The sequence below is a fragment of the Colossoma macropomum genome, unplaced genomic scaffold (assembly GCF_904425465.1).
Source record: "Colossoma macropomum unplaced genomic scaffold, Colossoma_macropomum, whole genome shotgun sequence".
Taxonomy (NCBI): Eukaryota; Metazoa; Chordata; class Actinopteri; order Characiformes; family Serrasalmidae; genus Colossoma; species Colossoma macropomum.
This window is the reverse complement of record NW_023494809.1, coordinates 17609180-17852972: the sequence shown is the minus strand read 5'-3', so window position 1 is coordinate 17852972 and position 243793 is coordinate 17609180. Positions and strand designations below refer to the sequence as shown.

Here is a 243793-nt window from a genome sequence, read left to right as displayed (position 1 = left end):
CTTACTGGCTCAGAGTTCTTTACGGGGGGGCAGTGATAGGAACCAGGGGCCATGTCTACAACTCAAATGTAGTTCTGATTTCCTACACAAGTCTTTAAAGTTTTTATGTTGATGAAGGTAAAATAGTGATTAAAAAAAACTGGGGGGATGATTTTGCCGTACAGCGTACCTCTCCGCCTTCAATGTAAAATACATTTTTGGCCAAAATCTTCCTGTTAGACTACTGTAAAACAATGTCTCAGGCATCAGGCAGCATAATCATAACCATTTCATGTATGCAATTCTGGAGGTATTATTCTGGTTCAGTTTCTCTATAACCAAACCGCTCTGAATGACTCTGATTACAAATGAATGATTTAATTAAGCAGAAAATTTCAGAAATTGGTGGAGTTCCCCTTTAAGAGCATTCTGAAGGCAGGGAAAATTGAATCGAGTGCTTTGTGGGATGTAGCAGAAGTATGCGCATGCCGCAGCAGTCCAAGCCGTATTATAAACACTGTAGATAAACTGATATCAACGTGTCACCCACTCAGTGTTCCATTATTGTTTTTGTACATTGGTCAAAATTAATATAATGTATAAATCTATTTTTATGAGAATATTTTATAGATGACCTAGCCATCATCTGTGGTTTCTCTTCGTGTGTCAGGGTAGTCCGATTGTGAATTGCTGAGAATTTCAGAGGTAGATGTAGTTTCTAAATGTCGGGCGTGGTGCAGAAAGCTCTAATGTTATTAAGCCCTTCATGCTTTTATTTTAATGTAATTTTTTTGTTATTCTGTGATACTAAAACATGCTTATTATTATTATTACTATTATTTCTTCCCAAGTGGACATCAGTTGAAGTATGAAAGACTTCACGCCTCACTCCTGCTGCCTGTCATATCCCCTTATGAAATGTGACACTGCAAATGTGTAAACACCTTCTGTTATCTGTAAATACAAATGAAGGTTAAAAAAAGAACTTTTTGATTTTAAGGCTAACTTTGTTTACCATGAATAAAATCGTAAAAGCTTTGAAGCTTTTTATTTTATACTGTCCACGGTTATGAGCTAAGCTGCTTTAAAGCATATACAACTCAATATGTTTCCATTATGAGACATTATGTGCATACTGCTTATGTATTTTACTTATCGTTTCGACGCAAGCATGACCACTGTATGTGAAGTTGTACATACTGTATTGTAAACTATTGTGGAATATCATACCTGTATTTAGTCTTGGGGACATATTTTTTAACTTTTTGTTATGATATTGAAAAGTCAGGAATGAATAGTATAATACTTTTTATATTCAGTACTACTGCATTCCCGACTGGCTGTGTACCCGTAAGATATTTGTAAACTGATCATCCATCTCATCCATGTGTGAGGCGTGACTGCAAAATAGGGGAAAATCATTATTATAAGTGTGGCTATTCTTATGGGGAGGGAATAAAAAGTACTTATCAAATCTTTGTCATGACGTTTATTGGGGGATTAGCTGAGCTAGCAGATATAAAATGTTATATTAGACGGTAGAGGTTGTTGCAAGTTTTAGTGTGCGGCTGAGTTTAAAGGGGAATTCCACCATATTCCCAAAAATTCAGCATAATTTAAGGGTTGGGTTGTAAACAAAGTCATCCAGAGTAGTTTGATGCAAAATAATTAATTGCAGAGAAAATGACCAAGTCAGTTTTCTTTACAGTGGGGGTGAAATGAATTAGGGGTTGTGACATCTAAAACACAAATATAGCCATTTTGTTTACTATCCAAAACCAACAGTGAACCTACACGTCTTTTAAGTTTTTATATGCAATGTTGACGATGGTAAAATAGTAGTAACGTTTTCTTTGCATACTATTTTCCTTATAACATCCTGCATTTACCCCTCTGCCTATGTCCTCTGCATTTTTAAGACCAAAACCTTCTCATATGTATCTTAAAACATTATCTCAGGCATCAGGTAGCATATTTATAACCATTTCATGTAAAAGTGTGTGAGGCATTACACTTTTCAGACATTGCTTCCTATCGACACTAGTGTGAATAATTCTGACTTGTTTCTCAAGAACGGTGCATTTCAAACCACTCTGAATGACTTTACATTTTAACCATTTAATTGTGAAGAAATTTTGAAATATTAGTGGAATTCCCCTGACAGCTAGCATATTATTCATTATGTTTTTAATGAATATCACAAAGTTATCATGTATTACAAAGCCCATGGCACCAGTCATTGTTCACCTTAAAAATTAAAAGTTCCACTTTAAAAAGGTCAAAAATCATCTCAGGTACAGAAAACAGTCTTTTAAAATCAGTTTCTACAGGCCTCTATGGCCACTTTGTGGTGAAGGACTGTAACTGCATGCAAAAAATACTAATCAACAACTTCTGTATTAGATTTCTTTTAGGCAGCTAGCATTTTGAATACTTTCTGTTAAAAACTGACTCAAAACTTACCTGTTTCAACATTTTTTCATCTTCCATGGCCCAGATTACAGGTCAAAGTATCACCTGGACATAACACCACCAATCTGATAAAAATGAAGAGTGTGAAAACAATTAGTCATTTTCTTCTAGCAATCCAAATAACCACACACAGTAGCTTTGGCCCATATTAAAGTGAAATATATTGGAATGTGCTGTCAATAGCCTGTTGCAAAATGTAAATGAAATGTATCGTAATATATTTTCAATATATTTCATTTTTGGATGGGCAATAATAGTGAAATTGTACCAGAAAGGTATTTGACTCATGACCTCAGAATGAACGCAGCCTTGTAGGGTCAAAATAATATGAAAACTTTGTAAAGAGTTGCATGACTCCAGGTTGCTTCAACAGGAACGAAACTTAGCCACAGCAACAACAAACACTACACTTCTGTATTCTGCCCATACCATTTACCATTACTTCATATTCACATTGTTTATCAATAAAAATCTACATGTAAAAGGTTTTGGCTGTGTGGTTATGTTTTAGCTTTCCTAGTATTCAAAGATCAAACATTTAATAGGATTCTAGGCATGGCAAAATGATCTTGCTGGTTGGTTTCAAAGGGGAATTCCCCCATTTTTTCCAAATTTTTGCATAATTGAGTGGTTGAGATATAAACAGAGTCAGAGTGGTTTGATTAGAATTGCTCTGTTCTAGAGAAACCTGCCAATTCAGATTTCTTTATAGTGGTGGTGTTAGAAACAAGGGGTCACAGTATCTATAAATATAGCCATTTTATTCACTATCCAAAACCACAAGTGAACCTAAACATGTCTTAGTTTTTATGTCATGTTGATGATGCTAAAACATTCTTTGGAAACTATTTTGCCTTACCCTGCACATATCTCTCTCTCATATTCATAACCATGTTATGGAATATCTTTCTGTGAGGGAGCTTTTTAGAGGCATTAAACTCTTCAGAAGTCTGGTTCCTATCACCACCACTATGATCAGTTCTGGCTGGGTAGGTTTTTCTAGAACACAGCGTTTTACACCAAACCACTCTGAATGACTTTACATCTTAACCATTTATTACACAGAAATTCACCTTTAATGCAAAAGTAAGGAAGAAAAGGAACATATTAGCAAAGAAACCAGATAAATGCATAAAATGGTTATAATATGCCAGTCCTGTGCAATTCACAGGTTTCAAATAATGTGTGTGTGTAAATAAATAAATAAAAATGAAATAAATCATTTGAAAATTATAATAAATGACTGATGTAGATCAACATCAAGAACAATGTTGTAATAAACTGTATACATTTGAAAATAAATCCTTCCACCCAGTGAGTGCTGGGATAGGCTCCAGCACTCCCCACGACTCAGGAGGATAAGCGGCTTAGATGATGAAAAAGTGAGTGAAAATAAATAATCTTAATACAATAAAGACATAAAAACTATAAATAATTACTGCACCTTTTATCAGATGGAGATCAGGTAAAAAAAAAAAACACCTTTAATAGGTCACTCATAGGCTTTTGATCTTGGTCTACGTCTCAATGGTTTGGATAAAAGTGGCAGTATTCTGTCTATATTTCTACTTGAGTAAAAGTGTAAGTACTTTTGAAACTCTTAATTTCTACTTCTATTGAACAAGTATTGTACGTTGTCCACCTCTGGCTATGACTAGAAATATATTAGTTTGAAATGGGTGCTCTCATGGTGGGCAACATCATAAAATTACAAAACTTAAAGACATATTTATGATACATGATATTTATCACAACATTTGTGCTATAATTAAACAAACCTGAAAAACTAAGAGTAAGACTGATTATAATTTAAAGCTGTACTATGTAAGATTTAGGGATTTAGACGAATGTGTAATTGCACATAACATGCAGAAGAGTGTTTTGTAACGTGGGTTGTGCTTCGGACCCCTTCCCCGAGCGGATGACTGATGGCGAGCCCATTGAAAGAGACTTCAAAGAGAACTCAGTCAAAACTTGGTGAAGGGTGTATCTTCCATGGATGTAAGTCAATGATCTACTTTTGTCATCATATCTTCCTCCATCAGTATAGTGTTAATTCTGAGACCTAATCATCGAGCCAGACCTTCTGTGCTTCTAACATTAATAAGTAATGCATATGACGTGGTCGAAAAAACTCCCAAAGCGATGCCTCTGACTTTTAGATGATTAGTTCAGAAGTTACAGGGTGACTAGCAGCAGCGCACACATCATATTTTAGCCTGTTTTTATTATTCTGACATCTTTCAGTTTTAACACAAAAATATTACACAGTGCAGCTCTTATGTCTGCAAAAATAAACAATTTAAGATTAACTTGATTTCAAAATATAATTTTTCCACCTTGTTAGTTTGAGTATCTCATCATATCAAGTACAATTCATATTCTTCTAAGTCACAGTTTTTTCTGTAAACTTACATCACGCTGTGATCACGTGCTCACCTTTAAAATACCTTCTTATTCTTGATTATATACTATTAATAAATTCCCCAACAAGATGAACTTGGCTAATTTTAATATTAGCCAATATCATACTGTTTCACCTCCCCCCACCCCATCTATCGTAGAAAATGCTCATCTGGTTCAGAGACCCTCCCTGAGTGTTTTACTTGCAAAAAAAAAACATCAAATGTGTTAAAAATTCTGATTCATGCTGACTTTAAAAATGACCATACGGGGAAAATATAAAATAAGACAAAGTCATCCGTCACGTCCAATCAACTACTTGTTACTAGACAGTTTATACATTTATGATTCACTGATTGTTGTTGTTCACAGGCTCTTTATAATTAGTAAAAGTCTTTTTTATGGCATGCTTATTGTAACATATCAAAAAGTATATTGTGACATAATTTCGCACAATAACACTAACATATTGCCACATTGTCCAGGTCTTACTACCTGGTCAGGCAGTGTGGATTTGCTTAGCACAAGAATTAGGTTGAGCTGATTGACATTAGAAGCTTGGAAATCAGCTCATTCTGGGAGTCTGGATTTTACACTGATTTGTGAAAGTTGATCTTATTAGTAGAGTTTTGATTACTGCAAGTAACCTTCTCCTCAGTGGACTTCTTGAGATGGACATTAGGAGTAGATGTGGTTACGCAAGCGTTTATGAAGCTTCCTGCAGTGCAAAGCTCACTGCCAACGTGGGCACTGCTGTGCCAGTCACTGACATGCAGTCTTAGCTACTGTATATATAGAGTTTTACAAGTGCAAGAGAAGGTTTATATAAATAATATCACATGCAGGGTAATGTTTTACAGAGACGTAAAATCTAACGGTTAACAACCATTGTAAAAGAAAGCTAAAAGAAAACTGGATAAATTTCAGTGTCTGAAAGGCACAGTTTAATAAAAATAGAATAAAATGAAAGGATAACAAAAGCTTTGTAATAAAGCTTATTATTAGTAGTAGTATTGTTATATTTTGAGTAGCCAATCTTCTTCCTACAGTGCTGCCCAAAGTGACAGAACAAACATTTTACACTAAATAAAACATGTTAAATTCTTATTTTCTTTATAAAATTAAATTTTGAAGTATTTTATTAGCAGAATATTGTGTAATGTTGTAAAATACCTTTTTAAAAACGTTAAAAACAAAAACATTTTGATAACTACAATCATTTGTATATTGTTTGTCTTTTTGACCCACAAACATTGCACTTTGGGACCTCAAGACAAATGTTTGGCCCACTTATACCGTTTTGTGAGGTTTTATGAACCAAAACATCATTTCTACGTGACTATTTTTCAACCTCTTTTTATCCCTAAGAAATAAACAGGCTGTTTCTGTCATTGTGCCTTTAAGACCGATATATGTAAATGAGCTCTGTTTTGATTGGCTGCCCTGCTGCTCCTTCGAAAGCCATCCAGACTAAAATGTTGAGCATGAGTAGGTGGATCCAAACCAGGGGCATCACTAGAGCTTAACTGATAGCGGGGCTAAGGCTGCACTAGGGAGATTTGGGAGCATGGTCCCCCTAGAGAATTTTTTAATGGCCCCAAAATATCAACTGTCTGCTCATCATGAACCTTTAGAGTAGCAACAACCAAAAAGTTTATCCAGAATGGCCGTTTGGTCAAAATGGCACACAGTATATCCGTCTCAGTAGTATATCAAGCACAGAGCTGGTATGACTTAAATACTACATTCATCCACTTACAACAGGCACAGATTAAGCAAAGGTACTGAAGTCAAGCAATGCTATCTCCTCTCTTAGATAAGTCACAAAGTCCTAAATATATTATTCAAATACACAGATTATAGATCAGTTTAGTCTCACTAAGTGCAATTAGAAAGAGTGTGATTTTGCACTGTAGGCATGTTTAATACGCTAGGTGACGGAATTTAATACTGATTATATTTTCTCAGATAAGCTCAATTAAATTCAGTATTAAATTTAACTAAAAGCTTAACAACTCTCCCTCGCCTTCTTGATCACTCACCTTCATCAGATCTGCTCCTTCAATCCTGTCAGTCTCCTGCAGCTTCTTTCTTTCTCTCTCTCTTTCTCTCTCTCTCTTCCTGTGTTTAGTTATACATTATTTTTATTAAATGCAGATTTACAAGACCTCAAACAAATAATCAGAGATTAATCAATCAAATGTTTTGTTTTAACTGGTAAAAATCGTCTCATCTGAATGGCCTTCGATGGAGCTATCGCATCTTAATTTCCATCTACAGGTTGAGGAATTGAGGGATATAAAATTGCTTTATGAGTAACACCCTGTGTATGTATACCCAGGGGTGTAAGTACTGTTACTGTAGTGATAATTTACTCAAGTACAAGTAAAAGTATTAGTAAATAAAATTACTCAAGTAAGAGTAAACAAGTAGTTCATTAAAAATCTACTTAAGTACGGAGTTGCTTTCGTTACTTTTTCGTATTTCCACTGTCACAACCTGAACATATTTCTGAGCTGACTTGGCTACATCACTGGAAATAATCTGTACAGAAAAACACTAAAGCAGTTCTGAGAGCTGAGACTGATCACAGTTCGCTCTGCTACTGAATATTTACACACCTTTCTGTGAGCTGTGTAAGGAACAAGGTTTACATTAAACTGCATGCATTTCATGGTTAGATGATTATATAAGACGTCCTAGTTTCTCTGTTTCCAATAACATATTTCAGAATCCCTGAAAGACTGTGCAGAGGATATTACGGTTTAATCATGTTCATTTAAGAGAAAAAACTCATAACAAAATTATGAGTAGATTGTTTAATTAATAATATAATTTTAGTGAGAGTCCTGTTGCCCATCAGCTCCCTGGACTCTAGCTTACGTTAATAGGTGTGAACCTCTACAGGCAGTAAACATATTCACAGCCTTCAAACTGTCTATTTTCACTGATATCTGTTCTACCAACTTACCCAGCTACAGAATCAGACATTATTACTGCATTAGACAGTTAAACAGCTACACAGCCTCTCACAGTTAAAGACAAACACCAAGGCAGAGAGAGAGAGAGAGAGAGACAGAGAAAGAGAGAGAGACAGAGAAAGAGAGAGAGGGAGGAAGAGGAAGGAAGAGAGAGAGAAAGAGAGAGAGGATGAGAGAGAGAGAGAGAGAGAGAGAGAGAGGAAGAGAGAGAGACAGAGAGAGGGTGGTAGGTGGGGAGGGATCATATCAGGCCAGTCGACAGCGCGACAGAATCACTGTACAGAGTTGATGAAGAACCTGTATTAAACTTGATTTCTATCTCAGCCGTTCACAACCGTTTATCTCCAAAACAGCAGCTAAACTAGGCTGTATTTTAAACAGTAAACTGCGGGCTGTGGGCGACACCTGTTAACTAAAATAGCTGACAGACACCTGTAATAAAATATACGCAGCAGATTTTAAGTTTAATAAACAGAAACATTATAAAAGACATGAGAAAACCGTGAACAAGGTACCTGTTTAGCCCGGGTCAGCTAGCTCGGCTAATGCTCCCTCAGGCTGGAGTTGAGCTGTGAGAGCGGATCTCTATGGGAGGCAAATCCAGCCAAAAAAGAAATTTAAAATTAAAACAATAAAATGTAAATGCAAACCTCTTTTTGCCATTTCTTTTTCCAAACATCTGCGCAAATATCCTGCCAAAATTGAAAATAAAATGAAATACCTACATTTGCAATTTCGTTTTTCACATAAACGCAAGTCATTTGTGACAAAAATAACAAATAAATTTAAAACTGCTATTTGTCATTTAATTTTAATCACTATTTTGGTATTTCATGGCCAAATCTAAAATGAAAAAGCTAATAGAAAAAAGAAATTCCAAGCTTCACTTTGCTTTGGCTTTTCATCATGAAATGCAGAATGTGTCAAAACTAAAATCAAAACACAATGTTTACGTTCTTATTTCTTTTTCATAGCAATAGGCTGCATATCTGACAAAATGGAAATGCAAAAGTGATAAATCAACAGCAAAGTGACAGTTTGTGATTCAGTTTTCGGCGTGGACATGCTTTAAGTATCAGAATGAAAAGGCAAATGTAAACGAACATCGGCGCCACCTGCTGGAGATTTACTTTTCAATTCCCACTTTGCTTTTTCGTTTTCAAACTGACCAACATGCAAATATATGTTAATTAGCACTAGGCACGGCTACGGGGTACATTTTAGGACATCCTCAGACCTCCGAGTCAGAACGGCATCATTCCTCAAGCTAAACGACTTCGAGTCTCGAGAAAAAACACCGTCATGTCTCAGATCAGGTGAAACTGAACATCAGCCAAACGGCCTCAGAATAAACTGTGAAAATGTTATACTGGCATTTATATCGAGATACACAATAGTTTTCTATTTATTTCAAGTTATACGAACCAGTATATGCTCGACCAGGCTTGTGTTTGGTCTGATACCTTCTCTCTGAGGCTGTGTGAGATCCCATAGATCTCAGCAGGTTTCGTGTTTGGTCCCTGATAATAGCGCTGTTTTCTTTAGTTCATGTGAAAATGAATACAGATGTCCGTTAGGACGTGGTCTGTTCTTCGTGTGTGCTGGTTAAGTCCTCCTCTGTCTTTCTCCACTAAACTGGACATCTCTGTAGTGTTTTTCCTGCTGGAGCTGCTGTTTTTTGATTGGTGAATCTTTTACATTTGACTGTGCGTCGGTCGTATTGGTTTCTGAGCTGATTCGGTCATAATTTATTTATTTCCTCTCAAGGTTTCTTCCTCTTGCACTTAGGGAGTTTTTCCTTGCCACTGTCGCCCCTGGCTTGCTCATGGGGGCTTGGACCGGGATTTTTCTGTAAAGCTGCTTTGTGACAACATCTGTTGTAAAAAGCACTATATAAATAAACTTTGCTTGCTTGCTCTGTAATGTTATTAAAATTAAAGTAGCGATGTAAAAGTATTTCATCAAAAATAAACTCAAGTAAAAGTACTATGATTTAATTCTACTCAAAAAAGTACCGGAAAACTGTAGCTACTCAATTACAGTAACGAGAGTAAATGTAATTTGTTACTTACACCTCTGTGTATACCTATGTATATATACACCTTTTTACTACTTACTGTAAACAATATATGACAAGTACTAGTGTTACTGTTTCCAAATACTAAAGTGAAATATGTAAACTAAGAATATCTCTGTCACTCTTTCACACTCTCACTATAAAGAGAAGTTTCTTCAAATTCTTAAACTAGCTGGTTTGTCAGCTAGGTTAGCTAGCTAGCTAACGGCAGCGTTAGACCAACCCCTTTTCTTTGCCTCATGTAAAAACCCAAAGTTAGCTAGGTTAACCTAGCTAACTAACAAGCAACCCAGTGAAGTCCTGAAAGCCAGCTATACTAACCATAATTTGCCACAAATCCATATTGTAGGCGGGTATATTTACTCTGTATATAGTTACCGTTTCATTCTGTATATCATAGATACTGAATATGTTCAATGTTTATTGTAGCTCGTGAGCTTTCAGCCGAAATCCTGACTTCACGTTCAACCTTTGCCGACCTGCCTCAGTTTGCAGTGAGTAAAATCAGAGACCCTCCCCCAGGTCTGATATGATTGGCTTACAACTTACGAGGTCTGATATGATTGGCTTACAACTTACGAGGTCTGATATGATTGGCTTACAATTTACGAGGTCTGATATGATTGGCCATGTTCCACTTTTCACGTTACTTTTCATGTTAATCTCCGGTAGCACAGCAGAGGCAGCGCTGCATTAGAGCCACAGCAGCGCCTCCACCAGGTCGCGCCCTGCTATGTATTGTACATTTGGAGATGCACAGCTGAGTAATGAATACTGAATGAGAATAAACTATAGATTATTTGAACAAGTCATGTACATTTATTTGGGAAGGTGGAGGAGGAAGGGGGCTAAATAACATTCTGGCCTAGCGACAAACCTGGGATAAACTGCTGTGGTCTAAATGAGTGGATATTTATAAATGCGCAGGTTTTTGTGACATGAATTCAAAACGTTTTCGGAGTGAGCTGTATGGTTTGAAACTGTAACAGTGTTTACTACGTCAGACTTTTCCATTTAAAACAAAATACCAAGGAAATTGCGTTTTCCGTGATATGGACCCTTTAAAAATAAACAATGGCATTCTGCAAAAACCAGTGTCTGTAGGCGCTGATGTAATAACACATTATGTCATTAGGCTGGGTCTTTTATTTCCACAGTGATATATGACCGTGGATCTTGAAAAGGTTTTAAGCGTTTTACGTTGCCCGCCGACTGGAACAGACACATTAGCGTGTAATTACCTATATTAATATTTCAGTTTCAGGACATGGACACTAGGGGTGTAGTGTTAGTATGTGTGGATGAGTGAGTTCAGTAAAGCTTCAGGGCGGTAGAGGAGTAAAGATCCTCAGCTAAGCTGGGCACCTGAGCTGGGTGGAAAATGGTAAGTTTTTACATTTTAAACCTTTCTTGTTGACTTGTCAGCCAAACCACCATAATGTGAATAATGTTGTCCAACTGGCCGGGTACAGATATTTTGGAAATATAGAGCTGTTTTGAGTAGCTAGCTTAGCTAATAGCTCTGACGCATTGAATAGGAAGCCATTTTAGCTACATCATCACTTACCTGTTAGCTTAGCTTATCTAACCTACCTTCATTTTTATTGTATGCTGTCTAATCCGTTTCTACATCTAGAGACTACACGACTGTACGTCTTTAGCCTTGTTTGTGATACCTGGGATCATATACTTTATAACTCTGCTAGATTTGTTATATATTTTCCTCTCGACGACGTTATCCATTCAGCTAGCTTAGCTTAGTATATCTACCCCATAATAACGTCGTTAGCCTCATCTAGCTAGCTAACTGTGCTAACCAGTGTGTCGCCGTTGAGGTTTAAACCTTATCCTGAACTGACTGTTTTATGTAAGTATTTACTATCTAACCTACGGTTTTAGATAACAACATAGTTGTAAACTTTAGTTAATATAGTTAGAAAGTCTGAGCTGGCTAATGTCAGCCAGGCTAACGTTATGTATGAATTAGCTGAACAAGCAGAGCTAACGTTAAAGTGTACGTTTGACTGGACAGTTTCACCAAAACCATAATATGATATAAAAAGAGTAGATAAACGAGGAATCAGCTTGTGTTAAAAGTTTGTCCTGGATGTTGCTACGGTGCCACACTTCAAATCCTAACACACGTAGGTTAGTTATCTGAGTTTTCATGCTGTAGCTGAAATTGATCCCTTTTTGGCTTTAAGTGCTGAATACTAGAGGATGGATAATTTCAGTGTTGTGGCTGATCTGGACAGAGAACACTTTTAAGAACTTTATTACTGCTTCAGCCATTTAGTTAATGTGCTCTGAGGAAAATTGTGCAGCCTATAAAGAGGAACCTGAATGTGGGTATTTCCAGTTACCTGAATGGAGGTTACTGAATATTTTAGTTCAGTTCTGACATCATGGAATTGATTACTCAGAGAGATAAATCATAATTCTGGACTAGTGTGAAGTCAGTGTAGATTTTTAGTTGAAAACCACAATTTTAGTCTATGACTAGGTTAGAATCAGTGGTCATAAGTCTCTGGTTTGCTGTTGAATGTCATTCTGACCAGATGCAGCTGAGACTAACCTAAATGTTCACTATGGGCCAATTTCCCAGACCTGGATTAAGCCTAGACTAACCAGCACTGCATGTCCAAACAGCCCAGACGGCCCTTCTTATTAGTGAACTCAGCCACTTTAAGGGTATGTTTACATTTGTAGTTCAGCTTTCTTGGTCTGGACCAAAGCCGAAGGTGATGTGTTGCTGCACTTTTAGTTCTAGTTTGCTTAGCGTTCATGCTGGTATGTTTGATTTTACAAAACGATTGGGCAGTTATTAGTTATTTGGCCAAAATAACTAGGATTAAACCCAGTGAACACTCTAAACCTTATGTTGTCTGGCATAACTAAGGTTATGGATTTCATGTATCATATGTGTTATGTATGTCTTGTTTTGCATTCCATAGCAGTAAGCCACGAATGGTGGTGCATTTTCATCAGTACAGTATATGGCTTCACGTTAATACATAATATCATTGATGTATATGGTTTTGTTACATGTTTTGTTGATTTTAATGGAACATAAATTAACACATCTTTTACAGGGAACAAACTTAATTTAAATCTGAAAATTTTCTGCTAATTCTACTGCACAGGTTTTACTTATTTGCAGAGATTAATGTATTGGTAAAAAATAAAACATAACATAAAAAATGCCATAACTATTGTATGGGCTACTTTTTATTTTTCCCCCAGTATGTTAAATTCAGCAAATAAACAGGTAATTGTTTTCGTTAGAGGATGTGTTAATGTATTTTCACTTCGAAAATCAACAAAGCTTAATTTGTCCTGGGGTCCCCAAACTTTTGCACACAACATATAATTACCAATTCAGAGCTCATGAAGAGATGATCAGACATATCCACAAGTGAAAATGGTGCCAGAATTTTGTCTATTGCAGATGGCAAAGAAGGTCTGCAAAGAGGAGAGGGCTGAATATGTGTTTGGAGCACATGAATGTCCGGTTTGCGCACATATTTCAAAGGAAACCACACCAAAGTTCCATACTTATCTGGTGTATGCCAGGGTTCAAATAGCAGAGTTCTCACTTGTTCTATTGAACCACACAGAGCAATCGCACCAGGGTTTGTTTAAATATAACCAACCTGCCAAGGTGGAGCAACCGCACATGAGCCTAAGGTCACTAAGCATTAGTTAGAGGGGTATAAAGCCCCCAAGCATTAAGCCATGGAGCAGTGAAACTGCGTTCTCTGGAGTGATGGAGCTCCATTAAAATACCTTTGGGATGAGTTGAAGTGATCAGATCATTCAACATCAGTACCTGACCTCACTAATGATCTTTTGGACGAATGCAATCAAATTGTTACCACAGTGTTCCAACATCTGGTGTAAGGTCATCCCAGAAGAGTAGCAGGAGAGGCAAACTTCAGTCTGTTTTTTATTTGAAAGTAGGATGCCTTTTTATTGAAATGCAGAATGTTTTCCTGCTCTCTTCCTGAAGGAAATTGAGATTTTTGGCTTTTTAGGTTAGATGTAAAAGAGACTTTCTGCCTGGTTTCCATTATTTAATTGAAAAAGTGTGGTGGGGAAAAAGAATGTAAAAGTGGCCTCAGGTGACCTGTGATGTAAAAGATTTTGCTGAATATGTGTCAGAATCTGTTTAGATGTAAGATAGCATAGGTTGAAACATGATTTATCACAAAACCAGCTACAAATTAAAGTTACACTCAGCCTGATTTCAAATGCCTGATTAGAATCTTAACACATGCCTGAATTTCATTGCGCTGTTCATCATTTTCATGAGTGATTATTGCCATATTGTGTTCATGAAAGCAGTGCTGAAATCAGTTTAAAACAAAACAGCAAAAATAAATAAATGAAGGCTGCTGAACAATTAAAATAATGAATGGTTTATTATTAATCATTATTTTGTGTAGTTGATTTGTGATTATTCGCGTTCGTCTTAGGTGCTCAAACGTGACCCCAAAGAGTGCAATGACCAAAAAGCAGTGCGTTTTGTTATAGTTATGAGTGGACCAAAAATGTTTTATCAGCATTTATTACCTTTGGTAGTTCAGTAACATTATTTTCATTGTGTGAATGCAGAACCTGAACATGAAAATCATTTCTAGTTTCCAGTTTCTAGTTTTCATCACTGACATCCAGGGAGTAAAAGTGGCTGCATGTTCCACTTTGCTGTTGCTTTTGTTAGTTTGCTGCTGGTTGATGTATCCATAGTTCTTCTGCGAATACTGCCCAGCGCAGTCTGCTGAAGGTACTGATGGTATCGCTTAAATCACAGATTCTATCAGAGCAACATACAACACACTGAGGTCCTGTTCACACTTGGCATTAACGTGCATTCTGGGTGATCCGATCATAAGTGGACAGTGCTAAGTACAAGTGCGAACAGGGTACAATGCGTCTTGGAGACACATTATGATCCGAACACTCAATACACCTGCAGAGGTGGTCAAGGACGCATATGACCGCTTAACCTTTACAGTGTGAATGCTAAAGTGTCTTGTTGAGTCTTCGACAGCAGCGAAGGACCACCTTAATCAGCACCAACATTCCAGCGGAGACAACTTAGCTTAATTTTTGCCTCCTCTGCTGTTTGTTTAGATGTCATGTTGGCAGTTCATGTGGTCTAAATGTTTGTAACAGCCCTTTCATTTACACGAACACGTACGTTTTTGTCTGACAACAAACGCAGCAAGAGACTGACGTGGTAAATGTGGGTGGTACCCTTCCTCCTGAAATCTAGTCACTGGAGGAGCATTCAAGACACACGGAGATGCAAGGTGTGAACGGCTACGCCTCTCGCTGTGCCCTTTTTATCAGATCACTCAGGACGCATGCTAATACTAAGTGTAAACACGGCCTAAGTGGCATGATTCTTTTGCCTTAACTTACTAAATGTCAGAAACAACAAAATGCTCTTATGCATATTGTGTATCATAAAAATGTCTTCAAGTATTATGTCATGTTTTTTTCCCATATGGCCCACCCCAGTAATTGTTAGTATTATATTATGAACACTCCAGAATTGAACCAGTTGAATCACGACTGTTTTTACATTCCTGTTATTAAGCATTTTTGTCTAAACTGAAGCACAGGCCTGTATTTCCAGGTTGAAAGTAATCAGGATCTGGAGGAATCAGCACTAGGCCAAAAAGTCTGCCACACAGCAGGTGATGGATTAGATTGGCAGGTACACAACTGACCTGATTCTCTCCTTAGACCTGTTTGTGTTTGTATGAGGATTAAAAGTCAGTGTCCTCTGAAAGCTGTGTGGCAGACAGTGACCCGTCGCCTCCGATCTGTGTCACTGTAAGACTGACTGACCTCAGGACTGTGACGCTGTTAGAGCCTGTTTGATGGCACTGATTTAGGGGCTGTTAGGGGCTCTCCTTATTCTTATTCTCGGTTGACTAAGATTCCATGGATCTATGGACGATGTTGCAGAAAAATAAAAATAATAATTCTTGAAAGAATTTGCATAGGAGGTTTTATGAAGGGATAAAATGCACCAGTGAAACAGTAGTGGCACTAAACTGAACTGAAACCTTTTCACCGAATCAATTTAAAAAAGCCTGAAAAACTAGGGCAGGTCCGGTGGACGATACAACAAAAATATATCACAGTACTTAAAGACATTTTCACAATTAACAATATGCGTAACAATTTTTTGACAGATGCAGTGCACTAGTAGTGATGCATTTAAAAACTGCCATCAAAAACTCAATATTTTACATATTATACTACATCCAGTTAAACAGGACTAATATTGTTCTCTTTATAATATAACACAAAGTTGGTCAGTGTTCTTTAAGTGTTGATGATGTCTACAATATGCTCACATCATAGTAACAATAAAACATTGTCATGTTGCCCACCCCTAATGGAAGCCTGAATTTGAGTATTCATTTGTTGGAATCTGCTTCTCTATTTAGCAAGTATTTAGAAGCTTTGTACTTTTTTAAACCACAAAAACTGTAGCCTAATCTACAATACATTTCACCAGCAAAGACCTTTAGGATCCTTTTCCGATTGCCACAGCCTTCGGCTACACTTTTCACAGATGGAAAACAGATGATGAGTGAAGCTAATGTTGACTGAAACATTGATTAAAATGGAAGCATACTGGATATATGTTGAACTGCTGTAGTGAACACATTGAAAAGTGTGGTTATTTATTAATCATGTTATTGTTTTTAAGGGTGTTGTTTTAATTTTGGTATTAAATACCAAAAAGTATTTGAAGCCTGTGAATTTATTTGCCAAACTGAACTATTTAAAGGGCCACACATAATAGGTGAATGTTATAGCTACATGTTACAGTGCAGTTTATACAGTTACTGTGCAATTCTTGTTGTAGTTAATTGGTCTAAATCTGTCTTTTTAGGATGTGATTGTTGAGGGTTACAGAAATCCTGATGATACTCATCATATACTCAGAAAAGTGTGTCATGATGTATTTTAGCACAATACGTGCTCACCTGTATTTTATTAGCCTTTGTCTTCAGGGTTCAGTTCATTCATGCAGGTTACTATCACCAGCTTGTGACCTTATTACAGTTACTGCCAGCTGTCTGTAAACAAGTAAGCCAGGGCGGTGTGGATGTTATTAATAGTAACACCGTAATGCGGCCAGTCACGTACCGCAGAGACAAAACTCTGGCCACGCTCTTTTACTGATATACACAGGACTGACATGCCTGAAGTACAAACACTCACTGTTTCGTATGGCCAGTATGTGATCAGTCAAATGTATGGGTAAAATAAATCAAGACTTTTTTTTATTCATTATATTATTGTTTTTAATTTTTATTGCTGGTCACAATTCTTTTGAAAAGGCTGTTGTTGAACCTCAGTGAGCTCTCAGTCTCCTTCTCCTTTACTCATTCTCTTCATTTGATGCAGATCCTAACGTTCAAAATAAATACACAAATTCACCAAATCAGTAAAAAAAAACTGTAGTAAGCCTGATACAGTTTTTACATGATGGCCTGATTGCAATTATTTGAGCTCACCACAGTTATTTTCCCCAGTTATTAGCTTTTACAATGAGATGTTTACATCAACAAGCAGAGAATTGTAGCACTGGCCAGAGTGCTCGAATATTTGTACATTTTGTTGGTATTCGTGTCCTTATTTAGTATTCGGAAACAACTTCTTTTGTCAATGCTTTAGACTCCACCAGAATTATAATACAAGTGCATACAATGAACTTACTGTTACATATTGTGGTTTTTGAACTACATCAAAACACCCACACGTGCCATCCGTGGCCGGGAGTCCAAGAGAGTGCACTTAGCCTTGCTCTCTCTGGGTGGGAAGGATGGCCACCCCCCCCCATCACCCCCCCATCACCCCCCCATCACCCAGCACGTTGATGTAACAGAACTGGCGGTTGCGGCTTACCCTCCAGGCGTGTTCAGCTGTCCAGTGACGTTGCGTTAGCAGCAGTTCAAAAAGATGTGTTGCTGCTTCACGGGTCACGGAGGAAGCCTGTGCTAACTTTCGCCCTTTTAGCGCTGGTAGTATCATGTGACTGGGGGAGTCCTAACTAGTGGGTGGAATTAGATACATCTAAATGGGATGTAGAAAAAATTGTGGGGGGATGAAACATACTTTAAAAAATTACATTGTTGGTTAGAGGCCTCATTTGCATATTGCCAGTATCAGTATTGCCAATGCAAGTATCACAATAATGATTACATTTTTGGCATTACTGTCCTCTAACAGTAATAAGGCTGTTTAATTTCTGTAGGTTTTTGCTAGTCACAGTTCTCTTGAAAAGTTGCAGGCTGTTGTTTAACCTCAGTGTGTTTTTCTTTAAAGGTTACCTGGTGAAGTTCTCTGACACTGCTGATCTGCCAAGACAACCTCAGAACGTGTGAAGTGTGTGAAGTCAGCTTTACCTTATTTTCCCATCTGAACCTTCCTGAACTGTGCACTATGGAGTGTTTGTGAAACGCCAGTATTTTTGGAGCAGACCAGAAAGGAGGGATTTATCTGAAGAAAGAAGGCCAGCAAAGAGACGATGTCGTCCAACAGGACCCAAAATCCCCATGGGCTCAAACAGATCGGGCTGGACCAGATTTGGGACGACCTGCGAGCGGGCATTCAGCAGGTTTATACGCGCCAGAGCATGGCCAAGTCTCGATACATGGAACTCTACACGTATCTTTATCATGAGTACTGATTCTCTGAGTGGGGATAAGGACTTCTACATAACTGGGCCAGGGTGAAGGTTTTATTCATTTACTATTAGTGCCATAATCGTTGATAATACAGAGTAGACATAAACATAGCACCAAAGTGCATAAGATGTCTGTATTGTCAGCGAGTTCAAACTCCATAATCTGACCAGCAGTTGGTTGAAATTTTGTCATCTTAAACCTTTTGGTGGTCAAAAGTTTGAGGCCTTCTTTTGAAATTTTACAACTTTTTAAAAATTGATTATTGTTTAATTAAAAATAACTGTAGAGGTTGTAGAAGCTGGTGCAACTTTGTGCTGATCCTTTGGGTATATTCTGCTTCAGGTTCATTAGAGTATCTTGATGTGAAGAGCAGGTTTTGCCTAATTAATGATTTGGCAGTTTTCTTTTAATTGTTGTTAAGAAGTCGTTTTGGCCCAAAATTGGTTGAAACACCTGAAAGGTTTGGGGGGATAAAATGTATGGTCTTTAGCTTTATTCCTAATGCAGGGCTTATGATGAGTAGTTCAGTTGTGCAGTGATTTTTCAAAGAGAAATGGCAAGATGTAAACAGTTTTTGCAAACATTATTGCAAATTGACAAAGAGAATATGTTTTTATTGAAAAGTGTTTTGAAAAGCTGCACTGTAAAAAGTGGTTTCAGTTCAGCCTAAAAATATTACTTCATTTGGTAACAAGCAGTTGAACTAGTTCTGTTCAACTCAAAAAAAAAAAATACTTTGAATGAAAAAATTGTTTATTCAAAGTATTTATCTAGTTTGGATAAAACTAGTTAATTTACTTGTTACCGCGTAAAGTCATTTTTTTAGGTTGAACTGACAAACTATTTTTTACAGTGTAAAAGCTTTCGGTGGATACTGCTTAAACAGGTCAAAGCAGGAAGGGCCTGCAAGGTGTTTGAGTGCCACAGACTTGGTGTGCATGTGGATTTAGCATAACGCTCATAGCCCACACTAACAGTAGAATACTGTTTTGAATTGCCTGGAAGCAGCTGTTCATGAACAAACAATTAACCTGTATAGTTTCATATTGAATCCTGCACATGTTTGTCTGCTTAGTTTTTGCACAGCTATATATTAAGTGGATGTGAACTCATTTTACTTTACTTTAAAGTAGGCCACACGAACCAGACTCCTCTCGGCCCACGTTAAACCCACAGGCTCTTCAGAACAGGGTGTCTCAGAAATGAAATCATGAGTTATAAGGGCTCTCCATCATAACTCTCCCTTCTGGGTCACGATTACAGTTTTGCATTACACCCACTCCTGTTCCGCGTCAGGCTACAGCCCATAATAATGTTAGGTTATTTCTGAAGCACAGATATCAGCACTCGGAAGATCTAGATAGATGCATTCTCTGTCTTTTATGCATTCGTAGTGGGCCAATCACTATTGTTTGTTATGTCAAATAATGTACTGATTATGTTGGTGGATAATTGAGTAAACTAAAACTTTAAAAATATAACAGTAACAAACTATAGTAACAAAGCATTAAGAAAACATTAAACAGTGTGGCAAATACTGCATATGCAGACAAATGCAAACGTTTAGGTCCCTGTGGTATGTTCAGTTTTGTTTTTTTTGTTTTTTTTTGTGTAAGTGGGGGGTGTCTTTTTTTTGTCTACAACAGGGGTGTCAAACTCAGCCACTAAAAAATCTCAGGAAATCCATGGGCCAGAGAACGCTTATGTTTTTATTCATTTTTAATGAACGTTTCATTGTGACCTGAACTGGCCACTGTTTATTCAAAATACACCAAAGTGTCAACAGCAAAATATAGGCACTTGTAGTAAATCTTAAAATATTACATGAATACTTGAAATATTCGAAACTTAAATGTGCCCAGGAGCTCAGTCTTTTAAACCTACTTATTTGCTTGAACTATACACCTGGCTTTGTTGCAGCAAGTTCATTCATTCTTGGGGCTCAATTTCTGAGCTGCTGAACTAACATAAGGTGTTTATGTTGGTTGAAATGCAGCTAGTGTGTTGATATGACTGGTATGGAATTGTGTGGAATTTAGGTGAAACCGCTGTCCTATAGATTGCTTTTGGGCTAGGACAGTTGCACATTACGTTGCAGTACATGCTGGGAACTTGTGCAGTGCATTGTGAAATGGGCTAATATTAATAGAAAAGTAAAATACTTTTGTGGGCTGGATAGGATTGCGTTTTGGGCCTGATCTGGCCCGCATGCCTTGTGTTTGACACAACAGGAAACACGTACATTTAATGTTTAATTACTGTTTATTTGCTGAATATAATATATTAGGGGAACATAAAACGTGGCCTGTGCAAAAGTTATGGCACATTTTAGATGTTATGTTTATTTTTTTTCCCTAATATGTGAAACTCAGTAGATAAAAAGAAATTGCGCTCTGAAATAAGCTGGAAAAAGGCCACATTTAAGTGCCCTGTAGAGGATGCCTTAATTATTGCCTTAAATAATTTCATTGTTATTATCTACCTAGAAAATCAACAAAACATATCATTTCATCGGGAGTGGACAAACAATTTTTTATACGTCTGTATTTTTGTACATGTATTGTGTCCGGATAAATACATCTCGGTTTTGCTGTTGCAACACTTTTTTCGTGACTGTCACATGTGCCAGATCAGAGTACAAATAGGTGTGACTCTTAGAAGAGTCACAAAAACAGTTCTGGTAATCGCTGTACATGTGATTTTGCGCCATATAGGCTGTTACACAATGCCTGTCATATTGACAGTGAAATTGCTTGCAGTGAAGTTTTCAAGGGAAACACCACTGATGTCCTGTTTGGTTCTCTGGATATGAACAGAACAAGAATAGTCCAGTCTCGTCCATCAGAGCCTAAAGAATCCACAGAAAATTCATAGAAAGAAATTCCATGAGTGCCACAGTGCTTTGCTGTAACCTCAGAAACCCTCCCAGATGACGTTTTGACGCGTAAAAGGAAATGTGTACTGGCATCACAGGTTCTACCACTGAGACAAATACAAAGGCAACAGGATAGAAGCATCCAAAGCCACTCTAGGTGGGGCTCTGTAAAACCAGGTCACTGCTTCCTGTGCTTTTCTTGTTGTTTAATGCCAGGTTACATCACTAGAAGTCTGATTTACAGATAATGAAGTGGCATGTTTCCTAACTTAGCCAATGTTGGCATGTTTTATTCATTTCATGTGGGGATGCTCTCCTCGTCACAAAGGCACAAAATTACTGTGACCACCCAGTAGAATTATAATACCGCACAAAATAGATGCTGGTCCAATTCAACTTGCAATGTTTTGTACTTTTAAAATGTTATACTATTATTTTAATTATAATAATTGTTATTTTTCTGCAACTCTAAACTACACAGAACTTTGTCAGTGCCTGATGCTATTACCCTATTATATAGGCTGCTATTACCTTCTAATAAAACAAACTCCAAAAATCACAACCCCTAGAATTTATAATGGATTTATAAAAGCCCATAAAAGCATACCGTCAGACCACTTTAGACTGTGCCTAGATGCCCTAGGTTTAAAATTGCAAGAGCTGGGATTTTGATTATAGCCCACATTATCAACAACGTTGTCTGTAAGTTTTACGTGGAAAAAACTAACCTAATAACATGGAGCTTGTGACCTGCCTGTAGATGAACAAGACCAGTGGGTTTTAACCTGTGTGCCACGGCCCCCCAGTGGGCTGTGGTGGTACTCCTTGAGGGATGTTTTTAATAATGACTTATTTATGTATTTATTTATTTAAACTGGCAAACTTTGTTGCTGTATATAGACTTTTAAACAAACTATATAATTCAGATATGACAGATATTGTTGTGATGATTATTTGCAAAAATAAAACATCAAAAATAATACTTAGGTTGAGCTCAGTGATTGGCCTGGAAAAATGCATGACTGATGTAACCGCCATAGCTTGCTAGATATGTTTATATATTCACTGCAAGTCAGTGTAAAATGTTTGTCTTTTTGATCATATGAAATTCATCTAGCATGGATAAATGAGAAATTTTAGATTTTTTTTTAATAGAGATATGATACATTGATTGTTTATATTTGCTTGCTGGCAGTAGATTGCACCTTCAAGACAGAAAAAGTGGATGTGCCAGTCTTCTTGCTGAAAATAACAGGCCTGGACGTTAACTTATTAAAAAAATAATAACAATCGAAGTTGAAATCAGTCATAATGTTGGTAAGAAAAATTGCAATTAGATATTTTTCCCAAATCGTTGCGTGACAGGCCTACTGCCAGTGCCAAGATGCAGTTTCAGTTAAATAATAAATTAATTGCACAGTCCTACTTCAAAGCCAATGCATGGTCTGTTATTTGTTGAAATGCAGAGCCATAGCTGTGTGAAGCTGTTCTGAGGCAGGAAAAGGATACCTTAAGGACACCGAAACCTCCTCTGTCCTGAAAATCATGAAGGCCATTCTTTTTTCTTTATTTTGTCTGGCTGGGTGTCTTTGATTTGTGGACTGAGTGAATCTGAGGTTATAATGAAATAATCATCATCGCTTGGATAACGGATTTCAAATGAAAGCTTTCTGTGTCCATAGAAGAATGTTAAATCGTTCACAATTGGTGTAACTCCTCATGCATTTGAGATTAAGGCCTCAGCTTATGAGTTGAGCTGAGAAGCAAGACCAAATCCTCGGGCAGGATTTATTTAATGCTATAACAATGTTGCAGTGAAATATTAGAGAGAGTCTGAAAGAGTCACTGTCGTAGTGAGTCAGGACAGAGTCTGTTTTAAGTTGTTTATAAGTTGTGTCTCCTTAAAAACATCTGTTTATTCAGATGTCACTGATATCTAGAGCTGAATCAATACACACGGTTTCAGGTTCAATGTGATTTTTGATTCTGAGGTCAGTGTTCAATTTGATTTTCAATATTTTATGTGTTTAAAATGTCTTGATTTCACAGAGCTCTGATTAAGCTGTGCTGTGCAAAATATCCAGTCAAAATGGTCATTAAGTACAATTTATTGATTTTTCAATCTCAAGAAAAAAACAGAAAACATATGTTTAGCAGAAAATCTCACAGATGCCTCAAGCTAAATGTAACATGACTTTTTTCAGTGTTTAGTGTGTCCACTTTTATTACAGCTTCCATTCTTTTCAGGAATACATTTTCCACACACCCAAAGTTCAGTCTTAGAAGTTGGTTTACAATAAATCAGCAATAGTTTAACCTTTTAAATACACTGTTCTGAATGTTAATTTTTTCATTTTTTTGTTAGTAGCTGTACTGATCGTTTCAAGATAAAATTTTATGTTCTGTCTTCTCTGTGCCCTCCTTAACCCACCATTTCAGACATGTTTATAATTATTGTACCAGTGTACATCAGTCCAACCAGGCAAGGGGCGCTGGCGTACCCCCATCTAAACCCTCCAAAAAGTCCCCCACTCCAGGCGGAGCTCAGTTTGTTGGGCTGGAACTCTACAAGAGACTGAAGGAATTTCTGAAGAACTACTTAACAAATCTTCTTAAGGTAATTCTCAATTGCAAAGCCATGTTTTGTCTCATTAAGTTAACCTGAAAACCTTCATATGGGCTTTTATATTGAATGCTGTGGATGTTTGTTATTTAGTCTGATTTGTTATTTATTTGTCTGAGTTGTTAGCCTTCATTTTTATAATTTGCTCTTATAAATATTAGTTACCAAGTAATACATTTAAAGTAATGCAAAAACTGCCTGCTCATTTTTTTTTCTCTTTGTGATGCCACAGATACCTTTTGAATTTACATATATCCATTATAACATTGAAGTTATCAGAAGTGCTTCAATCTGGACTGCTTTATTTTGAATGAAGCACAATACAGGGCAGCCAATCGGAAATTTATTGGTCTTAAAGGCACAATAACAAGAACAGCCTGTTTAATTCTAAGGGATAAAGAGAGGCTGGAAAACAGTATGTAAAAAGGAATTATCACTATGTTTTCTAGATGAAACATAAATACATAATTTTTGTACAAAAATGTGATTGGGGAGAAAAATACAATGCCGTAAATGGAGGATTTGGGCCATTTAATCTGCCAATACTGAAGCGATTCTGATATTATTGTGCCTTCCTATTAATAATAAAGGGAAAAAACATTGATGGTGTACAAGTGGTGGTGTATTGTTTTTGACATAATGTTTAGTATGGATGTATGCGGTTTGAGCATATTTCTTTTATCTAATATTTACTTTTCTTTTTGGCCATATCTTGTCCTAGTAGTGATGTGTGCTGACCGTAGTTGTCCTGTGCTTCATGCTCTCACATCTCATTTTTTGTATGTCTGTGGCAGGATGGTGAGGATTTGATGGACGAAAGTGTTCTGAAGTTCTACACACAGCAGTGGGAGGATTACCGCTTCTCCAGTAAAGTATTAAACGGCATCTGCGCCTACCTCAACAGACACTGGGTGCGCCGGGAGTGCGATGAAGGACGAAAAGGAATTTATGAGATCTATTCGGTAAGAGATGAAATTAGCACGATTGACTGTTCACTAAAGGCTGGCGCACGCCAGTCTAGAAGAGCAGTGCTGCGTCACGTAGCAGATTGGACAAAGCACAGATATTGCACATAACATCGCAATGAGTACCAACAGTCACAGATATCAAATCAAATCAATTCATTTTATTGTCAAATTACATTTACGTGTGAAGTTGAGTGAAAATCTAAGGTGCTAAGAAAGGGTGTCGTAATGCACATGCTAATATTCTTTTTTTTTTCTATACGGAGACCGCGAGACAATGCACACTGTGAACGATTTGCTGCGAGATGATACATAAGAGACCCACATTTTCATATGCACCATATCCTATCGCAAAATATGTAGATATAAAGTATTTAGGATATCCCCATTACTATAACCAGATGTGATGTGCGCATTGCAGAACAATATGGTATTGTGTCTTACAAAATATGTGAATGAATGGATATACTAGATACACATTCACAGCCATTGTGAGCAACTCTTACTCTGTCCAATTTCTCTGGTACATTTCACATCAAACTACTCTGAATAAGTTTGCTAAGCACTGAAATTTTGAAAAATCTGTGGAATTCCTTTTTCTGTTGTCCCTTTTTGTAACAAAGGCAGTCAGTGACTTTTATTGTTTTTTCAGCTTGCCTTGGTCACATGGAGAGAGTGTTTATTCAGACCTCTAAACAAACAGGTAGGGCATAATTGCATTTAACTTTAATTAATTATTGATGTTGCAGTGTGATATTCTATACTATGCCTTATTCTGCATTTAAAGTCCAAAGTTTTCACTGTTCCTCCATCTGATCCATGTGTAGGTCACAAATGCTGTATTGAAACTCATTGAACGAGAAAGAAACGGGGAAACTATCAACACCAGACTGATCAGTGGAGTCGTACAGTCCTATGGTGGGTTCCTGTCAACTTTTCATGAATACTTTCACCTCTTAAACTCTAAGCATTGGTGGGTCCACAGTTCCCATAGTCACTCTTGTAACTACAGAACTTATATTCAGTAACTATTGTAAAACCTATACATAGGTCTTAGGTTTATAACTGAATAATGAGGTTGGAATTTTATATTTTTATATATTTTTATTTTTATTATATATTTTTATATATTTTACCAATTAACCCTTAGAAGTCAGAAGTTTGCTATTCTGTTAAAATATGATTACTTAATTACATAGTGAGTTAAGGAATTACATTTATATTTGATATATATTCTGTATCACTTCAGACTTTTCCATTTCTTTTAATATCAACTAGCGTTTGTAGTTACGTTGGTATTTGTTTTAGTGCTGCAAGAGCAACAAATATTTTGATATTCAATTAATTGACTAAAAATAGTTGTCAGCTTAAATGTGGCCTGTAAACATGAAGTGTAACAGTGTAACATCAGCTAGAGTAGCTGACCTAGTTAGTTACAGCCATGCTTTCTTTGCTTTCTCAGTCACGCCCTTAACAATACGTCCTTGGCAGCATGCTCATGTTCAGGCACTCGTGTTTCGGCGTACCACAGTATAACATACTTACTCACAAAAACTGGTCGCGTTTCACTAAATTCTTAGTCTGTATATTTTCTCTGTTTTCTCATGATGAAACGTAATGAATACCTGAATAGTGATGTCATTATTTGAATGCTTAACCGAGTACTCAAGTACCCGTACACGTCCCTAATCAAAGTATAGAGTGCTTTTGGAAATGGCTTAAAGAGTTTAAAAGAACTCATTAGCACTGAATGCAGTCTTGGTTTCTCTCTTACATTTAGTTTCACACTGACCAGCAATAAATATATATAAGAACTGTATAAAAGACACATAATTTCATCTAAGCCACTTAACCATCATCTAACAGTTTGGTTTGTCTCTTGCAGTCGAGCTGGGACTGAATGAAGATGATGCCTTCGCGAAGGGGCCCACATTATCAGTGTACAAAGAGTACTTTGAGACCCAGTTCTTGGCAGACACTGAACGTTTCTATACAAGAGAAAGCACTGAGTTCCTCCAACAAAACCCTGTAACCGAATACATGAAAAAGGTAGGTTATCAACGTAACCTGCTGGGTTTGTGTCTGAAGAGAGCAGGCCTGTTTAAAAACACAACCCTAGTGTTTACATTCTGTCGCATACAGTTGTATGCAAAAGTTTGGACACACACAGTACCTGGTCAGATTACGTGTTGTTGATTTTCTGAAAGTGAAAATAAGTACGGAGAGAACACTTCTCTGTACATTTCAGTGCATAGTTATTGTCTATTTGGTAAATTGAACATATTGGAAACAGAAAATTTTGCCTGTGCAAAAGTTAGGGCACATTTTGTGCTTAATGTTTTTTTTTTTCCCAGTATGTTAAAATGTTAAGTAGAAATCATGCACTAAAATAAGCAGAAAAATGTTATGTTTTTACCCTGTGGAGCATGTATTGACACTTGCAGCACTATTTACTATACTTTGTTTGTTGTATTGTTAAACTGTTTATGTAATATTGATGCACTTGTCTGATACTCTGGATTGATATCAGTGTTGGTACTGACCTTATTAAATAGATTAGCTTTTCTAATTCTCTTGTGCTTTGCACCAGACTATTTCATGCTGTTTAAAAAATGTAATAAAAAAATTTGAGAGATAAATAGACATTGGAAAATAGTAGTGTAATAATGAATTATAGCTGTTTCGTTACATAAAACCACACAAACCTCAGGGAAAAAATAAAATATAAGAGAATATAAGAGAAACGTGGACCCGTTTTCGTACTGTATACTATTAATTTTTGAACATGCTGAAAGGAGTTTTTTCATGTGTGTATAGGCAGAGGCGCGGCTGTTGGAGGAGCAGCGGCGAGTGCAGGTTTACCTCCATGAGAGCACACAGGACGAGCTCGCTCGAAAGTGTGAACAGGTTCTCATAGAGAAGCACTTGGAAATCTTCCACACAGAGTTCCAGAACCTTCTGGACGCCGACAAGAACGAAGGTGGAGCATCCCTTTAGTTTGTTTAGAGGTCACGGCATTAAATGTACTAATGTTGAACATCTCTTTTACCTTTAGGGACTTCTGTTCCTTTGAGCGAGGTCATAAAATCTAATTGCAAATTAGACGTTTTGATATTCAAATTGCCAGCTCAATCTTGTAGTGTGTAATAATGTTGTTATATTACACAGTACTGTAATAGCAAATGTCTTAGGCACCTAGGCACTTATTTAAAGCTGTTTATCTGGGCATTAAGTGTGCTTTTGCTTGTAAAATCAGTATATGTCGTTTGAGTAATTGGGAAAAAAAAAGATATTGTAAGGTATTTTGAAAAAAAATATTGGATGTCTTGTGAGCTACTTAGAAGAACAAAGTTTGGATCCAGATGTCTCCTGGATGCCTCCAGACACCGCATATGTTAGTTAAATTCTATCACCAGCTCACCTGGTTTAACATAACATAACACTGATTTGATGAATTGGGTGTTGGATGATAACTACAAATAATACTTGGCTTTCTCAAGAGGTTTGGAAATGGGTAAATGAACACAACGACATACATAAAATCACCATTTATTGTAGTAATATTGTTTGTCTTTAGCTAAATACCAGTGTCTGTCTGAGCAAATTAACACTTGCTGATCATCTTGTAAATATAATTTTCTCAGGTGTCTAAACAGTATTTTATATACATATAAAGTTTCACTCTCGACTGCACTTAGAGCATGTGGACATGTTAGCCATTCAAATAGAAAAGCACAGAATTACAGACTGGGTTTATTGTGAGGCTTGCTCTTTTAGCAGTTTTACATATTATTTTATAGTCTAAATAGAAAAGGTTAAAGGCTGTAGCAAGTTTTAGTAAAATTTTCAATCAAAGACTATTCTATTATTACTGTCCATAGTGTGAAATATTTTTATAATAATACAGTGACTTATATATTTTCTATATTGGCTTGAAAATTCCAATAGCAACTTTGCTTCAAGTGTCTATCCTTACTTTTAATGTACCCAGCATTTATTGGATAATTTCTTCTCCATTTACAGATCTTGGTCGGATGTATAACCTTGTGTCCCGCATCACAGATGGTTTAGGAGAACTAAAGAAACTCCTGGAGACTCACATTCACAACCAGGGCCTGGCAGCCATAGAGAAGTGTGGGGACTCTGCACTCAATGTAAGATGACACAGTCAGCTCACAGAGCCACAAAAAACCAACCCAAAATTATTCCACCCAGATAAGAATGATTCAGCGTACCGTCTCATAACTTTAGTAGAAACTGCTGACTGATGCCAGAGTGGCAGTTTAGGGGTGTTTGTAGTAGGTGTTGCTTAGCAATAGCAAGCTTTAGGTTAAGGGCTTTGATGTGGCATTGTGTTTTACTGTTAACCAGTAATTACAGATCATCAGACTGCATTAGTTCCTTTATTTTATTGTATGTAGAAGCTGATGCAGAAGGAACAATGTGGCCAGTCCAGAGCAGACCATAAAGACAGAAGGTCACTACATGGTCAAAATAATTGTATTGGTAGTATATTGTTACTTACTGCTATACGCCTTGTTGTATATTAAACACATTAGTAAATCAGTAATGTGAGATGGGTAGAGATTGGCCTAAATTGATTTTGACCAAAATAATTTACTTTTGAATTAATCAGAATACCCACAGCTTTCAGCAAAGAAGTGCAATGTGCAAAAACATGTAATTTGACTGGGGGCGTCCAGACTTTTGCGTATGACTGTATAGAAAAACGCTGGATTTTGGTTGGATTGATCATTTGCACATTGCAGCCTTCTGTGATATCAGTATTGCTAAGTATATTGTGATGATAAACAGCACACAATATATTGTGCAGCCTTTATTAGTAATAGAGATTTAAAAATAAATATTTAAAGCGCAGTCAGTCCACTTATACATTACGTTTCCCTGCACTTATTTATTTATTTGTGTTTCTGAATTAGCAGTGTGTTTATTTTAAAGGCTTTTTCCATCAAGAGTGCCAGACGTTGAGCATCTTTGTTGTTCTTCAGGCCTTTCACAGAGGCCTTTCCCTTCTGACCCCTATGGGTTATTTACTCTCCTGATGCACTGAGTTAAATGTGCGCTGTGGCTGTTTGTTTTTTGTGCTGAGGCAGGTGGAAGCTCATTTCCTGAATTACATCTTCAGGCCCTTCTCCGTATCTTCTCAGTTTGCAAGTGTAATCTAATTTGACTGCTTTGGGCGGTGTTATTTACTCACTGGGCATATTTCCAGCTTCCCCAGGGCACAGTGCGGATGTATCAAAGCAGAACGTGGGGTGCAGAATTTGTGTTTTTAGTTGAAATCAGTGGGATTATAGACGGATGGGTTTTTGACAGATGTAAAGGAACTTGTAACGTAAATTTGTTAGTGAAAGTGTCCATCCCTCAGCATAATATGAAGATCTGTGTGCGTCTCTATGTATCAACCTCAGCTAGGCTAGCCACAGTAAGCTAATTAGCTTAGGAAGCTTTGTAATGCAAACCGTTCCAAACATAACATATGTAACTTTTGTTAATAATTACTCTATAATAATTATCTAGCTTAAGTCTCAGGTTTAGAATGAGATGACTATTAAGCACTGCCCTTCTTTTATGTTGTTGCGAGCGGTTTTGCACTTAGCTACTAGAATGACTGGCAGAGTAAGCTAACAATGTTACATCAGCAGTTAATGGCCTCAGTCAAGTCAGTCATTATAGGAAAGTCTGTCCAATGAGCAGCCATTTTGGTAACACCACAGGGCAGTTATTTCCAGTTATACAAGACCAGATTGCTATCCTTTTGAATGAAGAGAGACCTAAAAACTCATGTCAAAAAACATGAAACTACTGGTAAAATATAAAAAAAATCTCAAATAGTTTGTAGTGTTTGGTTCAAATATTGCATTAAATACATTTTTTTTCGGCTTGTTCTAGCTACTGTGCTTGTGTAGATCTCCACAACTGAGGGATGCTTTTCCCGCTCACTGCTTTTATAGCAAGCTGATTGGCTCTATGTATTGATTGAAGGAACTTTCTCCATAAACAGAGGACATGTTGAACATTAAGAGCTTTCCCATTTATTTTACAACTAGTGACCTGTCTTCTACTTTATAATGGCCAAGTTCTCAGATAAATTTGCTTATACTTTTGCCACAATAAATAAAAGCAGAGCAAGATTATAAATACGGCATTCAATAAATGTCAAGCCATCAATTTAACAACAGCTGGTAAACGCTAAATGCTGCTGTCTAGGAGAGAGGAGCGTTAGCTTAGCATGTTAACAGCTCTGCTCACCACAGAAACTGTTCAGTTCTGGCTTCTAGAAGAATGAAAGTTTAGATAATGACTCAAATATGCGGAAGCAAAGTAGTGTTGGAGTGACAAAAAGCTGAAATTAAACCTGTTGCTTGGTTTTATTCGATTCCTCACCCATCCTAGGTGACATCTAACAAACTTCACTCACACAGCTTATACAGTAATGAGAAAGCCCTTAAGACAGCATAAGGGATCCCAAAAGGGGAAATAGCGAGACCAAGTGGATGAGGGTGTGTTAAAAACAGTACTGAAACAGGTTTTTATGTGGCAACATGTACAAAGTGAAGTTAAATTGCATGCTTTCAAATTCAGAGTAAATTACAGTTTTCATACACACATCAACACCCTTCCGCTTCAGAAAGGAAGGAACGTGTCATTCTGCTCTAACATGCTTTATTCGCTGCTGACATCCTGTAAAATGAAATCCTTGCTAATGACTGCCTTTTTAATCTAATTATGCCACTAAATGTTATTTTTTTCTCCCCTTCTAGGATCCCAAAATGTATGTGCAGACCATACTGGATGTGCATAAGAAGTACAATGCACTAGTCATGTCAGCATTCAATAACGATGCTGGCTTTGTGGCTGCTCTCGATAAGGTTTGTGGTCTCTGTTACATGCCGTTTGTTCTAACATTTGCTCTGCTTCTACATTTAAGTGCTTCGTTAAAGTTTAAAGTTTTATTCCTTTTGTTAGGCCTGTGGGAGGTTCATCAACAATAATGCGGTCACAAAAATGGCTCAGTCCTCCAGCAAATCTCCTGAGCTGTTGGCCAGATACTGTGACTCTTTACTGAAGAAGAGGTGAATTCACACTTTCTCTGTATCACACCAGAGTTTAAAACATTAAATAGTTTTGAATACTGTGTTGTCGGGGAGTTAAAATGCACTGATACATTCGTCAATCTGAAGGTGTCGGTTTAAGTATCAATGTTTGAATGTTGCAATACATTCTAATATTAAATAAAGTGTGCACTCATTTTTTTTGGCCAAAGGCTCCCAAGTGCCACAGCAGTCTTAAAGGGCACCTCACTACAATGCAGCAGTGTAGCATCACATAGCAGATACAGTACAAAATGCTGTTGTATAACATGGAATGCATTGTAGAATGCGTGCAGTCACAGACTAAAATGTGGTTTGTGTGCCCGGCTTCGAGCCTGAAATAATCATTTAAAGGTCAGGGCTACTGGGACAGAGTTTGTGGAAATTTTTCGGACCGTGTCATACTTCCTTATGTGTTAATGTCACGTGTATAGACTCAAAAAGAAGGTCCAACTCAATGTTTTGGTCTCAAATGCAAAATCAACATTATATTCATGAAAATATGATGACAATAATAGATACTTACATCCTCAAAAGGTACATCCTGCACCGAGTTTTGACTGAGTTCTCTTCAAATACTCTTTAAACACACTCACACAAGTCAAATTCATCCTCTTGTGGGGGTCTAACGCACAACCAACATTACTAAATGTTCTTCCCTTACGTTGCGTGAAATTACATATTTCCAGTAGAGAGATCGCCAAATCCCCAAATCCTACATACTTGCTTTAACATCTTTATGAAAATAAAGAAAAAAAGTGTTTTACAGCTCTTCTTTGTCAACCTCAAGAATAAGTTTCTTCTCATCTGTTTTCAGTTAGTTAGCTGCATTTTGATGTAAGAGGGTGGGCTTGATGCATTGAGTAATTTTCTAATTTTCTGAAGAATTGTAATCAATTTATGAGATATTTGCACCCCTACTGTGCAGGTGTATTAGTTGTATTTTACTGGGAATGTGATGCCTTGATGAAAACAGCTAGTGGTGATGTTTACAGATGAGTGTTGGGCACAAATTTTTTTTTCTTTTTATTCCTCTTGATATTCAGCTCAAAGAACCCTGAGGAGGCGGAGCTGGAGGACACACTGAACCAAGTGGTGAGTCATACGAATAAAGCCTCTCTGTATTTAAATGTGAAATGCAATGAAAGCCCTATTCGGCTTTGATCAGTTTATTAGGGGGATGTCTGTGATGTCTTAGTGATGAAACTCTCACGACTGGCCGCAGAATGTGTGAGTTTCTAGTGGGTTATATTTTCTACAGACTAGGGTATTTACATCACATGTGGTCAAATGATCACGCTCCATTCACAAAATAGCATTGTGTTTAAAGTGAATAGGTGCACTAGGAGACAATTGCAGTGGGTAGCAGCATAAACTTTTTTTTTCCCCCCAACATGAGGCGACATCTGCCTGGAAGATCACAGAGATGTGTATCTGGATGGGATATCATTATCAGACCACTGATTTCGGTCTGTAATTGTCACAGAGGAGGAGGGAGAAAAGGGAAAGAGGAAATTACCCCAGGACCTTGTGTGACTTTAATCCTGTCTGATTCAGACTATAGAGCTGAAAACTTTTTAAGTGACACTCAGAGCTGTAAAAAAGAACTTCTGATTGACTTCAGTATGTTTCCTTATAAAGATCTTAATATTAAATGTATGCTTACATTTAATACACCTTTCTCTCTAGTCTGTTTTACTTGATGTTGAACAGTTTGTATGTCATCACTGAAGAACATGGATTTTTATGATATTTGTTATGTTGTGTGTTTCTTCTTTAACAGATGGTGGTTTTCAAGTACATTGAGGATAAGGACGTTTTCCAGAAGTTCTATGCCAAGATGCTGGCTAAGAGACTGGTGCACCAGAACAGTGCCAGTGACGATGCAGAAGCCAGTATGATCTCCAAACTCAAGGTTTGTGATTTTTATTCTTATTTTTCAAATGACAAAACCTGTTAAGAATGATTTCTTATTTTACTTTTCTGTTATCTTCCCCAGCAAGCGTGTGGGTTTGAGTACACATCTAAATTACAGCGCATGTTCCAGGACATCGGTGTCAGCAAAGACTTAAATGAGCAGTTCAAAAAGCACCTTTCAAACTCGGAGCCTTTGGACTGTAAGTGCACTTCTCAACTGAACAGTGTTAGTGGTCGTTTAGTGGTGTATTGCCTAAATGACCTTAAAAGAATACTCCTGCAATTTTTAACCTAATCCCTATCGCTGGTGTGCAAACCTATGAGCAGTAAAAATTATACAAATCATTTAAAAGGGAACGCTTTACTGTTGGACAGTGTTCATAAGGCTACAGCTGTAGTTTCACAATAGTTTCTTAGCAGAGTGGTGCATGCAGGGCGTTGTTAGGAAAGACAGTCCCCATAGGACCCCCGTTTTTCAAATTACTACTATGGTACCTTCATCAAAATTACACGTAAAAACTCAAAACTCAGTACTTTTCTCCACAATGAACCATTTTACATCATACCACTCTGACTTTCTTTACATCTCAGTGAAAAATCAGTGTATTTTCCCTTTATCCTATTCTTAAGCTAGTTTTTATAAGCCTTTATAAATGTTTATGTAGGTTAATGTCAGTTGATGAGCTTATGTAGATGTTGTAGCCAAGTCAAAAATCCATACTGAACAAACGTTTCAAATGTACATAATTAACATGAATGGCATATTTATCAATAAGCACAGTGAATTTGCATCATAAATACTGTGCTGCATCTATAGCATATGAGTGATAATCACAAATCCATAATTATGGAATTCAGTAGCTGCCCATTGGTTCCTATTACTTCACTTTTGAGGCAATGGGTTTTCTGTTTTTTTTTGTTTTTTTTTGTTTTTTTTTGTTGTTTTTTTTGTTTTTTTCCTTTGAGCACAGAAAAATGCATCAAAATTATTGCCTATGATAATCCATGAATTAGATCCATGACATAGAAGCAGCAGATGGAGATCAGAGTGAAAAAAGCTGCAACGTTTCCTTTTTGCATGCAGACTTTGTGTGGTCGATACTTTTTTTCCCCCAAAACCTTTACAGATATAGATACATACAGATACAGAGATATATAACTAAATTCTGAAATGTGTGATCATAATGTAATTTTCTTAATCACTCTGTCTTTCCCTGTCTCTTTCTCTCAGTGGACTTCAGTATTCAGGTTCTGAGCTCTGGCTCTTGGCCCTTCCAGCAGTCTTGCACATTTGCATTACCATCAGAGGTAAGACACTCAGCACTTCCGCATCCTGATGATAACTCTTAGCCACATAACCACATATATCCTCATCCTGATTCCTAATTACTGTCTTTGATGCGCTTGTTTTTAAATCTTTCACAGCTGGAGCGGAGTTACCAAAGATTTACGGCTTTCTACGCCAGCAGACACAGTGGACGCAAGCTGACGTGGCTCTACCACTTATCCAAGGGCGAGCTGGTCACAAACTGCTTCAAAAACAGATACACCCTGCAGGTCTGTGCTTGGAGACTGATGTGTAATAGGGTCTGCGTAGACTATTCGTATAATAAATCCAGTAGTTGGTGCACAAGAAGGGAAGATAAATATTTTTTCTCTGCTAAACAGTACTTTATGAAAACAATTTCACTGCAAGCTGTGTAAAACTGTGCTAAAGACAGGCACGTAAGCCAAACCAGGTAGGAACCAGGTCCTGGTTCAATGATTATACCTCACTCTGAAAGGCTTATTGGTGAGTAGATGCAACTGATTGCTACTAGCATTTAGCTTGATAAACAATTGTTTCCCATCAGACTAATAAACCAGTGCTCAGAAGCACAGATAGCCAAAGCCAGTTGAAATGCTCAGTGAGACTTGAGATTGTGAGAGATTTTGGTGATTTTAGCATGCAGGTTACATCAGACAGTCTGTGTACTACTAAAACTAAAATTTACTGAGATATAAAATCACACCCGTCACACCTCAAACTGCAGCATCTGCCAATAGACCCAGACTCTAAATAAGATAATGGTGACTGTTTGACTTGTCAACTACTTTCTTGAATGACTAGTCAACTAGTTAAAATGAGTAGTTATGCAACACCTAATTTGTATAGTTTCCTATAACCAAAAAGTACTTAGATAGGCCTTTTGTAATGTTAGACTTCACCTGCTGTTTAAGATTGTCCATCATATTATAATTTAAAAGTTAATGCAAACTTCACATGTGCAGAATGACCAAAAAAAGTTTCCCTAAACTGATTTAGTGCATTTTTATAAATAGACTGCAGCTCTTTAATTAGTAAGTAGAGTTCATGTTCATTCTTTTTTATAGGCAGTCTGTTATCTGCTGGACACAAGACTTAAAACTGCTTGGGAACATTCTACAGTTCTACTTAGTTTACCTTTAATTGGTAAATTTAATGTTAGTAAAATTGCTCTCTTATAAAGTCTTAAAGTATGTTATTTTTACTAAATAGTATTTTTTCTGTCTTGTCTTTTAGGCGTCCACCTTCCAGATGGCCATTCTACTGCAGTTTAACACAGAGAACAGCTACACAGTTCAGCAGCTGGCAGACAGCACTCAGATTAAAATAGTGAGTCCCTGAACATTTCAATGTCTGAACATAGAGCGGGCTGATTGTATGTATGAATTAGTATGATAGTTTTATTACTAAGAAAATTGTGTAAATCATAATCACTTTAAAATATAATTAGGGTTTAATTTTGTTTACTGTATTCATATAATATATATAATATAATATAATATATATGTGTAATATATATATTTTTTTTGTTTCAACAAGTAAGAAAAAGCTGTTATGTTTCCGTTTAGCCTGTTTGTGCAGGTTACTGTTAAGTGGGGTTTTGGTTAAACTGTGTTTTCATTTCCCAGGATATTTTGGTTCAAGTTTTGCAAATCCTGTTGAAATCAAAGCTACTGGTAAGTGTTAATGCTTTTCAGCAAATTATGTTTCTGATGACTAGAGAGCTGCAGTAATGTTTAGTAACACTTTATTTGAAGGCTACTTATGTAGAGCCTTCATAACGTGCATAACGTTGAATAATGTATTTATAAAGCAGTACTTGAATATTTATAAACACTTCATGCCAGTAAACACAAGATGACATTGGTAATCAACTACCTGCATAGGTAAATAATTAACATTGTATTAATAAAAGGAGCTAAACTTAAACTAAAGTGACAGACATTTGTTCCATTTATAATGTTGTGATGAAGCATCTTTACCAAGTAATCAAGACAGAGGCTTTGTTAAGAACGCCATATATCTGTTCTTTATATTTCTGCTTCCGTACGAAGTACGAAGATACACCCCTTAAGTGGCCAGGAGTGGCCAGAGTTTTGCAGCACACTTCTATAATGTAAAAATGACACTGCCAGTTCGCATTATATTCCATGTATTCATCTATTCATCATCTAAACCGCTTTATCCTCCTCGGTCGCTGGAGCCTGTCCTAGCGGTCATTGGGCGGAAAGCAGGAAACACCCTGGACTGGTCGCCTGTCCATCACAGGGCATATTCCATGTAGTTAGGGAATAACTAGCCTTTGTATGTAATAAGCCTGGGATATTCAGGGGTTAATTAAGCCTCTGTCTTAAGTTCCATTACTTGGTAATGATGCATATCAGTCTATCAGTGGAAGAAATATCTGTCACTTTAGTGTAAGGCCTATTTTGTCAATACAGTATCACTTTCTTCATAAAATACATCATCTTGAGATTACTGGCATGAGCTGTTCATAAATACCTAAGTACTGCTTTATAAATATGTTATTCAATGCTTATGCAGGTCTTATGAAGTCCATATAAAGGTAACCTTCAAATAAAGTGTTTTGAGTTTTCAAAACGCCTTTCATTAAGAACTGATTATTCTTGCAGGTTTTAGAGGATGAGAATGCAAACATCGATGAAATGGACTTCAAACCTGATACCTTAATAAAGCTTTTCTTGGGTTATAAAAAGTGAGTTGTTTTCTAATACCAATCTAATCTGACTGATTCTATTGTAAGAATACATTCTTACATACATAAAGTGGGACATTCCACCAATTTTTCAACATTTCTACATAAATCATTCATTGAGGTGCATAGAAAGTCATTCAGAGTGGTTTGATGTGAAATGGTTCATTGTAGAGAAACATACTAACTGATTTTTTTTATGGCAATTGTGATAGGAGCCAGGGGTTGCGATGTCTACAACAGAAATATAGCCATTTTATTTACTATCCAAAGCCACCAGTGAAGCTACATGTGGCTTCTAAGTTATTTTATAGTAATAAAATTTTGTTAACATCTGAAAAAAATAAGTTAAAAAATTTACATTTTAGATTAAAATCTTATCTCTTCAGACATCTGGTTCCTATCACCACCACAGTGTACAATTCTGACTCAGTAAGCATTTCTAAGAGTAAGAATGTCTCATTAAACTACTTTGAATGATTTTCTTTACATCTGTGTGACTGAAGACTGATATGGCAAAGATACATCATGATATTTAGTTTTTCTGAGGTTAGAGCACACAGAAAATAACCTGTAGCGCAACATTTAAAAACATTATCAAAACTATGAATACAAACACTTTTATTTAACATTTATCAGCTGTACTACGTTAAAACCAGACTGAAACATGCAGTTGGCGGATATTCTTTAAGTACTGATATCCACAGTATACACAGGAAGCTGTATCACGATGCAACAATTTATCACAATAACATTGTCATACTGCATCGTCCTACTGAAGTCTAAAATTGTAAGTTTGAAAATTGTAGTGTGTAATGTTTGCTGCTTCACTGAAAATCTCATGGGGGTCAGAAAGCTCTTGCACTGACACTGTATGCCCTGTGTCCTCTGTATGTGTTTACAGCAAGAAGTTGCGGGTCAACATCAATGTGCCGATGAAGACGGAGCAGAAACAGGAGCAGGAGACCACGCACAAGAACATAGAAGAGGACAGGAAGCTTCTCATACAGGTGAGTTTGTATCTGAGGCCTGACTGGGGCAGAATTTTCACCCTCAGCTTGACAGAAAATACAATGAACGTCTAATATCTTTAGATTACATTACATTAAGTTACATTACAGTAAATATATGACAAAACAGTGATTTAATTCTTTAGAAAATGATTGTCTAGAAAATGTAGAAAATGACAGTCTATTCAGTTTGACCAACTGATTATAAATCATAATTGTTAGACTTTACCTGCCTTTCAAGCTTGTTGGTCATTTCATCATTTAAAAGTTAATACAAACTTAACTTGTGCAGAATAGCCAAAGATAGCTCTTCTAAACTGAATTGGTGCATTTTACAAGTAGACGCCATCCCTGTTTTATGGAATTGATTCTGACCACAAGAGGGCGACAGTACAGTTGATAATGTTGTTTTCTAATCATTTCATTAGATAAATAAAAACCTCACTACAGCCAACACATTCCACCTACAGCACACTTAAGTTATAAGGAGTGATTCAGCTTGAACAGCTTTTTTGAATGAGACACATTACAGAACAGCCAGTCAAAATGGAGCTCATTTACATATATGTCTTAAAGACACAGTAACAAAACCAGCCCATTTAATTCTAAGGAATAAAGAGAGGCTGGAAAATGTTCTGTAAAAACGAATTATGATTATTTTTGGTGTATGTGTTTTAAGTGGATCTAAGTGGACCCAGAAAAAATAAACAATAATACACTGAATGCACAAATATGCTGGACTAACTGTTTACACAGTAGTAAAATATAGACAATACAAAATACACCAGATTTTATCTTTTTAGAATAGGTCAAAAGAAAAAACAAAAAAGGAAGTTTTTTATTGAATATTATTATCATTTCTGACATTTCAAAATCAAACCACATCACTACTATTAGACTGTTTTTTTACACCACTAATTAACAATGCAGAAACATCCATGTACAATTACTACAGGTAGCAGCTAAAGTACATTTTTACAGAAGCATTCATTTACCACAATATAAACCACAATGTAATGTTTTGTTATTCTGTTTATTCCTTTGTTATTCTTCATTGCTCTTTGTCCTCTGTGTTCAGGCTGCTATCGTCAGAATCATGAAGATGAGGAAAGTTCTCAAGCACCAGCAGCTCCTCGCAGAAGTGCTAAACCAGCTCTCCTCACGGTTCAAACCTCGCGTCCCTGTCATCAAGGTATGCAAAAAGACCTCACTATTACAAAACATCTGTTGTAACAAACCCCCGTATCTCTGAAATGATAACTTTATAGGAGATTTTAACGTACATTAATGTAATGAAATTTTATTCTAAGTCACTTTGGGCCGTTTGAATTCATCTGTTCGTCATTAAATGCTCACACAAAGTAAAGGGCAGCTGGCTTTTTCAAATAAGGGGGGAAAAATGGAGTTACAGGATTTTGAAATGACATAAAATAGTCTCCTTATAATAATAATACAACTACTAATGATAGAAATTACATTTAATAAAAATATTACAAAATATTTTTGCTTGTTTTTTTATAGAAAAAAATAGCTGGGAATGGGCGTAACACGTACAAGACATATCACTGCTATATTATGATTTAATACCACCTTTATTAGAGAATGTTTCTCATTGTAACTCAGCTGTTACTCTTCAAAAGCTTGTTTAAATCCAGAATGGTTACAAATGGATGTGCAGCATTTTGGAATGGAACTTAAGATACTGAAAATGAGCTTGTCTGTCTTTCCAGAAATGTATCGACATTTTGATAGAGAAGGAATACCTGGAGCGCGTTGATGGAGAGAAAGACACCTACAGCTACCTGGCTTAAGCATCTTTGCTCATTTTTAACGTTTGGCTTGTAAATGTCATTCCTTAAGCATTCGGCTTATGTTGTAAGGAATGTGCACATGGAACGGGAAACGACGGACGGACGGACGGATGATTTGCATTGTAAAATCACTGCTGGTGAGTCAGCAGCAGCTGTATTGCTGGACCTCCCTTTAAAAACAAACGGACTGCTATTGCTGCCAGCACTGTCCTGAAGTCCCATCTCAACTGCTCAGGATCGCCATCATCTTTTTTGATATGTAAATAAGACACTGAAAGGCACCCTTACCATAGTCAGACCCTTCAGGGTTGCATGCTACTGCCTATCATCTAAACAGAAAAAGACTAGCTGATTTAATTTAATCAAAATAAATGACTTTGATGAACTGACAACTGACTTTGAGAATATTGTTGGTTGAAAAAAAGCGAAAACAACAAAAAAAAATGCATTTAAGAAGAAAAAAAATAATTTATGAATTTTGGCAGCACTCAGAATATAATCGTGTCAAACTGGCCCTTGTAGAACTGTGTAACCAGCCTTTATCTGCTCCAAGAACATTTGTATAGTGTGGTTTGTTTTATAAATGTCATGAATAAAATTTAAAATTTTCTTTATGCCTTTTATGTGCTCTTTTCAATAGTCGCGCATCCCAAGTTATTCATTTTGAGCATCATTCACTCAATGTATAAAAAAAGTATGTTACACAGAAGTCTCAACAACTATGTATATGTGTTTGTGTGTGTGTGTGTGTGTGTGTGTGTGTGTGTGTGTGTGTGTGTGTGTGTGCGTCTTCCATTCTTTTTTTAAAGACTCACTTTAAGTTCTTCAAAGAAATCTGCAGGGATGTTTCTCCACACCTCCAAAGTTCAGTCTTAGAAGTTGGTTTTGCATTTCCTGCTTCTCACAATCCAAATAATCCCGAACACATTCAGTGTTGTTGAGGTCTGACCTCTGAGGTGGTCAGTCCATTGTTCTGAAAACACCAGGAGCTTCTTTATTTGATTTGTCTGTTTCCTTTTCTCAGTGAGGTCTTAAAAGCTACACATCCTTTCAGACCCATAGTGCTGAGTTGTCTTCTCACAGTGGAAGGATGGACAGAAACGCCTGTGGATTTTTTCAGATCTGAAGCAAGAGTGGAGCTTGATTTTCTCCTCTCTCAAAGATGAAAGCTGTAAGTACTGTTTATCTGATAGGGATGGTTTTGGTGGCTGTGGCCGTGTCTGTGTCTGAAACGTAATAAATGCTGCCTCGTACAGTACTTAGAGGCAGGAAGGCGTCCCATAACTCTGTGTTAGCGCCAATGTGGTTAGGAAAAGAATAGCAGAAACACAGCACTGACAGTGGAGGAGAGAGGGGCCTGTGTTGTCTCATAAGTCAGTGCCTTAGAAGGCAGTGTTGAAGGTACCTGCAATCAAACCGAGTTTGAGATGCATTTCAGCGATACGACACGACAGTTCACTGCTAGCTGTGAGCGCTGAACGTTAGCATCTTTTACCCAGGAAACAGTAGCTAGCATGCTAAAGTTTTTATAACCAAAATAAAAGTATTTGTACACAAACCGGTCTCTGTCCTCCACCATGTCGGTGCTGCTGTTTTCTGATATTTTTTAAACCACATTTGTGCTGATACAAAGGATTATGGGATATGTAAGGTAGAGAAGGACACATCCACAATGCCTTCAAAAATGGCCGAACGGAGGAACCTCGTTTTATACATTCAGTTCAGACTGACTGGATGCCGTCCTGCCTCATACTATATGAGCAGAAGGAGTTCATTACATTTCAGACACAGCTGGAGTCTCTACAGCTGTCATTAGCTTTGCCCTGTTCACTATATAGTGCACTATTTTAGAGTTAGGCTATTTTGTAACGTTAGTAGTGTTGAAGTTTCAGTGAACTCAAACAGTCCCACAGGGCACCGCAGTAAGTAGTGTACAACAAGTAGTGGATACCCATAATGCCCTGCGTCGTTTGGTTTGAAGATTCACAGTGCAATTTCTCTGAGTAGGATTACGGTCAGTGGTCAGACCTGACTCGTGGCTTGGCGTTTACAGTGCTTACGCGACGCAATCTGCTGTCAAAAGTAATCAAATCAAAATAATGAACTCATAACAGTAATCTGCTGTTCTCATGAATTCTCTTTATAATAGTGTCTTATTTATTGATACAGATTTTCTAATGTAGGGTACACAGAGATTAGAGGACCATTTCAGACACAGATTATATACTTTCTTAATAGAGGAGTCAAGTTAGAGCCACTTCTATTTCTGACATTACATCAGAAACTGATGTGCATTACACTGAGTGCTGATTGGTTGGCGTTACTGCTACTGAGTGCTGATTGGTTATCATTGCTGCTACTAATTGCTAATTGGTTGATATTACAGCTATAGAATCTCCAACTGTGTCTGAAATGTAATAAACACAGCTCGTTGGCTGAGTGAAGCAACTCGGCTCACTGATGTCACGTTTCCAAGGAGAAACAAATTGGTGAACAGCTATCTAACTCACAATAAGAAACCTATTGTGTTTATCTGGCAGATCATTAATGTTTATTTGATGTCAACGCCTTTAGAGGGCAGTGGTGGGTAATGTTTGTTTATTTAATGTTAACACCTAAAGAGAGCAGTGGTAATGTTTAGTTGATGTTTGTTAACACCTCAAGAGGGCAGCAGTGGGTAACGTTTATTTATTTAATGTTAACACTAGAGGATTTGTAGGCTCTGTTAACTCCTTTAAGGGCTGCGGTGAGTAATGTTGATTTATTTAATGCTTAACACCTTTAGAGGGCAGCGGTGGGTAATGTTTATTTATTTATTGTTTGTTATACAACAGCTAGTTCCAACCACGCATGCTGATTGGTTGAGAAGTGTTCTAACCATGCAGTTATTTCGCCATAACATCAGAGAACTTGTAGAGAGAATTACCACTCTGCCCCGGCTCTGATAACAGCAGTTTTTTCACACTGTATCACTCCGCTGAGACGCCGTTGCTAAGCAACGACTTTGACAGCTGAAGCAGACGCTCAAGCCATTTGAACGTTTTCACTTCTTACTTTGCCACAAACAGAAAATGGATGCTTTTAAGATTACATTTGACTGACAGCCGATTTGGTCAGACTCTGAAGATGAGACTACACTAAATTCCCAAACTGTCATCACCACTGAGCAGCTTTTCAGTCGGCAGCTGTAACAGAAGAACACCTAAACAACCTAGAATTAGCCAGAAATAAACTGAATTCGCCAAACAAAATGGGCTGTAAGATACTTTACAGACTGGCTGGAACAAAACAATATTAATAATTATCTAGCAAAAAAAATGACAACACTGAGCTAAACGGAGTTCGTTATGCTGACGTAGCAACAAGCTGCTTGTTAAGGAACTATAATTTGGCAGAAGGAACTGCTACCATTAAAACATTAAATGCCACGTTCACGGCCCAATTTATTCATTTCTTACTTTATTTAACTGTTGTATAAAAGCAATAGAACACGAGGTCATGTGTTATCACGAGTAACATCACGGCTGTGATGATCTACTGCGACCAAATCACAGCCGTTATTTCGCGATAACACACTTCCTCTCGTGTTCTTTTGCTTAATTACCACCTTAGAGGGCAGCAGTGGGTAATGTTTGTTTATTTGATGTTTGTCCTCTCAAATGTAGCCACAATCTAATTCAGAAATGCTTTCCAGTTTAATTCAACACAAAGAAAGTGACTGATGAATGTAACAACAGTCTAACATTTATTTCAATTTTATTACTTTCAACAATATTCCCTGTAAACATTACAAATCAGCACCTTATACGCTCAGAGGCAGAAAAAGAAACGGGAGTGGTCACAAACCCTCAGGGAAATAAGGACAAAATGCTAGAACAAATGTTTCCAAGGAGAAACAAATTGGTGAACAGCTATCTAACTCACAATAAGAAACCTATCATGTTTATCTGGCAGATCACAGCAAAGGACAGTTCAATAAATTATAATAGCAAAAACTGTTTACAGAGTCTGGTCAAATAAATACGGACAGTTCAAGATCTTCTCATGAACATGATTCAAGGCTGGTCGTATTGCTTTGATTTCATCATGATTCATGTGTTCTCACATTAGATCTGATTGTATTTCGTTCCATAGTTAACAGTACAGGTGGAGGAAGACCTTATCGACTGTCCAGATTCCCCTTCCTACAGTGTCAGGTCTAGCTGAAAGCTGCTCGTTTGCTTTGTTGTCTTGAAAAGACTCTGGAGATTGCAAAAAATAATATAAAACACTGAAAAGTTCCCTGATTTCTACTCCATTTGAAATCTTTGTTCATGCATACAACAAATTAGGTACACATTTACGGACATTTTCGGACATGAAACCGAATAAACAAGTCAGTGTTGGAATTTCAAGGCACCGCAAGTTAGATACTGAATCTACCCTCCACATTTTTTTCTGCAATTTTTTTCCTCATATTTTTATTTTTAATTTTTTTTTATATATATATATATATTTTACAGCAACTGGATGCACTGGCACTCCAGAAAGTACGGAATATCTCTGTATAGAGATGCCTGTGAGATGACATGCAAGCAGAGAAAGTGACTTTGGTTTTCATACAGATCAAAAAAGGTCAATATTGTGATTGAACAAATGCACTATCTGAACACAGCCTGTCTTTTACTGTGAATTTGGTCCAAAAGTACTTGTAATTTTAAAAAAAAAAACAAAAAACAAAAAAAAGGTCCAGGAATATTGGGAGAACAATGGCCCATAAGACACCCATCCAAGAACCCCTACTAAACTTTAAGCTGTAAACAAGTGTGAATGTTCAAGTTACTGTCAAAAAGTGAATCCCAGAGTAAGCCTGTTGGTACAGAGACAGAAAAAGGCTGAAATCTAAAAAATTGCTAAAAATCTCCAAGTAGATACCCTTATCCTATAAAACCCAGTATATGAAAACGTATTGGAAATGCATGTGGAGTGAAAATTCCTGAAGAGTGTAAGGCATTTGTTCCAGAGGTAGATGGCTTCATGGAATTTCCATTTCACGCTCAATGCCCACATACTTTAGAGCATCTGCTTGACTGTATCTGAAAAGAACAAATAAAAATAGTGGAGGATGATGCATTACTCTCACAGCACAAACATTCACACTAAAACAATACTTTAGGGACTGAACCATCACTGGTTTTGAGGGGAAAAAGAGAAATTATGTCTTATCCCCCCAACAAATAAGTAATTATTAACGAAACAGTTTAATATATTTAAAAAAAAAATACTGTGAATTTTTCAAGTTAGCACAAAAAACCCTCAGTGACCAATCTGTCAATTTAGCTTGCAGAAAAATCGTATCCCCACACGGGTTAAAGTAACATGCAGATTGTCTTACTGTGCAGCATAATCTTACCTGTAATCAAAGAAAAGCTCCTCCCCAGTTTGTATGGCTCTTTTGGCAAAAATGCCTATTCTGTGATCCCCATTAACCATCATAACTGTAAACAAGAAGAGAGATGAGTACAGATGCTAAGATCGTCTTTCTATTTATTGTATTAGTGAGCAGCAATTTGGGTTTCTTACCTTTTGCATAGCAGTTGGGGTTCACAGAGTGGTTGGCAAACCTGATCTTGTTGCCTTTCCTTGTTGCATCAACAACAAAATCTATGTTGAAGAGAAGTGTTACATTAAAAACACATTTTTTTTTTTTTCATTACACTTAGATGAGCATAAAGTCTGAAGACATGAAGGGACAGAAGACTTACCATTGTTCAGATTAAACAAGAAACTGCACATGTATTTGTCATAGACCTTGCCTCTGCGGTCAGCCTCATCCTGGGAGATTATCTAAAGAGGGAAATAAAGTTACTTAAACACTATAATGGAAAAACAAGGGACATTTAGATACACTCCTTGGTTCAAATCTAATGACACCACAAAGTCATCATGTCTATGAAGGGGACACTGAAGCACATCAAGTGAATGACCTTTTAAAACCGCTCTGCAGCCACTGGTTTATGTTCTGTGACAGTAATTTCAGAAAGTTGGGAAAGTCTTGTTAAAAAAACAGGTGCCTTTTGGACTAAGGCTGAGTTGGTATCAAAATGTAATACTTTAATGGCACTGAAAAAGTGACTTCAATACCATAAATCTAAAAATTGTGTTATTCAATACCAAATTTCAATACATAAAGCCAGGTATACACTGGGATATTACAAACTGAGCAAAAGCAAGGAGAAGCTGTGTTATAGTTTTGCTAACTTTTGCCACAATGTGCACAATCTCTCTACAGCCTTTTTTACGGAGATAATTTAAGAGGAGGGGAGAAAATGTACTGCAATTTATACCTTGCAATTCGATTCAGTCAAATAAAGCAGTCGGCATATATAGCATAATGTGTTCACTTGTGCAGGAGCAGTTGTCATGATTGTGTGTAGTTTGTGTGCGACTTCGAAAACTCACTTTGTGAGATCTGCTCAAACTGCAAAACAAGCAACCAAAATTTCTCATGGGGAAAAAAATAAATAAATAAAAAATCCTCCTGATCGTCCAGCAGCTCAATTGGAGCGCATTTGGGCAGTTACTCGGGCATTGCTATTCACCTCACATCTCACACTGCACACCCCAAATGACAACCGCTGAAGTTGAAATTTGGGCCAACCCCACACCCACTCATGATTTTTTTTTTTAAAAGGACTCTTGATTCAGCTCAGAAGTATAAAGGGGTAAATAACAATAACCTTACCTCTCCACAGTATTCAGAGATGAACTCATTCTTCTGAACTGGCTCTTTAATAAAAATGCCCCATCCTGCTACATCAGATGGTGCCAACAGTAAGTGCTAAACAAAAAGATTGAGAAGGTCAAGTAACGATAACATTAGAGACATACAAGGTTCAGTTTAATATCCAGAATCTACTTGCTCAACAAGCAACAGAGCTTACATGTGAGTACTATGGCTGAACAACTGACCTTCTTTGCTCCTCTCTGGATGCTGCAGTTCTTGCAGGAGACATTTTTGCTGTCCCAGTGATCTGCAGCTCCACAGGTGAGGCACAGGTCTGGGTCACACTCACGGACAGCCAGATAACACGGACACTGCTTGGTGTTGCACTGGGCCTTACAGCGGCAGCCTGGGAACCGGTTCTGACCTGCACACAGGAGACACAGCACAATGGAATGTTACTGCAAAATAAATAAATAAATAAATAAAAACAACAATAACTATTTATAGTGTACTTTTCATACCACTGGCAGCTCAAAGTGCTTTAAAGACAGATGATAAAGCTTCAAAGTAATAGAGGAAATTATGAGCATTAAAAAAATCATATGAAGCAATTATATGGATCAAATTCTAAACACCCAAAAGAAACATGGAATGACATCATCTGACCTCACCAATTAGGAGCAGAATATAATTGAGTTACACAGAACATATAGAGTAAACTGGTAAAAGAGTCTGCAACAGCAACCTGGTAGTTTTTCATTTGGCTGCATTTTACAGACAAGTTACAGCGTACTGAAAGAATATTTTGGCTGGTACCCACTAAACTCACTGTGGGCCAAAAGGAAAGCATGCAAAGTGACCTAAGCTCGGACATAACACTTACAACAGAAAGTGAAATGCAGACACTGCAGTCAAATGTACTAATAACTGCATGAATTTACTATTTAGAATGTAATATTTAGTAGAATCTCATTATAACCTACAGATTAAATTGGACACGAGTTGATCTTTGAGTTGAAACATGTATTTAGCTTTTTCGGATAATATTCAAAAATGAAAATCGATTTAAAACCCTAGATTCATGCAAGCATTTTTCCATATATACAATTCAACAACCTAATGGAAATCACCTGACAACTGAGTGTGTGTGAGAGAGTGAGTATACTTACACTCTGAGCTGCACTGACAGAATTTCTCACAGAAGTTTTGGGCAGTGACGCAAGGGCAGGAGCTGTCACATGGCTGCCTAGGGTGGTCACATGGTTGGTAGTTGTACACGTGATTGGAGGAGCCATCTGTGTTAACAGCAGAAAGATATAAAGATTTTGGCTTATCCATCATATTCCATCATTCATTTCTATGCATACATAATTATTGATTCTGACTGTTCTCAGTGTTTCCAGCTGGTTTATATTATAGGGTACAAATACACAAAAGTAAAAAAAAATAAATAATAATAAAAAAAAAAGATTATCGATTATGTTAAGCATTTACATTAAACATAGTCATTGAGTTACTTGTCAATTATCTACGATATTCGATTACATCGCTCAAAGTAAATTAAAACAATGGTCCATTATATCAGCTTCACTTACTATATAGGTGCTTTTTGTAGCTCTACAATTACAGACTGTAGTCCACCTGTTCCTCTGCACACTTTGAAAAACAGTGTGAAAGGAAGCCAACAATGATCAGGACCCCCATAGGACCACCACAGAGCAGGTATTTGGGTGGTGGATCATTCTCAGCACTACAGTGACACTGATATGGTTGTGGTGGTGGTGTTAGTGTGTGTTGCGCTGGTACGAGTGGATCAGACACAGCAGTGCTGCTGGTGTTTTTAAACACCTCAGTGTAACTGCTGGACTAAATATAGTCCATCAACCACAAAAAAAAATAAAAATTAAAAATTAAAAAAAATAAAAAAACAAAAAACTAAAATAGCCAATAGCATCCTGTGACCACACATGAAGGACCAGAGGATGACTCACAAAAACTATGCAGCAACTACTGTCTCTGACTTTACATCTACAAGGTGGACCAACAAAGTAGGTGTGTCTAATACAGACGACAGTGAGTGGACATGTGTGTTAAAAAACTCCAGCAGCACTGTAGGGGTCCTGACAACTGAAGAACAGGGTGAAAGAGGGCTAACAAAGTATGCAGAGAAACAGATGGACTACAGTCTATAACTGTAGGACTAAAGTGCATCTATACGGAAAGTGAAGCTGACAAAATGGACAGTGAAGATACAAGGAGGTGTCCCTAATGGGGTACTCAGTGAGTGTATATTTTATATATAAACTAAAAGGGGGAAAAAAAAAATCAAAGCACAAAAATCAACAAGGACAGTTCCCTCACACTAAATGCTACAAACCTTTCTTCAGCTGAATCTTTCGACAGTGAGTGGCCCACAATCTACGACACAAAAATAGAGTGGTTTTCATTGAGAACTCCTATGAATGAACAAATAAACACAAAGCCACTGCAGCAAATATCATTTTGGGAACATGCCTATGTTTCCGCTTCTTCTTCCTTGGAGGTGTGTCTTCATCTTCAGCAGGGGCACGTGCAATGATGCTGGATTCCTTTACCCTGAATTCATACACCTGGCAAACAAATAACACATTTCACCAGCATGTTAAATATGGCTATTTTAGAGTGGGGTTGGGCAATATTTATTTTTCGAAATATTACAAAACAAATTTTTTAAAAGGGCCAATTTAAGCCCACAGGAGACTTTACCTGTCTGCAGGTCTTTGTGCCAATGAGTCGAGCGATGGCGCAGAAGTTGTCGTAGTAAGTGCCGATAAGCACTCTAAAGAGAGAAGCCTCAGCTCCACTCCAATCTACATTCTCAGGAGGTTCTGAGCTCACCTTCAGCTTCACTGGAGTCTGGCAGCGTGAATTCGCCTCTACAGAAAAACATGCACATATACATAAGCATTAACAAAGAGAGTCGAGGAACAGGCCAGACAATATGATCTTAAATGTACACATGGTTGCCAGTTTATTAGGAATACCCATATTGTGCCTACACTCATTGAGCCCATCTACTGCACAATCTTTTAGAACCACTCTACCCCATCCAACATCCACTCACAAGGTATTATTATCAGCACAGTGGTGATTGTTGGTATAAACTTTTTTTAGAATAAGCACTCCTCAAAAAAAGGATGCAAATGATTAATCAATTAATCATTAACCAACTATTAAACAACTGTTTGACCAAAGCTACTGGTTAAAAAAAAATAAATAAATAACTTCCAATAAACAACAGTCCCTATGTGAATATAAGGGTTTAAGTTTAAGTATGTTGTTGAATTGTACATGATGGTGCAACAATCAATTAGTTTTGCTAGACAGGCTACTAAAAAAAAAAAAAATGAAGCAAGCAGCAAAAATAGTGGTGTTCAGGACCACTTTGTTTTAACTTTGGCTACACACTTAAAAATGATGCTTCTTCAAGGGTTATTTAGTAAGGAAAATGGTTCTATTTAGTACTATGAACACTCAAAGAACCATTTGCATGATTACAGGGTTCTTTGCATTGTGAAAGGGTTCTTCAGATTGATGGAAAATGTGCTATAGATGGTTCTATATAGAACCTTTTGGAAAAGGGCTCTATATAGCACCAAAAAGGGCACTTCTATTGTAACAAGCCTGGCATCGTAAGAATAGAAGAACCCTTTTTGGTGCTATATAGAACCATTTAAAGAACGCTTGAAGAACCACCATTTTAAATGTGTAGTAATAAGAAATAAATAGAACTTCAGAACATAGAAATATGAGTAGTTCATATTCCAGTCATTTCATCGACTTTCTGTCCGTGTAATCATGTACATATAGTCAGCCCCTTTGTTTTAGCCAGGTTCAACCATAGGATATGTTTAATCCAGCTTTGTACACGCTGATGCCTGACCCCACCTATCACTACTACATTCCAAGGAAAACTTTTAATCTCCATGTATTAATAGAGAACACAGTTTATGTGTGCACTCATAAGTGTGCATATATCAAGTATTATCCAACAGCTTCAGACATGGCTCATCCAATCAGATTTCAAAACTAGAACTATGTTTTTTTTTTTATTTCAGGCCTGACAATTACAATTAATTGTCAACTAATAACTAATTACGGTCAGATAACAGGCAAAAAAAAAATTGGCCAGAATTTGCATTCTCAAAAAGGTTTGTCTAAAATATAGAGAAAACATGAACATCTGAACTGTACGGCCACACTACAATGAGACATTTAATCAGAACAACCAACATTCCTCTTTGTACCTGAGGAGCTGGTAGTTTCATCCTTCTTGTCATCGTCGTCTTTGTCATTGCAGTCGTTGCTGTCTGTGCCTCCCTCTCTGTCGCTGTCTGTGTCTTTCGTCTCAGCGCTGACGGTGGGAGTGCTCGGCCTACTGCTGCTGTTGGGGATCCTGCCCCTGCGTCTTCCGGCTGAACGCTTCAGCGGAGTCTTCGCTCGCTCGGCTACGACACCCACCGGGTACTCTCTCACTATGCCATCCTGAGAAACGATATAAATAATCCACTCAGTACATTACTATTTGATACAAGACCTTCAGTCCTTAATAAAAAGGACAGAGATCAGAATCAATTCACTGGCCAAGTACATCTGCACACAAGGGATTTGTCCAAAACTGAAACTGGCACTTATGTAAATGGAAGAAAAAGAAATAAATACAATGCACAGCCATAAAGGGGTAAACTAAACATACGGGGTACATGCAAACTAAATGTACAGGGTATTTACAACAATATCGTTGTCAGAACAAAATCTTGCATCTCCAATATGATAAATTTTCATGGGAAAGACCAAAAAAAATATATAATAAAAAATTGCGAACTACAAGGCAAGAAAGTGAAAGTCTGCTTACCTGAACCAGATACATATAGCAGTCAATGCCACACGGTTTGCTGTCCACCATGTTCTCCATATTCTTTCGTTTGTATGTATTTGGAGTTGCATGGAAAGCTGTAACAAACAATCACAATGACATAAAAGCCTTTCTTAAACAACTTCCCCAAACACCTCAAGAAAATGTGGAATGTAGCTCAGACTCACGGTGAAGGAAGCAGTCATATTTGAAGCAGCGCCTACAGAAGAGGGTGTGGAAAGAGTGCAGGCTCTGTTCTCTCTGTACTGACTTAGCGTTTGGTCCGTCAATGTTGGGGGTGCACTCAGGGGGGAGCGCTCCAGGGAGCTGCTGCTCAGTGAGCTCTTTATACCTACACATTGATTAAGGAGCAAGTGTTACTGCTATTCCTTATATGTATTCCTTCATATTTCACCTATTCACTTTACTCAAGTCTTAGCCCACTCCAGTACATTTTATAATAGTGTAAAATATTTAACATAAGGATCAGAGACTTCATCATTACAGCAGGCACACTGACATCACAGCTAGAAAAAGCCAATTCTCACCTAACATTTAGAAAAGTGATTATTGCACAGGTGAACGTTGTACTACATGACAAAATAGACCAAAATACTATTTACTATTCAAATAGCACTGACAGAGGCCAAAGTATTGATATTTTACTGACATTTTATTAGAGATAACAAACATCACTATAAAATACCATTAAGAGAGACGTACAGTCGTGTCAAGAAGAAAAAATTCTTCATGTGTAATGAAAGTTAACGTAACAATATTTCTTCAAAGTATTGCTTCGAAAATTGCCATGTAAATTTAACACAATGCAAAGGGTAACTACAGATTATGCAAATAAGTTAAAATAAGGCAAAAGTGGAGATACGACAGCGACGATATGTTCAATACATAAGGAGGCCCGTTTTGAATGCTCGCATACTACACAAATAAAAGCCTCTGCTAAAAGATGTAAATCTAAGGGCAATGTTTTTGGTTGGTTTGTCCACATCACACTTCAGTTTCGCTTCAGTAAACTCCAAACTACAATGTGGAACACGACTGCAGCAGGTTTACTGTGATGCCTCAGGACACCATAACCAGTTAATAAGAAACCACTTCATAACGAACTGTGTGTGAGACACTTTCAGGACTTACTTCTCTTTGAGTTCTTCTGGTGAACCTTTATCAGGGAACATGGAGGAGATGGCTTCAAAGATTTTATCGGAGGGGAACTTTTTAGAGCAGTCGTTGCCTCGACCTGTAACGACAACACCAGAACACAGGCTTAGAGATCAGGTTTGAGATCAGTCAAAAAACAAAACACAGCCTACAGCCAACATTCAGGCTGAGTGCACATAGCATTTTAAAAAAAAAGAGCACTAAAAGAGATGTGACCACGATTTTTATTACCGTTTTCTTTTAATGTTGAAAAGCTTTATTGTTAAAGAGGATTATCTGATATGAGGAAAAAGTTACAGCGCAAAGTGCAAACACTTCTCCACTGTGGCTAATAATGTTATGCTATGTGAACAATCATGGCTGCTCTAAATAACTCTGCTGACTTAGCGACTGTGTTTAAAATATATCAACCCAATATTTGTTAATTTTAAAAGATAGATTGCAGAGGCATGACAAGCATCTCATTCAATACATGTTAAGGATTACCCTTTGGGAAGTAAGGGAATTAAGAAGCAAAAGAAAAAACAAACAAACAAAAAGACATGAAAATCAGGGCTAATTCAATATGAACCTAAGTTGTAATCATTACACCCCTTACATTCAACTGAGTGACATTTGAAACTTGGAACTGCAAAATCAAAACTATCAAGATTTAGATGATGTATTATGGTGTACAACAATTCAAACCAAATAGTGGATGGCCATCCTTACTCTCGGAGTTGAGAAGGTCCTTGCGAGAATCATCAGCATCATCCTTCCCATCACAGACGTCCATCTTTTCCAGTTTATAATCATGCTGATCCTCTTCATCATCATCATCTTCATTGTCACTGTACTGGTTCAGCGCATTCACCAACTCCACGAAAATCTCGTCATTTATAAAGCCACATTCTATAAAGAAATGAAATTTTAAAAAAAATTACGGATTTTGTCTTAAGTCTCAAAGTACAATCTCAGGACTACAAACTAAGGTAAGTTTATTTCATAGTATTCACAATCATTGTATATTTTTTACTATGAGCTGTATGCATCAAGCTTGTTTTGAGTGGTCTGCTTTGTTCTGAATTACACCAAGTTGAACCTTACACAGGATTCTAGAAACGAGACTTCCAGAAAGGAAATTTACGATTTTATTAGATTTTTTTCATGTATCTTGAACTGCTCAAGCATCCAGCAAACAGCATAGGCTGCAGTTAACTGTCAGGTCTTTGGCATGTTTAAACACAACAAAAGAAAACTAAATAAAACAACTAGAAACAAAGAGAACAGGGACGTCGCTACTTTATGCAACAGAATCTTAATATGAATATAACAATGAACATCCCCCTTTAAATTCAACCAATTCCACCAATTTTTCCACATTTCCACATGGTTCAAATCATTAACATGTAAACAGTCATTGAAATTGATTTGATGTAAAATGTGTGACGTGAAACTTACCGAGTCAGAATTGTTTATTACGGAGGTGAGAGGAACCAGACAACACGAGTGTAATGCCTCTAAAAGCTCCCTCACAGAAAGTTATTGAAAAGGTTATGAATACACTGCCTGATGTCTGAGACATAGTTTTACAAAAGTTTGGCTGCCCATGGGTGCTTAAAGATCGTGACCAGCGGCGAGTCTGGCAGAAATCACTTCCACATTTAATGCAGGAGGCCCCACACGCATAACCCGCAGGTTAGTGCAGCATTCTGGATGGTGGTGGTTCCACAGTGGTGTGGGGTGTGTTCTCACGGCATGGGTTGGGTCCACTGGTCCCCCTAAACACATCACTGACCTGTGACCGCTGCGTGTTACTACTTGGTGACCCTTTGCAGCTCTTCATGGACTTCATGTACCCCCACAATGATGGGACATTCCAGCAGGATAATGCACCGTGCCATCGGGCACAAGTTGTCCATAATTGGTTTGAGGAGCACTCTGGGGAGTTCCGACAAATGGTGTGGCTTGCACGTTCTCCTGACATGAGCCCAATCAAGCATTTATGGGATGTGATGGGAAGATCCACTCACACCTGAGATCCTACACCTACAAATACCATGGAGCTGTGGGTGGCTATCCAGACAGCATGGTTCAACATTTCTCTACACATCTTGTCCACTTGTGAAATCAATGCCACGTTGAGTTGCTGCACTTCACTGGGCTAGAGAGGGTCCTACACAATTCTACTTCCTGTCCCATGACTTTTGGCACATCACTGTAAAAACTCAGAAGACACGTGTAGGTTCACTGGTGGTTTTGGATAGTAAATAAAATGGCTATATTGGTGTTGCAGACATGGCAACCCTGGTCCCATCATCACCATTTCAAAGAAATGGAGTTGGCATGTCTCTCTACATTTAACCATTTCATATCAAACCACTCTGAATGACTTTGTTTACATTTCAGTGATTATTATGAATTATGCAGAAATTTAGAAAAAAATTAGCGGAATTCCCCTTCAACAGAGAAAATCTATAACACAGTGTTAGCATCATGGTGTCCTGGCACAGTTAGTATACCAACCAGCACTGTTTTTATGTTGAACACATTTCTCCCCACATTTAGAAAAATCTTGCTTGTAAGAAATCCTTCTTGCACAAACCTCTATCTCCATGGACTTTTCCATCATAGTTCTTAATAAGCTCTTCAATAAAGGTGCCATCTTGGTCTAGGATTTCATCTCCCATGTAAGGGATGTTGTGTAAAACCGTCTCATCTTCAACCTATAATAATGAATAAAGATTAATCCAGGGAAATAGAAATCTTCAGTAAGTAATTCTAAATCACTTAAGCAAAATAGCACCGTCACCGTTGATCATATTAGTAATCGAATAAGCTGCAGATTAATTTGACAATTAATCGAGTAATCAGTTTTAAAAAGGCAAAAGAATAAAAATGTTACTTAAATAAACAACAAACTATGCATAGCCTTAAAAGACTTCATACTAGGTCTGGGCGACAAGGCAATGTAATCTGATATTGTCGATGATGGACAAGTAACCCGACAGTGATGCTTAAAAGGTGATAATCGGCGTGTTGAAAAACCGACAGAGATTTAAAAAGTTTAAGAAGCTACGTTAAGATTAACTTGAGTGCATGTAACCCTAAAAGAAATGCTGACATGGTTTGGAACTTCAGCTTGGTTCAGTGTGAATTCACTGCAAGAAAAAAGCTAAATGACTAGGTGTTAACATACAGCAGCTAAGTTAGCTTTAGGCCTGTAACATTTAGAAGCAAAGAAAGTTTCTCTGATACCTGTCTACAGCTCGGAAACAGGATCAGAAAAAGGTAACAAATAATATTAAACAATATGTATGCAATGTTTTATCCACCCCCCCTTTATCTACTCTCCACTTTAGACATATCCAATTCAGCCCACCAGTTAGGACTCCCCCAATAATATAATAATAATAATAATAATTTTTATTTATATAGCACTTTTCATGCTGCTGGCAGCTCAAAGCGCTTAACAGACAGGTGATAAAACAGTTATATATTAAATCATTAGTATTTATTTAGAATCAGAAGAAAATGAAAAAAGATCAAATTTGAAGATAAATACCATGAGACGTAGAGTTTTGATTGAATGCTAAGTTAAAGACAAACATTTTTAGATGCTTCTTAAAAGTGAGCACTGAGCTAGACTGTCTAATAAAAGGTGAAACTGAGTTCCACAGTTTAGAAGCATAAAGAGGCCTCTCCATGTTTTCTGTATTTTACAGAGGGTATTTGTGGAAGGCCACTATCTGCAGACCTTTGATTACGTGCGGGAACATAAACAGACAGATACTCTGTGATGTAAGCAGATGCTAGTTCGTTTTGAGCTTTAAAAACTAGCAGCAGAACTTTAAAATCCATCATGAATGATACAGGTAGCCAGTGCAGTTCTTTTAAAACAGGAGTGATGTGATCTCTCTTTTTTGTTTTTGTTAGGACGCGCGCTGCTGCATTTTGTACGAGTTGTAAGGGATGTATAGTTTTGTTAGGAAGTCCAGTAAGAAGAGCATTACAGTAGTCAAGTCTGATTGTAACAAATGCAAGTTTCTCTGCATCACTCTGAGAGAGAAAAGGCCGAACTTTGGCAATATTTCTCCAATGATAAAAAGCTACTTTAGTGACGGTGTTTACATGCAGGATAAAACAGAGCTCAGAGTCTAAGATCACACCCAGGTTTCGTACTTCAGGTTTGGTATATGAAGCTAAAGAACCAACTCATAAATCATTTTTCTCTGAGTTTCTGTACCAACGATCAGAATCACATGATACCACCACTGCTAGGAGGGCGAAAATTAGCACAGGCTTCCTCCGAGACCTGTGAAGCACCATCACATCTTTTTGAACTGCTGCTACCGCAACGTCACCAGACCGCTGAATGCGCTCTGAGGAAAACACGAACCGTCAGTTCTGTTACATCAGCTAACAGACTCCCGGCCACGGACGGCTGTAGTATCACCAGGGATTGAACTCATGATCTCCTGATGATCTGGACGGCTGCACCACTCAGGAGCCCGTTTTATACATTTCTACTGTTAAAACATTTAAAGGCTGTCTGGCAATGTTAGTGTAAATTCTCTGCTGTATCTTCTGAGGAAATGTGTCTGAAGAAGAAAAGCTGTATGGAAAATGCTGCATTAAAGTGCCCCAGAAGTTCAAATAAGTTGAATTCTTCAAAAAAAAAAAAAAAATTCCATTAAAATATAATACTTCATGGTTTTCTAAAAGCTGAACTCCAGGGTGTGTCTGCTATAACAATGGAAAACACTTCTTTTTTTTTATTTGTAAAGCAAGTCGGCATGACTTTGGAAATCATTAATTTAGTTTTGCAGACATCAAAATATTAATACAAATAACACTAAGTGGCGAAGTGTGCATCTAATCTGTTTCTTATTCTAAGAGAGAGCAGTAGAAGAATTCAAAATATTCTGACAACTAATCACTACTGATTCATCAAGAAGGTACATTTTACTCTATTTTTAGTTTAACTGAATAACACTGCCAGTCCTATTTCTGAATATATTTTACCTTACCATAAAATTTTGCTGGAGTGGGGACCATGAATACATCACAGGTACAGATGCTACAGCATTCAGTGTTTTGAGGGGAATGACTTGTTTGGAGAACTCTGCGAAAGCCACTGTCAACCGTGCACTGTAAAACAAGAGTTGTGTTGCGTTTTAAAAAGCTCTGCAAACTTGAGTCATGTAACATTTTAATCACTGGCATTTTTTCCATAAACTACTCAATCATCAAGCCAAGTGTTAAGTACTGAAACGCTAACAAACTATGGCTGGGAAAAACAAACAGTCTGGCATGAATGTTTCCATGTGGAAATGTAGCTTTATCTGAGTCTGTAGCTACAGGAGCTGAATTATGAGGCAAGTGAGCTCACCTCTCTTGTTCCACGTAAGGAGCTCACAGGTGTCATGATATGCACAGGCTGAATTCGCCGCAGTTTCCACTCTTGATTCAGAATGTCAGTGCGCTCCAGAATCTTCTGTCTGTTGGAGTTGAACATACTCTGTGGAGATGAATAAAAAGATACAATCAACTGTTTTGTATTCTTTGCACACATCAACCAATATTATTACAGTGACACAATGAAAGTGATTCATTTTCACAAACTGTATGACAATATCAGTCATATTAGTGTTGGCAGACAATTTAAAAAAGAAAAAATAAAATAAACAAACCGTCAACATACGGCAGATGGTTAGATCTGAATGATATTTAAAGAGCAGAAGGTTCAATGTACTAAAATGTCTTGGTTTTATAAACTTTGCTGCTTTTGTAACCCTCTACAAATAGATATCCATTTTTCTGGTGCTAATTTCAGGTAGATACAACTTGGACATTTCATAAAACGTTTCTGTATCACCATTAGCAGATATATACAGAGACCGGCCATTTCATTAAGCACACCACGTTGTATCCACACTTCACATTTTATCAGCTCCATTTATTGTAAAGGTGCACTTTGCAGTTCTACAATTACAGACTTTAGTCCATCTGTTACTCTACATACTTTATTAGCCCCCTTTTACCCTGTTCTTCATTGTTCAGGACCCTCACAGAGCGGGTACTATTTGGGTGGTGGATCATTCTCAGCACTGCAGTGACACTGACGTGGTGGCTGTGTGTTAGTGTGTTTTGCTCTGGTCCAGTTAAATCAGACCCAGCAGGGCTGCTGGAGTTTTCAAACACTGTGTCCACTCTATTAGACATTCCTACCTTGTTGGTCCATTATGTGGATATAAAGTCAGAGACAAGGGCTCATCTGTTAATGCGCAGTTTGTGTTAATCATCCTCTAGTCGCAGGAAGCTGTTGCCTGGATATTTTTGGTTGGTGGACTGTTCTCAGTCCAGCAGTGTCACTGAAGTGTTTAAAAACTCCAGCAGCACTGCTGTGTCTGATCCACTCGTACCAGCACAACACACACTAACACGTCACCACCATGTCAGTGTTACTGCAGTGCTGAGAATGATCCACCACCCAAATAGTACTTGCTCTGTGAGGGTCCTGACCATTGATGACCAGAGTAAAAGGCGGCTAACAAAGTATGCAGAGAAACAGATGGACTAGAGTCTGTAATTGTAAAACTACAAAGTGGTAAAACTACAAAGTTACTATTTGGTAAGTGGAGCTGATAAAATGGACAGTGAGTGTAGAAACAAGGAGGTGTACTTAATGAAGTGGGCGGCGAGTGTACATGAAAAATATCTGCCATCACCATCGGCCCTGTAATGTTAGTGTATCTCTAGTTTTGTCCACTTCATTCCTAGAATAATTTATGCAAGCTTCAGCAGCTTGTTGTCACCTGGCTACTGTTTTTTAAGGCCACCACAGATGCATGAATAAATAAATAAACATATAAATCAGCTTCTTATGATTTCAATTAATTGGGCAAAGGAAAAGTGCAGTAATTAGTTTTTCCAATTATTAATGTTTAATATTTAGCATTCTGCATTATGTTAAAACACAAACTAACAATAAAAGGACAACAAATAAACAACACAAATAAATCTTACATGGCTCTTTGGTGTTTCCAAAAGAACTATTTCTACTCAAATTCAAATATTTTCCCTTTAATAATTAAACAAAGCAGACTGAAACAGCCATCTACTTCAGACGTTCACAGTCCAAAACCTCAACACAGCAAAACAGTACTGACCTTGCAACATGGCTGAAACAGCCAATCAAAAACAGCAATAACACATCACAGGATCATATTAAAAGGACACCATTTCAAGTGACTAATTTCACAAACAGATGATAAAAACATGGTTTACTGGACGGTTCAAAACCCTGTTCCCTTCAGGTTTTTCAGCTGGTTAAATAGCCAGCTAATGTTAAGAGCCGTTAATGCTTGTACCACCATTTATTCTTAGTTAGCCTGCTGTTTTCATTTTCTCCTCACTTAACTAATTTTACATGGAATTCAGATTCATTTGGGATCCAAAAGATGAAAATGATTATAGAAGAAGAAAGTGAGACGTGCACCGCGATGAAGTTCTTGTGCTTCTAGGACAGAATGAATTGCTACTGATTCACACATACTACTTAATGGCTTGATTTTCATTTCGGTTGATTTCAGTTTGTTAACAGGTCAGTGCTTTCACACAGGCTGTGCAAGCGAAGCAGCACAGCGTCCCAGACGTGGCGCTGAAGCGGTGCTGTATTTAGAGAATAGACCAGGAGCCATTTTTTTTCCCCATGAGCAATTAAAATTACACAGACACCTGAATAAAAACATTAAAAACGTGAATTCTTTCATTAATTTATTAAGGTTATCAATCTAAATACTAGTTAAACATTCCATGCTGCAAACAAATTTCCCAGCTGGTCAACCAGGCTTGAAACATAATCACAAGTCAGAATGTAGCTGTGGGTTAACAAATATACCATGCCCGTTTATACATTGAGCAGATTGCCTGATTAGGCCTGAAACAGAAGGTCTGTTTAAGTTCCTCGCTGCTCCACAGCACAAATGCTGTATGTATGAAAGGCCAGCATGTGAGAGCTGTAGCAGTCATGCTGCCACATCGCTCATGCTGCACAAATGTAGCCTGTGTGAATTAGGCCTTAGACAGGGGAACCATATCTACTTAAACATTAAAAGTCAAAGACACAGTAAAGAATCATAGATGGCAAGATAGATAAATGACAGATATATGGATATAGAAGAAAAAACAGCAATTGAAAAAATATATGAATATGAACTGCAAATATGTTTTATTAAACCTTGCAGCTGATAGAGTATCTAAAATAATATAAGCTGCTAATTTGGCTAGTTGAGCAATCAAATGCGTTGCATGCAACTTTGTTTTTAATTTGCTTCGTCTAACTGTAAATATTGCACGGAAATTAAGTTGTGGGCAACTCAACATGCAACTAGTAACATAAAAGTTCCACTGGATAAAGCCAGCCTTAATGTTTTTCCACTGGCAATTAGTGTAAAACCAAAAGCTATGGAGAAACACTCCACTTTATCGGGTTACAAGATATACTAAAAGAAACCACAGGTGTACAGCTTTTACTCACGCCACCAGTGTAAATTCACTGCATATTGTCCTTCATGCTTACCTTCACCTCATCAGCTCTCCTGAAGCGTTTCAGCTGTCGGAGCCGCATGTACACAGACTTCACTCTCTTCCTCCAGCACACTGGGCCTTTCTCCAATTTCTTCCCAGTCAAGCCCATGGTTTCCCTATAAAAAACACATGGCATACACAGTAGCTTAATGACCTGTAGACCTACAGTCATAGCAAAAGTTTAAACACCCTTGGGCAAACTACATGTTTTGTTGATTTTTCTAAATGAAAATTAAGTTATTCTCTAAAGAGAACACACTTCTGCACATTTTAATGCACAATTACTGTTTATTTGCTGAATTTTACATGTGGGAAAAAATAAAACAAAATGTGGCCATCACAAGAGTTTATAATTCCCCCCCCAAACAAATAGAAACAAATAGAAATTGTGCATTACAATGTGCAGAAACATGTAATTATTTAAACTGGTAGAGATTTTATTAACTTATTTTTCACTTGGGAAAATTGACAAAACATGGCCTGAGGTGTTCCAACTTTATGCACATGCATCATTTTCAAGCTTATTACAGTATCCACAATTTAATAAATCCATATCCTAGGACAACAACACCAATATTCACTTTTATGTCCGTATACCTTCCCTAACAGCAAGCTGTCCATTTCTGCCATATTGTAGAACTCCATATCTTTGGAAAGGAAACGCGGCAGACGCTGACTAAGCGTCAAAGAACACTGACAAATTCGCAAGTACAGCTTTCTGGGCAAGTTCATCAACGCTTTGCATCCAAACGTTTTACAAAAAAAAAAAAAAGTGGAAATTGAACACAGAAAAATGTCACAGTAAAAATAGAAATAGCCATCTGCATGTCTAACATCACTGCTGAATAAAAAACATTGAGTCAGACAAACAGGATAAGTTGGGTGCCAAATTAAAAAGTCACACACTGAGTTTCTTATGCAACGCACAATCCAAAATGAGTATTTATGCACCAGAACAAGCTGTACAAATATTAATGAAAATAATATTTGTACAGCGTGTTCATCTGTTCCCTATTTTTGTAATGCCATTTTCTCAAAACAGCCGTGATTGCATAAGCTACTCTTCTTTATAAGCCAATGTGAACGGGAAATCATAAGACATGTTCTTTTGTACCATGAGGTAGTGAAACAGTTTTAGGGAGGGTCTCTGAGCTAGATCAAAAATCAGAAGATGTTTTAGAGGTGGGACTACAATCCTTGCATTTTGATGGTAGATCATGGAAGAGTTTTGTCTTTTAATTTTAATATGACACGACAAAAGGCAAAAAAGGTCCATTTTGTTTTCAGATTTTACTTTTTTCACATTTTAACTGAGGTACACCACCCATATTAAAAATTACCAAACTATATTCAGTATTATTACATATCATTGCTGTCGGGAACAAACCTTGTATCTCCATTTTTCAATACAATTAAAAAACTTCTTCCATTTACATTGTGGGAACATTTAATAATGAAGAGACCAATGAAACAGTTTTTTTCCTTTTCTCCTGAAAAATGTTTTGGAGAGCAATGATATGCTACATGCAAAATAATCCCTTTACATGCTTCACTTTATTTCTTCATATATACATTTATATCTTGACCTGCTATAATTTTATTATTCCTAGTTCCTTTTTAAGACTCTTGCTTTGTGTCTGTACTGTAATTTTGCTTGCTGAGTTACTGTTTAATGCATTATTTTATTTTGGAGTGTAAGTCTGAGACTGAAAAAGGCAAAAATAATGAAGGCTAGCAATGTTGTCATTTCACATTGCAAAATAATCTAAAATATATAGGTTACATGAATAATGTCATTCGCTGAAGCCACAGCAAAACACTGCAGTCATTTCACACCAGAAGAGTGAGCATATAAAACCCACTGTGTATATTACTAAGTACTGACATCTACTACTGATGCAATAATCTGGGCAAAGAAAGCAAGACAAGGCAAAAAAACATGCCAAGTGTAAACTGTTATTAATAAATAATAGTGATTTTCACACTTGATTTCATACATTTGTAACTTACATCATGCAACTCTGGTATTCATAACTAAAAGAAAACTAGCCTCATTTGTCTGTCTACTGATCATATTCCATACACAATGGCAAAAAAGCCACATCTTAGGGCAAACAAGGGGAATTAACTGTTAAAGATCATTAACGTCACTGATTAAGCAAGAGATTCTGAGAAAGACAATCATTAACAAAATAGCAACAATCGCTCTCAAACATCAACATGAAAAAAAAAACAGCTGCAGCATGACAAACAAGTACATAATTAAAAGCGTAAAAAAAAGGGGAAAAAAATCTGAGAGAATTTAAATGCAGAGATCACATAACATATAATAAGGATACTCCTTATGTCTGCCCTGTATGTAACAGCTCTTTCTGTAAACACTTCAAAATAGCTTCTACGATGTAAAACACTATGCAGAGAATCAACAAACAAATCTGTGCAAGCCCTGTTATTTCTGGCACAGCTATATCTATCTCACAGACACAAGAAAGGTTTCTCAGATTAAGATTTATTTTAATCCCACAGCTAAATTTAGTATCATAAAAAACAGACACAGAGTTTGTTCTGAAGTGATGAAATTTTGTATATTTACTGAAACTTGGGAGAACATTAATTCTTCTACTGCTTCTCATACAGAAAAGAAATACATGGAAAGTATATTTACCAGATACGTCTGAAATGTATGAAAAAAAAAAAAAAATTGTTTTTACTTTAGTGTTTGGAAATCATTCTGGAATCAAACAATTCGTTTGAAATGTATCTTAAATATAAAATAAAATGCACGTATCTGTTTTTATCTGGGTTTGTTAAAAATCTAGTCTCGTTTGACCAAAAGACTCAATTTAAATTGATAAGTGGTTAAAACAAATAATATTCAATATGTTCTTCAGAATTGTGTTCAGCCAAGCTCTCTTCAATATATACACGTATATGTGTATAAATTAATACATACATGAACTGAATTTAGTATTTATAGTTAACATAACCGCAACGCTGCTATATTAGCTTGAACGCTAACTAAAGCCGCTTTTCCGCTTCACGGTACCAGCTCGACTCGCTCTTTTGGTTTTGCACTAGGCAAACCTGGTACTGGGGACTGTTTCGAGTACCATCTCCGTCGAGGTTCCAAGCGAGCTGAGTCGATACCAAAAGGTGACGTAAAGACGAGACAGACTACTGATTGGTCGGAGAGAGTCGCTAAACACATAACGTTACGTTAGCTACCGGGCTAGCGCGCTCTCCTGCGTCGCATTTGAGCAACCAGAATCGTCTCGTCTCCGTGTAGTATTTCCTAAACTCTCCTGGTTTATTTCAGCAGTATTTTGTCTGCTGCCATCAACCTTTTCTGAACAAAATTTTGTCTCCTTCATGTCTCGGCAGTTTCACGCGGCGTCGCTATGACGACCAGTCACACTGAGGGTCTCTATATCTGCGGTAGAAAAACGAAGTAGCTGGTACCAAAAGCGAGCAGAGTCGAACCATGCAGTGAAAAAGCGGCTTCGGTTCTGCTTTTTTGAATTAGATGTTGCTGGTTAGCTGAACCTGCTAACCAGTTAGCATTCACCATAGAGACTTCCTTTCTGTACTTGGCTTAACCGCCACGGCTGTAAGACAGTGAAACTTTTATCCACATTGACATGTTGATCTTCCTGCCTACAGGGGTCCAGTCCTTAGTAACCCATTATTGTCCACATCTGAATTTTTTTTACATTTTCTTTGGTCCATGTTCTGAGCTTGCTTGTGTACAAATCTGAAGACTTGTTTTAATTACTCAAACCTAAATACTAAGTCTTATGGTCACACGAGATTACTCATGTTTAACAAAACAACAGAAAATACAAATTTGATTGTGAGCAAAAAGTATCAAAATGCTAGGCAATAAAATAAACGAATGGGTAATGTTGGATGTTCACCCAAGGTATAACTAAGTAGTTATATAACCTACACTTCCATCGCTTTAGTTACAGCAATCAGAACAAGTTCTGTGGCAATTTGCCACAATGCAAATCTGTAGGACAAGAATGGGTTAACTACAGCGACCGTGTTTCTATGAGCAAACGCAGCGCCCGAGTAAGATAAAGATAAGCTTCCTTATTTTCTGACTTTTTCCTGTAGCTAAATACTTTCCTAATATAAAACGTAAATCAGAAAACATAAAACATAAAAAACACAATGTGACTTCTGTGGGGCAGAATATACTAACAAACTCATCTATAAGTAAACCTACATTATTTAAAACATCGTCATAAATGAGCAGATATATAAACAGATAACGCAAGCCGCCTGTGTCAGTCTGGCTATTTCTGACAGGTTTACTTATAACTTAACTGCGTCTCCCCCAAACTGAGTCAGTTCGCCACCCACTTTCAAATTCATATCTCACTGGCTAAAAGGCAGAAGTAGCTTAATCGTTGGTCTTAATCATATTTAGTGAATATATTAATTTACCATTAACACAATGTTTCCATCAGGTTCATAAGGTCCACTTATCAACACTCATCGTTAGCATAGCCACCAAGACTGAAAGTCAAAACAGTTTAATTCAAACATTTTCACACATTGCTCGCCTACCTGCAGGAGTCCAGTCCACATTAAACAGAGTGATATTTTTGTTTTCTGTCAGAAATTGTAAGCGATCAGGAGCAGATGAGAAATGAAGCTGAAGCTATAGCTAATGCTAACGCTAACTCCGCTAACACTGAAGGGAGGCGCTTTCTTTCTTTTTTTAACCGATACCGGTTAGCTGACAAGCAACTCGGGCTGATAAACGAAAACTAACCGCTTCCTTTCGCCGCCTCTGAACCAGTCCGATATCCTCACACTCACGACTTCAAATTAAACCCGGGCTTCGGTTCAATTAAGTCCGTTTTTTGTCAAATAATCGCCGGTATTCCCGCTCTAACTCTGCCCGCTCTCCGCGGTTCTCTCTCCGCCTACTGCACAGCCGCCGACCGCCAAACGCATGACCCAATCAGAATCCACCGCACTCAAGCCTCTCACAGACGCGGACTCCTATTGGCCATAGCGTGCCCGCGGACTGTCCAATCAGACGAGGTTCTGCAGCGGGGCCCGGAGTGGGGAACATGTGGAGAAACTCTCTTTGTTCTTCATTTTCAACAAACGCACAATTTTGCATTATAAACGGTCTGAGCTCGTTTATATCTGTTAACGACATTTCTCAGGGTAATTTTAAGCCACAACTAAGGGTACTGTTTATACCACATCATATGCTATCGTAGTGTATCATAGCAGTACAATTATGTATTATTAATGTATTCATGTAATTTCTTAATATCATTCCAGTATTATATCAGCACATTAGAATAACACAAATGTACGAATTCCCTTTGGTGAGCACTGCTCTCACACGAATTAAATGCCAAATTTCTCTTACATAAAGAGCCTAATAAGGGGTTGGTGTAATTCGAAACTAAAGACTGTAGTTTTGTTTGTATTGCGTCGATGTAAACATCATCGGGTCGTTTTCTATCCATGAATTTCTGCTCTTTTCCTTTGGACTCACTGAACTCAGGTCAACCGGTTCGTCAAGACCCGCCCACTTTAATGCGTAGCTATACGTCAGCGTTCCATATAAATGCAGTAAAGCCATTTTATGGGGATTAACAGCTTTAGTTAGGGAGGAAAAACCTTCATCCTTTCACCCCCAAAATCGGGGGTAACCCTCAACTCAGAGTTCTAGCAAACTGCTGGCTTTCGTCGCCTCATACAACAAACACTATAATGTCCATTGAGCTTATTGGTTAATTATGGAACATCAAGTGTGCCACAGTACACCTGAAAATACAACTAGAAATGGAAAAGTGAACTGAAATTGTATTTCCTAATTGTCTTTTCCACTTGGCCGTCCCAGGTTTTTTTTTTACAGCAACAAGATCGTGTGTCAAGAAAGAAAAAGAATAAAACATAAGCATTAAAGATTATTTTTAAGCCTAGATGTATAGCTACTCTCCAAAAGATTACCGAGAAATGTGTTTCTGGAGATGATTTAAATGCAACACTGTAGAAACAATAATAATAATAATGTAGTTACCCTTTTATCAGTCAATGTAATTGTCTCAATGGGATAATATAATAATATAAATATTTCAACACTTAACCTAATGGGTTTTTTGTTATATAGATTTTTACAAATAAATAATCAATAAATTTTGCAACGTGTTTATCATAACTCATGAGTTAAAGGGCCCCTATGCTACATTTTCCACTTTTAACGTTTGTGTTATGAGTCATATTTTATTTTAGGCCGTTTTTAAGCTTTCTTTACCTATTAGAATTTAACAGACTTGTTTTTTTGTTTCTGTGCCTTTAAGACTGGTGTATTTAAATGAGCTCTGATCTGATTGGCTGCTTTATATTGTGCCTCATTCAAAAAGCCATCCAGGCAATACTCATTATCACTAGCTGTGAGTGGGTGGGGCTAAACTGCTGCAGGCTAAACAGACAGAAATTTGTAAATGCATTGTTTTTTTCATGACATCACAAAAGCAATAAATAAAAAGAAATCTCAGATGAAATGCAGTTGAAATGTAAACTAATATTTTATATTACTCCATTGTATAATTTTGTATTTGTCACAACACTGCTGGAGTCTTTGTCAAAGCACAATAACCACTTATTGATGCAGGCAGAATGATTTCTTGTCATCTGACCACTTAAATAAAGTGGCCAATGAGGGTAGTATAACGTGGCCTAATAGTGGCCAGATAGTGGAAGCATAAGGTTGGTGTTTCTAATAGTGACCAGTGAGTGGAAGTACAAAGTAGGTGGTTCTATAAAGTGGTCAGTGTTAATGCAATGTAGATGTTTCCAATTAAGTGTCCAGTGGGTGGAAGTACAAGGTAGGTGTTTCTAATACAGTGGCCAGTTAGTAGAAGTGCAAGGTGGGTGTTTCTGATAAAGTGGCCAGTTAGTGGAAGTACAATGTGGGTGTTTCTGATAAAGGGGACAGTGACTGGAGGTACAAGGTGGGTGTTTCTGATAAAGTGGCCAGTGAGTGGAAGTACAAGGCGGGTGTTTCTGATAAAGTGGCCAGTGAGTAGAAATACAAGGTGGGTGTTTCTAATAAAGTGGCCGGTGAATGGAAGTACAAGGTGGGTGTTTCTAATAAAGTGGCCAGTGAATGGAAGTACAAGTAGGTGTTTCTGATAAAGTGGCCAGTGAATGGAAGTACAAGGGGGGTGTTTCTAATAAAGTGGCCAGTGAGTAGAAGTACAAGGCGGGTGTTTCTAATGAAGCGGCAAGTGAGTTGAAGTACAAGGTGGGTGTTTCTAATAAAGTGGCCGGTGAATGGAAGTGCAAGGTAGGTGTTTCTAATAAAGTGGCCAGTGAATGGAAGTACAAGTAGGGGTTTCTGATGAAGTGGCCAGTGAGTAGAAGTACAAGGTAGGTGTTTCTAATAAAGTGGCCAGTTAGTAGAAATACAATGTAGGTGTTTCTGATAAAGTGGCCAGTGAGTGGAAGTACAAGTTAGGTGTTTCTAATAAAGTGGCCAGTTAGTGGAAGTACAATGTGGGTGTTTCTAATAAATTGGCCAGTGAGTGGAAGTACAAGGTAGTTGTTTCTAATAAAGTGTCCAATGAGTGGAAGTACAATGTGGGTGTTTATATAAAGTGGACAGTGACTGGAGGCACAAGTTAGGTGTTTCTGATAAAGTGTCCAGTGAGTGGAAGTACAAGGTGGGTGTTTCTAATAAAGTGGCTGGTGAATGGAAGTACAAGGTGGGTGTTTCTAATAAAGTGGCTGGTGAATGGAAGTACAAGGTGGGTGTTTCTAATAAAGTGGCCAGTTAAAAACTAAAAAAGACGGCTTTGGTTCCGGGTAAGTTTCTGCAGGTGTTTGGTTGAAGCATGAAATTGATAGAACAAAAGTTCATTATTTGAGTCAAAATAATGCAGGCCAATATTTAGTCATGCCACCTCAAGGGGATGCCAATGTGTTTTTAATATATTGCAAGTTATATCAAGTTATATCAATCACTATTCTCAAGCAATATAATTGCAGTATGGAATTTTGTCATTATCATGCAGCCATGTGATTAGAAAACTGTAGTCAAACGCAGACAAAAGTATAGATTCAGTTGCTGCAAGTTTCATTTGTGGAGACAGTGAAAGCCAAAGAGTTGACCAGATTGGTAAAGGTATAAATATATATATAAAGACATGGACAAATGTCTTACAGAGCCCATTTCAGGGAGATATAAAGGTTTAATGTAGTATGTAAACACTGTTAAAGTTTACCGCACTCACTACACTGTCCATACATGGAAACTAAGCTGCAAAAGCAGCCCATTTTGAATTTACTGTTTCTGTGATGTCACCAAAACCAGCACGTTTACATATTTCCACCTATTCAGCCTACAGCAGTTTAGCTCCACCCATTCACACTGAAGGTATAAGGAGTGTTTTGGCTCAGACTGATTTTTGAACAAGGTGCAACACAGGGCACCCTAATCAGAGCAGAGGTCATTTAAATATATCAGTCTTAAAAGCACAAAACAGCCAGTTTTGTTCTAAGAGATAATGAGAGATTGGAAAATGGTGATGTAAAAATGAATTTTGAATGTGTCTGGTACATCAGCCCACACTAATGTTACATGTTGACATCAGGGGAAAGAGTCAAAGCCAAAAAAAGTACAATATGGGCCCATTAGCATGTTGTTCCAGTTTGACAGGTTAAAGGAACACTTCAGCATTTCAACTTAATCACTGTCTGAAGCATCTGTAGCATGTTTGACTACCACATACAATGGTAAAGTATTTCACCAGAACTTAAAAAAAGAACAATCTGTTGACTATTAACCAACAAAAATGTAAGATATTTTTGTAGAGTGCATTCATGAATTCTTTGGTTCAGTGGTCCACATTTTTGCCCCAACTTAAACCACGACATGAGGATGAAAGAGAAGTGTGGGCGGGAACCACTGCTTTAGTCAAATGTAATTGTGATTTAAAGTGGCACTATAGCCAAAATATAAATCGAACCATTAATACATCTGCAGTAAATAGGTCTACTCTAATACAGCAGCTGTACAAAAATAGCCTCCAGAGTAAAATATTCCAGTTTAAAGACCAGGAAAACCCTTTTCTGATGATGCATTTTGAAGCTGGGAGGAATATTTGAAAAAAGTGTCCCCTCCTACCTGTAAGGAATTCCAAAACTTACATATTTGCATAATGCATGCTCGGTACTGTAGTGAGAAAATACTGATGAATGAAAACACAAAGAACGGCTGAGGTATATAATATCGCACTACAGAATATGTATGGTAAAAATCTGTAGTAATTCATTACTAGCACAGTGGTGCGGGCTGATCCAAATCACTGGCATAATCATTGATTACAAATGTGTATTCACAGAATTCAGTAACCACCCATTGTCTTCTCTTATAATCATTTTGGGTATGTTCTTTTCCAACTACAGGCAAAGATTCTGCATTTTGTTGTCTGTTGTAATCAACAATATGATGCAGATGTGACTGTTCTTTCAAGAAGGACAATACCTTTAAAGCAGGCAGGTAACCTGCCATGACTGATCAGGCTCTCTACAGGACCAACGTGACAAGTTCTGATGTATTTTATCCTGTATGTCTGGAGTCTCTTTAGCAGAAGTGTATAACCTTAGAGAAAGCAGACATTCAATTCCCCATTTTCACATTTTTTATTTAAAAAGATTTTGAAAAGAAACCTAATAAACAGTGCGTGCTTTGGAATGGAAAAGAAGATTCTGCTTTCAGGAACAAAAGGTTACAACAAAATCAAACCAGACTTCCATGGTCTGCATCATCAGCCACTCCAGATCACTTCCTGTATCTGAAGTTATTAAAGTTCATGGTTTCCGAAGAAAACGTCTAGAGTTCATCTTTCTTTTGTGATAGTTTTGTTGCATGTTCCTCAATGAATTTGCTCAAGCTCTCAACATTCCTTTCACCACCTTCAAATTTGATGGGACTCTGCTTCTTGTTGCTCGGAGCGAAGTATATTGTTGGGAATCCCTCTACTTGGTAGCTGTTGTGAGGCACGTCATTGGCAGTAGCGTCCATTTTGGCGATCACTAGGTTTTTCTCATTCTTGTATTTCTTCCCAAGAGCAAGATAATCAGGCTCTAGTTTTTTACAGTGACCGCACCACGGTGCGTAGAATTCAATAAGGACGTCCCTCTTCGTATCCAGAACAATTTCATCAAATGTCTTGCCGACGACCACCTTCACGGGTCCCTTGTTCTTAGGAATAGGCTGCGACTTGATAATGGGCTTCAGTTTGCCTGTTAAGGAGGACACAAAATACCTATGATCATCTGCCAATAATTCAACAACATGCATCATACTATAGCTCAGCATATTGTATTGTGCTATCATGACTAGCATTAGCTTATGGCTAGTGTGTTAGTTTGGGGCAAACATATTAGCTTGTGACTAGAGCGTTAGATTGAGACTCACAGCTCAACTTATTTCAGAAATTGTACTTTTTAAAAAAAAATTATAAATGTTGAATTATATTAAATTAAAAAAGAAAAAATAACATTAGTATAAACAACGTTTTCAAACACTTATTTTTTGGAAGATGTATTGAATTGAAACATCACTATCAGATCAAATTATGAAATTTGTAAATCGTTACATCCCTACTAATAACATAATACTTGGAAGGCTTTTAGGCCTGTTTCACAAAGATAATTTAAATCTTGGCTCCTACCAACAATGTCTATGCAGTGCAAACAGATGCCAGTGAAATAAAATATCTCTGTGGTGCAAACTTCAACTGGAGGTGGGCATTACAGCAAAAATATATTATGACACCAGAAGACATTTGCATAATACACAACACATGCTACAATATTTCACTTTTCTGAAATGTGAGAGTTGGAACAGATAAAATGACCCAGTAGAGCCACTTTAAAAACTAAGTACAATTATTTTTATGAAGTATTTAATTTCATAGCATATATCATTGTATTTAACAGAGCAGAGCCAATCAGAAAGCACCAGCATCCTCAAAAAATGTGTATGTGTATACACACACACACACATATATATGAATCTGTGTGTGCAGGTAAGAACTAATTTATGATAAAGACAGAGCATCATATCACTTATTTCTAGTCAGAAAGATTTATTAACAGTAACTAAAGCCTTTGTCTTCCAATCGCATAGTATCTATAAAGCACAATAGAGAAGCAGATGGATGAGGGAATCAGCCAATTCCTCACCTTTTTTGAAGGCCACAACAAATTCCCGAAGCACTTCCGAGTCGAATTCCTCCGGTTCCATTGCATACTTTTTTCCTCCTTCGGCAAGAATACCGACATTAACCTCCTCCCCGCTCTCACTCAGACCAAGGCTCTTCAGCTCATCAGAATAGTCTTCCTCATCAGCAATAGCAAAAGTGTACTCAGGGAAATCCTTCGCCACCTCCAGAACTTTGCTCCTCCAAAACTGAGTGGCTGTGCATTAAAAAGAAAAAAAGGATACATTAGAAGCAGTCAATTGCATTTCTGTCCAGCAGATGGCACTGTAGCACTAGTTAGGGAGTTATTTTCAAAAGCCTCGCTATGAGCAGAACAAATGCATTAATCCAAGCTGATGACATTTTTAACACAATCAATATTCATGAGCACTTTTTGCTCAGTAACACTCCCCTCTGAAAAGGTCTGTTTTACCAAATTCAGGGAAAATGGGTATTGTGTGTTTCCTACACAGCACACAGAGTTCAAACACATTCACCCACTGACTGATTTTTACAGGAGAGAAACTTCTTGAGCCTCACCGACTCTATAGTCAAAGCTGAAGTCAACTCCATAATACACAACCACCAGCGGCCGTTTCGTGTATCTCTTTCCATCATTGCTCGGTTTTCTGTGTCCGACTAAAGGCAGGGTGTGTTTCTTGAAGAAATCTTGAAGTTCTAAAGCAGTAGTGGAATCCTGAGACAAAAACATGTAAAATTACAACACTACCAAAAAAGTTTTCTATTTTTTTGGTGCTGAAGGACATCAGAGAACTTACTTTAATAGTGAAGGCTTGAGATGAAGGCTCAAATTTTGACCTGAACTTCTCAGGCTGGAGCATGACCACCTGTCCAGGTGAGGCCTTGAGGAATTTGGCTATTTCACTGCTGAACACGTGCCGGAATTTGTAGTCATCTCTCAGACTGTTGCCTGCCAATCAATAAAATTATCATATGGATTAAAGCAGTGGAACAAGAGAGAGAGTGTGTTATTGTGATTATAACTTCATGGTTGTGATTTATTCAAATGGAATGTACTTTAAAATAGGGGGGGTCACTTTGATGCAAGTTTTAAAAATACCTCAATTCTCATACATCTGCAACTTGATAATTTTATTAATCAAACAGATTTTTAAATCCAGAAGTCAATTGTAGTAAAAAGCCAGACAAACTCAGGTTCTCTGCCTGATCAGAGCAGAGTGGACATTTCAGAGATTGTGGTGTAATTATGGTAACATAAACAGGCCAACAGTAGCAAATGGTAGGCTCTCTTTTGCTTTTTAAGCTTATGTTTACTGATAGAAACCAGACTTGGAATCAGTGTTATATATTGTATTATGGAGGCCTGATGGCCTGCAAGTCAAAGCCTACAGTGTCTGTAACACATTACATTCACTGTAAGAAAATCCCTGCTTCAGCACAAAGCATGTATACTTTGTGAAGTACACATGCTTACAATGTTCATCTTAAGGCATAAAATAAAATTTTATGAGGAACATTCTAGTGGGCTGCATTCTCATGTGAACAGAAATTTACAAAAATGCTGGTGGTCTGGAAGAAGATTTTTTTTAAAAAAGGCCCCAGTAACGGCACTCAGTGAAATACTGGTTATTGTGAATAGTGACAGTAGAACACTTCTGAATCAGACGGTGTCGCTGAACTCTTATAACATAATTATTTTATACAGAATGCTGTAACCGGAGCAATTCAAAGGTCTAGTGAAAACTGAATTTGACCATGAGTGACATGCGCATTTCTGTACTCCAGAATAAGCAACAGTAATAAAAGTGATAAAGATTTATGCAGCCTGTCATCATCTATTAAGGTGTTTTAACCCTAATCGTTTCAAAATATCCTTTAATAAAGATGTAGAAAGCAGAAGAACTTGCACTGGTACTTACACGCCTCCTGATAGACCTCATAGCCAGCATCCTCTTCACTGGAGAACACGCCAACTATCAAAGCATCATCGCCATCCTTCAATAATTCTTGAATTTGTTTCAGGGCCTGGACTTGTTTGGATGGTGGGCCAGATTGCTCACTCATGTAATCAACAATACCTGGACACAAACATTTTCAGACATGCAGCTGTGACAACCTTGAAGCAATGTTTCAGCCAAAAATCAAATGTACACAATTTCCTCCCTTACCTGTCAGGCAACTGTTCTGCAAAGACATGCGTCTGATATTTGCTGATATTAGCATTGTGTTAACTGTATGCCTCAAACTGCATTGAGTTGTTAACCTCAAATAGACTTACTGGTTTTTGTTAACTACAAAAATGGACAGAAGTTCAATTTGACACAGTTTGAGTGTGATGATTTAGATGTGCTTATTTCTACTTTTAAAAAAATAAATAAATAAAATAATAAAAAAAATAAATAAATAAAATCTACAAAACATGTAATTTGACCAGGAATGTTTTAACTTTTGCACAGGACTGTGAACTTCCATTACTAGTTAGTTTCTAAATTAGCCTTGAAGCTCCAGTGCAAACCTAAAGAAACAAACTTTGGACATTAAACACGTCTTGACCAATCCACTACATCTGAGGTAGGGGTGAAATTTTATTTGTGGAGGAAACTTTTACTGCGATTCTGGAATCTTAAAACAAGTTGATAACATGACATACCGAATTTCTCTCGTGGTCCGTTGTACTCGAAGGCCTTGCCCTTCCTGAAGATTTTGAGTGTTGGGTATCCAGTTACGTTAAACCGGGATGCGATGTCATTCTCTACAGTTGCATCAACTTTAGCCAGTGGTATAGGAGGAGTGCGGTTGCTGAGCTCCTTCGCAGCCTTTTCATATTCAGGAGCGAGTCGTTTACAGTGACCACACCTATTTATTTTAAAATATAAAATGTACAACTTAGATAAACAGACACTATTCAACTGGAGCAATACTTAAATATACTGTGCACACTATGAAAAAGTGCTACATCAACATATAAAAACCAAACAAAGTACTGACCAGGGTGCATAGAATTCCACCAAAATGATGTCAGCGTTATCAACCACATCATCAAAGTTGTCCTTCGTGAGCACCAAGGTGGCCTCTGGAGGAGGTTTCCAGTCTGGCTTTGCAACTTCTTTAACCCGCTCAACGATCGCTGTGAAATTAAAGTTAAAGCCGTTTCCAGTATTAATGATACAAACAACAAACTGAAGCTAATAATCGTCGTTTCACACTCTGTGCACTTAAATACGACTGAAAAAAGTAAGCTTTATTAAACAGCATTTAGAGCTCAGTAGGGCTCACTGCTAATTAACAGCTGAATAATCAGAGGTTTAAAAAATGAAAACTGAAAATAACAAACCATAGACAGCCTTGCTGGAAACAATAAACTAAGAAGCCATTAAAGGGCCTGTATCAGGAAAACGGAACTTTCCTCCCTTTTTATTTGAGAAACAAAAATATCAAGCTGTACCATTCATTCCCCAATTCATATATGGAAACTAAGCTGGGAAATGGCTGATTTTGAACACACTGTTTTTGTGATGTCACAAAAACCAGGCTGCTTTTTGAATGAGGTACAATACAGGGCAGCCATTCAGAACGGAGCTAATTTGCATATATTACTCCTAGAGGCACAGAAACAAAAATAGCCTGTTTCTGAGGGCTAAACAGAAGTTGGGAAATGGCCATTGTGTCTGTTTTTGGTGCACAAAACCACACAAAGTTTTATGTGGACCTCAGGGAAAAAATTTAAATATCAGAAAAATAGGATACAGGCCCTTTAAAAACACTTCACTATAGAAAAAGAAAAGCACGTAAATATGCATGCATGATTACTGTAAGAGAAAGCAAAATATGCATTATTATAACTAACTGCAAACTACTCATTGCTGATTCACTTAAAAGGCATCAGGTAATTGAGTTTAGTCAGTAACAAAAAGCTCTCAGTGCTCGTTACAACAAGCTCACCCTTTTCAGTTCGATCTCCGTCGTATTCCAGCGGCTTTCCCTTTTTCAAAATTTTGATGGTAGGATAGCCAGACACTTCAAACCGACTTGCAAGAGCATTAGCTTTAGTAGCGTCTACTTTGGCCACAGGGATAGGTGGATCACTCTCTTTGAGCGTTTGAGCAATTTTCTCATATTCGGGGGCAAACTGCTTGCAGTGGCCGCACCTGGAGGGGAACAGGAAGTACTGATTGCACAGTCAAGCACTTCAAAAGGGTACGACAGAATCTTTCCATTAGCAGCTCACCACGTAACTTACCACGGTGCATAGAACTCCACCAGCACGGTGTCTTTGCCTTCTATGAAAGTGTCGAAGTTGGCATCATTTAGAACAAGCACTCCGTTCTCCTCTTTGACCTCAGTGCTATCATCATCATCGTCATCGTCGTCATCATCATCGCCATCACCATCGTCATCATCTCCCTCTTCCACCTTTTCACCAACATCATCTGTTCAAATTCACACATGAAAATTTAACATGATATAATATGAAAAATATTATAGCATTCAATAGAAGTGTTATAAAGTACTAGACATATGTACGTCTATGTATATTGCAAAAATATCTATTTTTTAAGGGAAAATATTTGTTGACTAAAATGACTTCTTAAAGGAATATTCTTCTGATTTTTCCAGATTCAAGTTCAGTTGTTAAGATGTAAACAAAGTTATCCTGAATAGTTTGATGTGAAATGCTTCGTTCAAGAGAAACTTAAGAGTCAGAACTGTTCACAGTGGTGGTGACAGGAACCAGACGTCCACTCTAAAAGTTCCTGCCCAAAGTTTTGTCATGAAAAGGTTATGAATACCTGGTGCCTGAGACCCTGCTTTATTATAGTTTTGAAATAAGTTAAAACATATTTTTAAAAATCCACTCATGGTGGAGAGTTCCATGAAGGGCATTACAAGGAAAAATAGTCCCTAAAGAAAACCTACTTTTCCTGAATTACCACTATTTTACCATCATCAACATTACTTATAAAAACTCAGAAGACGTGTAGGTTCATGGTTGGTTTAGGATAGTACACAAAATGGCTATATTTGTGTTGTAGACATTGTGACCCCCGGTTCCTATCACCACCACTGCAAAGAAATTAGTCAGTACTTTCCCCGCCCCCCACAATGAACCATTTCACATCAACCCAGTCTGAATTACTGTGTTTAGATCTTAATGACTAAATTAAGCTGAAACTTTGGAAAATCGGTGGAATTCCACTTTAAAATTTGTGTTGATGTGTTTCTTACACGTTATTTATACAGGTGTATTTCGAGCACTTGACTTTTTTCTGCACATATTTATTAAAAACTCGTGTAGGTTCGCTGGTGGTTTTGGATAGTAAATAAAATAAGTTAGTAACATTTGTCTTTTAGATATCGCAACCCCTGGTTTCTATCACCACCACTGTAAATTAACAATTTCAAAGTTGGTCCTAACTCAAAAACAAAGCAGCATGTCAGATAGTTTCGTGGAGTCTTATTAGTATTTTTTTCTCACATAAATAAACACATTAGCACTCTGAAAACTACAAATACATCCTTCTTAAACTTGAGATAGCTTTCATGAAAGGCAGTATTCAGTAGGTTAACTAGTAGCTCATTCTAACGAGGCTTTCCCGTTCCACCTTAAATGGTGCCGCAGTTAGCTACATTCTGGTGCCTGGGCAACTACTAACTGCGGCACCATTTAAGGTGGAACGGGAAAATTCGAGCAAGAAGCTGACATAAGCTTCGTCACAGGCTAACATCCACGCTTATTCCTGCATGGCTAAAATCCACGCTCTGCATTAGCATGGTGATAAATCTCTAAGCTGTGTGATTTAAGTGCCTGCTAGCCGTCTTAGGTGTTTCTTACCATCTTCCTCACACCGACTAAGCGAGATGAAGTGTGTTAGTCCAAGCAACACGATCAGCAGAAGCGTGATCTTCTTCATTTTCTCTGTTCTTCACCGGCGTTTCTCTAGCTAGGCTATGTTCTCCTCCCTTTCCTTCTCCACGCCAGCGGCCTGCACCACTCTAACGTGCCTCTTATTGCTATTTAAGCCTCGCACTGTTTCAGGTCACTCCTGCATTAAGGCAGAAGTTGGTGTAAAGCTGAAGGACACTGAACTGTATGACGCTTCAACTCTAAACCGCCTGTCTGTATTGACTTTTCCCTGATCGCTCCTGCACTCCTCACCCTCAACTTGTCTGACTTGCCACGCGCTGATTGGCTGTCTGCCGCCAAACCAACCAATCACACACCGCCACTCAAGTCTGTACGTTCAGAGCTGCTATTGGTTGACGGAGACTGAGATGAGAAACTATTCAAACCAAGATTCTTTGTGTCTGTAAAGGAATGCGTGTTTTTAAAGAAAGGAGAGGAGAAGTCTAATATTAATTTTAGCAATAGATACCAAAAATCCATACTATGTGGATTGCTTTACCAGCATGAATGGTGCTTAAACTACTTTAAAATCAATTACAAAGGCTTAGGCTGATCTATAATCAACTTTCTAATTCGAGCCCAAGTTCAAGTTCGTTTTATTGTCATATTTATTGAGAATACAGAGGATTCAAAATTCAAGGCAATATTATACTAAAAGTTGTCAAGGGGAAGATGATTTTTTTGGAATGTGTACTCCATGTTTACTCAAAGATGACTAGATATGATTACTATCTATCACATTAGATATACCTCATGAATTTCTTCAAACCTGTTGGCACTAACTCACCAAATCATACTATTGAACTGAAATATATGTAATGTAATATACATATTTGTATGTATTCTGTATTCTGGGGTGTTAAACATCTTCCACATTTTGACATGTAATAGTGGTATTAATAATAACACAATATAAGTCTATTCCAAAAGCACTGGAGGTGGTTGAGTGCTCATTACCTGGTATGAGGATGTCACGGTACAAACCTAATTCCAAATAAGTTGGGACAGTATGCAAAAAAGCAAAAAAAGAAAGCAGTGATTAGTATATTCTGTTTGACCTGTATCAAATTGAAAACATTACAAAAACACAATATTTGACCTTATGAACTTTTTCATCATTCCAAATTTGATGCCTGCAACACATTCCCCCCCAAAAAAAAGTTGGCACGGGAGCATGTTTATCACTGTGTTACATCACGTTTTCTTTTAACAGGACTTAATAAACATTTAGGAACTAAAGACAAAAACTGAATTGTTTGCGATTCTTTAATTATACAAGCCTTCAGCTATGCAGCCATACAGGACATTCATTGTTGTATTTTGAGCTTAATTAGACACACGTTTTCAATGGCAGACAGTTCTCTACTGCAGGCAGGCCAGTCAAGCACCTGCACTCTCTGATTACACAGCAATGCTGTTGTAACACATAAACAATGTGACTTGGTGTTGTCATGTTGAAATAAAAGGCAGCATATGTTGCTCCAAAATGTGTTCAGCGTTAATGGTGCCTTTACAGACGTTCAAGCTACTCACTTATACACCCCTATAACATGACAGATGCTGGCTTTTGAACTTTTCATGTTTGGTCCACTGAACACAACATCCATTGTTTCCATAAAGAATCAAAAAGGTTTATTCATTAGACCACAAAACATGTTTCCACTGTGCATCAGTCCGTTTCAGATTAGCTAGAGCCCAGAGAAGTTGGCAGCGTTTCTGGATGCTGTTGACATATGGCTTCCACTGTGCATAGTACAGTCTTGATTTGCATTTGTGGATCTGCAACTGATAAAGTTTATTGACAACTGTTTTTCAAAGTATTCCCAAGCTCATGCAATGATATCTATCACAGAAATGTGGCTGTTTTTAATGCAGTGCTTTCTGAGGGGTCAAAGGTCATGGCATTCACTTGTGGTTTTTTGGCCTATTCCTTTTTTTTATTTTTGTATCTAAAGAAAGAAATGCTAAAATACTAGATTAAATATAATATTTTCTAATATCAGATTAATATCTAATATTAATAAATTTAATTTAGCAACATTCCTGTATCAGGCCTGTATAAGTTATGAGCAGACTTGCATGACCTTAAAAACACTGACCTGGAATATTGACTGTTTGTTTTTCAGAATGTGCCTGTGTTGTTTTGTAGATACAGAACTGTCCACATGCCTTTGTGTGAGATGAATGACTGGTTATGTTATCAGGAGGAGAGTTTAAAACTGTGGCTGGTTGTATTTTTGTGCTCCCAGCTTTATGCAGGATATTATCTTCGCAGGCCAGGTTAAAGTGTTGATCTCTGTTTGAGCTCAGTGTATCACTGCATTCAATCTGAACGCTGACACAAAGTAAAGTTTGCGAGTCCTTTGATTTCTTCCCCGGCGCTACAGTGCTGTTTCTGCAGATCTTCTGGTCTGTGGAAATGGGTCTGTCATAGGTCATTCCTCTGCTTCCTCCAAAAGGCTGAAGGGTTTTCCAGTTGAGCGGTGACCTTGTAGTAAAATTAGTACATATTTACAGAGCTTATATTTACTTTGGCATTAATGTCAGTTGCACCTTGATAGAGTTTCATTTTAAGCGTGAGGAGAGCTTTACCTGTGACTCCGTTCTTCATATTCTTCACATATGTATGAAGAAATACTGCATGCACAAGAGGTCTCCAGCTCCATTGGGGTCATCACTTTCTCCTCCTCAGCATCCTGCAGTATAAAGAAAAAAACAACAGCTGTTAAATCAAAACCTCCATCATTTTTTTCAGTTTATTTATTTTTTACAGTACTTGAAAATATAGAATTGGCCCAAATTTACAGAGGATAAAATGTTCAGAATGTTTTTTTCCCTCTGCTATAAAGCTACTATTTCAAATGAAATAACAGAATGCCCTGTATTTTTTATCATCAGTTAAAGGCACATTATTTACTATTCATATGAAAGTGGTGTTTCGGTCACACTATATTTTGATGGTGTCCTATAGCTTAAATACAAATACTCAAAGCTAACTGCAAAATGATTACTGGCTAAGAAAAATCTTGAATAGAACCATTGCATTATATGGTGGTTCTTTAAACTTAAAGGTCCATTTATTACATTTATGTTGTTTTATATACCAAAAACAGTCAATTCATTTGTACATTATCATTTTCCGACCAGGCTGTTTTTGTTACCTTATCACATTAAGACTTACATTTGTAAATGAGCTCTGTTCTGACTGGTGGCGCTGGCTCATTCAAAAAGCATTCCACACTGAAACACTCCATTTAACGCCATCCTGAAATGGCGGAGCTAAACTATGGGCTGAATGGGTGGTTATATGTAAATATTTTGGTTTTTCGTGGCTTCACAGAAACAGTGAATTCAAAATAGGTTATTTTTGCAGCTTAGTTTTCATACACTGGACTGCACAGACTATGAAGTGAATGGTATGTTTTGAAAAAACAAACCAATGTTTTTATACTACATCAAAGTTTTATTTCAGAAAATTCAGTTTTCCATGATATAGGCTCTTTAAAATAAAAACAATTAAAAAATAGTTCTTCACACTCACACACCTCATTTACAAAAATGCATCCACTGAAAGGACCTTTAGCAAATCAAAAGCAGTCCTTCTGTGGCACTGCTCTAACCTGTGTGTGGTGTTCGGGTCTGTGGGACCCATTGTCAATGTTTACCAAAATAAAAAATGATGAGATTTATTGTTATTTGAACCTCAGATTCCTTGGCCTTTGCGCATTTTCTATGGAGAACATATAACACATTTTCAATGACTTCACACTGTCCACCCCCTACACATTTATATTACATGTGGTGTTAGGGTGAACCTGCGGGGAATAAAAGTGTGGAGGTGCTGTGGCCCTTCACTCTGTTCTCCTCCTACATGGCCAGATGTTAGCGTGTGTGTGTCTGTGTGTGTTTGTATATGTGTGCGAGTGTGTGAGGGTGGGCAACATGGACAGGCTGCTGACTGGCTACAGCTGCTAAAGGAGAACCCTACGCTGGACACTTGTGATATTTTAAACATCTGGTATTTTTACATCAATTGTTTTGGCTGTATTGATTTAAAAAACAAAATTGCTGTGGGTCCACCAGACCACTGAGTAACAAACACATCAACACCACACAAGGGTTAAATAACCATTTTCAGCACCTTTATTTTAAAGGCTTATTGTGTGTGTGTTATTAGGATTGGGTTTAGGTTCTGGCTTTTAGGTTTAGGTGAGGTTTAGAGAGGATTAAAGTGTGCGTTAGGTGTTGGGTTGAGGTTAACTTTAAAATTACAGTGAATGTTAGGTTTAGGTTTTGGGTTGAGGTTTAGATTAGGATTAGAGTGAGTGTTAAGTTTAATTTTAGGTTTTGGGTTCAGATTTAAGTTAGAGTGACTGTGAAGTTTAGGGCTAAGTTTTTGGTTGAGGTTTAGATTATGGTTAGAGTACATGTTGCGTTTAGGTTTTGGGTTGAGCATTATGTTAGGGTTAGAATGAATGTAAGGTTTAGGTTTAGGCTTTGGTTTCAGGTTTAGGTTAGGGTTAGAGTGAGCTGTTGCGTTTAGGTACTGGATTGAAAATTATGTTAGGGTTAGCACAAGTGTTAGGTTTAGGTTTAGGCTCTGGTTTAGGTTAGGGTTTAGAGTGAGTGTGAAGTCTAGGTTTTGTGCAGGTGTTTAAATTAGGGTTTGAACGATTGTTAAATTCAGAGTTTAAGTTTCAGTTTGGTTATAGGTTAGAGTTAGCTGGAGTGTTAGGTTTAGGTTAAGGTTTTGGGTTAAGGTTCAGGTTAGGGTTAGAGTAAGTTAGGTTTAAGTTTTGGGTTGAGGTTAAGTTTAGGATTAAAGTAATGTTATTTTAGGTTTTAGGTTGAGGTTAAATTTAGGATTAGAATAAGTGGTAAGTTTAGGTTTTCGGTTGAAGTTAAGGATTAGAGTGAGTATTAGGTTTAGGTTTTGGGTTGAGGTTAAGTTTAGGATTAGAGTGAGTGTTAGATTTAGTTTAGGTATTAGGTTGAGGTAAGATTTAGGATTAGAGTGAGTGTTAGGTTTAGGTTTTACGTTTCAGGTTGAGGTTAATTATAGGATTAGACTCAGTGTTAGTTTTAGGTATAGGCTTTGGTTCGATGTTTAGGTTAAGGGTTAGAGTAAGTGTTAAGTTTAAGTTCAGGTTTAGGGGAATAATAAGTCATGTTAAAAAAATAAGTCAAGATAAGCAGCTATAAAGCATCAACAGAGTGTTTCAAATAGTGTTACCAATATTCCTATGAAAGGTTAGCGTTCCACTTTGGAAAGCAGTAACATTACAAACCTCAAAATCATACTGTTATGAACAATGTATTGGAAATAAAGAGTTCAGTATAATGAGGGTCACAATGGTCACCTCTGAGCTGTAATCGTGTTCAAAACTGAGGCATCTCTGGTTCTTATGGTTTTCTTGTTCTTCAAGGGTGTCGCTGTTGGAAATCACATTGAGCCGCAACAACAGCTCATCAACAAGCTCCTCAAACTCCTCCAGGTACAAATTCTGTGAAAGAAGAAGTTTTAATGCTGTGTGAGATCAGGTTTGGAATGGTTTCTTTGAAATTTTCATACAAATTATGTACTTTTATTGCAGATTTAGAATGTTCTGAGAAGTATCAACAAAAATTTCTAAATGTAATCCACACACTTTATATTAATATGGTTTATTTAATTAAATTAAATTCAATTATAATTAATTTTACTACAACATCTAACAGAATAATACTGTATAAGCTAAAATTGTTGCCTGTCAACACTATAAAAAAAAAATTATGAACAAAATACAATATTAAAAAATCCAGTTTTGAAGTGTTAAGAAATTTCTCACATTAGCGTTATCATGATTATCCATCCAGTTCTGCCTGCCTTTGCCAATGAGAACCAAAGCCACGTCTCTGGTGTAAGTGAGCAGGTCAGACACAGATAGATGAGGTTTTCTTCTTTGGGATTTTGCTGCCTTTTTCACAAAGGAGGTGACCGCACCAGTTACCTGCAAAAAGGCACAACTTGAATGTCATTCATATTAAGATGTAGAGTATGGAAAATTGAAATATTTTATTTATCTTTTGGAGCTTCCTAACAACATATTCAACATACAATGACCAGCCACTTCATTAGGCACACCTACACTCATTGTCTATTTTATCAGCTCTGCTTACCATATAGGTGCACTTTGTAGTTCTACAATTACAGACTGTAGTCCATCTGTTTCTCTGCATACTTTATCAGCCCCCTTTTACCCTGTTCTTCAATGGTCAGGACCCCCACAGAGCAGGTATTATTTGGGTGATGGGTCATTCGCAGCCCTGCAGTGACACTGACGTGGTGGTGGTGTGTTAGTGTGTGTTGTGCTGTACAAGTGGATCAGACACAGCAGTGCTGCTGGATTTTTTAAACACTGAGTCCACTCACTGTCCACTCTATTAGACTCTCCTACCTTGTTGGTCCACCTTGTAGGTGCAAAGTCAGAGACAGAAGCTCATCTGATGCTGCACAGTTTGTGTTGGTCATCCTCTAGTCCTTCATCAGTGGTCATAGGTGGGTGGACTATTCTCAGTCCAGCAGGGACACTGAGGTCTTAAAAAACTCTGTGTGTCTGATCCCCTCATATGTGCAGTGCAACAGACACACTAGCACAGCACCACTACGTCGGTGTTACTGCAGTGCTGAGAATGATACACCAAATTAATACCTGCTCTGTGGGGCCCTGATCACTGACGAAAAGGGTAAAAGGGGGCTAACAAAGTATGCAGAGAAACAGATGGACTACAGACTGTAATTGTAGAACTACAAAGTGCACCTTAATGGTAAGTGGAGCTGATAAAATGGACAAAGAACGTAGAAACAAGGAGGTGTACTGAATAAAGTGGCTGGTCAGTGTCTAACATATATGTACCAGTAAAACCTTTCCCTACAGCCATGCACCAAGCCAAGAACCATTTAGGGATCTTTATATTTCAGGGTGGAGACTTAGACTGTCACACATACCACTGCTTTAAAAGCAACAGACACTGTGCACAATAAGGCTCCATAGACATAGAGCACCAAGGAAGCTTGAGTTTTGTGATCGAGTCCCCAGAGGTATCTGAGCCGTCCCCAGCCAAAGCAGTGAGAGATAATCCAATAAACAGATCTTGGTAAGGTCCTGAAGACTGATGCGTTTGAATGGAAAAGCAGGTTTCCCAAACAGGAGAAGGCAATGATCAGGATCACACCAGCTATCTGAAACAACAGCAAGAAACCAAGCAGGCTTTTAATGCTGTTGCACATCCACAGTAAATTAACACGAAGTTAAAACTTGTTCAAAAGTTTGGGCAAAATCAAGTTTACACAGTTTCCTAAAATGTACTTGATCAGGTATGACATGTTTGGTGTCTGAAGTTTGCTTCATTAATTTGCACTGGAGCTACGGGAGTAATGTAGCTAACAAGCAATGAAAGCTAATAGTCCACAAATCAACATGGTGCTAACTGCATACCTAAATCAAAACTTGCCTAATGCAGTGCTTTTTGAGTAATCTCTAACAGAATTGCACAGACAAATATACAGGCAATCAAGTTACAAGATGAATTTTATTGTTTTTAACTATTTAGTGTACTTTTCTGCATTTCCCATTCAGTACTGTGCAAAAGTGAGAGACCACGCTTCACTTATTTAATTTCCAGGAAAACGATTATTAAATACAAGTTTTATTTTTCAGTCAAGCAAAACATATTTAACAGAAATTTATATAGAAACCTCAACAACTAAATACAGAATTACATGTTTGTTAGTATTTAGTGTGTCCACTCTTTTATTACATCTTCCATTCTTTTCAGGAGGCTCACTTTCAGTTTTTCAGAGAAATCTTTTTTTTCCACACCTCCAAAGTTCAGTCTTAGTCTTCATTTTCTGCTTCTCACAATAAAAGTAATCCCAAACACATTCCGTGTTGTTCAGGTCTGGACTCTGAGGTGGTCAGTCCATTGTTCTGAGAACACCAGCAGCTTCTTTATACGATGTGTTTGTTTACTTTTCTCAGCGAGAGCCTCTTGACAGCTACACATCCTTTCACACTCATAGTGTTGGGTTATCTTCTCACAGTGGAAGGATGGCTGTGGATTTTTTCAAACCTGAAGCGAAATAGGAGCTTGATTTTCTCCTCTCTTTCAAAGATGAAAGTTTAAGTGCTGTTTATCTGATGAGGACAGTTTTGGTGGTCTTGCACGATCGTTAGTAATGTTTGAAACTCCTTATGCAAGTGGATTATCTTATATCTAATCTCCTCAGAATTAAATAAATGAAGAGTGGTCTCACAGTTCTGTAGCTCCAGAGCAAAACTAAAGACACAAAGTCCAAACATGTCTTAGACTGACTACATTTGGGGTAAAAGGAAAAACTGTAAGTTAGATTTTTAGCTAAATTATTAAGTTAATGCTGTTTTTTTACATCTACAACTACATGTATAAATACCAGTGGCCAAAGCAGGTTGGAGAAGATCAGTGCCATTGAAGATACTGCAGCAGTCATCACTTCATTTATGCGCAGCATGAAGCAACACTTCATCAGAAGAAGGAACACAAGAATACCGTGAAGTGAGCGAGAAAACTGTGAAAGACAAAAAGACACCTCAGATACTCCAAACCGTGAGTGATCTTCATACCACAACACATTCCATTACATTTAAGTGGATTACAGCAGACTACAGGATAAGAACTATTCCATTCATCTAAAAATACAAGGTTCTGTTCCAACAGCAAAGATATGTTCCATTTATGTCAATTATATGATGATTTAGCATTTAACTTTAACTAGATTTACTATATTGTAAATATACTTATACGTGTTTACAATATAGTGACAAAGCCCCCAACAACCACATTTAAGTCTAAGTAAATTTTATATGGATTTTTCAGGGTTTCTGTGATACATCTTAGAATTAAATTGAAAGTGAATGAATGAATCTTTCTTTCAACACAATCAAGCAAGTTTTACATAATTTATTTTAAAAATTAAAAAAAAAAATAAAGACCAGAAAAGATAAAACGTTTGGAACAGGTTTAAAGGGGCACAGTTAAGCCCACTCATTGTTTCAGAAAAATGATTCATTCTAATAATATTTTATATTATAATAAAGCTTATTATAATTGTCTTATTTTTCAAAACATAACAAATATTATTAAGTATTCATAACAAATACTTAACCTGACAATTATTCTTTATAAAATTTTACACATTATATGTATAGATTTGAGCTCAGTATATTTATTATTAAATATGGTAATTCTTAATATTTGATTATATGCCACTATATCAACATATAATGTTGATTATATGCACATATTTGCAGTGTTAAAGAATACATGCATAATGCAATTTTTGCAATAGATTTCTGCACCAATAATTATTTGGTGTTTTTTCTGTATTCTGAAGTTGGGGCTAACCTGAAGCTGCGTTCTGTGTACCAAGAAGTACTGAATCAGTCTAATGCTGACAGCTATGGAAGTAAGATGTAGCAAGGCAAATTGTTAGAAAAAACTCTCTTTATGTACGGCGTAGCTGTGGCCAACAACAGCTCATTCATAAAGCACAATGACTTGTGCATAAGCTGTGTTGTCTTTCATTGTGGTGGACGTTACAATATGTAAATATATGTTCTTTGCATATGGAACACAGTAAAGCAGTCAGGGTTTAATGGCATCTTCAGCGCAAGCAGCCATTTATGTGACAGGTCTACTGACCAAGCTGACAAATCCATAATGAAAAATCTGCTCTAATCTGGTCTCAGTCAATGTGTTTATCTCAACTGACAGTCAGATAAGTCTTGTTTTCTTTGAATTACCTGTTCCCAAGAGGATACAGGACTCATGTCAACAAATTTCTTAAAATCTTCCCTCTGCAGGTGTTCGATTGTGTCTGTTCTGAGTGTGAAGTGCTGCACGGCACAGATGAAGCTCAGAAAACTGATCAGAAGTGACACCACCTTCAAGAAAAAAGATTTTGGAGAGAGAATAATCGCAGTTAGCTGTCAAAGTGATTGATAGCGAAAAAGAAATAAAACTGCTGCAGCTCACCTCGAGCCAGTTCCACAGGTTTGTCCAGTAAAGCAATGCTTTCTGAGCCATAACACATATTTGAATGTATAACTGAAGCAGAGTGAGGAGCAGGAAGAGAAGCTGGGGAGATGGCAAAAAGGAGAAAGTGGTTAAAACCATATTAAAAAAAGAGCTCGTTTGTGGTATCACAGAAAAAGTGATACATTGAATAAAGATGATTCAAATTTAATTCTAGAGAAACTTACAGAATCAGAATTATTCACAGTGGAGGTGATAGGAACCAGACCTCTGCCTCTGAAAGCTCCCTCACACAAATTTACATGAGATGGTTATGACTACACTGCCTGGTATTGTTTTATGATAGTTTTGAGAAGGTTTTGGCATAAATTTGTGTCTAATTTAAATTTTTTAAAAATAGATTCATGGTGGAGAGTTACATACAGGGTGCTGTGTGGCAAAGTAGTCCCCAGAAAAGATGTCAATTTTTAGATTGACCTCTATTTGACCATCATCAGCATTACATTTTAAAACACAGATAACATGCAAGTTCACTGATGGTTTTGTAAATGTGCATAAATAGCAGTTTTGTGAACTTAGATAATAATGCAAACCTTTAGTTGAGACTCATTTGAGGTGGCTGTAATTGTGTGTTTTATATGTAGGTTCACTGGTGGTTTTGATAGTCAATAAAATGGCTATATTTGTGTTGTAGACATCGCAACCCCTGGGTACTATCATCACCACTGTAAAGAAATCTGTGAGTTTCCCTAGAATGAGCCATTTCAATATCATATATCATATATTTCCATATCACACCACAATTAACTTTGTTTACATCTCAACCACTCAATCAATTCAAATTTTGAAAAATCAGTGGAATTCTTCTCTAAGGGCCATGAAGCCATCTTCATGCTAAAAGCTAAAAGCTATTATATTAACCATGATGGTGTTTATGGTGGTGATGATGGTGGTTTTGGCTAGATCAGCTTCTCATTCTCACAAAAGTACACAAAACCAATGAGACCTGCTTAAATGGATGATTCTCGTTTCAACTGTAGCTGAAATGTTTTCGCTGAATATCCTTTCATGACATGTATGATACTCAATTCCTTGAATCAAGTCATTATTAATTGATATAACTGTGATTAGCATTGATACTAATTCAGTAGTCAAACTACACGTCATGTTTAATTATTCAAAGGGAAACGGTGGCATTGTTTCAGATAAGAAATAACATATGCTCATTGCCAGCTGCAATATCTAATCTAACCTTTGGAATTAATGCTGCCACAATCAGCCTCAATACTGCTCAAACTATCATACGTCATGTGATACAGTAGATAAGATAAGAAGCAGCCGTCGTTTTCCCACCTCTGCAGCCATAAGCCAGTAATCAAGGGCAGTGGCTGAGTTATAGAGCTGTGTGGAGTGGACGAAGACTGTAGGCTGAAAGCCTCCTATGGGCGGTTGTTCTTCCAGCATAGTGACCGTAGTAAAGAGATTGTAGGCAGGGCTGTATAGGGTGAACTGGACTATCATGGCTTTGGTGTTACGGTCCGTCCAGCTTGTAGCGCTTAGCTTCTGAAGTGTGCGGGACACTTCAGACCTGCAAAATAATAGAAAACACCAAAGATATGTTTGGCCTTCAGAGCAATTAGTTCTTTAGTTAGGGCTACATGATATGAAAAAAATGGTACATACATCATGACATAATGTGAGTGTGATATGCCTTGCAATATATTTAAAAATGGAGTTGGTCAAGTGATATGATTAAAGACTGGCTTGCATAATTTTGACCAAAGTTATTTACTTTTGGCTTACACGTCTCAATTCCTCAAAACACCCACAGAAACTCACCTGGAACTATAATTGGTCAGGACTGTGATTGATTAGAGATCTAATTTGCATATTCTAGTATTGTAGCTCAGCACGATGTAAAATATTGTGATAATGATTAACAAACAATATATAACTCAGTATTGTACTGTGCTGTTTTAACTTGTGGGTAACTGGTCCATTTATCATGATTTATGTTAAATCAGCTATGTTAAAATATTTTCACATAAAAAGTAACAGATGACTTGCCAAACCTCAATATTTTCTTTCCTGTATTCGTTTTTCTTTCTCATTACAAAGTTATGTGCATCTAATAAACAGCTTTGTGAACAAGCCCTCTTGTGTGCAAAAATAACAGTTTTGTGAAGTTAACTATGCAATGATTAGGCTGAGACTAGTTTGAGGTGGTTGTAATTTAGCCATGTGTAGGTTCACTGGTGGTTTGGATAGTAGATAAAATGGCTACATTTGTGTTGTAGATATCATGACCCCTGGTTCCCATCACCACCACTGTAAATAAATCTGAGTCAGTAAGTTTCTCTACATTGAACCATTTCTCATCAAACCACTCTAACTGACTTTGTTTACATCTCAACTATTGAATTAGGCAGAAATGTTGAACAACTGCTGGAATTTCTGACATGAACATCCCTTCAAGTGGAAACTTTTGAAACATTTCTGATATCCCAACTTTGTACTACCTGACCCTTTCATTATATTTCATTATGTGGTCGATGGTGCATAATTCTTAATTTTTATAAATGTACCTTTTAACAGTGAGGGGAAACTGTACACTGTGCAAGCAATACTAAAGTATACCAGGTAACTGAACTACAATTGATTAGGCTGGCTAGCTAACACTGTTAACAACTGCAAAAGAACTTTAACACAAAACATCACAATTAGTGAGAAACAGAACCATGTGACAAAGCATGTGAAGGCAGCATGAAGTAGTGAAGCAATGTTTTTGCAATATTGTCGTGTGCTTGGAGTAAAATTTTGTTATATTAGGGTTACCTTTAAGAAATTAATCACTTTTTTAAAGTGATTTTTTGGTCAGTTTAATTTTTAAGCATCACAAAATGTGATAAAATTTACACAAAGAAGGCAAACATTAATTTAAAAATCATGAAACACTGAAAAATATAAGTGTAGACTGATCAGTTCTAACCTGTTTTTTCCTAGATGGACATGAATTCCTGCTCCTTCATAGCATCCTAATTTCCCACACAGTTGTGGTCTGTTGGACAGACCTGAAAATCTGCAAATCTGGAAAAACTAAAAGGAAACATGTCAATACTAAGTTAGCTTTTGTGACTAGGTTTTGTAAACTTGAATTTTTAAAACAATATGATTTTTTAAATCAATTAAAACGACTGTCTCTGTTTAAATTGTGAATCTAACAGTTCTTCAGAGCTAGTCATAACAATTTACCTGAGACAATGAGTTTGTATAGTCCATCTTTTTAATGACTGGATCTCCAATGCGAGAGAAAGTTCCTCTCAATGTTTTTGCCTGTTAATATGAGAACATCAATGAAAAAACAGACAGTGATGTACAAACCGAATTCCAAAAAGTTGTGAAGGTATGTGAAATGATAAAAAAAAGAAAGCAGTGATTAGTAGATTCTGTTCAATCTGTATTAAATTAAAAACAGTGCAAAAACACTTTTTTTGTAAATAAACACTCATTCGATATCTGAAACCTGCATCACATTCCAAAAAAGTTGGGACAGGACCATATCTATCATGTTACGCATCACTTTTCCCTTTGACAGCATTTAATAAACATTGGGACATTCAAGAAAAAGCTGATCCAGTTTTGAAACTGGGATTTTTTGGTATTCTTCAGTTATACAAGTCTTCAGATGTGCAACTGAACTGGGCCTTTGTTGTTGTATTTTGAGCTTATTAACAGTTTAAAATTGCAGAAAGGCCAGCCTAGACCCCACACTCTCTGATTACGCAGCCATGCTGTTGTAATGTGCAGAATGTTTCTTGGCATTGACATGATGAGATAAGCATAGATGTCCCTGAAAAAAGATGTCGTCTACAAGGCAGATTGTGCTGCTCTAACATGTGTTTGGCGTTGATGGTGCTTTCACAGATGTGCAAGTTACCCACTAACACCCCCCTATACCCTATGCTGGCTTTTGAGCTTTACACTGGTAACATGCTTGTCCTTTTCTTCTTTGGCCTATAGAACTTGACGTCCATTAATTCTATAAAAAATCTGAAAGGTGACTTGTCAGACCACAAAATATGTTTTCACTGTGCATCAGCCCATTTCAGATGTGCGCTTGCACAGAGAAGTCGGTGGCATTTCTTGACATTGCTGAAATATGGTTTCTGCTGTGCATTGTACAGTATTAACTTGAACTTGTGGATGCAGCGATGAACAGTGTTATGTTGTTAAATTATTACATTATTCCTGAGCCCATGCAGTGATATCCATCACAGAAACATTCCGGTTTTTATTGCAGTGCCATCTGAGGGATCAAAGGATTTGTTGGGGTTTTTTCCAGATTTCCTGATTTTTTATAATATTATGAGGATATAATATTATAGAGGATGACATACCTTAAATCCTCGCAGTTGCTTGCTAAGGAATGTTATTTTTAAACAGCTGAATTTTTTGATGATGCATTTTTGGCAAGCCTCGAGTATTCATTGCTCATAAACGACAAGGCCTTTCCTGGATGCTCCTTTCATGCTCAAGCATATTACAATATTACCTGTTTAGGATGGTTGTTTGGAACAATTCACAATGTTCCTAGTCTTAAATTGCTCTTGTCATACTGTTTTAGGAATGTGTTGCAGGCATCAGTTTCATAATGCACACATATTTACAAAAATAATTGCTAAGGTAATTGATAAGGTAAAGCATTACTTGTCTTTGTATTGTTTTTGTTCAAATACAGGTCGAAGTGGATATTTTCGAATCACTGTTTTCTGTTTTTATCTGTATTCAACATATGGTCCCAACTTTTTTGGAAATGGGTTTGTGTTTCAGGATTACAGAAAACAGAAACTCTTATTAGTTTTCAAAGCTTACATTGTTTTCCATCCCATCATAAGATGTATTCTGTTGATAAAGCCCATCTAGAATAGCAATTTCTGCCCAGTTCCACCAGGCCTCAGGTTTCTGAATGGAGCTAAGCGGTCTGTGCAAATACCTGCAATTTAAACAAAGTGTACTGGCATGTCATTGCTGTCACAGAAAGAAAAAAAATATCTCCATGTTTGTCGTTTTTTACTTTTAAAGTGACTTGGGAAAACATCTTGTTCCATTAAATTCAATTACAATTGAAGGTTTTTTTCCTTCTCCTGTAAAGTGATGATACCAATGAAATTAGAATGTACAGTATTTTAGCTGCTACATGAAAATAGTGGAATTTACCTTGAAAATAAAGTTGTGACCGCCTGATTTAAATAAAACATATCATTAGAAAACTTTCCATAAGCCACGAAGCCAGCAGTTGACAAGGTGATCATGTACAGCATCAACTCCCTGTGAGAACGAGATAACATTTTAATGTCAAAACCCTGAATTAACCCCTAGGCCCTAGGCGTATTATTCAGATATTAAAAGTTAATTACTTTTAAGTTTAACTTTAAAAGTTCATTACTAATATTAATATTATAATATATCAATACTTTAATACTATAAAACTAGTTAGCATTAATAACAATAATAAGAGTAAGTATAGCACTAATATTTCAACAATATTAATAATATTAACCATCCTAATCCTAGTCACTAAGACCGTAAGAAAAATGCTGTCAAGACATGCCAACAAGACAGGTTGTAGGGTATTATCACAGTGAGAAACAGCTTAAATCCCTTAAAATACAGACTTATTATTCAATGACTACCATGGCACTAACATGTAAGGTAGGTATATATGAGAGTCAGGAATTAGGCCTACATATGGACCTTTACAGTTTAAAGAGCTTTTAGCTAAAAAGGTTTAAGCCTGTTTTAGTGTGTGTGTGGTTTTGTATAGTATCTGAATATTAATAATGATGATGAAGAAAGAGAGTGACCTTATAGTTTTCTTAATGAGTGTCCTCTTTCTAATTTGGCGTCTCACACATTTTAGCTGTGTTGAAGTTGGTGGGCGAGCGAGCCGCAGGTATCTCTCTCTCTGACGAGACGCCAGCACCTGTCAATCAAACACACCACTGAATGAACTAAACTGATATCTGACACAGAGGCACTTCAATAGACATATCACATCATAAACAGAAACACATACATTAGAATACTTTGCATACTTTTTTTTTTATTTAAAGAGCCTGTCTAGCCATGTTTAAATTTTTGCTTTAATAGGAAAGACACGCCATGGAAAAAGCGTTTACTGGAAAAAAGGCTGGAGTCAGCCCTGCTTTCTCTGCCAGTTCATAGTAAAAACAATAGTTAGAAGGACTTTAGGAAAATATTCTGACTAATACTGCATGCCAATATAGGTTATATTAACTTCAGTAATATGAGCAACGTTACATATCAAAAGTATAAGTACATTAAGTTCAACATTAAATGCATTTAAGGATCAGAGTGACAGTTCATGATCTTTACCTTCTCATAATACATACTGATCTCCTCAGGCTGATGGTGGGAGCAGGATGTGAAATGCTTGTGGAAACATACTCTGCTCTGCTTATTCTGTTTCAGCAGCTCAGTTACAGGCTCATCGAAAGCAGAGCTTTGGTAAAAATAACTTAGCTCTTTACACCGCAGAGTCGCGCAGATCGCAACGATAAGAATCTGCATCAGGGAATTAAAACACAGCTTCACAGTTATGAACTGAATACTGCACTAAAAAAGGAAAGCATTAAATATACTTCTGTACATAATTTGCATATTAATAAATATAGGATAATATTTATACATTATCAAATTCAACATAATAAAATATTTTGGCCTAAATTGTATTTATCACTACCCTGTGATGCAATGATGCACAATGTCTACATTTCTTTTCAATATTAATAAAAATTAATTACATGAGTACAATTTTACTTTTGTCTTTTACTTTATTTACTTTGGGCAATAGTTAATATCACATATTTGATTCATGTGGGAATGAGTGGTTTGATGTGAAATGATCAATTCAGAATTGTTTACAGTGGTGGTGATAGGCATTTAAAGCTTGGTTGGATATAAGAAAATGGTTAATACTGACTTAAAGGGCCCATATCCCACTATTGTACTTTTTTATTGCGTTTTATTTGTCCTCTTATAATGTCCACTTATATAAATAAAAAAAATAATAATCTTTATTTATATATGTAGCACTTCATGTGGCTGCTAAATAAGGCTTGATAGTAATAAAGGAAATTGTAAGTACTAATTTAAAACCATACAAGAAAATGACTCGGATCAAATTAAAAAGATAAATTACAAGAGACACAGATTTTTAATTAAATGCTTTTTGAATGTTTCTTAAAGTGTTATATGCATTTAAATATAGATGTTTTATGACATATAAATGTCTTAAAAATATAGTTTTATAACATATACATGGTTTTATGTACCATCTTTTATGTACTTGATTATTTTCCAACCATTTTCCTCTCTTTATACTGTATGTCTTATATATCCTTGGTGGTTCTGCATAGTAAATAAAATGACTATATTTGTGTCATAGACATTGTAACCCCTGGTTCCTATCACCACCACTGTAAAGAAATCTGAGACAGTACATTTTTCTATAATGAGACATTTTACATCAAACAACTCTGAACAACTTTGTTTACATCTGTGTGACTGAATTAAACAGAAATTTTTAAAATTGTGAAATTTTCCTTTTAAATAGTGATACCACAAAACATGTGTTGTTGTTTAGCCCATAAGTGCTCCAGTGAAATGCCTGAAGCTGAAACAGCATAAGTGTAAATGATGTGTTTACCATTGCTGGATGTATTGCAAAAGCACAGAAGAGCAGAGAGAAGAAAACAGACTGAATCCAGAGAAGACTCTTTGTAGAGTTGAACCTGTGAAGGAAAATGTTAACACTTTCAGTTAATTTGCTGTGATGCTTTACCGTCATTGCTCTAAACACAAAATGATGGGGAAATCATTAGTACTAAGGACCTACTTTAATCCCAGAATTGCAGTGATGATCATGAAAGTGAGACACAAACACAGCCAAACAGCCCATGTTGCATAGTAGCACCACACCTGCAGAGTGTTGGTCCTGCTTCCACAAGACGGATGATTCTTTGAGGAATCTTTTACTGCAGGCACAAAATGAAATACTTAATCTACTTCAGTTCAATCAAAAAATGAATATTGCAGATTCATATTGCATTACAATACTCCAAATTTATTACTGTCAGACTGTAAAACTACACACACTGTGGATTCATAATGGATTACAATCACAGATTTTATCACTAATCACCTAAATTATAGAGCCTTCCCAAGTAAAAGTAACGCAGCTCCAGTAGGGTTTTAGTCTAATATATGATGAGTATAAAAAAACCTGTAGGTGAGCTTGATTGTAGATTGGACAGGCTGTGTTTGAAGCTTTGGTCTTGTAATTTCTCATTACTCTCAGGGATGTTTTCTTCAATGATTTCAATGCAAGAGCTGGAGTCCGTTGTTCTCTGAAGTTTTGAGTCACTGGCCAGTTTGTTGCAGGTTACCCAAGTAGAATCATGGTTATATTTCCAGTCCTGGATCCCCTGCAGTTGGACACATTAAACATTTAATTATGCAAAACCAAATCTGATCCACCTTGTAAAACACAAAATTACTGTAAAATCAGTCAGAACCGGTATCATTTCCTTCAAAAGGAATGTAAGTCATCTTAAATTATGATGTGGGTAATTCATTGTCCCCAGTTAGTAACTTTTAATGGTATATTCAGTAATATGTAAAAGTTTGGGTGCCCCTGGTCCAATAACATTTTATTCATTTTACTGATTTTACAGAGAATACACTACTCCATATTTTAATGCACAATTACTGCGCATTTGCTGAATTGAACACATTGGAGGAAAAATAAAACATTAATGGGGCCTGTGCAAAAGTTATAGCCCATTTTATGTTTTATGTTTATTGTTTTCTTAGCAAATAAATAGAAATTGTGCACTAAAATCTATATTTAAGTTTGTTCTTTGTAGAGGTAAGAAAATATTCTGTGACAAAAATGACTAACTTAAAATACTGTTTGCATAAATAATTAACCCCTGTTCTGTGGAAGCACCTACTTTACACACCTGAAAGATATTGCACTAGTGAGGACACAATTGGCCTACAATTGGTCTCTACTTGTGAATCATTAAAAAAGTATACCTTTACTGGGATAAAGACTCTCTTAAGTCAAGCACCATTGATCAGACTATGAATCTAAAGACTGAAGACCACTTTAAGGCAATCAGGGATAAAGTTATAGACATGCACAAAGCAGAAAGAGGCTACAAAATAATATCCCAGTGAAGACTGTTGGATCAATTGTGAGGAAATGGAAACTGCACCATACCACCCAGGCTCCGCTTAGATAAGGTTGTCTGTCAAAAGTCAGCATCAGAGCAAAAAGGGGACATGAGAGGGAAGCCACAGAGAGGCCAACAATCACTTTGAAGGAGCTACAGAAGTCAGTGGCTGAGACTGGAGTGAAGATGCACCAGTTAACAAAATCAAGAGTTTTGCATACAACTAGCCAATGTGGAAGGATGGTTAGAAAGAAGTCATTTCTAAAGAAAAAAAAATCAAAGCATGTCTGGAATTTGCCAGAAAGCATCAGTGACCACACCAGCCAAGCCTAGTCCAACCAAGAATCTGTGGTACTATTTGAAAATCACAGTCCATAAGCATCATCTAACCAACCTGAATAACCTGTAGCAAATCTGCCAGGAAAATGGACAAAAATGTCTCCCAAACAGTGTGCAGTGGTGGTAGAAACTCTCAAAGTTGTCACTGCAGCAAAAGTGTCTTTACCAAGTACTTGTCTGAAGGGCTGGAATACTTATGCAAGCAGCATTTTTCTTTTTTTTTCTCTTTTTTTTTAAGATTTCTCGATAAATATTGAATGTTGACTTTGAAAATTTACTTTAAGTGCATGTATAAGTGTCATTTGTAATCCAGATGACTCTGATGACTTTTAAGGGCGATGAATATTTTTGCAAGGCACATATATAAATATGGTGAAGGCACTTCCACAAAAATTGATTCCACTCTACCTCACTTTTTTCTCTGTTCTGTGTCCATGAAAGGTTTGGCTCAGATACGCTACTCCTCAGCAGAAGGGCATCATGATGTTCTGTGAAAGACATGTTTATTATTCTGTGATAGACAATAGGAAGAGCAATAATACTCTTATTGTAGAGGAGATCTTGCTTAAATATACCTTCCACAGTGTAGACATGGGGCAGTCTGACCTTATACTGCTCCCCAGACTTATTTCTGCTTTTGTTTGTCTACAATACAGAAAAATAGGACCATCAATGGCAATATACGAAAAAATACTGCAAGGTCATGCTCACAGGTTCTAGTGGTTCGTATGATATGAAACAGCTTTAACCATTTAAACTGTAGGTGTGTTATTCAGTAACTACTATAAATTGTATAGTACACTTAAAAATAAAGGTTCCTAAACGGTTCTCAGCTTGGACAACTAGGCTGACCAGAACAAGCTGTTGAATACAAAATGCAACCAACTTTGCTTTGTGTTTCTAACCTTGCTGATGCGAAACAGGTAGGATGCCAGAATCCCTACTGGCACCACAGTTAAAGCACACAGCCCTGTTACCACGGAGACTGGTGACACACCAATCAGGCCCAACTCTGAGGAGTACTGACATCATCAGTAACAGAGAGAATAACACATCACTGTTTTAACACGGCAGAACAGAACAGTACCTTAAAAAACATAATCTGAAAAATCATTCTATGTAGCCTAAATTATGCCAGGCATCTTAACAAGACTGAACTCATTTTAAGATTAATTTTGATCTGTATCAACCCAAGCAAGGTATTAAAGGGAAGTTCCATCACTTTTTCAAAATTTCTGCATAGTTTCTGCATAAATGCAAACAAATTCGTTTAGAGTGGTTTGATGTAAAAATTAAACTTCTAAACTCAGAGACTCAGATGTCTTTACAGTGGTAGGAACCAGAGGTCATGATGTCTACAACACAATTCTAGCCATTTTATTTACTATCCAAAACCACCAGTGAAACATGTCTTCTGAGTTTTTATATGTAATGTTAATGAGGGTAAAATAGTGGTAAATGTGAAAAATAAGTTTTCTTTAGGGATTATTTTGCCTTACAGCACCCTGCAGTTACCCCTCCACCATAAAAATATGTTTTGAGCCAAACGTTTCTCAAAACTATCATAAAACAATGTCACCAGACATCAGGCAATGTGTTAATGATCATTTTATTTAATAACGTCCTGTGGGGGAACTTTTAGTGACACTAAACTGTTCAGCTGTCTGGTTTGGATCACCACCACTGTGAACAATTCTGACTCTAGAATGAAGCATTTCACATCAAACCACTCTGAATGACTTTGTTTAAATCACAATGATTTAATTAAACAGAAACTCTGAAAATAGGTGGAATTTCCCTTTAATTTACTGGTTAATAATATAGGTCATATAGGTGTTATATAACAGTTACTGCATGTTTCTGAGAGTAAACTGAGTCACCTGCTCTTCCTGCAGATATATGAGCACTGTGTTTGCACACATGTAGGCTTGCAGGAGCAGAAAACACACACTAAAGCGCTGAGTGTGTGTATGAGTGCTGTAGGATGGACGGCTGTAGACAGACAACCATGGATGGAAATCCTCTAAACACTCCTTCAGCTTCAGATAAAGCATCTGGACAGATGAGGAAATATTAGAAGATAATTATAAACGGAATAATATACAGTACAACAACAACAACAACAACACCAACAACAACAACAATAATAATCTCATATAATAACAGAAAACATAATTAAATACAAATGTTAAACAAAAAGCATATTCAGATACATCAGAATCAAAATCACCATTTAACCACTGTTACAAAATGTTACATTTGTGTTATATTACTGTTACATAAACATTGTACAAAAAAAATGTAAAAATGTAAAGTATTAATAAAAACTTTTATAGAGAAAACATTATATTGAGAATACAATTAACCACTTAACATCCCAGGCTTAATACATGCTAAGGTTTATTAATCAGTAAGTACTTGGACTACATTGCAAACTGCCTGAGTTATTCTTAGATTATAGAAGTGTGTAGTAAAGGTTTGTACCTGCTGGTGGGTCCTGGTCATTTAAGTGGGTTAAAGTAGTAGCTTTTCCACAAACAAACTAATTTCTTAATATTTATTTCAGTATTTAATGTGTCCCCTCTCTCTTTAACTTGATTATAACTTCCATTCTTTTCATGAGATTTGCTTTCAGTTTTTCAAATAAATCTGCAGGGATATTTCTGCATATCTTCAAAGTTCAGTCTTAGAAGTTTGTTTTGAACTTTCTGCTTCTCATGATCCCAATAATCCTAAATACAATCAGTGATGTTAAGGTCTGGACTGGGGTGGTCAGTCTCTGAATCTTCTCAGCAGTGTGCTTGGGGTTGTTATCTTGCTATAGAATACATTTCTTCCCAATCAAGGTAGGTATGTATAATGTATGATGTATTAATATTAGCATTATTTAATAATTACTTATTAGCATTCATGATGCCTTCAAACAAAAACAAATCACCAGCTCCAGATGTTCTCTTCAAACCTGCACTGGTCCTTCACCGTGCTTGGCTGATTGTTGTAGACATGAGTCTTTCATTGCTTCAGCAGTGAACATAGTGACTTCTGTTATTTCCAAAGCTCTCAAATTTAGACCCATCGGCCCATACAACCTTACTTCACATCTCAGATGTCAGGTTTCAGTGTTGTGGTGCAATCTGTATTCTGTTTTGTCCATTTCCTTTTCCCAGTTTTAGGACAGGAAGGAGCAGCAGCAGGTGCACAGAAGTAAAGATCAAATACTGACAGCTTTGATATACTTTGTTGTTGAGGCTTCTGTGTAATTTTTGTTCATTTTGTTTCCTCTTTTTTTCTGATGCTGAAAAAAATAAGAGGTGGTACTTTCTGCTGTTTTCTGACATTTGCACAATATTGTATCGATTAACAAAATTGAAAAATTGTGATCACATCATGCAACATTTTAAAGTGATTCACTCTGACAGCCACCTCTCTGAACGTGAGCTTTTGTTCTAAAGCCTGCAGTCTCCTCTCCACCCGACCGTCTCCTTCATCCACAGCCAGCCAGCACTGAGCCTGGAAGATCCAGCTACAGCCCTGCAGCAGATCCTTCACCAGCACACGGCTCAGAAACCAGCTGGGAGATGAGCCTGAAGCGTCGTGCCACAGATGCACCTGCCATACCTGTCCCAGGCTGCATGGTGTGCTGAAACAATAGGAAGGGAATTAAACATGGATCTGAAAGCAGTGATTCAACAGCATTCATTTTTGAATAATGTGCACTGATTATAATAAAAAATGAATGTTCTGGTTTTGTTAGTTGTTTGGCAGTGGAGGAAGCTGTTACCTCAGGATAAATGTGTTTGTAGAATTGGAGGTAAAGAGTTTGTGGTCAGAACTGCTGAGCTCCCTGGTTTGTGAGGCTCCATTTTCACCATACAAAATGATATAAACCTGAAACAATTAAATTAAGTGAAGTTTACTGTACAGTCAGTGGTCGCTTCATTAGAAACCTCTCTCTTGTATCTGACCCCACAGGTGTTCTTGGCTGTATATTTTTTTTGGATGGTGGACCTTGCACTGACACCATTGCGGCTGATAGACTTGTACCAGCACCACACACTCCAGTGTGTGTCAGTGTCTCTGCTGTGCAGAGAATGGACCACCACCCAAATAATGTCTAGACAGCAGTGGTCCTGTGGTCAGACACTGACCAGGATAAATAGGGGTAAAGGGATGCTGATAAACTGAGCAGCAACCGATGGACAACCACCTGTACTGTACATCTACAGGTGGGTAGGTGTTTCCAATAAAGTGGCCAATGAATGGAAGTACAAGGCTGGTGTTTTTAATAAAGTGGCCAGCAAGAGGAAGTACAAAGCTGGTGTTTCTAATAAAGTGGCCAGTAAGTGAAAGTACAAGGTAGGTGTTTCTGATAAAGTGGCCAGTGAGTAGAAGTAAAGTGTAGGTGTTTCTAACAAAGTGGCCAGTGAGTGGAAGTAAAAGACAGGTGTTTCTAATGATGTGGCCAGTGAGTAGAAGTAAAGGGTTTGTAGTGTTACCTTTGCTGTCATACTGGCTCTAGATCTGAGGCCTGTGTGGATGGTAACAGCGTAGAGGAACTGGTCTGAAGGATCATTATCTGGCAAGAGGAATGATCCTGAGCTCTTCTCCGTACGAACATCAGCGTGTTTACAAAAGACCAACAGCACAGCATACATAGCTGCTGACACTGCTATTAGAATATACAATGTAAGGCTGGAACGAGCGCTGAAAAACACAACAGGGTGGCCCACAGTGTAGATCAGACCCCAGTAATGAAGCTCTGAGGTTAAATGAAGATACAGAGGTGTCATCATTACCTGGTGTACTCAGTGATGTTTGTAACACTGTAATTGCTGTAGATGGTCTGATGTGTAACAGTGAATGATGTCAGGCGGCTGCAACTGAAAGATCAAGAAACAAAATGCTGTAGTCAATATATGTTAGGTTTGTATATTTGAAACTGCACTGAAAAATGATGCATTGAATTCTGTTAGAGAATTGTATAATATTTTATATTCTTTTTATATTGCATGTAATATATTGTAATGTCTACCAGGTCTTGCAGGTGGTTGTTAAGAGTCCCATTTTCTGTGTAGCTTTTAATCATTTTTGAACTCCAGTTTTGGAAACTCCTTGTTTTTTTTCTCTTATTTTCTTCCTAATTATGCAAGTGGATTATGTTATATCTAATCTCCTTAGAAATACCTCCGAAAAATTATACTTAATCATTGTTTTGTCTGGAAATTAAAAAAATCAAAGGTGACTTCTGACTCTTGCACAGTACTGTATTTTTTTATCCATTTGCCAAATTTGTCAGAATGTATCGTCCTATTGCTGTAGCTTACTTTATTGCCAATGTACTTGTGTAGCAGAGAAGTGTCAGGGTGAATATATTATATTTAATGTATAATGTTATTTTTTCCCAATATGTTAAATTCAGCAACTGGACAGTAACCATGCACTAAAATGTTCAGAAGTGTATTTTCATGAGGAAATAATGTACAAATTGGAATCAAGTAAATTTCAATGTGTCACTTTTTCATATCATAAGAAAAAATATGGTGTAAAATGATACATTTTTATTGTTTTGCAAACACCAGCTGCCCATTGTGTGAAAATGTTGTGATAAATTGACCAATCAAAGGTTTCAAAGTGAAGCTTTCATTTCTTTTTAAGTTACCTTTAAATGTTAATAACATTGCGCTTACACTCCAGAACTGTTCGCACCTTTGTGCTCTTGAGTGTGCGCAGATTCTGTTCTATAAGAACAAATCCCAAATAAAAAAAACATTGATGAATGTGAGAATCTTCATGAAAAGTGCATGAGTGGATTTTAAGAAGAAATTTCCTGTTAAGAACAGTTGGTGAATGAGGCACATTGCTCCTTCTGTTTTGGAGGTACAAGGGCTTGTCTTATGACTGCCACCATAATTTAAAATCTGCTTATATGCAAAGTGCCAAGCTGGAAATTAGTTTTACATAAGTTTTAAATGCATAGTGATCAAGGCATGTACTATACCTGCAGTTGATTCTGGTTGTAGAGAAGCCCTTTAGTACAGAACAGCTGTCAGGTCTCCACTCTCTCAGTCCATCCCAGGCCAAACACTGAATGGACTCAATGCTCAGTGTATAGTTCACTGCATTTGCTGTGTACTTATTGATGGGACTTTTATTGTAGTCAGCATTGAGAAGCATCAGATATGCGGTCCCTGCATCTGCCCACCAGATTAAAAAAGACAATGTTTATTGTGCGTCAATGGCATTTCAACATGTATTCTATAATCAATATCTATGCTTTGCAGTGGCGTAATTTGGTTTTACGTCCTTGATTTTTTTTATATCTAAGGGCCACCAAAACTGTCTGTTGACAATTACAATTACATAAGAATGACAATTACAATTTTTTTCACTACCTAAAATATACAGAGTATATTTTATTTAATTAAATGAAAAAGATAGGGCTGTTTAGACCTACTTGTTGACATGTCTTTTTGCCAGCTGCTAAGTAAGAAAGAACTAATAGTTTTTTTCTTTAATTTTGTTTACACTGAGAACCAGATAAAATCATGTGCCATCTGCACAAGTCATTACTAGCACTGTTTAACACAAAACCTTGCAATTAGTTTTTTAATTAGCCTTTTTTGTCTGATCACCACAGCTAGAATAATGGTAATTTCTGCTAGCCTTTATGGGATTCCTTATGTTATGTTAGCATCTTGTGTTAGCAGTGGTGTATATTCATATTTTATGACATTTAAGCCAAGCTCCACCTTAACCACATACATTTGAAACTGACTGGCATGTAGGTAACATGATTTGATAGATATGTCTGTTGTAGTTTTTAGTGGGCAAAAATGAAAGCCTGTCTCTGAATATTATTGGAGCAGTCTGTTAGCCCGTTCAGCTGACTCTAATGAAGGCAGAGTATGTTCCGGTTACAGAGACTATTTAGTGTAGACCAGTTACAGATCCAGAGGAAAGAAATGAAGAGTTCATTTGCAAAAAAACATATAGTTTAATTTTGTAAGTTACCTGTATTTTGTTCAGTTATTTTCACTTAATCAAGACAACCCAACTGCAGTTTGATTGCTATTACCTGGAATGCACAATAAAACACATGATTTATGAAGATTCATTAAAATGCAGAGATGTGTTTTTGCAAATGAACTCTTCAAATATTCTAAATGAGATCTCCTCTTGATCTCAAGTACTTCTCCTTGATAGGGTTAAATCTAGTTTAAAATCAGAGTGAGACTTAAGCCATTTTCTCCTACTTCTGAAATCTGGCTCCTGAGAAATAAAATTGAGATTTTCTCACTTTCATCAAAATGAGGTCATATATATATAGACTAACACTTTTGTGTCTGACTCATCTCACCCCAGTCTTAACTGAAAAAGAGAAAAGTGTAAGATCTCATTGTTTTCTTATATAGCTCTACTCTATATCAGAGAACTTCTTCAGCAAGCTATCAGTGCAGAAGGAGAACTCATGCTTTTCTTGTTCATCACCAGAATTTCTCACAATGAAATGCTTATGTTAATCTCGTCTTTTCTCTTAAGGGGCAGTGTAGGAGAAAGAATTCAGAAATCTAAGATTCTTCATTAATAAAATATTGAGATCTGCTTTATTTCTGTTTAAGAAAGGCATTTTTTCCTCTGAGCCTGTTAAAAGTGCACAAAAGCTCTTTTGGTACATCTACATTCAGAAATGGGTGGTAGAAACCATTTCCCCTACAGCAGTATGCAAGTCCAAAATCTAGAATGGGATAAAAAAAAATGCAGTCCAACCTTTCAGAGATAAAGGGGGCAGGAAGATCTGTGCCATTGTTTCTTTCCAATGATACACTTTCTGTATGTTGTACAAAGTTAGTGTTGGTTTCTTATGCATCCTGTGACAGAAAATATCATCCGAAAAGTGCATAAGGTATCATCAGCCAATATGCCATATCCACCAAAGACATGGGAAAATGTAATCATTATTATCAGTCTGATTGGAATTACAGATGATAATAGTAGCTAGCAGAACTTTTTCTGTGGTTTCAGAGGATAACAGAACTACAGAGGTCAGCAAATGTTCAGCAATACACTAAACGCTAATGATATTCAGTTAAATTGGACTGAAGTCATTCAAACTCTCCATAACACAAATGTAAGGCAGCTAGCACTGGCCCTATGCTCCTCATTTGATTAAATTTGAGAGATGAAAGATATGGTGGAGGTCTTCCTTTACCTCAAGAGCAGCATGACGGGAAATGCGCGCCGTGTTGGCCTGCTGAACTCCACTCTGAGCTCAATGGTCTTCTGCAGGAGCTCAGGTGTGATGCTGAACAGGTGTATGTTCACCTCAGAGCGAGCGAGAGTGAACTTCATGTTTCTGCTCTTCTAGGAAAGAAGTAATCATATTTCAGAGTAATGCGCATTTCACACTCATTCATATGAGGAGCAGGCTTAGGAACCACACACAAAAAACATTAAATAATGAAAATAAAAGAAAGAAGATGTTTCACTGAGAAGTGTACATTTATCTCGTCATGCTTCTGGAACTCCACAACGACTGGAGTGGACAGGTATCTCCATCTTATCTCTTTTCTGCCGGTGCAGTTAAAGAGCTTCACCTCAGCCACGTCTCCATTCAGCTGTAAAACATCACATTACATACATGATGTGGCTTCATAAAGTGAGAGACATGCACTGAAATGATCTGTTATGTTCAACTGTTTACCTGCGCAGGAGTCCTGGTCCAGTGATATGGGTTCTGCCTGTATGATACGAGCTGAGTGATGAAGCATGAGCTTTGTTCATCAGCATTCCTCCCTTGTTTATTGTGCATATCCAGTAGATCAGGAATGTAAAATGTGGTCGTATGAAGAGTTTTCACTGTTGGAGGTGAACCATAATGCTGCCAAGCAATCAGATTCATGGTTGTGGTGTTCACGCTGAACTGTGGGTCTTTGCTGGAATGCATAAACATCTGCAATGGAAAACAGGTTAATAAACATAAAGTTTAGGTTTTAATTCTTACTGTAACCTATAAATACATAATGCTGGAAAAAAACCTTGTATCTCCAAAATGGTAACTTTATAGGAGAAGAAAAAACATACTTTACTTTTAATGTAAGTCAGTGGAACCAGACTTTTGTCCAAGTAATTTTGTGCCATTTCTTTTTGTCCATTCATCATGAAATTTGCACACAATGTAAAGAGCAACAGGCATTTTTAAATTATGTCAAAAACTGAAAAACAACAAAAATGGAGATATGAGGTTTTCTTCCAACAGCAGCGATAATTATCATTACTAGATTAACCCAGTACCTTCAGATAAAATTTCATAGGAGAGGAACGCAGTTAAAAAAGATATATTAATATAATACACAATAATAAATAAATAATATTATATTAAATAATACTGTAATAAATAATAATAGATAAATAATATTTACATTTATATTATTTGTTTTGTAAATATTTTCAGCTTCAATATGCAGATTGGTCTTCTAAACAATTTTCGTTTCCATTTAAACTTAAAATGAGGAAATGTGCATATACCTTTAGGCTTATCCAAACTTGGTATAGTACGGTTTAGTACATAGCACAAAATAATATAATATAGTACAATATAGTATAAAGTATAAAATGATATAATATATTACAGTATAGTATATGGTATAGCAGTGGTCATCAACCTTCCTCCTGGAAATCTACTTTCCAATCTGCATCTAATCAAAAACTTCTGAAGAAGGTAATTAGTTGGAGCAAGTGTGCCAAATTGTGGTTGGAACTAGACTTCACAGGAAGGTAGATCTTCAGGACCAGTGTTGGTGACCACTGTGATATGGATAGTATGGGATTCTCAGCCTTTTCTACCTCAAGGCCCTCCTATTTATCACTAGAAGGCATGAAAAGCACAGAAAAACAAAACCCAACATTTTCATTCAACACAGTGATATTTGGGTGCCTACCCCCACAATATGAAATGCATGTCATTAAAAATGAAATACCAACAGATAAGGGTAACATAAGCTTGTTTTATACCTGAAATTAGGTGGAATGATAGCACATTAAGTGGAATGTTTCTGCAATGCATTTTTAATGCTTGCGAGCAAGTGACTGAAATGGACAATTTTGAATCTAGAAGCAAGGGGCAAAAAACTGACGAACTTGCTTTTTGTGTCATTGCAGAGTTCGTATTATTATTGTTCACCTTTTAAAAACATTTTAGATTTCATTCTTATTATTAAGTCAATTCTTTTTCATTGATTTTATCACAGGGATGGCCCATGATGGACCATTGCTACTTCTCAGTATTGACTCGAGGACCACCAGAGGGTGCTTGTGGTCTGTGGCCCAGTGGGTGAGAAAGACCCTAATAAACTATTTACATATTAACTGAGTGCAGTAACATGCAATAAAGCTTTTACTGTAAAAATGAGCTTTTACTGTAGCACCTACATACTTCTCTCCTTTACACATCCATGACTGATCCACAGCCCACTGACTGCCATCTATATTTCAGTGACATTAATCTTACCAGCACTGAGTTAGTGATGATGTGGAGAACATGTTGTGTCAGTTGGATCCCTGGTCTGGAAGAAGGGATTGGGGCGTCCAGGATATTAGAGAGGACAAACACCACTGCTTTCACCACATTCACATCCAAAATGTGATTCGCAGGCAAGTTGGTCTCTCGCAGAGATGATACATGATGCACGTATTTTGTTACCAGTATGGCACTGTCAAATGTCACCTAAGTAAAGATATTGTATATGGAAACAATCAACACTGTTATTTTGAGGAGGCATTTATTATTTGATCATGAAAAGATCTTTACTCACTTGATTAGAAGTATTCAGAAGATCTGTGAGAGTGTGTAAGATATCAAGCAACAAATCCTATGAGAAAAAAAGTAGAATAAAATACAGAATATGAATTTGACGTTCAGGAGCTAAAAATGTTATATGCAATTATAACATTTGTACACTTGTATATCTGTATGTCTATGTATATTTATTCATATACAGAGAGAGTATATAGTTTGTATATATAGAGATGCCCCTCATTGCTCGCTAGCAGCTCAACATAGAGTCTCAACAATTTACATGCACAGATAGCCAAATGGGTCCTAGTTAATCTGATCACAGATTTGATTATATTAATTAAAAATATACAAGAATATGCTGACTGATATGACTGTCACTGTTACATTTTATACCAACAAATCTGTCGGGCAATATCAGCTGACATTATCGGCCAACTGATATATTGGTCAAGCCCAGTTTTTTCCATTGCACTCTCCAGCCATTCTCCCTAAATATTTGTCATATCTCTCTGGAATGAAATAGAGCAGATGGTACATAATATCAGAGTTCAAAGGCCAGTGAGAGTCGGTACCTTGCTGGAGACGGTCAGCTGACACACTGCTGAAATTAGATCAGCTCGTGTATCTGTCTGCAGTTTCATAGATGATTTTGTGTCCAAACTCAGCCGGTTCAACACCACAGTGAGGAGATAAATGTGGTTAATGATGTCTCTGCTGTTCCTCATCAGCATCAAGCTAGTGAGATTACCTAGACCATAAACAAACCTGCAAAAAGGGACACTTTAGTAACTCTTCAAGGACATTTTTGCCGTAAAACACTGCAGTAACTAGCAATAATGTAACTAGCAATATAATTAGCATGGTGCTAACTACATGCCTAAATCATCACTCAGTTGCTTCAAACACCTTCAAATTGTTAAGTAACTTCTAATAGACTTACTTCTGTGGTTTCTGACACTGATATTCTGTTATATATGGAAAAGTGCATTAGCATGGCTAAAAACAGCAGTAGGAGCCAACTTGTAGCCTGAATTTTGTCCATACTTTTGTCAATTATGCTAGACATAATATAGCCTTGTAGCTCCGGCACTAGTAAACGAACCTCACTGACTGATTACATTTAAGGTAAGGAGGGAACTGTGTAAGTTAGATGTTTCTACTATTCTATTGTTAAAACTGTTTTCTGATTCTTACAGCTCCTGGTCTGGATTTGAGGATGGAGTTCTCTGGAAGCTCGGCTGGACCGTGACAGTAACAGGGCACGGCTTTGTAGCTGATCCAAATCTATTCCGAATTTCAATGTAGATGGTAACTGTGTTGGAAAAGGCAGGACAATGGACAGAAGGTGACATAAGAAATAATTGAAATGCCAAAGGTTAAAGGTTGAAGATTCACTACATTCAGTCCATCAGGAACATTCTGGCCCCAAAACAGTTCCAACATGCACCAGACACACTAGACACAAAACAACAGGATTCCATATCAAAGTCCCTACAATAACAATCCAATGTAAAAACGGTTCACAGTCTAAATGATTATTTCATGTGGTAACAAGCAATTGACCATTTGCAAAATTATGATTGACAAGCCTCTCAGCCAATCACAATCGTCCCTAAATGTTCATTTCTCCATCATGTGAAATAGAAACTTAAAAGAGAACTCTTTCAAAACAAACCTGCAGTGAGAACGATGTTGACTGTAACTTGGAATTATTATAAGAAATGGTGGAAAGCTGTTAGAGAGGAGCGTACAGTGCCTGACTGGAGGATGGTGCTGTTTTTAGTCCATTCGTGAAGCTAAAAAGGTTTTGGATTAAACTCACAAACTCACAGCTTGTCTGAACTATTAACAGACTGACTTGTACTGGTTTTAAGGTAACGTAGACTCCAGTAGCTTTAATTTTATTCAGTAACATTGATGGAATATTTTTGGACAAAAATGCATATGATTTAGAAAACTGGTATAACTTGATAAATCAGTCTGATTAAATTGGACTACACAGCACTCATATTCATGATGGAAACATTCTGTGTAAAGATAAATATTAATGCACTCATACATGTGCTGTGCTTTGTACTGCTTATTAAAGGTTGCTGAAAGATCTCGTGTAAAAGATGACAAGTCCTCCTCAGCATCTAATGTTGCTCTGACTGGTTCCAGTGTTAGCTTTAGCATTAGCACATCTGAAGGAACAGCTTCCGTTGCTAAAACCTCCTCCTTATCAGACATGAAAGCCTACTGTTTTGGCATCAAGTGACTAAACAATTTCCCTGGTTTGATTAAAGTAAACCTTGGCTTCCAGAATATTTTTTGTTAGCTTTATATTGGCCAATTCTTAAACCTGTTTGTCTGCATTGAATGTCGATAAAGCCAGTTTTTTTTTTTATATAAAAGGTTTCAGATGTTTTCTTCAGTGTGCTTCTAAATTTTCCTTTGTGCTTTGAACTTTACTCTGTTAGTATGAGTGTTGCAGATGCTACCAGGAAGTCTGAGCTGAAAGGTGGCACTTCCTCTGAATTTGGCCAACAGTCAATTGTTTAAAACAGTTCAGCTCTTGATTACCTTCATAATTGTTGTACGGGTCTCCAGCTGGAAGATTAAAGTAGTGTTGGAAATCTCGGCCCTCGTAGAGAAGCTTTTTTGTAGAGTTACCTACACTAAAGCTATATTCATACATCAGATCCTGATTAAAAACAAAGGCACATAAAATTAAAACAACTCAAAGCATGTCTTCAAATATTGCTAGTTATAGATAAATCAGGTCTAGACCTAATGCTTTTGCTACTATGACTAATAGTAATAATAATAGATTTTATTTATCCAGCACCTCATTTAGCAATACAAGCAAAGACATTCAACAGAAGAACAATAAAAAAGGAGAAAAAATAAAAGAAATGATCTGCAGACCTGTCTTCCTGAAGTGCAGAAGATGCTGAAGTGTGTGTGTATCTCCAGGCCTGTGCTGGGCTGGACGTGGCAGGCTGTTCCCTCAGGAATGGAGTGAGTGTTGAAGAACAGCTGGGCTTTTCCCTGCAGAGCCTGATCAAAACCTGACAACACGAACGAGGAGAAATGCTTCAGAACCCACTTCATTTACTAACAGGCTGAAGCATGAGCAAGGAGAAATATATTTTATATTAGGAGAATATAATACAATATACAACTTTGCTGTTTATTATACTTAAACACTTACTGGTGCATCGTGTACCTTACACAGAATAGTACAACCAAAAAAAATGTGTAATTTGCATTAACTAGTGGCCTCAATGTATTTGTGATCTCAATATCTTAATCGTAGCTACAAGAAACCATGTCATAGTTTCAATATATTAATTTGTGGCCTCAATGTATTAATTCATGGACTCACCTTATTAAAAGTAATTACCACGTAATCTTAGGGACGTCTAAGTAGTATGAGGAAAAGGACAATTATCACAAACACCAAAGGCAGATGAACTTACTTGCAGAGACCTCCAGCATGTATAGACTTTCGGGTTTCAGTGAAGTGGGCTTAAATGTAATACTGGGGGAGGACGTCCCTGAGACATTCAGACAACACAAACAGTAAAATGAACCAAAACACAATTAGCACAGACATGAAGACTATTATTATATTCTGATGGGTTCAATTTATAGAGCAGATTCAAGCTTTAAAGGGCCCATATCCTACAGTTTTCTTGTTTTCTTTCTCTGAGGTCAACCCATGACATTTGTGGTTTCATATACCAAAAACAGACATATTTTACTTTTAAATGACCATTTTCCAACTTTTGTTTAGACTGTTTTAGATACTGTGGCTTTAAAACAGATATTCTGAATCACAAACATCACTCCAACTCATCCTAAAGGTATTGGGCGGAGCTCCATCACTCCAGAGAATGCAGTTCAACTGCTCTACAGCCCAGTGCACTTTAAAGTAGGTGAACTCATTCATTAAAAGAGACGCCTGGATACTTCTGGACACACAGTGTACACTGAATGATATTATCTACAGATATGGTACATGTCATTTATACCTGTGAATATGTAAGACTGAAACAGGGCCGGCTGGACAAGCTCTCTGTCCAGATCCAGCAGAGTTTTCTCAGACACCACCAAACGGCCAACACTGCTGGGGTCCACCAGGTTGTCCCCCTCACGCTCGTCAGAGTGAAGGATCATATCATCTAAACCGATGGGGCCTGAAAACATAGCATGGTATATTAGTGTTTTTAACTTTTGCTGTTGTTATGGTGTGCTGAAGGTTGTCTGTATGTACCTGTGGGTCGCCCGACAGGCCCCCCTGCATCAGCCTCCTCTATTCCAGAATGGAAATACTCATAGTCTGGAAAAAATGCATATAAACATTAGATACTGTAGTTGATTTTTTGTTAATGTAAATGGCCTACAGATATATGAGTTGTACATTGCTGTGCAAAAGTCTGAAGCCACCCTTCACTTATTTCATTTCCAGTCAAAATGGCCATATAAAATTACATAACAATAAGTGAAAAAAAAAACAGAACAAGGATTCCTGCAAGACTTAGCAGACCACCAAAACTGTCCACACCAGATAAACAGCATTTTCCTCTTTGAGAGAGAAAGTCAAGCTCCACTCTTGCTTCAGATCTGAAAAAATTCACAGGTGTTTCTTTCCATCCTTCCACTGTGAGATGACAACTCAACACTATCGGGTCTGAAAGGGTGTGTAGCTGTTAGGAAGCACTTACTGAGAAAAGGAAACAGGCAAATCAAACAAAGAAGCTGCTGGTGTTCTCAGAACAACAGACTGACCACCCCAGAGTCAACATCACTGAATGTGTTTGGGAATACTTGATTTGTGAGAAGCAGAATGAGCTTTGGAGGTGTGAATAAATGTCTTTAAAAACTGAAAGTGAGTCTCCTGAAATGAGTGGAAGCTGTAATAAAGGCAAAGAGTGGACAAACAAAATACTGAAAACTTGGTATATATAGTTGTTGTAACATTCATGTTTTGGGATTTTTTTCATGATGCTGAAAAATTCATAACTTGTACTTAATGGCCGTGGAATAAATTAAGGGTGGACAGTATAGCTGTCGAAGTCTAAACAAATGTCTGGTGCCTGGAATCCTGAGGTATGTAATGACCTCAGTCCTGAAATGTACAACAATATCCTACACTTAACATACATCTGTTATAAACCTTTCATTATGGAAATTTGGTTGGGTGGCATAAACTGCCTAGTAGAAATTTCTAGGAAATAGTCTTTTTCTATTTACAATGTTTATGCTTCACGGGCATTATATCTTCAGAAAAGTACAAATATACCATTTGAAAATCTTTTTCCCACCTAGATCACCATGAATACTGGAATGTTTGAAGGTGACATTGTTCTTGTTGGTGTTTTCATCTTCAGTGTCCACAGCATAGAGGTAATCATCTTCACTTGAAGCTCCTGAGGACTCTGCCGCTGTGATGAACCAGCAGTGACAGAAACATGGTTAAAACCCTGGTTGCTCCAAATAAAAGAAAGAAAGCATACACTACCAGTCACAAGTTTGGACACACCTGATTGAAAGGATTATGCTTAATAGTTTCAAAGCTGTTTCTCAGACAAATTGATGCCTATCTGTGAATTTATGTCCAAAATATTGACTTCTATCCCCAAATAGTGCATCACATGTCTAATATAAAGCAGTTTATAGTCAGCTTCAAGCTGCACAATCCTCTATCTAACATTTAATGCTCCATTTGGGTGTAGAAGCAATTGTTTCATGACTTATGCAGCGCATTATATAGGGAGTAGGAAACAATTTGAGATTCAGCCTGTTTCTTATTAAATGTGAATTAGAGCATATATAAATATATATATATATATATATATATATTTATATATATATATATATGTGTGTGTGTGTGTGTGTGTGTGTAAACAAAACTATTTGTATGAGTAGGTAACTCGTTAGTGTTTTGGTACATGGTTCTTAAACATGGTTCTTTTACATAAGAAACCTTTATGTAAAGATGATGGATGAGAAAAGGCATTTTTAAATGGTGTCCAAACATTTGACTGTTAATGTAGCTGTATAAACTGTTGAAAAATTAACTCATAATCAAAACAATATCAATGAAAATATTGTGTTTATTTGTCCAGTTAGTAATTTCTGCAATCATGAACAAAGACTGCCACAAGGGGGAACCAAATCTCATTCGACAATTAAACACAGACTGTGTCCTATGAGTACATTTGGGCAAACCTAACAACAAGTGTCTTTAAATTTGCAAACAATTAAGGTTGCAAAAAACCACAGAAGAACCTTTACATGGATTGATTGTTTTTTAAAGGATCATTTTTGTAAATGTAAAATGTTTGCAAAAAATTATTTAAAACCACCATATAATATAAAGGTTCTATACCATTTTTTTTTGTCCTTAGAACTGTACATCCAACCCAAGAACCTGAACCAAGTATATAAGCACAGTTCATCTGGGCAAAATGAACAGCAGCAAGAGTAATTTGCGAGCTGGTCTTTGCTCTTAAAATGAACTTTAGAGAGAACAGTGTATAGAAGACCTCAGGATTTACATATGTACAGTGTCATACCTGAAGCACTTTCAAGACCAGACAGAAGATCAAAAGGAGTTAATGGTCCCTCTTGGTGCTCCACTGACCTCTCCAATCTGCTCTTGCTCCTGTGAGACTCTTTCACTCCAGCTAAAGGCTGAGAGTTTGGTAAAAGCAAAGGTAATGGACTTGTGGAGGTCACTTCTGATGCTCTAGTAACGGTAGTGTGATAAATGTTAATTGTATCAGGTAAATCGTCAGAGTTGCTGGACATTTTGTTCCATATCTGAGCCAACAGAACTGAACCAGTAGAGTTAGGAAGATAATGACTGGAGATCTTTTCAGGGTGGCTAACAGCTGAGGTCTGAGAGGTCACTTCAGATTGTGGAAATAAAACCTTGTCCTCCTCCATTTTAGAGGGTAAGCTTATGTCCACACTGCTGCAGAAAGGACCTAGATGGAAAAGAAAAGCGTAAATTAGCAAATAAACCTTGCACAATAACAACAACAATAGTCATTTTGTACAAAAAAATACCTTTCATACATAAAAAAATGCATCTCTAAATATGCCACTGTCACTAAAACAGTGTTAATAAAACAAAACTAAAAAGTAAAGGGAAAAACCCACTACCAAACTTCTTACCTTCTGGGACAGTTTTACTTGAGGTGTTTACTGAGTATAGTTTCCAGGAATAGGTGACAGTTTCTGGACAGTTTTCAGACACAGCAGTGACAGAAAATGGCTCATTCCAGTTTATAGAGTTTCCTCTGCACTCTTTGCATGATATGTGAACAAAGCTGCAGAGAAATCACAAATCAAAGCTGTATTCTATTTTATCAATAATCATACACTGAAAAATACACCATAGTGCAGTTTACTTGATTCAGATAAATGAAAACATATACTGCCTCAAAGCAAACACAGTCTTTAAATTTACTTACTTTTGGCAGTATTAACGTTAATGTTATTGTATTTTATTACGACAAAATCAATCAACCAGTATTTTTCCAGTCTAAGATGATTAAAATACCACAAGAAAGATAGATAGATAGATAGACAGATAGATAGACAGACAGACAGACAGACAGACAGACAGACAGGTAGACTGACAGACAGATAGACAGACACATAGATAGTTGGATATTAAATAGATAGATGGATAAATAGACAGAAACACAGGCAGACAGATAGATAGATAGATAGATAGATAGATAGATAGATAGATAGATAGATAGATAGATAGACAGTTAAAGAGAGATTTGAACAACAATATGTGGGTACAATATTTACATATTATACACGTGTACGTGTTGTTATTGTACATGTGTATGTATTGTTCCTGCTGAGATGATGGAAGACTAACAGCACTAGATGGAGAGTTTCGCTTAACACAGGCTTTATTAACCAATAAGGTGCCCCTATTATGCAGCTCAGAATCATTCGGTATGCACTCGTTAAAATTCATTATAATGGTCAGGGAAAGACTGACCTCATATGAAATTTCAAAAACGATGTGTGACTATAAAAATCTAAAAGGTATAAAAGTGCACCTGGTTGGTTTTGACCTGACAGTGATGAAGATGTGGGATGATGAAGAGCGATTAGCACTTTGTACAGTCAGAGTGAATTTGAACAGGTCACAGTCAGGCTGGAGAGCGTGAGCAGGAAACGTCAGCACTGCAGATGAATCTGGAAGGTTCTCTCTGAAACAGGAGCTTTCGGCTGAGTTTACCGGCCTGCACTTCCACCTGTAACTATAAGAGGTGAGAAGAAAATCACATTATTAGTTTTATATGCACTGTACTGTATGTGACAATAAACTACAATGGTGTATCTCAATGCCTCTATATAGTGCTATATCTAAACACCTTATTTATTTATTTATTTATGTCTACAGTTTACATGTACGTTTCATGGTAGTAAACAAATATTTCATGTTAGCAACTGAATAATGATATAATTAATAATTAATAGTTAATGAAGGGTTAAGATGAAGGTTGAACATTCACTGTATAAAAAGATTTATTTGTGCTTACTACTCCCTCCGTACCTCATAGCATAACCTGGGTAATCTGGGTCATATGACTTTTGTCCATCCAGAGTGATGACGTTGTTGTTGCGATTGATGAACACATTAGTGCCTCCACTGATGACAATGACAGGAAGGCTGGACATCACCTCAATCTGAACTGAGTAATTGCTGTAAACTATGCTGCCTACAACATGAACCTTTAGGATAAATAAAGAAATCTGTTAATATTTCACAAATATTTTACATATGAAAAATATGAAGAAAAAAAACAAATTTGCAAAAGTTTTCCCCATCCTCCAAATGAGGTAACAAAATTACAGAAGCTTATGCCCCTTAATTAGCACTGCACACACTCGTCCTAAACCATGTAGAGTTATTAAATAATCTGTCATAGACTTTATGTGGTTTCTGACACTGTTATCTATGAACATGGATCGATGGATATAAATACATTTTCATTTCTTGTTAGCGACATTAGCTTTGTAGCTCCAGTGCAAAACTAAAGAAGCAAACCAAACATGTCTTGGCTGATTGACTACTTTTTGGGCTGAGGTGAAAGCTGTGAAAAAAGGATTTTTTTGCCAAACTGTTGCTTTAACTTTAAACAGTGTACAGAACTTTGTACAGAAAATGAGACCTTTCACCTTTGCTACTGCTTTGTAAGTGCCATAATGAAGCAGATACTCAGGCAGTTCAAGACTCTGTCTGTTTGTCTGAACGAGTGGGATGTGCAGTTGCTGTCCAGTCGGTTTATAGAGGAACCAGGTGTAGAGCAGACCGCTGGAGATGTTGCACTCAATCTGAGATTCAAAGGTCACACCGATGGACACAGGCTGGTAACGCCACACCTGAAGGAATGGAGAAAAAGATTTATTAGTAAGCCATCATTTTTTCCTGGCTTAAAGTAAACACCCATGTATTAGATTAGAAATGATATTTCACCATTTTATACATGGTACCGTGCAAAAAAGGCAACATTCATTTATTTAATTTTTATTAATTTATTCATTTATAAGTTATTCATTTTTTAGCATCAGGCAAAAAAGCAAGTATCTCCCAAGTTGTAACTTTACAAAAGAAGGCAGGAACTTTCTTAACTTTTAATCCAAGTTAATGTAAAGATGTAACGCTGGAGCACTTTGATTGGAAACTGGACCACAGGATGGACAACACAAAATGTGCATCTACACATAAGCTACAGTCTACAGCTACACAAACTACACCAACAAGGAGAAACAAGAGCAAGGTAGCAGGGAGTGTTTTTATGAATATAGAATTGATAAGATATTTTTTTGCAATGTACATGAACTGCTTGCGCTTTGATGTATCTCTGACCTGTATCTTGCTGGGGCCCATGTTCTTCACAGGTGGAGGTTGGCATGGCTCAGAAACTATGAACAGATGTCCTTTCAAAGAGGCAGAACTTACCAGGTTGAATACAGTCACTTCAACTGTGAACTCGCCGGTTCTACAGAAGAAAATGCACATAAATATGTAACATGATTAGAGCCACAAACTACAAACTTTACGCATGTAAAGTATGTGCACCCCAGTCAACATATTCTACAGATTTTACTGTGTACTTTCTATTTATTTGAGTTTATATTTAAAACATTTGAAAAAAAAAACATTAAATATAAAATGTGCCATAATGTTGACACAGACCACATTTTTTGTTTTATTTTTGTTCCCAATATGTTAATTTCAGTAAATAAACAGTAAATGTGCATTTAAATGTGCAGAAGTGTGTTCTCTGTAGAGGATGTGTTAACTTATTTTCACTTAAAAAACAAACAAAAATGGGTGCCCAAACTTTTGCATACAACTGCATAAAGCAGAGAAAACATGATCATTTCAATTGACTCGATTCAAATGTTTCAGTGTTATACACTATTGTTCAAAATGTGGTACCTTTTGGAATCACTTGTCACATTTTTAATAATCATTAATACAGTGTAAGCTAAAATGTCATAGACACAAAACATAAACTGATAGTTTATTTACAATTTAAAGTACTTCAGGAACAAGACGAAATTCAGATAATAGTGAATGCAAGTGTTATTTAATGATAAATTGTAATTGTCTTTGCGATTTCTTGTCATGGAATTACTATGAACTATTTACTATTTTTGTCAGTGAGATTTAATCACTGGTTTTTAAATATAAGGCATTCATGACATCAACTGTATTACCGTCGATACACAGATTTATTGTGGAATCATCTGCATTTGGAATATAAATGATTAGATTCTACCTGTTAAACAAATGCTGCTCAGCGCTGTGTCCCGGTCTCTGGGTTCCATCTCCAAAATCCCACAGATAAGAGACGTTTGTGCCAGCATCGATTCTGCAGGTGAATGTCACTGAAGTGTCCAGCAGCACTGAGGGCATGAAAAGCAGTCTGTTGGGCTGGACTGCAGTTTGAATCACCACAGGATAAATCTCTGAGCTAACAGAGTGAAAAGCATTGGACACACGGACAGTGACATTGTACCTACAAACCAGGAGAAAACAACTCAATATTAATGATGCACAACATACATCATATCATTCATATTCATTAAATGTTAGGGTTGCATTGCCATTGCATTGTGTTTTTAAGTGTTCTGATTTTTCAGAAAGAAAAGCATTCTAACTAAAAGCTGATTTACTCTTGAACTTCCTCTTAAAGGAATATTTTGACCTAACATCTATTTGCTGAATCTGTATTCTATGGTCAATTATTCAACATTTACTTTGACTTTTTTAGCAACTACTATTCAGTATCAACTCTAACTTATAAGAGCTACAAATGATTGATTATATAGTATTAATTATTCATCTACACATACTATAATGTATAAATTATTCAGTATCTACTATACATTTCCAATAACTACTATGAATTATTCCGCATCTACTGTAAAACTAATGTGCAAGTTCTGTAATTATGAGAGTGAGAAACTAAACTGCATCATACAGATGGCTAGATTTATACATACTATAAATCAAGCCATAAACAGATGCATATACACCTTTCAGGAAGGAAGAATCTCTTAATGAAGGTTCTGGATTTAGTTGTAAATGTAACTGAGTCCCCAAACTGCCAGTGAAACTCCAGCGGATCAGCTTCTTTCGTCACAGCCAGGAAGGTTACATCAGTTCCTGTGGTGTACGCTCGCTTCTCAGTGTAGATCTGAACAGCTGAGAAGCAAATTCGAGATCATCAGAGGTCAAACATTACAGCACCTAAATGTTGTTCATGATCTCCTGAGAATGTTAAAATCAACAATTATAACCTACAGCTCCAATAATACTAGGTAACAATATTCAATATTAGATGATCTCACCTGTGTCTTGTAAAGACGATGCAGCCACACATGCTGAGAGTTGGGGGTGGGGCTTTCCAGTGTGCAAGCTGCCAATCAAATCATCCACAGCAACATTATGAACATACGGCCCAACACTCAAAACATCTCCATGGGGAACGGATCTAGAACCGAAGCATCTGTCCAAAAGCCAGGAGTAGGAGATAAAATGAGCACAATCTTTTACTTTCATGAATAAATAGAATATTATCCTGTGGTTTGCAGTTATTTATGTTTTATTATTTTAAGCAATTACATCTCTGTACTGAACTGGCTGTTATTGTCTGTGTTGCTATTATTGCAGTATTACTGTCTCTGTGGCTGTTATTATTGTTGTTTGAGACACTGCTCTTGTACTTACTGAGAAATTGTCAATTCAACCTACAACATGTATTTCATATGGTAACTATGCAAGTTAACTGAGTTGATATGAAATTCCATGTAAATATGGATCAAAAACTAAATCCATAAAAAAGCAATACTATTTACTTCAACAGGCCCTACACACTTTCTTAACCTCATAAATGGTCAGGTCTGAAATTTCATTCCACTTCTTTAACAGCCAGTTTGTACTGTTGTACATTTAATTACTTAATAATAAGCCCAAGAATGTAATACGACTGGAATTTTAAGAGATAACCTGTTAAACACTGGCCTACATGATTTACCCATTTTCAGACAGCTGGGTTTAACTGCTTTCTCAAATATCTTAGATTTATTTAACATATACAAGTCTCAGATAATATGGTGTGTAATTGTTGTGGTATTTTGGTCAATTACAATTACAATTACAAAGTATTTATATGAGACAATCACACATGCCATATGCTGCTATTTTCAGGAGACACTAGGCTTCTCAGAAATTGAATTGTTTAACATATAAATCATATCTTTATTAATTTGACCATATTTAAAATATAAAATATGTAGCACCTCTTAAACTTTGTTTTTTTTTTCTTATCAACAGACTTTGACAACAATTTTAAGCTCAGACAGCTTTTTATAATGTGTTAGCCTAAACTGTCTGTGACCTGAAAATACAAGAGATTTGATGGTGGTTAATTCGATTGCTTATTAATGTGTAAAAATTAATGATTTGCTCAAGGCAGCCATATTTTTATATAGCTTTGGGTTAAAATGTTAACTTGTACTCTTATTTTTTGTAGAAATGCAATTACAGCAGGCCTTCTTATACTGGATTATAGTTTCTAATTGGACTTCCTGCCGCTGTGATATAACTTCATTATTTTAAACATAGTGTTTATTATTCATTACTAAATTACTAATTTAATTAATTCTTAAATAAAGGAAACAGGTGATTGTGATACAAAATGAATACTGTTTTCAAACTAAATGATGGAATTAAGTCCATTTAAATATCATTATAAGGCCATCTGCAACATTTATCATCTAATTATAAGAAATATAATCATCAATCAGTACAAGCTCAGTGTCTATATAAATAGGACTAAGGCTTATAATGATGGCAGTGATCATTTCAGTAACCAGGCCATTTTATAGAAGGGGATGATATACACTGTCTTATACACTGATCAGCCATTAAAATCACCTCCGTGCATCTAAACTCTTTGCTCATTTTATCATCCCCACTTACCATATAGGAGCACTGTGTAGTTCTTTGTAGTTCTTATTACAGACTGTAGTCCATCTGTTTTTCTGCATGGTTTGTTAGACCCCTTTTACCCTGTTCTTCAATGGTCAGGACCCCCTGAGGACCACCACAGAGCAGGTATTCTTTGGGTGGTGGATCATTCTCAGCACTGCAGTGACACTGACGTGGTGGTGGTGTGTTAGTGTGTGTTGTGCTGGTATGAGTGGATCAGACACAGCAGTGTTGCTGGAGTTTTTTCCACTCACTGTCCACTCTATTAGACACTCCTGCCTTGTTGGTCCACCTTGTAGATGTAAAGTCAGAGATGATAACTCATCTGCTGCTGCACAGTTTGTGTTGGTCATCCTCTAGTCCTTCATCAATGTTCACAGGACACTGCCTACCGGATGCTGCTGGCTGGATATTTTTGGTTGGTGGACTTTTCTCAGTCCAGCAGTGACAGTGAGGTGTTTAAAAACTTCAGCAGCACTGCTGTGTCTGATCCAGTCATACCAGCACAACACACACTAACACACCATCACCACGTCAGTGTCACTGCAGTAGTGAGAATGATTCACCATCCAAATATTACCTGCTCTGTGAGGGTCCTGTGTGGGTCCTAACCATTGAAGAACAGGGTAAAAAGGGGCTAACAAATGGACAACAGTCTGAACTACAAAGTGCACCTGTATGGTAAGTAGAGCTGATAAAATGGACAATGAGTGTAGAAACAAGAAGCTAGATTGCTGCTCAGTGTATTACTCTAATGAGCACCTTGGTTATCCCAGTGTAACAAATAAATAATAAAAAAGAGTGCACAAAAGCAGTGCTGTGTGTGAGAGTGGGAGTTTTGGGTGGGCTGGTCTGCAACACGTAACTCCCAATCTGAAAACAAGTCCCACTTGGCCCTGAGTACACCTGTCTGAAAGCATCTGCACTTGTTATATTCATTTATTGAGATTTTTCCTTTCATTTGTTACTCGTCTATAAGTTACATGTGATTTGCATTATACTTTCCCTTCAGCTGTATGAAAGTTCTGGAAATATTCTCACCGCTGCTGCAGACAGAGCCTGATGCATGAGGTAGGTCCAGTCAGTTGGTCAGGACTGTGCAGACTGTGTGCAGAACTCTGGTTGTAGCAGCTCAAACACTGGAACACTAAAGAACAGGAGAACACGCAGAACACAGTGACTGGTCTATTAAAAAACACTCTAATCTACAAAGCTTCTCATTCAGTACTAAATATGACTGTTTATATGAATTATGCTGAAATTTTGACAAATAGGTGGAATTCCCCTTTAAGACGTATTAAAGTGAATACAGATACTTCTAGTGTAAAATAAACAAACAAACAAAAACCAAACAAAAACATAAACAAACTAAACAATGACATTCACATGCAAAAAACTTTTAAGAATCAGCTGATGGAAAACAACACTCTAAAAAGGCATTCTGATCTCAAACCAATCACACAGATAGCATACCAGACTCTGAGTTTCCCTTCGAAGGCTGCAGAGGAAGGAGGTAGACAGTAAAAACACACAGCAGGTGCTGCACTGACCATGACAGCTCCATACTGACCACAGCGGGACCCTCAAACACCTCACACATTAGATCAGGTAAAGAGGGGGCGGATTTACACTACCGAGGTAAAAGAGGGATGGGGATCTCCCCTTCCCCGCCTTTGTTGCAGTCTAAACAAGAAAACTGTCTGTTTATGCTGTTTGTAGTGCTAAAGTTGCTCTTTGCTATGCAAATGAACAAATCGAACTGCAGCCTTATTATTTTAGCACAAATTTTAAAGGGGAATTCCACCAGTGTTTCCGAGTTTTTGCGTCATTTAATGGTTGAGATGTAAACAAAGTCATTCAGAGCGGTTTGATGTGAAATGGTTCACTGCAGATAAACTTACAGACTCAGATTTCTTTACAGTGGTGGTGAGGTCACAATGTCTATAATACAAATACTGGCATTTTATTTACTATCCAAAATCATTACATATGTCTTTTAAGTTTTTATATGTAATGTTGACAATGGTAAAATAGCGGCAAATCTGAAGAAATATTTTTGGGGGACTATGGTGCCTTAGAACACCCCACATGTACCTCCCCACCATGACTGAATTTTAAAAAATATGTTTTACACTAAAAATCTTCTCAAAACTATTGTAGAACATTGTTTCCGACATCAGGCAGTGCATTCAAAAACATTTCTTGTAACTGAATCATGTAATTGCATAATGTAACTTTCCATAAGGCAGCTTTTAGAGGCATTAAACTCCTCACACATCTGGTTCCTCTCACCACCACTGTGAACAATTTTGGGTCAGGACGTTTCTCTAAAATGGAGCATTTTACATCAAACCTCTCTGAATGACTTCGTCCACAGCTTAATGATTGAATTCTGCAGAAATTTTTAAAAATTGGTGGAATTGCCCTTTATGACTTATGACAAGTCACCTACTATGAAATGAATGTGCATGTTCTTTAGTTATGATTATTGTATACACCATTATTTTTTGTATTATCATTGTTAAATACACTATACACTAGGTCAGTCCACAGCACTGATAAAGTTTCATGCTCACTTTTATTGATGTTACATTAAAAACAATACAGTCTAATTTCAGTGCTTCAATGCTCATCTTATGTTTTGACAATACAGTCAGCTGAACAGTATTAAGATCATAGTTTCAACACTGAATGTTATGCACATTATATACAGCAGGAAGTGAGTGATGCTTTCTTTCTAGGCAGGAAGTTGTAACAGTGAACCAGAGGAGTAACTATTCATTACCCTCAGTGTGCAAATGTACTTCTGCTCTGCAAAGACAAAGAACAATGACTTCGAGCTTCATGCAGGAAGACTTACAGAGATCTGTGAAATAAACAGCATTCTGACAAGAATATTTTTGTTGAAACAGAAAAAAAGGAAATAATAATAACATTTAATTGTGATCCTTTGAATCATTTTTGCGATGTCACAAAAAGAAACAGTTACAAGTTACATACGTTTATGTGCACATTCAGCCAATAGCAGCTTAGTTCCACCCATTGACACTAAAGTTATAAGGAGTGTTTCAGCCCAGACTGCTTTCTGAATGAGGTGTAATGCAGGACAGCCAATCAGAACAGAGCTCGTTTACATATTTACACAGTAATAAAATAAAAACAGTCTTCCTAATTCTAAGAGATAATGAGAGGTAGCAAAATTGGCACATAAAAATGAATTATGACTGTTTTTGGTACAAAAAAAAACATGTAGACTAGATTTAATATGATTTCACTGTTTTTCAGCATAGATGGTTGCTGTGCATGCAGGGGGCCCCATTCCCATCTTTTTCCCCAGAATCACTAAACCCACCCCTGAGCATATAACATTGAAAATGAGAGTTACATCCACGAACTTCTGCTCTCAGAAGCCTAACCTGATGATCTGTTTGTATGAATAGGTGAAGACCTCAGTGTATTGTGAGGTGGGTCAAACACTGTTTATGACTGAACAGTTCTAGTTTGAGCCTGTGAAGTACACTAAGCACCAGCATCATCAGGAGGGTGAGTGGGGGCATGCAGGGCCCCTCAGTAACCAGTCGCACTCTTTCCCTTATCCCTATCTAGTGGAGTCTTACAGAGGAATCGGATGGTGTGCAACCTGCCCCAGCAGAACCTGTGGTTGATGGTATGCAGATTGCGCCCCCCTGTGTTACACTTGCATTAAAAACCGCCCACAGAAATTACATTCATCCAAATCACGTCAGCTGATTTGATTAAGCTTTGGTTTCATATAATTGTCTTCTCAGCCCTGTTCTTCTCTCCTACTCATGTCTTTTCAAAAATAGAAGAGCAAGGCCAACCAACTTGTCCATCTAAAGCAGGGGTGTCAAACTCAATCACTAAAAGGGCCATATTAAAAAATCTTAACAAACGTAAAGGCCAGAGAACGTCCTTCTTCATCTCCGCCGCTTTCTGCTGCCTCGCTGCTCCGCTGTCTATGTAACTCACCATATTTGTAATGGTGTTACGGTGTTTTGTCTCGTACTGGTGCCTAATGCTGTATTCTTTCATTGTGGCTTCGCAAACGAGGAAGTTTTTTCGTAATGGAAGTAAAAAGGTATTGACCTGCCTTGAAATCCCCTGTCCGTTTTTCTTTTGGTATTTTTTTAGCCAACTAGGTGGGATATTTTTAGCTATCTAAGTGTTTATATTGGTGGACCTGCTGCCGAAACGCAGCTAGCGTGTTTGGTGATATGACTGTGGAGTTGTGGTGAAACCTCTGTCACATATATTGTTGGGGGAAGGGAGTTGAAGCGCACATCGAGTTGCAGTGCATGCTGGGGACTGTAGTGCAGCGCATCGTGAAATGGGATGATATTCATAGAAATTTTTAAAAAATCATTTTGCGAGCCGGATGGGATTGTGCCTTGGGCCTGACATGCCCGCGAGCCTCGTGGTTGACACGTGGAATCTAAAGCAACACGTTTTCTTTTTTTTCTTAGATATGAAAGGTCACTAAAGGAAAGCAAATCAATAAACTTTATTTCTGATTTACTGTTATTGTATTATTATTATCATTATTTTCTGACTATCACTGTGATCATTATTCGTCTCTTTTAGAAAATTACTATTTAAATATCAGAGAATCTGCCTCATATGTGTGGACATGTTTATGGACGTTTATGAACCGTGATTGTAAAGGCTTCTGATGTTGCTCTTCCTCAGTTCTGTAAAGCTCTCGTGCTGAATTCTCAGTGCTGTTAAAAGCTGCTGTGGCTTTTGGTTCGACTCGTTTGTAAAACTTTAATTGAGCTTATTCGACACTGTAGACCTACAGATCTGGGCTACACGATCAGAGAACGTTTTAAAATGAGCACTTGAGAAATGTTTGCACTGATGAAGAAGACTTCTTTTATAACTGGATACATGCACCACGCTACAGGCAAATAAAGTACTATTTGTAAAAGTATGAAGTGTATAAGGTATATAAAACATAAAGTACAAAAGGAAATGAAAGCACTGATGCTTCAGTAAAATAATAACCAGCGAAAGCCTAGAATAAAACGGTAAAGCTCCACAGTGAGATGTGACCAATACAATTAAACAAACAAACAAAAAAAGGATCTAGTAGCCTAATTAAACGTTAATGACTGAAAACAGTAAAAGGAGCATCAATGGAAAAATACCTAGGAAAGTACAACTCCATCAAAACTTGTAACTGTCCATGTAACTGAGTAAGTGGAACCAGCAACTATCTACTTTTGCAAATAAATAAATAAATAAATAAATAAATAAATAAACCGTAGAAAATAGACACACATTCGGTACTTGTTTATTTATTTATTTATTTAATGTTGACATTTTAAGCAGATAAAAGAAAAGAAAAGAAAAGAAATTTCTAAAATAAATATTCGAACTGTCTCTGAGTGGCCTGTCTAAGTGCATTTCCTGTAAAAAAAATATCAGAAAATCGTTAAATCAACCTTGCCTCCGTGAACGCATCTGTATTCATATCAGTAGCGACGCTGCGCTACTTTATAGTTCATTAAATGTGAATAGCAATTTAGCAGCATTTCTGTGTAATTCAGTGGCTGCGATGTAAAGAAAGTCATTCGGAGTGGTTTGATACGTAATGGTTCATTGTAGAGAAACCTACCGACTCAGCTTTCTTTACGGTGGTGGTGATGGGAACCAGGGGTCACGATGTCTGCAACACACATATAGCCATTTTATTTGCTATCCAAAACCACCAGTGAACCAACACGTTCCATCTGAGATTTTTTATATGTAAATGTTGTAATAAATCTGAAAAAAGTATTCTTTAGGGCCTTGAATGTGCCTTTCGGCCTTGAACTGATTTAAAAAAAAACAGGCCAAATGTCTCAAACATCATGCAGTGTATTAATAACCATTTAATGTAATAACTTTCTGTGAAGGAGCTTTTAGAGGCATTAAACTCCTCAGATGTCTGGTTCCCATCACCACCACTGTGAACAATTCTGGCTAAAGAACGGAGCGTTTCACATCAAACCACCCAGAATGACTTTGTTTACATCTTAATAACAGAATTTGGAAAAAGCGGTGGAATTCCCCTTCAAAACAAAATGTCAGTTAGCAATGGGTTACCAATATCACTGACCAGAGATCCACATTACATTTCAGCTAGAGAAATAAAACCTCTCCTCGCACAGGCGAGAAGTAAAGACCACCCACTTTAAGCCTCCAAACGGGCCTGTTTGTCCAAACAGAAGCTCTGTTTCTCGATGAAAAACACCCAAATGCGCTACATACACTTCTAATACAAGAATACAAACCGACTTACTGACAGCTACTGCCAGCTAGAAGGAAATTTCACCTATTAATCTTCATTAAATCATTTCATTGTTTATTGTCTGTATGGGTTAGTTAAGGTGGAGCACTGGACAAAAGCTCCAGAGATGGAAAAAACAAAAAACGAAGCATCTAATTGACGATGTAACCTGACCGAGACCAGAATTAATAAACAAAGAAGGGGCTGCCATATGTTGAACAGCTGCTCTGATCTTTTTTTTGGAGGGGTTAATTTAATCACAAACCTGACAGCAGGGGGCGATAAAGAGACTTAAAGCCGCAGCGAATCAAACAGTGCTGGGTCAGTGTTGGAGCTGCGTGTCTGGCTGGGTTAATGGGTCACTAAGCAGTGCTTCGGCAAACTAACAATGAAACTGATCCACAGATAGATTAGAAATGCCTGTGATTAGAGAAATCATCTTAATCATCAAGCTTAAAGTTTTAAACCAACATGTTAACCATAAGTGGGATTTTCATAGAGCTCTATATTGGGAATGGGTATATATATATATATATATATATATATATATATATATATGTATATATATAAAAAAAATTTTAATAATTAAAAAATAACAAATCATTAGAAAGTATAGATGCTGGTTAAGACATTTTTTTGCATGTTTAAATTTATGTTTTCTCAGATTTAGTGCTGAAAAGTGATTTAAAAAAATATGTAATGGCAAATAAATGGCTCCCTAATCATGAAATTACCCGTAATCACGTACTACTGTAAAGAGAAATGTTAGTACTTAAATGTTTGTAAGGATCTGATATTTACTTCAGAAATGATTAAAATTTCAGAGACTGGAAATTGGGACTGGGAGAGTTGTCCACTGTAAAAAATGGTTTGTTAGTTCATTCATTGAATGAACCGCTGTTTCAGTCAAAGTCATTTTTAAATCATATTGTAAGTATTGTAACACCCTCGTCTTTACATGAAACAGTAACATATAGTTACAATAAATTTCAACTCTGAAGTAAAAAGTAAAATTTCACATCTGGACCGTAGCTCAGTTAGCACTCGTGCTAATGGAGGACAAATGTTTGAAATTACATGAATGAAATCAGCATTTTCAGCATTTAACTTGGTGTGATAAGTGTATGGTAGTTTCAAACATACATGGTAAATCTGGCAACGTCTTGACTGACCAAGCGGGTTGTAACACACAACACACAATGTAGGAAGATTGACCAAAGAAAAATCCGCCCATTTGTAATTCATACATTAACCCACTTCAGTAAACTTTAACTGCCAAATGTTTTAGTACAGACTAATAAGCTCAGTATCAGTGAGCCTCATTTCCCATGTTTGTTTACTGCTTTGAAATTAATAGGGGGGAAAATGTCCTTTAGAAATGAACCTTAATAAAGTCTCTTATACTTCACCTGTTCTTACAGCCTGTAGTGCAACAAACCTCTTTGTGTTTGTCATGGATTTGCATGTTTTGTAAGTGAGCAGTAGATTTCCACACTTTTGTTATTAGTAACAGACAAATGAATATCTTATACAGAAGTTTGAAATGCACAATCACTGAGTTATAGAAGCCGATACAACCCTCAATGCTACAACACCCTGCAAAGCATTTAGTGGTACACATTAAGCGAATTATGGAACAACTTGTAGCCAAGCATGAATGATAAATAAACAAACCTTTTAAAAACATAATCATCACAAAGTTTGATCAAAGGACCAGATACAGCTGGTTCACCCAGGGGCTTAGCCAGAACTTTTAGAATGGGGTTGCCAGGCAAGACCCAAAGATTTTTGGGGTGGCATAGTGCTAAGAAAAAAATAATCAAATAACGCAGCATTACTGTATTAAAACGATATGATCACGGTTTCCTGGCTGAGGCCGCGGCACCCCACAGTAATGCAATGGAGGGAAAAGGTTAAGGAAGTTTACTATATGTTTTTGTTTTTTATTTTTGTTTTTTTTTCTCCTCATGCAAATGAAAGAACCATGTGCTTTCCTATAAAACATATCTATCCATTTCCTTTATGTTCATGGAAGAATTTGATTATTCAGCCCTGGGGAATTGTTTATGGACAATGAGAGACTGCCCCCAAGACATATACTCCTGTGTCCTGTGTTGTGTCTTTGAAGATATAACTGTACTGTATGATTGCACTTGATAAAAAGGAAATAAAAAGAAGTTCAAAATATAAATTAATAAAATGACATAAATCGATGCATTGGTTTTTCCTTGGTACATAACTAAATCTGTCTTACTTCCACATGAATAAAGTGTTACATTAATACAACTTTTGCCAAAAGTAAACTGAAAGACAAAACTGTGTTGGTGTAATGTGTGTTAGTCATTCATGAGGAAATTATGTATTTGAATCAAGTAAATTATATGCATCACTTTTTTCACACAACAGTAAGAAAAATATTTCATACAGACAGGCCAAAGTAGTTATTCATTTAAGTGGCATTCACTACAGGTTATAGATGAATCTGATGATTAGAAAGCTCAGCACTGTATAAGGGAACCTAAAACGCATGCATGTATTCAAGTGTAGAAGGTAATTAATTAGCATGATAAATGATTATAGCTGACTAATTTTTGATCGTTAACTCATCTTACCATCGCATAGCCTATTTCATAACACAGAGCAGCACTGCTGAAGGGACCCAGTGTACATTCACTGAGTAAATTAGCCTATCACAGCAGGAGACGCTAATTATTAAATGCTGTGTAATCATACTCTCATAACTGATTGGTAACTACCCTGATGGCAGATTTTCACCATAAAGAATAATTGATGCTTTATTAATAACAGCTGATTAATGATGGCTGAATGTCTCACTTTCCATAACAGGGAGTGGCCAGAAGGGTGGCCATGCTTCATTCCAAGGTGGCACTGGCCACCTCTGGCCACCCCTTGGCTACACCTCGGATATATCCAAAGCCTTTAAGCAGCTAGTCTAGTAAAGGAAAATCAGAACATATTGAAATACTAAAGAAAACTGTTTAGTCCTCTGACTATGTAATTTCATAAGAACATTTACAGGAATATCCTGTAACATTTCAATGTAGAGGGACATTGTAATGACCTTGTAATGCACTTATTTAGCCTTAGCAAGACAGTAGTTGGTAATGAACAGGCTGCTTATTATTACATTTTTAAGCAGTTACTACAGTTAATTAAGCATTTCTAGAACATATTCCCATATATATATATGTGTATTATAGTCTCAACAAATGAATGATCTGGGTAGTATGTTAGTCGTAAAGAGGACTTCTCAAGGCCAGTTGAGTGCAAGGCCTCTTTTATTTTGGTGGTCCTGGTGAAGTAGACTGCATGGGTCAATATGAACTGTACATCTGTTTCTAAGTAGAAAACAGAGCACAAAGATTAATAAAGTGTCCATACGCAGCAGATAATAACCAACTACTGGCTTGTTAAGGCTTAATAAGCATATTACAAGGGCATTATAGTGTCCCCCACATTGAAGTGTTACCAGAAGTCTCAAAACAGCTCTCTTGATCCATATCCCTTGCACAAGTCCAGAGACAATGCTGGATTTCTCAAATACGTTATTCAGTCTGTACTAAAAATGTAAGCACAGACAGTAAGAGACTGTGAAGTTACAGTAGCTTACATATGTGATCTGATGTGGTTTTGGTCTTATAAACAGATACCAGCTGCCATTTAATAGAATACAGTTTAACTGTTTTCCACACTTCATTCATTGGCACATCTGTGCACCTTAACGTGCAGGTGTTCAGAACTCTGTGGAGTTCAGAAGTCTGAGGAGTGCACCGTTCCAGCCGTAGTGCATGCATGTTCAAACGTGCACCAGCAGATTTGCCCAGACTGTGTCTGCTTGGCCTGTCCATCAGAGAAATAGCCAGTTGTGGCTCCTCCTAGAGGTGTGGAGGGATTTGTTTTGTGTAACTAGACAATCAGAAGAGGGAATAGAAAATGCTTTAAAATTCCTCTGCTTTTTAAAATAAAAGAGTTTGATAAAGTTTAAGTTAAAGTTATGTTAAAGTTTCAAAACATACTGTTCAGTCCATATATGACATCTAAGCTGCGAAAAACATTCAATGTTTTTGTGATGTTACAAAAGAAAACACATTTACAAATCTGTCTATCAGCCTACAACTGTTTAGCCCCACCCACTCATGCTGTTATAAGTTATCAGGAGTGTTTCAACTCTGACTGCTTTTTGAATGAGGCACAACACAGGGCAGCCAATCAGAGTAAGGGTCACTTACATATATCAGACTTAAAGGTACAGTAACAAAAGCAACCTGTACAACTTCTTAAAATCCCAAGCTTAATACATACTAAGGCTTATTATTCCATAACTACAGGGACTTAAGTGCAAACTCATCAAGGAAAATAAAATACAAGAAAAGTGTATTTTAAAAAGCCTTTTAATGTGGCCAATGGCAAGCTCAGAGTTAGACTAATAAAACAAACTACATACTTAGAACTGATATTTAAACAAGGAATTGGAGAGAAAGTATTCTTTTCACAATGCCATAGAAGAACGGCTTTGGTTCCCTAAAGAACCATGTTTTTAAAAAGATTTGTAAGTATGAAGGCTTTTAAAGGGTTCACATAATGTAAAGGTTTTGGAGGGTTATTTAAAGAATCTTTACATTAATCTGATATATTACAAAAATATTACAAATATTACAAAAAATGCTTTTGGCCCATGGGACGGTTCTTAAGGGACCCAACGCAGTTCTTCTATGGCATCGTGCAACACTTTCTGGCACCTTTATTTTTAAGAGTGAAGAAACAAAGCTTAGCAAAAACATGAATGTTTCAAATGAATTTACACAAATTTAAAGGAAAATAAGTGACAAAACAGGATATTCCAAAACTAGACTTCACAAAATGATTAAAAGCTACAAAGAAAATGAGACTCCTAACAAGTGTGAAAGACCTGGTAGACCATCAAAACTGTCCCCATCAGATAAACAGTACTTACAGCTGCCATCTTTGAGAGAGAGGAGAAAATCAAAGCTTTCAGATCTGAAAACATCCACAGGTGTTTCTGTCCATCCTTCCACTGTGAGAAAACTAAACACTGAGTCTGAAAGGATGTGTAGCTTTTAAAAAGCCCTTACTGAGGAAAAAAACAACAACAATTCAAACAAAGAAGCTGCTGGTGTTCTCAGAACAAAGGACTGACCAGCCCAGAGTCCAGACCTCAACATAACAGAATGTGTTTGGGATCATTTGGATTGTGAGATAGTACAACCAACTTCTAATACTGAACTTTGGAGGTGTCAATAAAAATCCCTGCAGATTTCTTTGAAAAACTGAAAGCAAGTCTCCTCAAAAGAACAGAAGGTGTACAGAGTGAAGAACAGAGTGGACACCAAATATTAAAAACTGAGACTTCTGTGTAATTATCTAGTAAATGTATGTTTTTCCAAATGCTGAAAAATGAAGAACTGAGTGCCTGTTTCGAACGGACGTCTATTCTTCACACTTATAGCTTAAGAATTACTCACTTTCTTTGCATTGTTGTCCATGTTATTACTGAAAGATAAGTCTTAGGAAGTGATCAATTAGCAACCTATTTGGTATAGAACATTCGCACTATGTAGAAGTTCTTTGAAGTTTTAAAATGTTTTTCAATCTTGTACAAAAATGGTTCTTTGAAGAACCATCTACTGAAAGGTTCTTTAAGGAAGCAAAAGTGGTTCTCCTATGGTGCTGCTTCAAGGAACCATTTTTTGTGCATAAAAGGGGAGACATACCACCAAAGCTTGACAGCTATGGATATGTTTAGAGCCTGTGAAGCCACAGCGGCCTATAGCATCGTAATCCCAGGCAGACAGACGTTCCTCCTGGAGTCCCTGAGGTAGTCAATCACAGCTGCTGCACCCCCAGCACTCACCACCATCTGGGGCAACGAAAGAGGAAACAGAGAGAAGATACAATGCAGCTTGAAGTGATTTAGTAGGTATGTTGCGCGTGTGGCAGGTACCTCAGGGGCGTGTTTTGTCATTTCCCGAATCAGACCGTTGACGTTCCTTCTCACATATTTATCCTGGTCCTTTGGGCAACCGGCACAACAGAAGAAATCTGAGCCTGTTTATTGGTTTCAGTTCAGATCAACATATCACTGCAGCACTTTTCACAACAGACATTGCTGTACAACATCTTAACATCTTGGCTGAGATCAAGAGGAATAGTGGAAAAGCAGATGGGAGATCACCCAACATTTATTTAATTTCCAATCAAGACAGCCATTCAGTTCAAGGTATTAATTTTTCAGTGTCAGAAAAAATGCAGAAAATGTATTTAACAGAAACCTACACAGAAACCTCAGCAGCTAAATATAATATTACATTTTATTACAGCTTCCATTCTTTTGAGGAGACTCTTCTTATTGAGGAATTCTGTCTAGTTCAGTAAGCAATGCAAACTTGAAGAATATAGTGAACTATTTCAAATCTTCAAAAGAAAGAGTATATATTTTTTTTACATTTCTCAAATAATTGACAATAACAAGTCATTTAGAGTGGTTTAATGTGAAACAGTTCATTATAGAGAAACTCACCCACTTCTTTACAGTGGTGGTGATAGGAACTAGGAGTCACAATGTTTACAGCACAAATATATCCATTTTATTTACTATCCAAAACCACCAGTGAAACTATATATGTTTGCTGAATTTTTATATGTAATGTTGATGATGGTAACATAGTGCTAAAAAGTTTTCTTTGGAGACTATTTTGCATTACAATGTCCTGCATGAACCTCTCCGTCATAATTGCGTTTAAAAATATGTTTTAGAGTAGTGGTTCATAACCCTGCTCTACAGATCTACCTTCCTGCAGAGTTTAGTTCCAACCACAATCTGTCACACCTGCTCCAGCTGATGATCTACTTCAACTGCTTCCAAAGTCCTTGATTGGCTGGACCCAGGACTTCTGAAGCAGTTGATCCAGCCATTTCCCCCCAGCATGTTAGATGGAGATAACCTTGCAGTAAAGTAGATCTCCAGGAGGTTGAAGACCACTGTTTTAGCCAAACTTCTTCATGAAACAATGTAAAACAACAAAATTGAACAGTGGAGATATCCCACCAAGGTAACCATGCTTGTTTTTAACCTTGTTTTTGAAACAGATAAACTAAAAATTAGGTTTGAGACTACAAATTGTAATTCTAGTATTTTTCTGAACTTTACTTTGGTGTCCAGTTTAAAGGATGACTGGGACTGGGTGGGAAATTTCTGTTATCCAACGCTGTTTGAGCCACAGAATGTTTGGCAATGAGTTGTCTGGCAGTGTCACTCAAAGCAAAGAGAAACTGTTCTAGCATCCAAAACTGCTTGAGAAAATTCTGGAAAGATAAAAACAAAATATCATATAACAAAAAATATTGTATGTAGATTTTGTTGATTTTCAGACTTCAAGCTGGGCCTTCTTTTTTAATTCTGTGTGTGATGTTAATAAGAAAACGCCCGTGAAAGCTGACCCGACGCCTCTGACTTTTAAACGATTACTTCAAGCTTTTCAGGACTCATTGCAGCAGCGCATGGATACCCCTAACGCAGTAATGCTAGTTCTTTCTATTTTAACAAAAAAAAGGGGATAATAATGCATAAAAAATAATGTAAAAAGATTAATCATGATGATACAACCTCAATAATAGCATTTGTACGCACAAAAGTATAGTTTTGTACTATATTTCTGAGGCTGAAGTTGTGAAGTTACCCTAAAACTGCTCCACCATTGAGAAATTCTGCAGAATAATTCAAATGGACAGACAAAAAGACCACATAACATTCAGTTATTGCAACAAGCTGTAAAATTATTCTGAAATTGTAAATCAGCTGCATTCACATGGGTTTAAAGAGCTTCATCCTGACTCATGCCCATTATGCTGGATGATGTAGCCTCTTTTACCTCAGGATCTTTCTCCTCCAAGGAGATGACAAGAGTGTCTAGTGCACCACTATCCACCGGTCCACTTAGGTCAGCTCCAGAGAGTGCTTAGCAACCAGTTGAAGAACAAATGTTGCTGCCCTCTTGTAGCAGCATTGCAGATCGCACTGTAAAGCCAAATTTGAGGAAAACAAGGGTACCTGAAAATACAAGAAATCCTAAGTTACAGCATCTAGACCTCACCAATAATTCCTCATTGATTTCATGTGAGGGTTGTGCAGATTATGTACAGTATGTACAGTATGTGTGTTCCCTTTGAACAGAGCAAATGCCAATCGTTGGAAAGTGTTCAACTTCTCTGAAGGGGCCTCTTAGAGAACAGCACTCTTTGCAAGGATGTTCTAATAAAACCTCTTTTACAAAGGCCAAACCTTTGGCTAGAAGCATTAATGGCTGATTGTCTACAGTGTTGTCATTCTGTTAGTTTAGTTTAAGATGCCGGGAAAGCAATTAAGGTAGACATGGGCATTTTTTGTGGTTTCTATGAAGAGGGAAATCCAAAATGTTCCAAAAATTCTACATAATTCAGCAGCTGAGATGTCCTTCAGAGTGGTTTGATGTGAAGTAGTTCATAGTAAAGACAGTTACTGACTTCTTTACAGTGGTGGTGATAGGAACCAGGAGTCACAATGTTTATAACCATGTAACTGACTATGCAAAACCACCAGTGAACCTACACATCTTTCGAGTTTCATATCTAATGTTGATGATGGTACAGTAGTTGTACCTCTCCACCATCAATGGCTTTTTAAAAATGCATTTTAGGCCAAAACCTTCTCAAAACTCATGTAAAACCATGTCTCAGACATCACACAGTGTATTAGTGTTTTTCGTGTATTAACTTTCTGTAAGGTTTTAGAGGCATTATACTCTTCAGACATCTGGTTCCTATCACCACCACTGTGAATGATTTTGAGATGGTCGGTTTCTCTAGAATGGAGCATTTCACACCAAACCACTCTGAATGGCTTTGTTTACATCTTAACCATTTAATTATGCAGACATTTTGATACATTGCAGGAATTTTCCATTAAAATGATAGGAGTTCAATAAAGGAATACATGTGCATTTTCTGTGTTTTCTATTAAAAGGAATTCCAAAATCTCTGTATAATTCAGTGGTTGAGATGTAAACAAAGTCATTCAAAGTGGTTTGATGTGAAATAGTTTTTTGCAGAGAAGCTTACTGTCTTCTTTACAGTGGTGGTGATAGGAACCAGGAGTCACAAAACTAGCCATGAACCTACATGTGCATTCTGAGTTTTTATAAGCAACAATTATGATGGTAAAACAGTGGTAAATAAGAAAAGGGTCAAAGGTCAAAACCGTGTAAAACTATCATAAAACATTGTCTTAGCTATCAGGCACTGTAGTCATAACTATTTATTGAAATAGCTTTCTGTGGGGAAGCTTTTAGAGGTGGATGTCTGGTTCCTATCACCACTACTGTGAACAATAATGACTCACATACTCACATTCATTCTGATTTCACGTCAAACTGCCCTGAATGACCTTTTACATCTTCATGATTAAGTTAGTGGAATTCCCCTTTAAAGAGAAAAAAAAACACATATATTAGCACATCAGAAACAACCAAAAAATTAATCTATGTTACTTTTAAACCTACTTTTACTTTTCACAAAGTGATGACTTGGCTGCAAGTAAACCTGTTCCTAAAAGGCTCATCTGAAGTCTTGCATTCTGCTCAGCCAGGGGATAGACAGGCCAAGGGAGGACGCCTCCCTTTACTACTGCCTCAGCCAGGCCATCGTTATATTTGGCAAGCCTTTCAAGAGCCAGAGCGGCCGTCTGCTGAATAGTTGGGATCGCATCCAAGAGAAGAGGCCTCAGAAGGGACATTACACCTAAGCCAGAGAGCGAGAGCACGTTTGTAAGAGGAGGAAAACAGGAGTGAGGAGAGCAAATGAAAGGAAGACTTCACCTCTACTGTTTCAGCTTTCACTCGTGTCTTAATACAATTAACTAGAACTTATTGCATAACAGTGCAAGAACACATGAATTCCGTGACTCATAAAACAAAATATTTTACTTTTTCTCAAGCCATTGCAGACCTGTGTGCTTCATCAAATGATTTGTTTCACAGCTTCAAAGAAATGGATTGAGCCAACAACTATTAAAGGGCCAATATCTTTCATCTTAAAATCCCTCTCAAGATCCACTTTTGATTCATTCTGATATGACCTTTTTGTAACTTCTGTCTTCGTTACCGTTCCTTTGAGGCTTATATGTGTGTAAATGAGCTCAGTTCTGACTGGCTGCCCTGTATCCTGCCTCATTCAAAAAGCAGTTCTGGCTAAAACACTCCACTTCAGTGTGAATGGGTGGTGCTGCAGGTTGAATTGGTGGATATATGTATTTGTGACTTCACAAATACTGAATTCAAAACAGGCTGTTTTCACAGCTTAATTTCCATATATGGACTCACTGTTGATTCTGGCACTTTGAAACCTGAACAATGTCCACATACTACATCAAACTCTTTAATTTAAACAATAAAAGTGAGAAAAATCCAGTTTTCCATTATATGAGCACTGTAACAAGATAAGATTAAGCTGAGATTGAAGGCTTTTGATTGTAATACAGCTGTCAGTCATGCAGACCTACAGAGCATGTAATGAAATAAATTACGACAAGAAGATTAAAGGAGCAAAGACAGTAATAACAAAAACATGTTTTCACAAAATAGTAGAGTATAAAGAAAAATGACGTGATCTATACGATGTTACATTGCTGTGAAAAAAAATACACTTTTAAAACTAGAGTTCAAAAAATTATTAAGTACTTTGGAGAAAATGAGACTCCTAGCAACCACCTGCAAGTCCTGGTAGACCACCAAACTGTCCCCTTGAGATAAACCGTATTTAAAGGTTTCATCTTTGGAAGAGAGGAAAAAATCAATCTGCTTCAGATCTGAACAAAACTGTGAGAAGACAACTCAACGCTATGAGTCTGAAAGGATGTGTAGCTGTTAAAAGCCCTTACTGAAAAAAAGGAAACAGACAAATCAAACAAAGAAGCTGCTGGTGTTCTCAGAACAACGGACTGACCACCCCAAAGTCCAGATCTCAACATCGCTGAATGTATTTGGGATTATGTGGATCATGAGAAGCAGAACATGTGAAACAATTTATAAGACTGAAGTTTGGAGATGTGGAAAAATATCCCTGCAGATTTCTTTAAAAACCTGAAAGTAGGTCTCCTGAAAATAATGGAAACTGTAGTAAAGGAAAAGAGTGGACACACTAGATACTAAAAACCTGCTGTTGTATTTAGTTCTGCGTAAAATATGTTTCCCATTTTTTTCCTGATACTGAAAAATAATAAGACTTGTACTTAATGGCTGTTTTGACAGGAAATTAAATAAATGAAGAGTATTCTCTGACTTCTGCACAGCACTGCATATGTTCCTGCTACTCTACTGCTTTTCATGGTTACTCTTTGACCTAGTGCTGATTTGTTGATTTCTGTCTGCATTTGCAAATGCTTAATTTTCGGAGATCTTGTTGTTTGGACACAAGAACCTTCAAAATACGTAAAACTATATGTTAGATCCTGCAATGGACTGGCGACCTGTCCAGGGTGTATCCTGCCTTCTGCCCAATGACAGCTGGGATAGGCTCCAGCACCCCACCGCGACCCAGAAGGATAAGCGGTTTAGATGATGTATATATGTATGTATATGTTAGATCTTCCATTGCGGTTTTAAGACATTGCTAGGTGCGCAATAATGCGTAAAACAACAAAACATAATATAGTTGCAGTCTGTAGTGACTGTTTTCATTCGGAAATGGACTATTTCAAACAAGTGGAATAAAATGTAGGACGAAAAAAATGTTTAAAAGATTTATATAGTGCTAAAAGGACTTTTATTTTCTATTCTTAAACTAAGGCCTGAAGACAAACCTCAAAACATTTCATCCACTTCAGCGTAAAAGTCTCAGTTAAGAATGACAAAAAAAAGAAAAACAAAAAAGTAAAACAAGTAAAACAAATAATTACTCTTCTCATAACATTGAGGTTACTGATATTTTTGCTTTGTAAGAACAGCTGAAGTATTGATTTTTAGACAGAAAAGTAATAGACATGAGGTATGAGTCTACAGCTTGGCCTCTAGGCGGGTTGTAAAGTTTTTAAATTCTATTTTTTTTAAGTTTACATGGGAATGAAGGGATGCAGAATGGAAGGAATGAGTAGACAACTGTGCACTCAGAAAGCTGAAAGCTGAGCACCACAGCTGGTTGTTGTGGTTTTAAAATAAATCAGTACAAAAATGAAAGCAACATTTATGAGAATGGAAGAAAGATAGAAATAAACTAGTGGGAACCAATAAACTAGAAGGCTTCAAGTCATGTCTGTGTTCTGTCACTAGAGGCCTAACTATCCTGTTTCAGCCCAAATCTGCATCTTAATAATCAAGACAAGAGTATTCAATTTGGAACAAAATTATAAGATAAAAATAACAACAACAAAGCTCGGCACCTGTGACCAGTGTCCAGTCTGCTTGAACAAATGGAAACAGAGCTTAGAGAATCTGAGGCTCATACACTCTTCAACAAGAAGGTGCTTTGAGAGTTCTTTAGTAAAGACAGTGGTTCTTTTTAGATCTAGATAGAACTCATGGCTCTAAACAGGACTATTGCCTTTACTTAAGAACCCTTGAAGATCCATCCAGCTTTAGAGACAAACAGGCACTTTCACAATAGCATAGCTAACTTGGTTCATTTAGGTTAGCCAACATTAAGGTCATCTACCACTCCAGAATTAAATTAATGAAATTAATTCAAGCTAATGTAATTGATTTTATGAAGAAAAAAAAAGAAAACTAGACCACAATATTAGCTTTTAAGTCATTTGTCGTGTAAACTTCTATTTCAGTATCATACCCATCATACCCAATTGTCACGCGTTACTTTTATTCATACCCGTTTTGTGACAAGCCCCGCCTCCCACGTTAGGGTTGGCTACAAACTCTCCAATTGGCGGACTGTTTAAGAATATGAACTACTGGCCAATCCTCTCTAAGGATGCCCCAGACTATTAGCCAGGAGGCAGGATTTGTCTGAATATGGGTGTAAAAAAAAAGTCGCAGAGCGTCTTGGTTCTTCCACTGTTGTCATGGTAACAAATCGGGTTTAATGGGTGCTTACTGGCTCCTGAACTCGTTTGTTTTACAGCATTTGCAAATTCTCTGAAAGCAGAGCGTGTCTTAAAGGTCAGAACACAAAAAGTGGGGTATTCAATCATTTCTATTTCTCCATCTCAGCACTGAGGAGCCCATAGAATCCTACAGCCATTTAATGGAGTGTAGACTCATTAATTTGTAAGAAAAACATGAAAATAAATTCTTCGCGAATGACATTTTGGAGTCAAAAAAGATGTTTGAAGTAGTTTATTGGGAAAGTCGAGTGGCTGTCTGACCTGTAATATTGGCTGAAACTTTTATTTTGCTTTTTTATTCATCCCTGTCTTCATTACACTACGTTCTAGACTATTTATATGCTTTTGTGGTTTTACTCGCTTTTAGCTGGATGTAGTGGACAGCAGCAGCGTAATCCCTCTCATTCAAAGCGTCCGTCTAAACCATTGACCATTAGGATTAAAACCTGATCGTTTTGCTTTCTAATGGGAATTGGTAGTTACCTTTAGAGATCACTAGTGTCCAGTATGGCACCTTTAGATCCCATTGGGAAACCATTAAACGTCCCAGAACACCTGTTAAACTATTAGACTCCTTTACACTGTAGTATCAACCCATCAGGAAAGCACAAAAAACCATTACTGACTATTGGTCACCACCAGGAACCAGCAGAAACTTTTAATAGTTTCTGTGATTTTTTTTTCAGCAGAAGTTTTGTTTATTATAAATAATGAGAGAAAGTGACTGTGCTAAGTTTTATGAACACATGAGCCGTTTAGCAAGTCTCTGTTAATTGTCTGTCCAGTTTTTTGACTAAACTGTGATATGAAGGAAGTTTAGAGGCTCTGTATCTCAAACAACGGCCGACATGTTCACTTAAACTGAAAAGATCGCTCATCCATTAAGCACATTCATATAAAGCACGCAAACCATGCTATAACAATAAGCTATAAAACTGATCTTATCTTTTTGTTATTTTCTTTAAACTTTTAGCCGATATTTAAATTTAGGGCGAGTATAGCTGCATCACACATTCTCTCTTTTTGCTTGTGTGGAAAGTCAATTCTCCATCAACTGTTTGTGAAAAGGTCTTATAACTTCACCTCAGTGCTTTGGGCTCAGACCCGTGCAGCCTAAATAAGTGCATTTGTTGAGGCTTTTAAAGGAAAGTTTCACAGACTTTGCATTTTGTTTTGAAGACAAAGTGACTGGATTCTCTCCAGTTCCATGCAGCAACCAATGTGGGCTAAGAAACGCGAACACGACAGCGCACAGAATTATTTTTCATTTGAATAATATGACAGCTTTCCTCGCGACACATTTACACTATTTTTCCCAGCAGATTTAGTTGGATTGGACAGCTTTGTTTGAGTTATGCAGCTTCAGTTAAATGTGCTGCTTCCAAGATTTTTTACAAACACACACACACACACACACACACACACACACACACACACGCACACAAACAACAAACAAATACATAAATAAATAAATATTTACGGATGATTCAGTAACTGGCGCAATTTTACACTAGTCTATCAGTGGTCAGTGGGCCTGAAGCTGTAGGGATTATTAGGCTGCTAGGCTGCAGATAAGGCTCAGTGGAGAATCCCTATACTAATAATATTTTAGTATAAGGCGTTTCAAATTGAATCAGTTCAGAACTGAGCTCAGTGATAAACTAATCTGGCTATTTTTTTATTCAGATATAATTTTTTCAGACATGAGCAGTTGTTCAGTCTTCACTTCACTGCAGTCTGTATGAAGCAGTGCTGAGGGGATATGAGGTCACATCTTATTAAACACTCTGTTCATTTATATTAATTTGATTTTAACCTACTGTCAAAGTCACAGAATGCCTGAAAGAAAGAAAGAAAGAAAGAAAGAAAGAAAGAAAGAAAGAAAGAAAGAAAGAAGGAAGGAAGGTAGGAAGAGAGAAAGAAAGAAAAGAAAGAAAGAAAGAAAAAAAGAAAGAAAGAAGAGGCAACAGTCTGCAAAAACATTTTTGCATTCTTGCTTCTATTTTGCTTTCTTTTCTAGTTTTAATACTAAGTTTTCCATGACAAACTGCAGTCATATGCAAAAGTCTGAATAAAATTACGTGTGACAAATGACGTGTTTAGTGATTTTCTAAGTGAAAATAAGTTTACTCGTCCTCTAAGTAGAACACACTTAAATATGACAATTTTCTGCTAATTGTAGGGCACAATTTTTATTTGTTTGCTGAGTTTAACACATTGGAAAAAAACATAAAATATAAAATTTTGCAGAGGTCACATTTTATATTTTATGCTTTATTTTTTTTCTTCTCAATGTGTTAAATTCAGCAAATAAACAGTAATTGAGGGTTTAAATGGTCAGTTCTCTGTGGAGGGTATATTAACTTATTTTCTTATTTACAGAACAAAACACACAAACCTTTCACTGATATTCTCAGCACAACAATTTGAGTTTGACCTTAACATGGTCACTGTCACAGATTTGAAATTTGAATTGTGACCAAGAAATGCAGACTACTGAATATTTTCCACTTTACTTTGCTTTGTTTGATTTTTTCAAAATTTTCAAAATTTTATTATTTCAATGGGAAACAAAACAAGATTTTCAGATGTGACCTCAGACGTTTGGACTCCACTGTTTTATATATATTTGGTTTAGAATTTACTTTTTTCTTTTTCATTCGCACAGAACAATTTAAAGAGTTTATCTGGATTTTTTCAGTATCTAAACAGTTGTCCCGTTGTGGTAGTTATACAGGCCATTTACACTGCAACTATTGATAGATGCATTAAAGATAGATGTCTTTCAAATAGCCATATTTCATATTTGATCTTCTGGAGAGTCTTCTCTCTCTTCTTCTCTTTCGTCAGATAGAAACCGCTGAGCTGTCGGGGTAGGTCAACTAGACGTGTCATCAGTCTTATTATCGGATGAAAAAGCCCAACAGCAGCCCTCTGTTGAGTTTAGGAGATTTAGAGCAGATATAAATATAATCAAAGCGTCTTTCTATATACCTTAGCTGATTTGTTTTTTACTGCTATGATGTTTAAAAAACAAACAAAGACGCGTCGGTGCTTTTAAATTTTAATGCACTGGGCCTAGTGGCTCACAGACAGGTGGCGCTGTGGTCTGTCTGTACGCCAAGTAGCGAAAATTCACTGGAAAAATATAAAATAATACTGAATTATGGGCTATTAAAACTGCGCTTTTTATTTTCGATAATCGAGTTCGAGTTCGTCTATTTATGGATCATCTCAATAAAGTGTTAATAATACGTACGTGCACAAAAACAGTGGCTGTAATATTATAACGCGCTATTATAAGACATTTAAAATACTTCAAGGTTCTTCAAGGGTTCTTTAGTAAAGACAACGGTTATATAGCACCGAAATGGGTTCTATTGTCACGACGTCAGGTTTGTATACAGTAGAAGAACTCCTTCTGCTGCTATATAGAACCAACAACAAGTTCCATAAAGAACCATACACAACACTTTCTCCATCAATATGAAGAACCATTTCACCATGCGAATAACCCTTAAAGCATAAAATGGTTCTTTGAGTGTTCATGGTTCAATGTGGAACCATTATCTTTACTAAAGAACACATAATGAAACAAAGAACAGTATGTCTCTTTGCAGGAAATGAAGGTGGGACTTCATTCAGTGCTCATGTAGATACAACGTACAGAAAAAGGAGTCAGAATAGAGTCAGTTTGGCCTGCATGTGAACTAACCGTCACAATTATACATTTGATCTTCTTAGACTGTCCAAATATCAAAAACAAAAGGGACCAGCAATGTTTCTTTGGAGCGATGATATAGAGGAACCGTGAAGAACCTTAAATCGATTTCATTGATTCGTTTCTATGAAGTCAATGCTACAAATAGGATGTTTGGATGAGAAGAACTTTTCCTCCAAGTAATTTAAAAGGTTCTTTGCCCGGTCGAGCCAAGAATCAGTTAAGAAAGGGTTATTTGGGGAAGAACTTCTGTTGCCCCACAGAAGCTTTCAGTGGACGGTTCTTCAAGGAACCGATGTTGCAAACGAGATGTGCGAACGTGAATAATGTTTTTGAAAGTTCCCCCACGTAATGTAGAGCCTCCTTACCAGTTAAAGACTCAAGCCAATCATCATTTTGAAACCTTTCAGTATGACGTGCCAAAAGAGCTCTTTGGAGCCAGGCTGTAGAAGAACCTCGACGAACCTTTCAGTGCATGTTCATTTTATTTGATTATCTCTTGAAAATACTGTTACAATGACACGTTTCAATGAGGAGAAAGTTCCTCTACATGGTTCTTTACCTGCTAAAGGTTTATTCAAGCCCAGAATTATTTAAAATTATTTCTAATGGGTTCTTTGGAAGAAAAAACTTTTCACAGGACGTTTCTTTAAGGAAGCGGGAAATGTGAGACTGTGGGGAACATTTTAAAGCTCATCCAGATAATATAAAGTTGAAAATGATTTTAGAACATTAGAACATCCTCTCATTTCAGTTGATTTTTTTAATACAGCGAAATCACTGTAAATAAAGATGTGGAGAACCTTTAAAAGTTCTACACAAGTTAAAGGGTTTTTCAAGCCAAGAATCACTTTAGAACTTTTATTTTTAACGTGCCAAAAGGGGTTCTTTGGAGGATGCTACTGAGGAACCACAACTACTGTCCTCAGAAACCTTTTAAAAGTTGCAAATATAGGAATTGTACAGCATTTAAGAAGGTTTTACAGGCTAAGAACAATTTACAAAGCTTTTTTTTTAAGAGTGTAGTGAGGCCTGAAACGTTGAAACATTTTCTTCCAGAACATGAAATAATAATAATAATAATAATAATAATAATAATAATAATAATACCCAGAAAGTGAAAGTGTAAAACGTTTTATTTTGATGTTTTATACTGTGCAACAGTCACAATACAACAAGTTACTCATACAGTTGACCAGTGAGACACATGAACACTGCAGAACTCAGAACCTGCGGTCCAGAGAATGAGAAGATTGGGGGTCTGCCTGTGCACGCGGGCCTCTTCGCTGAACTCAACACGTTAATTGTCATTTTTCCCCTCACAAAATTTCGCGCAAGAATCAGAATATGCTACAGCTTAACGTTAAATTTTCACCCTAATTTTTTCTCTAACGCATACAGGCCTTTATCGTCCTTTAAAATGAACTAAATATATAGATATTTTTCCTTTGATACAGCTGAATATAATCAGGAATGTTTAGTAGGCCTAAACTACCCAAGAAAAGGCAAACCAAAAGTCATAAAAGTCATGCTTTTCGAGAACATACACGCTTAAAAATACAATTAAGCAAGTTTTGGATTCTTTTGTTTTGGGAAAAAAATAGAATAATAAATGAAGACCAAAGTAAAAAGACATATACATTATACATACATATATATATATATATATATATATATATATATATATATATATATATATATATATAAATCAGTCTGTTACGCAAACAGCTGCAAACACGGTCACTTTGCAGCCTAAAGAAACGAGGCTCCAGCAGATCTGGTGAAATGTGCCACTTCCACTATGTTAAAGTTACACGTGTAGTACGTTGGATGTTGATAACCATGAGGATACAGAGACGCGGCATCGGCGCGGAGACCGCCGCCCCTCATCACCCCGACGACGTGGAGGAGCCGTTAAGGGAGGGTTTGCGCGCTTTGCTGCCAAAGGTGAACTGTCGACTGGGGCTCGTCATGGAGGAGCCGTTGACGGGGTTGGAGATGTGGGGGAAGTGAGGGTGCGGGGACTGGAGCGGCGTGTTCGGACTGGGCAGCGGCGACGAGGTGGACGGCGCTCCGGCTGGACTGCTGGCCTTGTCGCTCGCGGAGTCGCTTTCCGAGCGGTTGGCGCTGTTGAGACCATCCTGCGGGTGGGCGATCTTCATCTTTTTGCAGTTAGGCCGCACCCGATACTTCAAGGGCAAAGGTCCGTTCTGTGGAGCGACCGATCAGATTTTTGGAACGTCAGCGTTGTTGCCAACAGCGCTGAAGGGGAATTCCACCCGATTCTCGAAACTACCGAGTAGTTGGATCGTTGAGAGGTCGTTCTGAGCGGTTTGTGTGTAAAATGCTTAGGTCTAGAATCACAATCGTTCACAGTGGTGGTGACAGGAACCAGACGTCCACTTCTAAAAGCTCCCTCACAGAAAGCTATGAAGTGAAATGGTTATGAACAAGCTGCCTGTCGCCTGAGACTTTTTCTTGCAACAGTTCTGAGAAGGTTTTGGCCTAAAACATCTACACTAGAGGGACATCTACACAGTCAGCAAACAATAACTACTGTACAGGTACATTTTTGTTCATCAAGGGACAAATAATGTAAATGGACCACCAAACAGTGCAACACTGTTCTGAAGGTCCAATTTTTTCCCACTATTTTACCACCATCATTTTGGATAATAAACAAAACAGCTATATTTGTGTTGTAGACATTGTGACCCTGGCTTCTATCATCACCACTGTAAAGAAATACGAGTCTCCACAAGGAAGCATCTCACTTCAAACCACTCTGAAAGATTTTACATTTCAACCACTGAATTTTGCAGATTTTTTGAAAAACTGGTGGAATTGCCCTTCAGTATGAATAAGTTAGCAGGCAGGTTTTTCTGGTAAGGTCTACTTACCCTTCTCCATGTGTAAATGTAAGCAATGTCCATTAACGTGTAGTAATCCTTCAGAGGTTCATCCTCATACATAACTTCAATCTGTGAAAAGAAAGAGTGACATCATATGTTACCTCACAGACTTAAAGCTGGAATTCTCTTAAATTCCACAGGGAATTTGTGAAAATGAAAACCACAAACAGAACTCTGGCTGACAGTAAGTCAACAAAGGCAGGTTATTTTGTCAAGCCAAAAAAGTCTGGAAATGAGATTACCTGGAAAGTACAGGGTATATCCATCTTGCTTCGCAGAAATTTCCTCAAATGCATCACAGTCATGGCAGCAGGACACTGCAAGTACCGCTTGTTATTTACCTTGGAAAAAAAAAAAATCAAAAAGAAAAATAAATACAGACAATTGGGCAGGGAAAGGTTTGACAAGTGGTAACAAATAACAAATGGACAACAATGTGGCTCAGAGCACTGTTACACACTGTTAAACAAGTGAGCTAATAATTTACCTCATTAATTCTACCTTTTAAAGGGGGATATTCCAGTGATTTTTTTTTTTTCAAAATTTCAACCAATTAAATGGTTAAGTTGTAAACAAAGTCACTCAAGAGTGGTTTTGGTATAAAATGCTCCTTTCTAGAGGAACTTGATAAGTCAGAATTGTTCACTGTGGTGGTGATGGGAACCAGACATCCACCTTACAGCTCCCTCAGAGAAAGTTAGCACATGAAATGGTTATGAATACACTTCCCTGAGATTACGGGTTATGGTAGTTGAGAGATTTTGGCAAATTTTTTTGTTTTTTTTTAATTGCATTCGTGGCAGAGAGATACATGCAGGCAAAACTATCGAAAGATTCACTACTTTTTTAACAATCATGATCATCACCATCATCATCATCATCATCATCATTACTATATAAAAAACTCAGAAGATACTAGTCATTTTGGAAAATGTATAAAATGGCCATGTGTGTTGCAGACATTGTGACCCCTGGTTTGTATCAGCAACCATTTCACATTAAACCACTTTGAAAGACTTTGTTTACATCTCAGTGACTGAAATCTGCAGATATTAAACAAAAGGCAGAATTTCCCATAATGTTATATTAGTGTTTAATATTACAAATACAGCCATCAAGACATTGTAAATATTATACCTCTTCTTTTGTCTGTTTGTCCTCTGCATTGCTTTGCTGTTTGGCCCTGAAATAAAAACAAAAATCAACAAAGATTAAATATTAAATTAAATGAATTAAATCTAGGAATTACACATGACCAAAAAGCTCAAAAAAATTAATTTTTACCTGGGGTCGAAGAACTCGATTGAGAGACTGATAATCTCATCATCTGTGATGATTCTCTTGTCCTCATCCGCAACCTCACCTCGATCTTCATTGGACCCATTTGCAGCTAAAAAGAAAAGAAAAGAAAAGATTCATATTCATATGTATAAATGAATTGGAAGGAGTGTCCAAAAATGTACACTATTTTTCTCCTTCATGGGAAGAGAATTGTTATGAATGACTTTAATGACTAACAGCTACTAATTCTTATAATATTTGAAGGGGCTTATCTTTAGACAGTGTGGATACACAAGTTAAAAGGATTTACCATCTACTGATGGATGTTCAGCATAGAAATCTCTCCTCCGCTTCATTTCATCTGCACGACACAAAGAGCTCTCAGTCAGGATGAACACTACCAACTGATTAAACCCATGTTATATACAGTGTTCCGGACCAATCACAGCACTGTTCCACACATATCTACATGCACAAACACCCATCCACTAATATTTAACGCTACTTACTTTTGAAGAGCCCTGGAACCAATTTGTACACGATGTCCTGCAGAGTTTTGTCCGACCTGAGACAGTGGAAAAATTTAGGAATATTTACATGGTCCACAAGTTCAATTAGCTTAGAGTCGAGTGCTTCTAATAGAATACCAATGAATGTCTCACACACAGTTTGAATACACAATCATGTGCAAAAGTTTTGGCACCCCTGGTCAAATCACCTGTTTTTGTTGTTTTTCTAAGAGAAATCAAATATGCATCCTCTACGAAAAACACACCCCTGCACATTTTAATGTGCTCTTTATTTGCTGAAATAAACATACTGGGGGAAAAAATGAACATAAAATGTGCCCTGTGCAAAAGTTCTGGCACACGATTTAATTTCTTTCCTTTATTGCTTTAGCAAATAAATAGAAGTGTGCTTAGAAAATGTTTTAGAAAAACAACAAAACATGTAATGTGACCAGGGGCGTTCAAAATCATGACTGTAAATGCCAGTAATCCTAATATTGACTTAGTAAGAAACTACAGAGGACAGGAAAAAACTACATTGTGCATGCTCAGCAACAGCCACTGTTCCTTCCTTGTCAATGCATTTATCAAAAGGAGGAGTGGAAAAGAAAAGCAATGTGCTCACCTAATATTGAGAAGAGGCTTTGTTTTGTGGACCTGGACGTCACATATGGGGCAGTACTTGCTGGTCTCCAGGTAGCGGACAATGCACATTTTACAAACTGATAATCCGAAAGCAAAATAAATCCATTAGAGCTGTACCTGAGACATGAAGCAGAACATCACTGGTGGACGCAAGCCTTGAGCAGGTACTTACACGAATGCAGGCATTCTATGATTGTGGTTGCATCGATGAAGTATCCACCACATAACACACACATCAAGTGTGGATTCAGCTCTGTGATCTTGATCCTTGTTGTGCGATGCATCGTCATGGAAAGAAGGTGAACTCCTGAGGGGAAAGGAGCACACCAGAAGGTTGGCAGACCATAAGGAATGATCTCATTTGTTCTCCATCAAATGTGCACCACTAGTGGGGCCAACAATACAGTTGTCTCGCATTGGTTTTGTAGGCTGAGCGTTGGTGCCCAGACAGCGTGGTGAACGGAAACAGCCCCGTTCTCCCCTGCTTCTCTGTCCTGATCCGGCATTTAACTCGTATTCCCAGAATTGCTACTTAATCGACCAGAGCTGGGAGATGCTTTCTGTTTCTATAGCAACTTCGGTCCCTTCCACGTGGCGACAAATTAAATCGCAGCCATGAAAAACGCAGCGAGCCTCTTCTGAAGAGAGAACACGCGAAAGCGACCCTTTCCAGCCAAATCTATCCAGTATACGATGTTCCCTCAACCAATCCAACAAGACGCTCTTAAGCTACGCAATTAGGCAAAAAACAGATGCTACAGTCAAGGGTCAGTTTTCCATCTCCGAGCATCCCATCCTAATGCGCGCGACCGCTGGCTTAAAAAAACAGACACGAAGACAGAAGTCTGTTCAGAGCAAAGCGTAAAACGGCTCAAATGAGGACCAGTTTGTCCCAGGCTTGGCAGCAGAGTCCAAAGGTTGCATGAAGATTTCAAAATTAGATGATCCTTTTGCTGCCACTAATGTCATAACCTCGATTATGGACTGTCATCCGGATATAAAGACCAAATTAAGGCGATTGTAAGAAACAGACATGCCTTTCAAAGCAGGCAAATTGTGCCTGACCTTCACCAATTCAACGTTATATCAGATCAGAACCTCCAGCAGAAGCCCACAGTGTTCTACTGCGCTGGTCACGCTGATTGCTAAGGCAGAAAAAATGAAGAATAATCGCTGAACAGCTGCATATGAGCCAAAGAGCGGCCATGTTGCACCGGTATCTGCCTGGAACCCTTGGCTGGGATTCAATAGGCTCATATGTGGGCCGTGAAACCTCGCAGATACCTGAGAATCCAGCTGCCCAAGTGCATCCCAACAGAAGGCACCACCAAACTGAAGCGCCAGTTTTACTTAAATTCATACAGTCAGAATAAGGCGTATAAAAATCACCTTTACTGCTACGTGATTTGGCTACGTATATTCCAGATAAGCAGGGGTGTGGTTCAGTAAATAGACGCCCCCCGCAACGTCGCTCTATCTATCCTAAATGACAAAATGCTGCGGGTGAAAACAAAGTGCAAAGTGCGCGCACGCATCTTGCACGCTGCTCAGGCCTAACCTGGTTAAGAAGCAAGTCACTGGAAGTCACCGCATGCCCATTGCGCAAATAAAGCGCATGTCACCTCTGTCTGCGATGTTTTATTTTAAGGTACAGCTACAAAAGACCAGAGAGGAAATAAACAGTTTTAAAAATAACACAATGTAGGAATGCGTTGTTTTAAACCTGCCTTGTTATCGGGCCATGGCTCATCCGACCCCTGAGGGCTGGGAGAGAAGACCTCCAAAAATCTCCAAGCCACAGTCAAAATATCAGCGAATGGCTTTAACAAATAGAAGCAAAAAGACTGCGTTAATAGACGAGCGCACGTGAACCAAAGGATGTGTTAACCTCATATTAGAACCAACATTTAAAGTGGGTGAAGCAGCCAATATACAATAAATAAGCACCAACATGAAGGTCAGTCAGCTTTTAAATAAAAGCGCAAAAACCTGCGCAATCGTTTCTACTACACGCTTGAAAGGATCGGAATAAGAGTAAACAAAGTAAACAAGGTGCACCGCACTCAGCCTCTTCAACCTCTTCCACGTGCCGAAATCTAAAAACTGCACCAAACTTCTCAAAATCACCAAAGCACGCGGATTTTAGCGCACGCGTTCTATACATTTTTATTCTCTTTCATCAATTTGCGACTCTTAATTTTAATCACACAAAACGCCAAACTGGTGCTCGAGCTCCTTCGCTTCAGCCTCCAGCAGCCCTGCGGCTGAATTTAAGTTAATCCAGGTCGCAAGCCAAGTTATTTCCACTTCACACAACCCGCATCGAGTTCTACACACGTTAAAGATTCCATATCTATAAAATGGAGAAATAGCGTTAGCGCGGAATAAGCAGAACATGCATTTGATCGCGCGCACATCTGAACCGACGCGGACACCCAGGCTGCCCAGAAGCGGATCAGCCCGACAATCACCAACAAAGCGTGTCGATCTGAGGAATAAAATCGCACAAAAGGGGAGTTAAACGTTGCGGGCGGTATAAAAGATTATGCGCAAAAATAAATAGCGACTAAAAATACAACTTAAAGCGCGTCTCCGAGCTCAAAACACGCATCCATGTTTAAAGCTCACGCGCATACATGCACACACACTCACTCACTCACTCACATGCACACATTGCTCACATGCACAAAACATACAGGACGCACGCGGTCCAAAAAAGGGCGCAAAACAGACAGACGCAAAACATAAAGGACGCTCACCTGGCAGCTGCGACGCGGATCCCGGAGAGCGAGTTTGCGAGTTTTTAGACCACGAAAGTTGAAGGAGGGAAGGAAAGAGGGAAGGAAGGAGGGAGGGAGGGAGAGAGGGTGGGAGGAGGAGGAGGAGGAGTGGAGGGGGGGAAGTCGATCAGCAGCAAACGAGTGCAAGCCGAGCGGCCATCTTGAAAACGGAACTGCTGCAGACGCTGTCAATCGCAATAAGCGCAGCAACGGCGCATTTCGGAATAAAAGGAATGCAGAAAAACGCCTCGCGCTGCCCTCCGCCTCGCCCGTGCCCGTATCCCCGCCGCTCGGAAAACGCTCGCGACGGCTCGCCTTTCGAGCCCGCGCGTGTTTGCGGAGAGCTGTGCGGAGATGGCCGTTTTTTCTGGCGGCCAGATTCCCCCCTCCACGGTCTCGGCGCTGATGGCTCGGTGCAAACTGACACCGTCCCCCAAAATGGCTTGCAGTCCGCCCGCCCCGCGCTGTCACGTGGTGCCGCTCCTTAAGGGCGGCCTGGGAATATGTGTCGGTGTATTAGGGAGGGAGGAAGGGAGGGCGACAGAAAGGTGAAGAACTGCGCCAATTGAAAATGCAAGCGCGATGCAGTTCTCATGCTATTTTTTGGTTTGCGCTTTCTGCGCCAGTGTATTTTGGTTATTCTTTTTTATGTCTAACCCGTGTTGTGGTTTGGAAAGATATTTTGTGGAAATGTTTAATACATGGAGAACTTCACGTTTCCGATGAAGAATAAGCGCGAGAACACATCTCTAATGAGATACCGAAGCGGGTAGATTGGCCCCGCTTTATTTGGATAGCCCCCAGTGGATTATCTGTAGGTGCTCAAATTATTAACAAACACTGTTGGGGTTGGGGTTAGTCTTAGCAACAGGGATAGGGTTATGATTAGGGAAGCTTAAGGTGAATTGAATAGAAAAATGTAAATGTAAGATCAGCATCTCCGAAGCGTGTCTAAATGAAACCGACGTTTTATATGAAAGGTTGAGGTTTCATTTATTAAATGAACAAGAAGAGCGCAGACTGGGACAACGGACACTGGTGTGGAGATCATCATAAAGAGCCCGTTCTCTTCACTGTTAAGCGGCTCCTGCTTAGAGTGCTCTAAAACTGATGGATCTGCTGCTTATAATTAGGCTTACAGCAATATATGCCCCGTAATATTAGGCTCAAAATTAATTATATGACATCTTATTGCTCAAAACGGTTCCAAAGATCACAATTTCAGCTCAAGCGTTTTCATCATGTTTTATTTTACAAAGTCAGCAACATATTAAGAGCAGAAAAGAGAATCCCACGCCGTCTCCGGCGGAAGGTGGGGTTTCGTCAAGGACGCCGGGGTGAGGGGTCTTACAGCTGGGTGGCTCTCTCCACGCTCTTCGCTGCGTCCTTCATCTTCCCCACTAAATCCTGGACAAGGTTCAAATCATAAGCGAATTTTTAATTCTCGCAAGAAAGACGATTTTCCACATTCTTTACCCCCATTTTTATTTCTCGTACGCTGGATAAATAAATATGTAGACAGACAGATAAGGCTGGGCAAGAGATAAGGGGACCTGAACTGAAACAAGCTCGTCTTCACCTTGCCAAAAATTAAACTCTATCTATTACTTGCTTTAATTCTCAAATCAATCAAGCCAGACCGTCCACATTTTTCCTCTACATGTTGTGAGCTGGGCTGGAGCAAAACAGTGTGGGGGTCCCCCAGGAACAGTTTGAGAACTTCTGCTTTAATAAACCCACATTTTGTTCTCCAATTTGCACAACTACAAAACAACGAACTTGATGGACAATACACAAAAATTTGGGGAAAAAATAGGCCTCATGGAAAGCCTTCTCATTTATTTATTCATTCATTCATTCATTTAGATAATGAGGTATATTCTCTCGTCCATATTCCAACAGCCCCCCCTTCAATGCGTCAATGGAGAAAAAGCACAAAAGGGACCACTGATATATTCAGGAAATGATGTGGAGCAGTGGTGCCCAAACTTTTTGTTCATATAACAAATATACAAATAAAGAAGGTAGAAGTTTCAAATTGAGTTTTTAAAAATACATAACATATAGACATACCTCAATACAATTTGAAAAGAAAATAAAAGAACTGAATGTTATTTACAGAATGAAAATGAGCTCTCTTATTGAGTGAGGTGGTAGGGCTACTTTCTGCTGGGCCAAATCAATCTTAGTGAAGAACAGCTTTAGAGAACAGCCCACGCTCATTAGAATGATCTGTAATGGGATGGACTGCCTGGGTGATCCATAAAACCCCCAAAGTTCTTAAGTTCTACACGCAAATAGGATTTTGCATGGCAAATATAATTTAGCATGACGTGCAAAACTTGCAGATGATGATTCGGACACTTCAGAAAGCCGGTTATTTCCTCAGTCAAGATTTCTTCACTACTCTGACGATCAGGCGTATAAATGTGACTACTTCACTTTCATGTTTCACAGGGCAAAAATAGTCAAACGATTTAGTTAATAAGAAATCATTTTAAATGTTTAACGGTTTTGAAGAGGCAGCCCGAGGCCTGGGAAGCCAAAACCAGACCGCGGAACAAGCCGTCAGCACCTAAATTAGCTTCACTAAGGCTTTATATTAATTGCATTGCAGAGAGTTACGCGCTTACCGTACTGCGCAACGTTCAAACGTGTTGAAAGTTGAACAGCGGAAATATCAGTAACCACACACGATTCAGATTTCTCAACGGTGACCTCTGTTCTGTGATGCCTGCGGCTTGATTTGATATTATCTTGACACATCTATGCATTAGATTTGGAAGTATGGAATAAAGTGAGTTTAATCAGGTTACTGATACAGTATTTGATGTACTCAAAGACAAACGCTACAAAACACATTTCACAAACTTGGGCTTTTTTTATCCAGACTGTTTGGTTTGCTGGCCAACACTAACTAGACTCATACTGCCATACTGCTTTAACCTCCATCATGATAAGCTTAACCCTCCTGTTATCCTCAAATTTACTAACATCTTTTAACCCTTAGGGTCAATTTGCCCCCAGCAATTTAAACCTCTGGGTAATATCAAAGTTCTGGTGGGAAAGATGCCCCCCCATGTCGTGTGAACTATCAGTGGTTCTCACATTACTACAGTTGTGATTATGTTAGGTTAGAGTCCTAAAGCAGAGGGAAATTTTTTATTAAGATTATAAAACCGCATGTTATAGTAACCTCAAAATCATCCAAAACAACCAAGACAAATGTGTGTAAAATATTGATATTTTTGTTTCATTCAGCTAAAATAGGGTCAAATTGACCCCAAAGAACAAAATGTGTGGAGGACATTGAAAACATCATGTTCATTGTGTGTTTTTCACAGTTATGCCCATTAAATTAGGAAATGGCATTAAATATAAGCAATAAATGATGATTCATTTATAGATGTTAAACACTGAATGGGGTCAAACTGACCACAAAGATAATAGGAGGGTTAATAAAACAGAGAGCTCATCACCGCTGTTTAGACCTTGCTGACTGCCTGTACCTTTTAGGATAGATTTTGAGGTCTGCTACTAGTTTATAAGGTTCTAAATGACGTTAAAGCTCCTGAACGTCTTTCTGTTTATGACCTTAGATTTGCAGATAAACTGTTAAAAAATGGGTTTTAACTTGAAAAAGTTAGTTACCAGACTGCCTTACATTTTGAGTTGCTTGAACTTTAAACACCAAAAATGTGTCAAATAACTCAAAATTTTAAGGCAGCCCAGTAATTTTTTAAAGTTAAAACCCCAATTGTTCTTTTAGCATCATGCTTCAGAGAAGGGGAACTCCACTGATTTTTACAAAAAAAAATCTGTATAATAGATCAGATGTAAAGTCTTTCACAGTGTTTTGATGTGAAATGCTCTGTTCTAGAGAAATTTACCAAATTGTTTATAGTGGTGCTTGTAGGAACCAGACATCTAGAGTTTATGGTTATGAATATGCTGCCTGATGCCTGAAACATTGTTTTATAATAGTTTTATAATAGTTTAAAACATATTTTAATTTCATGCATGCTGGAAAGTTACATGCAGGGTGTTGTTAGGCAAAATAGTCCCCAAAGGAAACACATTTTACCAAGTTTACCAGTATTTTACCATCAACATTACATATGAAAATTCAGGTATGGCTTCACTGGTGGCTTTGGATAGTAAACAAAAAGACTCATCACCACTAAAGAAATTTCAGTAAGTTTCTCTACAATGAACCATTTCACATAAACCTCTGTAAATGACTTTGTTTACATCTCAACCATTGAATTGGGTACCAATCAAAACAAAAACAAACAAAAATTGCTGATCCCTATCCCTTTTGCACCCTTCCAGCCTTTGGTGTAACCAAAATGAACAAGTTGGATGTCTACATCAGTTCAACTACAGCCTACAGCTTCTTAATTAGTTAGATTAAAATTTAATTCCATTCAAGGAAATCAAGACAATAGCTTAGCAAGACAATAAAATATATAAGAATAAACAATCACAGCCTCCTATACTGCTGCAAAGTTTGTCAGTGTGAGGAAGGTCAAGTGGAAATCTTCCTTAACTGCATCATCATTGGATCTAGATCTATAAGTTTACTTTATTTTAAACAGTCAACAAACATTTTTATTAAAATGTCTTAATATGAACAGAATAATTAGCATGATAAAGTCAACATCTTAAATAAGTACCTGCAGCTGCTCCAACGTACAGCTAAAATTTACGTCTGAAGATGTTCCCTCATTTCCACCATTCTGTAAAATGAGTTTTGTGTTATAGATAATGCAATGAAAGGAAATGAACAAACAACTCATTGTTGCATAGAATAGATAGTCACATACCTCAGTATTAAAAGAAATCAGGAAGGATGGTTGATTGACCTTATGCACATGGCCATTCTAATAAAAGAAACATCATAATTTAAGTTAAGATGCTATTAGTATTGTCATCTCCTTTTATAGTTAATATAATGATATACTACCTTTATGCAATATTCCAGGCGCCAAGAGGCATCTGTTATGTGAGGAGGGCATCTATCAATACTAAGACGAAGGCAAAGAAAATCATGTTAAAATTGGTGAATAGTTCATATTCCACTAATAGATTATTGCATATATTTTATTAACAACAAGAAGCTAATACAGGCCTTAAACAGGCTTCATTTAGTAATAGACAATAATTGATTATTGCATATTTCATTAGCACCAATAAGCTAATATAGGCCATAAACAAGTTACATTTGTTAATAGACACTGATAGATTATTACATAGTGCATTAGCAGCAATAAACTAATATAGGCCAGAATTTACATTTATCAGAATTCTACAAAAGACTGCATTAACTATTAATCAATACTGCATTCGTTGCTCTAGCAAATATTCACAATACAGTTTGTCTTCCTGACTCACCTTGACAACAGATTTTCCAGGTTTCTTTTATTTTTCTAAAAAGAAAGTTGAAAATAAGGCCATGAACAACATTACCCCACATATCATTCTGCGTGATTGAAAGGGGTGTGAATGAAAGGAGTCGTCACCTGGTATGATGTATAAAATGCGTCCACTCTCTCTGAATCAAATTTGACATCTTCAAGGCACGAACTGTCGAAGCAAATGCAGTTTATTTTAAGATGAACCCCGAAACCACTTTGGCATAATAGAGGTATTTCACGAAACATTAGTCATTACCTAATGGTTGACTTGTCTGCATTTTGCTTTACTCCTTCTAGTATAAACATTGTTGCTGCAACATGACAGTGTTTCAGAAGAGCCTGATCAATGTTCTTCAATTCTGGGTGATCTGTGACAGATGGAAACAAAGAACGATGTGACTTTAGCACTGGCTGAGATCATTTATATTTGCTTTGCTGCAGTAACAGCTTCTACTATTCTGGGAAGGATTTATACTAGATTTGGAACATTGCTGTGAGGATTTAATTCAACTGCGAGAGCATTAGTGAGGTCAGGTGCTGATGTTGCATGATTAGTTCTGGATCACTCCAACTCAGGTACAGGATGGAGCTTCATCACTCCACAAAACACAGTTCCATTGCTCTACAGCCCAGTGTAGTGGTGCTTCATACCCCTCTAGCCGACACTTGGCATTGGGCATGGTGACGTTAGGCTTGTGTGTGGGTGCTTGAGTCCTATTCTATTGGTCAGTACTTTTCTGTGGCGATTGTGCAAGCTGCATGTGTGCAACTGAACACCCACATCAGCAATGGGTGCACCTTTAAGGGTCCATATCCAACATTTTCCTATAATATTCTATTGTAATTCTTGTGTAGTAGGAAAAGATTAATACTTTTATATTGAAACTGCAGTTTGAAAGAACGCAGTTTTCAAATGGCAAGAGCTGCGATTTTAATTATAAGATCTTCATCAACAACAATGCTAAGTTTTAAGTTAGGAAATTTAACCCAATAACACAGAGCTTGTGATTTGCCTGTAGTATAGTCAGACCAATCAGCATGTTGTGTACATGACAAAACAACCAATCTGGCACACTACATTCAGCGGTCAAGCCTCTAACTCGAAAAAAAAAATGATACTATGAAAGTACATGAAATACTGTAAATGCTATGATACAATCTGAAAATATGTTGGGGGTCTTGGTCCAAAAAAAGGATGGATCCTCAGTTTATAGTAAATAAATACAATTTACATTGCAGCCACAATGTTGGTTAGAAAAACATGCAATTAGATATTTTCTCCCAATCATTTAGCTCGATTGTATGGGTTTATGTGCTAAATACACACACACACACACACACACTCACACTCACACTCACACACACACACTCACACACACACACTCACACACACACACTCACACATTATCTAAGCTGCTTATCCTTCTGGGTCGTATGTGGTGCTTGAGCCTATCCCAGCGGTCATTGGCCAATTGTGCCAAATACAGTCATAATGAATTTTTGGGCAAGTTTCCAGCCTTTCTTTATTAGTGTGCTGCATAAAAAATGACTTCTGCTCTGATTGGATGCCCTGTATTGCATCTCATCCAGAAAGCATTCTGGGCTGAAACTGAAATTCTCTTTATGAGTGGGCAGAGCTAATATCCAGAGCTGGATATATGCATGTTCGTTTTTGTGACATCACGAAAACAATTAACTCAAAATGGATAGCTTAGTTTCCATATATGGACTTGGGGGTGAACTGCACATTTCACCCATGTTTACACTACTCTAAACTCTTATTATAATCATGATTTGGGCTCTTTAAAGTAGCAATACTTAGCATATGTGCGTGGAAACACCACTAAAGCATAGCTTTCTGAACAGCTACTTCTAATTCTAATCTAATACTGTCTGGCTGAACAATTCCTGAGACACAGACGTCAATTTGTCCAACATTTAATGCATTTTGTTATCAATAGTGTTGCTGCTGCATGAACAAGCTACAACAGATGCTAAGTAGCTAGTTTAGCCAAATATTGAGGCAGTCAGGTAGATTCATTGAGCTGCATTAAAGGATTTACGCTGCTTTCATCACAAGCTGACAGTGCAGGGCAGTTTAGCAGCAGTTCATAAGTTGTATGCGTAAAAACACAGCAGTGCAGAGCCTGCAGCAGCAGCCAGACGGGCATCTTCCTCCTCCATGGCTGCAAGCAGACGGAAGTTCTCGAGCACAAAGGAGAGAAAGAGCCGTCTTACCCAGAGCGCTGTCGGTTCTGGAGGACAGCAGACTGTCGAAGGCCACTTCGGTGAAGGCGGTAAAGGATCTGAAGTCGAAACAAGCTGGATCCGCCAGCGTCTGAAGCCCCTTTACTACCGAGTCTGACAACTCCATTTTGTGCAGACGGGCTCGGCGCGGTCACGTGAGCGCGTCAGCTGATCATGAAGCTGGCTATGCGTTATCAAGCGTGTTAAACATTGACTGCACATTTCAGCGCTTTGTCTGCACCAACATCCCAGTTTTAACCTCATGAAAGGGCTAGTAGTGATCTGAAGAACTGAAAATAAGGCGCTAAAAACATCTAAAATGCAGGAGAGCAGATCCCAAGGTTGAGAAACACGGTGTTCAATGGATAAAATCAACCACACAACTCCGATAACCAATATCTGATAGCCTATATGGCCATATACGCCCATATAACATTAAGGGTTAGGCATCTGTTACATAATATATGGCCATATGCAGTGTACATACACGTAAGTATCAAATATTGGACTTACAACATACACATAATATATGGATCATACGTATATGTCTGATGGATGGAGGTGGATGAATACATGCATGCATATAATATGGATCACACATATACAGTATGTCCAATAGATGTCTGATACAAACAATGAAAGCTTTTTTAAAGCAAAAAGGAGAATACAAAAAACCGTATAAGACATTAAGCTATTACATCCACACATTAATATTTTTTTCTTTCATACATTTTTACATGTGTTACAGATATTTGATTATATATGTTGACATATGGCTGAGATATATGTGCCATACTTGAAAACGGACAGTTTAAGATACGTTGGCATATATATCACATATCTGTTCATATATGACAAAGTTTAAGACGGATATAAGGGAAGTTAATGTATGCTAACATGACGTTTGAAATACATATATTGCCACATCTGATTTCCGTATGGGATCGTAGACGCTTACTGACGTCATCAGAGCTTTTATGTCTACTGTAGCTTCAACCTGCAACATGAATTTCTCAGCAAAATTAGCCTAAAGTCAAGACAGCCCAATCCGAATGGTCTCGCTTCTTGTTAGGCTTGGCTAATTGAGAAATCCTGTTTTGTGAAATAGCCCCTGGTCATGTGGACCGCAGTATAACTGCCCCAACACTCGGGGTAGAATCTATTGACTTAATCACAGGTTTTATTTGGCGTTAAATCGGGAGTATTTATTCTAGCAACCCGCAAACAAACGTGTCTGGTGGATACAGTTAAGCTGACTATTGTAAAGCTGATCATTCCTTGCATTTCAAACCATGACATCAGTGAAATAGTGAGGCAGTATTTCTGAGGAAAACTGATAAATTGAGCCTAAAGTGAGGATTGCTCAACAACAATACCCCTTACCTCACCTCGACTGGCTTAAAATATTTGGCTAACCGAGTAATCCCGGTCATCAACCCTCTTTCTGGAGATCTGCTTTCCTGCAGTTTAGTTCTAGCCTGCATCTAACACGCTGAGCCCTCTTTACCAAACACTAATACATTTGATCCAAGGACCCCTGAAGACGTTCATTAACTGCAGAATGTGGTTCAAACTACACTCCACATGAAGATCTCCAGGACCGGGGTTGGTGACCACTGACATACACAGCCATCCTGCTCTTATACTCCTCAGCCCTGTGGATGGCTTGATGTGTTAGCTGGTGAGTTGAATCAGTTCATGGTGCGCGGTGTATGAGGCTCCCTGATGAAGAATCGTGGTTTAAACCAACCCTTGAGTTTCTCCCGTCGCATGTGGACGAAATCAATATGAGATACGGGATTACTGTGATTATGATTATAAGGCTGTTCGTGTAGACAACGACTAACCTATACAGCTAAGACTAATCACAGTTGACTAATTCTCTGTCTTGAATAAACTACTGTTTGGTCCAAACTCTTCATCTTCTGTCTGTTCTCGTGAAATCGCATTTCTAAAACTACCTGAACAGATAGATTGAAGGTGTTTGAGTTGGATATCGAACCAAATAGATTTCATTTCAACATCTGAATGTTTCTAAATATTTCAGAATATTTGCAGTAAAGTGAAAAGCTGTCTGTAGCGTCCAAAGGTTTTGAAATATTTAGCATTAAGTCTGCAGAACGGAAAATGCCTATAAAATAGTTTGCTGTTTAACTTCACGGCACTGGGTTTACTGATTACGTCATCATGGTGAATGAAAAGCTCTGCAGTAAACCGGGATAAGCACATATTTCAAAATATATGCACCTAAAGCTATGTTATGTACAGTATTAAATCTTGGACATATATGCATAGTATATGAACCACACATATATGCCTGATAGGTGGGTGAACACATATGTGCATAATATATGAGCACATACATACTGTCTGCCTGATATATATCATGGATCATACAAATATCTGTGATAAAAACACCGACAGACTTTTTTAAAGGGAAAATTCAAAATAAAATTTACCAGCAATCACATGCAATTAAAAAAAAAAAACCTTGCCATTATATAACATGAAGCTAGCGTATATGAGTAATATATGCCATCTATATATGATTAATGCTCTCTGTCATATCTTGTTACACATTTATCACTGAAATATATGTCCCATATTTGAAAGTGACCAATTCAAATAAGCACATATGTATTGGATATGAGGGAAATCCAGATATGCTAATATATGTCACACTTAAAATCCATATGTTGCCAAATGTCAGATTTCCGTACAGGTCGTCAATGGAGCTTCAATCTCAAAAGAGGATCTAAAACCCGAAGTAGTAGTTTTTGTAATTTAATATATTTTTTAATAAAACACTAAAACATGTGCAAAAGGCTCATGCCCAACGTTGTTTTTAGGCCTCTGTGGCACTCACAGCATCAGAAAGCAACTCACAGCATCAGAAAGCAACTTATTTAGGCTCTATAAAATAAAGAAGCTAGTAAAAGAACCAAGTGCTCCACGTTTTTAATGAAATTGCCCGTTTTCAGATGGTAATAAAGGACTGCTGTCCTGTAAAAATGCGATTTGATTCAATGCAGATGCATTTGCAGAGCTATGGATGCTGAAAACGTTCATTGCAAACCTTAATCCTGTCATCTGCAGCAAACGTATGGACCACCTTACAGAACATATGTGTTCACACAAAGTTCAAATAAAACCCAAGCTGACTCAGGTGTTGAGTTTACGCCAATGATTATGGAAATTCAAATGTTCAGTTTGAAATAAAAAAATAACTACAAAGCCTTGATAAAGAAAAGCAAATTCAATTGCCGAGTGAAAAGTAATGAAGCTTTCAGTGGTTTGAGTGAACTAAGGCAACCTCTAGTTTTAGGCCGTCAACAAAAACGAGATTCCCTGGTATATAACGCTGGTCACGATTATGCGCATATATTTTCCCTTTCAAGCTGAAAACTTCTGTATATTTAAAAGGTTAGGATGTAAACAAGGTTATTCAGGGTGGTTTCACAGTGGTGGCGATCGGAACGAGACATCTGAAGAGTTTAAAGCCTCTAACAGAAAGTTATTATGAAATGTTTATGAATACGCTGCCAGTAGTTTAAAAGTTTCGGCCTCAAACGTCTTTAAAGAAACACATCCACGGCAAGAAAACGTTTTTTTTTTCAGATTTACTATTATTTTACAATCATCAACATTACGCAGGCCTAGAAAAATCCAGAGTGTAGGTTCGCTGCTAGTTTTGATTTGTAAATAAGATGGATATATTTGTGTTGAAAACATTATGACCCCTGGTTCCTATCACCACCACTGTAAAAAAATCTGAGTCAGTAAGTTTCTCTACAGTGAACCATTATACATCAAACCACACCGCACAACTTTGTTTACATCTCATAGATTAAATTATTTAAATTTTTTGGATGAACCATCAAGGAAGCCTTGAAGAACCATTTACACATGTATGTAAGGATGTACCTTCTTAGTGTATTGTCTGTCTTTTTGGGTCTCGGCCCACCACAAACATTACACTTTGGCCAACCAAGGCAAAACGTTTGGGCACCCCTGTTTCAGATTCTCTCTAAAACACCAAAACGCCTTCCATGACCTTTGTTTGAGGCCTACGACGAAACGGGTTGGTTAGATTGGCATTAAAACCTTTTGTCACATGGTGGAGGCTGTAGAATATGCATGATGGTCGATATTTATGTCTTACACGCAGCTGGATCCACACCACATGTGGAGAAGGAAAAGAAAACATTTTTTTTACTGAGTTCGCTGGCCTGAACTCGAAATGCTTATTAATCATGGCTTGTTAGACTGGCGCACAGATGGAGGGAGAAATAAATAAATAAATAAATAAATAGCATATTTAATACACTCAACGTTGAATAATTTATTAGATTTTTCAGAACTAACGAGGTCGTGAGTGAGTCTCAGAAAGAAAGATAAAAAACTCAACAGACTGACTAAAATTAATTACGTTACCTATACATTTGACACCACTGTAGCCCACCCAATTCAATTTCAATTTCATTGTATACTGATATGCTGAAATATAATATTTTAAATGACGCCTATCAAACTGTCATACTTAAAAGGGAATCCCACCAATTTTTCAAAAAGTCTGTACAATTATTTATTTAGATGCAAAGTTATTCAGAGTGGTTTGTAGTAAAAGTGACGTTATTTCACTGAAAACTGTCTAAAAGTACCCTTCAGAAAATGAGTAGAAGTAAAAAAATATCAGTTCAAAAGGGAACCGGTTTTTCCAAAACAGTCCTGCATAATTAATGTATCCAAATGTAAAGTCATTCAAAGTCGTTTGGTTTGAAATGTTCCACTCTAGAGAAACTACTGACCCTGAATTTTTCACAGTGGTAGTGATAGGAACCAGACGTCTGCCCCTAAAAGCTCCCTCACAGACAGTTATGACATTAAATGGTTATGAATGCACTGCTTGGTACTTTGTTTACGATAGTTTTGAGATAATGTTTCGCCATGAAGTGTATTTTTAAAGATTTATTGATGGCGGAGAGACACATGAAAGGACTTATAAGGCGAAAAAAAAATCCCTAAAGATTTTGGGTGGAAAATGGGTGGAAAATGGGTGGAATTCCCCTTTAACAACAGTTAAAGGTATTATAGAGAGATATGACTCTACGTGAATTTCTGACCCCAGAGCAGCCCTCTTGTTAATGGCCCAGAGTTTCAACAAAATGCCTGTGACAGATTGGTACAGGCCTCCAGATGAATCTCCAGCCATATTAACTGCAGCTCTCAGCAAATGTTTTACAATAAGATGATGACAGGCTGATTCACTCAGGTTGAAATAACCCGTTTGCGCGCTCTATTGCTTTATTAGGGGGAGGAGCTCGTGTGGGGAAGTTCGCCGCACCTGTTTCACAGTCATGCCTCCTGAGGTGAGACAAACACTGTAGAACTTCTTCTTCCATCAGGTCCACAACTGCGTGACCGCTGCCTTTAAGAAGATCCCAGAACCTTCCGGTACAGACCACAGTGACGCTAATCCAGCTGTGTCTAAAATGATCACTTTGAAAATAGAGGTTAAAAGGGTTCTCATATCGACAAACCACCTTTGGTCACCTAGAACATTTCAAAAGACGGTTATTTAAAAAATCATATTTTGTAAATGAGATGTGCAAGTGTGAAGAACCTTGCTGAAGTTTAAAGAACCTCCATGTAATGTAAAGGTTTTATACAAATCGAAGATCTTCCCTGGAATCCAAGTCAAGAACAATCTAGGCACCTTTATTTCGAATAGAATAGAATAGAATAGAATAGAATAGAATAGAATAATATGAATGAGCTCTCCACAATCTAAGCAAATTAAATGCATAATACACCCATTTTGGGGGCCAAAGGCTATGAGAGAATTTAGATGCTCTCCAAACAAAAACATCTCCAAAATGGTAGATTTACAGAAGAACACTTCCATTACATTCAGTACAAGTTAATGTAAAGAGATTTTAACCCAAGCCATTTTGAAGCATTTCTATTGGTCTATTCATCATGAAATTTTCACACAATGTAAAGGACAGTTGCTGTATTCAAATGAGGTAGAAAAATAAATGTCGATAAAAAATGAGAAACGTTGTTTTTTTGTTGTATTTTGTTTGTTTGTTTGTTTGTTTTGGATATGGACGACATTATTAATACAAGCATCAGCAAATGCTGAGTTGGAAAAATAAGAACATTTCTACCGTTTAATTGTAAGTTAATTCGATTATTAAAATCGTCAAAATCAACCTTTAACCATGAGTTCAAGATTACATTTCCCAAAAGCATCGCTCTGTAAACAGCATCGAAAGATTTATCTTCATGCTTTTAACTAATATTATCTTAAGGCGTAGCTTTGCTAGCATTGCATTGGGCCTACTTTAGAGAAACTAAACTACAGGATGTAAATCTATATACTAAATTCCTGAAACAAAACAGTCCCTCTGAGCTCTTTATAAAACCTTAGTGAAAAGGAAAATGCCAGGCCTCGGCCTTCTTTCCGGGCATAAACTAGTGGGCTGCCCAAACCCTGGCTCGCGGGCCAAAGTTGGCTCGTGAGGATGTTTGATTTGGCCCGCAAGAGCGTTACCGTCACCCCCTCAACGCCCCCACACCACCACCACCAATGACAGAACAAACATATTTATGTTTTATGTAACTTAGATTATACAGAATTTAAGTCACATACAGTAAAAGTAAGTTAATAACATAATCTAGTGTCATGCCATAAACCTCAATTTCAAACCAAAAAGAGCGCCACACAGCACCCAAAAGGGTTCTATAACTTGTAACAATAGCTCCTTTTGGTGCTAAATTAAACCATTTTCTAAAGAACCATAAGCAGAGAACCATTTTACAATGCGAAGAAACATGCATGCATTCAGGTGGTTCTCTATGTAACCATCACCTTCTCTAAAGAACCCTTCAACTATTTTAGGAGTTATTTATTTACTTATTTATTGATTTGATTGATCTATTTATTTATGTATTTATTCATTCATTCATTCATTCATTTATGCATGCCTTAGAGCCCACTACAAACATTGCAGTTTTCCCCCAAAACAAAAAGTGTAAGATCAAACCACTTATACAACCCAAAAAAAAACAACAAATTGTCATTTTCCTCTTTTATGAAGTCCCCAGTTATGTTCAGATATCATCAGATGAGGGTCGTAACCAGCTCAATTTACTCAAGTAAATTCCTAGAGGGATTGTACTATCTTGGGTATTTTCAAATGATACATAGTTAGTCTACTTTTCAGAATAATTTACGCTCTGTTCCTAATTCTCTTTTTAGGTTAATTTTCACTGTGTTGTGTTGGTTCAACTCCTGGACAGCTTTGACCCATCACTTAGGAGCTTCAACCTTTATATTTTAGACCTCAAGAATCAAGAAGGAGAACAGTCGCGCCTTCAGTTCTGATAGATGCTGGATGTAATAAGAAGCTCCTCTGCAGCTCTGTATGTTACTAAGTAATTAAAAGGGAATTCCACCGATTTTTCGAAAAATTCTCCGTAATTCAACAGTTAAGATATAAACAAAGTCATTCAGAGCGGTTTGATGTGAAATGGTTCACTTATAGAGAAACGTACCAACTCTGATTTCATTATAGTGGTGCTGATAGGAACCAGGGGTCCCTGTGTCTACAGTGCAGACATAGCCATTTAATTTACTACCCAAAACCACCAGTGAACCTGTACGTGTCTTTTGAGGTTTTAAATGTGATATTGATTATGCTAAAATAATAGTCAATTAGAAAAAAATAGCTTTTCTTTTGGGCACTATGTTAAATCCTTCATGTATCCCTCCAAAATGCATAGATTAAAATACATTTTAGACCAAAACAGCTATCGTAAAACAATGTCTCAGATATCAGGCAGTGCATTTATAACCAGTCTAATAACTTTCTGTGGGGGGAGCTTTTAGAAGTGGACGTCTGGTTCCTATCACCACTACTGTGAACAATTCAGACTCGGTCAGTTTCTCTAAAACGGAGCATTCTGTACCAAAACCACTCTGAATGAGTTTGTTGACATGTTAAGCATTTAATTATGCAGTTTTTAAATTTTTTCCCCCTTTGAGCTGATATTTTTGTACTTCCACTCATTTTCTGGAAGGTACTTTTAGTCAGTGTTTCAGTGAAACAACGTCACTTTCACTACAGTGTGGGTTTCGGCTCTGCACAGCTGTGAAGTCGAGTTGGAGTCACTATTGGAGTTTTAGTCAGCTGTTTATTATAAAGCCACTGGATTAGCGGCTTTCCGTTTCATCACAGCTTATGATCAGCTGTGGCCCAGCGCGTATTTCCCTTCAAGAAGGCAGAATAGACATTTACTAAAAATGAAGTTTCCACTGAAAAAGCGGAAAGTCAGCGTCTCTGAGAGTCTACAGGAGTTCTATAGGCCTAAAATAGCTTTACAAGACACGAGATATTATACTTTTACTATTATACTTATACTATTATACATACTTAATAATTCATGCTTACTACAGTTACTCAAAACGGTGTCTATATGCCAGTCATGCTTTTTCCACCTTTCAGTTCCAAAACATGAACATCTTTAAACTGGTGAAAAAGTCGTTGTTCTTGCATTAGACACGCTTCTTCAAGTGCGTGTTGGTTTAGGCTGATATAATACAGTGGGCCTCGATTAAAGGGAAATAGACTCAATTCAAATTAAACCTGTTTCCAGAGCAACAGCTGCCGTTTGAAACTGTTCACTGATTTCAGTGTTCAGAGCTCAGATTTCCTCAGCATTCGCCAGCAAAAGATTAATGAAGGAAAAATTATGGATCAACTGAAGATATGTGGAAAACCCAAATGTTTAATCCCAACCAGTTCTGACATATTACGGGTGGTCTATAATATGCATCCAAGAAAAAGAAGAAGAAAAAACGATGAAATACAGTCATATGTGAAAGTTTGGGCACCCCTGGTTAAATTCCACGTGTTGTTGATTTTCTAGGTGAGAATCAGCTAACACATCATCTACAGAGAACACACTACTGCACATTTTAATGCACAAATCTATTTTCTTAAGATCATGCAACAAATTTGATGGCATATAAAGCATTAAACACCGTGGTCACACATATACTCATAAAAGTGACTAATTTTACCATTATGTTCAGTATATTCTATCATTTATTTGGCTAAAGGCCTAACAAACCAAAACTACACGTATTTTATTGGCTACATTCCCCATAAACACTCCCAAAACAGCCTTAGTCTCAATAAAAGGCTGGGAAAATAGCATAAATCATATATTTGCAGAAGCAGTGCTGATTACACATGTGTCAGTTCTGATTAAATCTGACTGAATCTGACCTCAAAAAAAAAGGAGTGGACACTTATTTTCTTGCAGATTCAATCATCGATTGTGAGTGTATTTTATGTTTCAGCAGATCTGTATGTTGCTCAGAGGAAGAAACAGCTATTTTCTTACATATTTGTTTTCTGTTTTTAAAACAATTTATTTATCCAGTTTAATTAAATCAAGAAAGTAAACAATAAGCAAAAAAAAAACTTTCCAAAAGTTGTGAAAAAAGTAAGTGAAAAGGTATGTAAGTAAATAAATAAATTTGCCTTCTGCCATTTTTATGTAACACTTGTGTGATTAGACAGCATTTATTTATTAATTAATTTATTTATTAATTAATTTATTTATTTATTCATTTTTAACAAACTAACTTTGGAAAGCTTGTGTTAAAAACCCTGCAGAGCTTATAGTGAAAATAAAGCAATCATTGGCCATTTACGGTCGAAAGTTTGGGCACGCCTGGTTAAATGACGTTTTGTTGATTTTCTAAGTGAAAGTAAGTGAACACATCCTCTACAGGGAAGACACTTAAATATGGCTGCTAATTTCTATTTCTTTGCTGAGTTTAATGGAATGGAAAAAAAAATAAAACATAAAATATAAAATATGCCGTAATTGTTGCACAGGCCACAATGTATGTTTTATTTCCCCCCCAGTATGTTACATTAAAGTTTCACCTGTGTCGTTTTTAGGCAGAAAGAGAGGGATTGATCTGACAAACTTAAAGTCATGAGAATAATGCTTTAGAACACAGAAGAGAAAATGATTTAACAGGAAAACGACACAGGAACTTTGGACATTTTCAAAAATTTCAAAAACATTTTCAGCAACTTTTTTTCAGGGCTGATGGAGCCTCGTGATCTACAGTGAGTCTCAACACTGGAGCAGCTTTCTGATAGAAGACATTATTAGCTCGGTTTTTTTACACTCAAATAAAATAAAATAAACTGAACGTTGAATGAAGGGGTCAGGATCGACATACTGAGTAAATGGTCAGCTGTACAAATGAAGGAAATCACTGGGGTGCTGACAGCGGGGTAAAAGAGGGCAGTGTGTAGAGGGCAAATGAGGCAGAAAAAAGAGCTCCAGCATTTGAACTGGAATACATTTTTAAGGTTTAATGCTGGAAATAAACTGCCTCACTACTGTCTCTCAGTAAGACATGAGCTTCCAACAGAATGTCACTAATGTTTGTTTTTTTAGCATTTAACAAAAGAACTCATTAGTCTAAACGGGGGACGAGACCCACATCATTCATATAAAAAGCTAAAACTTTTTAAAATAAACGGGTACATTTAACGGCAGGTTATTCTAGCTGAAATGGTGCAGTTTTTTTACTCCAAGCACCAGCCCTGTCCCCATAGATGATAACGTCTCCATCTTCACCCGCTCAGCCCCGAGCGCTTTTCCTACAGCATAGTTACAGCATAGTTATTATTATTATTATTATTATTATTATTATTACTAGCTGGCACAGTCCGGGTTACTTATAAATCATTTCCACATTTGTAAAGCTGCATAATTAGGCTTATAAATCTACTGCTGGCTGCATTCAGAGGGCTTCTTACTCAATTCCTTATTAACACTGTTACGTTGATAATCTTCATGTTGTTGATGTTACTGATGTTGCACCAGCAGTCCAATAAAACAGACTACTGCCTTTACCGTGCACGTGTCTCACTCAGGGCTAAATTCAGAGAGAGTCAGAGTTCAATTCAGAGAAAGATTCAGTTATAATAAAACATGATTCAGTGCTAAATTCAGAGAAAGTCAGAAAAGTAATTTAGAGAGATTCACAGACAAATTCAGAGAGACTCAGAGTTGAATTTGGAAAGATTCAGAGTTAAATTCAGAAAGATTCAGAGTTAAATTCAGGAAGATTCAGAGATTAATTCAGAAAGATTCAGAGTTAAATTCAGGACGATTCAGAGATTAATTCAGAAAGATTCAGAGTTAAATTCAGGAAGATTCAGAGATTAATTCAGGAAGAATTCAGAGTTAAATTCAGGAAGATTCAGAGTTAAAAAAAAATAGATTCAGTGTTAAATTCAGAAAAATTCAGAGTTAAAATAAAAAAACGATTCAGAACTAAATTGAAGTTATATTCAGAGAGATTCAGAGCCGAATTCAGAAGGATTCAGAGTTAAATTCAGAGCGATTCAGAGGTAAAATAAAAAAAGATTCAGAACTAAATTAAGAGAAATTCAAAGTTTAAATCAGAGATTCAGAGTTAAATTCAGAGGGATTCAGTTAAATTCATCACAAAATTCAGAACGATTCAGAGTTAAACTGAAAGAGATTATTTTCGGAGCTAAAGCAGGTTTTTTCCTGCTCCTGTCTGACAGGACCCGGATGGTAATTACTTTCTCCCTCTGTTTTACGAGTCACCCTGTTTTTCATCCCTGGAGCTCTGAGCTCTTTATTAGGCACGTTTGGAGAAACCTGGTGTTTTTAATGTTTCTTCTTAAATCCCCAATCACTGCAGCTACGACAGAGAGAGAGAGGGAGAGAGAGAGAGAGAGAGAGAGAGGGAGAGAGAGAGAGGAAGAGAGAGAGAGCTCTTTATTAGACAAGTTAGGAGAAACCTGGTGTTTTAAAAGTTTCTTCCTAAGTCCCCAGTCACAATGAGAGAGAGAGAGAAACAGAGATGGGGTAGAGAAAGGAGAGAGAGAGAGAGAGAGAGAGAGTGAGAGAGAGAGAGAGAGAGAGAGAGAGAACTTAGACGAAAGGGGGTGTTTATTAATTTACACTATTTAGTTAATTTTCATTCATTTATTCATTCACTCATTCATTCAGTAATTCATGTGTTTGTTGGTTTGTTTGTTTTTTTCATCACTATTCCAGTGAATACACGTGAAAGCCTTGAGTTTTATATGAGTTACTGGTTTCCTGGTAGGCTCGATTCAGAAGCAATAAAGGTCCGGGATAGAGTCCAGGCCTCTGGTCACTTCTTAAATGTTCTCTGTCCCAAGAGCCTCAGCTTCTTTTGATGAGCGGGAAGGCCTCAAGGTAGAAATTTAAAGCCTTTTATTCCGGAGTAAAAGCGAGTGTAGGATGTTTGTGGGCGTTAAATGGGGGGGTGGATGGGTGCTGCTCATTGTGGAATTTAAAAGAAATTCTGTGGTCATCCTGCCCCCTATAGGAAAAGATAAAGTTCCACTGATTCTGTTCTCCAAACTGGAGGTCAAAAGCAAAACTCCTGCTGTTAGAAAGTACAATGAGCCTGCAATGTTTTGATGTGCTGCTTAACTCATTAATGTCCAACGAAATTTAGTAGATGAACAAAAATGACATAGAAGTGATGAAATTGTGTACAGTTATACCCTGAGCATCTAGAAGTACCCACTTATTATTATTATTATTATTATTATTATTATTATTACTAATGTTATATGCCATCTACAGATCATTACAATGCACATAGAAATATGGGGTTTCTATGAACTGTGCATTGCTGGATTACACCAAAACCAAATATAAGCAAATAAATAAACTAGCATAATAATTAAACAAATACACACACGTTCTGTAGATGTATTTGGTGTAGTTAAAACTGTATTTAAATCTAGTTTTATATTGACTGGACTAGGACTTTGAATATTAAAGCTGTTTTAGCCAGACTTTTGGGCACTTTTTGGTATTTCCCAAGTGTGAAGTAAAGCTTTTGAGATAAAAAATCAAATTGTTCAGAAACATATGTGACATATAGGAATATAAGCACTGTTTATGGTCAAAAACGATAAATTGCCTGGGAGATCTTTTGGAGGACTGAAGAATACTTTCAGCTGTGACAAAAAATCCAGAAAAATGGGCCCAAGGATGAAGAATGTTCTTGAGATGGTAGGCAGAGTCATGGAAAAGACAAAGGCCAGCACAGAAAACTGTAGCTCTGAGCAAACAAAGCACAAATCATCAGTCTTCAGTACTGAAAGTATAGAGAAGAAACAGCAACTGACTAAAATCTCAAAGATATTTTTATAAGGGATTTATCTGTGAAACATGGTGGAGATGTGTTATTAAGCCTGTTATACTGATGGGGCTACTTTACAGTAGAATGAAATCCATGGACAAAAAAATTGCATGGATTTTTTTTAATTGGACATTTTTTTTTTTTGACTGACCGAGTGAATAATTTATAAGAATTTAGAGAATTCTACAAAACACACTTACCGTGAAGATGAGGAATAAGGCCAAAGGTCCAAATATGTTACAAAGTCTACTGCCTGTGTTTCACAAATTTCATAAAATCTGCAAAAATATGCAACAACAAATATTTTTGAAGAAAGTGTTTGCTGCTCAAAGCAATCTGATTTGAACTCAATTTAAAGGAAAGTAGATTTCAAGATGAGAAGGGCAGCAGAAATGATCTTTTAAAAAAATAAATAACAGGTCAGTAAATGTTGCTACTTTTATAATTAAACTGGCCAACATTTTTTGGAATGGTAGGACACAAGTTGATTTTAAGGGTTTTTGAGGCTTGAACTGATGTAAAATTTGGCTTTGCATAATTTCAATCAACTCAATTTAAATCCTTTCAATGAAACAATGCAAAGCAAAAATTTTGTTTACATTTTTACAGTATATAATAATATAATACACACTGTAAAAAGATTATTCTTCATGGGTTCTTTAGTAAAGGCAATTGTTCTATTTAGAACCATTTCTAGTTCACTTCATGGTTCTTTGCATGGTGAAATGGTTCTTCAGATGGATGGAGAACCTTTATAGAACCTTTTTGAAAATAGTTCTGTATAGCAAATATGGGGATCTTCTATTTTCACATATAAAGCTTGTAACAACAGAAGAGCCCTTTTTTGGGGTTCTTTCAGAACCATTTCCTAAAAGGTTCTATAATGGTTCTCCATCAATCTGAAGAACCATTTCACCATGCAAAGAACCAATTAAGGATGAAATGGTTCTATATAGAACTAATGGTTCTAAACAGAACTATTGCCTTTAGCGAAGAACCCTTTAAGTTCATCTTTTTTGAGTGTGTACTGACACAGGCGCGCGCCACACACACACACATAGGCAAGCACGTGCGCCCGCACACACATACATCCTCTCTACGTGTGTAGGCGGGGCGCTGGCGCGGCCGCGTGGTGGCAGTGGTGGGGTTTAGTTGCACGTTGGAGACGGTGAGGAGGAACCAGGCTTTTAGGCCTCGCTGAGGAACAAAGACTGAGAACCTGAACACGTTTCCAATACACAAACCACACAACACTCACACAGCGCTATCAAGCTTTTGTTTCTTCCATTGCCAGCGCCGCACTGACCTGTTTACTTGCTATTTACTACAGTGAAGTTACGAGAGAACACATGGTCAAGCCCATCTAGGCCCACTCAACATGTTGGCCACGTTGACGTATTCAAAGCTTCAAAGTCCATCGCTGAAGCTGTAGATGTCTTCCTCTTACTGGATTTCTGTATTCTACTACGTTTCAAAAAGCGGCTAGGCTAATTTATTCTAGACTGCACTGAGTAAATAAAAGGTTCAGTCACAAATTCAGACAACAAATTAACCAACAAAGACAAAAACACACCACTAAATGAAGGCTAAAGCGATATGAAACACTCTGCAACGTTGATTATATTGCTGTAGTTTACAACTGATGCTATGCTAATCATGTTTCTTGTGTAGCATCCTGAGCGTCAAGCAAGTCAGAAAAACAGCTACATTTAGCAAGATTAGCCAAGAGACAAACCACTAAATGTAGGCCAAAGCTATATTCAGTTATTTGCATTGTTGAGTACATTGTTAGTGGGACTGATACTGTGCTAATCATGCCTGCTGTTTCTTTTATCAGCCAATAAGAGACAAACATATCACTAAATAAAGAAGTGATACGCAGTAATTTATGTCGATGTCTATGCTAATCATGTCCACCGTTTCTTTTATAGCATCCTTAGCGTCAGGAACATGGAGAAACAGCTAAAATCCACAAAAATAGCCAAGAGTGTGCATAAATAAAGGCTTATATGCAACCGTTTGCAATGTTGACTCAATTGCTAGCATGATTATTGTGCTAATCATACCTGCTGTTTTTATGCTGCATTCTGAGCTTTGGGGTAATCAGAAAAACAGCTACATACGGCTAAATAAAGTTATATGCACCCATTTGCAATGTTTATTATATTGCTGGTATGACTAATATTGTGCTAATTATGCCTGCTGTTTCCTGTGTAACATCCTGAATGCCAGGCAAGTGGGAAAAACAGCTAAAATTAGCTAGACATGAGACAAACGTACCGCTAAATAAAGACTTAAGTGATATCATTTGCAATGTTGATTATGTTTATATGACTGATTGTGCTAATCGTGCTAGTGTTCCTTATGTAGCATCCTGAGCATGAGGCAAGAGGAAAAACAGCTAAATAACAGACATATAGCCTACATAACACTAATAAATACATGATATGCAACTATTTGCAATGTTGACCACACTGCTAGCATGATTATTGTGCTAGTCATGCATGTGTTTCTTAGTGTCAGGCAAGTGGGTAAAATATTTACTAAATTCAGCAAAAAATCAGCCAGTGGGAGACATAAATAGATCAGTAATTGAAGGGTTAAGATATGCAAGCATTTGCATTGTTGACTGAATTGCTAGTATGATTGTTGTGCTAATCATGCTCATGTCAGGCAATTGAGAAGAACAGCGAAAATCAAAACTTCAATCAAAATTCCTTCTGCTGTAAGAATCATCAGCGCTGGACTCAAAGCTGGACCCACATTAAACCCCTCTGAGGGTGAATGCAGTGAATGCACCGGAGACTTTGCTGGTCCACTCGATCAGGTAAACATGGCCAGCCTGAGCTAATTTGACTCGCTTTCTCTTTGCGGCGGCTCAGCCGGTCTACATCTACTGTTCTTCACCTTTATGTATGAACTGTGTTTCATCAGAGAGCTCCACAGCGTTATGAAGGACAATAACAGTCCGTGTAAAGCAGCGTGCGTCCGCTGTCTCTGCTATTCCCCACCAAACACAGCCCACCACACCGCTGATCTTCACCAGGTCCTCTCTCAGTGGCATCTGCAGACAGCTGCTCGGTCTGGTGTTTAATCTCCGCTGAAAAGCTCTGCACGTTCGCTCCTGTATTTCAGTCTTTTTTAAAAGGAAGCTGAGCTGTTCAGCGAGGAAACAAGCGCGTCTACAGTGAGCTGCTTTAACAGGACAGTGCGGTGAAAAATCGAACAAGGTGAACGAACAGCGGAACACACGGAGAAACAGGCCGGTCAAAAAACAGTGTTTTAAACTGATGTTCAATAATTACAGTAAATCAAGAGGTACATTATGCCTTGACTTAAATTATGTACTCAGTGTATAACGTATACATTACATTTGCAACAATATATCTTACACACACACACACACACACACACATATATATAGTGTATATATACACTATTCTGTCACTGTATCAGGGCAGCTGCGAGATCATTCTACTGGATTACATATATATATATATATATATATATATATACACACACACAGTGTGCACAATATCTTTACACTATCTATTTACACACATACAGTGAAACACACTGTATCGCTTGTCTGTGCAAAAATATGGCACATACATACAAATTTACGAGACACATTAAATATAAAAAATATACAAATATTTTACTTTTTTCAATATGTTAATTTTAACAAATAAGCAAAAAATTGGCAAATATTTGTATTATTATATTTAACTGTGTTCTTTGTATTGGATGTATTAGTTTATTTCACGTAGAAAATCAGCTCGTAATGTAATATATTTAAATACGTATACATACATAACACATTATATATATATATATATATATATATATATATATATATATATATATATATATATACACATACACATATATATACACACGCACACACACACACACACACACACACATGTATGTGTGGAGGGGGGGGCAAAAATACCTCTGTGTTTTCATGCCATTCACTGCACCGTTTCGCAACAATAGCTATTGCTGCTTGTTGACCCATTTAAACAAAGTGAACTTTTCTGACTGTGTCATCGCTTCATATCTGGGCTCGAGAGCGCTGCATGGTTTGTGGTTGAGAAGCTGCTGTTTGATTTAGTGCTGTAGTGATGGCTCTGCAGAGGCCTGCACACGGGGAAGGTGTAGCGCAGTTCAGCTGAAGCTCAGCTTTACAGTCTGGATCACAGCTAAAGCTCCTGCGCGGCGCTGGTCAGCACTGCTGCTCACAGAGTGTCCGTAACTACAGCAGGTCAGTCAGACACGCGGCGACTGACTGAGTATGAGAGGAGAAGATCCTGAGAGCTTTCATAAACATTTACAGTCTAATGAAATGAATGCAGTCGGAAAACGAAGTGGAACACACACACACACACACACACACACACACACACACACACACGCGCGCGCGCGCGAGCGCGGGCGGTCTGATGTCCTCTGAGGCCTGCATGTCCTGCAGGAATGTCCTGAATGTCTGCAGTTACTAAGAGTAAAAGATCTGCTCGGCTCGCGCCGCTGTGCCTCGCTGATTAAACAGTTTTCAGCGGATTTACCGATCTATCGCTGTGGTTTCACTTTTGTTCTCCTTTTGTCTGCGAGACATCCACAGAGCTCAAAGTGTGAATGAGAAAGAGATTTATCTCAGTCTATGTAAGAATATCTAATATGTGCTTGTGTAATATTCAAGTATAATACAATTTAATTCTGCAGAATACAGAAGGTTATTTTCTTTGAAAAATAGTGAAAAATATTTCATTAAAAATACTGGATTTTCCTTAAACTGGTCTGTAGAATATTTTTCAAATGAAGGTGAAGCTGAAAGCTAAAGGTCTAATGTTATAAATATTAGCCTTTAGCCTCAGTATTAAAATTTCATGCTAATATTTTCTGATTATGTATAAATATAAAAAAATATTAACATGAGATTTTTGTTTGTTTAGAGTACTTATTTATTTACTTGCTTGCTTATTTCTTTAAAACACATTCTATAAATTGACCAAGTTCCACAGTGTTAACACTGATGTCTGGTCAGCTGGACATTAGTATGCCCCTGTTCTCCACCATCAGGAGTTTTGGACCTCTGACCTCTTAACCTCATATAACACAAAGGAGCAGAACTTAAATAATACATAAAACCCCCAAACTGCTGTTTCTCCTCTGGAACCACTTCCTACAATATCAGAAATATGTATTTTAAATAAATATATATTTATATATATATTTGTATGCAAAGGTTTGTAGAGTTACATGTTTTGATTATTTTTTTAGACTAAAATGTAAACTCATCATCTACAGAGAACACAGTTAAATACACATTTTCGTGCTGAGTTTAACATATTGAAGAAAAAAAATAAACATCAAATATGTGCAGAAGTGTGTTCCCTGTAGAGGATGTGTTAACTTGGGCTACCAAAGGTGCCCAAACAAAGAAACAGTGAGGGTAGAATAATTTTAGTAAATTTTCTCTCTCTCTCTCTCTCTCTCTCTCTCTCTCTCTCTCTCTCTCTCTCTAAAATATGGGTCTACAAAAAAAAAATATTTTGTAAAAAATTGCCCTAACCCCAGCCCCTTATATAACTTATTAAATTCTTATTTTTCTTTCAATTTTTTTAATTATTAAAAAAAATTAAACACTCAATTTAAACCTACCCACCCTCTTTATTTCTTTATTGGTGTTTTTTTGGCTCTTGGTCTACCACAAACATTCCTCTTTGGTCCCCTGAAGACAAGAAGTTTGGGCATGTATCTGCTGTGTTTATGGTTGGTGACTGTATCAGGACAGCTGTAAGATCATTCTGCTGGATTAGTTCAAACTGCTAAATTATTGAAGAAGCAACTAAGTTTTCAGGTTTTAGATATTTACAAAGATTATTTTGTGATCTATTGAAACCCAAGGCATTAATAGAGATAGTAATGAGCCAAATTATGTATCATCATTCATTGTGTACTGTCTATTGGGAAGTGTCTGTCCCAAACCCTAACCCCTCAATGTCAACTTTTAAAAATAATACTTTTTTTTTTTGGCAAATTTTAAAATTTTGTTAAGATCTTTTTGGTTATGAAGTGAAATTGAAAGATTAAGATTTATCATGACTTTCATTTTTAAATAAAAAAACAAAATGCGGTCCCATGTTTTCATGTCACTACCAAAACACAGAATTTAGTCTGTAGGTGGATCCTAACTTTAGCCACACACCTGCATTTTAGAGCAGGAAGTGAGACTGCATCCCTGTCCCTCATGGCCACATGGTGAGCAGTTAGATCCCCTTGTTTTGAAGTAAATGTGTCCCAAATTCTGAAAATCAGTGTGTAACTTTAAGAACTGTCACTACTGAAACACATATTTTCTACAATTAAGTAAACTTATTAGTGTTTTAATGAAAAATATTATGAATTTATGTGCGTACAACTGTTTAAAGCTGTGTTTGCTAGTCATGTACCGGCTAGCATTGTTGAGTTACACTCACAATTAGCTAAAACTACAAAACAGTCACTACTAAAACATTTGTTAAAGTTTCATAGAGTTTTGATTGTTTTGTGACAAAATGAAATGTTCAATTATTTGTTTTAATAAAACAAACACAATTAAGGTGTAGGGTCACTCAAAGCAAGAGGTCAGTTAAAAAGTCTGAAGTGTGTTTTCAGCTCTGAATCAGTTCAGTAGAATGATCCATATACAATATGTGGAGGAGACGCACTGATTTATGGCATCAGATATGTGAAGTGATCATTTTATGTTCTGTGTTACAGTATTGTCAGTGTGTGTGGGCGATGCAGTGGAGTTTTCATTTCATGTGTGTGAAGGGGTGAATATTTTTCCTCTCCTCTCCCATCCCCCCATCCAGCCTCCCCCACTAATCCCTACATACTGCTGGGCTTCAAACCAAAAGACTACCTGCCTAAAACAGCCTCAGGTGAGAGAGAGAGAGAGAGAGAGAGAGAGAGAGAGAAAGACAGAGACAGAGAAAACTGCAAAAAAAAAAATCTCATTAAGTGAAAGCATCTTAAATCTTGTCAAAAATATCTACTGTTTCTCATTATGATATTGTTGCAAAAATATGACAAGATTCAAGACATTTTTAGACTTGTTGAATTGTAATTTAATTAAATAATAAGATGACAATTTTGACACTTTTACCTGTTTCAAGTAAAAACACTTAATAAAAGCACTTTATACAATCACTTTATGCAGTTGTGTGCAAAAGTTTGGGCGCCCCTGGTCAAATGATGCTTTTGTTAATTTTCTAAAAGAAAACAAGTTAACACATCCTCTGCAGAGAACACACTTCTGCACACGTAGATGCTATAAAAATACTGTTTCACACATTAGAAATAAATAAAACATAAAATCAGGCCTGTGCAAAAGTACAGCACACTTTACATTTTTTGTTTTCCATTATTTTAAACTCAGCAAAAAAATAGCACAAAAATTCCAGAAGATTGACTAGATTTAAGATGATTTTGCTGGTTAAGAGAGCATTTTTGGAGATAAAGAGAAAGAGAGAGAGAGAGAGAGAGAGAGAGAGAGAGAGAGAGAGAGCCGAGAGAGAGAGAGTGAGAGAGAGAGAGAGAGAGAGAGAGAGAGAGAGAGAGATTCAAAAGATTAAACTCTTTTGAAAGCCATATGATTTTCAGTTATGCTGACCTGTTCTCTCCATCTTAAGGCTTTCATTTTGTTGATGTATGTCAGTATTTATGATTTAAGATATTTTGGTTAACACTTTTCTGATAGTATTTATGATTTAAGGCCTTTAGTATTTAGACATTTCTGTTACCTTCTCAAGACCTATTTAAATCCCTTGGGTTTATTATTCAGTAACTACAGTAACTACAGGGACTTCAATGCAAACTGGTTGAGCTATTCTTAGCTTATAGAAGTGTGTAATAAAACTTTGGGCCTGCTGGTGGGCCCGGGCCATTTAAAGGGTTAAGCATTTTTGCCAGCCTCAGATTAAGCCTAAGCCTAAATGAGACTTTTAATATATGGTAAAACTCCATTGACATGATTTAGTTCAAGATTAGGCTTAATCCAGGTTCATGAAACCAGCCCTGAGTGTCTGTGTTTAAGTCATTTCTGATTTAAAATCTTCAGTATATGATATGTTAGTGTTAATGATTTAAGACTGTAGTATTGATGGCCTTTCTGATAACATGTAAGTATTTATGATTCATGACCTTTAAGGTCAGTTTCCCAGACCCAGATTTAAGATTCAGCTTAGACTACATAGGGTTTTTAATGGGGAAACATCCTTGACACTACAGTGTAGTCCAAGATTAGGCTTAATCCATGCTGATGAAACTGGACCTTAGTATTTAGCACCTTTCCAGTAATGTATGATGGTACTTCTGTACCTTGTCAAGACCTTTAGTGTTTACGTCCTTTAGGATCTTTCTGATAACATATGTTAGCATATATGATTTATGACCAAAGGCAAACAACACCTTTTTGATAATGTAGTATGTTCATATTCATGAATCAAGACCTTTGAGTATTAAGACTTCTCTATTAACATATGTATTTATGATTTGCATCATTTATCATGTAGGCCTTTCTGATGACATGCTGATATTTATGATTTAAGATGATCGAAGTATTATTGAAAGCCTTTCTGATATATATAAGGTTTTTATGAACTAAAATGACTGTTTTTAACAGTAGACTTTTAGTAGTTAAGGCCTTCTACATATATGTTTATATTTTCTGTATCATATTAAATGTCTCCTCAGACCAGCATTTGCATAGACATTCACATCTGCACATGTACAGACATTTTCTTTATGCTCCCCTCACACTGGCATTTCAGTATTCTTTCTCATTCTTTATTCTATTTATTGTTTTCTTATTTTATTTGTCCCTTGTTTATTAAATATTAAATAAATGTTACATCATACATGTGTGAACTCACCAAGACAAATTCCCTGTATGTGTAACATACTTGGCGAATTAAAATGATTCTGATATTAGTATTTTTTGACTGAAGACTTTATATTTAACACCTTTCTGTATCATACGATACCATATCCTACTATACAAAACCCTATCATCGCTGAAAAAGTCTCTCCAAAATGGTAATTTTATAGGAGAGGGCAAAAATGTTCTTAAGTGTTAAAGTAAAGCGATTTTAAAGCAATTTTATTCCAAACAATTTTGGAGCCTTTCTATTGGTCCAATCAACAAAACATTTTCACAAAGAGTAAAGGGTAGCTGCTGCTAAACTCATATTATGTATAAACTACTGAACTAAAAATCAGTGACAGTATGCTAAAATGTAGAATTTAACACCTTTTCAGATAATACTGATTAACACACATGGTTTAAAGTCTTGCATTTAAGGCCTTTCCAGTAAGATGTTATTATGCATGATTTAAGACTGTAGTGTTTAAGAGTATTTCTGATAAAAAACCTTTTGCATTTAAGGCATTTCCAAAAACATATATTAGAATATATAATGTAATCTTTTTCTTTTAAGGCCTTTCCATTAGCATATTGTAGCAGGCAAAAAAAAAAAACAAGTATCTCCATTTCTTGAGATTTTCAGGATTCCTCTTCATTTGAGCAGCTGTCCTTTACACAGTGTGAAAATTTCATGATGAGTGGACTGATAGAAATGCTCCAAAATTTCTTGAAATAAAGGTTTTTCACATTAAATCACATTAAAATTAAAGGTTTTAGCCCTCTCCTGTATTTGGAGATATGTTATGTTCGAATGTATGATTTAAGACTTTAGCATTTAAGAGTTTTCATAATTTAAAACCTTTTGCATGTAAGGCCTTTTAAACAGCATTAGAATGTATGGTTTAGGAATTTAGTATTTAAGTCTATTTAGAATTTAAAACCTTTTGCATTCAATTCCTTTCCAATAGCATATATTAGAATGAATGATTAAGACTTCAGTGCTTGAGAGTATTTATGTTTTAAGTATTGAAGGTTTTAATACTTCAGTATTGAAGAGTATTTATGACTTTAGACATTTAGTATATAAGACATTTCTCTGGTTTATGATCCGGTTGTCATCTGCTTTTGGTAGAATTTATGTCCTGATCTCAGTGTTTTTTGAGCTTATGATCCATTATAATGTTGCTGATTGACCTCTTGTGTATTTTATATTTATTTAGCATCCTTTAAAGTGTGGTCACTGTGCGTTTGCCCATAAGCTCCTCTGTCTTCTGTTTTTAGAGCAGCATTATGACAAAAAACACACTTTTCTCTTCCTTCTGCGGTGAAATCGAACAATCCCCCCTTTCTCTGTCTGATTCTGTCCTTTGCACTTCAGCTATTGATCCTGTCCCCTGCCTGGGTGCGCATACGATTCTCCATCATGCCTCTCTCCAGCCGCCTCTCTTTGTCTATCACGCTCGTCTGTCCGTGTCAGAGGTTGGGCAGTGATGAAATCTTTGTCCCCGTGGCAACAGGCGGCACGTGAACTGAGGCTAGTACAAGCACAGGCCTGATCTATGGTAATGTCCATTGATAGGAGAATCAATGAGCTATTGATCCATGGCCTGGAATTCTGAGCCACAGAGTGCTGGAGAGCGGGGGATGAAAGTGCTGGCCAGAAAAATGGAAACACCACGTCCAGAGAGAGGGAGGTAGCGGAAGGCCGAGGATGAACGAGTGAGCAAAGTGAAGGAGTGAGTTTGAAAGAGGAAAAAGCAGAGAATGAGAAATAGAGGTAGGGTGCTTCAGATGGCTTTGCTTTGCTTTGCTCTTTCTTTCTGTCCCAGTAAACGCCTCTCCGCTCTGCCGGCCCTTTATGTAGAAGGCCCTGTGGATCCGAATGGAGAAGAGGGGCTTCAAATGGAATTTGAGAGGAGGAGGGACGGGGAAAGAGGGGAAAAAAATCAATTTCCTCAGAAACTGCACGGCCTAATGGTGATCTGGAGGAGAAGTTCGCATTTTTCTCCTAATTGCCTATTCCCAGAACATAGAGGTCACTCCTTAAGACCACCAGGTCAATAGACCATTGCAATTAACTGATGGAACATGCTCTTTAATTTTATTCATTCTAGTAATACAGGAAATCTAGAAATGCTAAATGTTCCCATCAAAGCAAAACAGGATGATCTTACAGTGATAAACACAGTCCTTGTATATTCTTGTGTGATGAGTGTATTATTGTTTGGATTAATACCTTTAGTATTTTAGACTTTTTCTTTTGAAGTAGTTAGCATCGTATGCAAAAGTTTGAACACCCCTGGTTGCTGAGTTTAACATACTGGAAAAATAAAACTACTGTGTAAGACATACCATAAATTTGGAACAGACCTAATGTTATGCTTTATTTTTCCCCCCTGTGTGTGATTAGGTATGAATAATTCTGTGGTTTAAGAAAATGTCATATATTTGAAATTGACTTTTTCTTGGGACCTTTCTCAAGAACAAATTTAAGAAAACCTTCGGAGGATATTAGCGAATGAGGCCCAGTTTGTACAACAGTCCATCCTTCACTTATTTAATTTCCACCCAAAATGGCCATAATGTACAAGCATCAGGAAAAAATAAAAAAAGACAGTAAATTACACAGATGGTCCATTGTTCTGAGAACATCAGCAGCATCTTGGTTTGATTTCTTCTTTTTGGTCTGTTTCCTTTTCTCAGTAAGAGCTTCTTGACAGCTGCACATCCTTTCAGACTCATAGTGCTGAGTTGTCTTCTCACAGTGGAAGGGTGGACAGAAACACTTGTGGATTTTTTCAGATCTGAAACAAGAGTGATTTTCTCCTCTCTCTCAAAGATGAATGCTTTAAGTACTGTTTATCTGTTTTGGTGGCCTACCAGGTCATTCAGGTGGTTGCTTAACGCAGTAGGCTGCTCCTTGGTGTATGACGATCAGTGGACAGCACCAAAATATAAGAATATATAAGAATAACCATTCAATCTAAAACAAAGAGGACTGTAGGTTAGATTTTCATCTTTTCTGCCGGTATGTTCCGTACAGGAGAAGCAGGAGAATGTCGATGCAAATTGAAGCCATCAACAGCTAGTGATGAAGTGAGACTTCATATTGTAAACAGTGTGTGCCGTTGCTATGGCACCCATTTTCACTTCACAAGTGGAGTGAGTGAGTGTGTGTGTGTGTGTGGCAGGGAAACAGCCTCGTGTGTCTCCATAGTGATCAAGATGCCACGCGAACCTGCTCCTCACTACGGCAACTTCTCTGCTGCACACGTACAGGGACCATATAGCATACTGCATAGAACGGCACATTCTGACAAATATAGTACTGTGCAAAAGTCAGAGACCACCCTTCATTTATTACATTTCGAGTCAAAAAGTACAAGCTATTGAGAAGTTATTCACAAGAGACGGGGAGATTAGTAGGAAGATAATCCGCCTGCATAAGAAAGGAGAAAGACAAAGGAAAATAAGTGAAAAAACAGAAGTTTCCAAAAATGCAGAATAATTAGAAGCTACAGAGAAAACGGGACTCCTAACAGCCATCCTTCCACTGTGAGAAGACAACACTATGAGTCTGAAAGGAAGTGTAGCTGTTCAGAAGCTCTCACTGAGAAAAGGAAATAGACACATCAAACAAAGAAGCGGCTGGTGTTCTCAGAACAACAGGCTGACCACCATAGAGTCCAGACTTCAACATCACTGAATGTGTTTGGAATTATTTGGGGAAGCATAAAATGCTAAACAACTTTTAAGACTGAACTTTGGAGGTGTGGGAAAATATATGCACAGATTTCTTTGAAATAATTAAAGCGAGTCTCCTGAAAATAATGGAAGCTGTGATAAAGGCAAATAGAGGACACACTAAATACTGAAAATGTATATTTTGTGTGCATATATATTTATATATATGTATATAAATATGTACACACATACATGTACATAAATGTGAACACAAAGGTTAACTGGAGATTTCAAATTATACAGAAATATTAAAACTGCAAAAATGCTGAGACAAGGTTTTCGTGCAGCAGTGCAGTAAAATGTCTGAAAATTGTCATTTTTAAGTGTACTCTCTAAATTAGTCATCTGACCAAGTCTGTTCAAACTCTTACGTACAATTTTAGACAGCCACAAGGAACTGAGACCCATTTTTTAAACTTACCATCACAAGGTATTTTTCATTTTATTACGTTTGGGCCTCTCCATTCTGAAAAGCACACCCACTGGAGAAAGAAACTATTATTTCTACAAGTTCAAACTGCAATGGCTACAACAATGAACACTCAGTGAAGGCAGTATTCACTCCTGCAATCTCTTCTGTACTTTGTCACTTTGATAAGATGAAATAACACGTTCTTCCCCAAAGCAGAAGATGAAATGAAGGGAAAGCTGAGGAGGTGGACAGCAGTGCGCTAGACCCCACGCTGGGCACAATGTAGGCAAATGGATTCCTTACCAGGAAATCCATTAAATTAAGGCACACCACTGGGCCAGACACACGACCACTGTCTGTTTTTAAAAATTCCTTATTAGCTGTAATTCAAAAATTACAATCAACATGGCTTGAATGTAAAATTGATAATAATAATAATGGTAATGGCAGTAATGATATAAAGGCTGGTCTAGCAGCTGGTATGAGGCTTGCCAGGCTGGGTAATAGTTTGAATGCTACTGCTGCTGGCTCCGTTTTGAAAAACGTCTTGCTAGCAAGGCCTAATGGTTAATCTAGCCCTCCGTCCGTCCATCGTGGAGTTCTGCCCCCAGGGGAAAAAAGAGAGAGAGAGGGAGAGAGAGTATGGGGGGGCGTTATCAGAGTTTGAGGGGGGGAGGTTAATTTGCACATATTAGAGAGGGCAGAATTTCTCATTAAAAAGAGATTGAAGTTGATATATGCCCATGTGTGCCTGACACACTGTACATTCTGATCGTGATAAAACACTGACAGAACAATGAGGACCCCATGCACACACACACACACACACACACACACACCATGGCCTCACAGCCAATCCCAACTCACAGTTACACGCACACACTCAGACAAAACCGTCACCTGACACAAAGCTGAAACAAAAACACAACTCAATTTAATCCACTGAAATTTTAGACACTTTGAAGAATCATATGCTGGAGAAAATGTTTTGTTTTGGCGAAGGTGAGTTTCTTTCCTTGAATAAGATTTATTTAATTGGTATATGTAAACTCTAAATTGTTAAAGTCTGTTTTAATTCTAATTTCTGTAATTTTGCTAATATATTTTGTTGTGTTTGTAGAAGTAGTTCTTGTTGAATCGGGATAAATAAAATGTCTTTCTGTCTGTCTGTCTATATACCTGCCTGTCTGTCTCTCTACCTATCTATTTATCTATCTGTCTATTTGTTGATTCTTCTGTGTCATTCTGTCTGCCTGTCTGTCCGTCTATCTGTATTCATGTCTATCTGTGTCTATTTGTTTGTCTGACTGTTTGTCAACCTGTCTATCTATGGTTAGTTTATAAAGCACATTATAATACATTGATGATTCCATGATGCTGTAGATCATCTAAATATAGGCTTAATCAAATGATATAAAACAGATAGTAAGGAATAGTCTGACAGTAGGGAGGTCAAATGTGGCTACACTGAAATCATTAACAGCATGTCGTTATTAAAAGAGGAAGATCTACTTTGCTTTTGCTGATGGATTTGGGGCCCATAGTAATGTAAGGACGGACATTACAACACTTCCAAAACCACAAAATGCAAGTATTGTGTTAAAAATTGAAAATGGACCACCGTCTCAGTGAATGCAGCCAGTTAGCATTTAACAGCAGCAGCATGTGAACACAGTCATTAATGAACTCCAGCATTTGGTCAGCGTGTTTCTTCCACTGAAATTTTCTATTATAAGTTATGCAATCACATCCTTTCACACATTGTGGGGAACGACCATCACGGCTTTGGGCTTCATTGTTTCTGTGCTGAAAAGAGGGGTTTCTCTCTTTCTCTCTCTCTCTCTCTCTAGCCATGGCTGTGGCCATTATGTGTCCTGTCTAACAGCCCAGCACAGACAAAGCCCAGCGACTGCCACTAATTGTGGTGTTGTGTAGCTACCCATGTTAGTACAGCCCCTTCACTGCAGATGCAATACCATCAGAGAGAGGGTGAGAGAGAGAGATGTGTATATCTATATATATATATATATATATATATATATATATATAAATGAGTGAAACAAAACAGTAAAAAAATATATGTATTAGAAAAATAAATAATTACTCACTCTGGAGCACAGAAACCATCCTTTCCTCAGCCAAGAAGACGGGGTACAAGTCAGTCAAAACTGTTTCTGAAGCTTCCACCATTTGCAGATCTACAACCTGTATTCACAATGATTCTGCTAAAAAATTAAAGCATGTCAAACTACCCCAAACTACTCAAACATTACAAACATCCCATATTACCCCAAACAACCCTAACATTACAAACATCCCAAACCACCTCAAACATTACAAACATTCCAAACTACCCCAAACATCTGAAACATCCCAAACTACCCCGAACATTACAAACATCTGAAACATCCCAAACTACCCCGAACATTACAAACATCTGAAACATCCCAAACTACCCTGAACATTACAAACATTCTCAACCTCCCCAAACTACCCCAAACATTACAAACATCCCAAACTACCGAAACTACCCCAAACACCCTAAACTACCATAGATCATGCTAACTACCCCAAACATCTTGAACCTACAGCAAACAGCCAGAATTTCAACACAAACTTCAAACTACCCTAAACTACTCCTAACTACCCCAGATCAGCTAAACCACCAAACTACCACATACAGCTCAAATGACCTAAAACTACCCCAATTAGCTCAAACTGCCCGAACTACTCTAGACCACCATAAATTACCCCAAACAATCCCATATCACCCTAACAACCCCAAGATAAACCTCAAACAACCATAAATAGAACAAATTACCCTGTACACCTCATGCACCCCAAACTAGCCCAAACCACTCAAAAGTATCAAAAGGTACCCCACCAACCCCCAACTACAGCAAATCATCACAAACATTCAATTGCCTTTTTATTCTGTCATTCTATCACCCCCTCCAAATTACACTGAATCCACCATAAACACCCCAACAGTGACAATTTTTCACAAAGCAAGATTCATTTATTCTTAAGGTAAGTGCACAGTTCCGCATTCCTGTTCAGGTGTAGTGGTGCAGCAGCTTCAGGGTGGACGCTCAGATTGCTGATTCCTGAGAGAGAGAGAGAGAGAGAGAGAGAGAGAGAGAGAGAGAGACACTACAGTTTAAAGCTGAATAATGAATGAAGCTCCTGAGAGGTGCAGCTTCAGCCCATCACACACACACAGGGGGATGTGGTTGTTCCTGGGTTCTAATGATGAGCTCCAATTCTACTGAACATTCCTCTAATTAGCAGCTTTGTCTGATTAGTGCAGAATGAACAGAGTTTCTTGTATGAAGCCAGTATATGCAGTTTACTGCTCCTTTAATATTATGAGGAAGAGGAATAATTGAATATAATCCATTTTATTAATGATTCTGATGAGCACTCAAATAGGCTCATGATGTGATGGAGTAAAGGTCCGTCTATTTTTACCTGATTATTTTAACCCTATATCCTGTCACATTTTTCATTTCTCTTCTAATTATAATCCATCTGTGTCAGTGAGGACTGCCTGGGTAATTAAGCTTCCAGACCTTTCTGAGGACACAGAATACTCAGGAGTGAGAGAAAAAAAACAAAGAATTTAAATGCTTTTACTGCTTTGAGGCATACAAAATTATTATTATTATTATTATTATTATTATTATTATTATTAGTAGTAGTAGTAGTAGTAGTAGTAGTAGTAGCAGTAGTATTTTTGTTGATAGCATCATTAGTAGTAGCTTTACTAGTTCCATTGCTATTCTTATTATTTTTTGTTATTGTCATTATTAATATTTTTATTGCTGTTATTTTCTAGAATCATCATTAGTAGTAGCATTATTAGTATTTTTATTATTATTGTTGTTGTTGTTGCTGTTAGCATTAGTAGTAGGGGTAGTCTTCTAATTCTTCTTTATTATTATTGGTGTCATAATCATCATGACTAATTATTAGTACTAACACTGCTGTGGGATTAGTAACAGTATCATTAATAGTAGTAATGGTGTTATTCATAGTATTAGGATTAGTAGAAGTAGTGCTGTTATTACTGCTGTCCTCGTCAGCAGTGCTGTGTTCTCGCTGTTGTTCCCCTGTGTTTCTGCTCTGTGTTAATGCCGCTGGTCTTCCTCTCTGCTGCTCCGCTCTGCGAGCCTGTGTTAAACACGCTGAGCTGCTCGCCGCGCGCGACTAAGATCACAGGCGTTTGAGCGCGTTCATAACATTTTAAACCAAACACGACATGTTTCTTCCTCATTTACTATAGTATTCTGGAATTATCGATCATTATGATCAGATTAATGAAGCTGTAGCGCTGTCGCACGAGCCAGGAAAAGCAGCAGCGCGAGAGAGAATGAGGCAGTGTGTGTGTGTGTGTGTCAGAGTGTTATTCGTGCACGCGCTTGCTGATTCACTCACACACACAATCGCCACGAAGAAAAGCGCTCATATAAAAAACAAACATTTAAACCGGATCATAAACAGGTCAAATTTAAACTAATATAAACACACTCAACACTCTTTATACCGGATTTTATACAGTGTAAACATAGAAATATTTAAATAGCTAAATATAATTTAAATCTATAAAATAGTTTGGCATATGCGTAAAATGTGTACATTGGAAAACAAATTTACAAATTTAAATGTGGCCTGTGTTATAGCACATCCATTTTTACTTTTGTTGTTAAAACGAGCGAATAAATTTTGAACTAAAATTTGCAGTAAAATGACATATTTAACTGTGTTCTCTGTATAGGATGGGCCTTTTTTCCACTAAGAAAATAAAAAAAAACGTGTCATTTGACCAGCGCTGTTCACACTTTTGCATTTTGCACCACACACACACACACACACACACACACACACACACACACACACACACTATGTGTATATATTTGTATAGCACAATAATGGGTCAAACTGAACTAGTACAGAACAATATGTTTAGATGTGATACATGTAACAATCAAACAAACCAACAAAGAAAAAAAATAATTAAGTGGTAAGGATGTGAGTGCAGACCCCCATGGGCTGGCTGGTCCCACTGTCCAGCAGGAAAGGACCCAAAACATCCCAAATCCCCCCATCTACACATCCAATCAGCTGATCTACTCCAAGTATGGTGGGCATACACTGCTATGGAAAGAAAGCAAGAGCAGAGGAGTGAAAGAACAGCAGTATCTCTCATAAGGAGGCCAGAAAGACCAAATCACTCAGGCTGATGAACTCGCAAAAGTATGTTGAACAGACCAGATTTGTTTGAGATTTTAAGAGTTGTTATTTAACATTGGAGCTCCAACCTCAGTCTCCCCAGTCTAAGGCTTTTATTAAGCTGTTGTATGTGTGCACACGTTTGTAGGTTTGTACACAAGCAAAATGTAAGCAATTACATATTTTTGTATAGTGTGTTGGTGAACTGATTTTGGATCAGGCACTAAGCTGGACAGAGGTGGTCCTTTGGAGGGGTGGAGAGCAGTGGGCCGACTGAAGCCGATTGATGATGGACGAGAGTACAGCTGGGGGGGCAAAAAAGGGGGGTCAACCAGGCAAGAGGTGACTGAATAAAGCAGGGAAGATGAGGGGGCAGAGAGAGAGAGAGAAAGAGAGAGAGAGAGATTGTGGAGAAAGAGAGTGAGAGAGTGAGAGAGATATGGAGGGAAAGGGATAGAGAGAGAGAAAAGGCAGTAAGAAAGCAGAGAAAGAATGAGGGCGAGAGAAGGGTGGCATGTTTAAACAGCAAGGATGTGACTGACAGGTCCGATAAGGCAGGAAGGGTTTGGTGGGGGCTTTTGGTGGAGGCTTTTGGTGGGGGGTTTTGATGGGGGGAGAGCGAGCTATTAATTACCAAAGCAGAAGCAGATGTAACAGAATTGTGCCCTCCGTGGGCAGTGGACAGCTGGAAATCATCAGTATGGGGAGAGGGAGAGGGGGAGAGAGAGAGAGAGAGAAAGAGAGAGAGAGAGAGAGAGAGAGAGAGAGGGAGAGAGATAGAGAGGGAGAGAGGGAGAGAGAGAGGAGAAGAAGGACAAGGTGACCTGACCTGCAACAGTGAGCTGACAATTCAATTCAGTTCAGTTCAATTTAAATTTACTTTCTTTATAGCAGAACAGCTCAACAGAAAACCCTCTGGTACTCACAACAATGAAAAAAGGGTAACCTTGTGAAAAGGTTTACTTATTAATGTCCACATCTGACATGGTAACTGTCCTTCGGTCCATATGCTCTCTGAGCCTGAGTGAAAATCTGATGAAAATTTTCAAACTGATCAAATGACCAGACAGATTTGATCACCTAATTTATCATTATCAAATTGTCTTTTGGCCACATGGAATGGCTGATAACAAAATAACAGATAATCCAAATGTAACGGTGAATAAAAGCATTGAAATGACATGTAATCCAAAGAAAAACAAAAATAATATGGGTATCATCCAATGTATAAAAATGCAATTCTCTGCAGAGGATGTGATACATTTTTACTTAGAAAATCAACAAAACATGTATATGTATATTTTGCTGTTGGAACAAAACCTGCTATCTCCATTTTTGACATAATGTGAACATGCCTTTTGTCTTTAAATTATATGCAAATTTCACGATGAATAAACCAGAAGAAACAACCCAAAATTATTTGGAAAAAAGTCTGGTTCCACTGATTTACATTAAAAGTAAAGTGTGTTTTTTGGAGATACAAGGTTTTATATAAATGTTTTATATAAATGTGTGTGTATATAGCTACACAAAATTTCCTCTCGTTAGACGAGGACTGCCTAAAGAGAGGCCCAGGTGCCAAAGCTGGCCTGCAAGGACGTTTGATTTGTCCCACCAGAAAGGTGCCTTAAACCCTCATTCCCTCACTCAAATAAGAGAACAAACAGTGCTGGACAAATGTTTTGTGCAAACTGTTTATTTGGGCAGAAAGTAATTATTTACAAAATGTACTAATATTAGGATAATTACAAATAATGTGATCACAGTAAGCAGTGATTTTACTTTTGCCAGTGTGTTCATTTAACCATTTCCAAACCTCGCTTCAAGTACAGTATTAATTATAGGCTAGTTTATCTAATCAGTACTTCATAATGTTAAATCAGAGGCTGACGATTTAATAAATCTATGTTATGTCTATGTGAACTCTATGATGTCTTGGGGTGTCCAGTAGAAATCTGGAACTGACCATTGTCCGAACTAGCTCAGAACATATCAACTACTATTTTACAATTTTTGTATCTCCTTTAATTATATCTAATGTAGTGTTTATATAAAAACACACTGAGATAAATGTTTTAAACAATGTGCACAGACAAGACGTCCACATAGTTCTGTATATACAGCCTTTAAGTCGTAGTTTTGGTGCCCCTGGTCAAATGACATGTTTTGCTGATTTTGTAAGTGTTAACACAACCTCCACAGAGAACACAATTAAATATGACATTTCTCTGTAAATTTTACCAGACAATTTCTATTTATTTGCTAATATTAGCATATTGGAAAAAAAACTAAACATAAAATATAAAATGTGCCATAACTGTTGCTTTGATTACTAATTACTGTATCATTTATTGTGTATTAAAATGTGCAGAAGTGTGTTCTCCATAGAGGATTTTCACTTAGGAAGTCAACAAAACGACACTTCACCAGAAGTAATAAAAATTATTCTGTCAAACAAAGGAAATAAATAAGAAATGTAACAGAGCGGCTCATAGTGATAATGTTAATAGTCTCTGCAGTATTGTTACTGTAAGACATGATTATTACACACTGCAGCTCCAACACAGTGTTAAACGTTGACTGTAAGTACGGTGTGACCTCTTTACTAGAAGATCCTGCTCAAAGTCTATTAACGCACCATCACCACATCTCTGCTGCAAACACAGCACATCAGCCCACTCTGAGTGATTGAAACTATTCACTTTAAATCCAATTCACTACAAAAAAGGATGTCTCGGCAAAGTGAAAGAAATCTAGCCAATACATCTTTGGCATTATGAGATTGTGGTAAGAACGTTATAAGATTGTTCAACTTATTCTTAACTGGCAGATCAAAGAAATCTAAAAGGAAGTAAAAGTGTCTGCCAGTGCAGTGAGATCATTAAGATCATTTCACTTCATAGGTTCACTTTATAAGTAAAAATGTATAGAAACAGTCTGAATAATCCTATGATATACTTACAATCATGCCATAAAAGAAATAATAGATGTTATTTCACATTTAAGATACGTTCACTTTGCCAAGATATTTTTTGCAGTTTGCAAAGAAAGTTTAAAGGAAAAATCAATGTATCAATGTAAACGTAAAAAAAGCACAGGAATGTGTAAAGGAGGAAGGAAGAGTGAGTCGGTATGTTAACAGACGAGTATGGAAACAGAGGGAAAAGCATCCAGGAAGGACATCTGAATGAGAAACAGAGGGACGAGAGAGAGAGAGAGAGAGAGAGAGTTTGCATTTTATCCTTGAAGTAATTTTATAATAATAATTATAATAATAATAATTATAATAATAATAATAATAATAATAATAATAATAATAATAATAGTACTAAGCCCCATACATATTACATATGTATTTGTGACTCCCTTTATATATATATATATATATATATATATATATATATATATAATACACATTGGATATGTAATATTATGCCTATAATATATTATATACCCATAATAATATATATTATGATGTACACTTTATTTCTCATATATAAAAAATAAAATATAAATCTGCAATTTCTGTTCTTTTTTTAATTTTTAAATATGTTAAATTCTGCAAATAAACAGTAATTGTGCACTATAATGTGTAGAAGTGTGTTCTCAGTAGAGGTCCTTTCTTATTCTAAGAAAATTAACTAAATTTTTTTATACAACTGTATGTATGAACTCCATTACATATGTATATATAAAACTGAATAAACAAAATATGTATAGTGTGCTACAATACACATATTTTATACACATATTAAAGTTTATATTTATATCTATATTTACTACCCAATTCTTTTTAGCTGTATGTACTGTATACATATACTTCAGTACCTATTACACATCCTTTTACTTATAGATTGTGTGTATTGTCTATTTTATGTTTATACAGTATGTGTGTTTGTGTGTATGTGTGTGTGTATATACATATGTATAGATAAGTATTTCATTCAACATTCATGTCAGTAGGCCTATCTATGTGTACTAACAATATTATTATCCATATATATTTGAAAGTGTATACACACACACACACACACACACACACACACACACACACATATATATATATATATATATATATATTTATGTATGTATCTATGTATATATAATACATATGTCCCACATGTACTACATGTATGTGCAAGTATGTAGTAAAATGTTCAATGTTCCTATACTATATTGCTATACTACATCTTGTACATATTAAACTACCTACATATAGTATAATATGTTCCATGTATATTTCATTTAAGTATCTGTAATAAGGAATTTAATTTTTTAATTAAAAAAAAAAACATGCAGCACTTTACAAAGTGAGGATTATTTTGTTGCTACTGTAGGTTAGACCAGTTTACCTTGGGCTTTACTAAAGTCACGATCACATTTGTGTTGACAATGTACAAAAAACAAAAACAAACACACTCTCCACTCTGTGGACTAACAGGCTGTGTGCAGTGTTCTCCACTTCTCTGCTGATGGAATCTTGAGGAAGATTTAGTGTCAAAACACACATTCATAGCAGATTAAAAAATATTTCAGTTTGATTTGGCCGTTAGCGTTTACAGTTCCGTAGAGAGCTGAAAGAAAAAGAAAAAAAAGGACATAAATCAGTAAGTTTCCCCTGAAGCTCCATCAAGCAGCAGCTTTTGTTACCTGCCTGAAAGCTGAACCCGCTCCTCACAGGCAGCGAGGGTAAAAATGAACCATCCCTCAGGAGCTCCAGCGGGACTTTTGAAATTCTCCTGCCTCCCCACACCCTCCAGCGCACCTGGGAGAGGAGGAATGAGAGAAAGAACAGGCCACTGGGTCTCCTGCTTCTTACTACTCCATCTGCTTCCAGCACACACCGATGGCTGTAAAATCAGCACTACACTGAATATATGCATTGATTTTACTGCAAACATGAATAAAATATATCAATACATTTATAACTTCCTGTTGACTTATGTTTGGCAACACGCATTAATATATCTTATTTATATGGAAATCATGTACACATTTGAATGAAGTCAATTCAGTTTTTTAGCGTAGTTTTAGAAGTAAAATTTAAACACCTTACAACAAACTAAAATTTGCTAAGTAGCTCTACACTAAAACAAACTCATTTGACTTTTTTTAAGGAATGACACTATTTTTAACTGCTAAAACTTTTTGAGCCTTTCAACACAACTATAGAACTTATATCATAGTAGCTACTGTGTAATAAGCCTGGTGTTTAAGAAGTTAAAGGGGAATTCCACTAGTTCTTCAGAATTTCTGAATAATTCAATCATTCACATGTAAATAAAGTCATCAGATTTCTTTACAGTGGTGGTGACAGGAACTGGGGTTGTGACGTCAACACAAATACAGCCATTTTATTTACTGCCCAAAACTACCAGTGAACCTATATGTGCCTATATGTTTTTCCAGTAATCCTGATGATGGTTAAATAGTAGTAAATCTAAAAAAATAAGTTTTTGGAGGGAACTATTTTGCTTCAAAACACCCTGCATGCATTTAAAAAAAAACAATTTAGGCCCAAACTTTCACAAAACTATTGTAAAACATTGTCTCAGACATCAGGAAGCGTGTATAACCATTTTCTGGAAGGGAGCTTTAAGAGGTGGAGGTCCGGTTCCTATCACTACCACTATGAACAAATCTCTCTCTGGAGTATTTATCAAACCACTCTGAATGACCTTTGTAACCATTTAGATATGCAGACGTTTAGAAAAATCACTGAAATTCCCTTTAAACTACGTACACACAAAACCAGTCTTTTAAACGCTCCACAGATTTGCAACTTCACTTTCATCTGATTGGAATAAAATTTACATTATTCAAACATGTGAAGGGTGTCAATGCTCCATTGTGTGCGTTTTGGCCTTAGCACTGCAGGGGTCAAAGGTCAGTGGGTGGGCAGTGGTGTGGACAGCATGATGGAGCAGAGAGGCCTGCTGTTCCCACAGCAGGGACACACTGAGCAGGGCTGGAAAAAGAGCTCAGGTCCATCAGGGTTATCCTGAAGACTGTGTCCATCTACAAACACAGAGAAGGCTGAACATAATCTGCACTACATTTTACTCATAGTGTGCACAACCTCAACCTTTTCTCACAGACAAAGAGCTTTTCATCAGAACTGAGTCTTTAATAGTTTTATCTAATGCCACGCTGTAAATGTTTACACAGTATTTTCCAGGCATTTTTTAGATGAGATTCCTATTACAATTGTACAGTAAACTCAGATAACTACTATATTTTACTGCAAGTACTATATATGTAATATAAAACAGTATAGATGATTAACAAAGCACTACGCAGCACTTTAGAAATCATATATATTCTTAGAGTATAAATATATATTTTTTTTAAGGGACTTTAAACAAATAATATTAGGCAGGATAAATTTAGAAAGCAAATTATGATGCAAAATAAGACTCCTCCACTGTGGCTGGCCTAATGACATCCTAATGACAATGACATTTAGCACTATTAACTAACCAGCCAAGTCTACTTCAGCAAATTAGGCTAACTTAGCAACAGTTTACACACACACACACACACACACCTCAACGCTTAGAAAATCAACAAAACATGTACTTTGACCAGGGGTTTGCATACCACTGTATATAGCGTACTGACTTTATATATACATTATTTATACATATACATATATATATATATATACATACATATATATATATATACATATATATACATATATATATATACACATATATATACATATATATATATATATACACACACACATGCACACACACACATCATATATATGAAGTATTAATATCAGTATGTGAAATATTAAATTGTTCTTTGAGCCTGAACAAAAATCTAGACAGTATTCAATTTCCATAAATGTATATGGTCACATGACTTATTTCATTTATCATATTAATGGAATGAGGTCAAATATAAACTTTCTAGAGAACACGTTATGTGACGTACTCTCAGCATTATTGCATTTGCTGTGTTTTCTCCCGCAATTCACTACATTTTAATGGTGGTCTAATCGGTCACGGCAACCTCACTGATTTAACCCATTCAGGACCCACAGCTAAATTTGGTATGATGAGCAAAAATGCCACAGAGCTTGATGATGGAAAAGATTAGATTTTGTGTAGTTGTACCTTAAATGAACATCTAACAGAACTGTTTTCTGGGGTTGCAGGCATTTTTTTTATGTTTTTATTCACAGTCAAATCTGGATTTTCTATTTTGTTAATGATCAAAACACTTTAACTTTGTACGACATTCATGTTTGCGATCAATTGGCTACTGATGGAGAATGAGCTAAAACCATTTGCTCCATAATATAACTGAATTAACAGAGTAAAGCTGACTGAAGATAGTTAAAGGCTCTTAAAAAAAAATTAAACTCTGAAAGCTTAGCAGCCACAACTTTATCAGGCAAAGATGCATTTTTATGTAAATACTTGCTTCATGCAAATGGTAAAGAAATGTAATTTCTAATTTCAGCTGTTTTCACCAAAGCAATATAAACGAGACTGAACAAAATTACAAAAGCACCTCAGATCACTGTAAAATGATTTTAATCACTGAAAAAAATCTTAACGCTACAATCTCTGTGTTCAGTATTTCTTACGATCATTATGAAGCAGGACTTGTGGATTTACGTTTGGTATTCTTAAATACAAACTTTAAGGGTTTTGCATATTCCTATACACATACATGAACACACGGGAAAAGGTATAGGAGTATAAAATGACATCAATAAAATGGTGCAAAACTTAAAAGAAAAAATCCTGTACATAGAAAAATAAATTAATAGCTTGCATCATTATTTTCCCTATGACTGTTAATTAGATCTGAACACACCAAATGAACTTTAATAATCCTTCACACCATCAGAGGGGGGGACACAAATACCTATTTACATTAGAGAGGAGGTAAAATGGCGCTAACTAAACTCCAAACAGCTTATTCTGATAGCAATATGATCTGATCTGTTGCTTTACATGGAAAAAAAAAATGAAAAAACAACCATATTTACACAACAATGAGCCATCCGAGTAGTTTTTTATGCTCAAATACAAGACAATTTAATCAATAATCAAAATTCTTACAAGATCCAAAAAGGAACTGAGACAATTTTTTGTACAGTAGTATAAAATTGTTTCAAGAGACAAATCAGGCTCTAAAATAGAAATCTTGTGCCCATCACATAACAAAATTGCAAATAAATACAAAAGGTGGGAGGGATTTTACGGAAGTTGGCTTCGGAAGTGATGAATGCAGCACAAGTGCTGGAATTGAACTAGATTTCAGTGTCGTCACTGCGCAGCCCCTGTGGTACTGTGGGTGACGTGGTATTGCCTGAGCGACATCATTGACAATGATACTGAATTCGCTTTAAAAACGGACTGATTCGGAATAAAAAGGGAACTGGCAACGTTCTCCAGTGTGTAGCCTCTGGTTGAGAGCGTGGAGGGTGGTGCCAGGCACTTGGGTAAAGGTCCTGGTATTTCAGTCCTGGCTCTGAGAGGTAGGTTCTCGTCTACAGCAGGGTCAGCGTGTCCTTTATTTTTCGACTTGTGGAATGCCTTGTGTCCAGAGGAAGCTGGAGACCAGGATGCGGAGAAGGCCTTCGTGGTGCACTGCTTCGTATTTGAAACTTTCACTGCTTTGCTTTTTGTCCTCATTTTTATTATTATTGTTATACATTTACAACCACATAAAACAGTTTTTTTTTAATCTCTTTTGGAGAGCGTCCTATGACAGTCCTTGTTAAAGGGGCTTTGGAGAGGTAACAGCGGCGAGCAGGAACTATTCCAGAAGCGTGCGTGGCGGGGCCGTGGAGGAAAAAAGCTCCGTCCCGCACTTAAGTCTCCAGCCAAAATCACTCAGCACCTTCCTCCCACAGTGATTCACACGAGTGTGTCACCTTTAGAACACAGACAGAGCGAGTATGTGTGTATATGTAAGTGCGAGTCGGTGTCTTGGCCTCTTAAGTGGCCCCCTGGGACCCTAACGTTTACAGCAAGTGATTTATTCCAATTCAGTGCAATGCTAGACCTCAAGAGTTTTTTTTCCTTCAGCCGAATAGAGTGCCGGGTCAGTTTGTGTTTGTGTGCGAGCAGCGCAGTCTGACGGTGTGTCTGAGCGGCAGGTTAGTTTGAAAGATGCTCCGATGGTTGGCCCCTAAAAGAGGGTGACCTCCTGCCCCCTCCTTCAGCAGTCAGGCTAGGTCAGGTTTTCTCCTGCCCAGTTACGGCCACAGCTTTCTCCCCCAGCCTCTGTTCAAAAACAACAAAAAAACCCCACAAAACAATATAAATCACAATGTATTTAAGTCATCCCAGCTTGTATTTATTTCAACTGTACAATCTACTGAAGTACAATTTGTTTTATTTTCTGCTTATAATGTGTGTGTTTTAAAGGCATTTCAATGTAAAATTTCTATATAACTCAGCCCTGGTGAACAAAGATAAAAACCATTTAGAGTGGTTTGATACAATCTAGAGAACTCATTGCAATGGTGGTGCACACATTTAAATCAAGTAAATTCCACACATTACTTTTTCAGTGAAGTTATATGATAAGAGTTAAAGGGACTACAAGGGTACATACGTTTATGTACTGAGAACAGTTATCATTAAATTTTCAAATTACTTTTTTCCAGCCTCTTTTAATGCGTTTGAATAAACAGGCTGTTGTTACTGTGCCTTTGATTCTGCATTTACACCAGGTGTTAAAAAAAACAAAAAAAAGCACGACTGGAATTCATTTATTTTCAATGAAAGCTGGCAATTTTCTGTGACAGGAGGCAGCGTGAACACTGGCAGCGTGCTTTATCTTTGCCACTGTGAAGCAATAAGCAACTTTTTTGGTTCCTAGATATTTATTCCTACTGGAGTTGGAGGAATGGTGACTGTACTTGCGTCACAAATAGACGGTGATCGCAAAGACAAAACACAGTGCAAACACAGTGATGCACTACAAAGGGATTAAATGTACAGACAAGCTATTTCTCTCCAGGATTTTAATTTTTAGCAGGAACACATCTGATTTGTTCTTGGCATCAGTGAAACCATGGCAAACAATGGCCAGCACAAGTTTAGAAATGCCTACGGGCGATGAGTGACCAAAGATTTTGACAACAAGGTGAAAAATCACTGCTGCTGTGAACGCAGAGTAAGACTGATATTTGAAAATAAGCTCTGTTCTGATTGGCTGCCCTCTATTGTGCTTCATTCCAAAAGGGGGCTGAAATACTCCTTTTAATGTTAGTGTAAATGGGCGGAGCTAAACTGCTGAAGGCTGAATAGGTGGATGTATGTAAATTCCAAAAACAGTGAATTCAAAATAGGCTTTTTTGCAGCTCAGTTTCCATACAAGGATCATATGAACTGGGGAAAGAACAGCATATTTTAAAACTTTAACTGTGTTTACACCACGTTAAATGCTGGCATGGAAAATGGGCCCTTTAAGAACATCACACACATATTTATTTTTTAAACTTGAAATTTTGTGATGTTTAAACACACCTCAGGTCTTCTTTCAAATACATAATGTTACATAGCAGTTACTGAATAACTACTGCTGTGATGTCTACAACACAAATATAGCCCCTTTATTTACTATCCAAAGCCATGGCAAAAAAGTGATGAAGTAGTACGTCCTCTGTGGGTATTTTGCCTTGCCATACTCTGCATGTACCTGTACTTCAATGGAGTTAAAAAAACAAACAAACAAAAAAGTATATGTAAATATGTTAATGGTTGCTGATGAACAATGATGAACAATGATGAATTCAAAAGGGTTTATTCCCCCAGCTTAGTTTGCACAAACAGACTGGGGAGTGAACGGTATGTTTTGAGACTTTTTCACATACTACGTCAAGCTACTTCTAAAAAAAAAAGAGTGAGGTAATTTAGGTTTTCCATAATATGGGTCTTTTAAAAAGCAGAAGGTAGGAATAATCCGAATACAAAGCAAACACTGTGTGTTGCTAAAAACCAGCTTGAACAGCACTAACCCCGGTCTTCTGGGCACTGCTGTCATTGTGCATGGCCAAGAAGGGGTTGGCGGTGATGGCTCCCTGGGCGGCGGGCAGCAGGCTGTTGATAGGCAGCTGGGACGAAGAAAGCTGCTGGAGCTGCTGCAGGTCGTGCTGCTGCTGCTGTTGCTGTTGTTGCTGCTGCATCAGCTGGTAGAGCAGAACGTGCTGCTGCTGCTCCTACAACACATGCACGGAAATTGTAAAGAGAACTGCCAGGAGGACATGATGAACATGAAGTACTAAAGAAGACTTTCAGTAAAATACTGAAATGTAAAGCGATAATTTGGCCATTAGACAAATTCACACTTTTTCCCCCTCTTACCCCAAATGTAGTAAAAGAGGATAAGACAAGTTTGGCATCTGTTCGAAGTTGCTTATTTAATTTTACACTGGCGCTATAAGGCTAAAGTAGCATCAGGGAAGCATGCTACTTATTAGCATCGTGCTAACCGCATGTCTAAATAATCCCATATTTTCCTCAAAATGTGTTAAGTTGTTACAATGTTTAATCAAATCTGATTTTCACAAAAACATGGCCAAGAAACTCAGAATTTGACTCTTCTACAACACGCAAAACATGCTTAGCGCTTAAATCATATGATGAGTAAACGTTACCGGTAGAGGCTGCTGGGAGTTGATCAGTTGCTGCAGTTGGTGCTGATGGAGGAGAAGCTGCTTCTGCTGCTCAGTGAGGAACCTCACCGCACTGCCAACACATAAACACAGTCCTGTCAGCAGACTACATTCATAACAGTGCTACATAAACAACAAACTCAACCACTCCCCGTCATTATAGAAACACATTAACCACCACCGGCACAGCAAATTATGATGAAAAGCAAATTTCCTATAAACCCAAAGTGCGTTCAGCACACGTCTGCAATCACAACAAATTGCACAAATGTAAATGTGTCATTTCCTGTTATAACAGCCTTTAAACATAATGCTTTTTATAAACCTTTTATATTTTAAACATTTAATGCAAAATATGTTTCCGCATTCTGTTTATTTCAAGGAGAGAAGTTAAAACACAAAAATGCATATAATTTCTTTGCACTTGCAAGCCTTTATATGAAAAGCATTAAAAAAACAAAACAAGCAAAATACACAACTCATAGAACATTATTTAAAAAGAGAAGCATACTTAATTTATGAAAAAGACAAATAGTATATAAAATACAAATAGAAACAGACAAGGACAGAAATGATAAAATATGAAAAACAAGCAAGCAAACATGCAAGTACACATGCACACGCTAGAGGTCTGCATGAATGCCAAATTGAAGCCTGAACCCAGCCTGAAATGTTTTATCAACATTACATTTAAAACACAGAAGACATGTGCAGGTTTACTGGTGGTTTTGGATAGTAAATACAACGGCCATATTTGTGCTGACATAACCACCCCAGGTTCCCATCACCACAACTGTAAAGAAAGCTGAGTCTGTAAGTTTCTCTAGAACACAGCATTTCATTTCAAAACACTATAAGTGACTGTATTTACATCTCAACCACTGAATTATGCTGAAACCTAATTTAACAAACAAAATGAAAAATCTGCTGTGATCTTTGTTTGTACACAAAGAAGTAGCTCAAACCTGGCCCAAAATGCAATATTCTGCAGAGCCCTGTCGGGCTTGGGTCGAGTAGCAGACCTCTAACACACGCACACATATTGACTTTGAAGGTCACACACAGTCCTCACCTGTTCTTCGCAGTGGTCACATTGCTGCAGCAAGCAAGCGAGAGCGAGAGAGATACAGAGAGAGAGAAAGAGAGAGAGAAGGGGGGATGTCAGAAAAAGAAGAAAAGATAAAGGAGGTCAACATGCAGGCTATTCTATTCTAGGACTACTAAAAGCTTCAACAAAGCACGCAGCATAACACTCTCCCGAAATAAAAGCACAGCTTTGTCACTGTACTAAGTGCTTGATACAGATCTAATGGTTCATCCATTACTCGCAAGCTTCCCAAACTTTGAAATCAGAGGCTCTTCAAATAAATCCTATAAATAAAACACAAATTCACAGACAGCAATAGCAAGAACTCTGCAACTGGGAAAGGAAAGACAACTGTGTCATTACAGCAGCCTTACAAGCAAGTGAGACACAGACATGCCCTATATAAAATAATTTTTAAAATGGAGCATTGATAAGGTCTGAAAAACAGTGCTGGTATTCGCAAATTAAATCAAAATACATGGAAATGTCACCATCTAGCTTTGTTTGGCTGTTCAAATTTCTTTGAGCTTTTTTGTCATCAATATTGTTACATTATTGTTATATTATTTTCACCTTAGTTAGTCTTAAGAGTCCTTGAGAGTGGATTAATTAGAACTGCTATTTCTGAAGTAAGACCAGTGGCATCAATAAGCAGAATCATGAAAGGGGTTGTCAACTTATTCTGTTTATGCTTTTAGCAATATGTTTCTGTAGGGATGTACATATGACTGTGAGATAAAGAACACTGCTGGACATATCTTGAGATATTTTTGCTTCTTGTGCTTCCTTGATTGGATTTGAGTTGACTATACTGCAAGACGCTGAAATCAAATCCTCCTGCAAATCAGAACTAGGGCGCTTTTTTTTTTTGTCAGCAGCTCTTTTCCACACAAACCGAAGTCTGACTGACTAGTGAGCTATCATTTTAAAAACACCCCTTTACTGTGGTAAATTAACTGTAACAAAGATTACATTAAATTATTAAATTTTTTCTGCATAATTGCCATAAAAGTCTAACTTGGCGGACAAATACTCAAATTGCTTGAATGATTTGATGCCTATCACAGGCACCTGGGCAAAGTAATACATGTTAGCAAACGGTATTGGCCAGTATTTGTACGAATGGCCAAATGCCTACTTACGTTAGTCAATAACATTCACCACCACGGTTATTGTAGTCATTCTTAGTTGAAAATAACTTTATATGAGATAAATGACATTTAATATGTACAATCGAGTTGCCAATCCCTTTAAGAGCAAAACTAATAGCATTAGTATAGTAATCCTACTGATACTCATTCACTATGGACATACCTGTTGTTGAGGCTGCCAGACATGGGCAGAGAGGCAGAAGTGACGGTGGAGGGGTGGGGCAGGGGGCTGGAGTTTTGCCCCAGGCCAGGGGATGTTTGGATCACTCCGTTTAGGGCGCCCACGATGCCGCTCATGGCAACATGGCCGCCCTGCAGAGCGCCCATCAGACCACCCACCCCCATGCCCGGCAGAGAGGGGTTGGCAGTGGCGTTGGGCTGCAGGGCCACACCGTTAACCTGCTGCTGCTGCTGGGGGGGGCTGTGGGCCACTGAGGGGGGAGTGGAGAGGGAAGAAGTGCTGCTACCACTACTATGGCCACCAGACAGGAGATCCTACATGAGGTTTGGGGTGAAGGTGGAGAAAGAACAGCAATAGGGAAGTATTTACAAGTCCATCCCCCCCCCAAAAAAACATATATTTAAAAATATTAGTAAACAAGATGTCGCTGCCATAAGAAAAGCTAGTATCTCCAAAATGGTAACTAAATCATTTAAAATAGACTATATTAATGCCCAAAGAAAACTTTAATTGTTCTAGTGTAGCTATATGGTCCAGCCCCAGGATAATCATATGTATACATAGAAGAAACATTTTTTCTGGAATTTTCTGGAATTTTAACAAGTTAAGTATGCTTCTCTTTATTTATGGTGACACTTTAAATGTTACATTAGTTTATTAATTGTTAATAATTAGGTCATAAACACTTTAAAAGACATGCATAAGCAGTTATGACAAAAAAGGGCATCAGTAACTTATGTGATATGAAGCTGACACGTTTACTGCTGACTGATGGAGAAGTCAAGAAATCAGCAAGATCTGAACTTTAACAGTAGGGAAAAATGTGGGCTCACCATTTTGCAAGCAACAGGTTACTGCTGCCCTTTTGTGTGTTATAACTGCTTATTATTGATTTTTATGGTGGACCTAATTAATAACCATTAATCAGCAACTTTGAACCCATTTATAACCTTTTATAAGATGAGGCTTACTGTGATGCCATACATGACTTATTTATTAATTTGTTAATGCTAGAAGTATACAAATAATTTTCAAAGTCCTCCAAGTTTCATCCATAACGCACAGCTGTATTTTGGTTTCTCTCTTTGAAATTAAAGTGGAGTGACGAGGATTTCTTACGACAGCGACAAAGAAATCATACATCACAGGCAGCAGACAAATCTACAGATTTGTTAACATTTATCATTACATGACTGCCTGCAGAAGTTAACAAGTGCATTGGTATTCTATTGTAAGACTATAATGTTATACATAATAACACTTTGACTCAACTAAACAGGTGTTCAGTCCCAGCAGATCTCATCTGCAGAGCAGGGGTAGAGGGAGTTACCTGAGTGGGCAAGGGTTGAGAGGAGTCTGTTAAAACACTGCTGCCTAGCTGAATGCTCTTGCTGTTCAGCATGTCTGGAGGAGAGAAAGATTTTGCAACTTCACATGAGAGTGGTGACCAGACAGGCTAGAGCTGGGGGAGGGAAGCTGCACCAGCAGTGCAGTGGAGGAGGGGAGACACAGAGTGAGTGAGGGTAAGAGTGGCGTTTTGGTGAGTGATTTAGTATGCTGACGTGTGCGTGCATGCGGTTAGGCCTGCAAAGCTGACTTGTATGCATGTGTGAAGGCCATGGGTGCCCAAACTATTTGTCTTGGGATTGGGGGTGCAAAGTATTATGTTTGCTATAGCGCCTGGGCGGAAAGGACAAAGCAGCTAGAAACTCATTAGTTTTACGTCTTTGCGAATAGCCAGCAAACGTGTAGAAATCTATTCATAAGGTCTTTCATAAGGTCAATGCTGTATCTATTTATTTGTTTGTTTATCAGGGACAATGTACATTAATTAACAGGGGTGGGAGATATAGTAAAAAATGTAACATCATACTTCAAGACATTTTCATTATACACGGCATCACAATATTTCATTTTTCTGATAAACTGGAACAGACAGAAGTAGTGGCTGGTATGGCCAAAAAGTTATATCACAGTATAATTAAATTTCTGACTGTTTACAAATGTATGCTTAAGTAAACCTATTTTTGTAGGTTAACAGTGGCTTATTCTGGGATGTCCCATTTTATAACAACCCAAGTAAATATGAAATATTTTAATTGTGCAAAACAGTAAAAACAAACGTAACATTATGTAGATAAACCTGTGTCATTACTGTCTATAACAGCAGCTGGCAAAAACAGCGCTTCATGTTGCTTAACATCCTAACTTTCGCAAAAGTGAAGTTGGCTTCTTTTTGGCAAGCTTTTGTTTCAAATTTTCTGTTCCACTTTAAATGGAGCTGAGATAACATTCTGGCACCTATACATGAACTTGAATGTAACTGCTGCACCATTTAAGGTTCTGAATAAAAAGGCAACTTCAGCTTCAACAAGTAATTTGTCTCATATGTGCATTTGACACACTTATACTTCTGACCATCAGACAATGCTGGAAATTGGAAACCATTACAGTTACACAGCTATCAGCACCAGCTGATTGATGGCTTGTTTTGCACACAAGGTCCTGACTGTGATACAGATCAACAACAAACACGACAATTTTTTATCATCGTTTCACATATCGCACTGGCCAAAATCCAGTTAAACAGGCCTAATGGACCTCTGAAGTCGTGCGTCATTCTGTTGACGGTGTCTTGCCGATATTAGGGACTCTATGTCAACAAAACATTTCTAACCACATAAATTTCGTCCCATGTACATTTTTCCCAGAATGTCACTGAATCTGATGACTACAGAATGACGACACGACTTCAGAGGTCTGTTATGCTCTTTGTGATGAAAAAGCAGTTGATCAGAGTTCTTGCTGGCAATATCCACAATATACTCTAATATGAACTGTCCACCCCTATTAATCAAAGCAAAATTTTCCAGTGTTAGCCAACAGGCTAATTTAGAACTGTAGTCCCTGATGTTATTAGACTGAACGTAAATGCTAAAGCAAATCGCTTTGGCTGTAAATTCAGTGAAAAGATATTCTTCACACCAGTGGCCACTAATTCTTTTATGCATGTATTTAGCTCACAATTAGTGGCTGCACATGCGCTGTTACACTTGCGTTGTGGTCAGTAATAACTGTGCCCCTCTAAAATTAAGCTATGCGTACTGCAAACCAAAATCGGAAAAGAGAAAAAAAAAAAAAATTAATTGTACAAAAAAATACTTTTTCCTCACTGGGTGAGAGTGTTGCTGAGGGTGGGATGGGACAAACAGCCAGAGGCCTCACTTTGGGCAGCCCTGGTGTATTCAATGTTGAAAATCATGGCCTATGGTATCGAAGGCCATATGTAATAATAATCTGTATGTTTGCACTGGCTAGAAGGCTTTGTCCTGCTCTATATCTGCACGCTCTGCTGCCCTGAATGTGTGCGAGGCTAACCTGTGTGAGTATTGCTGGGGTACAGAGGGGAGGAGACGGTGGTGGCGGTAGTGCTAGCGGGGGTGAAAGGCACGGAAAGCTGGGCGCTCAGCAGCTGCAGACGCTCCTTCTTCATGGTTAGAGTCCGGATCTGCTCCTCCAGCCGGCGGTTCTCCATCTGTAGCTGATGCAGGGACTTCAGCATACCCAACACTGCAAACAAAAACATTTCTTAAAAATCAGGATGTAAATCTCTGACCTCATGACAAATCAATTTGATTACAGTTCTCAATTCATCATAAAATCTCACGTTTCATCTCAGTCTGATTAGATTATTTTAGAAGGATTAAAATTTTTATTTTTATTTTTTTTAAAAGGACTGAATACGCAAATGTGACTAGAGGAATTATTCTCACAATAGTCTTGAATTTTTTTGTTTTGACAGTAGCCAGAGAATTTTATTTTGGCCAAAAAGTACTTGCATGCTTTTATTTAATATATTTTATCATCATCACTTCACTGATTCAGAAATCAATGCAGTTCAACAGCCACCTTCAGATCAATGAGTCACAATTTATTTGTACATCCCTATAAACAAGCACACACAAATCAGACAGGCAAAGGCCCAGGAGACATTACCTAAATTCAGCTTTTTAGATTCTTTTGATCAACTGTTTTTCAATTAATCGACTAATCAATCTTTCCTGCTTCCACTATTTCCTCTTATTTTGCCTCATCACAGTAGTACCATCAAAGCTTCATCTGTGCAACATCCGATTTCTTTCATGGTGCAACAAAACACTAGAAACTATGTTGCCCCTACACCTGTGGTGTGCTGCAGTATGTCAGAATAACCACGTTTATATGAATGTTATAAGGCACTCTTGTTTTTAGTTAGACTAAAACTGACTTTTCTCACTATAAGCACTGACTACAACTAATCAGCTCTGTCAACTAGTTGTTGCAGTCCTACTGCATGTCCAACATCTGTACACCAAGCAAAACATCAGCTCAAACTGCCTGACACAGCTATTCAAAGCTATGGACCAGATTCATGGCTTATAGAAGCACTGGGTCTCTGCTTTTTAATAACAAGCCTGCTACAAATGAGTGGTTAGCCTACACAGAGCATGGCATTATAACTAATATGCACCCAATAAGTACACATACACAGATTTCCTTTTATTGTTAGATGATACAATAGGAGGTGGTCATTAAACCTGGCAGCTTGCTAGCTTAAAGAGGAATTGCACTATTGTTTTTTTTGATCTTCACAGTTCAATAGTTGAGATGTAAACAGCCATTCAGAAAGGTCTGATGTGAAACTGTTCATTGTAAAGAAACTTACAGACTCAGATTTCTTTACAGTGGTGGCTATTTTATTTACTACTCAAAACCACAAGTGAACCAACACTGCATTCTGAGCTTTTATTTGTAACGTTGATGATGGCAAAATAGTGATGCATCTAGAAGGGAAAACAAAAAATATTTTTTGGGGACTATGTTGCTTACAATGCTCTGCATACACCCTATGAACCCTCTACTATGAAGGGGTTTTAGGCCATAATCTCATTTATTATAACCATTTCATGTAATAACGTTCTGTGAGGGAGTCTGAGGTCAGACGTCTGGTTCCCATCACCACCACTGTGAGAAATTCAGACATGGTAATTTTCTCTAAAACAGAGTTGTTCAAATCAAGCCACCCTGAATCTCAACCATTTAATTAGACCAAAACTTTAAAAAAAATTAGTGGAAGTACCCTTTAACCTGCAGAAAGAACACTACTAAAAACAGAAACCAAAAGACACGTTTTTGAATCTGTAGTAGTGATGAAACCAGCAGCACAAAAGTAGAGATTAGTAGAGATAGTAAAGATTGTTTTTGCGCACTGTTTCCTTCCACAACCAGTAAATAAGGCCCCTTTTCAGATGACCCGATTTAATACCAGTTACATTCAAACAAAACCAAATGTTAAGACAAACTGCAAGAACCACAAAGCTGGTTTCAGATCAGCTGTAAAGGGCACCTTCTACACAACCAGCCCACCACTTCCTGTTGAGGCCCCTTCACCCCGCCTGTAACGTCCCCCCAGCAGCCGCCAGTATTTCCTCTCACACAAAACCAACAGCTGCTACTCATAAAGAAAAGCCTCTGAAGCTTCATGTTCTACAACTGACCTAGACTCGTTTAGGCGCTCACTAGCAAAGGAGAACCATTTTTTTTCTTCCCTCTCATATTAGAGAAATTAAGGTAGGAAAAACAAATCCTGACAAGTAATAGAGCTTATAATTACTGTGGTAAATGAAATTAATTAATTAATTGGTTAATGAAAAGAAGCTGACTTGTATTAGAATAAGCCCTGGGACTGGATGCAATTACAGACTTAGTTTGTTTGATTGACAAGCGGTGTAATGGGCCTTTTTATGACTGAAGGTGTAATTACATATACATAAAGAAGGGATGTATGGACTCAATTATGCTGTCGGAAATACAGCATATCAGAGACCTTCAGAGGCAAGAGAAGAGACGTTTCAATAATATTTTGGTTAAACTGTAAAATGTATACAATTTTCTGAGGGAAGAACTAAGAAACTACTTAAAAGAAAAAGATAAAGCCACAAGTAGTGATTAACGAACAAATCAGTGGAATTAGTCATCACTATTTGTTACAACAGATATCTTCTACAGCAAATCTACATATAGCCACACACTCAAAAGTCAACAAACTCATTAAATAAATAGCAACAAAGCAGTATCATCAAGTGTGCTTCTGCATGCATGTATATGGATTAGGGCTGTCATGAAAAAGCAAATTAACGTGACTGATAATAACCATAGTACATATTTATCTTTTCAGCGAATCTGCAATAGTTACTTGTCCCAAGAGCGTGAAGCACTCTCCCGAATTTGCAATTTAACTAGCACTATCACTTCAAACACAAGGTTTGGGTGAAGGGCCAGTTAAGTTCTGTTTTGAACAGAATTGCTTTGAACTTGGGTCAGTTTGTGAAGAGTGATGTGGTTCTGGTCTGGTCAGAATTCTAGGGCTATATTTGAGTTCTGACCAACTTCTACTTGTCTCTTCGCCATGAAGTTTTTACAAGGTACAAAGCAGGTGTTGTTTTTAAATGGTGCAAAAAAACAAAGCAAAACAAAATTTTAAAAATCTGAAAAGCTTAAAAATGTTTTGATACAATGTCAATGAACTGCTTGCATGGAATACATAAATGTCCCTCAGTGTTTGTGTGGACATCCTTACCATCTTCCTGTGATCCCTGCTGAAGGAGAAACTGCTGGCCTTCGTTCCACTGTCTCTCCAGTAGCTGTTCGATGCTGGTGGCCACAGGAGGCAACGAGTCTGTGCTGGAACCGAGCCCTGGCACCAGGGGCCCCGACGGGTCATAGCGGATATGCAGTCCGCTTAACGGCGAGCTTAGAGCATGGGGGGGACACAAGCACACAATACTGTTACTATTTAATACACAAGATCAGGATAATGACTATGTACAAAGAGCACTGCAACTGCAAAGGAGCCCTTGTGCACACAATGCATTAATTCATTCATTAAAATGCAGTAAGGTGATTGGTTTGTAATCAGACCGGGATTTGTGCCAAAGGCCAAATTCCAGCCTTGCTTCCTCCTACATGCCTGGAAGTGTATTTGCAGTCTGCTGGAGGTTTCTCAGGAGCTGAAAAGGCCCTGTTCTACAGATGGACCCATCTACCAGAAACTGTGTTTCACTACCTCTGATCTGGCATCACTTCATCGTTCAAACCGCTCTTTCACACTAGAGATGGGACCGATTTATTAATCAGTATCTGGCTGATAAAAGTGGAAAAATACTGGATCGCATGTTAGAGAAAAAAAAATAATAAGAAGAAATCAGAAAACATATTTATTGAGAAGAGTCATAGGTATTACGACAACAGCAGTTGTAACTTCTGACTGAACACCTTTGGAGGGTGGCGGTTAATAACATTTAGTTGACTTTTGTTTATAACACCTTTAGAGGGCTGCGGTGAGTAGTGTTTAATTATTTGATGTTTGTTATTAACAGCTTTAGAAGGCAGCATTGAGTAATGCTCGTTTATTTTATTGGTTTATTTGTTGCTTAGTAACACCTTTAGAGGTAAGCAGTGAATAATGTTTACTTATTTTATGTTTGTTAAAAACCCCTTTAGAGGGCAGTGGTGAATAACGTTTGTTTATTTGATGTTTGTTAACACCTTTAGAGGTCAGCGGTGAGTAATGTTTCTTTATTTGATGTTTGTTGATGGCGTCTTTAGAGGGCAGCAGTGAGTAATGTTCGATTATTTGATCCTGAGCTGTTTCTGTGGTCAGTTGGGAGCTACTAAGTATGGACAGCTAGGAAACAAAATAGCTGATAAGCCAATTTGGCCACTTTAGGCTTTAATAGCTGCATACACTAACACTAAACTGTTAACTGCAAAACTGTATATGGCAATTAATAATGAGTAGCCAGCCAAGTATGATAAGTACTGTACTGCAGTTTACCTCGAATGGTCTAATTTTATACACATTTGCACTGCAGGCGTTTTTATATTTTTTTTTGTGAGTTTTTTTGAATGAATAAAAAAAAACTGCGATTTAGTTCAAGTCATATTACTGGTAATTTCTTCCTGTAGTAGTGTTTGAGCAGGGTACTTTTTAAAGAAATTAATGTCTGATCAATGTCAGCACGAGCTGGTACCTAAGGTTTCGGTATCAGCATCAGACAAAGCTGTAATGAAGAGATGAGTCCAGTGAGAAAGTGACGTTTGTCTCTGACACTATAAATCTCAGCACGTCCTTGTTTGGACAGACAGCGATGTGTGTTATTATGAATGCGTCAGGCTCTGGGCTCTCAATCAGGGGCTTCCCCAGCGCACGTGAATCCATCTCTGGGGTAATTAGGGCTGGGCATGGACCGGCACAGCGCGCTCATAAATCTCCACCAAGCAACCGGCAAGCCGTAATAGCCTGTGTGGCTGCTCCAGCGCGGATCAAAGAGATAAAACGCAAAATGTTCACAGTTCAAGCACAGGTGTTGACCGAGGTGGAGGGTTTTCCATGTCGTTTCTGGATTCTTGCCATTCCTGCTTGGCTGACAGGCACGGACATGCATGTGCAAACACTTCTTTTCTCTTCTGTAATGGTCCTTGACAAATGATTCTGCATACTAACAAGAAGCTACCACTTTTCTTATCTTAACAAAAAAAAAAGCCATATAAACAAAGATTTATCCACACATGCATGCAACACATTGGCAAAAACTGACTTGTGTCTTTATGCTCTTATAAATGAAAAGGTACCCTTCCAAATAAAACTAGTAGTAACAATTTGCATAATTTATTTTAATTGAGTATTAGTAAGCAGTCCAAATAAAACTAACTAAAATAATTAAGCTAATATTGACCACCCCGAGACGTTACACTTAATAAACTTGATTTACATCAAAACATCTTGGGAACAAACACTGCCTTCAGCACATATGCCTACGAATGCTCTCCAGTCTCAGGACTTAAAATGCAAATACTGGCTGAAAAAATACAAAAACGTCCAAAACAATACAAATTCAAATGCTATATTTCCTAGAACTGCACAAAAAAAAAAATCATATTTTTATCTCATCAAGTACATTAGCTATAAGCGTGGACTCTTTTTCAACACTTGAACAGCACAAACTCGTTCCTGATGCTCCTGTCATCTCAAATCCTGCAAAAACTGCTTCGTAACGGTGGCGATAGGAGAAACAGCTGAGTGGTGGAAAAGCCTGCCGGCCATACGGTGAGTGAGTGGAGCACAGTGAGTGAGCAAGGGGCCAGGAAAAGGGGGAGAAAGACGGAGTGCGAGAGAGAAAGAGAAAGAAAGAGAGAGAGAAAGAGAGAGAGAGAGAGAGAGAAAGAGAGAGAGAGCGTGAGAGAGAGCGAGAGAGAGCGCGAGAGAGAGCGCGAGAGAGAGCGAGAGAGAGAGAGAGAGCCCAGAGGAGGGGAGTCCAGCGCTGGAATGTAAATAAGGGCTTACCGTGGGGAGAGGTTTGCCTTTGGTGGGGTTCCTCTTCTGGGGAAGCCAAGCCCACCATCCCCCAGCTCCTGATCTGAAAGGTAAACACAGTGCGGATGATAAGGAGTCACCGTTGCGCAGATATGCTAGTGCACCAGCAATGGAGGATCCAGGGAAATGGGGCTTAAAAGAAAAGGAAAAAAAAGCGGACGTCCCGGTCCGCTAAAGCCGTCGGAACTCCCTCACAGAAATCCATCTTCAGGCTGAAGTGCTGTCTCTGGCAGCTCAAGCTGCACACTGACACCTCCTGAGTGTCAGTGAGACGCTTTCTCTCTCCCTCTCTCTCTTTCTCCACCCCTCCTCCCTCTCTCTCTCTCTTTCTCTCCCATGGAGGCTCCCGCTGCCCTTGCCTGCAGGCCCCATGCCAGACACCGCTTTTCATTTTCTGCAGTGAAAGTAATGAATCACATATGCGCTTAAAGCCAAGCACAACCCCCCCCCCTCGCTCTTTCTCTCTCTCTCGTGTCTCCCCACCCCCCTCCAGTCATTGCTAGCCAATCCCATTTTTCTCTCCCCCCCCACTTCCTTTTCTCTACACCCCTCCCCCTCCCTATTTTCCCTCCTTCTCCCTTCTTCCTTTTTTCAGTTTTAACACTTTCCAGTCCAGCACACCAAGGCTGGCCCCAGTGCTATTCCTCCTGACCTCCCCCAGGGGAAACACACTGGACCGAAAACGCCGGCCTGTGCGGCCAGAAGCATCAGGAAACACTTTAGCGCACACTGTGCGCGTCTGTCCGAGCGTCGTCCCCCTCGAAAAGAACAAAATTAACTAACTAGGACCTCTTGCTAAGCTGACTGAAAACAAAGGTGTGAATACACACTGATCTGAAGCTAAAACATCTCTATCTTATCAAAGAAAAAAAAAGTATATAGGTGACATTAGAAAGTAAAGGAACATACAGTACTATGCAAAAAAATTCTTGGTCAAATGATGTTTTATTTTCTACATGAAAACATTGGTGTTTTATTTTTTCCCAATATGTAAAATCTGCAAAATAAACAGTAAGTGTGCATTAAAATGTGGGGAAGTGCATTAAAGACTTCTCTGTAAACTCATTTAGTATTTCCCAGAAGTGTTTTTACGGATGTGATGTAGAGCTTAATTCTTTCGTACAGAACTGATGGAAAAACAACCTTATTTGCAAGATTTTTTCTGTTTGAAATGCGAATTAGCATTTCAGAATTTAATTTTGCATGTATTTAGTTTAAAAGTGCAATACAATGGCTTTTTTCCTTAATACACACGATATTTCATTTTTCTGAGGTTAGTAAGTTACAACAGATAAAAAAAGGAATCAGTGGTGCCGTACCGACAAATATCAAAAACTCTAAATACAGTGATTATTCTTCTGTTGGTTTCACACACAGCGCTGCGCTAAATCCATTTAAATAGGATTAATGATGCTCTCCTCGTATTGTTCTTTAAGTACGATATCGACGATATTCTGAGAAAAGCACATTGTGACATAATGTGATAATTTATCCCAACAGCAATAAATACTGTCATACTGACCACACCTACCATTCAAACAACAAATCAGATTATTTGATTCCTAAACACATGTGCTAACACGTCCTGTTGTTCAGGCAGCACTGCCTATATAGAGCTGCTGAGTTGAGAGACTAGATTTTGCAGTGAGGAAGAGTGGTGAGTTTTTTTTAATGAGTCCTCCTTCTCCTATTGTTGGCTAAAAGACCCTTTGACCTCCCTTTGAGGAGAGGGGCATGACCGATCCATTAGTTCTCAAAGGCCATGTCCCTTTCCCCCCCACACTCCTAAAAATAAATGCTCCTAACAGGTTCTTGGCTTGGACATACAGTTCTAGTCTAATTCTTTAACCAATCTATTCAGGCTCTGCCCACAAACACACTCTTTCGAAGAGGCACTGGCAAAAATAAATAAATAAATAAATAAAATCCCATTCAACCTAAAGAAAAATTGCTGGAAACAATTCAAGACCAAGTTTTTCAATTCAACAATAAGTTTCTCATTAGATTGAATGAGTAACTTTACATGTAGGTATTGTGATATAAACTGAGTCGTGTTCTACAGTTTGTCATTAGGTTGAATAAATCACGCACTTTCAATGTAAAGTTGTGCAACAGTTTCTCATTAGGTTGAGTGATAATTCAGTCTAAATGTAACTGTGATATAAACTGTGAGCTCTAGTTTCTCATTAGGTTGAATGTGTTTTTTTTGTTTTTTCTTAAACCAGCACGCTAAAGCTTGTCCAAACGGGCAACAGCAGCGACAAAAGAACGTATCTGTGGGTGGAGCATGGATAGGTCAATTGGTGTAGAACCTTTGTATTATGAGAAGAGATTTTTTTACAAAGTGCAGTCTGCTTTTCTGCAGAGCCCCACAGTCTAGGCAGGGAAGGACTGTGGGAGGGGTGAGAGTGACCCAAAGGTATGCCTGAGCCTTCTAACTTCAGGGTATCCCCACTGTGTCATTGCACAGTCACTGGCTAGATTAATGAAATGTTTGAGTGCTAACATGCTTCATTTAACAGGTATGCACACTTTCTACTCGTCTGTCCTGCGGAGTTTTGTTCTCTCTCTCCCACTCTCTCTGCGATTTGGGGGGAGGTGTGAGGGGTTCAGCTGACCACACATTCCACGGGCACAGGCGAGCGAGGAGAATGCAGAGAAGAGAAACAGGAGAGGGAGAAAATGAGGAAAGATTTCAGAAAGCGGACTCCATGCTAGAGGGATGCGGGCAGCAACTGGACAGTTTCTGCCTTAAACCTTTGTTTGTGCATGCTTATTAGGGTCACTTTTGGGGCGCTTTTAATAAGACTCACTTTATTTGATTCATGTTATTTAATTAAGCAAAAAAATATTTTATTTAAGAATTTAAAATGTCTGTTTGACCACCTTAAAAAATATATATGGGACTTTGGCTAACAGAAACTGCGGGTTCTAGTAATTTTTACATGTTCACTTGGCCTAAACAGCATGAGCTAAAGATATTTTTTTTTAAAATTACAAAATTAAATAAATAAATGAAATAAATGACAAAACTTTGCCAAAATTTCAGCTTTTAGCCAACCTGGCTTAGAAGAAATTGGCCACAGAAATTTAGCTAATATTTGATAATCCTCAGTTAGTAAAGCCCTGTTCAACTGAAACTACAGCAGTCTGGGTTTCACATTATATACTTAGATCAGTCAATTTTATCTGTTAGCAGAATTTTTAGCTCCTTAAAATAGTCATTGGTGACAAAACGTTCATACTGGTCAGGCCATACTGTGTGAGAAGACAGAGTGAGTAAACTGTATGTGTTGGACCTCACCTGCTGGAGAATTCTCAGACTGGGCGATGAGGGCAGCCATGGCAGAGGTTGGGTTCAGCCGGTTTCCAAACATATGGGAAGGTGCCAGATTAAAAGGTCCTGGTAATGAGTTTGACTGTGGCTGAAACAAAGAAATAGGAATTAGGGCCATAACTACTGTTTTATATTAGTTACGTATTAGTTATATTATCAACAATTTCACATATTAGTAAGTAATGAGAGTTTTTAAAAAAAAAGACAAAAACTGGACACTTGGAAAAGTGTAGCTACTAGGATTAGTGATGTGAAAAATTGTGAAAAATTATTATTTTCATTATTATGTCATTTTGTATTGCATTTTTTGCATATATATATATATATATATATACACACACACACACATATATTATATATATATATATATATATATATATATTACATTATTACTTGTGTATGAGTGTGTATAAGGAGTTATAAGGAGTCAGTGTTATACTGTTGGGTGCCATACGGAGGTTACAATATTTTATAATATGTTCTGTATGCTGTCTTCTGTATTTATTTTCATTTTTTTGCTTAAAAAATTCAGCCTTTCAAATATTCGATAACATATGGAAAAAAGATAATCTAGCACGTTTTTGAAAAAGACTTAATTTAATAAAATATAAAACAGACAAGAAAGCAGCAGAATTTCAAATATGCAAACTGTCAACATATCCTTCTTTCAGAAGGTAAATTCTAATCAATATATAGTTCAATCAAGTTATACCAACAGCTTTAGCACACACTAGCACACACACTATTCAAATTTAGGGAAAAAAGCATGTAAATTGTGTGTGCGTGTGTGAGAGAGAGAGAGAGAGAGAGCGAGCGAGAGCAAGAGAGAGAGCGAGCAAGAGTGCGCGCGCGAGAGAGAAAGTGTGTGTTTGGGTGTATGTGCGTGTTGGGGGTGGGAGGGCGGTGGAATGGTCGTTTAATCAAGCACCATGCTAGCTGTATTTCCTGTAAGCTCGAAGGACAGCCTGAACCTCAGCAGACAACAGCAGCAGCACCGACCATGTGCTTCTAATGCTAATTATTTAATCCAATTAAACCATTTCGCTAATTGGGGGGAGGGGTGCAGAAGCCAGACAAATTGTCAGTGCATCTTTATAATGCAACTAAGAACTAACCTACTAGAAATCACTAAGATATTCATTTCCTATTACAATACTATATAAAATACTATTGCATTAATAATAAGGGTGTAATGATGCACAAATTTTATGACAACGTGTACTGCGCCTTTTTCCACTATGATATGATTTACACTCAAGTATGTAATTTTTGTGCTTGTCTCTTTTAGGAATATAATGGAGTGATTAACATAACAGTGCAAACCAATCCAATTTATGTCAGCACAGCATAACACTTAATAAATATCCATTTATTAATGAGCCAGTGAAATAAATAAAAATATAATTGAAAAACACGGTCAAAATGATGTATTTTCATATTTATGTGCACATTCCAATCTAACGTCCAGTCATTTCTGAGGTTGCAGGGAAGGATAATTTAATAAAATCGATAAAAACATTTGTAAAAAATCTATTACATTTTACTTAAACCTAGAAACCCAGCAGAATTTTATTCAACTGTACAGTTTTTAAAATATTTAGAGGGCTTTAATATTAGAGAGCTGTGTTTGCTATCTTCATCTCCTCCTTACATTCCTTGCTGACTAACACTGAGCCTTCATTCTTTTCCCTGTTAGAAACGCTCTCCCCTTCTAACACTCGCTCTCTCCAGGCCGGCGTCCGGGCCTTTGGCCAAAGATGTCAAGAAAAGCCCAGCAGATTATGAATGGAACCCATCGGAATCCAAATTTGTTGCATAATCCGCTCTGGTAAAGATGCCTTCACTGTGCCTGGATTCATACTATTTTTGTTTTGTTTTGTTTTGTTTTATTTTCCTTCCCAAAAAAGTAACAGCTAATGTATAAAGCACAACTGGTTTATTCTTCTAATAAAGGTGGCATTAATCATAATAGAGCATTGGTATTTATTGCAAGTCCACTCCCAACAACGTAAAAAGAAAATTCTTGAAAGTGGTCTTTAAAGCATTTTGGAAAGAAACCCTTTATTTTTTTCTACATATTCTGAAAACAGAAAATACTGTTAAATTCTATAGGGAGAAAACAGTTTGATATTGGTATTTGTCCATATCCTTGTAATAAAAAGACAAATAACAAACAAGGCATATTTTTGTTTGTTCTGTTTCACTGTTGTAGAGCTTCAGAAATGTTCAGAAATGGCTCCACTGATGACGGAAAGTCTTGGTTTCATTAGAATATATAGAATATTAGGAATTATCACTAAACTGATATTTACGTATTTCTGTCTCAAACAGAGGCAAACACTTTGCCTTCACATGAAAGCAGATATCTATTTTGGGATGCATGATATCATAATCACATTGGTATCAGCAAACATTTGCTTTGAAACAACATTGCACACAATGTTAGATGTGACTGATATTTCGGAGCAATATTTGATGTGCATCGGTCTGCAGTTCCTATATCTGTACATCCCTATATATTGTCCCGAAAAAAGAAAAACAAAACCCATTCATTTAACTTTGAGGTTTGAGTTACATAGCAGACATTCTTTACCTTCTGTGTTAACATTATAATCTTTCTCCTTTTTTTTTAAACATACAGTGAAAAAGCAACAAATTTCTTATTTTCAAAAGTATCCATTATCTCGAGATAGCAAAGTTTGATTCCAGATTTCTCCTGGACACCTCCAGAAATTGAATGGATTTATTCAATTCCATCATGAGCACACCTGATTTAACATAATGAAGTACTGATTAGATAAACCAGGTATTAGATGATAGCTACAAATAATACTAATTTGGTTAAACACATTGAGAGACATAAAATCAATGCTTATTGCATTGAATAAACACTTACAAATAAACACTTACTGCCAAGATAAAAAATAGATCTAATTTTTTCAGACTTTTGCACTGTACTGTATTTCAATTTGAAATGATTTCTCAACATTAAATACAGGAAAAATAACACTAAAGCCAAAAACTAGGAATGCACAATGATATCAAAATCCTACCAGTATTGGCAGACAGATTTGACCAATATTTCAAACTGATGTTTGTTGATGTATTTATTGTACTCTAGAATAGCAGAATGTTTAGGGGATCCTAGGCTACTGCACTAAAGTAACTGCATTTTACTGTAATTTTATTTGCAACCCCTTTACAAATAAATGTTATATTTCACTGTATGTTAATCCAAGTGGTTAACATTTCAATATTCTAAATATGTTTATATTTCAGTATTAGTACATATGTACACAAACAATATCAGATACTGGCATTAACCTACAATTCCCATATCGATCATCTTTACCATAACATTAAAGCATTAAGCACCAGTGAGCCCAGTGCCAACCGTATAGCTAAATTATCACACGCTTGCCGCAAACCATGTTACATAATAAGCGACGCTTTATTTGGATAGTCTCCTACAGATTATTTACAAATCTGCAAATTATAAACAAATTATCTGACAAAATTCAGTTAAATTTTCACAAAATTAGGATTGGAGTAAGTGTTATGTTTAGGATTAGGTTTTGGGTGGAAGTTAGGGTTGGGTTTAGGTTTAGATTTACAGAATCTATTACATTGAAGTTCAGGTTCAGTTGTATTTAATAGATATTTAGCTGAATGAGCATATATGGAGCATTACAGTGGAATTTCAAAAAGTACTACTATGTAATCTCTAACTGACTCGCTTATACAGTTTGACACTGTATGACACTTATCTACAAACATGGATAAAAGTACATCACATAACTAAAAACAGCAGCCTGAATTTTATGCATACTTTAAAACAATGTTTAGACACCAGTTACGTCTACATTCAAGGTGAGACAGGAAAATATGTACATCTGTGTAAGTTCACAGTTTAAAACTCTAAAAACAAAAAGAGGTTTTTTGGCTTATTTTCCCACGTTTACCATGTTCTTTCCCCTCTCGTGCACTTCTCACGTTTTTCATTCCATTTCATCTCGTTATAAAGCATAGTGCTCTCTCGCTCCGGCTACCCGGCCCCGCCCCTCTGCCGTTCTTTCAGCCAGTGTGTGGAGCGAAGGGGCGACCGTGGGGATGAAACGAAGTGTGAACAGAGCCCCTCGTCTCCCAGTGCAGCCCCCTCTGTCCAGCCTGTCAGCTCCCATCGCGTCAGAGTGCCATGCTCAAAACCCGCACAGGGCCAGCCAGCCAGCCGGATTGTTCTGGGCTTACCGCTCTTCGGGCCATTGTGGGAGGCCAAGGTGTGCGCAATGGGATGGATGTGCGCTAGAGGTCAAAGGTCAACACTGTGCTCCTTCAACCACTAAACATCTCCCGTTTTTCCATTCCCACCCATTCGGCCCACCAGGAGCGACCGATCTGAACTTGGAGGTTTATCCATGTTTATTTCTAAATGTTAGACTTAATCAGATCAGAATAATATTCGGTTTCATTTTATTTAGATTGTTTGTACAGTATATATTAAAGTATATATTAAAAGCAACTTTCTACTGAATGTGATAAATTCTGTTAAATCTAACCTTAAACCTAAAGAATATCATTGCAGTCAAAACAAAAAGGAAAATCTCTATTGCATTTGGTGAAATTTTGAATTAAAAATTCCAGCTGATTTGTCAAAATTTCCTAACAATCTTATCAATAGAAATGGTCCAACCTGACTTATAACAGAATATTGTTATATTAGCTTACAGTGAGAGTTCGTTGTTTTGTAAAGTTAGTTTTTTGGAGGTGCAATTTTTAAATTAGATTGTGTAATATTAAAATAAATTATCTAATATAATTACACTGTGTAAGAAATTCATGATGAACAGATCAATAGAAACACTCCAAAAGGATTTAGCATAAAATCTCTAAAAAAACACTTCGACAGTTACTTCTGTACAGGTTTTTGGAGATTGAAGGTTTAGTTCCAACAGTAATGACTTGTTAACAGTTTGGGCTAAAATCAATATTTATTATTTATTAACTATGTTTATTTTCTAATAAAAAAAAAACAAAAAAACAGTTTGGTGTATTTTTTTTCCAGTGTCTGTATAAATTGTTACTCCTGCCATGCGTATTTTTAAAAACAATTCTGAATTGTACTAAAATAATGGAAACAGTAATATTTGAGATTTCATCATGCATCATGTCCTAAAGAACACAGTCAGAGATCTGGTGAGCATGAGATTTTTTGCTATGTATATGAGCTCTGTTCTCATTGGCTGTCCTGTACGGTGCCACACTCAAAAAGCTGTTGAGGCTGAAACACTCCTAACTTCACGGTAAATGTGCAGGGCTAAACTGCTGTAGGCTGACTAGGATATATGTAAATGAGTAGATTTGTGATGTCACAAAAAATGAATTCAAAAACAGCTTGCAAGTACTGCGCTTTAAAACGATCAATGATTACATACATCAAACTCTCACTGGAGAAAGTGAGGAACGTACATTTTTTTTAAATATTGGTCCTAATAAATAAATAAACAAATAAATAACACCAACTCAATTTTAACGAGTAAACAAACATGCTGATACCACACACACATCGGCTTATAGCCCGAGCTAACAGAACACTACCCTGTACGCATGCGCATACAGAATCCTGTGCAGCCGTACGGTGGGACGCTAATGGGGGGGGCACTCTTAAGTGCATGTCTGGAGTAGTCGGACCCCCAAGGGCCCTTCAGCGTTAAGGCCATCAGTGGCCTCTGCTTCATCTCCTAATGCTGGGCCACCCTGCCTACAGCGAGGGCAGCGGCCGTGCAAACAAAAACTGGTTGCCAGGAGACGGCTCTCAGGTCAAGACAAAGATGCTGGGGATCAGAGAGCAGATGAGCTGGTGCTCCGTCAGAGAACAAAAAAAATGCAGAAGACCCATCTGGAATGAGCGTGTGTTATGCTAAAGAGTGAAATTTCCTGACTGTTGCAAATACAAAGTGCTTACAACATGATGAGCTAGCAAAACGCCATCAAGAAACAAATAAAGGAAAAATAAAAATTATAAATTTCCTACTATTCTTACTATATTCCTTCGAAAAAATCTGATTGCTGATGACTAAGACAAAGGATTGTTTTAGAGCATCATCAACATGTTCATGTCTAAATAGTCATATGTAAAAGTTTGAACTTTCATGTTTTGTTGACTTTGTAAGTGAAAATAAGTTAACATTTTCTACAAGGAGCACAACGGCAATTTTCTGCAAATTTTAGTGCACAATTTATATTTATTTGCTGAGTAACATGGATAAATAAATAACACGGTAAATAATGCGAAGTAAGTTAAGCACACTAGCGCTGCATTTAAATGCAGCCACGCACCATTATGCTGAATAGCCAGACACCTCTTACTTTTGATGAAAATCTTTATTCGATTCATGTTTTTTAATCAAGCAACTAATTTTTGAAGAATTTAAAAGCCAGTTTGGCCCATTAAAGCAAAAACAGTTGTTTAGTGTTGGGACTTTGGCTAATACAAAGTACTGGAAATGTACTAGTGTTATAGCACACACTGAGCTTTGGGCTAACAAAAATTGGCCACAAAAATCAGTGATTGGCCAACCGCAAATAAATCTATATCTTTCAGAAGAACTTATGCTAGTTGAAGTAAAAGCAGTTATCATTCACATACAAGTACAGAAGACCCCCCCAAAAAAGAAAAAAAAATTAAAATAAATAAAATACAGTCAAAAGTGGAAAAAAACTTCATTCTTGACATTCTCTTTCCTTCCAAAGCTGCTAATAAGACTGCTCTTTTCTCACGGCCAGAGCACACGTCATGGCTTTTATTTGGCCTCGCTGTCAGTGTGCGGCTTCACTCCGGCTGCGTAACTCAAACACAGCTTCACTTATGTCACCGTTCACCCACTGACCGAGCGCATTTACATAAACAGCCTAGTCATAAACACCCTGAATTACTCACAATGGTGTCTGCCAGCATTGAAAAATGAGCCTCGAAACGATACAAACTAACCTTCTCACTATATTATTCAGCCAAGGAGAATCAGTGTCGCTGGTGTGCTGGTATGTTTGTGTGTATGTAGAACATGCCGTACAGATCTAGTGCAACTACCAGGGTTATACACAGAAATGTATATCTAAATATGGAAAAAAGCTATGAAAAAAAATACTTAAATTAATGGCTAAATTACAAAACGTGGCACCCGTGCTCTCCAAAAGATAATCAGTATTTGCGCCATTAAGGGGCTCCTAGTGTTATTATCTCTGTACAAATTCCTGCTCTGTACAAAAGTAAGTATACTTTCATATAATTGGATAATTCTGTGTGTAAACAGGCACCAGGAAGCTGTACAAGCTGAAAGTCCAGCTCAATTAATTAGTGTTAATAATATGAATCCTGAACTTTGCACTACAGGTGCACGATGTGGCAGAAATACAGTATTACGATACTTCACAACATTTTCACAATACATGATGTCACGATACTTGATTTTTCTGACTTCTGATCAGTCAGAACAGACATAAAGGTGCCAAATTAAAAAAAAATACTATCAAAAAACAATAAATATCATTTTTATTTAAAATTTCATTCACCAAGCTACACTAAATCCAATTAAACAAAACTAATTTTGTTCTCTTTGTAGTGAAACACGCAGCTGATCAGTGTTCTAAAAGTACTGACCACAATATGCTCGGACAAGTGTCATTGTGATGTAATATTATGATAAGGATAAATAGCGTTGTATCTCCTAGCCCTACTTAGAACATAAAAAAAAATCATCTTAATGCATTTGTCGTGAGTTCTTTTTCCAGTTGAACATTAACAAAGGTTCTCCAATCATAAAAATACTAGTTTCCACCCATATGAATCAAAACTACTGCAGCCACAAGGAAAAAAACAGCCTAAAAAGGGCCAGAAAATGACAGAAGTAAATTGTGAAATATACTTTCAAAAATGCAAAACAAAGAAGTTTTAGTTAGTAATTGCCAAATATGAGCACATCTGTGGTACAATAGGCAAACCATTAGACAATGTATGGACACTTCTATAAGGCAGATGAATAAGTAGCTGGTCTGCCTATTATCTTCAGAGCAGCTCCAGTCCTGAGAACATTACGGACCTTGCATGAAACGATCATTCATTAAGAAAAGCAGTGTCTCCCACTCACAACACCGTCAGCGTTTCACTGCACTAAGGTCTATGTTTTGTGCTCAATACGATAACGTATTTTTGAACAGTAGCTCTGTTGTAACTGATTTTCAAATCCTATGCTGAAAGGAATCGTTCAAGCCATAAATACTAAATCAATCATACAGCTACCATTAAGTAGCCAGCAATGTCATACTAACTGGTGGCTACAAGCTTAGTCAAGTTTGCTTGTGTTACTCCTTTAAGATCAGCTCTTTAAATCTCTGATGCCATTTTGACACAGAACGCTGAGGTTAATAATAGGATAGTCTCCATGTGTTTTTTATGTCTGTTTTCGCAGCCAGCGCACCAGCTGTCTCAACACCTAATTACTTGTCTTCTTATTTTCTTAAATCAATTTATTACATGCTTTATTCTGTTTAAAAAACTTTTTTTTTTTTTAAATGGCTTTCATTGCCTTTTAAACTGTGAGTTTTAGACGCCTCCAAACCAGTGTTCATTAAGCACTTAGGTCTTTTTGTGCACCTGGTTTGCATGTAAGCACTGCTGTGCATGGGAAAGTACTACCAGAACTTCCAGACAGTCTAGAGTGATATATCTCACAAAATTGGTCCAACTGTAAAACAAAATGTGACTGATTGATTCCACAGTCACTTCCTATTTATTTTAGTGGTTAATTTAATGTGTAAGGTCTTCAGTCCAGCTCCTGAGGTCCCAGCCAATGGGAGAGCTCACTTGGCTTATCTACTTAGATACCACAGAGAAAAGAATTCTGATTGGATAATTTTTCTTTCAGTAATTTAACTCTTGTTTGCAACCAAAATTAACACTGAATTATGAGTATCACTACAATACTTGCAGATACAACAAGACAGCTTATTCTATTAAATAAAAATTAACTAAACATTATAGACATATATTACAATCCTATAGAGGGGTTAGCAGAAGTCATTTAGGAAGTTTTATTTTTAAAAGTGTCTCAGTCACTTATACCATTTTCTTCTGTCTTGAATGTCATCCCATTGTATACTTTGATATAACCGAGATGGGCTGTTCTTTTTGATCTTGAAATCTAAACTGTTTGAGTTTTGTGTTGTGTTTAAATACTTACGAGTGTGAAGGTGGTGCTGGTGAAGGGGGCCGGTGGGGGCAAGGACGTCAGGCTGGGCATTGTGGTGACCGCAGACTGCTGAGTGGGCAGCTCTGAGCTGGACACAGACAGACTGCCCCCCAGCACTGCGCTGGGCAACGGGCCGGCTACATCACTGCTGCTGGGGTATGTAGCTGCAAAATAAATAGGGAAAGCATTTAAATAACATAAAATATACTCAGAGCTGGGATCTAAACAACTAAACAGCAATGCACAGTGCATGTTATTTAGTGTGGAATTGTCACCCTTAACATTAAAACTGATGCACGACAGGGCTGCACAATATATTGTTTGGTAATTGTTACTGCGATATTAGCCTTTGCAATAGTGATATTAATAGATATTGCAGTAGGGTATACTATGCAACTGGCTCGGCTTTGATGAATTAAGGTATTCATGAAATCAAGCCAAATAAATTACTGAAAACAAAATAATGTAGGCTTATCTTACTGTGATATTGTTTCTCCAAAGCATTTTTAACACTTTCACACTTGCAATAGAAATCAATAAAATCGTAATATTGCTAGTTTGACAAAGACCAGGACTACTGTGAAGTGATATACAACAATATACTGTGTAACATAGCGGTTAAGGCATTTTGTGTAGAAATCACCATCTCCCTCCTTCTATCTATATCTCTCTCGGTCTGTCCCCGTGTTGAACTTTGCGGACTGCGAGTAGCCAGTCCATCCTGGGCCTCTCATTACAGCAGATACAGGCAGGACACAAAGCAGATCTCAATATACACACACGCGCACGCGCACACACGCACACGCACGCACACACACACACGGCCTGCCACTGACCCAGAAAGCAGTGTTTAGAATCTGATGACTCACTGTGAGCTCTATAGGTGCAGGGGCAGGGGGAGGGGCTATTTACATTCATGTGACAGCCCCTCACACGCACTCGCTGTTTGTTGGTGTTGTTTTATTGAATTTTTTTCTCCCCCCCACTTCTTTCTCCCTCTTCACCCGCCCCCACAAATATAAGCCCCACTGATGGCCCAGGCTGACCCTCGGAGGAGCAAGAGAGGCCCCCTTTGGCCCACAAAAGAATGAATGGCTCGCAGCAGTGAACATTCACTACATGAACAAGGCCACATTGTTAAACAGAGAGGTACCACGTGAACTCATTTACAGCATCAAGCACCAGCCCATCTAGATACATCCAGAGAAAAATGTAAACTTCGTTGTTAGCTTCCCCCCTTAGCTAATGTCATGTTGCAATAAAAATGCAATGTCAAAAATGCCATTTTAACATGCAAACCAAACTTTTTTTTCCCCATTCTAAACGAAAAAAGTTAATGTCAAGAAGGATTCTATACATAAATAAGGCACATTTCAATATTATTATATAGTACATTGGTATTTATCAATATCAGGGCTGATATCAGCAGAATATGCTGGTTTGGATATCGGAGGGAAACATCTCTTCTTGTGGGATAGTAGTGTTTAAGTACTTTTAAATCATCTTAAAGGGCACTCTGGACAAAACTTAAAGAAAAGTAACCACAGCAGTTCAAGTTACAGTTTGTTCCACCTAATGTCATATGGTCCCCCTGAAGTAGTTGGTACAGCATATGGTGTATTAAGCAGTAAAATGTAAACAGTAAACATAAACTCTCGTATAGATCAAATTTTTTATATAGGGTTGGGAAAAAAGGCAATAGGTCACAAACTGCTATAAAATTGAAAAGCATCTCTCATGTTATAAAAGTACAAAATAAATAGAATAATAAAAAAAAAAACGTGTGCATTAGGAGCAGTGTTTCAATTTGTTCCACTTGTTATATTTTAACATTCAAAGCTTACCCCAAACTCTCCCCCCCAAAAAAAAGACTGAGGAAAACATTGATGCTAGTAGGGAGGGACAGTGGGTACGACCAGGTAGAATTTTGCAATTTAGCATTTCGCTCTCCAATGCTGTCGTAGTTTACTGAGAACCCAACATTTTCCCACACAGCTGAAAAGCAGGTGGGTCTTCGAGCTCATGTGTGTCATTTGCACTCACTATAGTGTGACTGACTCAGTCAGACACCAATCAGCTTGAGCTAAGCTTAGCATGGCATATTGCTAACATGCTAACATGTACCATCACACCCCTACTAGCTGGCAAATGCAGTGGGAAGCTATATAGCTAATGTTAGTACTAGGAAGCCTGTATTGCAGTAGTGAAACCCCAAGGGTTGCATGACACCTGTGCAATGCATGTTAGGTATTGTAGTGAGAACACAGATCCACAAAAAACCAAAAAGGATACAAAATTGTGAATTCTGTCAAAACTACAAAGCTAAGGGATGTAGAGCTGCACTACAGAATACTACACAACATATGAAATGCTAGACTTGGACCTGAATGCCCCTTTAAGCAAAGTGTTTCAATTAAAAATAGCGCAGAATATATTATTATATTAAAAAATGTCACATTTCATATTTGATGTTTAATTTTCCCCCACTATGTTAAACTTGGTCAAAAACTGCAGAAAAATAACATTCAAGTTTACTCCCTGTAGAGGATGTGTTACCTTTTTTTAAATTAGAAAATCGACATAACATGTAATTTGACCAGGAGCGTGCATATAACTGCATTAACTAGCCTATTCGTAAATAATGAAAGAGTGATACACTGTCAGTATATGCAGGCTTTTCCTGATACCCAAACTTGAGCAAGTCTAAATGAACACTAGCAATGATGGCTTTGTGGTGGTGACATTGTTTGCAGCAGCTTCACATATAATGTAGGGCTCCCTTGTGTTTTGTCAGTGCAATAGTCATATTAATTTACATTGATTTATTACATTTAGGCAGTAAGCTTTTTCATACCGATTTATTACATTTATAACATCACTGGGGACGTTTTCTTGTCCCTGCACTTGTGGTTTCATTGGCAAAAATGTTGAACTTGGTGGGCATTTTGCCCTTTCCCCCTGAGCAAAGTAATAGCAAAACCCCATTTACAAAAACACGAAATCAAATCCTCTCTCTCCTATTGACTTAAATATCAATCAACAGCCATTCATCACATGAATTTGTTTTCAAAAAAATCATTTAATAAAATCAGGAATAATTTAGACCGCACTCGATGCATGAACGACTAATCTTCAAATAATCAATTTAATCTGGAAATCTGGTTGATAACATTTCCAAAAAAAGGTCAACCAAAGGGGCATTTGATTAGAGTTTACAAGATGCAGGGGGCCAAACAAAGCAAGGACACACATCTCCCTGCTATCTGATGAGGATCGAAGTGGCCGATCGATTAGGTCTTAAGATCTCCTGCAAAAAAAAAAAACACCTTTATCAAATCAGGAGAGAGAGGGGGGAAATTTCAAATTAGATTAAGCAGCATTTCAAGTCAAGCTGCCACCCCCCCCATTGCAGAAAATCCATGCAGGTTCAGAGAGAGGTTAATGATGAAGCCCAAGTCCTGATAAGAAACCTCACAACTTGCTCTTAGAGTATGTTCCTGACTCAACATACAAAAGTCAAGTATACGGTGCATCGAGTGGGTCTTTGATTTGAGTAAATGTGATGTAACTGAACTTGTGACCCAGTGAATGGCTGCTGATTGACAGTCTGTGTGAACAGGACAAACGAGATTTCAAAGTTCTGGGAGATACTGACAAAAATTCAATATCACAATATTTTCCAAATCAGTATCAAGGTGTCATGCAGCTGTGTACAAATACACATTTTAGGTTCTACGCAATTTTGGATTCTCAGATCTAACTTGATTTTTGATTTTAAAACTGCCTCAGATTAAACCTCATGCCTCCATCTGTTGTTCATACGATTTCTCAATGGAACTTTTTAAATGCCTGCAGTACAATCTAACAAATTAAGCCCTAAACAAAGCAACCCCTACAGCTTATAAGCAACACAGCAAAAGCTTTGTCCACTTTGCTTTGATCGGCTACACCCAGATGCTCAGTCAATGATAAATGTCTATGATCATTGACAGTGGTTTCCATGAAAGATGGTAAATGAAAGACACTCAGAAGAGTGCGAGGGGGATACTGGTGTCCTGGTTTCGAAAGTAGGCCTGTAGCAAGCATAAAATCTTAGCTGATGATTAATTTCCATATAAATAACTGCAATTAACACTGTAATTGTCTTTTTTGTTAATTGTATGCGGCTATTAACCCCTTTTCATAGTAGCCAAAAAAATGCACTTTCTGCTTGTTTGAGGAGCTCTCTCAATTAAACTATGCAGTTTTTTCTCCAATAATATTGAGAGAGCATATTTTGATGGAAGTGTACATGATTTACAAAAATGCTCTTCGTTACAAAAACCTGGTCTTTGTAGGTGAACAAGCACAAGGGATTTTAAATGTTATTACTACATCAGTTGTACAGGATAGTTTGATATGAGGAAAGCTATAGCACCAGTCAAAACTTCTGCCGATTTCTTAAGACCCAAGATGTGCTCAAAAAATTTTTTTCTACATTTATTTATATGTATTGCACTCATCTGAACATTGTTTGTTGTGACTTGAAACATACGATTGAGAAAGTAAGCAATTCTGTAGCTTAATAATCATAATTGAAATCAGGTGATTATGTAATAATTGTGCCAATAGTAATAACCGTGGGTCTATTATAACTTTTTGGTACTATATTGAAACTGGTACACACTTAGTACCACAGTTTTTAATGATATTCATCATTAATACTGTTAATAAACTCACGCTTTCTGAGTGCAGCTACTCCACACCAGAAGAATAGTTTGCTTTGTTTGAATTGTTTCATTACATTCTCTTAAATAAATAAATATATAAAATCACACAAAACGGAACCTGTTATATATTTCCTTTGACATCATCATCTTATGGAATAGAATGTTACCTTGGATATAAAACACTCATTGTCTAATGAGCATCAATGCCACAAACAAAAATAGAAAAAACACCAACAGTGGTATACAGACAACACGTCGACAAGCACAACGATTGGATTTAAATTTTTTGCAAATTGAGTTTTCCTTACCTTTGCTTTCTACACAAGAAAGCTTTTATCCTACACTGAACAGTAAACATGTACAAAATGCACAGAAAGCAGGGCAAAAGCTTTTATCACTATTGGTAAGTACTGTTCAGAAGTTGATAGTGTTGTGACGATAGTGCCTTCTGGAAAAACTATTTACTGGCTGAAATGTATTGTGTTTTGTTCTGTTTTTGCCCTCTCCATGTGCCATTAGCATGCTAAATGCTAGCCTAGTGCACACAAACTTCCCTATGTCCAAAAAGCACGACCATTATGAGCCATCTAAAGTAATGGCCTGGTGAACAGAGTAGCTTGTGGTACATGGATGCAATTATAGTAGTAAATGCATGCGTTCTGTCTTTATATGAGGCTACAGGGCTTCATCACTAAGTACTGGATGTGCAGTTTGACCTGTGCACAGCTATAAAAGTGGGGAAAAGAGGAGTAATAAATGCAGTTTTCAAACTCAGTCCGCAGATTACGGGTAGGCGACATGGCATAAATATAACATCACAATACTCTGCAGAGAACATGATATGAATGACAATATTTAGGTCTTCTGAGAACTTCTGGAACAAGTTGGAATGGACAAAAAGTAGCATCAAAACTGTGGGGGGCTATGAAAGACTGAGTAAATGACATATTAAAGTCAATGTTTGCAAAAATAAATTATTTGAGAAGGAACAGAAGGACAAGAAATAAAATAACCAGTAAAAATGAATAAATGAAATAGGATAATGATGTAATCAGCTGGGTATTACTATACAGTTTGTAGTTATTATTCACGTTGTTGTTTACAGGCTCTCTATAACTGATCTAAATCTGTCTTTGTACAACCACACTCATCATATACTCAAAAAGCATATCATGACAAAATTTGATCACGATAATGATAAATCAGGGAAACACCAAACTTTTCCTCTCTCAGTAAAGCTTCTGATACCTGAACCAAGGTATCGGCTGATACCAAGTACCGATTCAATGCTTCTTCTCTATTAGGGTAGTCATGTTTTGTAGTAGCAAGCTACATAAACAAATATACAGTTGAGGCTAATGTACAGCAGTTGAGAATCATACACCATTGGTTTAGGATTACAGAATTTTGAAAAAACTTCTATTGTCTCAAAAACATTGATAGAATTGCACATTTACAATTTTATAACGGTCATTATCATTACAAAAAACAGTACTGAATGTGGGACGGTCACATCTAGCTGGTATCTGATCAGTTTAATAAGATCAGTACCGACTGATCAAATATCAATGGTAAAGTGGACTACTTGTTCTTATCAGCACTACTGTGAAGAACTCTGTCCAAGTTTCTGTAGTAGGTGCATTCCACATTAAATAACTGCTTCCATCTTAACGATTGAATTGTGCAGAAATCTTGAATAAACTGTTTAATTTGGATAATTATCAGATCAGTGTGACGTTGGATGACATTGTCATACTGCCCTCAACTAAAACAGAATTCTCATATCAGATAATCATTGTTTAGCAAAAATCTCTCCCCTCCAACCCCTCAACTCCAAATGGCACCCCGCAAAGCCTTATGCCTCAACCCCAGTGAGATGAATGTTTGCTTTTAATAATGGTCCCCGCTGTTCTGCCTGATAAAACCATCACAAGTCAAAAAAAAAGTGGGGGAAAAAAAAAAAGGGCTGTTCGCTGTTCTGGGAGGCCGAGATGAGACAGATGAGGCAGAGTACCCTCCATTAGCCCTGGCTAAATATTTACAGTCCAGCCAAAGGCCAGCAACAGGTGAGGGGCCGGAGGACAGAAGGGAGAGTGTAGCCCCCAAACAAACAGAAAAAAGCCCAGTTGGCCGAGTGGAGGAGGGAATGAAGAGGAGGGCAGAACGAGGGAAGACTCATATTCACGTCTGAGGGGAACTCGGAAACATTAGCCCGGTTGCCAAGCAACAGAAAAGGAGAGAGAGGGCTCTTAAATGTAAGTGTGTGTGTATGAGTGTGTGTGTGCTGGGGAGTGAGGATGTGTGTGTGTGGTGGGGGGGTGGGGGCTGACAGGGGGGGTTGGGGGGGGAGGGTGTGGTGGGGTGGTGGGGCTGGGTTCTGTGGTGGGAGTGCAGCACCTGATTCTGTAACAAACCTAGCCTGAAATAGGCTGGTGCCCTGTGATGGTTAACAGAGTTACTCAGTAACAGTGTCTGTGATGGTAAAAACTCATTACTGTTCTTTGTTTTAACAATGTATGTTTTCTGCACTCTCTTCACAGGTCACGAGTACAAACATGAAAGTTTACAGGATCGTAAAGCCTATATGGGAATAGCGTGCTTTTGGGACCGATTGCACATACAGTTTATATAGTGTTCGTTCAAGTATGTTTCTTCCTTATAGGAAATCATTGGTAGAGAAAAATTCAAATTGAAAGAAAGTTGTTGACAAATTCAAATTGAACTGCCACACCAACACAAACAACCCCCTGCATATCACTGCAACAGCCTAGTAACACCTTAGCAATCACCTGGGATATGACCGCAACAGCTTTGTCAAGTTTACAAATATTCCCCTTTATTAACTTCCTGCAAACCACTGCAAGACATAACTGAACATTTAGACATGCTGGGTGATGTGATATCCTACATTACCCACCATTACACCCATTAACCACGTTTACTGCGCCTAAGATAGATGAGATTGCTATGTAGAAATGCAGCTGCTGCAGGCAGATATCATGCCAATGCAAAAAGCCTGTACATTTTAGGATATGCTCAGACCACAGCGTCACGTTTCAGACATCCGACAAAACAGCTTCAGGTCTAGTGAAAAATAAATGAGTAAAATCACATCTCAGAAGACAGGTTCAGGCTAAGCCAAGTTGCCACGAACTATCGGACAGTAAAGTTCACGTGACACAATTCTGTTTATTCTTACTTGATTATAGTTCTGTGGTAAAATTTAAGATGATATAACACTACAACCACAATTTTCTTTGTCATTTTATTAGTCATTTGACAAAGATTAAGCCTCAACTCACACGCTCATCACTGTGTTTGCTTCCGCAACTGCGCCAGAGTTGGGTACCGTCAAATCATCATTGGACGAAAAAGTGTTGCTATTGGAGGGTAAATGTTAGCACATGCGTCCTCCAAGACACATTAAGCTCCACGCTATCTTTTCAAAGTCACACTAATGCAAGGTCACTAGACAGCTCAACATGCCTGGAGGAGAACACTAAATGCTAGGTTGGTTAGCACCAAACTGAGAGATGGGGTGTGGTGGGAGGGCCATTTAGCCACCCTCCCAGTTAGCTGTAGTTTTGTAGGTTATGGTTGACATTTTTCCCCCCATAGAGTAGTAGTGAGTCTGAACAGTTTCAACACTGTACTTTTCAACAACAAACTTAATTACTTAGCTAATTAAACATAGCTTGAAGTTTAGTAGTTTTTAAAGAAAACATACCGCACTGGTATTGGCTGAGATTCAGCAGATCAGTATCAGTATCGTAAAAGACAAAGCGGTATTGTGCTATCTGGTGTACATGTATAAGAGAGCCAGGCAGCGGCCAGCACACATAGAGTTGCCCCCATTCCAGCTGAGCGATGGAGGAGGCCAGCAGGGGTCAGGGCATTTCTAAACACCATCTTAAGCAGCTAAGTGAACTTGGCCGGCTCACTCAGGTTCTCAGGCCAAGAGGCCTGGACAGAAACGAACAAATAACATTTGAACTAATTGCCTGTTATGGGCTCCTTTCCCCGCAAGCCTCCTTTGGGCTCAACAGGTTAATGTGCATCTCTATGGAGATTCAGCAGGGCACAGGCCACCTCTCAATCAGGTAAACATAAGGGCACACTTTATGGAGCAGCTCCATCCACTTTAGTCTTAATGAGCTCTAGAAACACTCCACCATACACAATAACAACTGTGGCCTCTTTCTAGAAATATAAACAGATATAAAACAATTTATGCTGATCATCAATTTAAGCTGAAACCTATTTTTGACAAAACAGGAATAATTCCTTTCCCTTTTTCTTAAAGCCTTGGATCAACAATGCCAACAACTACTACTACTGCAAATACGACCAATCACTCGAAAGTGGCTTTATTACTGTCATCTGTAAATACTAGAGTGTAGAAGTGTATGTATGCAAGGAGTCAATGCATCTGTTTATCCACAGAAAATATATTAGGGCTTCAAGAAGTTTAAAGGCAAAAAAAAGAGAAACAGTGATCAAAAACGCTGTTTGTTTCCTTTCCTGTCCTGCACCAGCCAGCACAGACGCGTTCAAACAGTCTGAGCGGCAGATCAAAAGTGAAAACATCGGCCACGTGTAACTACTTCACAGTTTTCATGACCAACATTAGACCAGCAATTGGTACTCACTGTTCATGCCAAGAATTAAGAGAAGATACAACACCCAACAGCTTCTCCACAACATGTCTGATCCCACCTGGTCTCGACATCCCACTCCATACGCAGAATACAGCAAAACAACGGAAGCAGAAAGAAAAGTCCCTGCGAGCACGCCAACACCATCTGTACCCTCCGTTTTTAAAATTTCCCCAAACAAAGAAGTGTGCAAAGAAAAAGCAAGAAGTATGCCTGTCCAATTATTCTGTCGAGGACACTGAATTTCATGGTTCTGTGACCTACATAGTGTATTCATATTAGCATGTTTATTTTATGTAAACTTTTCATTTATTGTCAGCTTTTCATTTCAATGCATCATTAATGATGACTACGGAAAGAAGTTGAAGCGATATTTACTCTAAAACAAAGGCACTCTATGATGTTCATATACAGCCATTCTGACAGATTACACTAGAGGAAGTGCAGGGGGCGACACAGCTTTTACTCTTCTGTTGTACCATTTAAGAAGAAATCACAGACCAATTATGGCAGTGGCAAAGGTACTGAAACATTTCATAGAACATATAATAGTTCAAATAGTCAATTAATTAAATAACACTTGACATACTGATAAATAAAATCATTACTTAGCTATTTAGACATCAAGTGTTTCCAAACTCAGACTTCCCTTCACATGAACGCATGTCACGCAGGCATCTGGATGTTACAGATTATGTTCAAGATTTCTTTTGTTTTTTTGTTATAAATAACTGTCAATCTGAAATTTTCAAACAGAAAATGTATGTTTTAAAATAGAAACAACAAACAAAGTGAATATAATATAGCATCAATATGTTGGCACGATGTGTTAGACATGTGAAGGGGAGTCGGATTCTGCAGGGATGTGGAAATTTTATTCCTTTGTAAAGCTCACAGCAAGTCATGTGTCTTAAATCACATATACAAGCAGGCAAAGACCTTAATGAAATTCAAGAAAAGTTTTGGGGATTTTTTTTTAATGGGGGAAAGACTGTGGGTGACTTTTGACTTCTAGTGTTGCTAAGCAACATTAGCCTTGTAGCTCCTGGAGTAAATTACACAAGCAAAATTTGGACACCAAACATGTCTTGGCTGATCAACTACATCTGTGCCAGGTGGAAAACTGTGTACATTTGATTTTTCAACAAACCATTACTTTAGATGTGTGTGCATTCACATGCTAACATTCGCCTCCATTACCTGCTCCAGTGGGTGGAGAGCTAACAGTCATGCTCTGTAAGCTCCCATTCCGGAGCAGTGACGGAGATTTCTGAATGGCAAGGCTGCTGGTTCCAGCCCCTACGCTTCCAACACCTGTACTGCTGGTGCTGCTGGCGGTGCTGGGACGGCCAGCCATGGAGGAAGACGACGGTGAAGGTGAAGTGGAGGAGGGCAGTGAAGTTCCGTGCTCGGGTGCTTCTGGAGTTTTACTCTCCTGGGTGGTGAAACATGGGCCATAGCGGTTCCTCCAGTTCCCTCGCTTCTTTTTCTTCACGCCATCCTCACCGGTGGAGGAAGACGAAGCTGCAGACGAAGATGACGATGAAGGCTGGGGTCGTTTATATCCAGCTGAGGCCAGGCCTCCAAGCTCAGGACCAGGGTGTGAGTTTTCATAATGTTTTCCAGAGCTGGAGTTCTGGGGGAGGGACATCAGTGAGCCGAAAGTGTTCAGGGCCACCATGCCCTCTGAAGCTACACCCTCAGAGCTGCCCTTCAGCATGCAGCGTCCAAAAGTGGGCGGGGTGTAGGAGTCTCCACCCCTCAAGCTGGACTCAGAGAAGCTGAGGAAGTCAGAGGTCGGCTGGACCACCGAGCTGCTAGAGGCCGTCTTACTGCTGCTGCTTCCCAACAGTAGACCTATGAGGCAAGGACAACACAAGAGCATAAACTGTTTAATATTTACACTCAACTTTAATTACACAAGTAAGCAACGCCAGCTCTGTGTTTTAAGGGGTAAAAATAGCCCAATATTCAAACTTTCTGCACTTTAAAACACACAGCTGAAGCCATTTTCTTGGACAATTAAATTGTGACTAACTGATGATAACATTCTGACTTAGTTTAATATTTCCAAAAGTGCACGCACTTGTGAACAGTAATAAGCCAAAATCAAATTTAATTTTGTTAATTCTGTTAAGTGAAAACAAGTCCACATCCCCTACAGAGAACACATCTGCACATTTTAATGCACCATTACTGTTTACTTGCTAAATTTAACATACTGGGGCCAGAAAAAAAAGACAAAATGTTATATCACTTTTTATATTTTGTTATGTTTATGTTTTACCCATACATTTGCATATGACTGTAAAAAATAATGTTAGGCAGGGAAGACAAACATTAATATATTAAAACAAATTAATTAATTAAAAAAAAAATAATAATAATAATAAATAGCCTGACAAATCATACAAATATCACACTAAGCTGAAAAAATCTGATAGTATTAGGGTTTTATAAATTTGTTGTCTTTGGTAAGCTGCTGATGATGTGATGATAACTTTTCTCTAAATGTTATAAAAGAAAACCACATTCAAGAACTATTTGAAACCAAATATCACAAAGGTATAGAATTTAAGACTGTTTGTCAATTATTTCAGTTTTAATTTCACAACTTAGAACTGAATCTTATCATCCAAAAAAGCGCAGATTAAGTACAATTATTATAGTCTGTTTAATTTTTGATCATGTAAAATTGTTGATACTGGATATCTGAATTTTTTGCTTCTTAAAATCAGTACCAGATGATTCATATAGGTCTGGCCCTGTTAAATACTAATAGATACGGTGCACAGTAATATCTCTATACACATTAAGCAAGAGTAGGTAATTCGATAGGGTGAAGACAGGCGTCAACAAGCCATTTGCAGCTGCACAGACAGTAACACAGAGCAGCTGGGGCTCTGTACTGGACAATGGCCAAAGATGGCTAGCGCTACACCGCGGCTACTTAAGCACAGGCCTCAAGAGCCTTAATCCTGCAGTTTTTACACCTCAACACAAACCATTATCTGGACCCACAGGGTGTAAGGTGCACTATAATACATTATCAATAAAATTACATCCTTTCTGATCTGGTATAAAATCGTTAAACATAACCTATTTGACATGTGGACATATATAAAAAGAAAAAAAAAACATATACCAAGATGCAGCATTCAAGATGCATTCTACGATTGTAACTATCAAATACACATTTTTTTTATTATTATTATTATTATAATTAATAAAATAAGTACAAATAAATATGTAAGTAAATGAATTCAGATAAAATATATTAACGAATAATATATATATAAACAACATCTAAATGGGTGTGCATTAGTTGCCGTAAGAGAGAGCAGGAGCTTTTTTAAAATCTGAATTCCCACCACGCAAAAATTTTAATCAATGATTTTATTTTTTAAAATTGAGCAATAAAGTTTAACTGCAATTATGATAGCCTTACGTTTAGCTTTTGACTTTAGATTGGTGGTGAGATTTGACTCAACAATACAAAAACAGAAAAATATCAATAAGTAATGAAGATGTTAATTTTCTGATCATTTACAGACGGACAGGTTTATAACATGGAGTTACTGCAGCTTCATTTCCTAATTTCACTACACGGCCTCTTCACACGTGGACCAAAAAATGCTTCCGCCAACTATGCACGAATAGGGCGCGCTTCTACATTTTTAGTAAGGCTGTTACAGTTAACGGATTAAATTCAATTACTCAGTTATAAATAAATAAATAAATAATAATACTCAATTTACATTTTCAAAATGGCAGTGATCTGTGTAGGTTTGTACGATAATGCATATTTTCAATTCTTTTACTGCTCTCTTACAGTAAGAAACAGAGCCTTATGGATTTACCTATTTATGTGCATTTATTTATGTGTAATTTTTTGCCAGAAAAGTGTTTTTATATACTTTCAATTTCAGAAGTCTTTTTAAATGTTTCCTAGTTTATCTTTTTCCAGTAAAGTATTTCAAAATCTTTGAAAAGCTCTGCATGGTTTATTGTCGTTCAGTAAAGTGCATTTGCATTATTTTACCTTTCTGGAGCTTGAATTACCTGACTTATCAAAATAATAGGCAGATTACTTGACAACCAATACAGATAAGAACTGCTTATGGCATTCTTTATGGTTCCTAATGGATGTGAAATCTAGACAAACAAGCGAGACAGGAAAATCAAAGACGTCTTTGAACTTTTGAGAGTTCTTTGATGGCTAATCACAACAAACAAATGGCTACTCGAACAAATCAAGCCTCGCCCTTCACTCAAAGCCCAGATAACCAAACTGAAATCTTAATTTGGACATTTTCTAAGAAGAACCCATTCATGGAAAAGACCATTATGCTTGGAAAAGTTGTAGGTAAAAGAGGACGACCAGCAACAAGATGGATGGATACTACTGGAGGAATTATGAACCAGCCATACAGAAGCTTGAAGTCCCAAACAGAAGA

At 37.4% G+C, this 243793-nt stretch overlaps 7 protein-coding genes across 10 annotated transcripts in view; 1 reads left to right on the top strand and 6 right to left on the bottom strand.

Annotated features, from left to right (window-relative positions):
• Positions 1–11184: 11184 nt before the first annotated feature.
• cul1b (cullin 1b) lies at positions 11185–41578 on the top strand. Its single transcript, XM_036558207.1, has 22 exons — positions 11185–11296; positions 18268–18609; positions 23944–24121; positions 24922–25089; positions 25745–25795; positions 25920–26010; positions 26978–27141; positions 27910–28072; positions 29116–29246; positions 31878–31985; positions 32083–32189; positions 33254–33302; positions 33991–34122; positions 34207–34324; positions 35356–35432; positions 35550–35681; positions 36667–36759; positions 37059–37106; positions 38064–38146; positions 39048–39153; positions 40232–40345; positions 40884–41578. The coding sequence occupies exons 2-22, from the start codon at positions 18470–18472 to the stop codon at positions 40962–40964; spliced, it is 2334 nt and encodes a 777-aa protein (XP_036414100.1). The 5' UTR covers positions 11185–11296; positions 18268–18469; the 3' UTR covers positions 40965–41578.
• Positions 41579–45833: 4255 nt separating this feature from the next.
• Positions 45834–67258, bottom strand: ezh2 (enhancer of zeste 2 polycomb repressive complex 2 subunit). The gene is given in 21 exon segments (XM_036558603.1): positions 45834–46039; positions 46357–46441; positions 46527–46607; positions 46709–46790; positions 47689–47784; positions 47916–48094; positions 48840–48965; positions 50048–50088; positions 50185–50279; positions 50416–50585; positions 51957–52194; positions 52565–52662; positions 52753–52916; positions 53717–53819; positions 54452–54631; positions 56325–56445; positions 58750–58851; positions 58853–58870; positions 59112–59240; positions 62304–62427; positions 67092–67258. Coding segments are annotated over 20 exon segments (2286 nt in total). The 5' UTR covers positions 62421–62427; positions 67092–67258; the 3' UTR covers positions 45834–45978.
• Positions 67259–71970: 4712 nt separating this feature from the next.
• On the bottom strand, positions 71971–79712 carry pdia4 (protein disulfide isomerase family A, member 4). The gene is made up of 10 exons (XM_036558568.1): positions 79370–79712; positions 77777–77966; positions 77479–77684; positions 76525–76663; positions 76187–76392; positions 75456–75614; positions 74334–74485; positions 74095–74251; positions 73538–73771; positions 71971–72592 (listed from the first exon to the last, which is right to left on the bottom strand). Exons 1-10 carry the CDS (start codon positions 79446–79448, stop codon positions 72180–72182), a joined length of 1935 nt encoding a protein of 644 aa, XP_036414461.1. The 5' UTR covers positions 79449–79712; the 3' UTR covers positions 71971–72179.
• A 5032-nt stretch (positions 79713–84744) lies between these two features.
• Positions 84745–125016, bottom strand: LOC118798546 (polycystic kidney disease 1 like 1). Its single transcript, XM_036557925.1, has 45 exons — positions 124890–125016; positions 124458–124563; positions 121775–121932; positions 121460–121640; positions 120700–120939; positions 119781–119913; positions 119090–119293; positions 118464–118642; positions 117964–118167; positions 117056–117210; positions 116452–116865; positions 115198–115317; positions 114147–114212; positions 113905–114069; positions 113350–113427; positions 112796–112938; positions 112451–112571; positions 111083–111200; positions 110461–110653; positions 109601–109816; positions 107795–108043; positions 107592–107708; positions 107303–107454; positions 106861–106961; positions 105092–105287; positions 103890–103973; positions 103590–103797; positions 102875–102981; positions 102511–102733; positions 100974–101147; positions 99999–100115; positions 99669–99738; positions 98802–98929; positions 97869–98001; positions 97413–97551; positions 97224–97308; positions 95891–96079; positions 95359–95477; positions 90848–91082; positions 89495–89596; positions 89263–89403; positions 87894–88028; positions 86430–86663; positions 85270–85431; positions 84745–84945 (listed from the first exon to the last, which is right to left on the bottom strand). The coding sequence occupies exons 1-45, from the start codon at positions 125014–125016 to the stop codon at positions 84745–84747; spliced, it is 7122 nt and encodes a 2373-aa protein (XP_036413818.1).
• A 23225-nt stretch (positions 125017–148241) lies between these two features.
• On the bottom strand, positions 148242–155076 carry bmi1a (bmi1 polycomb ring finger oncogene 1a). 2 transcript variants are annotated; one of them, XM_036558480.1, is made up of 11 exons: positions 154662–155076; positions 153630–153722; positions 152075–152209; positions 151883–151979; positions 151258–151313; positions 151059–151109; positions 150752–150857; positions 150605–150650; positions 149710–149808; positions 149456–149536; positions 148388–148765 (listed from the first exon to the last, which is right to left on the bottom strand). In XM_036558480.1, exons 3-11 carry the CDS (start codon positions 152190–152192, stop codon positions 148445–148447), a joined length of 975 nt encoding a protein of 324 aa, XP_036414373.1. In that variant the 5' UTR covers positions 152193–152209; positions 153630–153722; positions 154662–155076; the 3' UTR covers positions 148388–148444. The 2 variants fall into 2 exon arrangements, with proteins under 2 accessions (XP_036414372.1, XP_036414373.1); XM_036558479.1 differs by lacking the exon at positions 153630–153722 and having other exon boundaries at positions 148242–148765.
• Positions 155077–155908: 832 nt separating this feature from the next.
• Positions 155909–162500, bottom strand: commd3 (COMM domain containing 3). Its single transcript, XM_036558482.1, has 8 exons — positions 162338–162500; positions 160356–160467; positions 160205–160268; positions 160077–160111; positions 159649–159709; positions 159509–159565; positions 159359–159421; positions 155909–156089 (listed from the first exon to the last, which is right to left on the bottom strand). The coding sequence occupies exons 1-8, from the start codon at positions 162471–162473 to the stop codon at positions 156030–156032; spliced, it is 588 nt and encodes a 195-aa protein (XP_036414375.1). The 5' UTR covers positions 162474–162500; the 3' UTR covers positions 155909–156029.
• Positions 162501–202104: 39604 nt separating this feature from the next.
• The window catches only part of mllt10 (MLLT10 histone lysine methyltransferase DOT1L cofactor), an 84541-nt gene continuing 42852 nt past the window's right edge, over positions 202105–243793 (bottom strand). For 2 of the 3 annotated variants that reach the window (XM_036558782.1, XM_036558785.1), the window contains 12 exons: positions 240537–241193; positions 229964–230136; positions 220695–220815; positions 217361–217433; positions 214595–214767; positions 211354–211545; positions 209306–209379; positions 207958–208289; positions 206629–206652; positions 205539–205629; positions 204900–205100; positions 202105–203157 (listed from right to left, as the gene is read on the bottom strand). In XM_036558782.1, coding sequence (XP_036414675.1) covers positions 203110–203157; positions 204900–205100; positions 205539–205629; positions 206629–206652; positions 207958–208289; positions 209306–209379; positions 211354–211545; positions 214595–214767; positions 217361–217433; positions 220695–220815; positions 229964–230136; positions 240537–241193 — 2159 coding nt within the window. In that variant the 3' untranslated portion in view covers positions 202105–203109. The remainder of the gene's footprint in view (positions 203158–204899; positions 205101–205538; positions 205630–206628; positions 206653–207957; positions 208290–209305; positions 209380–211353; positions 211546–214594; positions 214768–217360; positions 217434–220694; positions 220816–229963; positions 230137–240536; positions 241194–243793) is intronic. The other variant, XM_036558784.1, reaches the window with a different exon arrangement.

Coding starts and splice junctions, on each gene's coding strand:
- cul1b (XM_036558207.1), top strand. CDS start 18,470: ATGTCGTCCAACAGGACCCAAAATCCCCATGGGCTCAAACAGATCGGG. Junction 18,610..23,943: donor CGATACATGGAACTCTACAC/GTATCTTTATCA, acceptor CCACCATTTCAG/ACATGTTTATAATTATTGTA. Junction 36,760..37,058: donor ACAGCACTCAGATTAAAATA/GTGAGTCCCTGA, acceptor TTCATTTCCCAG/GATATTTTGGTTCAAGTTTT.
- bmi1a (XM_036558479.1), bottom strand. CDS start 152,192: ATGACGATGCATCGCACAACAAGGATCAAGATCACAGAGCTGAATCCA. Junction 150,651..150,751: donor ATCGAGTTCTTCGACCCCAG/GTAAAAATTAAT, acceptor TTTTTATTTCAG/GGCCAAACAGCAAAGCAATG. Junction 149,809..150,604: donor ACAAACAGACAAAAGAAGAG/GTATAATATTTA, acceptor TTTTTTTCCAAG/GTAAATAACAAGCGGTACTT.
- LOC118798546 (XM_036557925.1), bottom strand. CDS start 125,016: ATGTGTGAGGTGTTTGAGGGTCCCGCTGTGGTCAGTATGGAGCTGTCA. Junction 118,168..118,463: donor TACCCAGGTTATGCTATGAG/GTACGGAGGGAG, acceptor CACCTCTTATAG/TTACAGGTGGAAGTGCAGGC. Junction 98,002..98,801: donor ATCTAAGCGGAGCCTGGGTG/GTATGGTGCAGT, acceptor GTCCAACTGCAG/GGGATCCAGGACTGGAAATA.
- pdia4 (XM_036558568.1), bottom strand. CDS start 79,448: ATGAAGAAGATCACGCTTCTGCTGATCGTGTTGCTTGGACTAACACAC. Junction 75,615..76,186: donor CGGACCACGAGAGAAATTCG/GTATGTCATGTT, acceptor GTTTGTGTCCAG/GTATTGTTGATTACATGAGT. Junction 74,252..74,333: donor CTCAAGCCTTCACTATTAAA/GTAAGTTCTCTG, acceptor TTTTTGTCTCAG/GATTCCACTACTGCTTTAGA.
- commd3 (XM_036558482.1), bottom strand. CDS start 162,473: ATGGAGTTGTCAGACTCGGTAGTAAAGGGGCTTCAGACGCTGGCGGAT. Junction 160,468..162,337: donor CAGAACCGACAGCGCTCTGG/GTAAGACGGCTC, acceptor CATCTGTCACAG/ATCACCCAGAATTGAAGAAC. Junction 156,090..159,358: donor GTACGTTGGAGCAGCTGCAG/GTACTTATTTAA, acceptor AACCTTGTCCAG/GATTTAGTGGGGAAGATGAA.